Source organism: Peromyscus californicus, unplaced genomic scaffold (genome assembly GCF_007827085.1).
Source record: "Peromyscus californicus insignis strain IS unplaced genomic scaffold, ASM782708v3 Scaffold_17__1_contigs__length_78620276, whole genome shotgun sequence".
NCBI lineage: Eukaryota > Metazoa > Chordata > Mammalia > Rodentia > Cricetidae > Peromyscus > Peromyscus californicus.
This window is the reverse complement of record NW_026294469.1, coordinates 46639519-46927876: the sequence shown is the minus strand read 5'-3', so window position 1 is coordinate 46927876 and position 288358 is coordinate 46639519. Positions and strand designations below refer to the sequence as shown.

At 41.3% G+C, this 288358-nt stretch overlaps 1 protein-coding gene across 1 annotated transcript; it reads left to right on the top strand.

Moving 5' to 3' along the window:
• The first annotated feature begins 48147 nt into the window (after positions 1-48147).
• Fbn2 (fibrillin 2) lies at positions 48148-265125 on the top strand. Its single transcript, XM_052742225.1, has 65 exons — positions 48148-48800; positions 49706-49788; positions 54327-54425; positions 57300-57395; positions 62698-62793; positions 102923-103120; positions 113843-113968; positions 143950-144075; positions 153576-153728; positions 154832-155044; positions 156089-156226; positions 161375-161494; positions 162404-162529; positions 163634-163756; positions 165406-165528; positions 170075-170227; positions 172185-172238; positions 174176-174301; positions 177031-177156; positions 182043-182162; positions 189397-189534; positions 190447-190497; positions 190948-191073; positions 193679-193906; positions 194422-194547; positions 196177-196305; positions 197107-197232; positions 198920-199045; positions 199463-199585; positions 199735-199860; positions 200633-200758; positions 203016-203138; positions 205343-205465; positions 207201-207326; positions 210421-210543; positions 211384-211506; positions 213652-213813; positions 214536-214604; positions 215113-215238; positions 216258-216383; positions 216974-217126; positions 220165-220233; positions 221499-221624; positions 221811-221936; positions 222395-222520; positions 224107-224223; positions 225755-225883; positions 226318-226437; positions 228917-229042; positions 229697-229849; positions 230717-230782; positions 231062-231187; positions 232044-232163; positions 233182-233304; positions 233949-234080; positions 243935-244060; positions 245293-245499; positions 246674-246799; positions 248433-248555; positions 250537-250653; positions 251252-251380; positions 252994-253113; positions 259538-259769; positions 261086-261260; positions 263181-265125. Exons 1-65 carry the CDS (start codon positions 48547-48549, stop codon positions 263553-263555), a joined length of 8721 nt encoding a protein of 2906 aa, XP_052598185.1. The 5' UTR covers positions 48148-48546; the 3' UTR covers positions 263556-265125.
• The last annotated feature ends 23233 nt before the right edge of the window (positions 265126-288358 follow it).

Below are 288358 nucleotides of genomic sequence, written 5' to 3'. Positions count from 1 at the left end.
ATCATTTATGCTAGCTAATTGAAAAATTTTATTGCAGATCATTAATGAGTTTTAAATATAAATTTCTCATATTTCTAATTATGTTAGTTATAAATGCAACTATTTGTCCAAAATGTCTATCTTCTGAGATAGGTGCACAGTCTTCATAATGACCGTTTCTGATATCAGCAACTGTGAAAGGAACTCTGGGACATCCAAGTTCAGATAATAGGGAAATGTGCAAAATTTACCTTTATTATCAAATAATGAACTCAAAATAATTAAAGACCAGCAGAACACAGACTCCATGGAGTTAAATGATAGTAGCTGCTAAATATTGCTGGCATGTATTAACAGAGCAACATACATGGTTGCCATGCTAAGTAACAGCAAGTCAGCAAAGCCAAGCAGGTTTCAGTGAGGTCCTGCATGTCTAGCTTCTGAGGAACAGAGACCTCTAGTCAGAACTTGTTACTTATGCAGCTACCAAAGTATAACTAATGGTGGTAACAACTTAGTAGATCTGTGTTGCCTACAACACTTGGGACACCTAGCTTCAGGCACTCACAAAACACAGTTGTGGCCTCTGAATCAGTTCTCCATACTTAGAAACCTGGGGATAAAGACAGGGGAAAGTTCCACTGTAACTCAACACAAAGCTTCTCTAATGCTTCTTTCCACCCTTCCCCAGAAGAACACAAGGTACAGAACACGTGGAAAAGGGGAGAAATAAATGCCAAACTTTTAGGTAGTTTGGGATACTGAGTTCTTGGTAATTTTGATTCCAGTAACCCACAAAACCAATGTGTCTTGATTGGAATGAGATTCCTGGCATCATGGGATAAAATGAAGACCATGCCCAAGGCCAATGGAACAAGTGGCCCAACTGTTATTTTTATAAAGTAGCACTATACTCTTAAATGGCCACTGGCAGAACCCTGGGAATGGTTCACTGACCCATGATGCCAATGCCACTATGGAAGAAAAGGCCAAATGGAAGGTCTTAGCACTGAGTGTTCTGAAGCTTACCCACAGGACATATACCTGCCAAAGTTCTGTGCATTTAACACAACAGATGTTGAGTTCTTGCTCACATGACAGTCCAATATGAGTTTTCCTTAATGATGGCATTTATTCCCATAAAGACCACAGATCTATAGTGTCTCCTATGTGTGTCTTTTCCATCCATAGGGCATCCTCATTCTTCGAGTTCATGGGGGAGCACTGAGGGAAAGAGGTTGAAAGTGAAACACAAATATTACTGAAATGCAATGGCCTCTGCTGCTCTTTATGTTCAGTCTGTTAAAATGTAGTCACGGAATCACATCTAGATCCAAAAGAATCTGATAACTCTGAAGTTAATTTCAAATGAGTAAGAGAATAAATCCTTGAGTGTGACAGTCTGCTACAAGGGGAACTTAACTGGTTTGGCATTCAGGTGAGGTTTCCCTAGAAGCTAATACTAAAGCAGGCTGCTACTGAGTTATGTTCCCACTGAGATGTGATCTTAAAAGATAGTTCTTTCTGTGGGAAGAGTTTTGAGTCACAGCTTAACAGCTCACTCTTGACAGGAAAAAAAAAATACCTAGAGAAAAGTTTCTGCATTTCTGCCTCTGTGCTGGCTAATGGTTTGCTCAAACAGAGCTCTCAGAATTGATAAAGGCTAGTAACAGTCCCATGTAAATGGTCCCAGATAAACACTGCCTAAGAGATGTTTAGCAAAACAACAATGAAAACAGCAGCACCATCTCATAAAGGGCCATGAGGGAAATGCATTAAAAGAGCTGCTAAGACTTTGTGACCAGCTGCAGGACCAAGGTTCATGATGGATCATAGAGATCCTGGGCTGGAAGCTGCCACTCTCAAGCGTCATTGTTAAGTTGGTCTATAATGTGTCACTGAGATAATTTTAATGTGTGTAATGGAGTCATTATGTTAGTGAGGTTATTTTTAATTTCTGGAGAAAGAGAGAGAAACAGAGAGAGAGACAGAGAGAGAGACAGAGAGAGAGAGAGATGCTGGTAGATGACTGATAGAATCTTGTGGACATCTGTTTTTTGGGTTTTTTTTTCTACATAGAGTCCTTTCCTTATCTTTATGACTAAGAAACATCCTCATATTTGGAGAAACTGACTCCCAATGCTAGTAGTCACTGAAGTATGGGAACAACTCAGAACATGATGAATAGATACCTCATCTTGGAATCTGAATTAGATGCAGAGATGGACAAGAACAGGGGAGAGAAGAAAGTGTCAGACTACAAACTCAAGTAACAAAAATCTGTAGCCGTGCTGTGAACCAATGACAAGCAGGCTGAGAAGGAGATCATGAGAACACTTGCAATCCCAACCACCTCAAAAAGTATCTAGGAATAAACACAAGCAAGGAAGTGAAAGATACTGTCTTTGTTAGGGTTTCTGTTGCTGGAATGAAACACCATGACAAAAACCAAGTTGGGGGAGAGAGGGTTTATTAGGCTTACACTTAAGCATTGCTGTTCATCACTGAAGGAAGTCAGTACAGGAACTCAAACAGGGCAGGATGCCAGAGGCAGGAGCTGATGCAGAGGCCATGGAGGATGCTGCTTACTAACTTGCTTACAGCTTCAGAGGTTCATTCAGTTATCCTCATGACAGAGAGCATGGTGGTCTGCAGGCAGACATGGTGCTGGAGCTCAGAGTGCTACATCTTGCACACAACAGGAAGTTGACTGACAGTCACACTGAGGGAAGCTTGAACAAAAGAAACCTCAAAGTTGGCCAACAGGGTGACACTCTTCCAACAAGGCCACACCACCTAATAGTGTCACTCCTTTTGTGGGGGCCATTTTCTTTCAAACCACCCTAGATATCTACAATAAAACTTTACATTTCTTAAGAAAGGTGTTGAGAGAGGCACTAGAATATAGAAAGAGCCCCTGCTCATGCTCATGGATTAGTAAAATTGATACTGTTTTATCATTTATCAAAAGGAGTCTACAGATTCAATAGAACGTCAACAAAAATCCCCATAACAAAAAATGTCCTAGAATCCATATGTAACCACAAAATACCCCGGATACCAAACCAATCTAGAAAAAAAAAAATACTAGAAGGATTCAAGCTATATTACAGAGACATCGTAATAAAAGCAATATGGTACTGGCACACAAAAAGATATGTAGGTCAATGGAACAGAATAGAAGATCTAAACACAAATGCACATAACAACAGTCATTTGATATTTGGCAAAGATGCCAAAAATACACACTGGAGCAAGGATGGCATTCAACAAATGGTGCTTGGAAAAATGGATGTCGAAATGTGTTTGAACAAAATTAGACTCATGACCATCGCCCTGTATCAAAATCAATTTTAAGTGAATCAAAGATCACAATGTGAAACCTGAAATGTTGGAAGTGCTAGGAGAAAACATGGCAGTCTCCTGCAATATGCAGGTGCAGGAAAGGATTTTCTGAGCAGGAAAATTAGCTCAGGAATTAAGGGCAAAAACTGACAAATAGGGCATCATACAACTTAAAAGCTTCTGAAAGCAATCTATTGAGTAAAGAGAAAACATATGGGGTGAGAGTCTGCCAGCTACCCATCTGGGAGGAGATTCATATATAAAGAAGGTAAAAAAAAAAAAAGAATAAAGAAAACAGACTACCCAGTAAAAAAAAAAAAAAAGGATATGAATTCTAACAGAGTTCTCCAAAGAAGAAATAAAATACAGATAAGAAAGAAGGACGAGGGACAAATAACACCAAAGTTGTTTGATAAAATCTTAAGGAATCATGTACTACCAAAAATTATATACAGTCCATATAAATATACGTGATACATGAACACACACACACATACACACACACACACACACACACACACACACACACACACACACACACACACACACACACACATCTATAAGGAAGTTAAGCCCCTTGGGCTGACAATTCTTCCCACAAGAACCACAGACTAAAATTCTCCAGTACTAGGCATGAGAAGCCTCCTTTCCTCTGCTTGGTCAACATAGGCCAAGTGACTTCCAAAACAACAGCCTCTCAGAGGTTGACGTTAAGCCCCAGTTGCTGAAGACATGACACACTTAGGCTACCGTCTCAGGTGATTTGAGCTGGATCTAACCTGAAAACCTCCTTCCCATAGTCCAGCTTCCATAGTACCAGAAAATACTATGCAAGCTGCTAAAGGATGGAAGAAATGAATAGTCCTACCCAGCTGTGACACCTATGAAAAACAACAATATCAGCATCAAAAGATATCCACAAAGATGCTGTAAGTGGTACTCACATGTCAGTGACAAACCACAACTGTCTAATTAGACTTCAAGCCCACTCAACAGGAAGGAAATCATGACTGGTACTAGAAACCTAAACAACTTTCTGGGGCTAGTGAGGTCACGGGCATTAGGGAAAAACCTACTACTGCCACTTTGCTAGGCAGCATAATTCGTTACTACATTCTAAATCTTATCCTTATACCCACAGATAAGTGTAGCTACCACCCTTCATCCAAAACAAACAAACAAACAAAAAGCTTCTATTTACAACAAATTGAGACAATCACAGAAAGCCACAACTGGACACAATGCCAAGACCAATGGGTTGTGGGAAGTTCTGGCCCAATAGATGCATCTACATCACAGTTGCTGCATCTATGGCTCAGGGGACATTGAAGAAATGGGGGTGGAAAGATTTTAAGAGCCAGAATATCAGGAAGTCTGCTGTGAAACAGTCTCTCCTAGAACTGGCTGCATGAACGTGGAAGGAAGAAAATGTCATAAGATCTTATCACCAGAGAACAAACTATGGACAATAAATGACTGCTGGAGGAGGGAGAATTGTCTTCTCTCAGGGATGTGCCTTCTTTTTTTTTTTTTTTTTTTTTTTTTGGTCTTTCGAGACAGGGTTTCTCTGTGTAGCTTTGCGCCTTTCCTGGAACTCACTCGGTAGCCCAGGCTGGCCTCGAACTCACAGAGATCCGCCTGGCTCTGCCTCCCGAGTGCTGGGATTAAAGGCGTGCGCCACCACCGCCCGGCCATGCCTTCTTATTGATTATCCAACACAAAGTGGTTAGACCTAAACCATATATAAACAAGCATGGAAACGGACACTTTAGGGTATATTGATATATTTGTGGATATATATGTGTGTGTATATATATATATATATGTAACAATAATAATAATCAATTTATAATAATAAAATTTAAGAATGGGGTTATGGAAAGGGTTGGAGGGAGAGTCCCTGGGAGAGGCTGGAGGGAGGTAAGTGAAGTGAGAACATGATATAAGTCTATTTTAATTAAAAGTGATTTCAGAAGCCAGCAAAGAAAAAAAAAAGGTATGCACAGCGTCAGCACTGAGGCATCTGAATCTACCTGCTTGTCGTCAGTGCTTAACACTCATTCATACACTGGGTAGGTGGATAACTAGAGTACATGGACCATTTGTTAAGTGGTGGAATGTATTACCTAGATCCTGAAGCTAAATGATTTTATTATAATAAAAAATAATCTTGTAGATTTATAATTTATGTTCCCCCATTTTTCAAATATATTTTGTACTACTGCTTTCTACTATCTGGATTGAAATTTTTTGAATGTTACATAGAAAGTGGGTATTAAATAGCTTTAAAAGTGATCAACATCCTTAGCAATTGGGAAAATGCACATTTAAACTTGGAGATTTCATCTTATCCCCGTCAAAATGGCCAGGAAAACAAAACAACTGAGAACAAATGCTGGCCATGATGTGGGTAAGAAGGAACCTTTATTCACTGTTGATGGGATTACAACCTGGTCCAATGACTATGGAAATCAGTGTTGAGAATACTCAAAAACCTAAAATAGATCTATAATATGGCCCAGCTATACCACTCCTCGCATATGCCCAAAGAGCTGATATCCTCCTACAGAGATACTTGCTCACACAGTTCTCTGCCAATCTATTCACAATAGTTAGGAATTACAATCAGCCTAGGTACCCTGCGTTTCATTTAGAGTTTCTATTGCTGTGACAAACACCAGGACCAAAAACAACTTGGGGAGGAATGGGATTACTTCATCTTACAACTCTCAGTTCACACTCAATCGCTGAGGGAAGTCAGGACAGGAACTCAAGGCAGGAACCTCAGGACAAGAACTAAAACAGAGGCCAAGGAGGAATGCTGCTTACTGGCTTGCTCCCCATGGCTTGCTCATCTTGACTTGTTGTACAACCCAGGGCATACACATGCCCAGTGGTGGCACTGCCTACAGAGGGCTGGACCATCCTTCATCAATCCTTAATTAATAAAATGTCCCACAAGTATAACTACAGGCCAATCTGATGAGGACATTTCCTCAACTGGTGTTCCTTTTCCCAAATGACTGTAGCTTGTGTCAAGTTGACAAAAAACCAATCAGGTCATTTTTCAACTGATGGACAGATAATGAAAACATGGTGCAGATAAATGGAATTATATTCAGCTGTAAAAAATGAAATCATGAATTTGCAGGTAAATAGATAGAAAATATTATATAAAGTAGAATAACCTAGAGCCATGCCTGGCATAGTCCCGGAAGAGAACCTATTACTGCCATCTTGGTAAACCAATATTGCTTCCAACTGTATTCTAAATGTTTTAGACTAACAGGGTGGTGTGGTTAGCTCTTACCCCTCAGCAAAGAAGGTTCTTTTTGTAGTAGACAGAAGCTGTTATGGAGACTCATGACTGGTCAAAATGATAACATCTGACTATGAGTTAAGTATTTTATACATCTACAAAACTGTACAGAAGGCTTGGGGAATCTTGTGGAAGATGATGATGAGGGTACAGGAAGAGTCTAAGAAAAGCCTGGAAGTTTCATGGAGAACCCATGATCTTCAGTCCAAACTGGAAATCTCTGTGGCATACCCTCAAAGACCTGCCCAGAAATACATCTTAGTTGACTCTAGATCCAATCAAGTGCACAATCAATATAAACCATAATAAGCACCCTTTGACTGTAGCAGTCTTTCCTTCTTGGGGGTAACCAATAGGTTCTTTATTTAAAAAAATAGAACAGGGGCTTTATATTAGCCCTACTCAGTGGTTCCTGTGGACTTGGATGGCAAGTTAATCATAATTCTAAAAATACCAGGAAATGTCAGAATTTCAGTGGACGTTTAACAACACCTCTACATGAATCTCATTGCCTGGTGTGGCAAGCATACCAGTCTTAAAGTCACTAATAATAAATGAATTACCATAGATCTTTGGCAGTCTTCATGACTGATAATTTTAAGGAATACTGAGTAGTTGTGTTGTCGGATGCCCTTTATAGGAACCTGGTGTTTTTGCCATTAAACTGAGCTAAGTTAACATTAATTTAGGGACAAAGTCACAGTGATAAAGTGTCACACTTATCAAACTTTATTAATTTTATATAACTTCAAGATGAGTTGTGACCTCTGATATTTCATCTGGCTTAAAGGTGCTTGTGAAGTTTCTTAACTGTAAAGTTAGTCTTTTTTGCTCTTCAACTTTTCTTACTTCACTTTCTGCAAGGACACCACTATGTACAGCAAACTCCAAGGGAGCAGGTATTTCTCTTTTCCTTCCTTTCAATTGGAACAATTATGCAATCTTCTAAAACTTGTATGCATGGAAGAGTTACATTCTCTCCTCTGTTAATTAATTTATTCATGGGCTCGTGGAATCTTAGATGTTTGTTTTATAATTTAAGCTATAATCCAAAGCTATTTTATTTTGTTGCTCAAAGTTTTCAATTTCAGATATTGGAAACTCTTTTAATAGGCTCTGTCTTAATGTTTCTATTGTTGTGATTTAAGAACTAAAAAAATGTGACTAAAATCAACTCAGGAAAGAAAGAGTTTGTTTCATCTTACAGTTTATAATCTTTCATCCAGGAAAGTCAAGGCAAGAACTCTAAGCAGGAACCCAAAGGAAGGAACTGGTGTAGAGGCCATATAGGAGTGCTGCTTACTGCCTTGTTCTTTATAGCTTGCTGAAAAGCTTCCTAGTACCTTCCAAGACCACCTACCCAAGAGGGGCACTACTTCCTACAGTATAGGTCTGGAAACATTTTCTCAGTTGAGATTGCCTCTCCCAAATATCTCTAGCCTTTGTCAAATTGACATAAAAACTAGCGAGCATAGACTTCTATGTCTTTTAGAAAATGCCATCAATGGACATGGGTTTATTCAAAAGTTATTTTTTTTTTAACATGTCATTAATTTTGAGACTACAATAAGTTTCAGGCCCATCTTGTATATCAAGCAATATCGGCTGCGTATCAAGGATAATGGATAGTGTATTAGGTAACAGGGTCTGTTAACTGTACCTTTAAATGCTCTTGATTCTAGCTTCCATGGATAAAATCATAAATTATTGACTTTATTTCTTCCCCCTTTTGCCAATATGCATTTAATATAATCAAATTCCCTCAATAACAGACTATCCTCATAGTGCTCCTCAAATTTTAACTTCTGCTCTTTCTTTTTTATTTAGTTCAAAGCATTTACTGTCTGTTGAGACTTCTTCTGCATATGTGTTATTTAGACTTACTGAGTCATCTAATTTCCTGGTAGCTTAACATTTTTGGTTGTAGATTTCTATTTTAACTCCATTGTGATGTCAATTAACTTTCTATGATTTCTATTGTCTAAATTTGTGAGATAATGGCTACTGACCCAGAATATTGTCTGTATGGCTGACTGTTCCAAGTTGAATGCTCCAAGTTTAGGAAAAAAAAGGGAAATTTTCTGTTCCTGAATGATGTATTCTATAATTGCCCATTAGATACAGTTGATTAATGGTGGTATTATGTTAAACTACATCCTAACCGATGTTCAGCTCGCTGGAGAGAAAAGAAGCGTTGACATATCCAACTAAATCACAGATTTGTCTATTTTTCTTTGTAGCCCTATCAGCTTTTACATCATATATTTTGACTGTCTGGAGACCTGTTAATGTGGGTGCAAGGTGTAGAAGAGGAAGTATTCTATAATCCCATGATTGATTTCCACATTTTGAATGGGCCTACACCCCCAAGCTGTGGACTTGACTGACTGTCCTACATAGGTCAGTTAAGGCCCAGCTGGAGCCTGTTCCCCTGGACAGGATTCTGCAGAACACTGTTTTTCCATATGGCTATGCCCCAGCTGCAAACATGAAAAGACTTCTTGACCCTTCATCATGAGAACCAGAGTTGCCAGAGGAAGGTTTTGTAACAATCTGGGCATGCCTAAGGATTGAGTCCCAGGAAGTGTTTTGTTCTTAAGCTGGTTCACACTTAGCCACCATCTACTCAAGATAACCTCTGCAGTGTTGTAATCAGTTTATTGCTACAGTGGCTTCTGCTTGGGATAAGCTCATCTCCACTGTGATTCTTTGTATCCAGTTGCCTTGATTTCACAACGACAATTTTCTCTGTAACCTCAATTCTCTAACGGGTCCGAGGAAACTCTGGCTTTCAATTTACCATTTTTCTTCATGCAAAGAAACATTTTCACATATTTTCTAGATCCCTCCACATTCCTTTTCCCCGGCTCCCTGTCCCTGATCACCATTTGTACCCTCACACCTCCATTGCCCCCCTTCTATTTCCATCTATGCAGTCTATTACTATCCCCTTCCTTCCTCGAAGCTTCTTTTTTCCCCTCTCTTCACAAGCATGTTCCCTTCTAGTTTCCTGGCCTCCGTCCAACTTAGTCCCACATAAACAGACATATATAAAAATTAGTAGCCGTGAGTCACATGAAAGAACATATAGTACCTATCTTGCTAATCTTGCATTGCCTCATTCAATAGTATTTTCCAGCTGCATCCATTTTTTCCATATTTCATAATTTCAGTTTTCTTTACAGTTGGATACAATTCCATTGTGCACATATACTACAAATTTCGTTATCCAGTCATCTGTCGATAGACATGTAGGTATGTTTTATGTGATTGGGAATAGAGTAAATAAGAGTAAAAATGAATATGCAAGTATCTCTCTGATAGGATGTGGAGTCCTTTAGTTACATGCTCCAGAATGGTATAGCTGGGTCATATGGTAGTTCTGTCTGTATATAGATTTGAGAAACCTCCAGACTGACTTCCAAATGAGCTGTACCAGTTTATATTCACCACAGCATGAATAAATATACATCTTTCTTTCCCCACATCCACACGAGGATTCAGACTGGGGAGAGTTGGATTTTCAAAGTATTTTTGATTGGCATTTTCCTGATGGTTAATGTTGTTAAACAAATTTAAAGGTATTTATTGGGCATTTGTAGTTCTTCTTTTTGAGAACTGCCAGTTCAGATAATTGGCCCATTTATTTGAGGTTTTGTTCATGTTATTATTTCATTTTTGTAGTTCTTAATATAGCCTAATATTAAATGTATTCATATAGTCTAATATTAAGCCCTTATCTGAGGTAACTGGCAAAAATATTTCTCTTATTCTGTGCTCTCTGTTCACTCTGCTGATATAATGATTTATTTTGATATACAGAGCTTTTTAATTTCATGTATTCTTATTTTTCAATCTTGGGATAATTTTACATACTTTTGAGCTTCTATGCAGAAAATTCTTGTCCATATCTATGATGTGGAAGGTTTGCATGACTGTTTCTTATAGCAATTTCAGAATTTCAAAGTTTTCAATAAGTCTTTAATGGGCTTTGAATTTTATTTATTTATTTATTTGGTTTTTTTCAAGACAGGGTTTCTCTGTGTAGCTTTGTGCCTTTCCTGGAACTCACTTGGTAGATCAGGCTGGCCTCGAACTCACAGAGATCCTCCTGCCTCTGCCTCCGAGTGCTGGGATTAAAGGCATGTGCCACTACCACCCGGCTGAATTTTATTTTGAGTGAGGTGAAAGACAGGACCTAATTTTGTTTTTGTGCAGGTGACTGTCCAGTCTTCCCAGCACCATTCATTGAGTAGGCTGTTTTAACCAGTGTATTCTTTTGACACACGTGCTGGCTAGTTTTAAGTAGTAACTTGACAGGACCTAAAAATCACTTAGAAAGAGAGTCTCATGAGGAGTTATATAGATTAAATTTGGCTGTGGTCATGTCTGGACAGAGCACCTTAATTGTTTGATGTAAAGTGGTGGACAAGATGCTCGAATTCCTGCCTTGACTTTCCTGTTTGATGGACTGTTGCTGTGGGATGTTTTGTATGCTGTGAATATGTGTTGCTCTGATTGGTTGATAAATAAAATGCTGATTGGGCAGTAGCCAGGCAGGAAGTATAGGCGGGATAAGTAGGAGGAGAATTCTGGGAAGAGGAAGGGTGAGTCAGGAGATGCCAACCTGCCATCCAGGGAGCAGTATGTAACAGCACATAGGTAAAGCCACGGAAAATGTGGCAACATATAGATTAACAGAAATGGGCTGAGTTTAAGTGTAAGAGCTAGTCAGTAGTTAGCCTGAGCCAATGGCCAAGCAGTTATAAATAACATTAAGCCTCTGTGTGATTATTTTATAAGCAAGCCACGGGATTGCAAGGCCCAGGCAGGACTGGAGAAACTTCTAGCTACAGACTGTAACCCAGAATTGTGAGCCAAATAAACACTTTCTTCTGAAAGTTGCTCTTTGCCATGGTATTTTATCACAGCAAGAGAAATGAAACTAGAATTTCACCTGTGTTTTGTTCCATGTTGGCTTTTCCACAATGACTCTGTTGTGTAGTTTGAGGTCAAATAATCTGATGCCTCCAGCTGTGTTTTTTATTATTATTAAAATTCCTTTGGCTCTGTATGGCCTTTCCTAAAAGTTTGCTATGAATTTTAAGATTCCATGTACTTTACAAATTAAACTAGTCACTTCATGACTCAGTCACTCGTGACTTAGATCAGGAGAATGGGTTTGTTTTCTGTGAATAAAATGGAATTATATAAAAGATGGGAGAAACCCAATGCTGAGTTTCACTGTCAGAAGGAGCTCCTGAGACTGTTGCTTTCAAAGAAGACATTATTTCCAATGAATATTTAGCACAATTTGGTCAGGAAAATAAGATCACCTACAGGTAAGACCAAGACAGTTTGTCAAGAGAGACAGCTTAGGGACATCAAAAGATAGTCTTGCAAACAAAACTTTGATTTAGCACTTGATCTAACATGAATACTTCCCTCCAGAGGGGATTAAATTGAACACCAAGAGTCAATAAAGCAATCGCAAAGAATGAGTAAGTTCCCAAAAATACAGTTACTAAACATCATCTGGCAAGTCAGCCCCATGAAGAATGTACTCTGAGCATACTTGAGAAATTAGTCCTTAGGCAGTGATATATGAAATCTTTATGATTAACAGGAAAACAAGTTAAGATGTTTGTAGATTGTATAACGTGTTCACATAGGTTGATTTATTGCTTCATAAAGCATTTGACACAAAGACAACAGGAGAATGGATTCATAAGTATGTAGGTCAGTTTCAAACACAGCATCAAACAATTTGGCAGAAATACAGAGACAAATGTAGATGATGAAAAAGAGATGGTGGGAAAACACACACACACACACACACACACACACACACACACACACACACACACACACACACACAAAGTGGGAAGCTTTTGCCAGAGAATATTCAAAGCCTTGCTATAGTTCACAGACCAGACTATTAACAAAACACAGCTTCAAAGCTAAGCATGGTGGTTCTTGCCTGTAATCCCAACACACAGGGCTGGAGGCAGGAGGATCAGAAGTGCAAGGTCAGCCTGGGCTGCATGAGACCCTATCTTAAAAAGAAAAATAAACAAACAAAAACCAGTAATGTCATCTGGTATGATATAGTAACAAATAAGACCAATTGCCACCCTAGTGAGGTACAGTCTGAATTGTTGAATTTATTATATTTTATATGGTAATAAAAATTATACTCTATAACAAAGTCATCATGAAGACTTCCCTCTGTGCAATGAAGGACCTGTTTATCAAAGGGAGAATGCATAGTAAATGCCTGAGATTTTCATTAGTCTGGGAGGGATGAGATAGCTAGAGTTCCAAGTAGTAAGACACATTTCCTTGGACCTCTGTAGGTCTGTAAGGGGGAACCTCTCCTGCTGCTTCTGGACAGTCGTGGAGATTATGAATGACAGGTGTTAATGACTGCTCACCTGCCATGTGGCTGAGGGGGATACAGACTGTGAAAGCTGCTTCCACAGAGGTCAGTGCTCCCCTCGGTTTCTCTTAAGAAGCAGGCACTGCTTTTAGTCTACATAATAACTGATAAGTTTATTTCCATTTAACAAACCCCATGTCTATTCTGTGGAAAGCACTGTCTTGGGTGCTGAGAACTAACTGTGAAACATTTTAGTCATGAATTTGAACCTGATGCTTTCTCTTCATTTTCCTAGTGATAGAAAGTGACTTTGAGATTTTTCATTATATTAAACCTCAAGAATAAAACAAAATGGAGAATAATTTCCTTTTAAATTTATATTTGTGTGTGTGTGTGTGTGTGTGTGTGTGTGTGTGTGTGTGTGTGTGCAAGCATTAATGTGTGTGCCTATATGGCAAATGTGTATGTCAGTGGGTTTGGGGAATGGAACTGAGGTCATCAAGTTTGCATAACAAGTGCTTTTTCATTTCTTAAATAAAACACTGTTGTCTAACTAATACCTCCCAAATATAGATAACTACGTTAAACTGAATTCTATTGACTAAATAGCCTATGGCACATGCCTTAAACTGAAGTTCATAAAGTATTCCATCAAACACCCCCCCCAAACACACACACACACACACACACACACACACACACACAGGTTTAATAAACACTGATACTCAATGGAGATGTTCTACTGACATGTTCATGGAGTTATGGAACAGTCGCTTACATTCTTATTATATAGCTACATGTTCCAAACAACTTCAAATGTCAGTGTGTCACAGAGCTCCAAACACCGGCTTTCTGTTTCCCCTTGCCCATGTCAGTCTTTCCTCTGCACCCACTCAACCTGAGTCTCAGCAGGTTGCCACATATTAACCATCTTCCTCATTGGTTTACCACACAGTCCATGGCAAGCTCCAGAGGGAAAGTGCATCAGGGTCAGAGATTGACTTCTCTCTGCCCCTGCTCTGCATGCTGCCTCTGGGTTGCCGATACCCCAGCACAGAGGTTTTTTCTATTTTGAAAGAGCAATCCCTTCATCAACGTCTTACTGGCTTTGAATTTTGAAAACCAAGCCTTCCCCAAGATTTAGAGAAGAGACAATGTCTGTTTCTTGCTAAAGTAGGACTCTGCCTGATCTCATATGATTTCACTATATGTTGCCTATATCACGATCAATAAATTATTTTCTTTTGTGCATGTATGCTGCATATGTTGTAGGTGCATATATAAATGTGTGTATGTGCATTGCTAGAGGTTGACATCAGGTGTCTCAGTCTCTTTCAACCTTATTATTTGAAATAGGGCCTCTCGCTGGGCAGTGGTGGTGCATGTCTTTAATCCCAGCACTGGGGAGGCAGAGCCAGGTGGATCTCTGTGAGTTCGAGGTCAGCATGATCTACAGAGCGAGATCCAGGACAGGCACCAAAACTACATGGAGAAACCTTGTCTGGAAAAAAAAACCAAAAAATGGGGGGGTCTTTTACTGAACCTAGAGCCCACTGATTCAACTAAATGGACTATCTAGCAATCAATGGAGATCTGACTGTCATCAACTATCTCACTGCTCCACCCCTGGCTTATATGTAAGTACTAGGGATCTGAACCCAAGTTTGAATGCTTTGCAAAGCAAGTACTTTCCTGACTGAGTCATCTTCTCAGATCTGAGTCCTCCTATTCCTAAACTCTTAAAATTACTCTACCGTCAGTGTGCCAGCTGTTTCTCTCCAGAATCACTGGCTAATGCAATGTCTACCAAATCTCGGCTGCCCAAGGTGTGTGCCACATCTCTGTATCTCTCAGCCCTTCTGGTTCTTTCTAGGTATACCTTTCTCAGAGGGTACTCTAAAGGCTGGCTCTAACCTGCTCACCAAAAGCTGTCTAGAAGATTTAGCAGAATAAGAGTTAGTCACTAACTTATGGATGAAACATTGCCATTCTCTCCCCCTCAAATCCTGTTCTTGTTTATAGAGACTATACTGGTTTCTCATGACACCTAAGTTCTTCCCTACTGATCTCTGCTTGTCCACCCATCCTCCTAAACTCTGACATACTGACATATGTGACTGTGAAACTGTTCATCCAACTGTCAGCCTTTAGAGATGAGAAGCCTGGACAAGTATACCTGCTGTCAACGGGGAGACGACAACAGCATCTAGAAAAAGAGGCAAGGTTTGGCATCAGATTCTCAGTTCCAGCCTTCAGCATGAAAGCTTTGCACTTTAGCAAGAAAGAAAAACCCACCCTCCATACTTTCAACTTGTGTCTACATATAGCAACAGGAATCTCCTTTCCTTCAAATGCCTGACCCCAGCTGATGGAGAATGATGGAAATGGAAGCAGACCACCACATCTGGTCATCAAATGCATTGTGTGCTCACTCTAACTTCTTGCCCAAACCAAGAGAAATGATGGGACATTTCGATCTTTCAAAGTGCAGAGGAAGCCTCAGTTTGATTGCACGTGTCTTATTCACACTGATTCTTCTGTATGTATCTTCTTTAAGCGCACAAAGGGTAGAGTGATATCAAGTCAAAGGTGTGGTAGCTGTCAATGTCCCCAGGCTGGCTGAAAGGTACCAACAAATTCCAAGTCTCCTCCAGCATCTTTCTCTGCAAGGAGTCCCCAGGTAGGATACTGACTCATACACCTAGACATCCAGAGTTAGCCAGGGGGCTAGTAATAACTTTGACTTCTATTGGCAGGTCACATCTGGATGGGGTTTACAAGCCACAAATCAACCCCATACTCAATCGCTCTGACTGATCTCAACTTCTGGAACTATGATCTCAGCACCTTGTAAGAAAGTTTGCTGCCCGTGTCTCTCCATTCTAAATACATGTGCTCAACAAATCTCTCCTTCCTGTTGAGAAGCTCCTGGGCAAGCCAGACAATGAAAATATGCATCTCTCCTAGCTCCTTTAGCATTACTTTATACAGTAGTGTATAATATTGGCTATTGTGATATTATACGTATATGGGCCATGTATACTCATGGCTTGTCTTCGAAGACTTGCAAGCTACACTTGCCTAAAAATGTTTAACACCACTCAGTCATCTGCCCTCATCATCACTAAATTCCTTGAAAAGCATTTCTTCCTTCTCTAGGTCTAAATGGACTCGATGCTTTTCTTCATAGCAAGAAATGCCAAGTTTCTGTTGCCTTTAGATGTTAACTGATTAATAAGTGAATATTGGGGAAATCCCACATTTTAACCACTGGAGTATTGCTGGCACATAAGTCATCAGGAATAATTCCAGATTCAGAATCTATTGTTGATGCTTTCTAGCCAAGTGACTTCTGGTTAGCTCTTTAGCTTTTCTGAGCCTAGATTTTTTTTAATCAGAAAATTAAAAAAAAAACACACAGATTGAATCAGGGAAGATGAGCATTCTTCATAGCCTGGGCAATATACATACATCTAGTAATGCTTATCTATTAAGAAAGCTTTGAGAGTGGTTATGTTTTGTGGGTAGGAGGATGTTAGAAGAGAAAGATCAGTCTATGACTACCACTCCAAATGTGTCCAATCTTGTCTGATCAGGGAAGCTAAGTGGGGTCAGGCCTGTTTAGTGCTTGAATGAGAGAAGGGAAAGAAGGAAAGTATTCATGCTATATATTTATCTCTGCTAGGAAAACGTAACAGTTTCTTCAGTATCAAACCAAGAGCTGCTGATCTAGTGGTCCATCTGAAGATGATCTAGAGTATATAGAGACACTGAAAGTGATCCAAACCATCCAACACTTGCCATTGTATAATTCTCTCAAATGATGTCTTTACCCTTGCAGTGTTTATAAAGAACAATTGCATCCATCCCCTATGCTTAAGACTACACCCAAACACATGACAGCTACACTACTCAGTGTGCTAGAAATAAATAAAATTTTTTCAACACATTGTTTCCCCAATCACTATCTGAAAACACAAACTGCATTTTTATACATTTAAATGTGAAGATTGACATCGAGAAGAGCTTATGTACTGCCTGTTAAGTGCATGTGTTGTTTTTTATTAATAGTAAAATATTAAGCTCAAAGTGATGATTACTTCATCTTTTGCCTTTTTTGGTGTTAGTAAAACATACGTAGAATATTTGAAGTATTTTCGCCTAGGCTGTTAAAGGGCAGGGTGTAACTAACTTCCTTTTCAGTCTGAAAATTTACAGGAATGCACCAAGACATCTGTGTGGAATTAACAGTGCTGATTCTATAGATTTAAGTGACTCCCCATTTCCAGTTTCGGCACTTCTGAGACAGGCTTTTGTCTGTTTTCTTTAATAAAAATATGACTTGTCTGCATCATGGGGGACAGCATTAAACCAGGGTAACACAAATTTGTTTAAATATAAACTCCAGACCATCAAGTTGCTTCATATATTTGCATTCACTTATAAAATATGATCTCCTGAGATATCTTTCATTGGGCCAAACACCAAAACAAGCAAATGAATTCAGAAAGCTCAAAAGACAGTATAAGTGTTCTGGGATCTTGAAGTTGATAAATTAAACTTTCCTATGTAATAAAATGACTTCATCTTGGAATCTTGTTGGCTGTTTAATTTATGGACACTACGTGATCCAAGCTTACATTTCATAAATGTGTAAATATATTTAAGACAGATCACACCAGCCTCATTACTCATGCTGTTCAACTTTCGGCTCTGAACTCTGCCTCCTTCTCGTGGGGCTCCTCTGTGAAATCCCTCATGGTGCTAATATTTCTGACTTCCAACGGCTTGTGTACTTCATTTTTTGTTTGTTTTGTTTTGTGTTGTAATCATCCAATTTTGCTATACCAGCAAGCCACCGAGGAGACTGATGCAATCCATGGAAGAGAGATAGAACATCAAAAGCCACATAATATCAAAAACCACAAGAAAGACAACAGTGAATTATTGTTTTGTTCACACTGAGCCTTAGGTCCAAAATGATAGGGGAATCTCTCTCCCATCAATAATCTGTGTGCTCTAAACATGCATGTGAGACTCTGTAAACAAACATAAAAACATATGTTAAAATTCCATACCTTAAGGTTTGGGACAGTTAGAAAGTAGGAAGTAGAAAAAAAATGAGCCTAAAAATAGTATAGAATGGATATAATTTTTAAACCTATCTTTTTCTGTAGAAAAAAAGGAAATTTATCTCTATATAAATACATGCAAATATTTTGGAGAAGACGATAATACTTTGACTATGAAGATCTAGAGACTGGGAAATCCGAGATCAAGATTCAGAACAATGCAATATTTGCTGAAGTATAGCTCCCTGAGCAGTTCTTACAGCATCTTCCAACAGCAGAAAGGGCCATGTGCAAAAGAACCAAATGGACCAGAGGCTCTCTGAAGCCTCTGTTAAAAGAGTAGTAATCCCATTCATGAGGGTGGAGCCTTCATCATCCAATCATTTCCCAACGGTCCTTCCTCTCAATAGGGCCATATTGGAGATAGTTTCAACATGAGTTGTGGAGGAACACAACTCTTCTAATTGTAGGAATCAGTATGTTGCAAACAGCAATTTGCCATGAGTCCTTGAATGTCTTACATATGGCAAGAATGCAACCCTATCTATTTTCCTGGGCCATGTTTTAGGGTTGTGTTTGTGGCAAGCAAGCAAAGGATGAGGAAACATTTCTCCTTTCTCTCCAGAATGAGGAGGCTGCTTCTGGATGCTATAAGACATATAATCCCTCAGCTGTGTGATACTGCTGCAACAGCAAGCCACCGTCTGTACAGCATCTGTCTCTGCTGCCTTGTCTTGTCCCTGTGGGACTTCAAAGAACTCATGCAACCCAACAGGAAACAGGCTCTTGGCTTTCCTACACTAAAAAAACAAGAGCTCCCCCACCTACTATTTTTGAAACAAGACCTTGCTCTATAGCCCAGGCTGGCCCATAACTCACAGTCATTCTTCCTCCTCAGCTTTCCAAGTGCTGGCATTATAGACATGAGCCAACATGCCCAACTCTTAGTGTTATTTTTGTCACATATTTTCATCTACATATGTTATAAAGCCCACGATGTAATTACTCTTTTAGTTTAAATAGAAAAATCATTATTTGAAACATAGGGCCTACAGGAAAGGTTATGATCATTCCCACTTTGCTGTGTTATCATTCTTTAAGTGATCCTGCTCCCTACTACTTGTATGATACAAGCCACGGGGAACGTTGATGCTTTCTGGGATTTCCTAGAGACCTGGTGTGAGATGGATAGGATACACTTGATAAATGCACTCCAGCCCCTTGCATTGTAAAGTCAGAACTTTTTCCTCTATATTTTACCAAGGAATTTTGAGTATCTGAAGTGTATAGCAGTGAATAACATTGTGAGGAGACGATTTTGTGATTAAGGACAGCAAGCAAATTGAACTGCATATATCCCCTTTGAACTGAACACTCACTTCGTTTTCTGTGGTTCATGTAACGTTTTAATTAAGAAAAAAATTATTCATTTTACATATCAAAGACCCTCCTCTTCCCTCCTCCTGTCCCTCCAGCCTCCCCATTCCAACCCACCCCCCAATTCCCTCCTATAATAAGTTAAGGCCTCCCATGGGGAGGTACATTTAGTAGAGGCAGGTCCAAGACCCTCCCCCTGCCTCAAGGCTGTACAAGGTGTCCCATCATAGAAGTAGGGTCCAAAAGGCCTGCACATGCATCAGAGATGGATTCTGATCCTACTGCCAGGGGGCCCTTAAGTAGATCATGCTACACAACTGTCTCACTATGCAGAGGGCCTAGTCCAGTCCCATGCAGGCTCCACAGCTGTTGATCTAAATTTCATGAGTTCCCACTAGTTTGGTTTGGTTGTCTCTGTAGGTTTCCCCATCATGATCTTGATGCCCCTTGTTCATAGAATCCCTCTTCTCTCTCTTTGACTGGACTCCCAGAGCCCGCCCTGGTGTTTGGCTGTGGATCTCTGCACCTGCTTCCATCAGTTACTGGGGAAAGACTCTACAATGACAGTTAGGGTGTTCAACGATCTGATTACTGGGGTAAGCCAGTTGAGGTACTCTCTCCACTATTGCTGGTAGACTAGGCTGGGGTGTGGATTCTTGGGAATTTCCCTAGAACCTGGTTTCTCCCTATCCCCATGACTCCCTCTATTATGGTATCTCTTTCATTGCTCTCCCATTCCATCTCTGTTCCAGCTCAACCATCACATTCCCTTATGTTCTCATCCCCTGTCCCCTACCTTCCATTGCCCACCCCTCATCCCCAGTTTACTCATGGAGGTCTCATCTTTTTCCCCTTCCCAGGGTGATACATTAGTCCCTCTTTGGGTCCTCCTTGTTAGCTAGTTTCTCCACAGCTGTAGGTTGTAGTCTGGTTATCCATATAGTATCCACTTATGAGTGAGTACAAATCATGTTTGTCCTTCTGAGTCTGGGTTACCTCATTCAGGATGATATTTTCTAGTTCCATCCGTTTGCCTGCAAATTTCATGATGTCATTGTTTTTCACTGCTGAGTAGTACTCCATTGTGTATATGTATCACATTTTCTTTATCCATTCTTCAGTTGAGGGGCATCTTGGTTGTTTTCAGGTTCTGCCTATTACAAATAATGCTGCTATCAACATAGTTGAGCATGTGTCCTTGTGGTATGATTGAGTATTCCTTGGGTATATGCTCAAGAGTGGTATAGCTGGGTCTTGAGGAAGATTGATTCCCAGTTTTCTGAGAAACTGCCATACTGATCTCCAAAGTGGCTGTATAAGTTTGCACTAAGTCCAAGTGGATCAAAGACCTCAATATAAAACCTGTTACATTGAATCTGATAGAAGAGAAAGCAGGAAGTAGTTTTGAACGAGTTAGCACAGGAGACCACTTCCTAAATATAACACCAGTACCACAGACACTGAGAGTAACAATTAATAAATGGGACCTCCTAAAACTGAGACGCTTCTGCAAGGCAAAGGAAACAGTAAATAAGACAAAAGGACAGCCTACAGAATGGGAAAAGATCTTCACCAAGTCCACATCTGACAGAGGGCTGGTCTCCAAAGTATATAAAGAATTCAAGAAAATAGACATCAAAATACCGAACAATCCAATTAAAATATGAGCTAAAGAGCTAAACAGAGAATTCTCAAGACTCTTAAATGGCTGAAAGACATTTAAGGAATTGCTCAACATCCTTAGTCATCAGGGAAATTCAAATCAAAACAAGTCTGAGATACCATCTTACACCCGTCAGAATGGCTAAGATCAAAAACACTGAAGACAATTCATGTTGGAAAGGATGTGGAGCAAGGGGAACACTCCTCATGTAACATTTTAAATTCTTACTTATGTGTGTATATGTATGCATGCACATGTGTGTGCAAGAGTCTACCATGGAGACCAGAGATGATGTTGGATCTCTGGAGCTGGAGTTACAGGTGGTTCAGATATGGATGCTGAATATGGAACTCAGGTCCTTTGGAAGAGCAGAAAACAGTCTTAACTGCTGAGTCATCTCTCTAATCCCACTTTACCCAACTTTGAAAACCTCTGATTAGGTGGTGAATTGAACTGATACTATTTGTCAGCAACTTTCACCATCAAATTTCAAGTTGGATCCTTGCCTTGGGTAGCTCTGTGGCTTTAAGAGATAGGACGGAATTTAAGCAAGTTATATACTTTACTTACCTTTTGTTCGACTCTGACTTAGAACTTGTGGGTTTGGTAGAGTTATGCCTTTTCTGCCAACATACCTAAGACTGTTTGAACCATCTCACTAGTTCAAAAGCTTTGAATCCCTTGTTTTTCTTGTAACGATCATGGGAACAGCCAATGAATCATTATAGAGTCTTATCCTCAAAGACAGAAGATAACAATAATGTAGAAACTAATAATTTACTTTTATCTCCTTAGGCCAAATTTCACTATTAATTTCTTCAAGTCCATTACCTGGAATATGATTTAATTATAAAATAAAAGAGGATGCTTAGTTGCTAGCCAAAGAAATAGTAACTATTCCAGTCAGGAAGGGGCTCTACAAGAAGGAAGTGAGACATCTGTGATGAAAATTACATAACAAGATTCAAGAAGTAAGTGTGTGGAATGGTCACTTTTGGGACATAGGACTTATCACTCCTAGATGCTATGCATCTGTCCTCTTGACTTTTTTCTGTTCTGCCAACAATATGTCCCTGACTTCCGGTTCAGTGATGCAGATAGTAGTGTCTAATGGTGGAACTGAAGCATTAGTGGGGATGGTGTCACCATTTTCTTCTGATATTTGAGTGAATAGAACCAAGTTCCACAAGTAGTACACAGTGAGAATGACCCCTACAAAAGAAGCTGATAATGAGCCAATAAAGCTGAGCACTTGCAAACATATTAATGAACCTAACTTCTTACTCTAGTCTGGGGTTCTGATGTCCTTTGTGACTTGCAATTCTTTGGGCACATTTTCTGGGCTGGACTACTGTTTCTTTTGCCAGCCTCTCCTCACTTTATAAAGTGTTCTGTTTTCTATTAGTTGGGGTGCTGATGAGGACTGATGCCAGTCTGATTCTCAGGAGTTTGCTAGTACCCTGCCTTTTCATTTTCCTTTCCTTCTAGAAAATGTGATGATCAATCATTTCTTTGGTGTCTTCCTCTAGATACTCTCTTATTTCTTATTCCTTTGAAACTTTTCACTGCTACCCCTACTTCCTGACCCCCAACTACTTAGTTAGCAACTAACATTTTTGAAAATGTTCCATTGAAATATTTTCAATGGAACCTCAGCTTCTCATGCAGTCCTGGATGTAATGATGGAAAGTAGTCCTTTTATTCTCTAAAGGGCTGCTCAAGACAGAGTCACTTGAAGATTCTGAATAGTAGTCAGAATAGTTAAGTAGTTAGAATCTTTATCGCAAGAAATTTTCCTTGTGATGTTTCTTCAATGTCTTAGTAGGCACCCAGTTCTGACCCTCTGTCCCATCACATTCAGGTCCTTTCCCTTTGCACCTCTACTGCTACCACCATGTGCCTTCTCCAGAGCTTTCATTTTTCCTCTGGTTAAGCTAATTCCAGTGGAGCCAATAAGCACCTCTGTTTCCATGGACTTCTTTCTGGTATCTGTAAAAGCTACAGCTGTGTGGTGCTCACTGACCAACTCATTCTTTATGCACAGTAAAAAGAAGAAGCCTATGGGATCTTCCTCTACCCAAGCTGCAACACCAACAGAGGCCCCTATTCATTCTTTTCTTTTTTACTTTTATTCTTCCCTCACACTTTACATCCCAACCACAGTTTTCCCTCCCTCTACTCCTCTCAGTCCCCCACCTCTCCTTTCCCCCAGATCAACTCCTTCTCCCTTTCCCTTAATAAAACAAACAAACCCAAGCCTCCCAGATATATCCCATGAGCACGGCCTTGCAAGATACAATAAGACTAAGCACAAACTGTCATATCAAGGCTGGACAAGGCAAACCAGTAGGAAGAAAGGGTCTCAAGCACAGGCAAAACACCACCCACTCCCATTGTTGGGAGTCCCACAAGAACACCAAGCTATACAACCACAAAGTGTATGCAGAGGACCTAGCTAAGGCCCATATAGGGTCTCTGTGTTTACCACTTCAATCTCTTTGAGCCCTATGAGCCTTGCTTAGTTGATTCTGTGGGCCATGTTATCAATGCCCTCCACCCCACTTCCTCCCTGTCTTCTGCTGGGTCCCCCTGGCTCTGCCTAGTGTTTGGCTGTGGATCTCTGCATCTGCTCCTATCCGATGCTGAATGACACCCCTCTGATGATATTTGGGCTAGGCACCGATCTATGAGTCTAGCAGAGTATCATTGCAAATCATTTCATTTAAACCCATTTCCAACGATGGTTTCTCAAGATTAACTCATAAAAAGTACTCATTCCCACGCTGCCCCCCCCATTTGTTCATTTTACTCACACTCATTTAAACATTTCCTATTACTCAACAGAAGCCTTGGGAACAATTGATTCCTCACTGTTTCTCACACAGTGCTCTTGACTTTTATTCCTGTAACTGGAGTCTCACTTTCCTTCCCACCTCATTCCTTACCAATTACAGCTTCTTGCCAACTCCTTCTGACTGCAGCAGACCTCAAAACGGACCTGGCAACTGGTCATCTCTCCATCTCACTTTCCATTCTCTCCCTGACATGTATTTTCAGATTCTCAGTGTGTTTAATATTTGCCAACACTGATGCTACTTGTCTTTAATCTTCTAGAAAAACTGCAGAGACACAGCTCTGCCTCTTGGAGGGCTCTGGGTGGTTTCAGGGTTCCTGGTTTTCTCATCACTGCCTCATTCTGAACACAATGACGTCCAAGTTACTGGCTGGACAGTTAACCTCCACTCTGCCCCCGCTTCTGTACTTCTGTATTCTTCTATATCCTTCTGTGAGTGTGCTAGACCACTGACGTTCTATTTCTCTATGTTTGAAACAATTAAACTCAAGAAAAGCAAACTTGTGGGGATATATTGTATCCCCCAAAATATTTTGCACCCTAATAAAGCTTGTCTGAGGATCAGAGGAAAAAGCCAGCCACTATATTAAACATAGAAGTCAGGCAGTGGTAGCACATGCCTTTTATCCAAGAATTCGGGAAGCAGAGATCTACCCAGATCTCTGTGAATTCAAGGCCACACTGGGGAAGAGAGATAGGCATGGTGACACACTCCTTTAATCCCAGCACTAACCATAAAGGTCTGGAGGTCTGTATAGACAGGCAGGAAGTGATGTAGCTGGGCAGAGAGAGGAAGTGATATTGCAGAACAGAAAGGCAGATCGGCATGGGTGTACAGGAAGTAGGTCTCTTTGGAAAGTGAGGTATTGGTGAGGTGAGGTTGTCTGTGGTTTTTCCTATTCCTCTGATCTCTCAGGTTTTAACCCCAGTTTCTGGCTCTGGATTTTTTTTTTATTAATAAGGCGATTTAGCAATTCATCTACACAAACTACTTTTGTTTCTGTGTTGACCAGCTTCACAGCAAGGGCATTATCAAAATCTACAAAAGTACAAGGTGTGCTAGAAATTCATAAATGTCAAATAGCCAGAGCAGATGGCTGAAGGCATTGCTTACCCAGGCTTCTCATTTCCCTGTGATTTCCCTTGGCATTGCTGTTCTTCTCACATTCGGATTTTCATTTGAAGAGCTTTACTAGGAGCTCATCAACAGCTTCCCAAAACTCAGTTTGGTGTCAGGTACTGCTCTGGTGTCCATGTGTAGGGATGATCAATATTCTCTTTCTGGGAAGCATCTAGTAAAATATGTGCCCTCTGCACGAGGCCACATCACCTTTCCCGAGATAATCACTGAGGTAAGTGGAAAAGGGAAGATTTGCTTTTTTTCTTAAAGACAGTCCTTGACCACTTCTGGCCCAGGTGGAATGTGACGTTTTTGTAGAAGAGACAGAAAAAGAAAATAAGACAGAACAAATGAATTGTGGGTGATTCGAGAGTAAACATTCATTGTATTTATCCTATCCATGACTCTTAATGAACTTTGATAATTGCACTGATGTGCTAGTCTGCTTTCTTCTACTATACTAAAACACCTGAATCTTTATTTATATACATACATGCATATATTGTTTATATATGTATATATGTATATATATATATGTATATATGTAGTTCACGGTTTTAGAGATTGATAATGCAAACACAAAGGTACCAGCTTTGCCAAGGGTGAGGACTGACAGTCAGAAAATGGAAAACCAAAGGTGAGGAGGGAGGGACTACTTTTGTGACCTTCTACTGGACACCCTCAGAAAAATTTTTACATGTAATTTCTATTTTGTGTATTAGTGAAAATGAATTTCTAAAAAATGTTCTATTTCTTTTATATGTGAATATTAAATTGTTTATTGAATCAAATAATCTTTATAAACCTATTTACAAATTATACTGGCACCTAGACTTCATCTTCCACCCAACTCATAGCACTGACAAACCTGGGCTGCTCTCAACCTTGGCCATATAGAAGGTTCATTTTGTTGTGGGCAGTAGTCAATGGAGAGCTGTATACTAGTAATAGTGCTGAGAATAAGAGATAGAACGCCCAGACCTAAACAAGACATCTATATTCATCCCTCCACTACAGTGGCTCAGGGAACACTGAAGAAGAGGAGAAAGAAAGAGTGTGGGAGAAAGTAGATGGCAAGCAGTGCTGTGAAATGCTACCTTTGGACATGGCAGGACTATGCCAATCACGAACTCCCAGAACCTGTGTGTACCTTCACAAGACCTATATAGAAGATCAAGCCAGCCAGGCAGTGGTGGCGCATGCCTTTAATCCTGGCACTAGGGAGGCAGAGCCAGGTGGATCTCTGTGAATTTGAGGCCAGCCTGGTCTATAGAGCGAGATCCAGGACAGGCACCAAAACTACACAGAGAATCCCTGTTTCAAAAAACCAGGAAAAAAAAATCAGGCCAGATTCCTGCCATGGATGGGGTAGATGATCTGGAGGCCACACCTCTTACTGAGAAGCTATTGGCATTGGATGATTGCAGGGAAAGGGAGAGGCTTGCTTCATTTCTAACTTTTGATGTAATTACTGACAGTTCCCCCCCCCCCCCCCAGGGTCCATTGGATGGCCCTACACTCATGCACATGTGGGCAACACTAAGTGAATTTTGTGGGTTTAAAAAAATAAAGTATTTGAAAAGGCATGAAGTTAAGAGGGAGTTATATTCCTCCTATATGGTGATATTTAGAAGAGAGAAAAGAGGGGGTAGACATGATTGTATTTTATGAGAAAAGTATGAAATTCTTAAAAACATAGAAAAACTTGAAATATACTGATGAAAGGATATGTTTTATATTTTTTATTACTTGATGTGCCAACAAATTGATTTGTCATTTAATTTCTAAGAAGCAATTTATTTATTTAAAATCCTCATCCCTATATTATCGAAATAATACTAATTTTGAGGACAATATATAGCAGGTTTTACAGCTCTGTTATTTATCTAATTATATATGTGTACTGCAATTTTATGAGAACATTAACAATAAGCGATGATCATCAAATAAAAAAAAAAACAAGCTCCTTTGGACTGGGGCTACGGCTCTTAGCACAGACTTAATGCTACCATGCATAAGGGCTTGGGTTTAATTCCAAATACAGAAAACAAAGAATCTTTTATATTTTGTCTATTTATTTATTAATATAGTAAAAGACTTCCTAATATGAAATCATCCTTCCATTCAGAATCTAAATGATTACATTAAGCGGGAATATAATAGTTACTATTTCTGTTGGATTGCTTACCTGTTAAATTTTCATTTCCACAGAAATAGATGAAACCTTTGTTTTAGTATCTTCCTGCAGCTGGCAGAAACCAAAGTAAGATTTTTTTTTTTTAAGGACGCCTCTTTTCAATGTTTCTTGTATTGTAGCTTTAAGTTCATTTTACTAAAACATTGACCAGGAAACTGCATAGTTTCCACTTCTAAGTCAACTGGTCTCCTTAAAGAAAGCAAAACTTGCAACAAAACTTTAAATGTCTAAAGTGAACTATTTATTATTTTTATCTTTCTGTTCCCTTTCCAGCTAGTTTTGGCTCTGACATTAGCATAATATGTCAGAATTTTATTTAATTTTTCTTTAAACCATTTCAATATAACCAATAAAAACCTCCATTATTCTCATAAAGTCCACTTGCTCTGCTTTAAAAATGACCAGCAAGTAAACCAGGTGCTTGGCACTTTTCCCAAAGGAACACAGGTTATTCTAGAAAGCTATTTACCTAGGAAACCCTATGTTATGTGCAAGTGATAGGAAGATTCCAAGACACTTGCCTCTTTAGTTTTTGCCTTAAACTTTGGGATTTAGTAGGACTTGCTTAGGTATCTTTTTTGACAAGTCCACTTTTTTGTTTTTAACCTTCCCTTCTCCCCCTGAAATAGTTATGGGAGTCATTCAGGTTCAAATTTCACATCTTTAAACTATATTAGACAATTTATGGGGTTGATTTTTGAAGCCAACTGCAATAGTACATTTAAGATTCTTGGATGTGCCCACCCTTTATACCTCAGATTTGTTTGTTACAGTGTAGAATGGATCCCCACTCAACTATGTAGGGAAATGTAAGTGACCCCGTTAAATACATTTGCTCCAAAGGAAATTACTTCTTGAAAGTCTACCTTTGACAAATATATGCAGTAGGCAACTTTCTTTTTCTATAAACCATCCTATATTATATATAAACATCATTTTAGTGGATTTATTGATAAGCTGGTATTTATCAGTAAGTTGTAGTTGTTTTATTTTTAAGTTTCTTTAAAGTTCTGTTCTTATAGTGCTTGAAAGGAACAATATAGACCTGCCTGCTATCTTTAGTGTTCAACATATTTTTTGTTTGCTTATTTATTTTTACATTCACTTATTCATTTGGGTGGGGTGGGGAAGGGATGTGGGAGGGAAAGTGGATGTAGGTAAAGTAGGATGGGTGTCAGTGAGGAAGACTATATAAATAAATGTACAGTGAGGACTAGGCTCGAGTGGTAGTCTAGGCTGGGTAGGTAAGTAAATTTATGGGGTAGGTTGTCAGGAAGGCAAGCTGGAGATTCAAGGAAAGGGAAGCTTCTGTAGTTGGTAGGGTGTCTTCTCCCTTTGAGAAACTTCAGTTCTACTCTTGAGGCCTTTCAACTGATTGGATCAGGCCCACCAAGATTAGCAAAGATAATGTCCTTTCTGAAAGTTATTATTGTAGATGCTAAGTCTACAAAATGCCTCCATTACAACACCTAAACTAGAGGTCAGTTTAATTATAAAAATACCCAGTAAACACATAAAATTGACTACCACACTGAACAAGAAAAAGGAAAGTAGAATTACTAAGGCTATTCTCCACTGTACCAAGGGATATTATAATACTTATGATAAACTTAACAAAATATTAATGATTATATGACTAAAAGAAATCAACAAAGGCCTAGTAAGAGTTGTTCTGTGTCTGTGATTCAATGTTTCAAACATTGAGTACTGATGAGATGTTCACTTGCCTAAACCCCATCTACAAACTAATTGGCATTCTGATCAAAATCCCAGTAACTCTAAACTGAAAAAAAGCTTACATGCCCACCAGGAAATGAATAGAGAAATTATAACATGAATAAACACTAGTTGAAATGCGCCCACAGTACAGTTACTAAGCAAAACAGGTAATGGGATACTGTGCAGTAATAAGGAATAAACTGACAATTGCTACAGTATGATGAGTTATAATTTCATACTGTGGGAAAAGCTATGAGAACATATTGTATGAATAAATTCATATGACATTTATATGTTCTCCTTGAGGCAAACTAACATACAGTACAATAATACATACATAGTATGCCACCCGGATAGAGGTGGAGGGATTTACTGAGGAATCTTCCCCCAGTGATTGAAATAGTCTTTATTTTAACAGAAAGAGGTAAAGTGCTTTGGGCCATCATCACAGTTCACCAAACTATACACTTATAATATGTGCACTTCACAATATATAGTTTTTCCCTCCATTTACAGAGGAAAAGAAAAATGCCTATGGGGAGTGAGGTTGAGTTCAGCCACCCTGGAGCTGGGTTCAGTTGTTTCTTAACAAAATATTTTTGCATGATTTGATTTGTGACCATTTGTTTGTATTGCTTTGATTAAAATTTATTTAAAGTACTCATACAGACTTCCAAGTTGAGATGGTAGAATGAAAACATCTGAAACTCCCCTATTCCCAACTGTAACGAGAGAATAACAAAGAGGAGAAACTAGTCAAAACTCCTCCAATGCAGTCAAAAGGAAGGGCAGAATTTCATGATGTACAATTCAAAATGTTCAACCTCAAATGAAAAGAAGAGGAGAGGAGGGGAAGAGAGGAGAGAATAGAAGAGAAAGGGGAACGGAAGGGAGGGGAGGGGAAGGAAGGGAGGGGAGGGGAAGGGAAGGGAAGGGAGGGGAGGGGAGGGGAGGAAAGGGAGGGGAAGGGAAGGGAAGGGAAAGGGAAGGGAGAAGAGAGAAGTTTCTTGAACTCACTCATCTCAACTCTGCTGTAAAATATAATTTCTAGTTTGACCCTGGAACACATTCATGGTAAGAAAAATATGTGACAGAAAAATTTAATTATAGTAAAACCTTCAACCACAGCATGAACTCAACCAATACACAAAAGTTGTGCCTGTATAGAGAAAAGTATCAGAAGTGTGCTGATCCTTTCTTTTTTGTTTGTTTGTTTGTTTTGTTTTTGTTTTCACTTGACATAAGCTACAATCATCTGGGAAGAGGGGATCTCAATTGAGAAAAATTTCTTCATCAGATTGGCAAGTTTGTGGGGGCATTTTCATGATTAATGTTTGATATGGTGTTGAGGAACATTATTTTAAAATGTGTTACATTTGTTTATGCTGTGGAACATTTGTTTTAATGATGCAAAGATGTGTTGTATTCTTTTTCATTGCATTTGTTTAACTCTATGAAGCTGTGTTAGTTTGCCTATCTAAAAACACCTAATTGGTCTAATAAAGAGCTGAACAGCCAATAGCAAGGCAGGAGAAAGGATATGAGGGGCTGGCAGGCAGAGAGAACAAATGGGAGGAGAAATCTGAGATCAAGGAAGTAGAAAAGGAGCAGAGGAGGAATCCAGGGGCCAGCCACCCAGCCACACAGCCAGACACAGAATAAGAAGGAAAAAAAGATATACAGAAATAGAGAAAGGTAAATGCCCAAAGGCAAAAGATAGATGGGATAATTTAAGTTAAGGAAAGCTGGCTAGAAATAAGTCAAACTAAGGCCCCTGTAGCATGAATCTTAAAGAGTCTTTATTAATAAAACAAATCCGGGCAAGGTATTGGGGTGAACACTGGAAGATCAGAGAGACAGTACAAGCCACAGCTAACCTCACCTGGCCAACTTCTCAGATGATCTTGTTTCCTCAGACTGGAAGCTTCTGTGTCCTCATCCCAATGGCTCTCAGCTGAACTGTGCTGCTTGAAAGCCTGAAAGCTTAACCAGCCAAATGCTTCTAGTTTCTGGTCTTCATGCCTTATATACCTTTCTGCTTTCTACCATCACTCCCTGGGATTAAAGGCATGAGTCACCATGCTTGGCTGTATCCTTGAACAGATGGATTTCTGCCTCTGGAATGCTAGGATTAAAGGTGTGAGTGCCACCATTTTCTAGCCTTTGTATCTAGTGGCTGTTCTGTCTCTGACCCCAGATAAGTTTATTAGGGTGTACAATATTTTGGGGAACACAATACTACCACAGGCCCTGGCATTTATAATTAGGAATAAGCCTCCATGTGTGATTTATTTGGGAGCTGGGTGGCACCCCCCCACAAAGGGCCAAAGAGCAAAGAGTGAGAATAAAAAGAGTAAAAACAACCATCTATAACATGGGAGGGCCCAACTCACTATGGGGAGTGCTGACCTAGGAAGGAGGTCCTGGGTTGTAGAAGAAAGAAAGCTGAGCAAGTCATGGGGAACAAGCCAGTAAGCAGCATTCTTCTATGGCCTTTACTTAGTTTCTATCTCCAGGTTCCCGCCTGGAATTCTTAGCCTGACTTTCCAGGATAGTGGACTATAAGCTGTAGAATGAAAAAATCTCTTTTCTCCCCAAGTTGCTTTTGATCATAATGTTTATCACAGCAGTAGAGACCCAATGAAGACAGGAAGTTCAATTATCTTTTTGCTGGTAGGAAACGAAAAAGAATAGCATGAGCCACTATTAGCTTCTAAGAGTCTCAACAAATTGCTTTGTGCTGGGTACATTCCTGTACAGAGTAAAGTGAGTGGTGAGGACACTGTCAACAGGGCAGTGTGGGTACCCAGTAAGGGACATGCTGCATGCTACAGATGACAATTGTCTAGAAGAGAGATAATGGAAAATTCAGATGGACTTTCCCTAGGAAGTAATGACAGCAAGAACCCAATAAGAAAGAATCTTTTAAAAATAAGGATTTTTTTAAATTTAAGAATTCATACAGGACTGGATGGTGGTGGTGCACGCCTTTAATCCCAGCACAAAGCAGAGCCAGGCGGATCTCTGTGAGTCTGAGGCCAGCCTGGTCTACAGAGTGAGTTCCGGGAAAGGCGCAGGGCTACACAGAGAAACTCAGTCTTGAAAAAAAAATTAAAAAAAAAAAAAAAAGAATTCATACAGGCATGTAGAATATATTTTGATAGAGTCCACTCCCTTCTCTCCCCGCCAGTTCCTCTCTTATTCCCCATCACTTTTCCCTCCAACTTTGTGTGCTCTTTTTTTTTTTAACTCGGGAGTTCACTTAGCACTGCCTGTGTGTGCAAGCAGACTCTCAATTATGGTCGGGCTTAATTGTAGCAATATAGGTATAATTAGCACTGTTGTAATACATTGCTAATTTGTAAGTTGAATTCTCTTGCTTCAGTTTTCAAATACAAAGTTCAGATATGTTTAAAAATAAAAGAGATGATAAATGACCATTAACTAAAAACGCCCGACCTGAGAACCTAAAACATATATTAAGAGCAAAACCAAATCAAACATCAGCATCTCTCTGACTAATGATAGACTTGGCTGATAATCAGATCACCAACAGAGAAGGGTGTTTTGAGATCACAACAACCAGCATAGAAAGAGATACAGCTATGGAAGCCAGTGGGTCAGCTAACAGGCCAGGCAATCACATCATCTACCACTGACATAAGGAACATTGCACACAAAGTCCAGAAGATACTCAAAGGTAGAACAACAAAACATTCATTTTCCTGAAAAAAGCAACAATAGAATCTGTAGATGCAGCATAATACTATATTCTAGAAATAAAAGAATAAATGACAATATCTACCAGGACAGGACAGGTCTTAGATAAATTTGTAAAATATCAACAATAATACAAACATATCCAAGGAAGAAAAATCAGGTTGAATGTGATTAAAAGATGAAAGCAGGTAGGCTACATCCTTAACTACAGCCAATGTCCAAACAGCTAAGGGAAGGCACAAGCCACTCCCCAATACTGTGCGTTGAAACTCAGAAGTAATTTGAATATGCAACAAAAGGGCTGAGGTACAGCTCAGTGAAAGAGATATGGTTTGTTTCACTAATCATGTATGTTTTCTGGAACTAGAAAGATGATGATGATGAGGAGGAGGAGGAGGAGGAGATAAATATATAATAAGGAACTGAGGTAAAATTCATCATTAAGGAAAGAGGATGTTGCCCTGGTAAATTGTAAGTTATGAAAATAAATTGGAATAAGCCAAAACTTGAAGAAATTCCTTTTTAAATTCATTTTCTTACTCTATTAATGATTAATCAATGACCATTTAAAAGTGAATAAATTAGTAAATGAGATTATACTATTAGCATGTGACATAAGTAGAAAAGCACTGATTATTTGACTTTTCATGGCGATATCAATCAATATTGTCTAAAGCTGCTATAATGAGAAGTTGTGGCTAGAGAAACATAAATACTGAGCAATGTCTCCATAGTCACATCTGAAAACAAGACACACACCTTGCAAATCACGGGAAGCGTACACTTGATAGCTAAACCAAAGTTCAAAAGTTTCAGCTGTCTGCACAAAGCGCCAAGGGCACACCAAATTACAATACAGAGAACCAGGGAGTTGATTGGGGTGACTTACTAGAGCACGGGTTAGGGGTTACTTCCACAGCACAGGGGACCTCGAAGCAGTTACATCACTGAAAAGTCTCGGCCCAGCATGGTTGACAGCTCACCCATAGCTACATAAATGATGAAGCCCCCACTCAGTTTGCTCATGCAGCTGGTAGGGAGGTGCAGGCCCAGGAGGCTGAAATCTCAGATGAAAGTCGACAGGCCCTTAGCAGGCACTCCCTTTTTGAGGGAATGTCAACAGGCCCAGTCTTGAGGGTCTCTTGTGAGTAAGCACAGCTGTTCCAGTGAGGTTGTTAATAGCTGTTACGATGATAGGACAGAGTCTCTCTCTCTCTCTCTCTCTCTCTCTCTCTCTCTCTCTCTCTCTCTCTCTCTCTCTCTCTCTCACACACACACACACACACACACACACACACAAACACACACAGAGAGACAGAGACAGACAGAGAGAGAAAGAGAGAGAGAGAGAGGAGAGAGAGAGAGAGAGACTGGCAAGAAAATCTGTGAACACAAAAATAAAATGTTTAAAACAAAAATACAGAATGAAACCAGATAAAATTTAAAACTAATAATATTTTGATACCTCATATATGGAGAATGTATTCACATATAAAGATTATCAAGTTCAGTAAAGAAGGAAGAGTGGAAGGAGGACTTGAACACAAAACACAAAAAAGCAGCCCCAGAACTAAACGACAGTTTAGACGGGTTAAATAAGGAAGAAACAAGTGATAGAACAAAGTGAAATCTGAGACATAAGTATCAGTGTCACAGGGACTCAATTAAAGCAAATGTTACATGCAATAGCAGTCCATTGCATGACTATAAGGCATACAGTTTACTGTCAGGCTACAGTTACCCAAACTGTATGTGTTAGGCCAAGTGCGGTTCATGCCTGTCACCCCAACACTTAGGAAATAGATTGAAAAGCTTGCTATAAAGCCTGGGCTACATAGTGAATGCCTGGCCAGCCTGGCAAAAAAGACAGATCCTTGTTTCAAACAGACAAAGATGTGAAAGTTTATAGTAAAATAACTCAAGACCACAGAAGAATAAGTTTGGAGTCATGCACAGTATCAGCAGTAAATTTTAACTTGCCTCAGTAAAGTCAGAATAGATTAGCTGTAGATAGAAAAAAAAAGCTAACAGAGAGACTGAATTATGTAATTGTTATATGTTAGCCAACAGATATCCCAATTTGTATATCAAGAGCATGCACATATACTTTTTTTAAAGCCCTTATGGAGCATTTAAAAGAACCAACACCATGTAATGTGACAGATAATATTCAGATAGTTACATGAATATGTAGAGGACAGGCCATAATTCCTGAAAATGTTTCAAGATTACTAGAAATTAGTAGTCACAAATACAAAAATATGTAATGGTATTAAAGTTGTATACCCTTTCTTTAACTACTTCAAATTCAAAAATGAAATTAAAGTTAGGATAATAAACACATCACATATCAAAAAAAGTAGCAATTACCTAAGGCTGGGTTTAGGAAGAAATCATAGTGTACACTTATTGAGCAATTAAAGAGAAATGTGAGCATCTGGACATGAAAGTTGAAGAAAAAATCAGGAAATTAAAATGTGCTTTCCAGGATAAAATGACTAAGTAGAAATTACTTCTTTGGGTAGCAGAGAATTAGTAAATTGTAAAACCTATGTGTGGGTAGTTTGTGGTTATCAGTGAGAGGGGGTACAAGAAGTAATCAAGCCTCAAACTGTAGCTGGAGTTTTCTCTCCGGGTCCTGCCAAGCCCCTGCAGTCTGACAGTCCACTTATAAAATAAACATACAGACACTTATATTATTTACAAACTGTATGGCCACAGCAGGTTTCTTGTTAACTGTTCTTATATCTTAAATTAACCCATTTCTATAAATCTATACCTTGCCACGTGGCTCATGGCTTACCGGCATCTTCACCTGCTGCTTGTCATGGCGGTAGCGGCTGGCAGTGTCTCCCTGACTCAGCGTTCCACTTCCCAGAATTCTCCTTTCTCCTTGTCCCGCCTATACTTCCTGCCTGGCCACTGGCCAATCAGTGTTTTATTTATACAGAACGATATCCACAGCACTTCCCCTTTTCTTTTTTTTTTTCAAAAAGGAAGGTTTTAACTTTCACATGGTAAAATTACAGATAACAAAACAATTACCAAGCAAGAATTACAGTTATAATATCTCGTCTATTTATAATAACTAGCTTATTTGGCAAAATTAAAGACGATATCCTATCTATCTTATATTTGTGAGTCTAAGGTTTTATATCTAACTTATCTTTTATCATAACTAAGGAAAACTGTAACTATCTAGCTTCAACTACATCAAAGACCTCAGAAGGATATAATATTACCTGAGAAATGGGAGAAGGATGCAAGCAACTTTCGGGAGTCTTGCAGGGTAGACAGAGACAACTGGCAGCCTGGACAGTCATCCAAAATTCTCCTGTAAAGTTGGGGTATCTGTCTTCAGCCCACAGGCCTAGAGTCTCTCAGTCACTTTTTTTTAGTGTCCTGTAGAATGTCTGGCAGTTTCCTCTGCGAAGCAGGAACCTGAAGGACTATTTTGTCAAGCAAAGTTCAGTCAGTGGTCACATTTTTATGTGTCTTGTATGTCCTGTCAATCAAGCAGTCCAGGCAAGAACAGTTTCTTGCCCAAATGGCTATTTTTGCCAAGGTGAAGATAAACTCCATATGAAGTGTCTTCAATGCCCATCCTCCTCTCTGAAGTAAATCCAGTGCTGCCAGGAGCAGACATGTCTCACTGTCCAGAAAGTCTAAATTTTTAAAATATTTTAAATGCCATATTCTGTAGGTCTTTGAAGTATTTGAAGATTACCTATCTATCTGAAATATATCTATGTATACCTAGAAGACTTAACTAACATGGCTACGAGTATGATTATCATAGATGACTAATTATTAATCTATTTTTTAATTATCCATTACAATTTAAAATGAGCTGTACAAACATAATACCTTAAACAAGAGTAGAAATATACACACAGTTTAACAAAATTAACTTTAAGTTTGTATCAATAAACTAAAATCTATACCAATGTAAAACATTTTAAACAAGTTGCTCTTTAAAAGTAGGTTCATTAATCTACCCTTTCATCCTATCATATCTATATCACATCCCCTTTTCTTCTTCAGAAAGAGATCACATTTATAATCAACCTGATTTAAATAAAATATTGGTTTTTCTCTGTCCCACACCAGAGGGCTCTTCTGATTTGGGACATAAGAATCTCTTAACCTTTTTTTTTTTTTTTGTAGCAATATGCCTGGGTTTAGAGAGGGAATGAGCCAATTCCTTCTCCAAAGCCAGCTTGGTATATTTGGGAATTTGGGTGTCGCTTCCTGCTGGAAGGGGGTGCTGTATCTTATGGGGACACAAAGAAAATTTTTGGATTATGGAGTAGTCCGTGAGGATGTATCATCTGAGCCAGTTGCCTTGAAATGGTTCTGGATGTTGGATCATCTGGGCCTTGGTGTCATCGGAGACCTTTCAGGGGGTTTTGGCTGGTCAAACCTGATGTATCTTAATCTGGAACAAATCCACAGCCTCTTGCTTTCTGTGGAAACAAAAGCAGAACCTCCTTTCCAAAGCAACATATCCTTACATCCAAATTTTGAAGTCAAGGTACCTTAAAAATATACATTTTTATTTAACTCAACTTCTAGGTATCTATGTATACCTAGAAGACTTAACTAACATGGCTACGAGTATGATTATCATAGATGACTAATTATTAATCTATTTTTTAATTATCCATTACAATTTAAAATGAGCTGTACAAACATAACACCTTAAACAAGAGTAGAAATATACACACAGTATAACAAAATTAATTTTAAGTTTGTATATATATATATATATATATATATATATATATATATATATATATATACTAGAAAAGGCTAAATCCACCACACAGCAGCAGCCACTTGTAGATGCCTCATTCCTGCCATACTGCAGGTCAAGCGCAAACACCAGGAACCCGCCAGTAGCTCAAACCTGCGTTTTGCGGTGTCTAGCTGCCATATGAGACATGAAGCAGGAACCTGTTTCGGGCTCTGTTTAGAATTGCTTATTAAATATTCTCAGGTTTAAGGTGGAAACTCAAGCTGTTGGGCGCCATTTGTAGCTGGAAAGCTTCTCTCCAGGTCCCGCCAAGCCCCAGCAGTCCGACAGCCCACTTATAAAACAAACACACAGACGCTTATATTATTTACAAACTGTATGGCCACAGCAGGTTTCTTGTTATCTAGTTCTCATATCTTAAATTAATCCATTTCTATAAATCTATACCTTGCCACGTGGCTCATGGCTTACCAGCATCTTCACATGCTGCTTGTCATGGCGGCAGTGGCTGGCAGTGTCTCCCTGACTCAGCGTTCCACTTCCCAGAATTCTCCTCTCTCCTCGTCCCGCCTATACTTCCTGCCTGGCCACTGTGGCAATCAGTGTTTTATTTATACAGAACAATATCCACAGTATCAAATAACTTTTGACTATGAAATAAAAACTTTTTTAAAATGTGAAAACACCAATTTAGAAATAAGCGCATGGTCAATACTTCATGTCCTGTGCCATATTGTCTGGATGGCTGTGACCCCTTCAGTAATTCCTGAAACTGTATGGTGACAATCCTATGGCTGTTCCTTTCATCATTGCCTTGAATTTCCATGGAAACTTAAGAATTACTGCGTCAGTATCCACAGATGAAGTAGCAGAGGGCTTATCTGTGATTGCAGGGAACCTATCTATAGATAACTTCTAGACATTGAGGGCTCATCGCTGGACAGACAGCTTTTCTCTAACTCTTTCGGTCTTTCTTCTGGTCTTTATCATTTTCCTTCTGTTAATGTTGTGCGAATTCATTATAATTATATCTAAGCATCCTTTCTTCAGATTAACAGTTCATTAGTGATGTATAAGAAGACAACTGGCTGAAACTGGTTATTAACTCCAGTATTTTTGTTGGTGTTTTCTTTTTTTTAGTATTCCCTATATACACAATCTGGTTACCTGCAAACATCTACAGTTTTAAAGATTCTCCTAATACTTAAGTTTTGTGTCTGTATTTTGTCTTTTTGCAGTACAGTATTGACTAGGAATGATGAAAGAAGCCAACTTTGCCTTGCTCCAATCTTGAAGCAGTTCTAATCTGAATGTTCCAATAAGAAAGAATTCAGTTCTGATCAAGTGTTTTAGCCTCAAGGGTTTTGCAGATGTCTTTCATCAAGCTGAGAAAAATTCTATCTCTAGTTGGTGGCTTTTAAATGCTTTTTATTCTGCATGGTTATTGGTTTGCTATGACCATAAGTTTGCTTCTTTTTAAAAAAAAAAAAAAAGAAGCATGGGGTGGTGGGTACATGTAGCATATGTACTAGTGTGCAGAGGTGTGCACATTCATGCATGTGCAGAGACCAGAGGAGGACACAGAGTGTCCCTTTCGATCGCTCTCTACTTTATTCCCTTAAAACAGAGCATTTCTCAACCTGGAGCTAGAATGGCAGCTAGAAAGCCCTAAGTATCCTCCTGTCTTCACAGTTTGGGGATTGCAAGTGTCATGACCTCACCTGGATACATGAGTGCTGGGGATCTGAACTCAGGTCCTCATTCTTAAACAACAAGTGCTCTTACCCACTGAACCATCTCCCCAGCTCCCAAGTTTTCTTCTTGAAGTGACATAGTATGCTAATTCATAAATATTAAGTGAGCTTTTCACTCCTAGAGCCACTGCCTACAGATCGCAGTGTACAATTCTTCTTATGCATTGCTAGATTCGATTTGCTATTATTTTGGGGGGAGGGGAGGGGTTTGGGTCTGTGTTCATTATTTGTCTGTAATTTTCTATTCTTGAAATTTCTCTGGTTTTGATATTAGAGGAATGGTGGTACCACAGAATGAGGTGGAAATTTTTCCATATGTTTCCATTTTCTAGGGGAGATTTGTAGAATGTTGTTATCATTTGTCCCTCAAATGTTTGGTGAAAGTCCAGTGAACTTTAGACAGTACCACCCAAACCTGGAAATAACCTTTGGAAAACTATTAATTACCACTTCAATATCTTTAACAGTCCTAAGATTCTAACAGAATTATTCAAGATTATTCATTCAGTGTGAATACTGGTAATCCATGACCCACAAGCCATTACTCTACTCCACTTAAGTTAGCACGTTAGTATCATAATTGTTTATACTATGTGTTTATTATCCTTTTGATGCCCATAGGTAAGTAGTTAGAGTTCTTTCACTTAATATAATGATGTGTGTCTTTTTCTCCCTAGCTTTGCTCTAAAGTTATCCATCTTATTGGCCCTTTTCAATAACCAAACTTTGGTATTAATTTTCTCTATCACTTTCCTGTCATCAATTTTATTTATATCTGCTCTAATTTTTATTTCTTTTATCATATTTTCTTGGGATTTAACTTACTCTTCTCTTCTATGTTCCTAATGTGAAAGTTTAGATTATCAATGTTAAATATTTCTTTTTCCCTAATATATGCTATAAATTCTAAAATTTCCCTCTAAGTGCTGTTTCCATGATATACATACAGATCAATAAATTTGACTTCCATTTTAATTTAGTATAGTGGTTTTTTTAATTTCTTGAGACATTTTATATGGGAGCTGTTTGAAAAAATATTATTTCCTATCTATGGCATTTCCCCCTATCTTTCTGTTTATTATTTCAACTTTAATTGGTAGTCTTATGGTATACTTTAATTTCTATTCTCTAAGAATTTGGCAAGGTGTGTTTTATTGCCAAAGATGACTACCATGGTAGATAATTCATATGTCCTTGGGAAGAATGTGCATTGTGTGACTGTTAGATAAACTATAATATAAAATTCAACTAGATCTAGTTGATTGGTGCTTGTGTTCAGTCCAGTCTTTGTCCTTTTGGGATGTCTGCCCATTGGACCCATCAATTTCTGATAAAGGCCTGTTCACAGCTCTAACAATTACCAAGATTTTGCCATTTTATTTCATCTATTCAGTAAATTTTAATCTAATTGGAAGCAATGTCTCTGTTTCACATTGAAAAAAAAAGGGCAAGTTTGAGTCACTAATTTAAAAAGTGTTTCGATGTATATTGTAGTAGGAGCTATTTGAGCCATGCCCTGAAGCACTACCCCTCATGAGGTAGCAGGTAACTGTTACACCTGCCTATGGCCTTTGAGGTACATGGACCTGGGGCATGGCCAATCAGGGACCCTTAAGACCTGGGATGCATGTACATGGCTTGCTCTTAGCTACCTCGTGATTTTGGATACTGGGACTGACCAGGGCAGAGCTCTCCAGAGAACAGTGTTGGACCGTGTCTCACCCTCCCAGGATCCTGCAACAAATTTCTTTATTCTGTCTTGTGAGTTAACCCCCAAACAGATTTCTTTGATCATTAAGCAGACTGCATGGATTGCTGGTGATATAATCCCAATAGTATATTATATATTATTTGTTTATTTATAATGTGTGGGGTGATGGTGGTGTGGGTGTTTACATGCCGTGATGGACACGCCTGGGGAGGCCAGAGGTCAACCTATGGAAATTGCTATCCTCCTTCCACAATATGAGTCCTGGGGGCCAAATTCAGTTCTTCAGACTCAGCAACAAATATTAAACCATCTCTCGGGTGCCATTTTCTTTTAAGCATAAATTTACAGAAAGTTGAAAAGACAGGGAAGAGATCCTACCTACTTACTCTTCACCCAGATTCCCCCAATACCTACTTCTCAGATACAATATAAAAACTAGGAAATTGACACGTGAGGATTTGGGTAAGCACTACCAGGCAGTTAGGGAGTGATTTTTTTTGTCACAAAGGTGGCTTGGGTCTCCCCTTTGTCTTATCACAGTGCACTCACGAGATCCCAATATCCTGCAGCTGCCTGGATGCTCTTCTGTTTGTTCTGTCCCTCTCCCGAGTACTTCTTACACACACACTGAGAACACATAGACAATGTGATAAATTCAGAAAAATAAATAAAGCTTACTGCATTCACCCCATCTTTCCTCATGTATCGGCTACTGTTCTTTCTTCTCATTGTGTCTAGAGTCCCTCTCATCATTTCCTTCTTGGCTAGAGAATTTCCTTTGGCCATTATTTTACAGTAGGCTTTCTAGAGAAAAGTTCTTTCTTGCTCTTCATCTGAAAATGTCTTACTCAGGTGTAGGATTTTAGGTGGACAATTTCTCCCACTTCTGTCATTTCTGGAGAAAAACCTGCTCCTATAGCTGTTACTCAATTGCTTTTCTCCAATGCATAAAGTCAATTCTCGGGCTGAATTCAAGATATTTTTATGATTGATTTTAGTTACTTTGTGATGAATCGGTGTCAATTTATTTGGGTTTACTGTGTTTATGATTTACTAGGATTCTTGAATCTGTGTGTATATATCCATTGCCACAAGTTGGAAAATTTTAGACATTATTTTTTCCTCAGGTGGTTTAACACTGTTCTCGCTTCTCTTGACATTCTGATAATGATTTCGTTTTCTTTTCTTCTGGACCTCCAATGCTTTAATATTCAACTGATTTTCTCTAAATTTTAGTTTCAGTAATTCTATTCTTCAAACTGCAAGTTCATTGAGTGCTGGTTCCTGGGCCTGAGCGACTCAGCAAGATTATATCTCAATAATAATAATAATAATAATAATAATAATAATAATAGGAGAGGCTAAAGATAGCTGAGTGACAGCTATCTCCAGCATCGCAAATAAATAACACAACTTACTGCATTTTTATTGCTGTATTTTTCAGTTCTAAATTTCTCATTTCTTTCTTTCTTGCTCCTTTCTTTTTATCTGTGCTCACAAGTACTCACTGAAGCATTTTTATCATGGTTGCTTTAAAAATACTGTCAGACAAATCCAGCATCCATGCCATCTTGGTGTTGGTGTATATGGATTTTCATCTTTCATTTGTGTTCACAGTTTCTTGGGTTTTGCAAGGTGAGTGATTTTTCTCAGTTGAGTCTTAGGCACTTTGGTCTTTGTGTTATGAGACTTTAATATATTTAAACCATCTATTTCAGCCATCTTCCTGGCATCACACTGATGGGCAGTAAAGAGGGAACTCCCTCACTACTGCTTGGTAGTGGTGGAAGTCCTATTTCCACACCAAGAGTCTGTTAACACTCTTCATGAAGAGGAACACACTATCATCGCCAAGCAAGAGTTGAACACATCCTTCTCTCTGTAGCTTATCCATAGCCCCTAGTTGGGAAGGACAGTGGCACCTTACTTCTGCTCCCCAGGATGGTGCCATGCTGTGGGTATCCACACACTCATGATCCTCTTCTATAGCTTCTCACATGCCATCCAATCAGATAGGGGCATCTCATTACTGAGAAACTGGATGCATGATTTTTTTTTTGAATGATGTCAATGTGAATGGATTGGTGGAGGGATGCCTAGAATACTGGTAGTGCATGACTTCTGTTTGTGTCTGTGAATTGTTTTCTGAAGAGATTACTAGTGTGGGAGTCAATGGACTGAGTGAGCAGATTTACCACTTCATTAGCTGGGGACCAAAGGCACAAGAAACAGAAGAAAGAGGAGCTGATGTTTCTGGCTCTTCCTTATGAAGCAAGATACAAATTTTTCCAGCTTGTGATGGTTAGTGCTTTCAACCTGATACAATCTAGAACAGTGGTCCTCAACCTTCCTAATGCTATGACCCTTTGATATAGTTCCTCATGTGGTGACCCCCCAACAATAAAGTTATTTCTTCGCTACTTCATAATTGTAGTTCTGCTACTGTTATGAATCGTTATGTAAATATCTGGTGTGCAGGATATCTGATTTGTGACCCCCAATGGGGTCATGACCCACAGGTTGAGAACCACTGACCTAGACTCACTGGGGAAGGAAGTCTCAATTTGAGATTGTCTAGATCAAGTTCACCCATGGGCATGTTATCTAGGGGGAACCTTCTTAATTGGGTTAATTGAGGTGAGAACACCCACCCTGAATGTGAGAGACACCATTTCATGGGCTGAACCTTGGACTAAAAGAAAAGGAGAATGCAAGCTCAGTGCTAGCAGGCTTGCATTCATTTATTGCTCTCTACTGGATTGTGGATGTGATGTGACCAGCTGCTTGAAATTCCTGCCACCTTGACCTCCCCACTCAGATTGTAGCCTGGACTTGCGATTCATATCAGTCCTTTCTTGAGCTCCTTTCGTCGAGGTATTTTCTATCACAGCAACATGAAACACAACTAACACACAAGTGGTTGAACACTGGTCTCTGTTTTTTTTAAACGTTTCATTCTGATCCGGCAATAGGAATCCTTCAAGGTTCTCAAGCCTTTGACCTCAAATGGAGACTCTACTTTTGGTTCTGTGGCATCTGGCTTCCTGGGATAAGTCAGGCTGTTGAGTTCTCTGGATTTTCAGCTGGCAGAAGAGGCTCTTCAGTCTGTGGTTCTGTAAGCCAGCCCTCCGGTAAATGCATATCCACACAGATAGCACTGTTGGTTTTGTTTCTCTGGAGAACCCTGGCGAACAGTTCTGAAGTCCAGCTTCTCCACTGACATGGTGGCACACTGGCTCCTTACTGCACGGGAAGATTGGCAGTCACACTCTCCACAGGATCTTCTCTGATGCTGTACAGGAGGTGGGAGGGTCACTTTGGTAGAGTGTGAGGGTCAGGTTCCCATCTGTCTTCTGTCCAGGTATGTGTAGGACAACCTGATTCTGTTTTAGTGGTAGAACAGCTGTTGTCTAAGAGGTTTTGGTCCTGCTAGGCCACCCGCTTTCATCCCTTTTACTGGAGATGACAGATGTTCTTAGAGGCTTTCCTGAGTCCGTGATGTTAGCATTTCCAAGCTGCCAGCTTTTCCAGCACCAGGCAGGCATACACTTCCGTGTCATTCCGCAGGTCCCAAGCTCACTAGACAGCCTGCCTTCTCTTCCCACTGTTTTGAGACTTCCTGGGCATACTGATTTCTCTTTCCCCATAGGGTGTTAGCTTAAGTATGTTCAGCAAGGGGTATAGAGAAAATTACACCTAACCCATATTTTCAAAACCCAGTCTTCGATTTATTTTTCCTAAGTGGTTTAAATCAAATTTGAAGCATCACATTTTATCACCAAAAACATTTTAGTTGGTATAGTATTAATAACTATATTACTAAAATATATAGTCAAATATGCCCGTAACTCCCCATTTAAAATGAAAAATAAATCATTAATACATAACAATTTCCTGACTATACACGTGTGCACACGCCACAGTGTGTGTGTGTGTGGGGGGGGGTCAGTGAAAACTTTTGAGAGTTGGTTTTCACCTTTCCCCACCCACGAAGGCAGAGACTTCCTTCATGTTCTGCTGCTGTGTTCGCTAGGCTACCTAGCTCTGAGTTTCTGGGTGGTTCTTTCACCTTTCCCTCTCATCCTGACATAGGAATGCTGTGATTACAGATGTGCACCACTCCACCTGGTCTTTTCCGTGAGTTCTGGGCTTGAGTTCAGGCTCACACAGCTCTAACCCACCTTTCTTCCTTTTTCCTCACACATTGTTCCCACTGAATGAAATTTTGGACTTCTTTATGTGTCTTTCATTCCTAATTTATATCTCACTAGAAACTTACTGTCCAAAATGTGATTTTTGACTAACTGCTTACTCTGTGGCTAGGCTGTACATGTAACCAGTTTATTTTACTTTGCTTTTAGCTCCTTTAAAATTCAATTATTTTAATCACATAAAACACAGAGGGTTTCAAAACTGTAAGAGTATGTGCAGCTCCCACTAGACTTTCTCCTACATTCTCATTTCCCCACAAGTCATTGCTGTTAGACTGGGCTCAGGCTTCTATTACAAGACAATGCACCGCACAAACACACCGACAAAAGGCAGCATTCAACGTGAAATCACAGGTCTTCCATTTGAAATAATTATAGTAAAATGGTATATAATATAAGCATGCCATTTTAATCATTTTGATTAAATATTTGATTAAATAGGATGGCTTGCGCCCGAAGTGCAGCCATCACTACCCTCTCCCTTTAGAACTTTGTCACAGTCTGGAATGGAGACTCTGCCACCGCGGAACAATGGCTCACTATTCTCTCCCTCCCTAGTTCCTGGTAATGTGTATTCTACTTTGGGACTCAATCAATGACCTGTTTTACCAACACCTTGCCGATGTCCCCCCCCCCCAACTCTCTTTGCTAGACACCACTCCCGAGGAACACAGCGCCCCTTATTAATTTTCCTTATATTTTCAGAGTAATCCATAAAACGAGTTAAGCGTGCATGCAGCCAATTCTTCACTGGGGAAGTGTTTACGTCCTTTGCTGTTACAACAATGCTGCCATGAATAGCTCACAGGAGCCATCATTTCGCATTTCTCCGAGTATTTTTATGCAGGCTCCTAAAAGTGGTATTACGGAGTGAAAGAGTGAAGACACATGCGATTTTAGAAAGCTTGGGCTTAATGCAAGAAGCAGGAATGAAATATGAAATCGTTTAAGTATTAAACGAAAATTCACAGGGTAAGATTAGAATGCCACTGTAACTTCTGAGATCATTTATTTAGCTCCTTAAACAATTATTTGTTTGATTCAAAATGCAGGGAAGAAAAAAAAAAGACTTCTGTTGCTCCCTGTGTCCCTTCCCCGAAACCATGTGACTCCTGCTTTTTCCTCCTGCTCTGTGTGGACGTTGTTAGAAGGGTTACTACCTGAGAGTCTTTGTCTGCCAACTACAGCTACGCTGGGGAAATAAAGGAGGGAGGTGTGCCAATTCTCCAAGAATTTTTGGCTGTCAAATAGCACATCTGGACAACCCAGGCTAGGAAAAACAAGGATGCACACTCATTTCTTTTCAAGTAAGGGTTTCTGGGCTGGAATCAGCTGGAGGCTGTTCTCAAGAACCGCTTCCTAAACTGCTTGCTCATTCCTAGTTTTCAGAGGTGTGTGGTCCCCTATCCCATCAATTCCACTAAGAGATGGCAAAGGCTTCATAGAGACCCCCCCTCCTGAAAGCAGGGCCACAAAAGGCCCCAGAAGCTGAAGGAGAGACACCCTAAATTTACCGACTATTCATTGCACCAATCGCTAGGTTTAATCATTAATCAGAAGGGGTCCAAGACAAAAACTAAAGCCACGCCCCAGTCCCATTTACCAGCCACTCTGCCAACTGACCTCCCAACAAAATTCCCATTTAAGGACCCAGGCAGAGTTCTGCCAGGGGTCACACCTGAGCACATCTCCTCTAAGGACTCCTTGTGACTGCGGCGCCAGCGCGTGCCCGAGGCTCTTTGCCATGATATGAATTCCTTCTGTACACTGAGGATGCAGCTCAATCTGGAAACATCCAGCCGGTTTGTTCTACCGATTGATGGTGTTCCTGGTAGGGGTAGCAGGGCGCTCCGAAGGGCCTAGAATCCTAGGACAGGAGAGAAGCTGAGATCCATTGTAAGGGTCTGTCCCTGGCCAACTGCGAATGCCCCCCACCTCGGATCAGAGTCTCGGTCCCTGCAGGAGAACTGGGTCCCATTTTCTACCATGCGGTCTCTGTCCCACGGGGAAGTTCAGTAGCGCTCTCGGGTTCCCTTGTCTCCAGTCCTCGAGACCCCGGAGCTCTCAGGAGGAGAGGCAGGGGCCCCTGCGGGGTCTCTCCCCAAACCTGGTCGCTGGCCGCCCCCTCCCCCGCCGTCTGCTTGCTTTGTACGGCAGTCAAAACAGAGCTAGCGGCCAAGGAGCGGGACGGGAAGCCTGGCCGCCTTGCCTCGCCCCTCCAGCGGGCCCTGGCCCCCTCCTCTCCCTCCCCTTTCCCACTTCTCTCCTCGCCCTCACCTCCCCCATCCCCCTCTCATTTCCTCTGGCACCCCGGCTCGCCAATCCCTCATCCGAAGCCCCGCTTCCAACCTAGACTGGGCGCTCAAACTACCACCCCCCCCCGCGCGCGCCCGCCCCCCGCCCCAACACACACACTTCTACCCAATCTCAATCTCCTCCACTCCCTTCGCCCTGCCCCCCTTCCTGCCTCTTCCCCTCCCCCCAGCGCTCGCTCCCCCCCTGGTCTCGGCCGGAGATCGCCCCGTAACATTGTCCCCGCCCACCCCGCGCCGCTGGCCCCTCCGTCCCGGCTGCACTCCACGTGTGGACCGCTGCGCCCCGGCCCCCTCTGACAGCCGCCGCCCGCTGTCCCGCCCCGCGCCCCGCCGGGCCTCTAAAACCCCGGCGCCGCGCCCTCCTCCGCGGCATCTTCCCCGGCGTCCAGCCTCCTGCCCTCCCTCCCGCCAGCCGTTCGCCTGGGCCCCGCGCACCTCCGCCGGGCTGTGCAGCCGCCGCCCGCGCCCAGCTGCCCCCAAAGGACGCCAAACGAGCCCCGAGGAGACCCTCCTCTTCTTTTGGGGGTGACTTTTGTTCGCTCGCCTGCTTCCTTGGGTGACTTCTGCAGCTTTCCAGGATCTGTGCCCGGAGCGCACGGGAATCCGCTCAGCCTCTGCACCCCCCTCACCCCCCGCCTTTTTTTTTTTTTTTTTTTTTTCCCTTGTGAGGTCCGCTTTCTTTGTAACTTTATGCCGCGGCTGCTCGGGTTACTTTTGTAATTTCCCGCCCCCACCCGCTGGCGGTCCTGGAGTCGCTCGGGGCAGTGGCCCGGGGGATGCAACGTGGACCGCTCGGGGCTACCGGCTGCATCACGGCCGCCGCGCCTCGCTGCCCCCAGCGCTAGAGCCCGCGCTCCGCACGCTGCGGGTCAGGAGCTGACGCTGCATCCCGCTCCATCCACCAGGGCACCGCAACCCAAGCGAGTCCCGCGAGCTGACGAAGGGCTGGTCAGACCCTGACTTTTTTTTTGCCCCGGCCTCGCGGATTTGGTCTTCGACAGTCCTCTCTCTCTCTCCCTCTGCGGGCCTCGGTCCCTGTGCTCTTGGCGCCGGCGATGGGGAGACGGCGGCGGTCGTGTCTCCAGCCCTATTTCGTGTGGCTGGGTTGCGTGGCGCTCTGGGCGCAGGGCACAGCGGGTCAGCCCCAGCCTCCGCCACCTAAGACGCTCCGACCCCAGCCGCCCCTGCAACAGGTCCGACCCGCAGTAGCGGGCTCCGAAGGCGGCTTCGCGGCGCCCGAGTACCGGGACGAGGGTGCGGTAGCGGCGAGCCGCGTCCGCAGGCGAGGACAGCAGGACATACTCCGAGGGTAGGTGGGCGGCGGGGTGGCTGGCTTGTGCGGGGGACCTCAACTTCCCTGCCTTCTACTGCACACCCTCCCTGACTGTCGCCCTGGCGGGTAGAGCCACAGTCCCCTCCACTAGGACACTTAAAGACCCCAAGAGCTCCAGGAGCGCCCCTCGTTTTCCTCCGGGAAAGTCTCAATTGCTCCGTGGAAAGCCCTCCCTAGGGGGCTTCGGCTGGTTGGCGGTGGGAGCGGGCCTCTGGGTGTGGATGGCAGAGCCTATGCAACGTCTGTGGCACTGAGAAAGGGTCCCAGTGTCAAACTGAAAGCGGGCCCGGGTCTGCCCTGCGCAGGGCCCCCCGGAGTCTGCCTGCTCCCCCACCGTCGGGGGCGCAGCTCTAGAGCCTTTTGTTTGAGGACGTGTGCGGGAGCAGTTGCTGGTGATCATCGCCAGATCCAGCGCTCCGCGTTCCAAGTCGCCTTCCTTGACACTTAGGGGCCAGAGACAACAGTTGATCAAGGAGGGTTGGATCTGGGAACAGCAGCAAAGGTTTCTGAACGCAGTGTTCCTTTTGTTCTCGGCATCCGGACTCTAGAATAGTAGCAAATTATGTGTCTCTTGTTTCTTTTCCCGGTTTAAAAAGTCAAGCAAGGGAGGGCAGATGAGAGGGGATGTTTAGATGTTCTGGACCCTCCCCCATTCTAAAGTCTTAGCCTTACTTCCACATCTGCTTCCCAAACCCAAAGAATTTGAAGGGGAGTTTGATTTTTGTTCCTTGTCCTGATACCTACTCACTCAGGCTTTGCTTAGGAAGATCTTGTGTGTGTGTGTGTGTGTGTGTGTGTGTGTGTGTGTGTGTGTGTGTGTGTGTGTGTGTGTGTTGCTGCACCCATCCTTACGTGGACATCACCGTGTTTGTCCCCTGCAGGCCCAACGTGTGCGGCTCTAGATTCCACTCTTATTGCTGCCCTGGATGGAAGACGCTCCCGGGAGGAAATCAATGCATTGTCCGTGAGTGTTTGGCAGGGCCCACAGTCTTCGAGGGCAGCATGCACAGCTCTGTTACAGGCTGACCTTACATGCAGTCTTTGAACACCCAGTTGCTCATACAAAGCCATTGGTCACAGAACCGTGGTAATGAGAGCTCAGTGGCAAGGAGGAAGCTGCATCAGCTGAGATTTCACTAAGGGAAACTTGGGAGGAAGACGTGGATAGAGGGTTTAGAATGCTTAGATGCTTACTATTTGTGTGTATTGATACAAAGGGAGGGCTTTGTGTTAAAGCAATTCCCTAGATGATGCAACATCACCTTTCCTTTAAAAATTCCAGCTAAGAATTTTTCGTGTTACTAAGATCACTCTTGGACTCCTGGGTTGGGGCCATCAGAAGATCAATCTTAGACCCTTATCCTACGTCCTTATCTCTGGTTTGCCCTCAGCAGCCACATGGCAAAGATTTAAAAGGAATACTCGCACAGATTTTTTTTAATTGACCGAAAGTTAACAGTTTGTTTTGTTTTGTTTTGTTTTCAAGAGAATTTAAGTTGTTTGACACCCCCCCCCCCTTTTTTTTGGTGAGGGAACAGTTAAACTTTGAATTTCCCCATGCCAAATCTTACAGTGGACAGTATGTTTTCTCAAATATGACTCTTACACCTTGAAAAGGTCTGTGTATCAGAACTTAAAGGTTCAGATTACTTTTTTCAGCTTCCAGAGTATATATGCCGGTTTCCAAGTCCTAAACTCGTTAGTTTTCTAGTGTTACGATCAAGGGCTCTGAGAGGTCTTACTTCACAGGCTTGTGGGGTGAAGTATGATAGGTCTTTCCTGCATGTTTATGTAGCCTGGCCACGTTTGTCCACTCTGGAGGACAGCCAGGTCACAGACAGCACATGCATTTACAGCCCGTAAATGACTTTAGGCTGACCTTGGTGTTCCCCAAGGGAAAGATAATTATGCCACTGTGAACAGAAAAAGGGCAAGCTATCCTAGCCAAGGGGTACTGTGGGTATAGTGGCATCTCCGACTCTGTATTTATTGGTTTTGTGGGTTTGAGACAGACCCTAAATGCTATTTCTGTGCAGTTCTTATAAAGGACAGAAATCTGAAGATTTATTGTAAAGATTAGTTCTCTCTCTCTCTCTCCTATTCAAAAATCCCACAACCTCTAGTAATGACACAAAAATAAGAAGCAGCTACTGTGTCCTTTTAAGTGATTGATTCATAAATATTTTAAGTAAACCCATGTATGTATAGGCCTTTGGTTTAATGGGGGGAAGAAAAAAGAATGATGGTCACTTGCCTTCTCTCCAACACAGCAAGTCCTATGTGAAGTGTTTATAGAAGGTGCATTACTCGTTCCGGCCACTGGGGCGTGACTGTGGCTGCCTCACACTATTGGGATCCACAGACTCTTGAAACAGCTCACGTCACTCACCACACACCTGCCGCACTAGCTGGGAATGACTTAGGCACTGTGGAAAGTCTGACTCACTACATGTAATGAATGTGACTGCCATTATTGAGTTGGCGAGCAGCCGAGGAGAGGGGCTAGGTTTACGGTACGTGTTGAAAATCTGTAGAGTCAGGTTTTATTGGATCAGTAAGGAATGGGGATTGCAGAGAGCAAAGCCTCCCAGCATAGTTGCAGCTGTAACTTAGGCATGGCCCAGTGAGGCTCCACTTTTAAATACTTTGGGTCTTTGACTATCATCGTGCCGTTTCCTTCTTTAAAGATCAGCTTGGAGCACCTCACAGTGAGTATTGTCACCCACATGTCTTCTATTTGAAATATTTGGGTGCTAATGAGACACGTGAAGCAAACCTGAACATTATCTTCCTATCTCCAATAAATATTTATGATATTTATGTCTGGTATGTCTAAGTAGTATTTGTTAATTAACATCTTAGGAAAATAATTGGCATGCTTGGGAGTCTAAAACGTGTGAACTTGTACACATGTTCAGCAGAAAGCGTGTGCAGCTGTGGTACCGTCCCTGGTACTAGAGCCTCACCTAGTTCAGGCGCATTAAATTCAGCAATTCTGTTGTTTTTGCATCTTAAGAAGGTCATAGGTGAAGGAATACGGAAATTAAAACCATTGTAGACGTAAAACCAGGAATTTTTAATCCCCCAAATTCTTAGTAACAAATATTTCTTTGTTGACTTTACTTAGATTCCACCCTGAAGCAAAGACAAATCCTGAGGCAATTTACAAAATAATGATAATAATATGAAGACCCGCGATTAGTTTTCTCATATGTTCCGTCTCCACTGTCTTCCTCTGCAGAACAAGCTGTAAGGTTTAATATTTGCCTCTTACCAGGCTTCACGCAAGAAGCCAGTAAAGAAGTGTCTAGTCCTTAAAAAGCATGCTGCATTATGATTTTGTTCTCTTCTTCAGTGTGCTCACTTTATTATTCGTTTTTAAAGACAGGATCTCCAGCTAGTCTGCTGTCGTGGAACCGTGTTGCTCAGGTTGGCCTTGAACCCCCAGGCCTTCTCTCAGCCATCCAAGCGCTGCGGTTACAGGCTTGAGACACCATGCCCAGCTGTTATTATCTTAATTGTGGCTTGAAATGTCACTGAAGTACTTCCAAATTTCCATGTTTGTTTCCAAACCTACTTTCTAGCTTTCTTTTTTTTTTTTTAAAAAAAAAATCATCTAAGAACATGAAATAATGGAAGAAGAGTTTGCTTATGCATTTATTTATGGAGAAAGTACCGCAATAGTGTTTTGATCAGCGGGGAAACAATGGAGTGGGATCGGCTTAGCATCACAGCATTTGCCAATGGGGGGAAAAAACCCCACATTAGAACCTTCCAATATAATTCCTTTCATTTATGTTTCTAATGAGAAAACTGAACCCAGGGATGTTTTGAGTATTTTCTGTGCTCACAGTGGATCATTGGCAAGTGAGAACTCAACTTCACACCTCTTATGTACCACATGTGTTATGTACCAGTCCATGCAACTTCTCCTCATGTCACCAGACTCCCAGTATGTATGTGCATCCTTCCTCCCACTCCTTCCAGCATCCCCAGGATTCACAGTTTCAGTTAAAATGAGGGAGTTGTAAAGAGACCCCAGACTGAAGTGAGCATACAGAGGAAGGAGTTCTTCAGACTTGCTTCCTCCTGGCCTGTGTAAGGGACACACTGAAGCCTCGACAGACAGGTCACTGCCTGAGAATGTCCAGGCTCCAGCCCCTCAAACCTTCTTGTGGTTTGAGACCTAAATGGGGCTGCTACACTTAAGCCCAGATTCACCTGCCAGTTAAGAAAGAGGGACCCTTGAAATAAAATTGTATTTTAATTAATATTTGACATAGAAAAATTATTGGTGGTCAGAAACTAATATATTTGAAGTATTAATTCTACATTGAAAGGCATTTTCTTGCCTTTTTAAAAAAAATCTTAAGACTGTAATATTTTTACAGTATTTTCATTCAGGATAACTAGTTGAGACACTGTCCATATTATGCAGATGCTAAAGGGGGGGTCTTAGAAAAGGAAAGCAATTACCAAGTCGGTTTGCTCCTGTAGAGTGCGGGCCTCACATTATAGGAGTCCCAAGTCTCTTTAAAAGCTCCAAGACCTCTCTCCAGCAAAAGATCCTATGCACATTGCTGTATTTGCATGCTGTTTCAGGACATTCCCAGACCCTTCTCTTGTTTCTTGTACCCAGAGACAGATCAAATCAGCACACAGCCTTCATGCTCAAAGAGGGAATTCAACTGGGGAGATAGAGATAAATCTTTCAGCTCCTTAATGGCCTGACTAAATTTGGGGGAGAGTTCCCATTCCAAGGCACTTGACTGTCGATTTTGAGTGACTGTGGTATGTGCTGTGTCAGTGAGCCTAAACTTGGCTTAGATGACCCGAATTTTCACTAGAAGTCACAGTTGTAGGAAGCTTCAGTCCCCAACCCCCCATCAGAATGGCTTTGTAGAGCAGCAGGAGTGTTTTAGGTCATGATAATACGGTAGAAGAAAGACTGGAAAACGGAGAGGAGTCATGAAGGGGCTGAAGATTGATGACAGGGCAGGGCAGAAGCCAGCAGGGATGGAATGTGCAGGGAACCCGACGTTTGGCCAACTCATTAGGGACTGGAGTCTCTGTCTACCAATTTCACATTCTTGAGCAGTGGGTTTTATTGTCTTAAGATGTTCAGTCTCTCTGGGTTTCCTCACCACTGCCAGCACCCTGGGATCAAGACTGCCTCCTTTGGTGAGTCCTGAATTCAAAAGTTACCAGTTTTGAATAGAAAAAAAGCAACTTGTGTTGATAATCAAGTTAAAGAATTGGCATCAATTGGTATTACAGCATTTTAAGAGAGCTTCATTTGTTTGTACATCATCACAAGGAAACTGTAGCGCTTCGTCCCCTATCTCCATTGGGCGGTTTTATTCCGTACTAGAAGTCAGATGTGTTGCAGCATTCACCATACCCTAGTTTTCCAGACCTGTGGCTTTAAGCTATTGCCTTCTGGCTGTGAAACATGGCGGAGGGCGCCGTCACTCATTCCCACTCGTGTTGTGTTCTCCGCAGCCATTTGCAGGAACAGTTGCGGAGATGGATTCTGTTCCCGCCCCAACATGTGTACTTGTTCCAGTGGACAAATATCCCCGACCTGTGGAGCAAAATCAAGTATGTTGCCTCTCTGTGGCTATATTCGCTGAATTTTCCTTATGCCTGTGAACCAGTGGCAAGTGTCCTCCTTGAAGAAGATACGGATTGGTGGTGGTTCTCACGAACCAGACCTGCGTTAAATTTTGAACTGAGACAGTCTTGGTGTAAGAGTTGTTGCCACGAGTAGCTAATTGACACCAGAAGATGTGTCTAGGTGGTGGGATGGGTAGGATTCCATGAAGTAATGCTTTGTAATAACTATAACTTCCTGAACTTTCACTGTGTGCAACATTCTGCGTGAATTGTTTACATTATTTATTATTATAATTATTTATTTTTATAATCCTCTCATCGACATTTATTTGATACTGATATGATCCCATTTTGCAGAGGAGGAAAGTGAGGCACATATGTATTAACTAATCTACTGCCTTACTTTGATATCTGTCGCTGTGATAAACATCATGACCAGAAGCAGCTTCGGGGAGGAAAGGGTTTGTTTCATCTTACAGCTCCCAGGCCAGAGCCCATCACCAAGGGAGGTCAGGGCAGGCACTGAAGCCAGGAAGCTGGAGTCAGAAACTGAAGTAGAGGCTGTGGCGGAATGCTGCTCGCTGACTTGCTTACATGGCTTTCTCATCTACCTTCTTTACCATCCAGGACCACTTGCCCAGGTGGTATTGCCCATAGTGAGCTGGGCCCTTCCACATCAATCGTTAATCAGGAAAATGTCCAATAAACTTCACTATGGGCGGTCAAATGAGTCATTTCTTCTAGATGACTCTAGTTTGTGTCAAATTGACAAAAATCTAACCAGCTCGCCTATCCAAGGCAACACAGACTTGAGTCTCCTGACTAAGGCTTGCTCACCCTGTCCTCCCAAATGCTAGCCTGTATTTGTTGTCTTTTTGTGTAACTGTGGCAGCCTCTGTTCTTTTTGTGTCTAAACTATGGGGAGAGAAGACTAGAAAGACCACAGATAGTTACTGAAATACTGACCAAATACTTTATATGTGCTAACTCACTTTGCTGCACATATTAATTCCTAACAATTCCATGAAGGTAACTATAACAAGTAGACTAGGAATGTATTTTTTTCATGACTCTAGAAAATCGTGGGACTCCAAAGTCCAAGATTAACCTTCTGTGCAAGTGTTTAAGATCACATTAGCATAAGACAGAAATGATAGTTTATTTAACTGCTCAATAGCTAAACAAAGGCTTTAAATCTTCCTAAAATGAGCATGAAATTGTTACATTTTAATGGTTCCCTCCAGAGGCTTTTGCTAAACAAGGGTAATGTAGAACCCGTCTGATTCAGGAATAAGAGTCAAACTAGGCACACCAATGTGTTTGTCTTCTGAGGAACCACTGACCCAAACCTCTGGGTTCATTGTTTTTAATAGTCTGTGTTTTCCCAGTGATTTCAGACTTATCATTCAAACTCACAAGGATGTCAAGTGCCTTCAGGAGCACATTTCCCCTACCAGATTGTCTGCCAGAGACCCTTCCTTGGGTCTTTCTTATCTTAGTCTCTGTTTGTTCACACCCACCCTTGGCAACAACACATAAACAGAAGCAATGCTGCTTCTTAATGTCCAGGCCTGAACGGGGAATGGCTTACATGGAACCTGGTTGAGTCAGGCATCCACACATTCATTTGGCCTTTAGAGAACAGCTAGTTTCTTTACATCAGGAACTTTTCTAACCCTTCTAACCTTCATCCTGCTTGAACTTGCTAAAGCTTTTTAGCACGATGTATCACTAACTTCCTGGAACACTTTCTTACACATGTGTGCCTGTGTGTGTGCATATGGAAGGCAGAAGTTAACCTGGGGTGTCATTCCTCAGTTACAGCTCACCTCCAAAAGGAAATTCTTAAGTCACTGCTGACCACAGTCTACGTGGCCACAGCTGCTTCTGCCTCAGCAGGTGGCCGTGTCACCCACCCAGTGTTTATACAACGGCAGCTTTTCTTTTTCCATGTAACTCTTTAAATATGTGGGCTCTGCTAGACAATATATTTCAGCTGCACCTTTTCCTTGCCATGTGGTTCAAGCCACCCTCATCTTTCCTCCAGACTCCCATCTTCCTGACATCTTCAGGTTTCCCTTTCACACAGCATTTCATCTTTTAAAATCAAATCTCTTCACTTTTACTGAATCCCTTCCTTCCACCTGCAGTTGGGACCTACTTAACCCTTTGGTGGGCAAGGGGCCCCACCTTATCTGGTTGGCCTTGCCTGCCTCTCCAAGACACCTTCTGCATCTTCTGTATCCTAAAGTCTTTAGGTCGTTGGGTTCTGATCCTTCAGGAGTTGCTTCTTGCTACTGCCCGTGCCTGGCTGGTTCTCGTTCTTTTCAAAGCTAAGTCTCGACATCACATCGGAGTGCTATTTTTTTTCCCTGCATGTTGTATCTAAGTTCCTACTGAATCTGGACCATCCTCCTCCTTACTATTTTTCTCCATACACTTTACAAATTATATAACTATACATTTGCTATTTATAATTACTTTGAAGCTTTTTAAACCGATTTGGTCTGTCTCCAAGCTTCCACGAGGACTGACTCCAAATCCATCATGGCAGCAGGCACATAGACCCTGCTGTCTAAGTGGATATGAGTGTCTCCCATATGCCCTAAACTATGCCACCAACATCTTCTAGGGATTTCCTTTGATACTGGAATGGTAGTTTATTTAAATATATACTAAGTCACATGTGGTAAGAGGTATATCCACATGTGTGGACTCAATAACAAATGATAAACACTTATTGGATTATAACATTTGTATCAGTAGGCTACATAGAATATATTTGTCATCAGGTTAGACATGTAGTCTATAGACTGTATTTGATGATTGACATCTGTATTTTTCTTGTGTTCTTCACAGTCCAGCAGTGTAGTGTGAGATGCATGAACGGTGGGACCTGTGCTGAGGACCATTGCCAGTGCCAGAAGGGATACATCGGGACTTACTGTGGACAACGTAAGAAACCTTAGGAACAACTTATTTATAAACAATGTGACTTAGTAGCCATTTCGTTCTGGTCAGAACGTAAGTTCTTGCAAAGCTCATGGATGGTCATTGGAAGAGATAGTTTTATCTAGTACGTCATAGTTCACAAGTAATTGTTACAAATTTAGCCTGGAGGAATTCTTCCAACTCAGTAGCTTTTGTGCCTTATAACATTAATGTGGAGCGCTAGTGATGTGCTATCAAGTTTGACTTTTATCATGGGTATTTATGCCACAGAACACAGATATGTTCCTGAAAAAACAGTAAAGGATACTGGGAAACTCTACAGCTCCCTTTACCCCGCCACCCCATATATATAATTTTTAAGAATTGTTCAAAATTAACCCCATGAGAGCCAATTTCACACATTACCATTTATTCAAATCCATTTAGTACCAGAACACAGGATTGCAGGAATATTTGAAAAGTTTAGATATCACTATGAAGGAGGAGGCTTTTAGCAAAGCTCTTACCCACTTGCGGTACTGGAAATTACCATCAGGGCCTTGCATCTGCCAGGCAAGCAGGTTGGTCCTGTGCTCTATCTCTGTGCCAGTTAATAAAACTGTCTTCACTGGAGAGAATCACACCATGATAAGGGAATAGTCCTGTTTGGGGAGGGGTGTAGAGTGAAGCTCCTGGGCTGTGACACATCCCTGGGGAATATGTTTGGTTAATGTTCACCAAATTGTGACACTTTCATGAGCACTTACGCTGTTTTTGTTTGTTGGGTTAGTTTAATTTGCAGTACTGAGCATGAGTCTGAGGCTTCGTGCACGATAGGCAAGCTTTCCATAGCCGAGATGGAGCCCCGATCCTCTTTCCTTTTTAGTTTGAGACAGGATATCACTTAATTACCCAGGCTTTGTTTGAACTCACCATCTGGCCCAAGCTGGCCTAGAACTTGTGATCCTCCAGCCTCAGCCTCCCTGGGAGCTGAGATGTACAGTCCTGCACTGCCTGGCCCAAACAAAATTAACATAATCTTAAGTGCATGTGAAGAATACAGCATTAGAAAATATTGAATCACATCGAGAAAGATCATCCACTTTACTTCATTCACATTTCATGTGAGTCTAGACTTCTGGGCTTCCCTAAGAACTGCTTATCTACTTCCAACATAGAAAAACCGATGTGAAGTGTACGTGGGTGTCTGCTTTTAATTACGTTGTTTATCTTTGTTGCAGTTTAAAAAATGTTTCTTCATGGTGATAAACATGTATAACATGGCATTTATCGTCTTAAAACTTTTAAGTTCCAGTTCGGTGGCATTAGTCCATTAACGTTCCAGGGTAGACATCACTTCCCGTCTTCAGGTGTCTGTGCTGTAAAACTGGAGCTCTCCACCCGGGAGGTCATGGTCCTCACTTCCTTCCCACCCCAAGCCCTGGCACCCGCCATTCTATCTTTATGCTTTTGATTGCTCTAGATACTTTATACAAGTGTAATAATAAGGACATATAAATGCAGTGTTTGTCCTTTCTTCACTGGTCCTTTTCAGTTTACTTAGCCCGATAAAATCATGTTTTATCCAGGCTGTAGCATGTATCAGAACTCCTTCCTCTTAGAGATTACTACTGTCAGGAATTCTCGCCCCCCCTCCCCCGCCCCCGGTGTGTGTGTGTGTGTGTGTGTGTGTGTATCACTGTTTATGCAGCTGTTCACGAACATTTATATTAATTCATCTTTTGGCTATTGTGAGTAATTCTGTTTCCAACACCATTTTTTGCAAATAACTGTTTTGAGTCCTGGTTCCCATTCTTTTATATACATACTTAGGAGTGGAGTGGGAGACATTGGGATGCTCTGTTTTTCGAGTGTTTGAGGAAGAGCTGTCCTGTTTTCTGTTACAGAGTTATTCCTGACAGGAAAGCAGAAGGGCTCAGCTTACCTTGCCAACACTTGGCATTTTCTTTTTCTTCCTTTATTAAAACTACTCTAATAGATTTGAAGCAGTATAGTGGTTGCCCTAATTATTTTTAATACTGCCTTCTAGGTGGAAATGTAGCTTCCCAATCAATGCTATAAAGGTGTAAGACAATCTCAAGAAAACTATTCAGTTCAAACCAAAATATTCTGGTAAAGGCAGGAATAGGCCAGCTCAGAGATTAGATAATACATGTTTTAATGCTTGCTTTCTCTGTTGCAAACACTGAACTCTACCACTGTGTGAAGATGACTACAGGCAACATGTAAATGAAAAGGTTCATGTTTCTAAGAGAGAATTAGAGGGTAGATGGGAAAGCCAGGTCCCTGTGATGGTGGCTTCTTATTCTCAGAAGACATTGCAGGCAGAACCTGCGTGGGACCATTATCTAAACAGAACCAATGAGGGGGAAAGGAATGAACCAGGATCCCTGTGTTTTGAACACCTAGCCCAGAGTCTGTTCAGCAGACTCCTAGTCTTAGGGCCTCTCTCACCCAGAAGGGATGGTTTGGCTTTCTCAGTAGCTCAGTCTTCCCTCTTGCTGAGATGTCCAGTTCTTCGTCCATCCCAGGAAATGAGCAATCCCCTAGGTGATCACCAGCACTCCCATTACAGTACTTGGGAACACTCATCTTGAATATGAGAAGACTTCTTCTCAGGGTTGCATACATGATCAAAAATCACAGAGAAAGGCTGAGAAGTGGTTGCACTCTGAGGGCCTCTTCTGAGAGAGGGGACATCCCTATTCATGATTAGCAAGGTGAGAACTCCCAGTCGACCATCATGAAGACTAGCATTAAAGTAAGGAGAGGAGGGGATTGGACTCCATCATAGCAGGGTGGTTCTCTTTTGTTGTTGCTCTTTAGTACAATCTTTGGATGTTGGAAAACAAGTCACCAATTCATGCGTATTTCACAGAAAAAAAAAAAAACAAAACAGCAGTTAAGAGTCCAGAAAAGAAACCATGTATGGTGCACATGCTCTTAATTTTGGCACTTGGGAGGAGAGATAGGCAGATCTCTGAATTTGAGGCTAGTCAGGACTACAAAAGGAGACCCTATCTCAAAACAAACAAACAAACAGTCTACCACTCCAAGAGTACAAAAAAAAAAGCCTTTGGCTTTTCACATAGCTTTACTTAATCCTCACAATACGGTGGGTGGGAACCACCAGCTGTTATGAGCAGGCATGCTGAGGATCAGGGAGGTGGGAAGGCTGGAATGGAGGACAGGACTCATTGCTTAGGATACCCATCTGCCTGGCAAAGGGGTAGAAAAGGCGCTGGGAAGGGCTGGTATGGGGCGAGGTTGCATCAGTAACCACAGTGCTCGGAGGAAGATCTTAAGGCCAGCTAACTGGTCGTCTTCTGTGATTGACAGGAACAGGAGCAAATGACTGGCAGTGCACTGGGTCCCAGACTTTCCGTTCACAGGATCCATATCAATATTCACAGTGTTAGAAGACTGAAACTAGAAATGTCAGAACTATCTGCTAACTCATTTTAAAATGGGTGCTCACCCATGTTGCATGTTCACATAAATATTTTATGAACAATAATTTTACTTTCTGAACCTCCAGACACATTGTGAAGACGAAAGGACATGGTAGTCTAGCACAGACAAATTAGGTTAGGGTTACGAAGTAAGTGGCTAGCCTCTGAAGGAGGAGCTGAACCTTCATCAGTACTGTCTCCTTGTCTGGGTTTAGGAAACTCAAGAGAAGCAGCCTCCTTCTGCTTATAGCATCCAGTCAGGGGCAGACAGATTCTTTCCATTTGTGTCTTTGTCTGTCAGGGGAGTGTTGCAGATATACATGCATTTGGAGGATGGAGATGATCAGATGCCTTTCTCAGTAGTTCATTTTATTTATTGGGGGTGGGGGACGTCTCACTGAAGCTGGAGCTACCATTCAGGTAGGCTGGCTGGCCAGGGAGCTCCAGGAATCTGCCTGTCTCCATCTCCCTCATGCTAGGATTACAGGGGCACCAAACTTTTTGTATGGATACTGAAGTCCAAACTCTGGCCCTCATACTTGCGTGCAAGTCCATTCCTGGCTGAGCCAACTCCCCAGCCCATCTGTGTCTTTTCCAAAGGCTGGTACAGTAACAAGATGTGGCTGGGAAAGTGGCTTTCATTCCAATTTCCTTCCACTTGATACCATTGAAAGAAGATTCCTTACATTTTCGTTAATCACATTCAATTAGGGTTTCCTTCCGCAAAATATATGTGTTGGTCAGTTGGGAAATCCTAGATCCAAATCTAGCTAACGGTTTATGATTGAGCTTTCCAATCCTGGCAATGGATTCCAAGAATTCCACACTCCTTAGAGATCTCTGGGAAGTTCCTGTTCTCTTTGACATTTCTGTCCACCCCCGTCTGTCTTGCAACCCTCATGGGCTTCCTTCTGCTTGTCCTGTCCTTTGTATTGACTCCTCTAACTTTTTTTTTTGCCTGCCCCATGTTTCAAGGCAATGGTGGGTCAGAAGTGCTACTTAGAAACATACCGTGTGATGGGTAAGGACATAGAAGACGTGCCTCCTAGAAAGACACACTCCTCCAGAGCCATATTGCATCATGCTGTTGAGCAAAATGTGACTGCAACAGCTAACCCTGAGGTTCATGTAGCACATAGTATCAATGTGTGACTGCAACAGCTAACCCTGAGGATCATATAGAACATAGTATCAAAGTGTGACTGTAACAGTAACCCTGAGGTTCATATAGCACATAGTATCAAAGTGTGACTGCAACAGCTAACCCTGAGGTTTATATAGCACATAGTATCAAAGTGTGACTGTAATAGTAACCCTGAGGTCATTGACCCACGTGATGCTTTAGGATGGAGAAAATCTTTTCTATGCAAGTATGTGTCCTCTTGCTATGACTGGCAGAGCAGAAATCACCCCATGCTCTCTGGACAAAGATGATGGGCAAGGAAATAGCCAAGTGCCTGCACCTTCAGCCTACTTCTGTCTACTTATTGAACTTCCTATTTTTTGATACATACCTCACTTGGAGGGCACATCAATGTGTTTTGCCTCTGATGTCCCAGAGGGACAGGTAATAGAATATTGAATAGTGATCTTCTGACTTTTGTGGGCATCAGACCCAGCCAGTCCTCATGAACCTGATAAAGAAAAAAAAAACTTAATAATAAATGTTTAATTAATAATAAGATCTATGAATTGTTGAAGCATCTCTGACATAGTGACCCAGCAGACTCATTTGCTCCCATTTTAGAGCAGCAGTTGGATATAAAATGTTTTCTTGACCACATCATTTCAGGATTTTGCTGTGCTTGGAGACGTGCTGTTTAATGAGCTGTTTCTTAATGTTTCGTCTGCAGCTGTCTGTGAAAATGGATGCCAGAATGGTGGGCGTTGCATCGGCCCCAACCGCTGTGCTTGTGTCTATGGATTCACGGGGCCACAGTGTGAGAGAGGTAAGAGGGGAAAAGAGACTGGGGAACTTCTGTTTGCAAAGTCTATTCTGTAATGCCACAAGGATGTATGCATGCTTTTTAACCATTCTATGGTAGTTATTTTAATGAACTGTATTTTTTTTATGTGCCAGGGGTTAGAATTATAAAATTTGGGGCAGCCCTATCAGAACCAGAAGCATTCAGTGATTTTCATTACATTGATCTGAGTCTGAGAAGCCACTTCAGAAGCAATAGCTTCAGGGTGATGCTGACTGACTGACTCCTGGCAGATTCTCATCATGTACTTCATTTATTTTCTAGACACTATTGGGAGTACCCCCTCTGCTGTAAAAAAAATTAATGGCAATATGTCCCTAGCTGAACCCCACAAAATTTGACACAAATTGCTATAACAATAAAGACACACACTACATTCCGTGACATAAGTCCAGAACTACTGGGCTTCGTCTCAGATGTGATCAAGGCTTTCAGTGTCTTACTCCATTCCTCTTGGCTCTGTACTCATGTGTGCTTTAGTTTGGTCTTACTCTGGTGGGTTTTGGGGTGTTTTATTATTGTTTTGTTTGTTTTGTGATTGCATGAGGACTGTCATCATTACTAAGGCAACATACATCCTTGTTCCATCTATAGAGAGAAGCCTCTCTTTAACTGTTTCTTGGTCAGTTATAGTCTTCAGAGATATTTCATACTGGTGGGATTAAGCTTGAGTTCTGCACAATAGTCCATGACAGAGGATAGCATTATGATGTTGGCTCTGGATTCAGTACCCGTTCCTGCAGCATGGTATGAGGTAAACCTTCCCAAAGCCACATGCAAAAGATGGCTGGGTATTGGAACCCAGCAGAACTTCCCTTGGGCAAGACAAAAAAGGGTTGAAGGAATGGCTGCTTTAAGCAAGCATCCTGCGCTGACCACTGTGCCTCTATAAACAGTCATTAAAGCAGACCTGAAAACAGCTCACAATGATTCCAATAGCAATTAAACCTGTTTCCTATTAGCTACTGAGAACAGCCAGCATTGATGCTTTCGCAACTTAGCCTTAGAGCCTGATACCAAGTGTGGCCACAGTCCACCAAGGAAGTTAAACCTCATCAAATGTAATAAATAACTACTTAGTACCGAGCCAAGAGAGTAAATGTAAGTTTAGATTAAAAGTAACATTACATTATCCCATGGTTATGTACATCTTCAAGTTATTTTCCCTGGGCTTGTGGTGGTATCTAAAGTTACATAGCACTTTATTGGGAAACTAAAGTCTATGGAGCTAATATCAATGAAATATTACAAGTATATATGCAAAGAATTCTTGGAATTGTGAAGATGACCTGTACTTCAAAACCTAAACTCACCAGGTGTGGTGGTGCATATCTTTAATCCCAGCACTCAGGAGGCAGAGGCAGGCGGATCTCTGTGAGTTCCAGGCTAGCCTAGGCTACAGAGTGAGTTCCAGGATAGGCCCCAAAGCTACACAAAGAAACCCTGTCTCAAAACAACAACAAAACAACCCCCCCCAAAAAAAAACCTAAAACCTAAACTCATTGTCCTCACAAAAATGTCATATTGGTTTTCAGGGTAAGCCTTGAGAATAAGAATGGTGAAGTATGAGAAGTTAGACGTATGCCAACTTTTAACATATGTCTGTGTGTACGCACATTGAGATATTTATGCTATTCCTAATGTAATAGAGACTTCTTGGGACTAAAGTACATTCCACAGATGACAGAGTTTATCATTAGTCTTAGGATGAATTTTAAAGCTTTTACCAGATGTTCTTATTGGGAAAAGGAAAATGAATTGTGAAATGTTAGCACAAATTGATCGGAATGAAATAATACAGACTTCCTAAACGATGTGTTTTAAAGACCCTAGAATAGACGATAAACTTAAAAAATGCAGACACAATCAGGACCAATGGAAAAGCAGCTCACTGTTTTCTGTCGTTCGCATAAATTCCACAGCTCTTTCATCAAAGCAGATTTCAAAGTTAGTTCCTGAGTAGCACAAAGTTGGTTGTGTCCTTTCAGGCCAGGCTTCCAGGCATTACATCACTATTCTCCAACAGTTACTCATTCACTGGACGGGACTCCAGTAGAGTTATGTACATTTTACATGTACAGTAGCATGTTTTCAGAAGAAATTATAAAATTCATCAGTTAATGAATTGACCTTAAAAACTTGCTGAAAATTGTTTTTCATTACCGCTCTTCAGTAATGAAAGTACAAGAGCTTCATTTCTTTCAAGCAAGCAGTGAGGGATTTACACTCCTAAATTGCCACCGTGAACTTTAGCATTTCAAGGTCGCATTTTTTTCAGTAGAATTTTTACATGTACATAATAATTTTTATAAGATTAGAGTTCATAATCTCTCTTAACAACTATTGTAACTACTATATACAAGAGGAGTGACCCATTTATGTTGAGTAAATAGGCTAATTTGCCTGGTTATAGTTAAAGTTGATGTTTTTACTCAATTACTGATTTCAGAATACATGTTCCTTATTATATAAGGAAAAAAAGAGTTTCATAAAGTCAAGGGCATTTCCCCTCCTTAATGTAGAATACATATAATTTTCCTTTAAACTAGCCTCCTGGGCTCAGGGGTCGCATAGAGCAGGCCTGCTTTTGCAGCTCTCCGGGTTCTGGCAGACTGCTCTCTGGATTCAGGCAAAGACCGAAGGTAGCTAATGACTGGCATGATTAAGCTATTTAACTTGAGTCTTGGAGCTGTAAGCTGAAACTCTGGAGTCGCTCGTCTTTATGATACACACAATGACCTTTTATAGTTAGCAGAAAGAGAGAGGCCTTGTGGTCACATGCTGACTGTAAAACTCAGACAGCTCAGCTGGGTCTAAAGCACATAAAAGTATTCAATTATTTTTGCTTCTTCCACGAAATAGATGAAAAAAAATTTTACTTCCCATGCACCTGAGAAAAAGCAGAAACAGACCTGAGCATTATGTGGCAGGTCTCAGTGTCCCCCATACGGAAAGCAGCTTATTACTCATCAACAGAAATTTTAAGGAGGCAGAGAGGAAATAAGTGAGTCTACATAAAGGATGTTTAGACACACTAAAATGATTGTTTGATTCCTGATGTGGTCTGCCCACAGTCTCTTTTCAAAATTTCTTTGACTTCAGTGAATGCTTATTTAATGATTAAATTTTCTCTGAAGAGCATCTGGTAAAAATATATGCTCCACCCTTTTAGTTACACATAAACTGTGACTACAGATTATTTTTGTCATGTAAAAAAATGTTTTTCTTAGAAAGGCATTTAATTCTATAAAACTTCAAATACCCTGATACCTAATGACATTGTCTTTAAAATTTAAGCCTTCTCCAAACTACCAAAACAAGGTGCTTTTTAAAAAGAAGGACTACAGGATTGCTTTTTGAACCTATCAGTGTTTTCAAGAAAAATCCTTCTAAGGTATTCATTTGCAAAGACACAGGATTGTGAGACCAAGTTGCTAGCGGTACTGGGTGTAATAGCAAAGCTTTCATGTCTTTAGGGAAAATGATGTAGAATCAGTTCTGTGTTTGGGCAGTTCTCATAAAATCATACAGTTGTAGAGATAGATGTGTGAACTCATTATCCGAAAGGATGCTGAGGCAGAGTACTCTGGTATTTCCTGGAGCCCTGGAGCCACAAGGCTCTCACTCCTGTCTCTCTGCAGGGCTTTCATTGTCAATGTCCTGAATGACCATGAATACTACACTGTTTCTGTCTTACCTAACCTGCACATTTAAAGTATGCACACACAGCCGGATGGTGGTGCCGCATGTCTTTAATCCCAGCCCTTGGAAGGCAGAGGCAGGCAGATCTCTGAGTTAGAGGCCACCCTGGTCCATAAAACGAGCTCTATGACAGCCAGGGCTATGCAGAGAGACCTTGTCTTAAGAAACAAACAAACAAAAATATGTGTACATATCCCATATTATCTGGTTCGGTATGAATGTGACAGCAGCACCTTCTTCAACACATTTAACACAGTCACCACTAGAGTAGACAAGCATGATTGTAACTTCAAGTCTTGTCTTTTCTTTTCTTTCTTTCTTTATTTTATTTTTTTTTTTTTTTTGGTTTTTCAAGACAGGGTTTTTCTGTGTAGTTTTGGTGCCTGTCCTGGATCTCGCTCTGTAGACCAGGCTGGCCTCGAACTCACAGAGATCCACCTGGCTCTGCCTCCCGAGTGCTGGGATTAAAGGCATGCCGCCGCCCGGCTCAACTTCAAGTCCTATTAAAGAGGTTTGACTTGTCTGCATGTTTGTTCAGTCCCTCACATGTCAGGAGATAAGGTAATAGTGATAGTCACAAAAGCACTTGGACCTTGTCTGTATTCTCAAAAACAAGAAGAGAGCCGTCTTGGAGTTTCTTTGGATTTGGGGAGTTACATAGACAAAACCCAAGTTGTAAAGAACTCATACACTTGTTAACCTGTGTTGATTTCCAAGACTTGGAATGTATTATAATGGATGCATGGTGGGTTTCTACAGTATTTTAGTAACACAGAGACTAAATAATATGAGCAGAAATATCAAATATGTGGTGGAAGGAATAAACTGGTACCCTACAGACATCTGTGGGCAATAGATCTGATACTTTCAAGAAATGTCTATGCAATATTTTTATTTAAACTGTACTTTATTATATTTTTAATTAATAGTAATATGTATATAATATAAAATAATTTAGAAAACAATATGAGATAAAAGGAGAAATTTCAGTTATTCATAATTCCTAAGCTCAAGGCTAAATAAGACTAAATAAATTGAGTCTCTTATTCCTATTGTGTACAAAGTATTTTCAAAGAATAAGACTTTTCCATTCTTACTAGAATTTACTCCTCTGTAATTTGAAGCACTCTAATGCTGCTCTTCTCCTCTGGCACTGTTGAACGTGCCGTGAGCTGTTATGGCTGCACTTCATACATTCTCACGGATGAGGAAGCTTGGCCCAGGTCCAGCCTGTAGCACTGAGACTATGAAAATCAGAGGACACAAGATTGCAGTCCAACTCAAGACCCCAGCCTTAGTCCCTCCATTATAGGTGTCTGGGCAGACTGTCTTCTGTCATTTGACGAAACAACAGAGACTTGGATGCATTCTGCTCTTTTCCATGGAAAAGCTTTATTGTGGTTGGTTCCTTGTTTAGTGTGTTTGGAAAATCCTTTATTATTCTAAAATATTATAAATGTGTATTTTTCTCATGCTTTTGGTATTTATTCCTTTTTACCTTTTCAGCCATAAATTAGAATATGTGACTGCAACTAAATTACATTTATTTAGGATGTTTAGCCTTTACTCACTCAAATATTTGTTAAGAACTTAACAACTATTGAGTACTTGGAAATCTAGTTGTGAAGAAATACTGTATATCCTATTCACAAGAAGCTAGCTGTGTATATAAGGACCAGAACTGGAAATCCTCTCTAAACACGAAGATACAGTGCCTATGGTAGATTCCATAATAGGAATGGAAAGAAGTAATGAGCCCAGAGATACTTCTCAACTGTAGGGAATTAGAACAGTTCCCTTGTCTGCAATGCAAATGTAATGTAAAATGCCATCAGACTACCCCCTACGTTGATATTATAAATGATATTATGGCTCATCTTATTATAACACTATTTAAGTTCCACAACCAATTATGATTATTGTAGTGAAGTAAGCCAGCTTTTTATTTTTTCAGAAGTGCATTACCCTTTCCTTTCACATTGAAGATTTAGTAGAATGGAAATTGTAAAGACGACATATTATCGAATATAAATGTTAAACCCACATATGCTTATGAGTCAGTGAGCAGACGCATCTCACCAGTGCACCCACACGCATTTCTGTTCTGGTAAGGTCATTAAGAGACCATTTTATAACCTTGCACCCTCTAAGCTAAACTTAGCCTTAAATGGGCATCAGAGAAATACCAGATCTGTGAGAACTTTATGTCTTGGCACTAGCTCAGATGACATCTTTATCTTGAATGCCATTAAGAAGACGAGGTCCATCAAGGGAAGACTTGGGTTTGGGAGAAAATCATTTCCTGAAAAGGTTCATTTAGAAAAGACCCCGACTTTTATCTCTTTGTCCTTAAGCCTCTCTGTTTACATCCACTGAATAAGTTATTTACCTACTTCAACATCAGATCAGATGACATTAGAAATTACCAGGTCTGGAAGCTATGCAAAGCTGCCATATCATATATAAACTCATAAAACTTAATTGTAATAAAATATTGCTATGTAGGAGTTCGTTGAAAGGAATTGAATACATCTGTGTAGAGATGGGTGCGTGTTATATAACAAATACAGTTTTTACCCAAATATCCAAAACAAATAATACCTGTTTCTAGAAGTGGATGTAGCCTTGTAGTTTAGTCAGAGAGTTATCGGGATGATTAAAAATAGTAGAACCTGACGCGTGATCCGTGAGCCTGCTACACAGCCGACATCCACTATTATTTATTATGTTTTAGGAAGGCTGGCTGGAGTAAAAATTCAAAGGTTAATATTACCCTGGGGTGGCATTGCATGCCCTCTCTGACATCTGCTGCTACACAGGCAGGGAGTGTCTGTGATAATTAAATGACAATCGTGTAATGCCCGGCATCCCATAGATGATGGTATTGATAGTTTTAATGACTCCAGATTATCAAAAAGACCTGTGTGGCAGTTACTTAATCAAACTTAACTTTCAAATGGGAGAACCAAGTTATGGAGGTGAAGTTTAATGCTACTTTTACTCTAGGGGAACTTGGAATAAATGGGAACTTTTGAAAGCATCTCATCTTAATGAGAAGAGAATTGATTGAGGAAGTTTCTAGCCAGTGTCTGGCACAGAAAGGGTGCTATAGCTATAAAAAGAAAAACCCATGAAACCAGGTTAAGGATATGCCCACTTGGAACTGTTCTTGATGGGTGTGTGTGGGGGGGGGTGATTTAGGATTCTTGGCACTCGCTTCTTGCTCTGGTTCAGGTGACATGAACCGGTTTCCTCACTGTCATTTTGTGACAATATAAGGTTGACTAGAAAATCTTCTGTAGTGCTGGATGGCGGTGGTGGCACATGCCTTTAATCTCAGCACTCAGGAGGCAGAGCCAGGCGGATCTCTGAGCTCGAGGCCAGCCTGGGCTACAGAGCAAGATCCGGGACAGGCACCAAACCAAAACTACTCGGAGAAACCCTGTCTCGAAAAACAACAAAACAAAAATCTTCTGTGGCGTTCTCACCAACTTGCTTGTTACATCGTTGAATGATCAGACCCTGTATGTCCTGTTTTGACATGTTTTGACCCCAAATATCATAATTATTTTTAGTGTTTTTTTTTATTTGACCCCTTTAAAGTTTGTCTGTTCCCTATGCATAAAATATGGTTCTAAGATTTTCTCAAGAGAGGTCTTTGGACAGTTCAGACCATTAATCTGCAAAGCCGTCACTTCTGCACTTCTTTGTCTGGGACAATTAGACATATACCCCTTTCACTGTATCGGCCGTTTGTCCAAGTTCTGTAGAGTAACTGCACTTATTCTTGTGTTGTGTGTGCATATTTACTTGGCTGTGAGTCTCTCAACAGCGGAGGATTTTCCTCTCCACTTGACCTTGTGCTCTTTGGGTTTCATACGGCACAGTACAGCTGCACTGTGAGCCTGTGGGGTTCCAAACGGAAGAAACCAGACAAGAAGTGCTTAGGAAGGGTCTGTAAATGTCCTCGGGCCCTCATTTATCTTCAGTGGCCATAGTACACAGTCAGTGAAAGACAGCACAAGGCTGGAAGAAAGAAAAAATCTTGGATCTGAATGTACAGCGTCTGGAAAGCCACAAGCAGAAGGCTGTTCTTCTTTCGGTCTGCATTGGGGGGAAGTGCTTTGAGTGACTTCTGGACTTGAAAGTAGTTCTCCACAAAGGTCAGTCTGGGTGACAAGACAGAATGTAGGCTGGGAAGTGAGAGGCAGCAAAAAGAGTTAGGAGGATGCACATATATCAGTCGGAGTGTAGCAATCCAGTATTAAGTTTATATAATACACTCACTGAAGTAGGATGTATGTGTGCCTATGTTAGACTGTTAGCATAAATATTAAGTAGAAAAGCATGTCATATTCAGAAATGATACTTATTGAACATTTGCTTTGATAGGTACTTTAAAGTACTTCACTGTAATAATATGAAGAAAGCATCTTAATTTAATTAAAAAATTTAATTATGGGGGGTCTGGGGGTGTGCTCACCTTTGAGTGTATGTTATAGAAGCCTGAGGTTGATGCTGGATGTCGTCTCCCAACACTCTTCCACCTTAGATTTGGAAACACGGTCTCCCACTGAATTTGGAGCTCACATATTGGCTAGACTGCCTGGATCTCCTTGTTTCTGCTCTAGCATGGGGTTTACATACATGTACCACTACATGTAGCTTTTATGTGGATGATATGGACCTGAACTCCTGTCATTATTCTTGGGTAGCGATCACTGTACCTACACACTGTGTCATCTCCTCAGGCCCAAAGATAGTATTTTTAAATTTTTTCTTATAAAAAAACCAACCAAACAAAAAGTGGTGCATAGTGAAACAAGGTAATTTAATCAAATCCAACAAGCTAGTAGGTGAAAATAAAGGAGGATTTGAACATAGGAGGCATAGCCTCAGAATGCATATGCTTAATCACACCTTCAGATGAAGCACATATGCCATCTCCCAAGAAATGCATGGTGCCTACCAGTCAGTTTGTATAAGGGTAACAGGGATGTCTTACTGTAATGAATGAAAACTCACATGAAGCCAGTGGTGGGCTAGCATTTAATTATTTTGCTCTCTGGCATAAATGAATTTATTTTTTGCATATAAATTTCAGATTATACCTCTGAACTCATATACTCAAAGTTTGTTTTTGTACTGACTTGAAATGTTCAGAATTCATCATCTTAAAACAAAATTAAGACTTTGATTTCAACCAGGATAAACAGAGGCCATATTGACCCTCTTGACTGAAAACACAGGAAAAAGTAAAATATTTAAGACAACAATTTTCAAAAATATTGGACACCAAGTTTTATGGTTTGACTTATAAATGTCCCTAAAAACTCATAATGTCTTTGTCCTCAGTGGAGCTCTGTTCAATAGGTCTTCTATGTGCTGAAGACTGGGATTGTGAGGTCTTCAACTTCCATCAGGAGAATCCATTGGTGGATTCATGACCTTAATGGCTTTTGGAGGAGGGGCTTTTTCTCTTCTTCCTCCATGTCATGAGGTGAGCAGCCTTGTTCTTCTCCCTGCCATGAGGTGAGAGAAAGAAAAATGAATGAACGGTATGAGCCATCTGAGTTTCCCAGTTAACTGCTGGGGTTTATCATACTGTATTACAGTCAGAAAGAACACAGGCCCAGCCTCATAGACTCCCTAAGGTGAGGTAATGCAGCTGAGATTCCAGGAGACCATGATGGCTAGAATTCTTAGGACAGAACACTAGAGAGGAGTTGCATATATATAAAGACTTGGGATGTACATACATGATCACATCATTCACGCTCTCTGTAAAACATGAGGTCATGAGAGGAGCAGTCACCCTAAGGCTGGAGAAGGAACAACCCAAGAGCATCAAAATGAATAATATTCTGAGCACACGTCTGAGAATGTTCTCTTCCCTCAGTATAAGATGTAAAGTCACATAGTTTCTGAGGTATTGATTTTTTTTTTTTTTGATATAGGGTTTCTCTGTGTAGCTTTGGAGTCTGTCCTGGAACTCGCTTTGTAGACCAGGCTGGCCTGGAACTCATAGAGATCCGCCTGCTTCTGCCTCCCAAGTGCTGGAATTAAAGGCACCACTGCCCAGCTTGAGGTATTGATTTTAATACTCAGGAAAGTATTTAAGGAACAGAGTATTAAGAAATAAAAGGGAGTAGTTAGCCATAGAACAAATTTTATTCTGGTCCTGGCTGGTGACTCTGAAAGGTAAATACTTAAGAGGATCAAATATCCATTTCTAAATTCAGAATTATTTATGTGATTACCAAAGTTCCAAATAGTCAGAAAATTGCTGACAATACATGGTATCTATTAAGTTACTAACTACTAAAAGTTTCCTGTGAGGAAGTAATAGGGGATGATCATGATGAAATCAGAATCCCCTAGAACTGATAACAAATGCTAGAGTTGTAGACTGGACAGTGTAAAGATTGCTTTGGGGGTATTTTGTTTGTCCTTAAAGCTAGAGAAAATATTAGCAGTATGTTGTTTGTTTTTGCTCTTCTGGAGGGACCCACCACCCAACTCCCAAATAAATCACACATGGAGTCTTATTCTTAATTACGAATGCCTGGCCTTAGCTTGGCTTGTTTCTTGCCAGCTTTTCTTAATTTTAAATTAACCTATCTGTCTTTTGCCTCTGAGCTTTTACCTTTCTCTATTTTTGTATACCTTTCTTTCTTACTCCATTGCTGGCTGTGTAGCTGGGTGGCTGGCCCCTGATGTCCTCCTCCTTCTCTGGTTTCTTCCTTTTTTTTCTCCCAGATTTCTCCTTTTATATACGCTCTCTGCCTGCCAGCCCTGCCTATCCTCTTTTCTGACTCGCTATTGGCTGTTCAGCTCTTTATTAGACCATCAGGTGTTTTAGACAGGCACAGCAACACAGCTCCACAGAGTTAAACAAATGCAGCATAAAGAAAAGACACACCTAAAAATGATATTCTTCAACATTTATTCTACCACAGCAGTGTGTAAATCAAACAGAAGATTTAGTCATGAACTATATGGATAAGATTCATAGGAAATTAGGTATTGTAGATGAAAATATTAGTGAAGCTGAAGACACATCAAGAGAAAATATTAAAATGAATTACAGAGACTGAGGCCATCAAATATAAGGATAAAATATTGATCTTTGTGCCAAATCCTAGAAAATGAAGTATATACAATTAGAGTTGTCCGAGGACTCAATAAAAGAAAAATAATAGTTGAAAATTTCCAAACTTTTTTAATGTTGTAAACTGACAAGACCAAGAACACCAATGAACCCTAGGAAACATTTAAAAATATCAAGGAACATCATAATCACATTTCTAAAAATCCAAGGATATTGAGAAAATCTCTCTAGCAGCCAGAGGGGAAAGAGATGCATTTTTAAACCGAGGAATGAGGTAAGGATGCTGATGCCAGAGAGTGTCTGCTTGGAGAGAGTGCAAGTGAGAAGATGGTCATAGCCTTGCCATTAAACACAAACCCGTGTAGACTTAGAAAATATCTTTCAAAAGGGAAATGAAATAAATCAATTTTAAGACACAAAAGATGAAAACATCACCACTGTAGTGTTAAAGAGAGATTTCAGACCAAAGAAAAATATTAAATAGCCTTAGAACACTTAACAGTTGGGAATCTCTGCTCTGGTCTCACACCTCCCATTCCAGACCCTGCCTCTCAGAAAACCCGCCATGGGCCAGTTCCTCCCCCAGGGCTGCTCAAAACCATTCCTACAGGGTATTTAAGACCTGGTCACTAGACTTGCCTTGCAGATTTCTCTTTGGCCTTTCAGAGAGTTATATGGTGGTTGCTTTGCTCTGTTTGTTAAACCGGGTCTTACTAATTCGGCTGGGTTTGCCTTATTACATCCGCGGAGAATACCCTATTACCGGGGATCCAATACTTATATTATTAACCATGAGAATAAATAACTTTTCTTTGTAATTCTTGAATCTTTTGAAGGAGAATTTGACTGTTGAACTGAAAGATAATTGCGGTGTTCCTTTTTTCAGTATGTGGTTGGCCAATTATATTTTATTATGGAGTAGCTTCTTCGAGATGAGCACTTTCTCATTGTGGAGAGTGTGGACCTATTGTCTCATGTTTGAGTTCCAAGTGGTATGTGTTTAATTTTGGAAGTTGACACATTTCTCACTCATTTCTATGGGCATAGTACAAGTGCTTTCTGTCAGTGACTGTCATGAGGAAGTCTGTATCTAGCCTTATTTTTTTTAATGTCCTATTTTTTCCTCAAGACTGAATATTTTGGCTTTTTAAAAAAGATTTATTTATTTATTATATATACAGTGTTCTGCCTGCATGTGTACCTTCACATCAGATCTCATTATAGATGGTTGTGAGCCACATGTGGTTGCTGGGAATTGAACTCAGGACCTTTGGAAGAGCAGCCACTGCTCTTAACCTCTAAGCCATCTTTCCAGCCCTATTTTGGCTTTTTAATGATGTATAATATCTCTTCTTTATTGCACTACTTTTAATGATCCGCTGATCTGGAACAACATCTGTCTGGAAACGTATGGAGATTTTATCTTTGAGCTCAGCTTTAGGTCCTCCACTTCAGTTAAATTGATTTTTATCAATAAACTTAATCTGTTATCTGCTTTATAATTGTTTAAATCTTTTCAGTAAGTCTTTAAAAAAAAGCCTGTCTGTTCTTTACATCAGTTAACGGTTTTGTAATCTGCTTTTTGTCTTCACTTTCTTTAACTTTGAAGTTTTTCTATTTTGCTTTTAAGCTTTGTCACCTAGACAGCACTCTTTTATTAATCAATTCATTTTCTTTTTTAAGTCTTTTTTTTATTTTTTAATTTTATTTTCTGTGTATGAGTGTTTTACCTGCATGTACTTATCTGTGCCTGCATGCCTGATGCCAGCAGAGGTCAAAAGAAGACATCAGATCCCTGAAACGCCAGTTAGGGATGTTTATGAGACGCCATGTGGGTGCTGAGAACCAAACCCAGGTCCTCTGCAAAGGGTCTTAACTGCTGAGCTGTCTCTCCAGATCTTCAACTCATTTCCTTAAGTAGTTCTTGACAGAGACCTCTGGAGTGCAAAGAGCTCCTGTCCGCTTTAGGTTTTGTTTCCTGGTTACTTGCTTTCCTCCCAGTAATGGAACAGTCTTGCTCTCTTAGCCTACTCTGTGCCTCAGGGTCAATAAAGAGAATTATAATATGCTGCATACTTCCAGCCCTGTCCTTGATCCCTCTCCCTACAAAACAGGAAACCCTGTCCAGAGTTTCTATTTGCAGTAATTAGACAAAGGAGGTAAGTTTTCTCATCTCCATTTAAACATCACCTGAACATTATTTCCATTTTGTAGCTCCGGTTGGAGGCCCAGGTGTTTCAGGTTCTCGGTGATCTGAGCCCTCGGGGGCAGAAGAGGACCTCAGCTGGGCTTTGGTAGTTTGGAGGAAGGATTTGAGCTCTGTACTCTGTATCCTCCGCATCCCCCATGTCCAGATCACACTGTCTTTGTCTTTTCGAAGACATTCTTCCAGTAGTGCCTGCCCACCCCCATTTCAGGTGTAATGCCTGGTAGCATCCTTGGCTGTGAGGAGACTCTGCTTGGTTTCAGAATTCCTCCAGCCCTTTCCACAACTGGTCCTTTCTCCCCATGTCGTTGTAAAGGGCTTCACCCAGTCTCCTGCCCCCCCCCCCCCCAGACTCTGTCACCCTCACATTCCTCATTTATTCTCTTCTGTTTAACGCTGGAGATAATTGGCCCTATGTGGCAATAAGCATTACATCTTCCATAACTTCCTCCCATCTGGTAGCGATCACACTGGCTGGGGCTGGCTGGGGCTGGCTGGGGCTGGCTGGGGCTGGCTGGGGCTGGCTGGGGCTGGCTGGGGCTGGCTGGGGCTTTGGCCTTTCCTTCCCATGAGATGCTATATTGGTAGCAGGACCTCTACTCCTACACATTTTCTCTAGTTCATAAACTAGACAAATACAGCTCTCTATGGAGAATTAGTGAACTTTCTCAGGATTTTGAGTATCTACCCTCGTCCCCTGTATTATTTGCAGGGGAAGGTTTACAAAGCCCTTCCGTGTCAATCCTAGACAGTCGTTGTGATGCCCTCTGGGACTGTTTCCTTCTTTAGGTACTGGCGATAATCTTTGCTTGGTTGTTGATTTTGACGTCTGTTGAGTTGTTGTTGTTGTTGCTCATAGTTTCTGTGGGAAAGGGAAGAGTCTGTGATATGTTTTCAATTTGCTGTTTTTTTCTAAGGCATTGACATCACAGGAAATTTTTGACTTGGAAATCTATCTAAAGTCGTATAGAAAGCCAAGGGTAGGTACTTCTCATAGGATATAATTTGTGTTTCTATATCTGATATCTACAAGTAAGATTATGGCAATGCATTAGGTACATCTAATGGAACCAGGAACCCCAGTTCCATGGGTGCCTCATCTTCTGTGGGTTACACATGTTTCCCATGACCATACTTAATGTCACAGTTTAATGCATGCAAACTTCTTCCATATGGGCCAAGTTGCATGTTTTCATCTGATTTAGAAATAGCACACAAGGCACATTCCTGTCTTGAACAAGACCATTTTCATCTCAAAAGGAAAAGAATTAAGTTCTGAACATTACAGTAGAGGCTTTAATCAGAATTTAACAGTTTATTGTGTTCCTTAAACTTGTAAGTAAAATTGTTGTTTGGAAAATGAAGATGTGTTTGCTGTTTCTTGGTCATGAGAATGACCTGGATATTTTGACCAAAACATATGTTCCCATGCCAGCTCCCTGGAAGTTCTGATTCAGTGCTCAGTTGCAGTGATACCAGGAAGACAGACACCACAGAGCTTTAAAATACTGGCACAGACATCCCATGCATTCAGTCAAATAAGCAGTGGGACCCAAGCATACCTAACCATCAGTGGTTCTAAGCCCCCAAAGTAATCCCATTATATAGTTCGTTGATTGTGAAATACTACCTTACATGTGGTCCTTTTAAAATGCCTCAGAGTGGTTTTTTTTTTTTTGGTAACTAAAAAGTTTACAAATCATTTCTTAAAATTTTTTCCAGGATCCAATACTTACTTTTCTTTTGCAGAGAGTCCCAAATGAAGCTATTTAGGATGATATTCACTTTTAAGCCTAAGTTGAACCAAGTTATAAATCTTCAAATTATATTATGAGAATAGTTGTGTGCCTCCCTCTGATACAGCAAAATGGGTTTTGAAAGTGGTCTACTTTTATCTAGTATTTCTCCATGTCTTCTATTTTTAAATCCTAATGACCTCATTCAGAAGCACATACACACACATCCGCTGGGAGCAAAAGAAAAAAGAGCCCAGAGTTAGATGGCTTCATGCATCAGCTTGGGTACGATGATATAGACTAGAAATAGGCCAGATAAACTTTAAAAATTGTGTGTACAAAATGGAAAGCTTTCTCTAGATTTTTAAATGAATAATCTCAGTTGTTTGAGACAAGCATCTCACATATCTTGCTGTAGTTGAACTGTGTTTTATCCAATAATTCTATGAGGGATTTGGAGGGTTTAGTAAGACAGTGTGGACTGTAGTAAGATGCATGAAGGAATACATACTTATTGTTTCTCATGTTATCTTTTATATACCTCCTCTTTTTGAATACTGTCATTTTAATGATTTTTTTTAAAAAATGATGTACTTCTTGCTGTTGATGATTTTGCAAAGCTAAGTAAGTACATTTGGAATGAGGCCAGAGGAACATGATGGATTTCATTTGGTTACGTAAAGAATGTTTGTGAAGGAGGTAGAATGTAAAGTCTTAAAAAAAAAAAAAAGAAAGAAAGAAAAAGATAACTTGGAGTCTATGGTTTAGGCACTTGAAGGAAAAAGCTCACATCAGAACTAAGTGAGACTCCGGACTAGCTCATCAGAAAGTTCTGAAGGAACTGAAGAAATGAAGGTCTTCAGGGCATCTTGCTGGAAAGACTAAATATTCACTAATTAATGCCCTGATGCTATTATGGTATTTGGACCTTTTTTATCCCCAGTTTTTCTCTTTCTTTTTTTCCCTGTTTGCATATTAAATGTGACCATGAGAATATATAAGATTTTGCAGTTGTCCCCAGCGAGACCCTCTATTAAGTTCTAGGCCCCGTGGAGCTGTGTAGGGACTACTCTGAGAAGGTGATCTCCAGATTGGATTGCATTTGTGGAGTCCCCAGAGAAGACCAATATGCCTTGCCCTGTGTGTTCCGACTACTGTGTGTGTGTGCCCTGTCTCTTCTCTGGACAGTGGTCTATGGGTCTCAGAGAAGGAAGCATGGCTGTAGGGATTGAGGATTCTAGATTTGGATTTACTTCCCATAGTACACTTTGGCAAATAGAAAGAAGTCAGTTTTTTGTGTAATACAGATATCTAATTTTTACAATATTATTTAATTACTAGAATTATAAAACATGTTCATCCAGTCATTTCATTAGAAGCTCTGTGGAGATTTCTGTGTTATTTTAAAAATCTGATTGCAGTGGATCTTGAAATATGGCTTTAATATTCTCTAGCACAAAGTCACCTTGAACTAAAGGACAGTTCCTTCTTGTAGGGGGTACTTCAATGCCAGTGATCTGCTTGATGATGGGAAATCAGATGACTATCTTATGAGTCACTCTTCCCAGAGCTGGGAGTATATTGCTCCTACCTTAGGAGGTCACTAAAGCAAACCTGGAACATAGTTATTTGAATACTATTTAGCAATTCAGAATAAACTATTGGATCTCACTGCCTTGGTCTTTATTCATGTGGGGTTGGATTTATTGAGATTACCAGACCAGATCTAGGAAACTGATAGGATAAATCATAGTGATCCAGGGGAATTTGATCCACAAATCTCCAAAGACTGTGGATCTGATCATGTGTCATATACTAAATTTTCCTAAGACTAGCATTTGGTATTCCAGAAAGTTGTCTTGGCACTTCTGAATATTCATTTGCCAGAATGTATAGCTCAAAGCATCTTTCTTGACCTGACTCACATTTGTTGAAGACATTTTTGAAAAGATGTTTGATAATCGTTAATTACTTTGGTTTGTTCAAGCTAGTTTGCTTCTTTATGGCTGTGGTAAAGGCATGACTGAAAAGCAACTTGTGGAGGAAAGGGTTTATTATATCTTACAGATGAGAGTCCTTCATCAAGAGAAATTAATGCAGAAGCTGAAGTAGGGACCATGGAGGAACACTTCTTACTGGCTTACTCAGCCTGCTTTCTTATACAGCCTTTGACCACTGCCTGCAGTGGACCGGACCCTCCTACATCAATCATTAATCCAGATAATACCCTGTAGACATACTCACAGGCTGATCTGATGTGGGGGGTGGCACAATTCCTCATTTGAAGTTACCTCTCCCCAGGTAATTCTAGTTATGTCAAGAAAACTGTTAAAGTTGATCTTTGTTCCTTCCAATAGATGTTTTTCTAATTAATCTTCTTTTTAAGAAGACCTCAACAATGTTTTGTAAATTTCAGAATAATAAGTGTTGACATTTCTTCGGTTAGTGTTTTCTCCCAGGTAAATGGAATTCTTTTCTTAATTCTATTTTTCATCATTTATTGCTAATTTTTTTGAAATATAATTGATTTTCATACATTGATTTTTGTATCCTGTGACTTTGGAGAACTAGTTATTAAATGAGTTAACTTTCCCCTGTAGCTGAATGCTTTGCCTTTGTTTCTCAGAGAACAAGTTCTGAGCATGCTCAGTCGCCCTGGCGTGCTAGTGGTTTTAGCAAGGCTTTCTTTGACCCCCCCCCCCCCCCCCCAGATCTCTGTTAAGCTGTCTGCCTCTGTTGATGTCATAGCATCCCTGGGGTTCCTCTAATGGCTCGCTAATCATTTCATTGTTTTCTATGATGTCTTAGGGTCTACATTGCTCCACAAGCTGATCCATTTCAATTCAGGCCCCTTTGCAGTTTTTTTTTGAGTCCAGGCTTTGAGGACCTTAGGGATATATAGATAGATAGGTAGATAGATAGATAGATTTTTTTTCTGTGGTTCTTCTAGATAACTAACTAATTGGGCTGTGGTTTCACCCACTGACCTCATAAAGCTACCTGCATCCTCCAGTTTACTCAGGAAAACTTTGAAAACTCTCCATTTTCAAAAGCAGTCATAGTTCTTTCTTAACATGACCGATGTGAGATTTCAAATATAGTCAGTTCTTGTGGGCAAAATTTCTGAGCGGTTCCTCAGGATTGGAGCTGGAGACAGTGGTCTGCATCTTCTCAGCTTGCCAGTCCTCCCTGGGAACCTCTCCCCTTTAGCTTCAGGCTGGTACACCAGCAGTATCTGCTCTATCTAATGTTCTTGGCCTGATTGCCGGAGTAGTCATCAGTCTACCAGACCTGCTCACCAGTCTGTAGCAGGAATCTTAAAAGGTCTTATTAATAACAACAAACCTGAAGCCACAAGCCACAGCTACCTCACCTTGCTCCCTGTAAGTGAGCCCCTGCGACACCTAGCCAAGGACACTAAATAGTCTTAGCCTGCCTTCCTGCCCTCCAGACAAGACTCAGCCCTTGACTGAGATTGGAGAGGAGGGCTATCTATCCTTCCTGCTGTTCTTGCCTCTATGGAGAGTTTCATGGCCCTAAGCCAGCACAGCAAAAGAAGGAAGGGGGTGTGGCTTCCAGGGACACAGACTCTTGCTATTACTGAGATTTCAGAGACTTTCTTGAAGAAATGTTAACTGGTTTGCTTTGTTGCTGGTAGGACAATACTCACAGACTTAAAATGGCTGTAAGGTTTTAATGATTGTTTTATTGGGGACCAGGTCAACAAAGCTTCTGTCTTCTTTCTGTAATTTTTTTTCTGTGTATATAAATTTATCTTTAAATTATTTTTCTAATTTGTCAGCTTCCTATCTGACATCTAATTAAACAAAGCATCTCTTTATTTTTTTTTTAGTGTCATTATTCCACGCTTGAATGTCCACAGTCTCGCATAGTGTCTGTTGCCCTCTTTATCCACTGCACTGAAATCTCTTTGTCTCCAACTTTAACTGAGTCTCAACCTGCATTGCACAATGGGGCGAGGTTGTCTGACCGCGCCGCTGAGACTCTGGTGTGGCACGTTACATTGCACCTGCTGGTTTTCCCTAGAGCTCCGGTGTCTCTGCATATCCCTAGTGGGAGACAGGATCATCCTGTCACCTAAACCAAGATCCTCGCACTAACACCGGATGCTCACGCCACATCCCAGACAGACGTTACTAAGTCTTGTCTATTCTACCTTTGAAGCATCACTGGAATGCTCGCCCTTGTGAGCAGCGCCACGCTGATGCCTGAATTCAGCACTCTTCCTTCCCCAGACTGTTTTGACAGTTACTGTTCCAGTATCAGACCACCTTGTCTGTATGCTTCCAAGTTAAGAAATTTGCATAAATACTCACCTTAGAAATGATAGCCATTTCTGAACTTGACAGAGAAGGCCTTTGTGAGTGAGTGTACCCCATCAGCCCTCACTGTGGGGATAGTAAGCATCAGGGGTGTTAGGAAGTATTGACAGCACAGTGTGTGTCAAGTGTGCACTTAGCATACAGAGTGTGCTCAGTCATTGTTTACTGTTACCATTTTCAATCCTTTTCCTTCTTACCTGAATGTTTTCCTAACCATCTTGACACCAAAGTGTAGTGAGTTTTTCTCTGTCCCGCCAGCTAGCTCCCAAATCATGGCATGGAGACTTATGATTAATTATGAAAGCTTGGTCATTAGCTTAGGCTTGTTTCTAACTAGCTCTTATAACTTAAACTAACCCATATCTTTTCATCTATGTTCTTTTTTTTTAAAGATTTATTTATTATGTACACAATGTTCTGCTTACACACCAGATCTCATTACAGATGGTTGTGAGCCACCATGTGGTTGCTGGGAATTGAACTCATGACCTCTGAAAGAGCAGCCAGTGCGCTTAACCTCTGAGCAATCTCTCCAGCCCCCATCAATGTTCTTTTATGTGACTCGGTTACCTTACCTTGTAATGCCCATGCTGCTTGCTCTGCTTCCCTGGTGTCTCCTCCTCTTCCCAACATCCTCTCTTCCCTGAAAATCCTGCCTAGCTAGTGGCCATTCAGCTTTTTATTAAACCAATCAGAGTGACACATCTTCACAGTGTACAAAAGGATTATTCCACAACACCAAAGTATGCCCCATCCCAGCCACAGGGAACTGATTTTGTTCTCCCCATTCACTCTTCTGCCTTTGAACTTGATACTGCCTGCTGGATTTCCCAGCGCCAGGTTTCCATGAAGGCTGAGAGGCAGCTGCCTGCCTCTACCTTCTCTTCTCATTTACTGTACAACACTTAATATTTTAAATGTCTCAGTTTATTTTTTCATGTACTACTTTAGAAGGCCAGTGCCCAGGTTTTATTTATCCTGTATTGCCAGCTCTGTGCTGCTTAGGACGGTAAAGCCATAGAGTGCTCACCCAGAGCACAGTGGGCCAGGTTATCTTCCTTGCTTGCTTTGTATGTATTTTATTGTGTAACTTGACTGTGGTATGGATACTTTTTATATTTAAAAAGTATTTACATTTACATTTGATTTGTTTCATCAAGTATACGAATTTTTCTTACATGCCAATTAATATTTATATATTTTAGCAAAATGTTCACCCCATGAATGTAGGCTAAAAGTCTCTGACATCACAGAAATGGTACTGGGGTGTTTTTTTTTAGCTGCCTCTAAGCATAGATTAGGTGCCTGTAATTTAGACCACCTGACATGCATTTATTAGAAATTATCAATTATTGGCTATTGAAAGAGGAGGTGGTTCTCACTCTGACTAAAAGACAGTGCCATTATAGAGGGGAGTGTAGATGAGGTGGGTGTAAAAAGAATCCACAGTGTGTTTGTGCTCAGACAATTCTCAGAAGTCAGTTCTCTCCCTCCACCATGGGTCCTGCAGCAGGGGAGGCAGGTACAGTCATTGCTTTTATCCACTCAACCATTTTGCCAATACAACTGTGCCCTTTTGTGTGGGGGTGGGGGGGTGGGGGTGGGGGGTGGGGGAAGCTAACACCTGGGTTAGAGTGGGTGATAAACTGGAAATAGCATGAATAATTCTGGAAGGAAGAGAATGAACATTATTTAATGGCATTTTTTTTTTTTACTACATCATTGTAGATGAGTCTGAGCATTTCTGAGATGGAGAGAAGCCATGCCTATTGTCATTGAGCATGATTTTTCAAAGCATCTAATTGATTTTAGAAGAAGGGAGACTTTAAAATTATAACAATAACTGAAGAGACATGAATGTTATAGATAAAATTTATAAAAATAGACATGCTTTCTATGGGGAATTGAGACAAAGACACTTCTCAAAGGTATTTTGTCAAAACTCTCTCCTTAATTCCCCCACAGACTGTATTTTTGAATAATCTCGGCTCTGTTTGAATAACACCCGTGGTTGGGGGTTTCGCCTTTTAAAAAATGAAGACAAGTTCCGTTTCTTCATTAGGGACTTTTCTATTTTCCTCTGTATTTGTTGCTGCATTTTTCTCTCAATGTTCTGCTGATTTGGGAGCATCTATAAGAGAAATACCTTAATGTTGTTAAAGACCAGAAAGGCTGGGTCCTGGTTCAGTGAGTAAAGTACACCACCATGTCCTGTTTTGATGGGAGTTCTGGGGGGTTTGAACTCAGGTCCTCACTACTTAGTTTTCTGATTTAAAGAATAGTATATGTCCAATAAAGAGAACTTACAAAATGCCAAGCATTACCAGAAAATTATTGAAATTATGGGAAAATATAATAAAAAATCTCTGCTATCCTATTTTATTTTAATTTTATACTGAGGATCGAACCCAGCCTATCACAGATGCTAGACAAGTGCTGATTGATGTTCCTACCTCATGGTGAGTTTTTAGTTTAAGAAGTGGTGTTGTCCATCTCACCTTGAACTTATAAAACTTCTGTGTGCTGGAAGAATAGGCATATGCCACCACACCATGGTGCCAGTCTCTCTCTTCAGTGAGCATCTATTTTTTAAGGCTTTCTCCATTAACTATTTCACCAAATTGACATCACATAAGTGATTGATAACATTGTTATTCACTCAGGTACACTTCCTTCTAGAATCTATATCTTCTTACTATAGCTTATGCCTATTGTTTCTCTGGTTATGAATTGTAACTGATAACTAACTGCACACAATATTTGGATCTAACACTGACTTCTGAAGGCTTCTATATGTGCCCATTATTTGTAACAATCACACCTACCTCGTCAGTGAGGTAAAGTCTTCTCAGAAAGCAGATATAACAGGGCCTGATATGTACAAGTATTTCATACTTGTTAATAATCTCATTACCAAAAAAAAATCCATTTTTTCTTTTAAAAATCATTCTGCTATTGCTTATTTGTGAGTTCATGACAAACATATATAACTACATTTACCAGAAAAATCAGGATTTTTAACTTTATGAACATGGAGGCAAACATTGCCAGGATACATTAAGATTTTTCAAATAGAATAGAAATAAAACAGTATTTTAAATTAAAAGAGATGAAAGTTAAGATTTCTGTGATTTAAAGAAATTATGTAAAGTCAAAGCTCATCACCAGCCCCTGAGAGATCTCTAGCCATTGACTAAAGTAATGGGCCTGACAAAGAATGTTAGTACAACCTGCCTCTGTCCTCCAACCCAGACAGTTGAGCCGTGTGGTTCAGGGTTTGGTGGATGCCAGTTTAAGATTCATCTTCATCATAGAATTTTGAGTCTGGGTTTATTGAAGCATGAACTCTTAAGATTTTTTTTGTCCTGCCAACAGAAGCTACATGGGAAATGAAGTAGTCACAAATATAACTGAAGCATGTGCTTTTTTTGCCAGAAGAAAGTAAAGACCCAAACCTAGTGTCCACATTCTTACAGCGTCAACATAGCGCCATTTTTGTAACTCTTGTTACTTTTTATATTTTGTGTAGTTCAAGTCTACATCACTTTTTATGTAAACTGCATCTGAGGTTATCTAAGTATCTTTGTTAGAAGTCAGGAAACTTCCTTCCACAGTGTTCTTACGTGGAAGTGGCTGTGTCACTATTTACAACATAGCTTGTGTTTCGTGTAGATATTCAAATTTGGGACTTTTTGTGTGTTTTTAAAGTGTCCTGTGTGTTTAATATTTGGTTACTATTTCTATTTCTTTACTTAAGAATACTATGTTTCAGAATTATAAGGTCTCTACATTATTTTAATAAAGTGAGCATTCATTCATTCTGCAAGACCTCACTAGTACTGCTGTGTATACACACACACACACACACACACACACACACACACACACACACACACACATGAGCAATGAGACATTCTCTGATGGAAATAAAGAGATTTCTGGTGTATTTGATTAAAGAAATTTCAAATAATTTTGTAAGACATTTTAGTGTGAGAATATGCCATTTGATCTAAGACCTCCTCTGTTAATTGGGGTGCTTCTGGCCAGGGATTCATCCACTGCTTTTCACCCAAGAAATGTTTATGTGACCAAGAGAACATAGCAATATAAACTAGGTGTACAAATAAAATTTTAACTGATAATAAATCATAAAAAAATGTAAAACTGATTTAATTTTATTTTATGTGCATCGTCTGTGTGTACTAAATGCAGCATGTGCATTCAGTGCCCATAGAGGCCAAAAGAGAGCTTCAGACGCTCCCAAGAACTGGAGTTACAGACAGTTGTTAACCACCAGATGGGTGCTGGGAACTGAACCCAGGTCCTCTGCAAGAGCAGCAAGTACCCTTAACTGCTTAAGCCATCTCTCTGGTTCCAGGAAATTTATTTTTAAATGGTTCTTTGACGTACATATAATTTTTCCATTTATTAAAGATGAAAACTAATTCGCATATGGAGATGGTGTATTTGTTTATTTTACATGAATAATTAGATAGCAGCTCAATGGATATTTGATACTACAAAACGTAAAGCATCTTCAATGTTTTTCAGAATTGATATTTGAACACCACTGAATAAGTGTGGAGCCATTTCAGAAATTGTTAGAAACTCCATCCTAATCCAAACTGAAATTAATGTAATGAATTTTCATGAAAGTCAGAATCAACTACTCATACAGCAGTTTTAAGAACCCAATATTCTAACATAATACAATCCATTATACTAATAGACACGTGCTGAGACGTGACAGTTGGGAAGCATTCTGTCTGCAGTTTCTATAATCAGACCACTCAGTCTCTGTAACTTGCACGGCACAGTGAAAACGGCAGTTTGTAACATTGAGAGGGGCCAGATTTGAGCCCAGGTATATCAGGCAGTCGTTGTGAGCATGCTGGCATGTGCAGTGTGAGGTGTGCATGTGGTATGCTGAGAAACAAGACTGCATTGAAGTCTGTAGGACAGCATGGGGCAGCGCTGTGAGATTAACCTCGGATTTGCTACAGGTGTGGTTCTGAATTCCTTTTTGGTCACTGCGTGTTCAGAAGCTTTTTACCGTTGCCTGATTGTTTTGTGCAACCCCTACATTCAATAACGTGACCCCATGTGGGCTTTCGACCCAAAATCTATGAGGCTATGAGAGTTGGAGTACCTACCAATTGTAAGACTGCCTATTCAGTTTACTTGGTCAGCAAGGGTTAATTTCAGTTTATCCAAATATCCAATGGAGGTTGGTGGGAGCTTTGATCATCATAGCAACTCAGAGATGTGAAAAAAAAAGGCTCTCTCATTTTCACCTCCATAGATACTGGGGCAAGGAAAGGAGGTAACCATCACATGCATAGTGGCTAGAATGGCCAGCACAACACTTACATCCTTGTTTTATAGGCTATATATGCCACATGCTATTTACATCTTCAGAAGGGACAGAGATTGGTTTCTTTTCTGAAAAAAGGGCAAGTTGGGTTTGACAGGCAGCATTAAGAACCAGGACAGGCCAGAAGAATGAAAGGATCTGGCCATTGTCTTTAGGGACTTGGACATTGTAGAGAACTGGACCTTTTAGGGGCCTGGTCATTTTAAGAGTTAGAGAAAGAAGTTTCTTATAAAGGAGTCTTCATAGGAAAGGCTTTAAGTTTGGAGAGAATTCAGTGTGCTTGAAAGATTTAAGACAAGGAAGGGCCCTGGACTGTTGTAATAGTTCTCTGCACAGCTGAATATCTATAAGCATTATCCTGGACACTTTTATGCCTCCCATGAAAATACTATGTAGTGTTGGTAGCTACTATGAGTATAGTTTCCTAATATTTATCATTGCATTTTTCACTGTTTTTCAGAAGAGGTATTTTTCTGTTCTTCAAATTTTTGTTTGTGGTGACTATGCAGGTATATGGAATTAGAATTTATGGGTTTTTTTTTTTCGGGGGGGTGTCTTAACTTAATATCAAGTGTATTGGGTTTTCAGAACAACCATGGTTTGTTTGTTTATTTTCTCCAAGTTGACTTGTCTGTGACAACCCCTAGCAGAGAAAGAGGTCTTCAGATAAAAACTCTGGGGTAAGGGACTTTAGAGCAGATAACATTCTCAATGTAACTTTTTAAATACATTATTCCAGGAGATACATGTTTATTGTCTTGCAGTTAAACACAGAGAAATGTCTCTAAGTCAGTCATATATGTTAATTATTACTTGAATTCATCCCTGAAAAATAAAATGGTTCTCCCTAATGAGTCATTGGTTCAAAACAACTCTGTCCTTACCAAGGTGGACTTCAGTATAAGACTTAGGACTTCAAAAGCACGGTGTGCAGGGGTTCAGGAGATGGCTCCGTGGATCAGAGCGTTCTCTGGTAGTCACCAGGACCTGAGTTTGATGCCTCAGCACCCACACGAAAAGACATGTATAGTTAGTTAGTCTCCGGTGCATGTAGCCCCAGGGTTGTGGAAGGCTGAGACAGGAGGATGACTGTGGCCTCCTGGCTGCTAACCAAGCTTCAGGTTCAGTGAAAGGCTCCATATGAAAGGAATATGATGGAGAAGATACAGCAGGGCGGGGTGTGTGCACAGATGCGTGCACCCCCAGACACATACGTACAAATATACCACATGCACATACAACACACACACACATTCTCTCTCTCTCTCTCTCTCTCTCTCTCTCTCTCTCTCTCTCTCTCTCTCTCTCTCTGAAAGAAAGTAAATGGCTTCTGATCTTCCTCTCTGTCCTTTATGAGTAATACTTTATCGATATAATAATTTGTATTTTCTTTTCATTCCTAGCTTTTCTTCCTTACTAGAAATAGTGAATGTTACACATGCACAGAGCACCTAAGCGCCTTCTGGTGCTGCCGAAGTACTAGGACTTAAAGCCAGGACTCCACACACACGAGTCATGTATGCTGCCCCTTGATATGTAACCCCAGCCTGTGTCATTGCTAGCCTTTACATTTTGGAAGTGCTGAGTTTTTTGTTTTTTTTTTTCACAAAATATTTCAGCTTTTATTGTGGCCCTTTTATGATTTCTGCTTAGAAGTAAGTGACACCTTGTTTCCATGTGTTCCAATATGGGATATTATTAGTGAGCTTAATAATTATAACACAGTTTCAAAAGTCCTCAGTTATCCATGTTGTTACTGAGAGAGAAAATGTTGTTAAAAACAAATATACTCTAAAATGAACAGTACAAGATTGTGAAAGCTGTAATTCTGTGGAAATCTAAAACAGCATCAACAAAACCAGGAGAAACGGGCTTCTCTGTTGAACAGTCTCAACCCTGCCCCTGCCCCTGCCCTTGCCCATTCATCCTCAGCGGTGTGTTAGATAGCCCAGTCAGTCACCAGCCTCCGTTGCAGATACTGTGAAAAATGCTACGTTTCCACACTTGAGTCAGATACCACTGCAAGACTGAAATGCAATCATGGAGCCTCTTCTGGCAGCCAGACTTGTCTACTCTATAAAGATTATGATTTTGAGAAGTATTACTACATACTTAAATTTTTCCAGACATTTTCACTTAAAATGTTGAGGCATTGATTCATATAAAATATTAAGATTTTCTGATCACCCCCAATGCAGTCTATTTTTCAGAGTCTGGAACACTATTTGGCGTTCAAAGTCATTATATTTTATGTGCTCACAGACTTACCTGCCCTAAGTATTTCATTAAGGTTTTCACATAGACTTAGTGGGAATTCAGGATTTGGAAATAGGCAGATGCTAAGTTTTCCAGTGTCTGTTAAGAGAGTGCATTTGGATGGGCAGCGTCTTCCAGGTTGAAACATCAGCCAGCATTTAGTGGTTTACAAGACCGTCTCTCATTTCTGGCTAGAGTCTGTTGCCTCTGTGCCTCGTTGAATACTTTGTTTCACAAAGTCATTTTTACTCCTGTCGACCTCAAGCCACCGGATCCTTGGTTCATATCTTTGGAAAGCTCATGGCTGTGTCATCCTGACAAATCAGTGTGCTGGAGACAGAGTAGTGTCTGTGAAGGATTTCAGCATGTGCAAAGGCCTCTGCAAGGGTTAAGCCTCTTTAAATGGCCTAATGATGGCTAAGACCCTTTGAGCATCCCAGCATTGTGGGAGATGTGGGGAAGATTAAAATTTGAAACTCCACTGGAGAATACAACTGGTGTGGCTGTGCTTAAACTTCTAATCAAAACCCAGACACAAAGGCAGAGAATGGTTGCTACTTGTAAATGCCACCCCCTAACTACAAAATTAGAAAAAGAAAAAAAAATATGAAGTTTCAAAGTTGTAACTAACATTTTAAACTTTAAAAATTTCCATTGTCTGTAAGTCGACACATGCTTCAGTTTGAGTTCTCAGTTGAAAAAAAAACCTTCCAGAGATAAAAATTTAGCCTCTGTAATTAAAGATAGTAGCAAGAGGAATGTTGTGTAAGGGTGCTGGCCATGTCACAGGACAGGACGAGAGTGGAGACTGGGTGCCGAGGAAGGGAGGCAGGAAATCCACCAAGGTCCTTCCTCTAGGGCCTTGCTGGCTCCATGTCCTCTTGTGCTGAGAAAAATATGCCAGTGTGTGGCTTTGGATGATTCTCCCACCAAGAGTCACACAGTGGAAATCTCTCCCAGTTGAAAACAAGCTTTGGACCTAAGACAAGTCAGATGTATCCACACAACTCAGGATTTATTTTGAGTGTGAGCTTTGGGAGGTCTGGGAATCCTTGAAACTTAGGTTGCAAAAAGCGTTAGGAACAGTTCAGTGGACATTTAGCTGTTCATTTTTTTTTGCTCCAGTTTGGTTAGAGTTCTTTTTATGTGTAGCATTTGATTTTGCTCCTAAAAGATATGATCATTTAAGGAAGTCCACCTTATAGGTCTTGATATTTTCTGTCTGGATAGGAAACAAAGTTGTCTGCAGTTACTGGAGAATTGGGGTAGTTTTCTAAATCACTGGAAGGAAAATAGACAAAAGCCTTACATACCAAAAATGAAAACATGGTGTGTGTGATTATAAGTTCAAAGATTTTTTTCTAATAATAAATTGATGTTATTTACTAAATAAGGGAAGAAGATGGTAAATGGTTGATTGATAAGAAAGATAATAGATGGTAGGTGATGGATAAATGATAGATGATTGATAGGTGGTGGATAAATGATACATAATTGATCAATGATAGATGATTGACAGAAAATGGATGCACAGATACATAGATGATAGACAATACACAGATAGGTAATATATAGATACTACAGTAAAATAAGAATCACACTTTTCTCAATTTTGAGGACAGCTAGAAGCTATGAGCAATCTAAAACCCAAATAGATGTTTTAAAAATTGATTGAGTTTGAGATGTTTTTGTATCTCTGGAATGTTAGCGACATTTGGAAACATGGATACCCAACTAGGTTTTCTTCCATATGCATCACTAGGTGGGGTGGCCTCTCACAAGAGAGGCCAGAGAAGCTGCAGGGAGATGATCTGAGCAGATAACCTCCTGGATAATCAGAACCCCCTGGCTGTGCTCCTGTCCAGGTTAGAGCAGCACTATTGGGAGCAAGACTGGGTGAGAGCCAGGAACCAAAAGTGCTCTCTTCGGCAGACCTTGGACACTGACAGATGCTATGTCTTTATGTTTACCCATTGTACATTTTGGTGAAGTGAAAAAAAAAAATGGGAGGAGGTTCTTTTTCCTTGCAAAACATTTCTATGGATCTGGTATTTCTCTCTGCAAAGTAATTTATTCCTGGTTGCCCAGTATTAGTTTTCAGGCTGTGAATCCTGGCTTTGATTCTAAACTGAACTTTGGGGAAGAAAGAATTTGAAGAGTGGAGAGATGAACTCTGGTATATTGTTTCTTGGGAGGACCCTGCTATCCATAGAAGTGGTTGCTTACAGCTTTCCTAAACGAGAACACTTTATCCATATGTAATTAGGAGGCTCAAAGCCACGGTAAGGTTTGCATAGACTTTTCTGCCTCCCTTGTGCTTCACCTTACAATGTCACTGCTGTGCCATGAAAAAGCTAAAGAGGGAAGTGGATTGCAAATCAGAGTGGCCTGAGATATTACATTCTTAGTGGCCATAGCCATAAGAACAGGAGCCAGGTAGTTGTGTATTTATTGCAAGTTGGACACTGGGTCCAGCATGAAGGTTTGTCCTCACATGCACACATCCACAGCTTCTGCTCTGTGCAAGCTCTCCTGTTATAAGGGATTAATTTTACAAATAGAGAAATGGAGGGAAGAGAACTCATTTAAGATCACAGGCAGGTTGTTGCTGAAAGCTTGGGTCCTAGAACTGCCAGACAGCCCCTTCCCCATTCCCAGGCATTGTGCTTGGTGCTCCTATACAGAGGGGCAGAATGCAGTACCTTGCTTATCAGGGTTAAGAAGAAGCAATTAAACTGTTTGAAAATCCCAATACCATTTGGAAAAACCATAGATATCTCACCATATTGCACACACACACACACACACACACACACACACACACACACACACGTTTCCTCTGCCCTGCATTGCTTGCAAAATCTTGCATAGAAATGTATGGATTACATTTTAGGCCTTAGATGTGAGCTTTAGTAGATAGAAGAACAACACAAGGAAAACAGAAGGGCCTTGGTACTGTGGCCGTTTACAAATACCATCAGCACCATTAGCAATTTGGGCAGTAGTGTGGGATGTGCTGCAGAGAGCTTGGGTATCACAGCATGGCACAGATTCTGACATTCCCCGTGATATTTATGAGGACCATGATGTCATCTGGATGAAAGCCAGTCACACAAAAGGTATCCTTTCACTAAATCTATTTCAGGCAGCCACATTTGAGGATATGACAGGGGCTTACATGGTGAGAAGGTTAGATAAGTGTTTGCCAAAATATATTTCACCCCACACTGGTCTTCAGGAATGCTTCTATATAAAACTTTTTTATGAGCAAATAAATTTTGAAGACTGCCTACTATAGCCCCCTCTTGCCAGTTAATACGTGCATGAGTACATTAAGCACTCCTGAAGGTTGTGGAATCATATCTACAGACAAAGGAGCCAGTTTTCTTGAATTCTAATATATTTTCTGATGTTTGACTACAGAATCCTTTTTTGAGAAAGTATTTCTAATGTTTTGTGTAACTGATATGCCACTGACCACATGCTGAGAAATGCTGAATTACACTCTACCCTGAATCTCAGCCAGGTGTATTTGGTCATGAAAATCAAGAATCAGGTCAGAGACATGCTTGACACCTTAGAGTCATTGCTTGTAGGAGTCTAGGTACCGTTTTCTGTTGGAGACAGCGGAGGCTGAGCCAGGAGGTCCAGGCTCTCATGTTAAATCTTCCTGACAAGACTAGTTACTCAAACTTTGCAGACTTCAGTTCCCCATCTGTTGATCTGTGATTAAAAACCTCTTTGTTTCTAGGGTGTTCCATATCTAAAAGTTAATAGAAAATGATGAGAATTTAAGTCATCTGTTACAGTGCTTAAACATGCTTGTGTATGTTCCATCTAGGAGGGGCTGAACGTTTGGGGTTATCCATATTAAAAACTGGGTTTAAACTGAGGCTTTACTGAGCAGTTCAGTGTTATCTTCTGGCGATAGCGTGTCTGGCTTCTTGGGCACTGGGTTGGCCATTTCTGTGGTCCACTCAGCAGCATCACCACAACTTCTTTCAGCACTGAACTAGCACTTCCTTAACTCCGCCCATGCAGAGAAGATAAGCAGAGCTGCCGCTGATAAGGACATGAGTGGCCTGTGCTGTAACGCCGCCGCCGGAGAGGACTCGCTGAAAGAGAATGTCCGTAGCTGAGAAGGATGTGATACTAACAGCAGTCATGAAAGAACTCTATCGGGGCAGTGGCTGAGAAGTCTTAGACATGGTGGCTCCTGGGGACACAAATCAAAGGACCCCGTGAAGTATTTAGTAAACCAAGCTAATTTGCTGACAGAAAAAAAGACCTTACAGTCTTAAAATATGGGATGGAATAGATGGGCACAAAAATGCATTTAACTCAAAGCAAAGGCTCTTGATCAAGTGCAGGATAAACTCTGCCATGATAGTCAAAGATGCTGAGAAATGGAAGAGAGAGTGAGAGAGTTGAGAATATGGATTTGGGGGTGGGGACAGGGCTCAGCCAATATAAAGTACTCACTGTGCACAAGCATGGGGACCTAAGTTGGATTGGCAACACCCGTAGGAAAAAGCCTGACACAGAGGCAGGTGGCTATACTGCCAGAGCTGAGGAGGCAGAGGCAGGAGGATCCCTGGATAGCCAGTCTACTAGAATCAGAGTCCCTGGTTCGACGGGAGACTATCTCAAAAGGTGATGTGGAGAGTGACTGAGAAAAACACCCAACACTGACTTCTGGTCTCCACAAGCATGCACAGATATGAACATGTACACATAAAATCTTGAAAATGAGAGCAGGGATTTTATGTGAGATACAATTGCTCATTCAAAATCTGCTTCACTTTAGCACCAACTGTGGCGCTTTGGGCAGTTTTGCTTAACCTGTGTAAATCTACTGTGACCATCAGTAAAAGAGCTATTTGTGCCACCAAACAGGAGTGTTCACAGTGGTGCACCCATGCTCTGTACATACTTCATGGTTGGCACATGTGTGTTCTTTGTCCTCTGTTCACATGTCCCTGGTTTCTCCTACCCACACGACAATAAAAAAGCATTATCACAGAGCTGCTAGAGTCCAAAGCTCTTCATTAGATAGCTTTTTGATGATGATCGACAGGTAAGGTCTGAATGTTGCTGCGTTTCATTGCATTTTTAACCTGAATCCATGTGTCTTCAGACACACCACCCCATATAGAGCCATTGCACCAAGCGCTGTTTTCATTTCCATTTCTCTGTGGTCTAGGGAGATAACCACAGGAGCATATGTAGATAGAACATTCTGGGAGGATGTAAATACTTGTGCGTTCCAGTTTGGTAGCCACTAACCACCGTGCGGCCTCTGAGCCCTTGACATGTGGCAAGTGTGACTGAAGAGCTGAATGTTTGTTTTATGTCACTCGTATATTAAGCTGAAATTGAGGAAGCCACATGTGGCTACTGGCTGCCACTTTCAGCCACAGAGCTGTGCATGCTGGCAAACCACGGTGCTGTGTGATTTTAGAGCTGTTGCCCTTTGTCCCTCTAAAATGATCAATTTCATGTCACAAATCTCTAGTTGGAAAAACAATCATCCCTTTTAAAAACAGCACAGAAAGCTCCTTTCTTGGGTGACCCTCAGATCCTTTACCCAAAACTCTACACAAGGGCAGTGACAGCTCTCAGCTTCACAGACTGTTACGGACATGACATTTAGTAGAGAGCTTCGGAAGCTATTGGTGTCATTCTAATAATTGTGTGATTGTAAGCAAAGATTTATCATAAATTAACAAATTTATCATAATAAATGAATAAATAAATTTATTATGTTTTCTTTTTACATAACACAGAATTATATCTCTACCTATGAAAGCAAGAGTTTTTACTTGTTTTTCTTAGTTGCTTTGTCTATTTTTGTAAAGTTCTTGTGTTTCCAGAAGGTTTTGTTGCTTCTTTGTATTTCATTGTATCTTTTAGTATATGAACCTTGTCTCAATTTAATTTTAATTTTTAGCCTCATATAGTGATCCTAAGCCAGCCAATGCTGTGTGTGTGTGTGTGTGTGTGTGTGTGTGTGTGTGTATGCATGTGTGACTTAAAGTGTGTGTGGACATGGAACCAGAAACACTTCATCTTTTAAAAAGTTATATTTTGTTTCAATTAAAATATAATTATATCCCTTCCTCCCTCCCCTTTCCTCCTTTCCACCCCTCCAATGTCTTCTACCCAACTCCCTCTCAAATTCACGGGTTTTTTTCTTTGATTACCATTGTAACACTCATATATACATAAATGTATAAATACACCCTGCTAAGTCCATTTTTGTTGCTTGTGCGTATGATATCAGGGCTGAGCATTTTTTACTGGGTAGTCATTTAGGGGGCTTATTCTTGGGAGACACTAATTGTCCTGCATTGTTGCCTATAGTTCTTCTTTGTCTAGAGGTGAGATTTCCCACTTACACATTAGCATGTCTATTGATTTGTTCAGGTCTCGTGTAGGTAGCCATGTTGTTGCAATATCACGAGTGTGTAGCTTCATTATCATTTCCTACAGCAGTCTTCTTGGTCCTCTGGCTCTTATGCCCCCACCCCACACACACTACCTTCTGCATACTCCCTAGTCTTTAGGTGCCAGAGCTGTGTTATAAATGTATCTGTTGGGGCTGGGATCCCCATGATCCAATCCATTGACTTTTGCATTATGACCAGTAGTGATTTTCTGCTATAAAGAGAATCTTCTTTGGTGAAGGTTGAGAACTACAGTTATCTGTGGGTCTAATAAGTATTGAGAATGCATCTAGGAATTGTGCTGGTTTAGGAAAGTGGCTATAGTAGATTGTCCACCAAGATCCATCACCTCGCTAGCACTGGGGAGTGGCCTAACTTTCTAGCACCAGGCATGACTTCCTTCACCACGCTGAAGGGGCCTTCAGTCCAGTTAGATAGTTATTGGCTACCACCAAGATGTGAGTGCCACTATTGCTGTGTTGGTAATTCTTGTGGTTCATAGATGTCACAGCAGGATAGGACTGTGATTGCCCCCCTCCTTTGGCATCTTGCATAGTATTTTCTGGTCCAGTGAAAGCTAGTTCTCAGGGAGGAGGCTGTCAGATCAGAAGTACTGTGTCTGAAGTGTATGGTGTCTTCAGCCTCTGAGAGGTGATCAGGGACAGCAGCCATAGCTTATATTGTTTTGAGAATCACGTGGACCATCTTAACCAACAACTTAAAGAAAGCTTCTCATACTTGGTACTGTTTTTTTATTTTTTATTTTTTATTTTAGATAGTCTGTAGCTTAAGTTTTCCTGCCTGGCCCACAGTCAGGACAAATCTCTCTCACCTGCCAGTCCCACAGCCACTCAGACCCAACCAAGTAAACACAGAGACTTATATTGCTTACAAACTGTATGGCCATGGCAGGCTTCTTGCTAACTGTTCTTACAGCTTAAATTAATCCTTTTCCATAAATCTATACCTTGCCACATGGCTCATGGCTTACCGGCATCTTCACATGCGGCTTGTCATGGTGGTGGCTGGCAGTGTCTCTCTGACTCAGCCTTCCACTTCCCAGCTTTATTCTCCTCCCTATCCCGCCTACACTTCCTGCCTAGCCAATGGCCAATCAGTGTTTTATTTATTGACTAATTAGCAACACATTTGCCATACAGAACATCCCACAGCAATAGTCTATGGCTTTAGTAGGGAGTATTGTCATCCTAGGTTGCATAATTCCATTTAAGGGGTGTGTGTGTGTGTGTATGTGTGTGTGTGTGTGTGTGTGTGTGTGTGTGTGAGAGAGAGAGAGAGAGAGAGAGAGAGAGAGAGAGAGAGAGAGAGACAGAGAGAGAGAGAGAGAGAGAGAGTATACACATATATCTATTATGTGTAATTTTAGGGACATATAAAACAATATGATTCCTTGATGCTATATCAAACATCCTTAGTGTGTTTCTTCTTCTTCGTCTTCCCTTCCCCCTACCTGTTTTTTTTCCCATTTTTCCCCTTTACACCACCTATCTGCTTTATTTTTGAAGACCTGGTCTCTCTCACTGAACCTGGTGCTCACTGATTGGCTATACTGGCAGGCTAGCAACTCTAGGTTCCTATTGTTTGTGTCCCTACATTCACCAGGGTTACAGATCTACGGATGCATACAACCACACCAGTTTTTTATGTGAGTGCTGCAGACCAGAACTCGGGTACTTGGACTTGTCCATCAGGCACTTTACCACCTGAGCCATCTCCCCAGCCCATCATCTAACATTTATTTCCCGGGACTTTTTATTGATTAATTTTGCTATTTGATAATTTCATAAATGTATTTCTGATTATTCTCCCCTTTCCAGCCTTTCTTATCTCCCTCCTATCTCTCTCAAAATGAACTCCTCCCCTACAAGTCCCAGACTCATGACTTTTGGTTTGGTTTTGTGACCCCATTTAGTTTAATCAGAGCTGTCTGTGTGGCAGTTGGGTTGGAACTACCTGGGCTTGATGGGGGATGGGCATTAGTGAGTACATGACTGAGGGAGTTACATGCACCGTCCCTCAATCTGTAGGTAAAACTATAGTTCAGCAGTAAGGGTTAGTGCCTTCTGAGTCCCTCCTCCATCCATGCCTTAATGTCGGTGGTACCATCTTGTATGGACCCAGTGCAGGCATCCCTAGTTCTGTCTTTGCTAGAAGATGTTGTTTCACCGATTTTTGTTTTCTTTGTTTTCTAACTTGCATTCTTTCTGCCGTGTCCCCTGTTGAGCAATGTTCTCTGAGCCTTAGTGAGGATGGAATAGATTGCTTTGTTAGGGTAGAGCATTTATCCATCACTTATACAGAAGAACTTGTGCAACCATGAATCTCTGTTCATCACTGTTCAGTGGTTTGAATAAACCTGAGAATGGCATTTATCTGGGGGTAAGCATACATGCTTACAGGGCAGCCTGATGCTATATCAATCTAGATAAACATAAATATTCAGTTTCCCCTTAGGGCTTATGATCTCCCTCACCATGGGGTTTTGTCAACGTTTCTATTACAAGGTCTGTCTTTCTTTCTGTAGAGTGGGTCTCAAATCCAATTGGAAAGCAAATGATTACCCCCATAACCATAGTGCCCTTTAGGGCATACCTCACTTATTTAGTTGATTGGTCATAGTAGTCACAGAAAAGTGAGACCATTGGTACCTCTTCTCCCTCAGTAGGTCTACATAGCCTCTTCTGGTACAATGAAAGCTAGCTGGGAGGGAGGAAGCTTCCAGCTCCATCCTGGTCGTTCTCTGCATATCACACATCCAAGATGTATAGTGTCTTCAGTACTAGGTCTCCTCATCTACCTCTGATGGGCAACCAAAAGGAATATCAAGAATGTGTATTTTTTTGGAGTCCCTGGGACTTCCTTGATCAACAGCTCAGAAGTAACCCCACTTGTGGCACTGGAGTTTAATAAGCCACAGCTTCTGTGAACAGCTTTTTCTGGTGGTACAAGGTAGCTCCCATCAAACTCCTTTTTAAAAATATATAAATTTTATTTTTAAATATGGTTACAAGATACTAGGTAATCATATGACTCTTTCATACCCATTTCATCTTGGTTAATCTTCTTCCTCATCTCCTCTGTCATGATACATGCTTACATTTCTACATCTTAGCCATCCTCCATCATGTTCTAGAGTGCTTTGCCTTACTTATCTAAGGATAATTCTCATACAGAGTCGGGCTTCACACTTAATTTAGCCTATGATGTCATTTATTTATATGAGTTGTCCTGAAAATGCAAATTGGTAGTGACGGGGCTTGGAGAGCAGTTGTCTAGGATTGGGCTGGTAATAGACAGAAAGAATGTTGCAGAAGTAACAGAAATGTTCCAGAACTGGATTGTGATAATAGTTGTGCATTTCAATAAATGTACCGCAAATCATCTAATTGTGTATTTCAGACAGATATGACATGTAATATATACCTTAATTAAGTTGTCTGTGGAGGAAAGAAATTCAGGGAGTTGCCAATTTTTTTATGAGCTTGCTAATTGTCCTAATGTTCAAAAGCATGAAATAAAGAGCCAGGGAGATGGTTCAGCCATTAAAGATGTTTGCTTCTCCAAGCTGAAAGACTGCTGGCCTGAGTTTGATCTCTGGAACACAGATAAAGTAGGGAGGAGACAGTTGACTCCTCAAAGTTTTCTTCTCACCTTCACAGGTGAGCTGTGGCACACACGCCTCTCCCCTCACACATGATGCAATTGCACAAACGCAATAAGATAAAATAAGGTAATACATTTAAAAAATAAATAAATTAAATGGCCTAAAACAAGTTCTCAAACAGTAGTATTTCACTGAGATATTAGAAAATAAAAATAACAGTATTTATATTCCACAGACTAATTTAAAAAAAAAATTATTGGTCATACCTCAAGGAAGAAGTTTCCAGTTTCCCATCCATTGGCTCCAACACAGCCAAGTTGATGAAACATCCTATACTTTGCTCCCACCCTGACTCTTAATGTTTACTGAGGTGTACAGTGATATTTTGCTGCGGTGAAACTTTCATAAAGAGAATACATGATCGACAAGCAAGGCATTTTTCAGATTCTTGCTCATAGCCAAGGTACAAGTAGAATTTAGGGACAGCATACTTTAATCTGACCAAGAATTTAAATTCCTTCCCCGTATGCAGTGTCCTTCTTGCTTTGGCTATTGACAGTTGCTACATGTAGAGCTAAGAATGCAAATTTAAACTTTAAAGCTATTTAAGTGAGAGAGAAAAATGTCATCATAGTAAGTAAGCTGTTGTATAATTGATGCAGAAGAAAGTGTAAAGAATAGGAGAGAGATAGATGAAACCTGTTGTTAGATGGGAGCCTAAGGTTGCCTGCATCAGTACATTCCACCAGAAAGGTCATTTGCAAAGACACACAGCTGCTGTGTCCACTGAGAATATGCTCAGAGGCCAGCATTTTAAGAAGGTGCTGTGGTGAGATAAAGGGATGAGTTTTCTGTCCAGTTGGTTTGCTTGAGGAAGATGGGTTAGAGGAAGGCCCACAGGCGTTTTCCCTGGGGATCTGAAAATCTTAAAGTATTTGAAGATAAGTATTTATGCATGTATCTCAAGAACTCATAATTTTAATGTCTTTTGGTAAGAAATGGAGTTTTCCAACATGTTCAGAACTTGATATAATTGAAAACTTGCAAACCCAATATTTAAAATGGCACAATGTGGGTTTTATGAAGATTTTTTAAAAGTTATGACCTGGAAAATGCTTATTCATAAGATTGGTATAGCTTTCCATATACATAAAAGATTTTTCTTCAAGATTTAGCTGCAACCAGTACATCGGCTCTTCTTAAAAGGGAATTAAAATAAGCTACTTTTGTGGAAGTTAAGCTGAGAACTTTAAGAACTTGTGCCAAAATACCCGCTCTAGATTTTGTTGAATTTACTTATCTTTATATTAGTTCTCAAAGTACACTGAACTTTTAAAATACCCATTTCTTTTGTTCAAGGAAGCCTCCTTTTTCATTAAACACCGCTTTATGTGGTTTTAAGTTTTGTTTGACCATGTACAGCCTTTATATGCTATAATACATCCTACATGTCATTCCTAATGTCAGATTGTTATCCAAGGTTGACTTTCACAGTAGCAGTTTTTCATAAAAATCATACCACGAATCTTTTCAACAAAAGCCCAAGAGTCAGCTTTTTCCCAAGAAGTGGCCAGTGATGAGCTGCGGTCTTTCTGGAAAGAAATGTTTTTGTATGTGTTCTTACTTTCAGGGCTAATGAGAGCCATCATACTAGTCGGTCATTAGGAAACTGACTTCTCTTCCATTTCTTTTTTTTTTAAATTAGCATAACATTTTTATTTATTTATTAAGGATTTTTTTTATTCATTTTACATACCACTCACAGATACCCCTCTCCTCCTGCCTCTCCTGCCTTCCCCACCCCCAACACACTCCCCAGTCCCTCCTCCAACAAGGCAAGGTCTCCCATGGGGAGTCAGCAGAGCTTGGTACATTCAGTAGAGGCAGGTCCAAACCCCTCCACCTGCATCAAGGCTGTGCAAGGTGTCCCACCATAGGACACCTTTTTAGGTGTCCCTCCAAAAAACCAGCTCATGTACTAGGGATGGATCCTGATCCTACTGCCAGGGGGCCTCTTAAGCAGATCAAGCTTCAACACCAGTAACACTCAATGGCTGTCTTATTGGTAGTACCATTCTGTCTACAAGAATCTTTACTGGTTACCCAGAATGTTTATCGAAGTAGATTTACAGCCTGAAGAAAGTAGACTAGAAATACCCAGAACTAGCCTTTGAGTTGCCTACAGCCCGGTCCAGCCCTCAAGCTTTGAGATGGCTGTGGATCTCTTGAACCTTTTGTTAAATAGACTGAGTCTGGGTCAGTGGGCCTAAGGGTGGGATATAAAGTTGACACCAAGATATCTGGACCCTGGACCTTACACTTGGAGATGTAAGAGTCCTGACCTCATAGGAAGGTCCTAGGAGTGCTTGTGTGTCACGCAGCTGCCATGCATTTACTCAGACTTTGGTCATCATCTATATCAGTGTAAGATGACAGTCATCTGATAGAGAGCAAAGAGAATCCAACATTACCTTGCCTGTAAAGAATTCATGACCGCAGGGCTCTCTTCGCATTTCTAAGCTAAGCTACAAACTGATGCAGAGATAGATGTCAGCGTATTAGACCTAACTATTCATGCATTGTTTAGACTGCCCAAATATATTTTTGATAAGCAAAACACATCTTCATCTGGTCACTTTGGCTTTCTAAACTCTTGACCGCTTAGTCTGAAAAGAAAATGCTCAGAGGATAAGAAGGAGTAATCATTAATGACAATGCCTTCAGGGTCCATGTGAGGCTTTTGAATGCATACTAATGGTTGGGATTAAAGTGGGAGGGTCCTAAGAAGACAACAAACTCTTCATCCTATCATGCCATGTGAGACAAACTCTTCATCCTATCATGCCATGTGAGACAAACTCTTCATCCTGTCATGCCATGTGAGACAAACTCTTCATCCTGTCATGCCATGTGACGTATTGGGTTTTGCACAGCTAGAACTTCCAGTTTTGTTTTGTTTTACTCAAGAAAAGCCTGAAATATAAGTTTCTTGTGAAATTTCCCATTTTTACAATGTTGACTACCAATTTAAATTCTTTAAAGTCATCCAAGCCAAGAAAGCACATCTGGGTGCCATGAGCCATCAGATTCGCAATGACCAGTGCAGAACCCGCTACGGTCTCTTAACACACATCTCATGATTGGAAAATTATAAATTTTCACAATGAAACTCGCAGCTCTTCTGTCTTTAGATGCTTTGCTCAGAAGGAAGTTTCTGGTTTCTGTCTTTGGTAGCGGGGTCTTTTAGACTAGTGCATGATCATTAAAGCGGTCTTTTCTTCTGTCTCATTCTAGATTACAGGACAGGCCCATGTTTCACACAAGTCAATAATCAGATGTGCCAGGGGCAGCTGACGGGCATTGTCTGCACGAAGACACTGTGCTGTGCCACCATTGGACGAGCCTGGGGTCATCCCTGTGAGATGTGTCCAGCCCAGCCTCAGCCCTGCCGCCGGGGTTTCATTCCCAACATCCGAACGGGAGCCTGTCAAGGTGAGTCAGCCGTGTTTACCACCACAAGTATCACCTCTTTGATAGAAGTCAGGAAACCTGAAACTGTGTGTGGGAACCTTGAAAACAGTACCCATTGCTATGGTGGACCCTGCTCAGAAGTCTGACTAGAGATAGTTTATATTTATAATTTATATTTTAGTCACCCAATGGAAAATTTCCGTTCTCAACATTAATGGAGAAGAAGATGAAAAATAAAATAACTTTTTTGTTTGTTTGTCTGTTTTCGAGACAGGGTTTCTCTGTGTAGTTTTGGTGCCTGTCCTGGGTCTTGCTCTGTAGACCAGGCTGGCCTCAAACTCACAGAGATCCGCCTGCCTCTGCCTCCCAAGTGCTGGGATTAAAGGTGTGAGCCATTGCTGCCCAGCATAAAATAACTTTTAAAAACTACTTCTTAAAATATGCAATACAGTGAGAGAGTTAGCTGCTCTGTGTCTTTATTCTGATGGCACAGTCTTTTGTACCTACTTGCTCTACACACACAGTTCTCCTGGAGGAAGTGATTTCTTCTCTCCTGATCATTCATGATGTCTTTCTCTCCAGGTAATATCCAGGGACTCCCACACCTCACAAGTGGCACTGGTACATGTGTCAAGGGCAGATCTGAGGCCCAAGGCTCCTACAGCCACCGAGTCCAACCCAAGTACCTAGAATGGTCCTGTACTTACTAGTTAGTTCCACTCATTTTTAGCCAACAGAGCCCTTCCCATTGTTAGCTACTTCTCTGATGTCATAGGAACTAAATCCATTTTTAGAACTTAGAAATACTCTCTCTAGTAAGTCGTTGAACGGGTATAGAGACGGCTTTTGCATTATTGATAGAAATGGTGTTGCTTCTATTTGAGACACAGGAGTTAGACATACTTATTATAAGTAAATCATGTGCAAGGTTAGAGCTGAAGGTTTCAGGCTAAAGTCAGTGAGCATGTCAGAAGTGAAGATGCCTTCAGCTCCACTGAGTAAATGTCAGAGTTTCGTAAGCAGACCGGTGTCCTCCTCTGTGTCATAATTACAGCTGAGAAAGCACATGCAACCTTATCTCACTGCACAATAAACTGTGAGCAGTTTGGTAAATTAAGAAACAAACAGTAGCCCCCAAAGATTTTTGCCAGTTTTGTACTGTTGTGATTAAAGGGTATGGGCATAGCATCTCTAAATTGAAAAAATCCAAATTCCGAAAGGCTCTGCAAATCAAGAACATTTTGAACGCTGATACGATGCCGTGAGGGGAAAAGCTCCACTGTGACCTCACATGGGAAGCTGTTGTCAAAATGCGCAGAATTGAGGCCTGTCAAAATGGCTCAACAGTCAAAAGTATTTGCTGCTCTTGCAGAAGAAACTAATTTGGTTCCGTAAATTTACATTGGGAGGCTCATCGTTGCCTGTACCTTGAGCTCCAGGCATCCAATGCACTCTCTAGTGTCCAGAGGTACCTGCACTCATCTGGCAGGCACACAGAAGCACACATATACGAACAAAGAAAGAAAGAAATCTTTTTTAAAATGCACAAAATTGTTAAAATATTGAGTAAAATTATCACAAAGCTCTGTGTTCAAGCATGTGAAGCGTAAATGAACTTTGTGTTTAGAGTTGTGTCCCATCCCCAAGGCATCCCGTGTGTGCTGATACTCCAAACTCTGAAAACAACCATAGCAGTTCAGTTAAGGCAACCCGTGATTCTACTGGTGTTAATTAATCACAGGTTAATCACTGTGTCATAGTGATTTTCAAAACAGAGCTACAGGGACACGGAGGGGATAGCAGTACAACTCCCCAGAGTAGAAAAAGTGAGTATTTCCCAATAATGAAAGCCATGTCAGTTGTGGACTTGAACAGTATTTACTGTTCTCTAGAGACTTCCAAAATTGGTGTACATAGGACACTATAGGCATAGATAACTACTGAAAATAAGATAATCCATTACATAGACATTATATAATAATGCCCCCCCTTTTTTTTATTTCATATCACTTTTCAACTTCTAAGACACTTTGTCCCAGGCTTGATTCCCTCCCTGTAGAATATAATCTGTGTAAAGGCAGAAATCATTTAATTCACTAGTGAGCTGGGGGGGGGTGCATCTAGGACAGTGCCTGGTGTGAGTGTACATACAGCAAATGCAGTAAACACTCTTTGAGCCAAGAAATGGTTACAGGATTTAAATATTTCAAGGAAAGAAATCATTCAGGTTAAAAGGTCATTCAGCCAAGGCACACCAAATTATTAAATTATTAAACCTCGTCATCTGTATGGGCATGTTTTTTTTTTCCCCTTTGGTGTTCTGTCAGAGGCCTCATATTTCAGAGCATGACTGTTTAAGAGATGTGTCGTCCATGTTCAGATTCTGTAGTTAGGAGTAAGCAGTGTCTCAAGGTTTACTCGCTTGGTTTTGCTTATGCAGCAGAGGTAAGTTTTGGACATCATTTGCATCAAAACTCTAATGGATTAGCACAGTAATGGGAGCAAAATGAAACGTAACGCGTGGTTAAGATATCTGGAAAAGTGAGAGGAGACGTTCTGCCTAGTCTCAAGATCACAGTGTGGTCAGGAAGTTCCTGGACATGGGGTAATCCTCAGTTTAGAGGGTTTTCAAGCTATATCTTCCTATGATTTCATTTTCTCTTGTTCCTAGATTGTTTCCGGAATACTTATGCCAAATTAGTTTGAGAGAGGTGGGACATTAAAACGACACACTGATATACATGTCACACTTACGGGTTTTTTTTGTAATTTTGGCCAGTCACTTTATAGGATGGTTGGAATTTTATAAAGTTAAAAACAAATGTCAGCTGCGTAGAAGGCATTAAAAATTGTTTAATGCTGACTCCAAAACACTGATCATACTAACCAAGGCAGGCCATCTCTGAAAGTTGGTTGCCCTGCAGCTGTTACAGTTTTAGTTGGTCCATGGCTTCAGAAAGAATGCGGCATCGTAGTTTTGTACCAAACACAATAACTGTGGAAAATGAGAAGCAACAGAAAATGAAGATGATACTTTAGGACACTTAATCTGTGCAGAAAACAGTGAGATTTTGTTTTGTTTTGCTTTTTAAGTTTTAGCTGTGTCTTTGTTAATATTCTGTAGCTAGATAAGCTGGGTCAGGTGTGTGTTCTTGGGGTGCTTAGCAATCTCTGGCTTCTTTAATGTTGAAAGCAGACTGAGTTCTTGTCCTCTATAAAACCTTAGTGGTGTGTTGTCCCTATCTTTCATCCACACTTAGTGGTGTGCCATCTCCGTTTTACATTGCACTGTGACCAAAGTTAGATCCTGTCACCCTTTCCATTTAAGCTATCGTAAAACAAGTGCATTCAAAATTTTGATAGTTGAATTAAATCCTTCCAGGAATATTTATAAGATTTACATCCTATGTAAACAGCTATTTGCATGCATATAGTATTTTCTTATAGTTTGCGTTTTATCGACACATATGGCACATATTCTAATTAGAAGTGGTATTTTACTTAAGATTAATACATGTAAATGAATGTATCCACTTCAGATCTTTAGTTATATTAATACATAAGTAATACAATTATTAACATCTCATTGATGGTTAAATATTGGGCTTTTAAATATCTCTGCCTGTTCTAAAACTTGAAAAATTGGTAAGGAAATTTGTTTATTTGTTTATTAAATTTTAGTTCTTGGTTGAAAAGGAGATTTGAGAATGACCCTGATTAGTATAAATTAATAAAGATAGTTATAGCCCAAACACATTTATCTCAGTTGTCTATAGTGACCAAAATAATCATGTAATTTGCAAGTCTAATCTTAAATGAACATTCTGTCAACACAAGCAGCTACTTATACAATCCAAGACATTGCTTAAAACTCCATCACAGGAACCTCTAGTAAAGGTAGCAAACTAATCTCCCGTTCCAGCTTGGCAGAAACGCCAAGAGGATACTTAAAAAGAACAGCTCACAATTCTGAAATCAGATTCTGAAACAATGGTTAAAGTCAGAGATGAGAAGCCATTGGATAGGGGGAGCTTTCTAGACATTTGTGTGTGGGGTACATCATCATCCTTCAGTCTGTGTTTGTTTGAACCTACTAAGAACTAGATCCACAGATACTAATGTCCCATTGAAAAGGAGAGTAACATCCTGACTCATTCATGGACCTCAGACCTTCCCAGTAACAGAAGGGGGCAGAAGGGGAAACCTAAAAAAAAAAAAAAAAAAAAAAAAGACAAGAAAGAATGAACATAAGAAAAAAGAAGGTGGAAATGTGCCCCAAAGAATTACATATAAATATATATATATATATGCAGAGTTCACACATCTTCCATCTCAAAGATTAAAAATAATAAAATCTTTCTTATTAAAAAAAAAGGTCTTTAAAGGAGACTTATAAGCATTAAATTAAGGCAACTGAGAAAATATGGAGTTGGTAATAGGAAGGTTTTAAACTGTTTATATTAGTTTCTCTCCCCATTGCTGTCATTACTGACAAGAAGCAACTTGGTGAAGGGTTCATGTTGGCTTGCGGTTGTAGGGGATACAATCAGTCTATCATGGCGGGGAAGGTATAGTGACAGAGTGTTTGGTAGCTGGTCTCATTGCACTTGCAGTCAGGAAAAGGAGCTCAGCAGTAACTCAATCCAGTGAAGCTCCTTTTCCAGAAAGTTCCACAACCCTCCTGAATAGCACCTCCAGCTGAGGACCAAGTGTTCAAACATATGAGCCTATGGGGACATTTCACACTTAACCATAATACTTAGTCTGTTGAAAGACAAATAATACATGTACATACACACACTCATATAACTGAAGAGTCGGTGGTGCACCAACCACACAAGGGCCTAATGTCAGAGTATAATAAGCAACAGTGGTAGAAAAACTGACACACAGTAGAAGCCAGACAAAGACAGTTGATGAGAGACGCTGAAAACCTTCACAAAAATGACAAAAAGTTTGAGGTAGACAAAGACTTCTCCTGATTGGAAAGCACAAAACTTAACCAAGAAGATAATAAGAATCCCATGGGCAAGTGTCTCTGTTTGCTTTTTAGTTTTTTTTTTTTTTTTAAAGTCAACTTTGGGTGTCATTCTACTTTCTTTTTGTTACGAGATCTTTCATTGTCCCCGAGCTCAGCAGGTAAGGTGTATTAGCTGACCAATGAGTGTGAGGAATCTGCTTGTCTCTGCCTCCCCAGCACTGGATTACAAGTGGACAGCACCACACCTGCCTTGTTATGTGGTTTGAGGAGATCAAATTCAGGTTCTCAGGTTTCCATAAGCACCTGACCAACTAACTGAGCAATCTCCCCAGTAAGAATTCGACCAGCTGAACCATCCCCCCAGTAAGAATTTGATAAACTTAGCCATCCCCCCCATAAGCACTTGGCCAACTGTGAGCCCCACCCCACCCCATAAACACTTGACCAATTGAGCCATCTCCCCCATAAGCTCTTGACCAACTGAGTCATCTCTCCAGGAAGCACTGGACCAACTGAGTCATTTCCCCATCTCCTTTGATTATTAAAATAAGGAAATCCTCCCACATTGTCGTGCATGTCTTTAGAATAACTCATAGAGCAAGACACTGTGAGGGCAAAGTTTGTGCCCATCGACCTTTCTCATGATAATCTGCTCTCATCTGAACTTGGATGAGATTTCCTTCGTTGCTCTGTAGAGAATCAAGTACAGGGACTGAGGGAGGAAGACAAGAAATGAGCTCCACAGCCCAAGCAGAAGTTCAGGTGATGTGTGACGGAGGCTAAGGCCATGGAGGCGGAGTGAAGATGTGAGAAGTGTGTGGGAAGTACGGACTTGCTGCCAGCGGAATGATGTGAGCAGCATAATGAGGAAATGCCAAGTTCTCTACTGGGCTTCTCACTTTAGTGTCTAGAAATGGTGGCATCTGCTGGATGAAGCACACTGAGACAGAAACATTCTCTGTTCTTTTTTTGTTATAAGATTGAATATAAGCAGGTAGTATACTGCCGTTATCAGCTTGTTATTATGACCATTCAGTGTTTGAATTCTCATGTCACTCATGAATGGAGATTGTGGCTGAACCAAACCATGACGAGTAGTTGCCGAAAAACCTCATGTATCTAAGACTTCAGAGAGACATAAACCAGTTATTCAATTGCTATGGTTAAGGCCTCACACTTGCTTTTATGGAAATATAAGTTATTGGCATGAATATATACAGAACATAAAAATAAGAATTTCGTTTAAAAAATGAATCTAGGAGGGCAGGAAAGTCTTATTGTGTAAAAGTGCTTTCCTGAGTTAGGTTCCTGGAACCCACATTGGAAGGAGAGAAATGACTCCTGAAAGTTGTCTTCTGACTTCCACAACTCTACTGTGGCATACATGTATGTACACACACACACACACACACACACACACACACACACACACACACACACACACAAATACACACACACACCAAAACCAACAACAACAACAAACCCACACATGCACAGAGAGAGACAGACAGAGACAGACAAAGACAGAGAGAGAGACAGAGAGGTGATGTTGATAGAATTAGTAATAGTAACAGCAACATTAGAGCTGGAGAGATGGTCCAGCAAGTAACAATACTGTCTGCTCTTGCAGAGAACTCAGATTCAGTTCCCAGCACCCATTGGTAACTCCAGAAACAGAGGAGGCAACTCCCTCTGCTGGCCTCCACAGACATGGGATGAACATGCCCATAAATGCAGACAAAACACATAAAAAAATTAATTGAACTTATTTTAGTGACAGAAAAAATTAAACATTATCAAATATAATTGTTTCCTTCTCCTTGGCCCCATACCTATAAACAAGCTATGTTGTAAGTCTTTACTACATTTTTTCCGTATTTGGGCGTGAACTAAAAATGTGCCGATGAATGTTAGTTTTTATAATGAATTTGTCCTTTTAGGACAAGAGTCTTTGGAAAAATTGGAGAGTGAATTTTCATAAACTTCAATTAACATATCTTTTTTTAAGCACATCTTACTTATAACTTCAATAGAAGACACTGAAGTGGTTAGGTAAGGCTTGAGTCTCAAAAGATTTCACTTAATTCTGTGCAGTCTTTGCATGTGATTTGTAATAATCTAGCATTTGAAGAAGTGAATGGAATGAGCCTGAACTGACAGAATGAACAGAAACATGTTGGCACCATTGGGGGTAGTGGAGAATTCATTGTGAGATGTTGTGTGTCTGAGATTTTGAAGCTGTGCTTGGGAATCTGGGCTTGCCTCTTATTTTTGCAGACAGTGCCAGTGTATGTTTCTAAATTAATTTTTTCAGTTTCACTTCCTTACAATTCCCTCTTTCCTTTCAGTGGCTAGCCTTCTTGGCCTATAAGACACACGTATAGTTCTGTGAGAGCATAACTTTTTTTTTATTTTGAAACAAGTTCTCGCCCTTAATCCCACTAACTTTTGCTTCTCCTCCTTTCAGCCTCCCAAGGGCTAAGATCTGGGGTATGAGCTCCCATGCCTGGTTCAACTGAGCGTTTTTATGGAGAAATCAGTATTGGGGGAACAGTCACAAGATCTAGACCTAACTAACTCTAAATGACTTAGGAAAATTAAAAATTTTTTGAAGGTTACTAATGGTAAATCTTTGTTTAAAATATTCTTTGTTTTATTATTGTAAATTTGTGTTATTGTTGTAAATTTGTGTTATTCTTTGTGTTATTATTGTAAGTCCCTTTTAAAGCTTTTCACCATTTCAAAATAAGATGTCTTAATGAAGGGCATATAATTAACAACACTAAAATGAGGAAGGAGAATAAATATATAAGGATATAAACTTTTAATATAAAATCTCCCTACTTTACAGTGAAATCCACACCACTAATTTTGCTTACTCACTATGAAAGTACTGGGTTTCATTTCCACAACTTTAAATGTGAGCGTATCGTTGTGTAGTGAACACACAAGATATGAAAATTGACAATTGCTGCAAACTACTTTATTTGTTTGTTTGTTTGTTTGTTTGTTTTGGTTTTTCGAGACAGGGTTTCTCTGTGTAGCTTTGTGCCTTTCCTGGAATTTGCTTTGTAGACCAGGCTGGCCTCGAACTCACAGAGATTCGTCTGCCTCTGCCTCCTGAGTGCTGGGATTAAAGGCATGCGCCACCACCACCCAGCTGCAAACTACTTTAAAATAGACAGGTGTAAAATATCTGATGCTATGGGAGCGTTATTTTTAAAGGTATTATTTTATAGCAACTATAAAAACAATAAGTAATGGTTGCTTTTTCTGTAAAAATCTAATACTAAAACTGTATAGCTGTAAAGATTGGAGGCTTCCTAAATGAAGGACTTCTTTTTCCTTCTAGGAAAATGCATTTTAAACAGCTATACAATGAATATTATCATGTCAGAATTCTCCGCTCTTTGAAAAATTGCTGAAGATCCCCTGTGTAGGCCGAGATTTTATACAGTGTAAAAGGATTCGAATCTGGCCTCCTGCATCAGCTTCCTTCACGATACCCTTCCTCTGATTTATCTTCCAGGAAAAGGAGTCCCCAGAGGTGTTTTCTCCTGTGCTGTGACATGGATTGGAGTGTAGGACCTTTTAGAATAGTGATGCTTCACTGCTTGAAGTTTTTCAATATCTAATGTTATGTCCTGTATTTACTTCCCAGTTGACTTTCGTTTCAACTAGGGAGTCTTTCAAATGCCCTGAGATTTAATTTTAACACAAACTTTCTTTGAACTGCTATCACTAATTTTTATAGACAGACGTTAAAAACAAGCTGTCTTTTGTAAGCTCAAAGTCTCTAATTCCTAAACACAAAGGGTACCCTGTTTGTGGGTTTACAAAAAGTAACAAGAAACTCTAGCGTGCTTTTATACAAAAGAGACACAGGACACATGAAGTATAGCCTTACTCTTTCTGTTAAGATCTCACAATTAAGCAATGGCTGACATTAACTCATTATATAGACCAGACTGGCCTCGAACTCACGGAGAGACACTTGCCTTCTCTTCCTGAGTTCTGAGATTAAAGGCGTGCACCACCACACCCAGTATCTTACTTTTGTTAAATACACAGACAATGACTTTATATGGACATGTGAATAAAAGTCTCCTTTAAGGAGAGGACTGCACATTTATGAATTGCTGTTTCTCTGGTGTTCTGTGCTTCTGTATTTTAAATGTATGTGACAAGGGCACACCGTATTTTTTTAACTTTATAATGAATTATGTGTCATTTATCAGTTTGACTAGACTTTCAGTTTGAACTGATTGTAGCAACTTTTTATGTTTTTATTTTATGTGTAAAGTTTAACATACAAATCTACTCAGTTATATCATTGTTTCTTGTAAAGAAGTTACATCAAATTTACATAGATATAAAAATGAAAATTGTAATGGATGTGGTAGAGCATGAGGTCAGCCTTGGCTCCATATAGTGTGTCTAAGCCAGCCTAGTTTATATAGCAAGATCCTGTCTCAAGGAAATAAACAGGCAAGGGAGGGCATGACTTTCAAACACTCTCAACAAAGGATCTTTGAAAATCTCCACCTATCTTGTTAACCATAGTTTTGGTTTTTCACATATGACTAGTCAGATTAAAGAAGTTATATTGCTTTAGTGAGGCTTTTAGAATCATGAATTAGAGTTGAATTCTGTTACTTGTTTTTCTAAATCTGTAGGTTGGTAATGGCTTTTCTTCTTTTATTTGTTAATATGATGAACTATATTGATTAATATTTCATTCTACTTTTAAGAAAACCTTTAAATTCCTGGGATAAACCTCTTCTGGTCCTGTTACACTAATTTTAATGTATTACTAAGCTCGACTCATTAAAATTTTGTGTGACTGTCCTGGAGAAAGATTTTCAATTTCGTTCTTTTTACTTGTGTTCCTTTTGGTAATGTCTTGGTCTGGCTTTGATGCCAGACAGATGTTTTTTAAGTCACATCAACAGGACAGTGTCACATCTTTATGCTATAAGAATTTGAATGAAATTTCTGTCATTTTTCCTCTTACATCTTTAATAGGCTTCAGTGGCGCATCCCCTGAGGCCTGGGGTGTTCTTTGTGTAAATATATTAAATTGTGAATGAAATTACTTTAACAGAAATACTTTATACTCAATATGTTTGTTCTTGAGTAAGCCTTGGCATTTGTACCTTTCGACAGACTTGTGTATTTCACCTTATTTATTGAATTTCTACCATTCATTTTTTGGATCTTTTTTATCTTTATAGACTCTATGGTGATGTGTTCATTATCAGTGCTTATATTAGTAAATCATTTTTTTCTTATATCTGTGATTAGTACTGACAAGATACATCAATTTTGCTTATAGTCACAGAAACCCAGATTTCATAGTAATTATCTATCTATATGGGGTTTTTTTGTTTTATATTTTGTCATAGTCTCTTGAATTTACTCACTTCACATTGAATTAGTGCTTTTAGAATGTATGAATATAGAAAGTTAGATCATTGGGCAGAGAACTTACTCTTTTTGCAATACAAACATTTTGCTGCTCTGTATTCTGTGGCACACCAAATCTGTGGATTCTCCTCACCCCAGAACAGCACAGTGGCTCTCCAGAAGACTCATGTGGTATACCTGGTACCGTCTATGTAAATTAAGTAACAGGCATGCAGAGGGCCTGCTTCCCTCATCCTGATGTCTTGATAGCAACGTTTTCCCTGGACATAAAAGAAAAATACTGATAGAGTCTGCAAATCAGTTTGGTTTATGCTCAAAATGTTTTCTTCTTGCAGATGTTGATGAATGCCAGGCGATTCCAGGATTGTGCCAAGGGGGCAACTGTATCAACACAGTGGGCTCTTTTGAATGCAGATGCCCTGCTGGTCACAAGCAGAGTGAGACCACTCAGAAATGTGAAGGTGAGAGTGAACGGGTGCAAGCCTGGCTGCTGACTTTGAATCCAAGAAAAGAAATTGCATTAGGAATTGCTAAAACTAATGACAAAAATCGTGATTCTTTATCTTACTATGGAAGTGCAGGTGTAGCCTATAGCATTTGGTTTGGGGAGCATATATTGTAGCCTTCAAGGATTTGACTTGCAAAAAGGAAGTGAACATTTTACATTTGGTTGATCTCAGTAGCTATGAGGTAGTGAGAGTGAGAGTCATTTAGCCTCATATAATTTCTTTCATAAGGTAGGTTTTCATTTCAACTGTGAATTTGTTTCTAGTAAATTCCCTGTTCTAATTTAGCTGTGATAAAGTCTGTGTCATGATTATAAAACTTAAGAAATGTCTAAATGCATGTGGCTTCAAGGATCATGTATATTTTTAGAATGCTTTTAGCAGTACTGAAACTTTTCAGCCATTGCCCTACTTTAATCAATTTATTCCATCACAGGTAATTTTAGTGTGTGTGTGTGTGTGTGTGTGTGTGTGTGTGTGTGTGTGTGTGTGTGTGCACATGCGCATAATCTATGTGTATGTATGTACATGCTCCTGTGCGTAAGGACATGTGTGCCTATGCTTTGGTGTGTATATGCCATGGTATGTGTATGAGGGTTAGAGGACAGCTTCAGGTGACTGTCCTCATCGTCCGTCTGGTTTGAGGCAGGTCTCTTGGATTCTCCTAGCTCTGCCTTCTGTCTCACTATGAGAGCACTGGGGTTACAGAAATGCTACCACATCAGCCTTTAGATGAAGTCTGAAGATCTGAACTCAGATCCTCAGAGTTATCCCACTGAGCCACCATCAAGCCCAAAGGTAGTTTCTAAAGACAGTAACATATCATTGCTCTAGTTAGCTGTAAAAAAGTAGCCTCGTTTACTCTAGTTAAGATTTCCCCTTTTTGCCTTTTATAAAAGGCAGTAGTTTGTTTATTTTATGTTGACCAGTTATAGAGAAGCATGTCCATCTATATAGACAAGAAAATGGGAAAGGGGAAAATGTAGTGCTTAACTGTACACTGCAAGCGGGAATCTGAGCAGTGCTGGGAAGCAGGAGCTAGTGTGTGGGCATCAAGACTACTGCTTCACTACTAACAACCACACTCCTATGCATTGTTGGCTGGCACCGTCTCTCTTTCCCATGTCCTTCTACTTATTTAGGTCAGTCTGCACTCGTCTTTACGGTCTCACACAGTTAACACTGTTACCAGCTCATTTCATGTTCCTCCCAACAGGAAGGTGGGAAGAATGTAGTTGATTATTTTAAGGGCCAAATGAATTTTCTCTGACACTGTTCTTAATAATATTCAAGTACTTCAATACAATATTGATCATCGGTGTCCTTGAAATGAAAAGGTTAAAAAAAATACTTGCAAAATGAGGGAAATTATCTGAATCAGCACCAGAAAAGAACCAAACACTGAATGTTCTACTAAAAGGGTGCTGTCATTTCCATTTTCCCGCCTAGCTTTTTGGGGGAGTTTATCCTGTTGCTCGCTTTTTTTTTTTTCTTCGCTCCCCTCTACTTTTAATTTCTGGAATAAACTCCAAACTCTATCCAAGAGTGAGGGGAGAAAAGCCAGTCTTTGATTATAGGTAAGAAGGCTCAGCCACTGGCTGATTCTAGTGGTTGTGACATTTCCGTTACACTTCAAACAATGACTTTCTTTTTAGTTGAAAATGAGAGAAGTCTTTTCTCCATCACATTTCCTCAAAAGAGCATGCGGAGCCAAGACAGAGCTCTGGGGAGGACAGGGCTGCTCTTTATTCCCGCTTGCCTAGTTCTTTGGGAATGGGAGTTATTGATACAACATAGGCACCACCCGGGGCCCCGAATCCAGTCATGTCTTGGCTTACATCCTGTCCAGGCAGCCAACTCCATTTAAACATTGCCCAGAAAGAATTATATGATTTAGTATTTGTGATTTGTGGGAATGGAGGAATTGGAACAAGGGCTGATTAGGAATTGAACCCAAAGGTTTTTTGTGAAAACTTTACTTGTTTATAAGGCATATTTATTTAGATATGTCTTAAAAGTGGCTATTATCAATTTGCTTTGGGTAATACTGTTCCTGTATATGAAAGAGCAAGCAGTACTTACAGAAAATTATTTAATTCAATTGGTATCAAAGCGTACCTTGAAATACCAGAGCTGTGGCTGTACACAATATCGGATTTTGAATTATACTCGCATATGGTTTAATATTGTGTTGTCCTAAGTTCAAATTGATGGGTGTTCTAAATAAAAATACATCCACAGCAGCTGCTTTTTATTATCAAAACCAAGGTATTTACATTTCAGTGTTAAAAATGTACAATGGAGTACTGGCAGATTTATTTTTAAATTATGCCCTTCCTGCTTTTACTATATGAAATTCCATGCTTTTGTTCATGTAAAAGAAACCCCTTAATATTTAAGTTCCTATGTCTGCTCAAAACTAAGAGGACACAGCATTGTTGAGTCTGAGCCACTGGGGTGATGGGATTCTTAGTAGGAAGCCACAACACTGGGCTGTGAATTTTGGGAACTGTGATGTCATTGCACTTTGCATGTGTTTGTTGACTCTGTCTTTCAAATGCTTGAGTAAGATTCCTGAGGACAGAAATCATTCTTCATGACTGTGTTCCAGACCCGAGAACTATTTCTGATATACCTGGCAGACTCCTTACTAATAAATGTTGATGAGCAGGAACAGAGGTTTGTAAAGTGGTCATCTGTTTGACCTGAGTTCATGTCCAAAAAAGGAGGTGAACTGTGAGACCAGGATAAAGCCATGTTTCCCTTTAAAAATATTTATTTGTTTGTTTGTTTATTCCTTCCTTCATTGATTGGCTGATTGATTTGGAGACAGGATCTCACCATATAGCCCTGGATGCCTAGAACTCACTATATCGCCCGGCTGGTCTCAAGTTTGCCTTAGTCTTCCTGTCTCCCCTTTCAGAGTCTGGGTTTATTGGAGAGTACCGCCATACCCACCTCCATTTTTTTTTTTAATGATTTCATTTTCGTTGTGTCTGCCACTGCGAGATCAAGAAAAACATTAAATGTGGCGTGTTGCTGTTATCTTGTGTTGTTGTCCCTTTGTGTTGTGTTGTCCTGTCATTCTGAGGTTAGGGAACCTGTGCTCTCTAGGAAAAAGGAAGGATGACTCCAGTATCTGCTCACTGATCAGAACATCCTCCTTCGCTATTGTGAAAGCTTTGATCTGCTAATCATAGGAGTTTGAACACGAATGGCTTATATTCTGATTCAGGGTGAGGACAGACTCCGTCTCCTTAGTGTTTGACACCTGATCCTCGGTGCCTTCATGGAGTCTGTTGGGTTTTATATAGGTGGTCTGCTATGTTTCTGCTTTGCGACTGGTTTCCCCTCTCCTGCTCAGTGTAGACTACTGATCGAGCCCTAAATCTCGACCCAAATCTGGAAGAAGTACACAACCATACTTGTTTGTGTGTGTCGAAAGAAAGTCACTTCTCCCTCCTCTTTGGTTAGGGGCCCAATTCCGTAAACTTCCCGATGATAGCCGCTGTGGCCATGCTTACTTCTCCTGAGCCAGTTTGCTTCCAAAATCTAATTTCCTAATTCTGACAGACAGCAGGCAAATGATTCTTCAGTGGAGTAAATGATGCTTTCACATCCAAAGAGGAGGTTGGTTCAGCCACTTACCCACTCAGACATTCATTAATAGAAATGGGCGTGTGGCTTAAATGAAGATGAGATACCAAGTACCTTTGTGCAGTATGGTGACGCACCACTGACACTGCCCAGCCGCCTTCTTTCTGCACACACGCGATGCCGGTTTGCTTTGTTCTGCGCATGCGTGGAGACGAGTGGGTGCCAGATGTCCGTGCATGTCTCCCTCTTCCCCAACGGTACCTTCTCTAACATGCCTGAGCTTTTTGTTCTGTCTTGCCGCGTTGTGCAGGCAGGAAAGCTGCAGCGCAGTCTTTCCTTCTAGTGACTCTCAATGTGTCAGACGCTTTTTAAAAAATTTATCCCGAAGAGTCTTTGGCCTTGATCTATTTATACAGCATTTTGTCATTTGGAGTCAGAAGACAACAAATATATTTTATCTGTGTTTGGGAAATTCGCGGAACGTGTTGGCATGGTGTCCTTTGCTACTATTGCAGCTCTGCTTTGATAAACCTGGGGTGATAAATTCTCTGTGGTAGGATGGAAATCATTTGCTTTTACTCACATTTCCAAATGTCAATTAATTTTAAAATAAAGAATAAATGCTCCAGCTATGTCTTAGAGTGAAGCCTGTGTATGAAACAGATAGGGAGGGAAGACAGTTGTTAGCCGTGGAAGCTGATGAGAGCTTGGAGGTCATCAATGGAAATGATGGTGAAAATCAACGCCTTTTAAATTCTTCCGAAAGCTTAGAACTTTGAGGTTGAAACAGATAGTCCTTTCTGTTGAATATGGAAGTTGAGGCTGCCATATCCAAACCTATTTCCTGGCCCCATAATAAAAAATACTTCCCTCTGCCACTTATTCCACCGCATTTTAAGTTGCTTTGTTATTTTTTTTTCATGCCTGAGTCTACCAGCAGACTACATGTAGTAATAATAACAGCTCACATTCACTATGCACTTCCTATAACCTCTGGCAGTACTGGGACAATAAGATAACCCAGTGTACACTGGCTGCTGTACTGAACTATCACAACAGAGCAGGAGGGTGGCCTACTAACACTAATCTACTTCACAACTGAAAACACCGAGGCACAGAGGTCATGTGACTCAATGTGACATTACTGAGATCCAGCTTGTTCTTGGTCAGGGTTGTCAGGCAGGTGGGTGCCGGAGAGGCACAGCACAGCAGAGGACTCTGTTGAGCGGTAGCCGAGGAGTTCAGCCTTTTCTCAGTTTGTGACAGGACTGGAAAATCTAACTAGGTCAGAATTAGAAGCAATTTTGTGGTCCAGTCACTGGCTGTGGAGTTAGGAAGCTTTGTGAATGGAAAAGGTACCATCTCAACCTTGAGCTAACAAACACAGAAAGCATGAGACTGAATCCTTCAGTCTTCATTTTGGCCTTCACATTCATAAGAAGCATTCCCATGTCACTGATGGTGACAGTTATATGTGACCTGGAGCTCTGTTGCTCCAGATGAGTGGCCATCCCACCAGCTCTCTACTCAGACTGGGCATTTGAAGCATCCCGACAGAGCCAGTGTACAGGTGCTTTGCAGGAGAGTGGCTCACAGGCCTATTTCTTTAAGAAGCTTATTTCCCACTGAAATGTGTTCTGCTGCCTCTTTGGATGACACACTTCCATAATCAGCCACTCGGTTTTCCAATACATTCTATATTCATTAAACTGTGATTTATTCTGTACCACTGCACTGAACTAATCCACTTACCCAGACTCCAGAACTTCAGTAGGTCTAGGAAAGCAGGAGTCCAGGCTAAGGGAATAGAACTGAAATAATTCCCTTGTTCGTGGAAGGGGTTGAGAGCAGCACTCTGGAGAAATAGTTGTGAAGAAAGTGCATTCAGCTATTCCTATGGAAAGATAAGATAAAAGCTTCAAAGTAGGGAATGAATGGGTCAGGTGACAATGCCTTTAATGCCAGCACTAGGAAGGCGGATCACCCCTTGGACACTAAAATATGATTAAAATATAAAGTATGTACTATAATATTTGTATCATTAGCTTTCTGGTCTGATAAACAGAGTCCCAGGCTTTCTGATGGATGCAAGAATTGAGTAAGAAAGGGAGAGGAGGGAAGGGGGTTACAGGAGAGATCTGGTGGATGGTGGAGTCACACATCACTCATGCACACTGCCCAACAGGTGACTGTTTCCCGGTTATTTTCTCCATGATTGCCAACAGCAAATAGACATTCAACGAAGACAGTCCAGTAACACAAAACAGATGTATATCGTGTATTCAATAAAGGAAGTGATCTAGTATACAATGAATGATTTTGAGATAATTGGATATCAAATTTGAAAAGTACTAGATTGGAATGCCACATGTTGTATAGTCCTAGGCCCAAGAACGCATACTCCAACATGCTGTCAACCCTGAATCTGTAGAGGAATGGGTTGGCAAATTCTAGTCTATAAAAGAAAATAAATTCCATGCTAATAAAAGAGAAAAACACCACAAACATGAATAAAAGACATACAAAAAACTGAAAAAAGTAGCTTTTCTTAGTATGGATAAAGACAAATCTTTCAAAATATGTAAAGAAATTTTATGGATCAATAAGAATATTTTTAATAAAAAGATCAAAGATCTGATTTCACTGTTGATATGGGCAATTGTTATTTGACTGCTATTTTTAAACATATTTTCCTCAATAGAATAAAAATATGTAAACCAGTACTGAGATAACTTTTTAAACTTATAATCCATGACAAAATAAAATTCTAATGAAAACTGTTTCACTAAAGGTGTTAGGTTGTAGACATGATTATAAATGCCTGACAAAAAATATCAGGAGTATTTTTGACTACCAGAATACAAATGTATTTACCATTTAATCCATTGATTTTAATCCTAAAATGTTATCCAATCTATATTCATCGTTAAACAACGATGGACATAAGATTATGTCTTCCTGTCTGTAATGACAAAATACAGTAAAGAATGTATTCAGTAGTAGACTGATAGGTATAAAGCACAAAGTAGGAAATGATGGCCTTTTAAAAAATTTTGGTTGCCTTATATGTTTATGTAAATGTATTAAAGATATATTTCCCTTGACAAAAGCAAGTTGTAAAACGTGTACATATAAAAGATAAAATGTTTCTGTTGAGGGCTAGACCAAACTGAGGCTTTCCCTGAGGCCCTGATTATAGAGAAGGAACATAAATCCTTGTCTAAAACCAGGAATATGCTTGGCAGAGGCAGGAATGGCCTGAGGCCAGGGCCTTGGGGAACCTGTGGCTTTGGATCCTGAGACCCCTACTTCTCCCACCCTGTAGGGGCTGTGGTTATCAGTCCCAAAGCTGCTGTGGGCTTGGTCTCTGATGCCCTTGAGATCTGTGTTCTTCTTGGCATCACTGTTCGATTAGTTCCCTACTGAGCTGACTTCCTCCCATTGGATGATGGCTTTTTACCGACTCTGTCCTGTTTTTCTCGCAAAAATAGTGTATAGGATGCTGTTCTTCATAAACTCGCTGGGCATAAGACGTAGGCTGTACAAGACCCCTGTACCCCAGCTCTTCTATCTTCTCACCTTCCATCCATTAACCCTAAAGAAAGACCTGCTGGTCCATGTCAGTTTTATGTATGTTTACGTATTTGCTTGTTTCTGCATAGAATATCAGTGGAAGGACCCAAGGGAATTCTCATTCAGTATCCTAAAACACAGAAATTAGATGACTTGAAAAAAAAAATGGGAAAGCATCTTTTCATTTAGTGCCCTAGCCAATGGCTTTGTTTTGTTTTTTGACGTTCCTTGAACCATCTAAGTATATTAATAATCTATTTAAAAGTAGGAATAATTATTTGTACTCAGACAAATTGATAGTAAAACTTCTATGACCTAAAAATTCTGCTTTTTACGATACATTTATATTGGACTGAAGTTTAGAAAAAAAAGTTCATTTGGAAAATGGGGGATTAAATCAAAACCAGAAATTGGAAGCACCTGTTCTCCCATAAACCATCTAGGAATGGCAACGAGCAGTAGGGTTATCAGGCTGACCTTTCGATGCCCTTCCTGTTATGAATTATTGTGCGGAGTGGACTCCCAAGGGTATCCCGTGTATGTAGAGAAACATGCTGGGCAGATGGGGGGCGGGGGCGGGGAGGCAGCATGTGGAAACTCCTTCACACTCAGGCACTGCATCCATGCAGAAAGAGTTTATGAGGAAGATAGAAAGGAGAGAGGAAGAGAGAGGGGGTTCAAGGGTGCACACCTCATGGGAGGAAACGTTGGAAAAAGAGAGGAGGGGGAGGAGTTTTTTTTAGAATGGGGCTTGCTTCACACCCCACTTCGGTTTATGAGACGGGGTTTCTGCGTGTAGTTTTGGTGCCTGTCCTGGAACTCACTCTGTAGACCAGGCTGGCCTCGAACTTGCAGAGATCCACCTGGCTGAGCAGGGTAGGGGTGCGGTGGGGGTGATAGGGACTCCTGAGGGACAGCAGAGCCGCAGGCTAAGTGGGGGGGGGGACTGTGTGACTGCTCAGTGTGCTGATGAAAATCCTATTACAAACCTTCCCAGTTTTCCCACAGACAACTTCCATGGCTGTTGGTAACTTTGTTACCACCTTGACAATAGAGTGGTCACCCTTCAGTGAGCCAGCAGCGGGAATGTGTGGGGAGCTACTCATGAACTTCTTAATTTCAAACTAAGTGAAATGGTTTACGGAAAGAAGCTACAGACATAATTCTCAGTGGAAGTATAGAGAAGTTATTTCATTTTTTTATTACATTTGTATATTTACTTATTTAGTGTGTGTACACCACGGCACATGGAGGAGTCAAAAAACAGTTAACAAATATTGGTTCTTTCCTTGCACAGCGTGGGTCCTGGAGTTCAAACTCAGATTGTCAGGCTTGGCAGCAAGTACCTTTACACACGGAGTCATCTCCCAAGCCGCCATGAGTTCTTGATTTGAGACTCAATGGGTGACATCACGGTTATGACCATAAATCCGCTGAAATAAGTGTATATATAAAAAATGAAACTATTCAGCAAAAAAAGTTAACCTCTAGGGTATAAGAACAGACTTTGTTCTGGGTTGTGAATCAAACATTGAAACATGTAGATCTGAGCTGATGAGATAAGTCAGTGGGTAACATGTCTGAGTTCAGATTCCTAGCACCAAAAGAAGATACTTTGGGGTGGCAGCCAGTGTCTGTAACCCCAGTGCTGGGATGTTGAGACAGGAGGTCCCTGGAGCATTCTGGCCGGTCACTTGAGTCAGTCAGCTCAGTAAAAGCCCTGTCTCAGAAGAAAGAAGGAAGGAAAGAAGGAAGGAAGACGAAGGAAGGAAGGAAGGAAGGAAGGAAGGAAGGAAGGAAGGGAGGGAGGGAGGGAGGGAGGGAGGGAGGGAGGGAGGGTGGGAGGGAGGGAGGGAGGAAGGAAGGAAGGAAGGAAGGAAGGAAGGAAGGAAGGAAGGGGAAGAGAAAAGGAAGACAGCAATGACAATTGCTAGGATAGAGAGTAGGGAAAAATACTTGACCTTGACCTTTGGCCTCTACATACATACGCACCTGTAAGCATGCATACATGCGCACACACACACACACAGGCAGATCACATTTTTAACTTCTATCACAATTTTATTTTAATAATTTTATTCCCAAGTAAGAAGAAGCATGTAGAAAGAAATGATCACTTAAGTGTGAAGAGTTATTCAGAATGTACATGGGGAGGGAGGAGAGCGGAGCTCCTGTAGCACAAAGTCAAGTGTCCACACATCAAGACGGTAGGAGCTATGCCAACACCAGCACATTAAAGTCTCAACCTTGGTAGAGTCATCATACTTGACTTTCCTGCCCAAGATTTCAATGTGTGTCATAAAATACGGTATTTTTATTGAGAGTTTTGATATATCATTTCAATGGGTACATTCAACAACAACATCTAGTAAGTAAGCTTTTACAAGCTAGCAAAAATTTTCAAAAATATCATAACTGACCTACTGGAGTGTCTATTTGCATAGTCTGAAAAACCTCTGAGAGCAATGACGTGGTGAGGAAAGGTAGAACAGGATTTCAGATGACCAGTTGATTCCTGCCTGGTCTTGGCCAGTTCGACTCCCCACGCCCCGGTAAGTTTCATCACAGCAATGAAGATTTGAGACTGCTATAACTAAATTTATGTCTCCTGAGACAGTGATCGTGAAATGACACTTTGCTGGATCAACTGCTACAACCTAGTGTTGTTTCACCAGTGCTAGTGTGTGTTCACCTCCTTTTATAAATGATGGAAAAAAAATGGTAAGGTAATGCTCAGGGTTCTTGTAGTTGAGTGTCTGTTGAAGATCACAGGAAAGGTTGAGAGTCTCCAGAACACCTTTTGCATAGATGTAAGGCTAGATGTGTGCTATTAGATGTGTGCTAGTGACAGAAAACTGGTTCCTCCATGGAATGAAAGGGGAGGAGGAGTGATTTGAACCTGGACTTTGATGCTTGAAAAACAAAAGCAAAATCTAAAATATATCTCCATTTTGTTTGCCAAATACATGGAGTGACAGATGTCATAGGCAAATGGCACTTACTCTCCCCTTAAATAGTTATGATGGATAGACAGGAGAGGTTTTCCTGGTGGTGTTGGTGAGAAGGTAGTGAGCTCAATTTTGAGTTTCCTCAAAATAGAAGGTACAGTAAGCCTTATGCCCTCTACCAAAAGGGACACTAATGCCAGAATCATTCATTCAGGAGTGTAATTTTTAAGTTATTGCTGTTCTTCTAGACCAGTGGTTTTCAACCTGTAGGTCACAACAGGGTATCAGGTATCCTGCATGTCAGATATTTACATTACAGTTCATAACAGTAGCAAAATTGCAGTTATGAAGTAACAATGAAGTAATTTAATGGTCAGGGGTCACCACATCATGAGGAACTGTATTAAAGTTTTGCAGCATAAGGAGGGTTGAGAACCATCGTTGCAGACCATGAGGATAGAGACTGGAACCAAGGAGATACAAATCCTTGCTCCTGTGAACGCTGTGTTGTAGCATGAATCTTAACAGGACTTATTAATAAAATCAAACCTGAGGCCAGTTATTGGGGTGAATGCTGGAAGATCAGAGAAGCAGAACAAGCCACAGCTACCTCACATTGCCAGTTCTTCAGCTGATCCTGTTTCCTCAGAATGGAAGCCTCTGAGTCCTCATCCAAATGAATCTCAGCTGAACTGTGCTGCTCAAAGCCTAAAAGCTTAACAAGCCAAATGCTTCTAGTTTCTTGTCTTCACGTCTTGTATACTTTTCTGCTTTCTGCCATCACTCCCTGGGATTAAAGGCATGAGTCACCATGCCTGGCTATTTCCCATGTGGCCTTGAACTCACAGAGATCCAGACGGATCTCTGCTTCTGGAATGCTAGGATTAAAGGTGTGAGTGCCAACATTTTCTAGCCTCTGTATCTAGTGGCTGTTCTGTTCTCTGACCCCAGATAAGTTTATTAGGGTGCACAATATTTTGGGGAACACAATACCACTACACTGTGTTAGAGTCAAAGGGGAGATGAGAGGCAAGGAAACCTATGGAACTAAACACAATCAAATCCTCAGAAAAACAAAGCAGAGTATCAATTAGTGATGTCATAACATTTTATATTTGTAATTATAAAAGTCACTAAGATGCAACATTTTGAGCCAAGATCTGAGAGTGTGAAGGAATAAAGTATGGCTGACAAACATATCCTGTTCTGTGCCATCCTGGGTAGGGGCCATTGTCAAACAGAGACTGGGGCACACCTGAGGTTTTTAAGAGGACACTGAGAGATGCATATTTTGGGGAGAGTGATAGAAGGAACAGGAAACCTTCACTGTGAAGGTAATTCAGTCTCACTGAAGCCTGTGCAGTGTTTAATTTCTGTGAAAATGAAGTCCAGATGCAGTCCTTATGGGTAAGCCACCAAGGATCATTTCCTGCAGCAGAAGGTGATCATCCAAGAATGCAGGATGGGTGTGTCTACATCAGGCTAGTTAGAGTGAGAGGCTGTTGAAGATCCTCTGTGCAGCTACTGGGCTACAGAGTCAGCCATTTTGATATTTGTCTTTTCCATAGAAAGTGACTCCAGCAATTTTTGTGATTCTACCACTTCCCTGTGAAGGTCAAAGTATGCACTGTAGTATAGACTGACCCTGAAGAGTGGCCCTTCCATACTAGTATATTCAGTTACACAATCCACTCCAATATGTATACAGATAGTGTTTATATCATGCAGTAAATGGACAGCTGCTTTTTTGAAGGGCTGGAGATTGAAAACAGGGCCTTGCTCAGTCGGGGCAAGTTCTCTCGTTCCACTCTACATCCCCAGCCATGTACCACTGCGTTAAAAAGTAAAGCAAACTTTAAACAACATAGCCTGTTAGGAGAATTTTCAAAATAAAGCACAACTAAGAAAATACAGTTCTACCAATTTGAAGGTCAACTTTCTTTGTAGGCGTCGTATATACTATGTATGTTAGTGAGTGAGCATAGAGATTTCATTAAATTCATTTTCTTTCTAGACTGTGTGAAAAGCACAGAGGGAGCTTAACACTCATGATGTCATACTGCTACAGCGGAATGCAGAACTGGGTCCAATTTCACTTGAGACCATTTATATAGAAGATAAAAATAAATTACTCTTAAATGTATCATTAGAACACTGAGAAGTGATCAACTCCTTTAGTTTTTTGACAGTATATTGCCAAAATGCTTTTTAAAATATCAAAGTTTTACATACTGCTTACTAATGAGAACAGGAGTGCAAAGTACTGAATTCCTGGAACTTTGCCAAGTCCAAATGGTTACAGTAAATTTAACTTTGGAATTTCCTGACTTTCACATTTGTGAAATTTTAGTTTTTATCCAGCCTTAAAGGGGGGCATTCAATTCATCTTCTCTTCATTGAAAATTTGAAGGAAATGGTGAAAGGTGGGGAGAATTGGAGCAAAGAATTATTGAGAGTCTGCTGGGAATAGGGCTCTGTGGCAGAGTGCTTACTAAGCAGGTGTCGGGCTCTGTTTGATCTCCAGAGCTGATAGTGGGAATAAAAATCAAGAAAGATGTTGGAAGAGAATTTAATAGGGCTCCACTCCGCTGTTAGAGGTGCTGCTGTTCTACACATATATGATTTCACCATGTTGAGTCATCAGTATTTTAAAGTTATAAATTATAATTGGTTTGGTTTATTTTAGAAGTCCATGTTCTAAATGTAATGTTGTTTCCCATGTGTATTATGTTTGGATTAACAAAGGGTAACAAACTATTTCACCCTGAGTAAAACGTTGGTTCAAGAGGGACAGGGGCAGTTAACCACTATTGATCAGTGGCTGTGCTCTCCAAGGAAATAATTTTGGAATATATACCAAAAACTAAAGTTCATGTTGCTTAACTATGATTTTAGTGACTTTTATGTATTTTGAAGTGGAAATAGTTTCCTGGGTGTTCTCACAATGCCACAAAACATCATGATGGCATTGCCTCTTGCTGCCAGTTCTTTATGCCTGAATTACCCCAAACTGGTGTCCAGGAAAATGCAACACTGATTTCAGGCCAACAGGGAACCATTTATTACATTGCACAATAGTAGCCCTTTTACAAATGCTATTATTCATAGTAAGTGAACACAAAACTCTTTGTAAAAAATCTCCACTAGCATTCATTTGTGTTAACATACAAAGATCATTTTAAAAGCAATTTCATAGGCTAACAGCAATAGAAAAGAGGGGTCAAGAAATTAGATAGATAGATAACGATATAGTTAGATGATGGATTAGATAGATGATAGATAGATAGACAGACAGACAGACAAATAGATGAGAGAGAGAGAGAGAGAGAGAGAGAGAGAGAGAGAGAGAGAGAGAGAGAGGTAGATATTGCAACATAGATCTGAAACAACATAAGATATTGATGTCAAGCTATAGACTATGGCACTTTGCACACAGTCCCTAGTGTTCTTTACATCCTGGAAGAATGTGCTTCTCCTTCATCTTCCAGTGACTGCTATCACTCTCCAACTTTTTTATATAGGATTTTGGAATTGATGTTCATCCAGCTTCTTCTCTGCTTACATTCCCAGGCTTATTTGTTCCCTCACATTTATTTCAGACACATTTACTTACTTCACTCTTGCCTAGTCTTTTCCTCCAGCTCAATTATTGTTGGCCTGCTTACCTATTTGTTTATCTCTTACTTTCCGAGGGAGACCCTGTCGGTCCATTTCTCTCTGAATTCTCCTTCCACCAGACACTATTCATGCTCTCATACCATCCTGTCCACAGGTACAGTCCTGTTCTTTTGGTTGCCACTGCTAGCTTCCAGAGAAGAAATTTAGCAAGTCCTTGGTCTCAGCTCAAATCATCACTTTGATATGCTATTGCAGGTCTAGGGAAATGTTTATCTTATATACCCTTTTGTCTTCACATGGTTTCTGTCAGTACTACCTGTTTGGAATTGGGCAGGGCGGGCATATAGAGTGTTTACTGTGCTTGAGTGGAAGTCAAGATCTGCATATCCAATAGTTTGTGCTGGTGACTCCTGAGCACATTTGGAGGTGGATTTTTCTTTAGGCCACCAGCTCACAATAATGACATGAAGACTTATTACTAATTGTGAAAAGCTTGGCCAATAGCTTAGGCTTGTTTCTAAATGGCTCTTATAACTTAAATTAACACATATCCTTTAATCTAATGCCATTTACATTGCTCAGTTACCTTTACATTGGAAAGCCCATGCTGCTTGTTCTGCATCCTCTGGCATCTCCTCACAACTCTGTCCTTCTTCTCAGTATCCTCTCTGCCCATAAAATTCTACTTAGCTATTGGCTGTTCATCTTTTTATTAAAGTAATCACAGTGACATATCTTTACACAGTATAATCAAATATCTCACAACATTTCCCTCTTTTTGTCTAAATAAAAGTAAAGGGTTTAGCTCTGACATAGTAAATATATATATACAATAAAAACAATTATCAGATAAGAATTACATTTACAATGTCCAGTCCATTTGTATTTGGCAATTTCAAAGAAAATACTCCATTATTTATCCTATCTTGGTGAGTCTAAAGTTTTGTACCTAATTTACCTTCTATTATAACTAAGGAAAAATATAACTGTATGTAGTCTTCAACTCCATCAAAGACCTCAGAAGGATATATTATTACCTGAATAAACAGAGTGCATTGCAGGCAGCTTCCAAAATTATAGAAATGACAGAGACATCTGGCTACCTGGAAAGTCATCCAAAGTTCCTCTACAATGGTGGGGCATCCAGTCTTCAGCCTATAGGCTTAGAATACCTGACAGACTTTTTTTTATGAAGCAGGAATTTTGAAGGATTGTCTTGGAAAAGTTCACCAGTCACTTTCCTGTGTGTCCTGCTTGTCCAGCTTGTATAGCATACTGTCAGCAGTCAAGGCAAGAACAGTTTCTTGCCCAGTGACTAGCTTTGCCACAGGGAAAGCAAACTCCATATGGAGGTTCTTCGATGTTTATCATCCTTTTATGAAGTAGATTGGTGCTGCCAGGAGCAGACGTATCTCACTGTCATAAAAAGTCTTAGGTTATTAAACATATTAAGTGCCATATTCTGTAGATTTCTAAAGTGTTTGAAGACTGTTTACCTAAACTATATCTCTGTTTGACCTTGAAAACATACCTAACATGATTATGACTTTGTGAGATGATTAACTATTAACCCATATTTCTTCATTATCCTAAATAGTTTCTAATAATAACTTTCAAGGACTAGAAATATACATTAATTACATTTTTAAATAACTTGCATAGGTAAAATACCTTAAACAAGAGTAGAAATGTATGTACAATATGTCCTAACAAAATAACATTAAATTTGTATCAATATACAATAATACTTTAAACAAAAGTAGAAACATATATACAGTATAACAAAAATAAACGTAATTTGTATCAATATATAGAAATTCATATCAATGTATAATTTGTAAGACTAGTAGTTGCTTTTTTAGGTTAAAAGTAGATTCAATAATCTACCCTTTTATCCTATCATTTCTCTATCCCCATTTTTCTTTTTAGAACAAGATTCTGAATCTAATCTCCTTTGTTCAGCTTTTTTCCTGACCATTACCAATAACAACTCCCCCCAAGCAATGACAAACATGCATAACCCACTGAAAGAGCAAAAAGCACCCATCCTACCTCTTGGGAGTGTTCTCTAGACTGCTTCCTATTGTTTGGGGGAGCTGGTATCTTTGGTGGACCCTGAGAAAATCAGGATAATGGTCAAGTCCTGGCTAGAATAAACTGTGAGACTGTACCATCTCAATCAGCAGCCTTGAAGCTGTTCCAAGTGAAGAACTCTGAGAAAACTGCTACAGAGGCACTCTGAAAGGCTGGATGCTTGGGCTTCTTATTTTCATTGGTGTCTGATCCCCTTGCTCTGAAAACACATAAACGTTCAAAGATAACATGCTTACTTGCATTAGCACAAGTACAGACTGTGTGTTGTACACAAGCCAGCCAAAGATGATTTTTTTGTTTTATGTTTAAGCAAGTAAAATGTATGTCACCTGTCTTGACATTACTTTAGGTGTATTTCTTTATGTCTGTAACCAGGATTTTCAGGGGTTCTTTCCCAATCAAATCTGATCTCTATCAACCATGATCGAGTGAAACCACAGCCTTTCATTTCCTGTAAAAACAAAAGCGTAACCTCTTCCCCAAAGCATTGAATTTTTTGAGTTACGTTTTAAGGTTAAGGCATTCTTAAAGTTTCTAGGCTGGTTGATTTCAGCAGTCTCTTTCACAATCGCATGTCTCCCAGCAGCTGTGGTTTGCTTATCAACAATCAAAAAATTCAAAGATAACACAATAATATATAGGATCCAGACTCCCTGTGTATTTCCCATCTGTATGTGGCTTATTCTTTATTATTATTGCTTTACTCTTTTTTAGAAATTTTTATTAATTTTAAGCTTTTTATTTACTTTTATGACTGTCTATACTTTTTTTTCCTTATGCCTACACACGTTGTTAAATATACTGTAATCTGTTGAGAAGTTTTTTTCCATCTGAATCCATTTTACTGCATATCTGTAACCTTTTCTGTCTGCATGAACAAAACCTTAACCTACCATGCATCTTAGCTCATGGCAGCTCAACCCCACAGACAGTGGCCAGGAGATACATCTCTGTTGGTACAGAGGCCCATATAAATGACTGCAAAAGTAGGAAGCTGTGTTTGGCTCTATTTTTGTTTGCTTGGAACTTTTTTTTTTTTTTTACTTTTCTCAAGTCTTATGTGGAAATGCATGCACCCACATTGGACACTATTTGTAGTGAGCCTCTGTCCCACTAGCCAGCTCTCAAATCATGACATGGAGTTTTCTTATTAATTATGAAAGCTCAGCTGATATCTTAGGCTTGTTTCTAACTAGTTCTTATAACTCAAATTAACCCATATCTTTTAATCTACCTTCTTTTACATTGCTCAGTTACCTTTACTTTGGAAAGCCCATGCTGCTTGTTCTGCATCCTCTGGCATCTCCTCAAAACTCCATCCTTCTTCTTCCCAGCATCCTCTTTGCCCATAAAATCCTGCTTAGCTCTTCGCCATTCAGCTTTTTATTAAACCAATCACAGTGACATATCTTTACAAAGTGTAATCAAATATCTCACAACATTTCCCTCTTTTTGTCTAAATAAAAAGGAAATGGTTTTAACTCTGACATAGTAAAACAATATACAATAAGAACAATTATCAGGTCAGAATTACATTTACAATGTCCAGTCCATTTGTACTTGGCAATTTCAAAGAAAATACTCCATTATTTATCCTATCTTGGTAAGTCCAAAGTTTTGTACTTAATTTACCTTCTGTAATAACCAAGGAAAAATGTAACTATAACTATTTAGTCTTGAACTCCTTCAAAGACCTCAGAAGGATATAATAATACCTGAATAAACAAAGTGAATTGTAAGCAGCTTCCAAAAATATAGAAACAAATGAGTCACCTGGCTACCTGGACAGTTACCCAAAGTTTCTCTATAACATTGGGGCATCCAATATTTGGCCTACAGACCTAGAATATCTGGCAGACTTCCATCAAGCAAGAATTTTGAAGGAATTTCTTGCCTTACCTTGATGTAGTTTCACAGTCTTTTCCTTTTGTGTCCTCATATTTAAATGGGTACTGGAAATATGAGCACAGACCCTTATGCTTATGTGGAAGTACATTACCCACTGAGCCATTTGTCTAGCCATATCCATTTCCATTTTAAAAGCTAGCCATGTATGGTAGCATTTTCAGCCCTTTCCCCTGAGTGTGGTACTTATTATTACATTGGATTTACGATTTGGATGTACATCTTTAAGAACAATGAAGCATTTCTCAGCCCAAGTGTGCATGACTCGGAGCCATCAGTGTTGAACATTCAATGGTCATCAGAGGTCAAGCTGAAACACTGTCTCATGCTCATGTCTCTGTGTCTCATGCCAGTAAGGGAATAAGGAGGAAGCAAAGCAAAAGCTACAGTTTTTAATTTAGAAAGCAGGAAAGATGAAGGAGGCTCTCATAGCAGCAGGGGACTTGAAGGGTGTGCCATTGAGTTGTTTCTCTACAGGCTTTGGTATAGGACTTAGCAGAACCTCTTTATCATCTTGCCTCTATTGTGTTCTCCTCTCTCTGCTTTCTAACTTCCATCCCACTGATTTTATCTGTCTCATTGGCTTCATCCTCCTGTGTCCTTGGCTGACAATCACCTTCCAAAGTTCAGCTGTTTCAAGATACTATAACTCAAATTGTTCATGAAGAGGCCATTGTTTCCCTTAAAACATCATTCTATCTTGCCTTACTGGTTTATTAATTCCAGATCACTAGTGAAACTTGCTGTGTCTTTCTCTTACCCTTCCTTCTTATGCTCAAGGCAATCTTGCCTTTGTCCTTTTCTCTCTCAGTCCTGATCTCATTACCTAAAGCTTGATGATCTCTACTGCCCCTGTCTGCACTAGTAACTCTGTCCCATCCTTACCAGCACTGGAATGTCTCCTTCACCAGCAGTGGACCTCTGGTCAGCCTCTACCCCACTTTCTAGTTGCCTCTCTTTGCTACAAAACAAGGACAGCAAAGTATTCTAGGTCTTTTTCTTTACTTTCTGGTTTTATCTTCTAGATAAATGACCTCAGCTTACAGGAAACTTCATTCCTCACCCAAGAGGCTCCCTTCATACTTTGGCTCTTTCTGTTCCCTAGCTGGAAAAAAACCCTCTTGTTCCTTCCTATACAGGTGATGGTTTTCTCACATTCTTTAAGGTCCCTTTTCAGATACTATGACTTTAAGTACTTGTTCTGAGCCTCACAACTGCATTGAGTTAGAATACTACTATAACATGTTGCCTTCCAGGGTACTCAGTCATCTTCTGCTTTGTTTTATATCCATCTTCTTAGCAGATTGCAAATTCCTGGCAGTTACAAACCATGTATAATTAGTTCTTGGTATGCGACAAATCAAAGACTTTTAATCAGCAGTAACTTCTTGCGTTTGTGAATAAATAACATGTGTCTAATTGATTGTTTTTCATTGTTTAAGGAAACGAACTGGAAGGCTTTTTAAATGTAGTATCATTTCAATTATTATTTTTATCCAAAAAATTGCCTGAAATACTTTGCCTTTTAAGAAAACTCAGCATGAAGAAACTAAAGTCTCTGTGTTTGTTTAAACACTCATCTCTTTTAACCCTTTTCCACAAAACATAGATGATGTATTGATAACTAAAGCTAATATCTGTGAATTAGAACTGAAGGTACAACAGTGATCATTTAGAAATGACATAACTGTCTTTCCTGTCTCTTCTAGGGATTGTGTTTTTCCAAATGTCTCATAAATACAGTATGTGTAAGAGAAAGTAATTTCATGCTAACTAGATGGCTGGTTTTGAGAAATCAATGTGCCATCTTTTATTGTTATAGTAACAATGTAATGAGTAGGATTCTATCCTAAATAGATAAATTTAGAAAGCTGAATTTAGCATGGAATGGCATGAAAAAAATATCAAAGACTTCAAAAATATCAAGTAAGAATTCTGGTAGAATTTCTCCTAGCAAAACCTGAATTTAAGTTTGAAAAGTCTCCATTGTTTAAAAATCTTGAAATAAGAAAACAAGGCCCTGTGTAAAAATAATTATGTTCTACTGTCCGTGATAAGATCTTCCTCCAAGGATGAGCAGTTATACATCACCATCATTGAAGATCTGTCCCAAGAATGCAAGGTTGGCCCAGCATCTTCAAATGAATCCATGTAGCATATCAGAGTAGATTAAGATCGTGATCACCACAGAAGATGCAGGAAAACATAAAAAAAAAACAACAGAGACCAAAATCTCTAGTGTCACTTCCCGATCAAAAAGATCAACAAGCCGGGCGGTGGTGGCGCACGCCTTTAATCCCAGCACTCGGGAGGCAGAGCCAGGCGGATCTCTGTGAGTTCGAGGCCAGCCTGGTCTCCAAAGCGAGTTCCAGGAAAGGCGCAAAGCTACACAGAGAAACCCTGTCTCGAAAAACCAAAAAAAAAAAAAAAAAAAAAAAGATCAACAAATTAGGAATTTATTGAAAGGAGTTTCCCCACCTTGATCAAGAACATCTGTGTAAAGTTACAGCTGACACCTTCTTAGATGCCAAAAGAATGTTTCTCCAACAGCAGGGGGTGGGAGGAATCCACTCGCCATTTCTGCTCAGTTGTAGCGGAGGCTATAGCCAGGGCGATTAGGTAAGAATGGTAGCGACGGACATTAACTAGAGCAGCAGAAGAAAACCTCAGCAGTCGCTCCTTGACTTCAAGGGACACACCCCAGAAATCCCAGTGGATGCCTGAAGCTATAGTCAGTATATGTCTGTTTCTCTCTTACTATCTGGTTAGCCAGCCATCTCTTTACATATGCGTATATAGTGTTCCTATACACATATAAATACATGCACACACGTTTGTTGTGAAGTTTAACTTACACACGAGGCACGATAGTTAGGTGCCCATACTCATATTCACGATATTAGGAAACTTAGAGGGTTCTTGAAAACAGAGGAGAGCGTCAAGGGGGCAGTACAGGAGAACGTATACAGTGTGGATGTGCTCAGTAAAGGCGTGTTTGAAACCTAAGTAAGATGAAAACTTCTATCACACCACTCAGAATGTACACAGTGTTCTGTCTTCCATTTACTATTTTTGGACTGTTTGAGCGTGGCTAACTGAAATCACAGAACATGGAGCCATCTATAAGAGTGGTGTTGTCAGTCAGCCATGCCAGAATCATAGACAAATACGCCTGTTCCTTTCCATGTGTCAAAATGTATTGAGTAACAATAAATTTACAAAGTGAAGATGTTCCAGAGGCAACAATCTGCCTGATTATTCTTATTTCCTTTGTAATCTGGTTAAGAGGAACACATTCCTTTATTCCAGTTTTAGTTGCTAACATTAACTCTTAGAGATCATGCATCACACTTGTGTGTGTCTGTTTGTGTGTGCATGTGTATGTGTATGCACATGTATTTATATGGGATACAAAATGGAAACAAGAGATAAAGAGGCTATGGAAGAGTTTTAAGAGGTTTAAGAAGTAGGCTGGTGCCGGGCGGTGGTGGCGCACGCCTTTAATCCCAGCACTCGGGAGGCAGAGCCAGGCGGATCGCTGTGAGTTCGAGGCCAGCCTGGGCTACCAAGTGAGTCCCAGGAGAGGCGCAAAGCTACACAGAGAAACCCTGTCTCGAAAAACCAAAAAAAAAAAAAAGAAGTAGGCTGGTAAAAATAGTCTGTGTTGATAAGATAATGAATCCAAACCAGCTACAGGTAAAAGGGCAAGACCTGGTCAATAGGCAGAAGAAACAGACATGTAGATGAACAGCACATCCAGAGGGGTGAACAAGAGGATGAGCAGAAGCCAGCTGAGTAGGTTGCAGCCATGATGGGGTCTAGCTGAGTAATAACGGGGAGTTCTCTGCCTGTTGATCCTTGATGCACATACACGACGACAGGTCGGTGGTTGAAGAGGTGACTGATATCACCATCTTAGTGTGGGTATTTACCTCTTTAAGGGATCCAGGTGAGGGAGTTTTACCCTTTCATGAGTCCAATGTATTGGATAAGTTCTTGACCCTTCTCTCCATAATATGGTTTTAGTATGCTCATGTGCCAGTGCAGTCTCAGTTTATCATGATGAATTATTAAGGTGGCAATAGTAAGTCATTTACCAATCTCTGCTGCATGGGTGGTACTGGACAGGTGGTGTGTGTGTGTGAATGTACCCAGGCTCACAGGAATTTCCCATCCTCAGAATGTAGTCAGGAGCTGCTTGTGAGATGGAGTGTTTCAGGATGAGGCACAAACTGAAAACCACCACTTTACACAGTGAGAGTAGGACACACCCTTGTCTCAACAGGAGGATTACTGTATTTTGTGTATGATATGCTTAGCCGATAAACTACCACCTAAATGAAAGGAGGTATTCCCCTAAGGAGTCTGCGGTGAACTCTACAAAGACTTTAGAGCTGGTAGATTGCTTCAGCATTGCTGCAGTTCGGGATCAATATACAAACAAATTTTCTATACATTGACAGTGAGCATCCTGAAAGTGAAATTAAGAGAATTTCATTAATTAATAAGATCAGAAAGAAAGAAATGGAAACTGAATCAAAAAATTAGCACTCTGAAAACTATAAATATCACTGAAGTCAATTAAGATCTAAATAAGTGGAAATACATTGTACTTGTATAGGTTGGAAGGCTTAATATTGCTGAAGTGCAAGCAGAAGGTGGAGAGCATGCTGGGAATGATGCCTCAAAGCCCACCCCAGCGACACACCTCCTCCTAGAAGACCACACCTCCTAATCTTTTCCAAAGGGTTCCACTAACTGAGTACCAAGTACTCTAACATATGAGCCCATAGAGGCCGTTCTCACAAGCTGCCACAAAACTCAATAATAAAATGTCCAATTTTGAAGTGGGCAAAGGCATTAAATACATTTTACACAAGATAGACAAAAGGTTAATAAGCACAACATGAAAATACCAACAGGATATCCTTTGAGAAATGCAGTGTGATAACACTCCAGCTCTACTTAAAAAAAAATGCACCCCTCCCCCCAAAAAAAACCACTGCAACAAACAAAAAAAAGAGAATAATAAATGTAGGTAACAATGTGGAGAAACTGGAGTGCTCACACACTGTTAGTGGGAGTATAAAGGATGACTGCCGCTTTGAAGACAGTTGATCTTCATGACTCATTAGACTTTATGCTAATGACAGCTTTGTGTCCTCTAGCACCCAAGCGTAAATCACCCACATGTCAACAATGGATGATAAGTTGCATAGTGCATCCAGCAACTCAAAGGAACAAAACGCTGAAACACACCACAGCACGGAGCAGCCTAGCAAATGTCAAACTACGTGGAAGCCATATTTCCCCGAAGACTGCACACTTTATGATCTCATTTGCATGGGCTGTGTAGAACAGTCAGTTGTCTTACGGCAGAGTCTGTATTAATGATTACCTGGGGCTTACATGAGGCCATGAAGAATGATTAATAGTGGAGTGGAATTGGCTGGGAGGGGGTGAAGGTGTCATAAAATTAAGTTACAGTGATGGTCATGTAGCCCTGCACTATATTTAGAAAAATACAGTAGAATTTTATAAGGTGAATGTGTGAAGTGTAAAGTATGTGAAGTTCTTCTCAGTTAAGCCCCTCATATACTACAAAACTCAGTACAGTTCATATATGTTGGCCCCTCAAAACCTAAGAAGGAGAAACTAAGCAAGAGTTTTCCATTTAAAATTCATTTTATCACACTGACATTGCCCTATTCGGACTAAAATATACAGCAATTGGTTGTACATCACATCCCAGCTCATGGATTTTCCTTCAGTCCACCAATGTACCTTAATAATTAGAAGCTCAGTATATAACAAAAACAAGAATGTAACAAGAAAAGGTTGTACCTAATGTACACAGCTTATTGGCACTGGTGGGTAGGAAGTATCCTAGCAGTATTTTATAAATAAAAACCACGTGTTTTATTCACACTAAGTTTTCTGGAGCAGGTGCTCATGGCAGGCTTTTGAGGATGCCATGTCCCTGTTACAACAGAGCATCCCTCAGGCAGTGTGCTTAGAAAGCAGTGCTATCTGTGATCACTCTACTCACTGAGTTAACACTGTATCCTGCTAAGAGTAAGACCCACAAGAATATGAGCTTACGTGGCTTGGCAATCAGAAATCCGTCAGATAGTTTTCTCTAGACCCCGTTCCCCCCTCCCCTTTAAGCCCCGTGTTCAGACTCATCAACTCCATGTACACTCCAGTGCCCCTTATGTCTTCCAGGCCCCTCTTCTCACTCCTGGTTCCTGGGCTCCCCTCTGTCCTCTCAGTTCCTGCTCTTTTATTCCTAAACTTCCACCTCTTCTCCTCAGCATTTTCCCTGAGGTGTTGATGGTTTTCACCATTGCCTCTTTAAATTCAGCCCTGTTTATTTGACCTTTTGAAATCCCATCCATTTGTTCCATCTAATCCAAGCTGCACAGTTAATGACAAACCGTGAAAGGACGCATCCGGAACTTAGTCCTCAGCTGAAGTCCATACCAGAATCTTAGTTGGGTGGATCATGAGTCTACTTCTCTCAAACCCAACCCTCCCCATGCCCCATTCTCCCTCCATCATTCCACACCATCTGTCTTATAAATTAAGGTATATGTCTGCCGTGTCTTCCCAGTGACAGAGTTCTGTTCTTCTGTCCTGATTTCTTATTGACTTCTTCTTCTTCTTCTTCTTCTTCTTCTTCTTCTTCTTCTTCTTCTTCTTCTTCTTCTTCTTCTTCTTCTTCTTCTTCTCCTCCTCCTCCTCCTCCTCCTCCTCCTCCTCCTCCTCCTCCTCCTCCTCCTCCTCCTCCTCCTCCTTTCCTAAATTCAGGCATCCTGCAATATTGTTTCTTCATGAAACACTCTTGCTTCACTTAAAAATCTTAAACAGCAGACAGTTCCTTCAGAATAAAAGCCAAAGCTCTAAAGATGATGCTCCAGGATTCGGCTTCTGTTCTACCAACTGTGCCTTTTACCTCCATGTTTCCCAGCCATCCTTGCTCACGCAAGTCCCAGCCTTCAACTGTGTTGTTTCAGACTCGCTCACACCCTTCTACTTCCTGGTACTTAGGAGTCTATATTGAGTGATGGTGAGGGCTCCAGGCTTATGTCAGTGAAGCCACTTCTCTGACTAAGGAACTGTTCAGCTATTGCCTGTGAGCCAATTCACAATGTTAGGATGAAAGGGAAGGTTTGTGGGGACTTTCTTGGAGAGTTTTTCTTCCTCTTAAGAGGGCAGAGACCCTGGAGAGACAACCTGTCCTTGACTGGATGACCCAGTCAAAGATCTAGCTATACTTAACAGTAGCTATATGAACCCATCAGGGAAAGAAGATGGAAGATAAGTTTGGAGTACAGAGAGGCTGTCACCAGGCTTCCAGCCTGTAACTAACTGCCTGAGCTTCCCTATTCTCCAAACCTTTTCCAGGAAACAAAGCTAGGTGAAGGAAAATGGGATATTTACAGTGTAGCCAAGCCAGGGAAGGAATCTAGTTTTTCTCTGTACCTTGCCTGTATCTATTCAGAAAGACTTAGAATTCATAGAGAAGGAAGATGAGGACCAGAATGTTTAGACAGCTAGGTGTGTAGCATTTAATCTGCACTTTCGTAGACTGCAGGGGAAGAAGAGCATCTTGACCCATGTTGCCTCCATTTTCATCAGGTCATCTTGATTCTCCTATATTTTTACAAGGTTAATATGGTTGTAGAGCATCAGCCTGGGCATCTTGTGACCTAAGCAGAAGACATTTGGTCTGACCAATCCTGAGGACCATGTTACTGGACTTTCAGTCATGATGCTATTAAATATCTGGCCTGTGTTTAGATCAGTCTTTCTGGGATTTGAAAACCAAAGCTAGCACACTTTAAAAATTCAAAACGTTCAAGATGATGTGGGGGAAGCATAATAGACATGCAGAAATGGCTTTCCTTTTTCCTTTGAATAGACCTGGTACCCTTAGATACACTCGTCTATGCTAAGGCAGTAGGTGATGTTCAATGATATAGGGCTTCCTTTCAAATCTGATTCTAACATAGGGTCCTGAAGAAACAAATGAGTAAGAGAGCTATGTGCATGTAGTCCAGTGAACACAAATGTCAATGCTAAATTTTATTAGATGAGTAAATACCAGCCGTTCGTATACCGAAATGCAAAATGTCTGGACCATCCTGTTCCTGTTTGTTTGTTGTTGCTTTTGTATTGTTTTGTTTAAATCTATCTCTTTAATTCTTACAATTTGAAGAGTAACTTGCCTAAAACTATTTGAGAAAAAATGATTTTTTTAAATATAGAATCCTCAGCCTCCTGACACTGTTTGTAGCATATAACTATTTTGAACTTAACCTTTTAAGGTTTCTATCTCATTCTAAATACACAGAGATTTTGTAAAATGAATGTTTTAATAGAAAACCTCAAAACTGAATGTCATGGTATGCTGCTTAGTTTTTTTATCAACTTCACAAAATTAGAGTCAGCCAGGAAGAGGAATGGCCTATGAGCAAGTCGGTAGGGCGTTTTCTTAGCTGATTGACGTGAGAGAGTCCTGCCCTCTGTGGGTGGTACTGTCCTTGGGCAGGTGTTTCAAGGTGGTAGAAAAAGGCACACTGAGCAAGCCATGGGGAGAAAGCAGTAAACTTTCATGCTCCCTGGGTCTCCTGTCTCCTGTCTGTCTGTTGTATGATCTGAGTCTGTGCCTACTTGAGTTATATGAGTCTGAACCTGTGTCTGTCCCTGTGTCTCCCTGTTTTATCTGTGTCTGTCTCGCACACAGGGCTTTGCTCTGTCTTTATTGAACTGTACAGGAAGCATTACATGGGGAAGGAAGAGGATACTTGACAGAAATCTTTAATTGAGTTTTATAGGGGATTAAGTCACTGGCTACCACTGATCCGAACTGACCCAGATAACAAGCATCATCATTTATCAGCCAATATCCATAGATGGTTGCTTTCAACTTCATATGTTAGATTTTAGAAAGTTGCTTTCTGCTTCTGTGTGCTGCTTTCAGCAAATGATGCACACACATTATCTGGGTCAAGGGTACTGAAGAGTATATAATTTAAGGTTACAACTATGCATTAGCTTACGTTGTAAAAGTTGATTGCATGGGAAACTCAAGAAATGTAAGTGTGACTGTTACATTGTTCTCTTAAAAGTAAGTTAAGCAAACTGTTTGAGTACACAGTAAGATAGCAATCTCAAGTCTCAAGTGACCTCAATGTATATTATTAACTTTGACTATGAGCTCCAGCAAAAGTTCCAGTCTCTTCTGTTCGAATGTAAGAGATATTTTTGTAATATTGCACCACCACACTATTCCATGGCCTCTGCTTCAGTTCCTGTTTCCAGGTTCCTTCCTTGAGTTCCTGCCTTGTCTTCCTTCAATGATGGGCTATAAGCTGTAAAATGAAACAACTTTTTGCCCCAAGTTTTTTTTTGGCCTATGTTGTATTACAACAGAAAACAGCATGTATTTCTATATCCAGATACTTCTTTCAAAAATACCCGCCCCCCCTCCAAATGTCAAACATCTTTCACATTTCGGTTTTGGACAAAAAAAAAAAGATCCTTTATTAGGAAATGCTTACAAATAAAAGTTAGTGTTCAAATGAAGGCCCTGAGATCTTATAATGTTTAAGAATTTTCATTAATGCTAAACTACCCAAACTCTTGGACTGTTGATATTTTGGACAATGAAGAGAACAGGATGCAGGTTCAGTCCTCCATTTGTGCCGCCTGCTCCACATCATGCTGTTCTCTCTTCTGTCTTCCTTGGGGATAGGCCATTTATGGTGATACTTGTTGTTTGCGGTCTAACTGTTCCTGCTTCGTCTCTGTGCGACTCTCCATTGTGTGAAGGCACGGTGTGCCTGAAGATGGCCGCATAGGATGCAACAGGTCCTAATTTGCACACATGGTTTCGTTTTGCTGGGTGACGGCTGATGGGAGTGCTGTTACCGCATCACACATTTGCTCCTCATTTGTGCGGGCAATTCGTGTTAGAATTCTGATCTCCCAGGGGGATTGGTAGGTGTGGATTTGTGCCTCTGTCCTTCAGCAGCTGTTGAATCTCAAATGAAGATAATAGTTTAGAGGATGTCTGAATGTTCACCTTCTTTTTGAAGAATATACAAAGGAGATTTAAAAAAAAAAAATCTAATGGTTGCTTCGTGATGCAACTCATTACCCTGGTGATTAGTCGGAATGAATGGGCAAAAAGTAATGAGTGCATCAACAGAGGGATATCAAAAAGAGATGGGTAACTTTATGTGTTTTTATTTAAAACTTTCAATTGTTTATTTCTTGTATTTTCCATTTCGTAGTTTTAATTGCTTTCTGATGGTTTGAGAATCTCACACTTATCTGTGATGTGTTTGATTGTCAGGGACAAGGATAGAATCTCTAGTTAGTGGAAAAGTACAGACCCCCATAAGACAGGGAACTAGATCATCTTACAGTCGGGTTGCCTAGCAACAGGACATTGAGGCAGAGCCCTTGACCCTTTCACCCTGTAAACATCCTATACAAACATCCTGATAGCTTGCCCCACCTTATGCAGATGACAGCTTCTTGCTCCCCCCACCCTGCAGAAACTATATAAACCCTCTTGGAGAAAAATAAAGTTGCACCTTGATCAGAATCTAGACTTGGTGTGTTTCCTTGTATCTCCTGTCTCTATCATTCCGTCCTTAGGGTGGTCGAGAATCCGTTGAAGCCCTGCAGGCGGGGCATTTGATCAAATGTCCCTATTCTCTCCCCTCTTGCTCTTTCTCTTTCTCCCCCACTGCTTCCCCGCGCCTCCCCCCACCTCCCATCCCTCAGCTGCTCTGTTTTCAACCCTGGGTCTCCTTTGTGCTGCCCATATGTGTACTGATGTAGGACCTGCTACTGAGGCTAGCTTCTTGGGGAGCGCATCCCTAAAGAAAGCTGGCTCTCCCTCCTCTGGCAGCCATCAGTGGTCAACTGCTCCTCAGCTAAGGGTGGGCCTTCATGTCCGCCTCCCTTCTGCATGCTGGGATTTGGGCTAGCTTTGTCTTAGTGCCCTAAGACATGTCTTGTGCATGCTGTCACAGCCCCTGTGAGTTCATGTGAACTTTCTGTGTACTGCCAGGCCCAGGGAATCCTGCTTGACTATGAAAGTTCACTACCCCTGACAGTCTTTCTACCCCTTCTTTTGCAGTGATCCCTGAAGCTCAGGGGGCGAGGTGTAATTATGGAGCTTAAATGGTTTCCCTCTCGTTTATAATTAAAATGCAGTTATTTCCCCTGTCTTGCAAATTGAGACACTCTAAAAGAATGTATACAGCACAAGAGGACAAGAACATAAAAGAAACAAAAAGTTCCCATTTACTTTGATTTTGAGTAATTATGTTTATGACTTTTATAATTGCTTCCTCTATTCAGTGGTCTTTACTACACCAAAGTCCTGCCTGGGTTTTCTCTCAGTGGCTCATTTCCTTTGTAAAAGGGATTAACATTCAGCTCCCAGTGTGCCTAACTGAAGTTTTGTTTGCCTTTCTACCTCTCTCTGCTCCTGGGATTAAAAGGGAAGTACAGGAAAGCTTATAGAGACTTTCCTGCTTTAGGTCAATTTAAGAAAAAGCAGACTTTCGTGCCCGTGAAAGGAAGCAGTCCATTCCCGGGATTAAGCAGAGTGGATACACACAAAGAGCTTGGGAAAAGTGGGTCCTTCCCGGTGCCTCTCATGCTTTCTCATTGCCACAGTTGTACATTGTTTCAAATTGAAGTTATTCCCAGAATGTCAGATGTACCCACATCCAAATGCACCTACCATCAGCACATCCTAAAGCCAAATGGGAAAAGATAATCCGATACTCTCTGTTAGTTCCGATGATGGTTGTTAAAATTAGCTATGTTTGTACTTAATTATTCCATATTTAAAAGGTAATTGTATATGTGCATTTTTGAAGGGCTCCAGAAGGATAATTCAGAACTAAAACGTTGACATCTTATTTGCAGTTTAAGTTGCATTTGAAGGGAAAGGGCTTATATAGAGTTTTGCTTAAGTTGGCCTTGTTTTGCTATCCTGGGAGGCTACTCTCAACTCAGTTCCCATAGATATGTGTGAGAAATTCCTTAGGGCCTGAAACAAGAGTATCTTCAGGGTTACATGATCTGACCTAATCAACCATGAGTGCTCTCATAGATTTTTAAATCCTTTTGTTTAATGAAGGCCTTTCTCAATTATCTTCCCTTGATTAGACATCGATGAGTGCAGTGTGGTTCCTGGGGTCTGTGAAACCGGTGACTGTTCCAACACCGTGGGAAGCTATTTTTGTGTCTGTCCGCGTGGCTTCGTAACCTCCACAGATGGCTCTCGGTGCATTGGTAAGCCTTGTGTTTCGACGGTACAATACGCGCGGCTTCTTTATAATGACAGGACAGCCCGAACAGGTATGAAGATGGTAACGATTATAAAACCATTGGGAAGAAATGGATGAAAGGGTTGTTCTACAGCCTTAGCAGTATTTAGCATCACGGAAGGATTGATAGACCAGGTACTGTTTGTAAAGTCTTCACTTTCCGGAGCCATCTGGCTTAGTTTTATGTTGTCAAAATCATTTTTTGGAAGGAAGATTTGGTCAGGATGTAACTGTTGCCCAGCATTGCAGGCACAGCACAAGAAAGATGTAAAATCTGCTTGGGGAACTGGAATATAGTAATTAAAGGTTCTTTTGTTGCTATGAATCATGAACACAGAGAGCATCTTATTTACTTAAGCTTGTTTATTCTGGTAAAAAGTACTTATTACAAAGGAGGAGCTGGCACCCCTAATTTTGTGTTTCAAGCACATTCAAATGAAAGCCAAATATACTTACACGGTCTGCCCTGTTTAAAAAGATGAAGATGTGGGCTGGAGAGATGGCTCAGCGGTTAAGAGCACTGGCTGTTCTTCCAGAGGTCCTGAGTTCAATTCCCAGCAACCACATGGTGGCTCACAACCATCTGTAATGAGATCTGGTGCCCTCTTCTGGCCTGCAGGCGTACACGCAGGCAGAACATTGTATACATAATTAATAAATAAATCTTTAAAAAAAAAAAAAAAAAAAAAGATGAAGATGTACTTTGCAGCCATGGTGTAGGTCATCCATCAGGAAGCATGCCTTAGGCTTCTGTCGTGTGAGCGCAGAGATTATGAAATGCCCTTTGATGTACAATTGTGTTATAGTTTGTTATCTTCTCATTCCTTGCCTTGAGTATTCATCCCGGTCAGTTCCAATATTGAGCTAATAATAGCTGCAAAGAGAGGGAAAAGGATGTACAATCTCTATAGCAACACTCAAGATTTACATAATGATGAATTAGAGAAATTAGTCTAGTGCCCAAAGAATAGAGTTTCATGATCCAGCAAAAGGAACAAGTGGGACAATAAGGCTTTCCCCCAGTCTGGCAGTTAGTGTATCAGTAGCTCCCTGGGGAGTGGGGGGTGGTCTATGGATTGGTGAGAGTACCAAGTAAATCAGTTTACGAGCTAGAACTACAGAGTTAAGGAGACAAACTGAAAATCTCATACCATCAATAAAGGACTATGGCTTGAAACCATTCGATGAATATCTTATCTACCAGGCACTAAACTAGCCATGGCTGTCCATCAGTGAGTAGGAAAGGTGTATGTCCTGCCATCGGAGGGCCGGGTTGTTATCACAGATAATAGGATCCCAGGATAGACATGTCGTGGACAGTGACAGTCACGGCTCTCACCAGTTGTACATGACGTGGGAGGCACTGCACACCCTCAGTCTCACCTGAAGATCTGTTAGGACTCAGGAAAGCTGCTGGTCTCTCTCCACCTCCATTGTAGAAGGTGGTCGATAGAATAGTCCCATTATGCTCACTGTTATTATTAGGAGAAACAAGGAATGGTAGCTATGTCTACACTTCACCACAAGGTTTGTGGACTCGTTATCTTTCTTCTCTTTGTTTTCCCAGTAAATTAAAAATAGCCTGTTTGTCTCTTGCATGTCTTCACTGAGCTCGTATTCAGGGCTCATCTGTAACCACCTCCGTCTGACCTTACATGCACATCTCTCGTCGTGAAGTGTGGTAGCATTGCCTTGTTTGCCTGCAGACTCCTCTGCCTGCGTTACTGTGGTTTTTCTGTTCCGTACTCATCAAAGCTCACTCATTCTTTGAGGATTAAATTGAGAATGTTTTTTAACAGCCACTCCTACGTAATCTCAATTTTCTTCTTAAATGAAATGAATGAGCCCCTCATGAATGAGCCCTTCCTACAAGACCCACGTCCCGTAGCTGGGGGTCTATTGTCCTCTCACAGGTGTCCCTGCTCTTCCCACCAGCCAGACTTTGGGATCCTGCCTTAGCCGGCTGGCCTCATGGATCTCAGGCTTCCTGTCATACATCATAAGCATTTCCTGGTGTCAGTGCACTTGAATGAATGGGAAAACCACCAAATGTGTGAATGGAACAATAGTGGGTGTAGGAGTCTCATTTGGTCAATGACATCTTTGTGTCATTTGGCTGTCTGATGGACAAGATGATGCAGGACTGACTCATGGTCCTAGATACTTCACAGGTTGACTCCAGATGCTGAGTCCTGAGCCTCCAGAAATTCCCCTCCTTTAAGAGGAAGCATTCTATCCCAGTGGACAGAGGGAGGGCACCCCCAAAAATAGAAAAGTGAAAAATGACTCCCAGAAATTACAAAGCTAGTGCTAAAGTTAACTAAACAGCTTAATTTAAAAAAAATACACACATTATGTTTTGAATAAGTATATGTTTCCATGTATGAGAAAAAAAACAAATACAGCATTTTAACATGTAAGAGGTTTTTGAGTTTTAAAAATCTTGAGTATATATTTTCTTAGATTGAATTTACTTATGATAGACTCTTACGTCATGAATATATGGATCCCCCTCGGTTGTTTGTTTTGTAAGTGCATAGTGTACCTGCTAATGATGCTGAGCAGGATGAACTCAGAACAGTCTTTAGTATGCAGCTTCATGCTATGGCAGCTCTGTTCTGAGAGTGACGCTTGATGCATCGGCCCTGCGCTAACACCATTCTCCTCCAGTGTCGTAGGAAAACCAACAGAGTCAATATGCTGAGCTTAAAGCACAGTATAAAGCATCAGGAGACCGAGCTTTTTTCTCCCACAGACAAGAGAAGAGGTTCATGGGGCAGAAGCATTTTGCTAGTCATTTTAATTTTCAAATAGTATAGCCCTCCAGTTTCATTAATGCTAAATTAGGAAGACAAATCCTAACTTAATTTTACCTAGTGTGTTAATTTTTTTTTAAATCCAGGAAAAAAATTTAACTTAGAAACTAACATATGCCACCTTTAAAAAGAGTTGAAGTGTCCTGTCGCTAATAGTATTTTCCTTAAAAGCATTTTAATAGTGTTATTTAATGAACCTTATGTCATTTTGGAATTTGCTCCCCTCGGGCATCATTAATACCTAATTTCCACAATTTAATCCAGGCACTGAAGAATGACTGGCACAAGGAGTAATAAGTAATGAATGTTTAAGCCGCAGAGAGCAGGCTGGATGCAGGCGAAGGCGGCTGGCTGCCTCTTCGTGCTCCCAGAGCTAGCTAGCATCCGCCCTCGGCAGGGACTGGCTAGGGCCAGACCATCAGAGGCAAGAAAAGTTTAGAAAAAGAGATTTTAGAAATTCTTGCAGAAAGTGATGTTTTGACAGCATTCTAATGCATTTTCCTCCAGCTTTACCCATTTTGTTACACGGTGTCACCTGGAATGTCCTGAGGATACAAACCTGAAAATATAATGTGAAGTGTGTGTGTGTGTGTGTGTGTGTGTGTGTGTGTGTGTGTGAGAGAGAGAGAGAGAGAGAGAGAACATTTGAGGGAGGAAGTAACTCCCTGCTAAATACTTTCAAAGTAATGTGTACCATTAAGTAAAAGAAAAGAAAAGACTAAAGCTGGCAAGATGTCCCAGAAGTAAAGTACTTATGCAAGCCTTGTGACCTGAGTTTGATCCCCAGAACCCACATAAAGGTGGGAGGAGAGAACCACCCCACACAGTTGTCTTCTAACCGCCACACGTACAGAATAATAACAAAAAATGTTTTAAATGTTGGTAAAGTTAAAATTCTAAAGAGAACACTGGAGGGACAGCTCCATGAATGAAGTACTTGTTCTGCGAGTGTGAGGGCCAGAGATTAGCTCCCCACAACCCACACAGAAGCCAGGCAGGTGTGACTGTGTAATCCCAGCACTCAGAGGGCAGAAACAGGAGATCCCTGAGCAAACAGGTTAGTCAGAGTAGCCAGAAACAGCCATCCCCAGGTTCAGTGAGAAATTCTGCTCAACAAAGTGAAGAGCAACCGGGGAAGGCACTTGTTATCAATTTTGAGCTTCCATCCATATGTCCACACCCATGCACGTGTACCCCCCCACACATGTGCAACACACACACACACACACACACACACACACACACACACACACACACACGCACGCACACACACACACCATTGAAAGGAAAATCCTCAAGGAGCTGAGCACCAGTGTAGATCTTTAGTAAGTGCGTAGAGCTGGACCCATGGGAGGAATAAGATTGGCCAAACGAGGGAATGCTGTGAGCAACTGGGTGCTGAAAGTGTCCCATATGGGCTCAGGAGACACTGAGCAGAGCTTAGTTGGGAAAGAACTGAGTAAGAGACAGGTTGGCAATAAAATAAAAAGGATGGGTTGAGACTAAGTCTGATGCTAGAGTTGACTGCAGGTAGATCCTGAATGCAATGAGGGTCCATCAAGAGTTCAAAGCAGGCTAAGGCATGAAAATCAATGGGCCAGAAGTCCTGTGTCAGTCAAAAGGAAAGATCATCATTCAGTGACCTAGTTTGATGGCTATCAAATGCTCTTTAAAACTCGGAATGTAGCAATGGTGTGTATAATGTGTGGCACTCTGTGTTATGTTTTGTGCTAATTTCTGGTACATTTGCAAGAAAACACTTGAGGAAGAACCTGAAATACCTAAAGATTTTTTTCTTTATAAAAGCTAGATGGCAGATCAAGGATGACCAGTGTGGTAACTAGTTCATAATTGTATAAAAGCAAACCAGTGATTAAGAAAGAGAGCCCAAAGATGAAACGAGACAAGGAGTTATCTTAACCACCTCAAGGGAAGCAGTGAACCTGGTTCCCACTGTGGTTCAATTTCTTCCTTTGCTCTTACTTCAGTTCCTATTGAATAATGTCAACAGGTAGTTTGCATAAAAGTATCCTGGGACAAGACAGCTCTGTGGAGTTAGTTAATCCACAGTAACCCAAGCTGGAGCTAGGCCATCAGAGATGTGGATGTTTATCCAGTGTCAGGACACCAACTGTCATGAGTGTTCTGACCAGGGCCAACCTTCTCTGCTCTGTGTTTTAACGAGTAGAGATCACTCAGTACAGATATGCATACTTCAGGTTGCCATCCCCAAGTCTAACCAAGGATTCATCATCCATCACAACCTGTCGTTAGTCACTAGTTCTCTTCAACCAAATTTAGACTAAATGCCAGACCATGAGGCACATTCTGATAATCATACCACGATTTTGTTTCAGTAAAGATTTATATTTTATTCAGAGGGGGCAAATTGTTTCCTCTTTCTGGGGACCGTGGTAAATAAGACTTGGCAAAGCCTGCTTGGGAATTTAACAAGTGTGGAGAAGCCTAGACGAGTAGACAATATACTCTTCTTGCTTACAACATGTCAGTCTAGTTGAGTGCACACCAAGTGTTAGGACCATGTTATTATGGATTTTCTTTGACTTTGGCCCCAATAAGTCCTTGCTTCAAGGAATAATGTTCCTGGGCAGCTTTCGTTTCTGACAGAGCTCTTCTGAATGTCTTCTCTCTTGATAAAATGCCTTACTGCAGCACTTGGTAAGGACCATGGAATCACAGACATACTGGACCGGACTGAACTGGCTTCCTTTACAGTATATCTTTTTGTGGACCTGAACCATGGATGCCACTGTCCTGTACCTCGTGTTAGAATATTCTGTGTGTTTTGATTCAAGGGATTAGAAGTGAGTCCGCCATCTCTATGCTGTTATTAGAGGAGAGTAATCATGTAGTTTGTGAAAACATTTATTGTTTTCTTTATAGTCCTCCCTCTCTGCCTCTGCCCTCTCACAGATGGCCTAGTATCCTAGGTGCATGTTACAATAGTAGCTTGAGATTTCCAAACCATAGACTAGTGTGTAACACGAATCTTAAAAGGTCTTAATAGAAAAACCTGGAGCCAGATATTAGGGTAAATTCTGAAAGATCAGAGAGACAGAACACGCCACAGCCAACCTCACCTTATCAACTCCTCAGCAGATCCTGTTTCCACAAATCCTCAGACTGAAAGCCTCTGAGTCCTCACCCCTGATGGTCTCAGTTGAACTGCTTAAAAGCCTCTCGTTCCTGGTCCTCATGCCTTATATACCTTTCTGCTTCCTACTATCACTTCCTGGGATTAAAGGCGTGTGTCCTTCCCAAGCAAAGATATGAGATCTCAAGTGCTGGGATTAAAGGTGTGTGCCACCACTGCCTGGCTCTGTTCCCAGTGTGGCCTTGAACTCACAGAGATCCAGATGGATCGCTGCCTCCCGAGTGATAGGATTAAAGGCATGTGCACAGAGCCTATGGTTATAAATTCTCAAGAGGCAGCTGCTTCCTTCTCCCACAGCTCCAGCATAGAGACAGGCATGTCTCCTCACTTCCCTCACTCTGTCACTCATGCCCTCAGGACACTGGTCTTTGAGGCACCTAGTCACACCATGGTGGGTGGGATCTAGACTTCCTGTTCTGGATGCTTTGTGCCTTGTGAAGCTGTAACAGAGGTTTGGCAAATCTGTAGTTTAATAGAAGCTGAAAAGTGAAACCCAGCTGCACACTTAATTCTCCAAACGCCCATCTTCACTTTATTTGGGTTCTCCTTTTTCTCTTGGCTTTCGTGTCAGCAGGGTGTTGTTTATTTATACGTTTTTTTGTACTCTTCAGGATAATTTCATTAAGAGGGACATTTGAGGTAGACAGTCTACCACATGGTCAAGGGGCCTATTGTTTTATTTCATTTTCCTACCAGCTCCAATCCATAAGTAAAAAGAGTTAAATAAAGTTATGGAAGTAAAGCTAGGTCTCCTGACTCAAGGCTGTGATTTTGGTTTTGTTTCCAAACATGCCACAAGCTCTTCCAGGCAGAAGCCTTGCCAAATTTCATGTTTCCATCCTACCTTGTAACATTGGTTGTATTCTATAGTTCGAGGGATTATTTTTAAGAGTTCAGGGCTTACTTATCTTAATTTACATCTTGTTCATGAGAAGTACAGCAATCAAGTAGAGCTAAGCATATGAGACTTTGGCCCCTAGAATGAATATTTTAAAATGTGTTCCCATGACTCACTTTACAATAGAAATTAACCTGGGATATTACTCCCAGCTACAAACTGTTCAAACCCAGCTCTTAAGGTTTTTAGTGTCTTCCGTGGCTGTAAGCATACATGCATACAGCAGATCTGGTGCTTTGCTTTGCAGCGAGCTGAGCCTCTATTGGAAATCAAAGGGATACATTTCACTTCCTGCTGGCTATCTGAAAGCCAACTCATTTGTTTCAAGCTGGCTTGGAAGCAATCCGAGATTGCTATGGACCATTCACGGAAATGGTGTATTTATGTTAGACTATGTAATTAATGCCAAGAATGTCAGCTGTATATATGATTGGAATTATTTGCAATGATTTTTTTTTATAATTTCATGAGCACTCTATTTACACCATTTCTATCCCTCCTTCTTTCTCCTCCAACTCCTCCCATGGCCCCCTCAGATTGATGACCTCTTTTTCTTTAATTAGTATTGTTACACCTATGCATGTGTGTGCAACTTATTGAGTCCATTTAGTGTTGCTTGTATTTATTTGTGTTTAGGACTGACCACTTGGGACTGGATAGCCTGTCAAGAAGCTTGTCCGTGGGGAAAAGTGATTCTCCCTCTCTGTTAGGTCTTTGGTGTGATGCTCCTGAGTATTGTCCTGTATCTTTTTACAATCATGGAGAAAATGTCTTTGAATACATCTTGATAACCAGGCACAGTGGTAGACATCCATAATCTGGCACTTCAGAGGCTGGGGAAGGATGGTTTCGTGGAGCTACCTTGGGCTCCGCAGTAAGCTCTAGGGCTGTCTGAGCTGTCTGTTACAACCCCGGGGGCTTTTTTATTTGTTTATTTGTTTGACAAAGGATCTTGATCAGATGTCAGTGCACATAATTAACTGGACATAACTTTTTCATTCGGGTGGTCGTACATCAAGTTTGCCGATGATCTGGGTTTTTATTCCGGTGTGATTGGGAGTTGACCGTCCTTGGTGACCACTAAAACTTGTCTTCCTATGTTGCCTGCCACACTGATTCTGTCTCAGTTCAGCTGACAAAGTGACCTCTAGTAGACTCAAATTTGATTTGTTACTTTTCTACCCCAAATCCTCCAGATAGCATACCAACGCCTTACCATATCTGAATTGCCAAACTCAATGATACCTTTTTTCTTTTTTTATTATTAAGAAATTTTCTATTCATTTTACATACTAACCACAGATCCCCCTCTCTTATTACTTAACTTAACCCGTGTCTATTAATCTATGTGTTGCCACGGACATTACCTGTCTGCAGGCATCTTGTTGCTCCTTGAGTGGCGGGCTGGCGTCACTCCAACTCTCCTTTCTGCTTCTCTCTCCTTAGTTAGAATGTCCCGCCTAATCTTATTCTGCCTCGTCATTGGTCAAACAGCTTTATTTATCAACCAATCAGAGCAACACCTATTCACAGCATAGCCCTGGCTGCTGCCCTCATCAAAGTCATTGCTCACCTGAATGGCTCCTGTGCCCTCTTGATGGCTCTTCCTTCTCTTCTGATAGTTCCCACCACAGTCAAGATCTTAAAAATGTCAGCCGTTATCTTTTCTCTAATTGAAGCCATCCCAGCCACAAACCCTCACAACATTGCATTCAAATCCCATTCAAGTCCTTTCACAGTGACCTTAGGGCTCCTGTGACAGCGGCCTCTGCAATTTCTTCTTCTTTTGTCAATTGGGACCCTGTTCTTTGTACGGTTGCAGCCCAGGTACTCAGACGTCGGCCTCTGTGGTGGCTTCTGATTGATCTTTTTGTTTTGTTTTGTTTTTCAAGATAGGGTTTCTCTGTGTAGTTTTTGGTGCCTGTCCTGGATCTCGCTCTGTAGACCAGGCTGGCCTCGAACTCACAGAGATCCGCCTACCTCTGTCCCCCTCCCTCCAGTGCTGAGATTAAAGGCGTGTGCCACCACCTCTGAGCTCCTGATTGATCTTTAAATCAGCGTCTCCATCAGTTAGATGTTGTTGTAAAGCAAATAGCTACATAGATCTCAGTAGCAGACAGCAGAACACGTGTAGGTCAAGTTTGATTCTGGCCTGAAATACATAGAAAGCTCTAGGCTAGCCTCAGCTACATAGCACAACCCCATTCTTTGCTTGTTTAAAAAAGTATTTTGATCGAGCCCAAACAAGGTTGTGAAGAATGGGGTTAAGTTGTCACTGTTCATCGAGCACCGGGCCTGTTTGGCTTGTCACTGAAGCTTGCCTCAGCTTTGCATGTCTTTTGCTTTCATATTCAAGAAAAATATCACAGAATCAGTATTGGAAGAAATCTTTGATGAATATATGAATTAAGCAATGACCAGATGTGTAAAAATTAAAAGACAAGGGAATGAGCTGGAATGGGAAAGATTAAGTCAATGCAAATCACCTCTCCTGTATTCGCCTAACATGGCAAATGGTTGCTGTAGTAACCAGAGATAATTCCACCGTGTCTTCTGTTTTCCCTTTACATCTTCAGATCAGAGAATGGGCACATGCTTTTCTGGCCTGGTGAATGGCCGCTGTGCACAAGAACTCCCGGGCCGAATGGCAAAAGCCCAGTGTTGCTGCGAGCCCGGCCGCTGCTGGGGTGTTGGGACCATTCCTGAGGCCTGTCCTGTCAGAGGTTCTGGTGAGTGTCAGGCTGCTGTCACCTTGGCACCAACAGTATTTAGACAGTAACATGGTAAAGTTAAAACTTTACCATGTTAAAGAGACAGTAAAGTGCTCTCTGCCCTTCTTCTTCACACAAATCATGTGTGTGTTTGGATTACCGTCACCTTGTAGCTTATTAGTCCTTTAGAATCATTTCTCTCCTTTCTTGTGACCTAAGAATTAATCCCTCTCATACCCTGTGCCTTATCAGTAAGTTTCTATTGGAAAAAAAAATCCCCTTAGGATGAACAAGAAGGTCCTCTTGTTAGATAGAGCACAAATAGGAAAACATGATTAAGGCTCCACAAATAAATATGTTGACATTTTCTGTTATCTTTTCCATGTGGAAAACTCAAAATAATTAAAGCTCCTGAAATTTACTTATAAAGGCATATTATATATGCAGTTACAGAGAAAAAAAAATGAGACACATTCTTCATTCCCTCAAAAGCATGAAGCCATAATACACTCCCAAGCCTGATCTCTAATATGCTGCCCTAATTCCATGAATAATTAGGACAATAAGGCAGTTGCTATAGCCTTGCTTCTTACTTGGTTTTGATACCCACGCAACTAAGTAAAGATTTGAAGGCTACCTGAATACTGTCTTCTGCTAAAATTTATTTTTAAAACATTATTCCGAACCTATCTTAATATATAATTCCTTAAAAATGAAGAAAACAGATACAAATTTGGGTGGACACAATCCTGATGAGAATTCAAGGAAAACCAAACATGTAGAATGAGTTACCTAAAGCTTCCCACCTGCTAAAGTAAATTTCTTGCAATAACAGTTATGCCTGGAATGTTATGAGTTATCCTTAGGGTGTAAAGTAAAAAGGTACACACAAAGGGCTCTTTGTGTAAGTCAATTAAAATAATGAGGAACGTGAATTTTAAATATTTTGAAACACCTATACCTTGTTCTTGTTAATATACAACATTGAAACTATTTAACAAGAAAATAACCTTGTTACTCATATTGTATAGAATAAGTAAACTAAAAATGATCTATGACAACTGCTTTTATGATGCAGCAAGAACTCTGTTTGTGTTTAACCACACTCTTTTTTCTTATAGAGGAATATCGCAGACTGTGCCTGGATGGCCTTCCAATGGGCGGCGTTCCCGGGAGTTCAGTTTCGAGACCTGGAGGCCCTGGGGGCAATGGAAATGGCTATGGCCCAGGAGGAACAGGCTTCCTCCCCATCCCTGGAGGCAATGGCTTTTCTCCTGGTGTTGGGGGAGCTGGAGTAGGTGCCGGGGGACAGGGACCCATCATCACTGGACTAAGTAAGTGCTCACATTTCCTATAGATTCCTGAGTTATCAGCCTCAAGTGATACTACATTAACAAACGTGTGTGTGTGTGTGTGTGTGTGTGTGTGTGTGTGTGTGTGTGTGTACACGTCTGTGTGTATCTAAAGCACACTAATACTAAATTTAAGAAAATGTGATAGGAAAGCATTTCATCTGTTCTTCAACCCTTTTGATAAATTGGCACAAAAGAATGCATGTGACCTAGGCTCTTTGAAAATACAAATGAGAGTCCAAAACTATCCAGCCTATATGATGTCACTGGAAGCATGTTTTGGATTCTCATTCATCTGGCCTGTTCCAATGCCCTGCTCATATGCTGCTTGGATTATTTCCCAACACTGTGTCTCAGATAAGATAAAGCCAGCCCTGAACGGAACCTCTCCAGATAGCCTAACAACGCACACATCTCTCTTCTCTTATGCTTTGTCATTGTTATCAAATTGCTTGAAATTGAGAAGTGTGGGCTTCAGACCAGAGTTGGCGTCCATTTGCTTGACATTTAAGCTCGCTCTTTAAAAGCTCTGTTCTGGATAATAATATTTAATAATGTCCCACGGTGTTATGTTTATTCTTTCTGGCATACTGCCTATTTGCTACATCTAAATATTCAGCAAGTAACAAAAAAAAAAAGAAAAAGAAATGGAGCACTCTCAAATGTATGGTAGAACATTCCTGAAATTTTTTTAAAAAGACATGAGCAGAGTTTCCAGATGTGTGACTTAACTAGCACAACTTGTGTCCATGTGTCTCAAGTATTTGTTTTTTAAGATCTTCCATATTAAAATTTAATAAAAATGTGAGAGTAACAGAGAATGACTATGAGCAAAGTACACATACACATACACACACACACGCATATTTCAAACGCCTCCAAAATGGAAAATACAATATAATAAAATACAGGGTAATGCAGGCTTCTGATAGACACTTAATTTCTATTAAACTTCTAAAAAAATCAGTTCAAGTAAATAATGCATGTTGTGACAACCGAGTCTGATTACCTCATGATTTTCCATAGCAATTCTCAACCAGACAATAGACATATGTAAGCACCACGCCAACCTGTGTTTGAATGGACGCTGCATACCTACTGTGTCTAGCTACAGATGCGAATGTAACATGGGCTATAAGCAGGATGCCAATGGAGACTGCATAGGTAAGTTTACGATTCCTAAGCCTTTCTAAGTTTTCACCTAGCAGCTAGATCGTGAGAACAAGTGGAACAGAATGGGATTTTTTTTTTAAGGTCGTTTGAAGTAAAACTAATTTGTGTGCTGTCTCTCTGGTGTGCATGCCGCTGTCTCTATCCCAGGACCCCTTAACTGGTTATTGACCTAAAATGGCCATAATGGCTCCCTGTGTTACAAGTTGTTCCACAGTCAAGATATTTCAACATTATTTAAAAAAAGACACACATTTGATATTACACATTCAGACTCATTAGAAACTCTGTAAAATTTTAGAAAATTAGCCGTATTTTTTTTTAATTCTGCCACTTTAAGCCTGGGATTTTAGCTTTAACATCAACTAGACTTTTTTTTTTATTTCCTTAAAGGGACAGGTTCTTGTTTTTCTTTGTCAAGAAAATGTCTTACATACTCACATATTTGAAGAACTGTAATTTTCATGTGAGCTCATCTTCAAGTAACAATACTATTCTGTGATAAAACATGGCTTACAAAGACTGTTACCGCCATTTGTTTCTGAGACCATTGTGGTCCTTCAGTCAGCAAAGGTGTGTCATATGTGTTACTTTCCTCAGAGATTTTAGCAAGTGTACCCACAGCTCAGGATTTAGTATGGTCCATTTTTTACTGTCACAAATGATGCTACTTGTTCAACATGGCTTGTCTTTGCTCTACTGTGCTGTGTGTCCTTGGCAATGTGGCTTTCATTTGATCTCAGGCATAAGCATTGCTTTGCCCTGTCACTGAAAATGTCCACACAGTGAAGAAGGCAGTGGCATCTTCAAGTGATTGTGAAAAATCTTTTTCATCATGTTCCTGAAATCCCAGTGGCTTCCAGGAGCCGTTACACTAGATCTTGACAGTGGTTATTATAGAGACTCCTCAGCTTGGTCCTGAGCCATATATGAACTCAGAGACCATTCTCTCTCTCTCTCTCTCTCTCTCTCTCTCTCTCTCTCTCTCTCTCTCTCTCTCTCTCTCTCTCACACACACACACACACACACACACACACACACAATTTATTTTTTCTTTTCCATTTTTTTATGACAGAGTCTCACTGTATACCTCTGGCTATTCCTGGAACTCACTATTTTGACCAGGCTGGCCTCAAACTCATAAAGCTCTACCTGCCTCTGCCTCCCGAGTGCTATGATTAAAGGCGTGTGCTACCATGCTTGGCTAGAAGCCATTTTCTCACAGACTTAAAAGGTCGTCTCGGAAGGGCTGAGTCCCTACATTCTATCTCTTTGATTTAGAGTCATGTGACATGACAGTGGAAAGGAAGACAAGGAGAGATCTCCGACTCAGAAGCAGCTTCCACGGGAGCTGCCCCCTTGCCAGCTGGATAAATCAGAATTTCCCTGGAGGGGTTAAGGAACGCCACAATCAGCACGTCTCCTTTTCCCTGCTAAGTTCTGAACAATTGGAGACAAACACAACCCACTCCAGATGGTGTTGTACAGATACTGAAAATTCCATCTGAACACGTTGTTTAGGTTCCTCATTTGGGCTTCCAGGTCTTGAGTCTGGAAGCACATGGTCATGATCTGTAGAAATGCCCTGTACTTTCAGATAAGAGTCACAGGTGTGCCTATTTGCCCATCTTTAGACTCACGCCTAGAAAGGCCAGATGGAGCCTCACTAGAGGCTTTGATTTGTCCAAGTTGACTTCTCTTTGCAGATGCCACACCTTGAACTTCATCCCTCAGAAAGCCATTGGCGTGAGTGTTGCTCACCTCACCCATAGATGGTCCATAGACCACACTCAGCCAGATGCCTAGGAGATGAGTTTTGTTTCAAGTTTAACGTTGAAGGGCCTGATGTGTTAAGCCCCAGGAAGGAAGGATTCTTGTCATACTTTTTATCACCTCTGCCTAATGTGGTGTTGGATTTATATATCCACATGGTTTAATATGTTAGGGGAACCTAGATCTTCTACAGTTTGCCCAGATATACACATTTACAGTATAGACGGATCTCATCATTCAATCCATCAACAATGAAAAACCCCATCAAGGTTCTCTTTCACACTATTATAATGCACACAGGCATAGCTTAATACTGCAGCACATTTTCAGGTAAAACATAAGTTTTTGGTCTTTCTAAACCTACTATTCTCTTTCTGATGTCAGCTTTTAATCATTTGAAGTTCATGAACAAATTAGCATTTTAGAAAAAAACCCTGACTGAATACTTAACTAATATTTAATATTCCTAGTAGCCAGAATAAGAATGGTACCTCCTTAAAATGTGCCAGTGTTTTGAGGTGTGACAAATTGCCATTTATATTTGGGAACTTCTGTTAGATACTTGCTAAAGCATAAAGAAATCACTATGTTAAACATTTAAAAAAAAACAGCCTTTGGCCCTTTTTGCTTCTAGGAGAATTACCCTCAACTGAAAGCAGTTACATTTATTCACCATGTTCCTCTTATTTTCTTGTTTGACTCTTACCATGAAATTCTGTAATGCCTAGTGCCTGTCTGATTCACATGGTTGTTAAAATAATTTTACTTCATATCATTTCATGATAGGACAATAGGAAATAAATGCATTCCTTTTCTGCCATGGGTAATACAGAGCTCTTCAAATTAAGTATTTTCTAAACTGATATATAAAATATTTTTTCAAGGCTAAACTTTTAAACTCAAATAGTGTCTGAAAATTCAACAACTTCAATAATCAATACTTTCACAATTCTTTCCCTTGTTTTAGAAGTCTAAGATTCCCATGAATTCTTCTTAATATTACTCAGTTCTTAATGGAGTCTTAGAAAAAGCCACAGTGTAGTGACTATGGTAGTTGTTTATCTCTGCCCCTTTAAGAAAGATAAATGTGGTCACTTTGCATTACTGGAATGTGAGACACATAATAGAGAAGAGACAGAAAATGCATGATTCAGAAGACAGTGATAGTGACTTGTGGTTGTTGTGAAGCCAAATCTCTAGCAGCTCAGGGTGGAGCTTAATGATGAAGTGCTTGTCTGCGTGCATAAGGCCGTGAATTTGATCCCCAGAACTATAAAAAATAGATAAAAATGATTCAGTTAAATATCATAATTCAACTGGGCATGGTGGTGCATGCCTTTAATCCCAGCACCCAGGAGAAGCAGACAGATCTCTGAGTTTGAGGCCAGCCTGGTCTACAGAGTGAGTTTCAGGACAGCCAAGGCTATATAGAGAGACACCCTGCCTCAAAAACAAAACAAACCAAAATCATAATCCTGTTAAACAAACAAAAAAGCAACAAATGAGGTTTAAAAGGCACTTGGAATCATAAAGCAACTTGATTAATTTGCCAATGAAGAAATAAAAATAAATGAACAGATACAGCCTGTCGGTTGGCTGGACCCTTGAAGACTAAGGAGACAGCTCTGGTGTCACTGAGTGATGGTGGTCGGAAGAGTTGTCATGGCAACAATAAGCCATGGGAGCAGGTCCTTAAGGGAGAAAGACATGCTGAGACACTGTAGACTCTTCCAGTTTGCCGTGGCTTCCCAGACCATTACCTGGAAAGAGGGGGTTGGGTGTGTGGTCTCTCAAATGCTTCATGTAAGCAGTTTTACAGTGGGACTTCCGTCAAGATCCATCTGTGGATCCTGTTTAATGGTTGGACGTCAGTAATGTCCGTCTGGATAAACGAAGCGGTTTTCCACAGTGCAGACTGGAGAAGCAGCCCTGCACAGTGGAAAGTGCTGATTGTTCCTTTATGTGCTTGCTAATGCTCTGAACTCTCTCTCTCCCGTTCTGCTTCATTCCTTTGGCTCAGTAGCATTGATGTTATCAACCCAAAGTGTCAATGTAAGTGAGTCTTAATGGGCTGCAAGGGCCTTTACATGAATTGAAAAAGCATTTAATCCTGTTATACTCTGTTGTCTTCATTTTATTCACCGTGAGGTTTTGTTTTGCTGCCCCCCTGCCCCCACTTCTTTTTACCAGAAAGGGTTTAATTGCACTCCCTCTGAAAGTTTATATAAACGAGGCTGGTGTGTTTGAGGGAGTGCAGTCCTGGGGCAGGAACATCTGTGGAAAGAGCAGTCTCTTTATTGAAATGGTCACCCTGCGAGTTGATGACCTTGCGGCTTTCTCCAGTTTAACCAAAATTGCAAGGCTAACAGCTTCTCCGGGTACCTGTGATGGCTAACCATGGCACCAGCTTTTTGACTTGCCAGCGTTCGTCATGTTATTTAGTGAGCCTTGCTAAGGGAAGACAAATTCAGCTTCCACTGGCACAAGTGATTTCCCTGGGATTTGCCTGGTCTGAATTGTCAGTCTAGTCCTGGGTTTTACACACCCAAAGCTCTGTAATGGAGTCACATTTAATTGTTCCTTAGGAGACCTTACATGAAAACTTCAGCTTTCTTGTCTTTCAAATCAGATAGTAATTGCATCAGATCTTATTTTCTGTGAGAAAAAATCCTCAGTGCCAATTTTAAGGCCTGCACGAAATCTGAAGTTAATGGGGGGAAAATAGATTTTTTTCTATATCAGTTTTCATTGTCTGCGTACTTTATGTTTTTTTTTTTTTAACTACAAAATAAAGCCTCGGTGAATACCTAGTTGTGCTTATATAGATGAGTCCACAACGCAGTAACCAAAAAAGTCCATAGTCCAGTCTTTAAAACTAACAGTATTGACCACATGTAGTGTTCATATGTGTGCGCGTATGCATGCGTGTATGCGTGCGTGCGTGCGTGCGTGCGTGCATGTGTATCTTTAGAAACCCTTCATGTTCTCATGACATTGTCTAAGCCCTTAAGCTATTATCTTACCTAGATTGCTGTAGTTACTGAGTGTTATAGTCTGTTGGAACTCACATTGTTGTTTTTTAAGGCCTGTGCCCTTAATCACTGGGCATTATTCCAGTTGGAAAAAAAACCATTATTTCCTAATTAAAGCAAATTCTCTAGTACTCACCAATAAGTATTATTTTTGTAAATCTTCACATTGGACTGTATATTTGAAGAAAGGAATTTCCATTCATTTATAAATACTCCACTATTTAGACTATTACCATGGGCTGGCCCTCTCTCAAGTTTGGGGAGGCTAAATGCACTTTAAACAAACATTTCTACAAATTGAGTGACGTCTGTAATGATTTCTTTTGCTCCTCACAGATGTTGACGAATGCACATCAAATCCCTGCACTAATGGAGATTGTGTTAATACACCTGGATCCTATTACTGTAAATGTCACGCTGGATTCCAGAGGACTCCTACGAAGCAAGCATGCATTGGTAAAGCAGGGTTTCTACACACAGAAAACAGTGCAATGAAATCGAGTCAGCAAGGCTGTCGAAGTCAAAGGAAACTTATTGAAGTTTCTAAGAGACGCGAATTACTTCGGCGCTGTTACGCTGTGGATTTGTTTTATAATGCCCTTGGAGAATCTCCCTTTAAACATAGGCACTGTGTGTGCACGTATAACCCAGGCAATGTAGTTATCTGGCTTCAGAAACCTGTAGTCTGCCTTCTTTGCCTCCTCAACAGCACAGCTTCCTTCCTCCCGGTAACGCCAGATTTCCCCTTCACTGAGCTTCATATTTATAGTCGTTTTCAACGACTGTTGTCTTTGAGCCCCACTCACAATCCAACACCACATCACGCTTTGTCTGTCGTCACAGCCTCAATGCTTCAGCCGCCACCATCATCATCCAAAACCTACCTCACTGCTGACTCATCTCAGAATCCATTTACCAGGCAGCTTCACTTGTCTTTTCATTTCCTCTTCGCCCACGGGCACTTGGTGGTCTGAATCGACTCTCTCCTTGCAATCATTATATTGCTCTTCACCCAGGAACCCTGCAGCCTCTTTTACTTCCAACTTTTCAGGTCTTCGTCCATTATGCCCAAAATGACTGCATCCATAATTCCAGCCTTCTCCTCCCCACTCCTAAGCTCACTGCACCCCATTTCCTTCTTGCTTTCGCTCCCTCTTCACCTACTATCTGGTCTGTAGAACTGCTCACACTTTCTGTGCAAGAAGAAAAGCTAGTGAGGGACGAAAATGTTGCTGAGAAAGCAACACAATCTTGGGTATCGTGTGTGAAAACACAGTGAGTATTTCAAGTGGCATGCATTGTCTTAGTGTTTTAATTGACACGCACTACAGAGGAACACTGTCTGGCTCTCTTTAATCATCTCAGATATCGATGAGTGCATCCAGAATGGAGTTCTTTGTAAAAACGGCCGCTGCGTGAACACCGACGGAAGTTTCCAATGCATTTGCAATGCTGGCTTTGAGTTAACCACAGATGGGAAAAACTGTGTCGGTATGGAATTTGTTTCTAAAAAGACGGGTTTTAGAGGATAGACCTTTGATTTAGAACCATATAGATGATTTTTACAAAGGTGTCCACACCTCGTGGGTGAAAGAAAGCTGGTCACGTAACTTAGGTAAATAAAATACAGACGCATTTAACATTGAGTATAGGAGAGAAGCCATAGTTAATCAGTAATGTCACAACAACTCATAATTTATGACTGCTCATCTTTTTCCTATACAGTACATATTTAAGTATAAGTAACAGTTATTCCTCGGCAGTGTGCTGTATTTTAGGTGCTAGGGTCATAACACTGATAGGATAGAGAAGAGGCAGCCTCTTTCTGAATTTGGGAGAATACAGCAATGTTGGTGTCCACAGTCACCAATTGGCATGCTTGGCATGCCGGTAGTCTTTGACTGGCATGCTTGGCTGAGCAATAGATGCCAACAGAGAAGTGGAACTCACACATTCACTAAGGGAAGCCCAGGTCATTTCACCAGCAATGAGGCTTACCATTAATTCCATTGCAAACCTAAGGCCCACCGAAACCTTGTTACCTTTTCGAGAAAACAAGGCACCACTGATGTTTATATGGTTTCAAAGGCAACTAAACGTAAGTTGTATTCCTTGCCTTTCCATTCATATGGAAGCTCCCTCCCAGTCTCCACACACCGTTGTCTTCACGCATGAGGCTTTCTTGTTTTGAAAGGTGAAGTGAACCAATGCCCAGCCCTGAAAACACTTCCACACAAGCAACATTATACAGACAGGGCAGGCTGTGTTTATGTGTTCAGGAATATCAGCAACCAGTGGGAAAGAGGCCATAAATGTGAAAGACAGCAAAGAAGGTACATGAGAGGGTTTGGAGAGAGGCAGAGGAAGGGAGAAATGGTGTCATGATATCATAATCTCAAAGTAAAAGCTAAATGATGCAAAAAAAGTAAAATAGGACCCACAAGGACAGGACTCATCTGTGAGGTCGTTTTGACTGGAGATCATGGAAGGAGAGAGAGAGAGAGAGAGAGAGAGAGAGAGAGAGAGAGAGAGAGAGAGAGACTGACTTGGTTCTTTTGAGGCCAGGGGTCCAAGTCACTCTGTCTTCTGCCGCAGACCATGATGAATGCACAACTACCAACATGTGTTTGAATGGAATGTGCATCAATGAGGATGGTAGCTTCAAATGCATATGCAAGCCAGGCTTTGTTCTGGCGCCAAACGGCCGCTACTGCACAGGTATGTACCACTCTGAGATAAGAGAGTCGCCGTGATTGGAACCATCCTTTCCTTGTCTGTGGGTCATAGAGGAATAATTCCATTTTCCTTCCTTCAATTTCATGTTTTTCACATCTCCTGCTAGATCAGCAAGGCAGATAGATGTCTAAAGCTTCCTGGGGAAAGATACACTGTGAACTGAGAAACAATAACGTCTTTGCAAAATAACAATGGTATAGGAGACACTAAGGGTGTGGCAAATTGATTTTATCAAGTCTAAAGAAAGCAATACAGAAATAATTTCTTGTGACTTGTTGGCTAAATGAGTAAGAGTAAGCAGAAACCTTGAAAAATCGTCATTTATATATATTCCCAGGCCTGGATTTTCCAGGGTCACTTTTTTTGGGCACAGTATCACATCTTTTCCATAGCACTAATCTACAGGTTGTTAGGAAACACATCATGATTTTATAATCTTAATTTAATTAAGTGAAGACATAATTTGAATGTTTTCATTAGCCATTTTGTTTACGAAGCCATTTTGGTGACCGAATTCTAGTGATAATTTTAATAATCAAATTAGAGTCCTCCTGGAAATCTGTGACACTGTATGATGTTCTTACTCACAAGCAGCACTTTGTAACACAGAATTCATTTTGTGGTTTCATCTTGGAAGCAAACTTTTATTTTTACTTCGGTTTCCTCCCTTAGAGGAAATCAACTCAATGAATGCTTTCTGCCTTCAATTTCACCAATCTACCAGAATAAAATAAGATTTGCTACCAATTCCTGTGATTTCACTGAAATTCCAAGACAGTAGGGATACAAAGTAGGACTAAGTTCATGTGTAACAAATAACTTTGACTTTGGAAAAAATAGAAAAAGAAAAAAGAAAAGAAAAGAAAGGGAATACAGGATGAAGTGGAAAAGCTATTGCTTTGACCTGAAATCTCAAGGTCAATTGACTGAGATTTAACACAGGAGAGGTGTTACCAGCATTTCTCTGTATCATGCAGCATTGCATGACAGTCTGGAACTTCGTGGTTTCAGGGTTTCCTAGCAAAGTTAAATGCATGTATATAGATGACTTTGGCTTCCCCCATGGGAATTTCTCTTCTGGAAATTATTTTTCATCAATTTTCTCACTACAAATGTCAGACTCTAGATGACTTGAAATGGCCATCACTTCTCAGTTCTGTGTCTGGGGTGTGTTTCTGCTGTTGAGAATGCCACTTCATATTGGGCATCATGTGATAAATGCCAGAGAACTGAAGATGACAAGGAATATCTCAGCTTATTTTGTTAATAAAATGTTGAGATTAATGTCAAAAACCATCTATTTCTGTGTGGAAAAAATATTGCAAAAATTGATCATAGATTTGTAGATTTTTGCTTCACTTAATTTGAATTAAATATTATTAGTAGTAAACAAAGTAATCAAATAAACAATAGGCATTATTAGATTCTTTCTTTTCCTCAATGCATACAGCAGATCTTATTCTGCCTTCTACAAAATGTGCTTGAGAGGACTATATTTTTATAGTTGGTCAGTTGCTATTTTTATATATTTTCCTGCAAGTTACTCAGTTGAAAGGCTGGTAGGATAGACCAGTTCAGCCAGCACTGTCTACTACTTTGTAATGGACCAGCTTCTGTCCCCCTCTGGGCAGATGTTGACGAATGCCAGACCCCAGGCATCTGCATGAATGGGCACTGCATCAACAAGGAGGGATCCTTCCGCTGTGACTGTCCCCCTGGCCTGGCTGTGGGAGTAGATGGACGTGTATGTGTTGGTAAGTAAGCGTTCTGTAATGGCCCGATGGTCCCAAGTGGTCTCTGAAAACATAAAATAGAATATATCTACATAGAGGAATAGTGATACTCAACCACAACCGAATGCATGCTGAAACACAGGGAAGGCTTAACCATATGCCAAGTGAAAGGAATCCATTTCAAAAAGGCCATATTGTGTATGGTGTCATTTATAGGAAAGGCCCAGAATAGGCCAGTCTGCATTCATTCATTGTGATGGCTTATAGCAGAAAGGACGGGGTGACAGGGGAAGAAAATGATAACTGAAGGACATGCAAATGTTCTAAAATCCAATTGTGAGTGCTCTTAAAACGTAGTTTCGATGGGTAAATTCTATAGCTCGTGCATTATATCTTAATACAACTGTTACAAAAATGAGACCCCCAGACTGTCTCCTTTCAAAGCTTCTGATAATATACAAAGAAACAGAGTTTTGAATTCAGCAGGCATTCGTGTTATTATTAATAGCAGATATGATTATAGTTACATTCATGTAAACTCTTACTTTTATCTGAACAAAGCTTGAATCATAAGTGACTTGTACCGTAGAAGTGTACTGATTTCTAAAGCCTCAAGTTTTTAAGATTAATCCTCACCACAATAAACTACTAAAGGGAAAATAGGAGACTGAATGTACATTTTACTGTAAGCCATTATGAATTCCTTTTGGAAATATTTGCTGAATGGATGCCATGAAAATGAATCAAAATGATCATGGAGTGCCTTTCAAAAGACAGGCAAGAATGTGTGTGAGATGCTGTGGGCACCTCAAGACCTAAGCCACAATGCTGCAGTGATACCGAGAGTCGAGAAGTTAGGAAGACACATTCATGGGATTTTCCCTTCCGAGTGCTTCTGTGAAGCTTGAAGGATGAGCTGATCATTTTGCACCCTCTGATTTTCAGCTTAGGCAGGAAAACGGCAAGGCTGGTTTGAAAGTGTATTTTTGAGAGAAAGGAAATTCTTTAGCCCTAGTTGTTAATACTTTACTTCTAACTCTTGAATCCCAGGAGGGGTTAGGAGAGACAAGGAAGGGCCGGCAGATGGAAATCATCTGTTCTCTCAGACTCATCCTGTGTCCAGCCCAGGCTGCATTTCAGCCTGCAGGTTGTCAGCAACTTATCCAGGGGAATTTCAAATATAGCAGCCAGAAGAATGTAGCTCCTTCCTGTGCGGAGAGCTGAAGTATTTCCAGTTGCCTTAAAACACTTAGTTGCATTTTGTCTACACCTACGTGATTCCATTGAAATCTAAAGTGAACATAAAGCTGGTTTAGAAAGGAGAGATGATTTTTATTTCAAGCAGCCAATTTATGAATATTTTTCATGAAATTGAGGTTCAAAACCAAGGATTCTTTCTTTTATCCACATTCAGGGAACACATCAGAAATCATTGGAATGCCTTTGTGAATTTTTTCATCATGGATTTCAGCTTTTTAAAATAAGAGCACATTGTTTGAGTGGGAAATTATATATTGCTATTCTCACACTGTGGAAGATTTCTTCAGTCCACCCAATAAACAATGGGAACCATTCCCTACTATGTTAGGAAGAAGTCACTCCCATGAGTTATTTGAATTGGCTCTTTAACTTAGGTTTCTTGTTTATATCTTTGTTTCTATAATAATTGAGTTTTTTAACTTTCATAAAATTAAGCTATGGTTTTAATTAGTGTACTGAAGAACCGTGATTCACAAACAGACAAAACTTATGTTTCCATGCCATCCCCATCCTTTTAAATTTTATTTTTTAGTTTTTTTTTTTTTCAGTAGACAAAGTGGATCCTGTAATGAAGGAAGAAAACTCGGTCTATTCTATAACTTAACTTTTAGGTAACAAGAAAATTCTATGAAGATTTTATATAATGAGAATAATCTGAATTTAGAAATTAGAATGTTCACTAGCATGTATTAATTAATATTCCTAGCTGGGTTTTAAATAACAAATTCCCTTCTAAGCTCCGCTCTTCAGTGAGGGAGGGTTTTGGAGTGCAGGGAGAGAGGCCGGACGGTGGAAGTAGGAATTCTTTGTGGTACTGGAACTGCCCTAGGGTGGCTTCAAGATTTCCCAGCTTTGCAAATATTTAAAGCCACCTTCTTCCTGTGTGCTTGCTACAAAGGCCCTCTCTTCATGTGACCCACCCCAAAGACATACTATCCACTGCCCACTGTGACCTGAGGCTCACACTCCCACCATCTGTTCCTCACTCACACGGCACACATCATGGCCCTGGACTTGCCTGTTATACCTCCCAAGCAGGACTGAATAAAAAGTCCTTCCAGGGATACCATGGTACTCTTTAGGTCTTGAAAAGATTTAAAGAAGAAGAACCTCAATTTATGACTCAGATTATGCACAAAAAAGCCTCTTTTAATAACTATTCTTTTAAGCATTAGATAGAGAGATAAATAGATAAGTGATGATAGATAGATAGATAGATAGATAGATAGATAGATAGATAGATAGATAGATAGACAGACAGGCAGACAGATAGGTAGACAGATAGGTATGTAGGTAGGTAGATAGATAGATAGATAGATAGATAGATAGATAGATAGATAGATAGATAGATAGATAGATATCCTTGATGTTGGACAGATATGAGGGATCAGTTATTAATTTCTTTCTATCTTCAGGATGGGATCTCAAAATTTGCCTTGCTTTTAGAAAATTTTCAGCTAAATTTTCTTTTTCAGCAGCCTTTTTTAAACACTAGCTTTAGAACATTGCATCATGTTTCCAAACACCAGCATTTTTGTTTCTAAAAAGTTACATTCTTTTCTTCACCAGTTCCATTATCTACCAGGTGTGTAGTGTTGGACAGGATACAGTCCCTCCCAGAAACTTTTTTTTCCTCTTTAGCTCTGTTGATTAAATATTGCTCCCGTAATTGGTTCCACAGCTTTCTGTCTACTTGCTTTTATTTTTTTACTAATTTAAGTTTATTCATTTATTATTTTTACCTTCATGTATGTGTTCCTGGGTGAGTTTATGTGCACCATGTATGTGCAGGAGAAAGTGCCAGATCCCCTGGAACTGGAGTTATAGGTGGTTATGGTTTTCCATGTGGGTTCGAGGAACCGAACCTGGATCCTCCACAAAAGCAGAAAGCACTTTAAGCCACTGAACCCTCTCCCCAGCCCAGTCAACTTGCTTTTGAAAACTGTCCATTGTATGTTCTTGTCCTGAAAACAGCAGTTACTTTGACCATACTCTGATCCCTTGCAAGGTTATTGGTAATCTCTAAAACTCTCACAGAAATCCTGTTGTAAATCCAGGCTGTGTTCCTCCGGGTTATGGTGATGATAAACTTGGGGCCCTCTTCCATGTGAAAACACAAACATCTCCTTGTTTAACAGAGCTGTAAGTCCGATTCCTTTCATGGTCAAAACTGCTAGGACCTAACAAAACATTAGAAGACACACTCTAAGAAACAGTTACAGTTATTTCCAACAACTTGTGAACAATGTGAGATACTTCCAATGGGGGCTATTCCCTGATGAAATTACCATGCTCTATTACTAAGAAACTACGCTGCTTCTCTGACTTTTAAGATAGTCTATTTTTTTAAATAGTTCATTATATACTGCCTCATAAAGCCATAACACATTTCATAAGACTCAGGAATGAGAGAATCAAGCAGAGTGGGGTTGTTTTAGGGGCATGGATGGGTACAGTGGCAAGAGGAGTTACCTTGGAAGCCACACAAGCCTATAGTCAATCCCAGCCTGGGCTTGTGACTTAGACCTATTTACATATTCTTCCTGGGCTCTAGAGTTGGTGACCTGACTGTTTCATGAGATCCTGTCTGCATAGACACCCAATACAGTGCCAGGACGGTGGTCCCTTGTCTTTTTCTTTCATTTTGAAACAGCGTCTCACTATGTAGCTGGCCTAGAACTCACTCTGTAGACCAGGCTAGCCTTGAACTCTCAGAGATCTGCCTGTCTCTGCCTCCTGAGTGCTGGGATTAGATTTGAGCACCGCCATACTCAGCTCATTTTTTTTCCTATTAGTTGAACATCAAAGATAAAAACATGGTCACCACCAGCATCCTGAGGATTGAAAAGAAAGATGACCTAATTTAAAAGGTCAAAGCAAGCAGTTTCCTAGACAACACTCTAATCATTTTAAAGCAGTTTATCCTCACTGCTCCTTAGAACTGCTGCAGCAGAAACAAGAGTTAAGTGCCAGGCTGAGGCTAGGACAGCTCCAAGATTAAAGCTCAAGGTGGTGCTTTTAACTGTCTCTATATCCTTACCCAATGAAAGACCTGTACGAATAGGTGGGAAGGTGGGTACCTGTGTGTCACAAGGTAGAGCTGGGGACCGCAGTTGTTGGCATGTTTTCAGTCATCCCCTTAGTCTACAAGCATATTTGTTCATTCCCCAACTTCGAAGAGGCTAAAGATGAATAAGAGGGAGTGGCGGGTGTTCTCTGAAAATCCCCAGTATAGCCAACTCTTAGGTTACAGAAGCTTTCCGTTTTACAGTCTCTGCCTCTCTTACCATGCGTCTATTTCCGGTAGACACTCACATGCGTAGTACCTGCTATGGCGGAATCAAGAAGGGAGTGTGTGTGCGTCCTTTCCCTGGAGCAGTGACCAAGTCTGAATGTTGCTGTGCTAATCCCGACTACGGATTTGGAGAGCCCTGCCAGCCTTGCCCTGCTAAAAATTCAGGTATTCACTTGTAGTAAGAAACTAGAAGCTCAGTAGTAGAATTTGCCCACAGATGATATTCACTCTGAAGTGTCTTGTCCTTATTCTGAATCGAAGAAGAAAAAGCTGAGTTTGCCTCGGTCTGTGAGGCGTGTGGTCAGAATTTGCAGAATGTGTGCATGCTTTCGCTGGACCCACAGTCATCACAGTGAACAGCAGCTATTTGCTCATGCAGCTGTGATTGTGGCACAGATTTTATATTCAAATGTTACCCTCAGTTCCCTTGATCAGTGTTGTTATGGAGAATATAAAATACCTCAATGAGTACTTGCCATTACTGAATTTATAAATACAAGACAATCTGATTGACTTTTGAAAAATCTTAACACCTTATAATGTCAAGCCCAAGGTCCATCCCAGTTGACTCTTGTTCATTCATGCTTTCAATGAGCTTCTGTGGTATATAAGTAAGTACAGTGGGGTTCAAAAATAAATTCCCTGCTGCTGCTGCTGCTGCTGCTGCTGCTGCTGCTGCTGCTGCTTCAGGTTGAAGATACTTGAGGTCACAGGCAGCAAACACGAATTACGCTGTAGTATGATCAGCACCGACAAGGGTCAGGACCAGAGAGCAGGGAGAGCACAAAGGCTGAAGCCGCAGTTACCTGGGGCAGTGAGGAGAGAGATGCTGATAGTTCTCTTTCCATGTGGAAGATGGGAGAAAACTTCTCCCAAAGTTGATGGGCTTTGAGTTCTGTTGAAAGTGTTAAATGGGTTATTCAAACCTTGGAAAAACATTCGATACATCTCGAATGACTGAATATGACATTTTCTCTTTCTTTTTTATTAAAGAGGGGAAATAAAATATACTAAACTACATATCAGGTATCAAAACACAGATTTAAACGGAAAGAAAGCATTTCCTATATCATCCCTTACTCTCCAAGGAACATAAATTAATCAGTAAGGAAAGTCAAAATGCTCTGCTGAAGAAAGCTTAGTACGCACAGAGTTTTGCAAAGGAGAACGTAAATGGTAGCTTTCCATGTGAAAAAAAAAAGTCTCCTATAAAAATTATAATGAGATTACAATTTTATTTGTCAGACTGAGGAAACTACAGGCAATTAATTTTTCCTGTGATGGGAAGATATGCCAAAACAAATACTCTTAAATGGCAGATGGATGAGTATTCTAGGAACAGGGAAGGGATGTTAACCTCAAAAGAAGCATGCACCCAGAGAAGTTTTACTTCCAAAAAATTAATTATTCAGGTAGCACAGCTCAAGTTGTCATTACTTGCCTAAGTTTCTGCAAGTTGGAAAGACCCAAGTACATCAGTAAGAGACCGATAAGGAAATATAGTCCCTCCATATCCCTGTGAATAAAATATTGATGCTCCAGTAAATGGGGCGTTCACATGACATGTCTGTGATAGTTCTCAGGACCCAAGCCTGCTATTCTGCTCATCTCAGTGACTTTGGGCAAACTGCTGTGTTACTCTTTGTCAGTTTTCTCTCTTGTAAGAAGGAAAAAAATATTTCTAGTTGGTGGTATTAGGACAAGTAGATTAGTTATTAGTTGTAAAATGGAGACTACCTGGTATTGGGTAAATATGATAACGGAAGTTTTGACCCTTGTCATGTTATCATGGAGAAAAAAAACAAAAACAATATGATGACGTGTCTTAGATTAAAGTTGCATATGAAAAGTATTCTAACATTTATCAGTGTATCGAGATCATCCTGAACCATGGTTACAAGCAATTCTACTACTTAGACTTTTCTGTGATTTTTAGAATTCTTGAAATAATTATGTTCTAGACAACAGTGATTGTTTTTAGTATAAAATGAATTTATGTAAAATTGTTATGTTAATGACCGAGTGTGGAGTAAGCCTGTTTTAAATTTCCTATTTCCATCGTTATATTAATGGCTTGTGGAGTGGGCATGGCTTAACATTTCTGTTTGTGTTCGTTGCACAGCTGAGTTCCATGGCCTCTGTAGCAGTGGAGTGGGCATCACTGTGGATGGAAGAGGTAATTCTGCTCAACGCTCAGTCTCATAACTGTAAAATATAAATATATAGCTTTCTGATCAGCATATGAATATGGTTATATTTACTGTGATGATGCACAGATGGAGAATGAGAGGGTGAACCATCTTCCAGAGAAATAGTTGTTAAGTTAGATGACGTTAAATGGAATTTCACATGTGACTGCTTTTCATTACAGGTAAATATTTATCCATTAAAAGTACTTCACTGAGAACCTTACTATCAAGCCATATTGTATTTGGAATTTTCTCCGGTCCTGCCTAGCCTTGCAGTCTGGAGGAATCTCTCCCACCCATGGTCCCGTAGCCACTTATATAATAATTACTCAGAGGCTTAATATTAATTACAAACTGTTTGGTCTATGGCTCAGACTTTTTGCTAGCTAGCTCTTATAACTTAACTCAATCTATTCCTATTAATCTGTGTTTTGCCATGTGGCCATGACATTACCGGTCTGCTGGCATCTTGTTGCTACTTCAGCAGGAGGCTCTCATCTCTCTCATCCCACCTTTCTCTTTCCTGTCTCTCTCCTTGGATTTCCCACCTGCCTCTAAGCTACCTTGCCATAGACCACAGAAGCTTATTTATTAACCAATGGGAACAACATATATTCACAGGGTACAGACAGACATCCCACAGCACCATGCCCATGGTTTTATTTAAGACAGCACTAAAGCAAATAATTATACAGATAGGGATATTTGATATGGATCAGGTCTGAAATATATTGTCCCAAAATAGCTAAGATTGTTTAGGCTGAAAAACCACCAACATGTTTCTGTCTAACTGCAGAAGTAAAATTCACTCAAGTTTTCTTATTTCAAATTTGGCATTATCTTTTAACAAAACCCTGACAGAGAAGCAAGTGCATCTGTGTTTACATGTGTATAGGCTTGTGGCTGTGTTTGAGGAGTCTGTAAATCTTCAGGCACTGTTGGTGAGTTTTAAATATCTGAAATCAGAGAAAGAGGCAGAATTTTACTGGGATGTTTTTCCCAAATATAAAATGAAAAGTTAGATAGATAATCAGAGAGTTTCTAAGGAGTTCTTTCTAATTCCTTTTTTACTTTTTTAAGACAGTACTCGAAGCCCAGGCTGGCCTTTACTTCCTAACTCTCCTTCCCTGTCCCAGGTGCTAGGATTATAGGGATGTTCTGGCTGGCTGATCCTTCCCAATTCCTATAAACGATCATCAGTGTTAGATCACAGTGAAGAAAATGGTAGTTTTGTACCACAGTATTTTGTTGTTGTTATTTTGTTTTATTTTTGTTTTTGTTACTTCCCTGTCAGTGACCTCCCACCAGAGACCACTGCCTCTTGGGAATTGTGTTTTTGTTTCACTGGAGTTCAAGTGCCACTGTCCCTGGGCAGCACAGCAGTTGTCATGTCCGTGGCTTGTTATAAAGCATTTTGTTGTCAAGTAGCCGTGTTGGAGTGTCTTCTGGATTCATTCTAACTCATGAGCAATGAGAGGCACTATGTGTCCTATTATTTAAATAATTGCTAAATATGAGAACAAAGCAAGAGCATCCTGTGACTATAAAATCATACGGGCCTTCCTAATAAATCTCTGTGTTTTAATTAGATGGCTATAATACCCATTAAATTGAGTTTTCCTTTAGATTTTGAGCCAACAGCCTATAAATGTTCTTTATTAATTTTGTCAAAAATACAGACATACTACATGACTTAATTATTTGGGTGCTGCCAGCTCCTTTCCTTTTTATTTTCTCTTGTCTTACCAGTAAAGTGTCTTGTGTCCTTCAGTTTTATTTTCTTCTTTTCTTTTCTTTTTCTTTCTAAAAGGCAAATTGTAGATTTTCAAGCTTAGATACTTCACACATCAAACGCTCCTTATTAGATCCTCATTTGTCAACAAAGAGGTGTCTGTAAGTGTTACGCATGTTATATTTCCTGCAGATATCAACGAGTGTGCTTTGGACCCTGACATTTGTGCCAATGGGATCTGTGAAAACCTGAGGGGAAGCTACCGCTGTAACTGCAACAGCGGCTATGAACCAGATACCTCTGGAAGAAACTGCATTGGTGAGTTCCTGGGGATATATGGACACAAGAGCCACTCGTGTTCTTTAATTCCATGGGTAAGAGAAGAAACAGCCATTAATGATGAAAACTAGAAATCCCCTAGCTTCTCTTATTGCCTTTGTATTGTACGTTGATACAAAAGTATTAGAATTGAATTCCACAACACAGCATCCAACCTGTTGGGGTACTTGTGTATTTAGATAATCTTTTCCCAAATGAGTGAATACGACTGAATTATTCACCTCCTGCTTCTCTGTAGTTATCTTAATCCTAAATGTTTTCAGTGAGGCATGGACTTCAAAAGCTAACCCCCTTGATAATGATAAATTGGGAAAGTGCAGTGTTCCAGGTTGGAGGAACCTTGACCTTATTAAAAAAACCGCTAATTTCTGCTGCATGCCTAAATATGATAGCTGAGATAACTTTTTTAACTTATAACAGAGTGTGGAAAGAAAAATCTCATGTGTAATTTATATTCAGCAAAAGGAAAGAGAGGACGATAAGGAGACCTCCAGTCCAGTGCTTTATTAGTTTACATATTTAAGAGACTGGATAGAATCAACACTGTCTCGCAGGACAATTGAGTCATTTTCATAAAATGAGAATTATTGGAGCTTTCATTATATAGAATACTTACAAATTATCTGTAATGCCTTTTACAACCCAACAGTTGATGATTATGAGTAACGAAACTTAATATTCTGTGTTTCTTCTAATGGTTTTATTACTTAATATACCCATTTGATCTTGAGTTTAAGATGTGTACAGATGGACTTTCTTATTATTATATACTTAAATAGATTGTACACATACAGGAAAGGGTACCAGCCAAAGGTCATTAAACAGTTCTAAAAGCATGCAGATGAGCCAGGAGTTTTGGGACCATTGCTAGGAGCTTGCCTAACTATGGAAACCTTGGGTTCAATCCTCAGCACTATGTAAACCAAGGGTGGTGGCCCGCATTTGTAATCCCAGAATTTGGGAGTCAGGAGGATCAGGAATTCAACAGCTGTCATAGTCCCAGGCCAGGCAGGCTGTAAATCCTGTCTCAATAAATAAATACAAACCAAGCCATCTTTTATTCAGCAGAAGCAAGGGCACTTCCAAATGAGCGTGTAGATGGGGCCCTTTTAAAACCAAGAAAAATTTTGTGAACGTGATGCTTGTTAAAATTTATAGATGAAGGAACTGGAGAGATGTTGCAGCCGTTGAGAGCACTGGCTGCCCTCCCAGTGGACCAGGATTCAGTTCCCAGCACCCACATGGTGGTTCATAACTATCTGTGACCCCAGTTGTCAGGAAACGTGATGCCCTCTGTTGCTCTCCACAGACATTGTGTGCACATGCATGCATGCATCCAAAACACACACCCAGAGATAACGTAAAAAACATGTAAGTCTTATCAAGTGTTTGACTCACCATTTTCTTACCATTTCTCATGGAATTGAACTGTGTCCCTCAGTAAACATACATCAACATCCTCAACCTTAGTAACACAGTATGTGACCTCATTGGGATTAGATTTTTTTTTAACGTGTGTCTTGATTTTTTTGAGAAGTTCATATGTGCATACAAAGCATTTTCATCATACATCTCCTGCCTCTTCCCCAGTGCCTTCTACACCCACCTCTCCATCTTCTACTCTCTCACCCCCTCCAACTTCATCCCTTAAAAAAAAAAAAAAAAGCAGAATGGAGTCCAATTTGTGCCGCACATACAAGCATAAGTGTATCACAGCCCTGAAGAAAAGTGACTGGGTTCAGACAATTCTCATTTGAATCTACATATTAAAAGTCGGAATCAGAGCAAAACATTGCATCCAGAGTGGGAAAAACTCAAGTAAAACGGAAAGATAAAACTACCGATGGTGATGATATGTGAAATCATTTTCCGATCCCCGTTTTCAGTATTATCGGGGTGACAGCATGTCCTCTGACAAAGGTGGGCAGCTGTGTGCAAGATGAAACGTGTAATGTGAAGCCAAAGGCGCTCTTTATCCCCAAGTATAGTTGCTATTTCTTCCTCTTGGTAACGCTGCTTGCTGATAAGAAGTCATTGCCTGTAATCTCAGCCCATAGTGAGTGAATTCGATGCCAGCCTGAGCTACACGGTGAGATCTGTTCCAAATAAAATAAAGTGAGATAAAGTTGATGTGAACTTTTGAACCAACCGCAGGTTTTAAACCATCTTCTCTGGGCCATTCCGGATGGCGAGAGGAATGTACAAAATGCATCAACAGTGCTCCCCTAGTAACTCCTCTTCCTTAGCTGAAAACACAATGGGAATTTTTTCCTTAACCGACCCTTAACACATTCTTGGAATTGTCACCAGAAAAAAAAAATGAAAAATACCATATTCTTATTATATGTAAGTTTACTGGCAAATGAGTTTAACTTTCTCATGTATTTTATCAGTGCTTTAAATGTAAAAATAAACTTAACGTAATCCTATTTAGTGGGAACAAAAAAAAAGGTAACTGAAGAAAAAGAAAGAAAGAGCCCTGGCTACGTCTTACACATTGCCAAAGGACTTCAGAAGATCTTAAAAGCATCCACCAGTGTAAGAATGTACTGTGTGAATAGCATGGGTATATTTGCTCTAGTGTGGCATAAAGATACAGAGCCAGAGAGGAGAGTGGGGGACAAAACCCAATAAAAATAAAACGTAGGTGGTCTGCGTGATATGCCTTTAACCATTCTCACCTCCTGTCTTCCGCTGACTGCTTGCAGATATTGATGAGTGCTTGGTAAACAGGCTGCTGTGTGACAATGGTCTGTGCAGAAACACCCCGGGGAGTTACAGCTGCACATGTCCCCCTGGCTATGTGTTCCGGACAGAGACGGAGACCTGCGAAGGTAAGGGCTGTCTTCTTTTCACTTGGCATGTCCGCGCCCAGGAAGCATCTCGAGACATATCAACTGCAGTCACAGCGAGGGAGTGTCGTCAAAACGTGTGTGAATATCTTCCCTGTTTTATGATCTCTGTCCACTGATTTGGAAGTTCTGGAAAAGGCATTCATATAAACACAATTTATAAACACTGTTGGTTTGTTCTGTTCACATAGAATATCAACAAGCACTTGAAAAAACTAACACAAAGAGCCGTATTATTTTACTTGTTAAAATAAAATATCTGATTTTGTTCACTTGGTTTACCCTTTAAAAAAAATGACTGTGACACATTAACCTACAAACCTACATTCCAAAAGCACTCGGCTGCTAGCCTCTTCGTTATGAAATGGATGGTTCATAGTGTCAACCCAGGAAAATGTTTGGAGCCGATGTGAAACTAATTCCTCACTGAAATATGTAGTCTATGAAAATTGTCCTTTCCATTTGACAAGTTGAAGGCTATCATTTGGGTTTGTAGACCCAAATTAGGTCAGGATTTTAAAACCTCTTCTTTTATGCCATGAGTTTCTGCTGGGCAAGTTGCTTGAACAAATTAAATGCTGGAGGAAGTCTCTGTTTTCAGTGAGGCTCAGGCTGTGAATAAGTGCATTCAGTGATGATTTGATATCTTAATCACAGTTCCGCTTCAGAATAATCTGTCTCTTCACTACTGTTCATTTCTTTCTTTAGTTTCTACGAGGTGGGCCTGCGGAGGATTCCTATCCTATGCTTGCTTGAATCCAGTTACTGCCTCCAAATAGTAGCTTGTTTTAAGAAAGTTAATATTAATTAATGCAGAATGACTCTTTCCTTTTCTGGGGGTGTAATTGTTCCTTAGTGACTCCACACCCAGGAAAAATGCAATAGCACTATATTATGCCAAAAAAAAAAAAAAAAGATGTTAGCATTCTCTCCTCATCGTCTTCTTTAACTTCAAAGCATTCTTGTGGAAAGAAGCAAGTTAGGACTATTGAACAAGATGCCAGAACACAAATGTCTCCACTGAAGCCAGTGGAATGCAATTGCAAAGCACAGTTCTAAGTTTGGACTGAGTCGGAGGGACGTCTAAAAAAACAGTAATTAACCAAGGAGGGGGTAGATAATCATTTACATAAAATCACATTTTCCTAAACTTAGCTGAGGTAACTGTTTCCCTTATTGTCTGACAGGACACACCCATCCGTCTCAGATTGGAGTACTTGGCTTCTCTTCACAGATGGTTAGGGGTTCCCTAAGAGTGAGGGCCATTTGTTGGTAAACCCAGCTCAGGCTCCTCAACTATACGTGTGACGTTTTCTGTTTTCTGGCTTCCATTCTCACTCCTAACGCTCATTTTCCTTCAACATTCTCCGAGAAAAGATTGTCTAGTAGATTTGCCTATACTGTCCTTTTTCAGAGGGATGAGAGAGGGAGTTTCTAGCATTTGTGTTTTTCCTGGGTATTCCTTCTTCTGCTGCTGCATTCAATTCAGTTCTCTATTAAAAAGGTAAGTTTGTCTAAATCCCAGGAAACTTACAAAGCAAGAGTAGATGAAATGCCATCTTGATGAACTCAGAGCTATTGATAAGGTCTGTTTTCCCATCTGTCATATGCAACTATGGCCTCTGGTGATCACATGAGCAAAAGAGTGGGAACCACGTGGCTGGGGTCTGGTTCTGTGCTACGTACCCCGAATGGTCAAAACAAGTAAGATGGTGTTGAAAGATACCGATAGGTAAACTACCAAGCACGTAAGAGACCAAATGACATTGAGTAGCAAAATGTTGGATGGTCACATAAATTTTAAGGCACTTCAGTGGCAAATCAGCCAACAAGGAATGTTGGAGAGACTTCTTGACTTACTTTGTTCAAAGGGCACTTGTTCTTAATAAACCTTAGTCTTTCCTTTGATATGGAAATGACCTTTATCTGTTATTCATACATAGGAAAGACGTTCATGGTGTATGAATAAAAATGAAACGATAGAAAAATATTTGGGCTCCAACCTTATGATGTTGGTGAAATTAAAAAAAAAAATTAAAATGATTTACACAGGAAACTTTCCCAAGTACCTTTTTTACCCATTGTTAAATTATTTGCGTTTCATCTAAAGTTTTCCTCACAACTACGTTTGTACAGACCCAGAAACCACTCATCTCTTGTCTCCTTGAGCATCCCTACCTCCACCATTGGGCACAGTCAATTTGTCAGCCTGAGCTCTATCTACTCTAGTCTTTCTTACTAATTTCCATGGGCTAGACAGAGAATTAGTACTGGGTTCTTTGCAAATTTCAGCTTTCTGTATATGTATTCTCTGTTCACTTATTCTATTTGTAATTCATGTTTTCAATAGATTAATTTAAATGTATAATAAACAACAGCACCAATAAGCAGGAAGTTCCTCTGTATTTTTTAGGCTGAGGTTACAAAAAAAAATTATTTTATTTTGCTTGAGCTTGGAGAGTCTGTGAAAGTTAAAATTTTGACATCAAGTACTGTGGTTTAGATTGTGTTCCCAGTGACATAACTAGTTAAATGTAAACCAGATGTGCTTTGAAGTTTATTTCCAGAAATGTACAGTGAACTGTTTCAATTTCTGGTTCCATGACATTTATGCCATAAAAACATTGTATTTAAGGGAAAACTAAATAGTTGATATTTGTAGTTGTTGCTGTACGTGTTTTTGAATTGGCCATTGCTTAATTCAAAATGGATATTTGTAAAACTATGGCACCAGCACTTTCTTTTTGGGGGAATCTTCTCACAAATGAATTAATTGGAGAATTAAATGTGGACTGCCCTCCGATGGAATGCCTACTTCCTGCTCCCCCTAGGGTTTTTTTTGTGCTTATATTTTTATGAAAAGATTTCAATATTGTAGAATATTTGCTTCCATTTAAAAAAACCTCCCATTTGAATTAGTGTATTATAAATACTTGTATTTTTTTAAGAAATCTTTTTCCACTGCAAGCAAACTGAAAGCAAAATGCACTCATATTTCTCCCAATAATTTATAGTTCAAGAGCTAAATTAATACCTGAGCACATCTTCAGACATTCTGAAGTGGCAGTAATTGCTCTCTGCACAGGTTTTTTAATTAAAATATAATTATATAATTCTCTCCTCATCTCTTCTCTCTTTCCCACTCCTCCCATGCACTCGTCTTTCAAGTTCATGGCCTCTGTTTCTCTAATTGTTGTTACATATGTGAGTCTAAATATATAAATCTAACCTGCTCAGTCCACATAATGTTACTTGTCTGGATATGTTTTAGGGTTGACCACTTGCTACTGAATAACCAATCGGGGGATCTTCCCTGCTCTCAACATTCCTTACTTGCCTATAGTTCTTTGTTTAGGGTTTAAGCTGGCATGAGGTTTCTCCCTCCCATGTTAGCACATCTTGGGTCTTTGTACATAGATTTTTGAGTTGATATTTTTAACCCATTGGCTGGCAGTCAGCTCTGAGCCTGCCCCTTTCAGGACTAGTTTATTTATTTATTTATTTATTTATTTATTTTTTGGGGTTTTTTTGTTTTTTTTTTTTTTTTTTTTTTTTTTTTTTTTTTTTTGAGACAGGGTTTCTCTGTGTAGCTTTGCGCCTTTCCTGGAACTCACTTGGTAGCCCAGGCTGGCCTCGAACTCACAGAGATCCACCTGGCTCTGCCTCCCGAGTGCTGGGATTAAAGGCGTGCGCCACCACCGCCCGGCGACTAGTTTATTTATATTTACTTGAATTAATCAGGAGCAAGCATTAGAGCCTTCTAGCTTTACTTACAAATCTTCTCCAATATTTTAAATAAAAAAGTGTCTATATTAAATCCAAAGATAGGTATAGAGGTATGTGTCTCCTTGGGACTTCAGAGCCCCTACTGTTTAACCTAAAAGTATTGACATGCATTGCTATGTTTGGAATACTTAAGCAAGGAGAGATGGGATTGAGTGGCTGCTTTTGTAGCTGAGAAATTGGATTGAATGGAAAGTGCCCTTGATGTTCTTGTTCATATTTTAACTGAGACCTGTGTTTACCTTTTATTAACTCACGTGTTAAGGTATTTAACTTTATAACTTTGAGAATTTCTTAGACACCTTTTGAAAATATAGGTGTACTATGATTCTGTCTGCTTTTGACATCAACAAGAATTGCTTACATTTCTAGTATATCATTTGACTTAAGACTAAGAGCCGTAATCATTGGAGTCCTACTGAGTACAATCAAAGCTAGTATTTTCTTTCTATCTTTAATGGTTCTAGAGATTAGATTTAGGGCCCGAGTCATGTGCTCTGCCACTGAACAATTCCCCCACCCTACCCCAGCTCTAGTTTTCCTAATTTATGTCTTACCAAAGTAATTCATTAAGTAATCATGTAACTGTAAAGGGCTCAAGAAAGAGAACGATGGATAGTGACTGGGGAAAATTCTGTAGCCAGGATGAATATCCCAGTCCTTGTTTCCTGATTTCCCTCTGGGAGTTCAGAATTAAAGCCAATGTTGGCATGCTTTTTTCTTCAAACTTCACAGAACTATGAGAGACAGAAAACAATCAGCCTTTGTTATGCCAATCGATTACAACCTATGAAAGAGCTAACCAAATCAACTCCATGTACTTAGAGTCATAGAAGGTCCACATACTGAACCCTTTTCCAAATAGGCTGTTCCTGATGGTCCTACCGAGTCTTTAGTCATGTAGATGTGCATCCATGCTGTAGACCACATGTCTTCATTCCCCATTCACTTCAGGCCTTGTAGGTCCCTATTAAAATTACAAGAGCCAAGTTTACCAGACATTCTGGCATAGCGAGACTTGCTGGAATAATATTTTCCAGAAACCCATGGCAGCTCTAACGGAATCTTTTCCTTCTGCATTGTAGATGTAAATGAATGTGAGAGCAACCCATGTGTCAATGGGGCCTGCAGGAACAACCTGGGCTCCTTCCACTGTGAGTGTTCGCCCGGCAGCAAGCTCAGCCCCTCAGGATTCGTCTGCATCGGTGAGATCTCTACAAGGAGTCCCCGGGGAGGTCATCCCACACCCCAGCCTTCCTGTGGTGGAAACAGAACAAGAACAGAAGTTAGGCAGGCTGTTCCGTTCTAGAACGCCCCCCCTTTTCACGTCAGTTGATACATGACGCTGTGGTTGTAAGCGCTCCTATACATACACATTTCGTCGTACCCTTCAAATGCTCTAGGCACGGGTACAGTTGAATCCTGTCACAGATCTTTAAACCTTCTTTCGTAGTCAAAGACATGATGGGATTTGGATTCAGTTTACAGAACAAGAATTTGAAGATTTTTAAACATGAACACACAGAGGGAGTTTAGTATTTTCCTTTCTCTCATCCATCACAAGTTGATAGGCTCCAGAGAAAAGAAGATAAGTGTTCTTTTGCTTTGGAAAATCTCTAGGGATAATACTATGACTCAAAATGTCTAAGGCCAGTTCTTTTATTCCAAGTTTTGTTCCAAGATAAGTTTTTGATGTATAGCCCAGGCTGGCCTAGGACCTGATGCAGAGTGGGCTGGTTGGGACTTCGCAATTCCTCTGTCTCAGCTTCACAGATCTTGAGATTGCAGGCATGGGCCACCATGCCTGCTTAAGACCAGGTCTTGGTAATGACACAGAATGTATCCAGAGCAAGATAGTCTGATCTAGGAAAAAATGTTATGTGTCAGGGAAAGTCTGCCTCAGACATTTCTCCATACATCTAGCAGCATGCCGCAATCTCCATGGATACCTAACATCCACCTTTAAAGGGAGTTTTCCATGGTGTCATATAAATGGGCAAGTTCTTGTTTGTTGTCTAGCCAAAATGCATTAGTGATTTAATAGTTAAGTAAAGACACAAGTATTTTTATCATTGTCTCCATAGAGAGTTGGATGCTAGCTTACCTACTTGTTTTTAATTCGAAATGACTGAGACCCATATTATCAATGAAACCAACCTTCTTTGGAGTCATGTGTTCATTTCCTAGTGAAACATGGCCACTGAAATATAAGCACTGCTCAGCTTTCCTTTTAAAAATCAGTTGCCACACACCTAGGACAAGGCTCCATTTTTAAAACAATCTAATTTTACTAGTGTTTGGAGGTATGGGACTAGATCTGTAAAGCAGAAATATTTTTGCTAAAGCACAATTTCCAACTAAGATGAAATTATTGTATTATATAAAGGAAATGAACCCAGCATCAGTCAATTAATAGTCTGAGAAAGCGATCTGTATGCCACTTGAGCATCAAAGACATCTTCCTTTCTGATTCATCATATAGACTTTTATCATCCTGGCCTTTTGTCCTTATAGTTATTAATGAAACAAAGATGTCTTATTCCCAAATCATTAAGTCATTCTTCCATTTGCCAACAACTAAACACCACCACATTTCCCTGGCCAGTGTCTTCAGTTTTCCATTCGTTATGATAAAATGTGTTTCCATTGGTTTTCTCTTTCTACCATGTGAATCCCAGGAATAGAACTCAGGTCCCCAGGCTTGTTGGCAAGCGCCCTTACCCACTGAGTCATCTCTCCAGCCTGCCTTGAACGTGTTTTCATTGGGGCTATCAGTGACTGTAATCAGTGACTACCCCACCACTTTTAGTCACAGGATCTAAGTCACTAAGGAATGAAAATTCTACTTTTTGGTTACTAATTTAAACTTAGAGCTTCTGTGACTTCATTGTGTACTAAGAATAGTTACAGAGTTCGAGTTAATCCTTCAGATATACCAAAGATGATCCTAAGTGGTTTTGTAAATGTTTAAAAGACTATCGTATTCTGGTTAGTGTTGTTAACCTTGACAGAACAACACACTTGATTCACTTTTCCTGTGTGGTACTGCTCTAGTACCATAGTGCCATGTGATCCAGACCTGTGTCCCTTGTCTTCGTCCTGGGTCTGCATGCACTCTGGCCTTATGTCCCTAACTCCTGTGGACATAAAAGAACAGCAGCTTCCCTGCTGTTGGATCCCACGGTCTGTTCCATATGGTAGACTATTAGCAAAGAAGTCTGTCACTCGTTCTCTCAGGATTTGCATTGTGGACATCCCAAGCGCAACTGTTTCTCAACTCCTTTTTTTTAAAATATCTTTTGCTGTGTCATTCTTACCCACCTGACATCCAACCTGAAGTATGTCACCGGTGGGTCCTTAATCTCTTTGCCTCCCTGTGTGCACTCCCTGTTTCTCAATTCCGTGGATCCATCCTCACCTTTCCATGAATTCCAGGCTTATGTTTCCACCTGGCTGCAACTGTTTCTGTCGGCATGTCTTGTGTCTGAAACCAGGTTCTGATTTTCGAACTCGATCCTGTTTCCTGGACACATATTTATCTTCACCAAGGGCAGCTCCATTCTCTTAATTGTCACCCCAAATTCTCCTCCTCAGCTTCGATGCCTTACTCCCAAGCTTCCCGTTGAATCTATAAACAGGATCTATTGATTTTGTTTGCTGATTACCTGTATTTCAGCCACTTTTCACCCTCCACCTATTATTTCTCTTCTGATTTTAAAATTAATTATTTTAGGTTAGCTTACCGTAGTAATAGATTTCATCACAGCATCTTCATACGCACATCCTGTTTCACTGTGTTCTGATTCATCACCCCCCTGTCCTCCTCCATTAGGCCCCGTCTGTCACTGTCTCTACACAAACCAATTCATTCTCTTTCCCTAATTGGTACCCTTTCGGCTTTCCTAATGTGTGTATATATATATATTCCATTATTTTGTCTATTTGCCACCTCCCTTAAAAATCTCTTATTTCTCACTCATCATCCCCTTTCTAGTTGTGATATGCAAACATACATGTATAAATGTCCACAAGAACACACACACAGAGATATTTAAATCTATGTTCTACATACAATATTTGTCTTTCTGAGTCTTGCTTATTTTCACTTAACCATTTCCAGTTGGGTCTATTTTCCTATAAAAGTCATCATTTGGCCGGGCGGTGGTGGCGCACGCCTTTAATCCCAGCACTCGGGAGGCAGAGGCAGGCGGATCTCTGTGAGTTCGAGGCCAGCCTGGCCTACCAAGTGAGTTCCAGGAAAGGCGCAAAGCTACACAGAGAAACCCTGTCTCGAAAAACCAAAAAAAAAAAAAAAAAAAAGTCATCATTTGATTTTTCTTCATGGCTACCCAAGATTCCATTATGTCTACATACATATTTTCTGTATGCATTTGTATGTAGATGGATATCTAACCTGATTCCATTTCTTGGTGTTTATGAGTAGTGAAGCTATAAACATGGATGTGTAGTTTCTCTGTCATATGTTGACACAGTCTTTTGTCCTTTGGGCATATACCTGGGAGTGATATTGCTGAGTCATCTGTGGTAATTCTGTTTTCAGTTTCTTGAGAAGCCTCCACGCTGATTTTGAGTGGTCCTGTGCTAAGTTCCACTCCTGGTGACAGTGGGCAAGGGTCCCTCTTTCCCACACCCTGACCAGCCTGTGCTGTCTTTTGCCTTCTTGATGATGGCCGTTCTGACTAGGGTGAGATGGAATTTCAGAGCAGTTTACATTTGCACTTCCCTGGTGGCTAGGGCTATTGCACACATTTCCAAGTGTTTATTGGCTGTTTGTATTTCTTCTTTGAGAACTAACTGTTCGGTGCATTAGTCCGTGTATTCATTTAATGACTTGGGATTTTTTTTTGGCGGGGGAGAGGGGTAACTTTTGTAAATTTCTGTGTGTACTGGATTTTAACCCCTGTGTGATGCAGAGCTGGTAAAGATTTCTCCTTTTTGTAGTCTGGTTCTCACTCTGGTGACCATTTCTTTCCCATGAAGAAGCTTCATCTTTGTTGTCCAGTTCTCCTCTTAATACTATTGACTCCGTTTTCCTCTTACTCCCAAACATAGTGCCTACAGCATTTCTGCACAGGCCTCAGCTTATGCTTGGAGAGAGAAGTCAGCATGGCATTCCTTTGTGGGAACTGGAGGTGTTAAACACAGTGGCTCCTCCATTTCTTCAGAGCAAGGGCAGCCCTCCTTGCCGAAGCTTTGGTCACTTTCATGACCCCCACTCCTGCTGTGACCATCCCCCACAGCCCCGCCTGCTACCCTCCACCCTGAGCCACATGGGCCTTCGCTCATGCATGTCCAGCCTGCACCTCCTGTTCTTGATCTCTGTGGCTAGAATGGTCCTCCTCCAGGTTCTGTGTCTTGTCCTCTTCCTGTTTCTATTAAGCTTGTCAGAGTTGGGGCTTCTCTGAGCATCCTGAATAAAGTCTCTCTGTCTGTCTCTGTCTCTGTCTTTCCTTCCCCCCAAGATGTTAACCCTGATTTATTTTATTCAGAGATTTTAATTAACCCATAATTAAATCTCTGCACCTACGTCTCTTCTATGTATACAAAAATCATGAGGGAAAGTATCAGTGAGTCCCTAACCTGCGTCTTAGTGCACAGTACCACCCTAAGAAGTGAAGTGTTGCATGGTGAGGGCCTAGAATCTGACTTCACTGACTTGAATGTTGATGCCAGCACCCAAATACTTGATTGGCCTTAGATATACTGAGTAAATAAAGAGGGTCTGGAATGACTCCAGTCACTAGCCCAGTGAATAGTAGCAATTGCTGTCACAGTTTATCTTACTCTGAATAAAAAAAGCCAGGGTGATAAACCAGTTATTATATGGATAATTGAAGATTTAAATTCAATCTTGTGGATGGGTCTGTTTTCTCTGTGTCATGGCACTTACAAGTATGTATAAACCTGTAAAGAGTGTTTCATTTGAGAAGGTACAGATGCTGGCTGATATGTCAGTCTTTCTGGAGTGTACAGAGATTTTTCCCAAACCAAAAACTGCCCCAAAGGAAAAAGCACACCTAGCTCTTCCAACACCCTCAGCTCCTCCCACACTCTCACCCAGCTCCTCCCATACCCTTACCCAGCTCCTCCCATACCCTTACCCAGCTCCTCCCACACCCTCAGCTCCTCCCACACCCTCATCCAGCTACTCCAACACCCTCAGCTCCTCCCAGCCCTTTAGCTCCTCCCAGATCTCAGCTCCTCCTACACCCTCACCCAGATCCTCCCACACCCTCAGATCCTCCCACACCCACACCTAGCTCTTCCAACACCCTCAGGTCCTCCCACACCCTTACCCAGTTCCTCCCAGACCCTCAGCTCCTCCCAGACCCTCAGCTCCTCCCAGGCCCTCAGCTCCTCCTACACTCTCACCCAGCTCTGCCCACACTCAATTCCTCCGACATCCTCACCCAGCTCCTCCCACACTCTTGCCCACAACTTTTTATATTAGGTCAAGGAAAGAATTGTGGCTTTAGTTTAATCTCTACCCCCACAGGATTTAGGTCATGGCAACTTCTTGTGATATGCCCAAGCATCATCGTTCTCTCATAGTTCCTTCTCTGGATTTGTGGAGTCACTTTTGTGTATATTTTATTGTTGAATTTAGAAGTAAAGCTTTGCACGTAGAATTAAGTGAGATTGCAATAAGTTCTATGGGGATATACTGTGATATTCCTCAACTATGTGCAGTAATATTGTTTTTTTTCACGGCGCTCTTACACTGCAAGGAAAAGTCAGGAAACACGGCAGAATCCACTAAAAAGAGTTTTATTAAGATGAGGAAAAAGCCGGGCGGTGGTGACCCACGCCTTTAATCCTAGCACTCGGGAGGCAGAGACAGGCGGATCTCTGTGAGTTCGAGGCCAGCCTGGGCTACAGAGTGAGATCCAGGAAAGGCGCAAAGCTACACAGAGAAATCCTGTCTCGAAAAAAACCAAAAAAAAAAAAAAAAAAAAAAAAAAAAAAAAGATGAGGAGAAAAGGATAGATGTGATCAGGACTGCTGAAAGGACACGTGTGTGAAGGGGGTGGGGGAACCTGGGGGCCAGCTTTTAAAGGCCAAGCCACACCTGCACACACAGGCCCACGTGGATACTCCATGCAGGCGCATAGATCACGTGGTTGCACTGCATGCTTTACGCAACCATGCAGCCACGGGTCATGGGTCACACAGGACGTATGACCCAGAAATGAATAGGTGGAAATGACTGAGTGTCCTGCTGGGCATGCTTGACCATGCCTGACCGTGGGGGCATGGTGGGAATTTCTATCAAATATGTTCTAGCGTTTGTTATCATCTGAGGAGATGGTCAAGAATGCAGATTTCTTAGCTGCACACCCGGAGCTATGCATCTGCAATTAATCAGGAATATTGCCAATGCCATGCACGCTTAACTGAAAGCCACAGTTCTACAAAGAAAATTAAGCATGTAGTTGTATAGGCAGTCAATACTCACCCTGTCACTTGGAATAAATTCATTGCCACTGCTTCAGAATCAGTTGTCATTTACCCTTTGCTCAATTAAAATCTGTTGTTCCATCAAAAGCTCCACTCACCACTGGCCATACCCTCCAGCACATGTGGACTCAAAAGCGAGATGCCCGTGGTAGCTCATGAAGATGTCACTATTTAAAAAGAAAAAGTTAAATGAGATATGGAAACATTTTAAAAATTGGGAGTGGCTATCTCAGGTGGTCAGATTGCTAGGAGATTTTTATATCTTGTTTATATTGCCCTGTGCCCTCAAGTCACTGATGATAAATAAACGTGTTAGTTTTGGAGGTAGAGCTAAAATTACACATAAGCACACAGGACAAAATACTAAAAGAAAGCAGCCCTGGTATGAGCCAGGGATGACTGGTGGATTTATCATTATGTGTTATCATCATAAGTTTGTCATCTTTGTTTTGTTTTATTTTTTAAGATATTTTTTCCAAGCTAGTCATCAAATAAATGTCTTCAGTTAGGGGAATACTGGATCTTCTCAAATAGAATGTAGATCTTGACTGCCTTGTTCGGTGAAGAATGGAAACGACATATATTTGTTCTTAACTATCAAAGCACGTATCATAAAGGTTGTCCCTCTCCACCTGGGTTATAGTGTTATCATGGCAATGCACCATATTCCTAGTACCAGAATAAGCCCTTGGGCAATAGTGATTATTTCTCTAGAGCTTATTAGCAGATACAGTTGTACGAACGGCCACATTGTGTGGGATAGTGCAGTTCAATATTTGATGTATGCCGTATTTAAATACAGGCACATGTCAATATACTCAAAGAATATGATGTAAAAAATGATTTCAAGAGTGAATACTCTTGTATCCTTTCTACACTGTAACAAATCCCTTTGGTGTACACAGAGTCCATTTTTTCTTACGAGATCAGAGCTTCCCAACCTCTCCTCTTCCTTTTCAGACAGCCTGAAAGGGACATGCTGGCTCAACATCCAGGACAACCGCTGTGAAGTGAACATTAATGGGGCCACCCTGAAATCCGAATGCTGTGCCACTCTTGGAGCTGCCTGGGGGAGCCCCTGTGAGCGCTGTGAGCTAGGTAGGAGCCTGACCAGGCCCCCAGACCTGTTGATTGGAATGTCATCTGGGTCAACAGACGTTCCTTCTCACAGCGTATCTTTAATGAGGAAGACCACTATGTTGTATTATCTCCAAAATTGTCTTTCCAGGTGTGTAGCTGAGTTTTCCTGGTCCTGCCTGGCCCACAGTCAGGACAAATCTCTCTCACCCACCAGTCCCACAGCCACTCAGATCCAACCAAGTAAAAACACAGAGACTTATATTACTTATAAACTGTATGGCCTTGGCAGGCTTCTTGCTATCTATTCTTATAGCTTAAATCAACCCATTTCTATTAATCTATAAGTTGCCACATGGCTCGTGGCTTACCGGTATCTTAACATCTGCTTCTCATCGTGGCAGCTGGCAGTGTCTCCTGCCTCAGCCTTTCACTTCCCACAATTCTCTTCTCTGCTTGTCCTGCCTATACTTCCTGCCTGGCCACTGGCCAATCAGCATTTTATTTATACAGAGCAATATCCACAGCACAGGTGAAATTCATTCTTCTTTAGACATTTATATTTGCGTTTTCCATTAAGTGTGAGCAGACCTCCTAAGTCTCTTAGATGTGGAGAGAGAATTGGCTCAAACCCGGTGTCCTCGTTTGGATGTGTCCAAGGGGGACAGGATGGCCTTGTCCTTGAGGCTTTGGTTTTGTTTGCTTTTAATTCATTTGTCAGTTTCAGCAGAGAGGAATTGACGGGGAAATCATTTCAGTCTGGGTCAACAGGGATGGTGTCAGCAGCACAGCAAGCAGGGAGTTTTTGAATTGGAGACAACTGGTCCCTTGGCCTTGGTGACCCAGCTTCAAGTTTTAATTCCTTCGTGCTGAGCCTGACAAATGTATTCTTCTTCTGTAACGAAGTAAAATTCTGCCCTGTTGCTCTTCCAGACGCAGCTTGCCCAAGAGGGTTTGCCAGGATCAAAGGTGTGACTTGTGAAGGTGGGTGTGATTCTTGAATGAAACAAGTCCTTAAAGAAGAGCACAGAATTCCCATTCCCTCTCAAGGAGCTAGTCACTGTTTTCCAGACCCTTGAAATTTCAATTAAAATAACTCAGGGTAATCAACACAGTGCTCTTAGGAAATAGCTTCGAGGTTCCCATTTCTCCTCTTTATACAGTTCCCAAGGAAGTCCCCAGCCTTCAAGGCACAGAACAGCTGGCAAGGGAGCATGTCTGGGCTGCACTTTTATGGACAGCATGGCTGTGGCCGTCTGCACAGCTGGTGCCCAGGAAAGCTGGTGGCTGCGTTGTGGAATATTTTTGCTTTAACTAAAGTAATAATCCACACCACGCTGTTGCAGATTGAATACCCTGCACAGGAAATGAGGCTACACCTGCTTTTTCTATTTGTAACGTCTTTACCCTTCTGCTTACTGCATTTCCCCACAGATGTTAATGAATGCGAGGTGTTTCCTGGCGTCTGTCCAAATGGACGCTGTGTCAACAGCAAAGGCTCTTTCCACTGTGAATGCCCTGAAGGCCTTACACTGGATGGAACGGGCCGTGTGTGTTTGGGTAAGATGCATGCTTTCCTGTCCACATGCATGAAGTTAACCATCAGCTCTTTGTCCTCTGGGCCAGTCCGAAACCAGAGTCTGTACTGGAGAAATTTGCTTTAAATGAGATACAGTTTGAGGGGGAAAAAAATCACTTCAAGATATTAAAATATGTGCTTTATTAATATAGTTTCTGTTTAAAACGTACTTTTACAAGAAAAAAGAAAAACTATCATTTAAGCTTTAGTTTCTGATACTTTAGACAAGTTGAGTTACTCTCACTATATTCACAAAAGGAAACTAGACATAATTTGAACCTAGAATTTTAAAAGTTAGCATGTACCAGCTCACTGCAACCGTACTTTGCAGATAAAAGGGGGAATGGAGGGGCAAAGGTATGTCAATCATACTGCTCCCTTCTCTACCACCATTAAAGTGCAAACTTTCCTTTTTTTAAAAAATAGAAGTTTGTTTTGTTTTTGTTTGTTTGGGGTTTTTTTGGTTTTCAAAATGGGGTTTCTCTGTGTAGCTTTGGCTGTCCTGGAACTCACTCGGTAGACCAGGCTGGACCAGGCTAACCTTGAACTCACAGAGATCCACCTGCCTCTGCCTCCTGGGTGCTGGGATTAAAGGTGTGTGCCACCACCCGCACAGCTGCAGATTTTCTTAATGCTTTGTTTTCTTAAGATCTAAAGTGCTCAGACTCCTTATCAACACTGTACTGATGGTGGTTTCACCTTAGTCTTTATCGATGCCATAGCTGATAGAATTTGAATTTTATAATGGAAATATAATTTCCATTATAAATTTAATTAAAAATTTAATTTATTTATATTTTTAAAAATATAAATAAATAAAATATAATTTCATTTATTTTGTGTTATATGTAAGCAATACTTTTTCTTTTAAAGATAACTTTTCCCAATAAGCTGTGGAGTAGTAAAGTTTTTGAAAGGACTAGAGTTGGCACAGCCGCACCAAGACCAAGTTCTCCGCTCAAAGGAGATTGATTTGCCCCTGAGGGACAAAGACAGGGGCTAAGAGACAAGGGAGAAGGGAGAAAGGGGACAAGGGAGAGGGAGAGGGAATATTTGACCTGGATGTCACTGGATAGAGAGGAGACAGACATGACCCATAGGCAAATGGCGGTTTATAGGTGGAAAATAGGAGCCCTGTGTTAGGATGAGTTGGTTTCTTTTGATTGGGCATGTTGATTAGAGTGCCAAAAGAGGGGTTTTGATCGCTGGACCTCAATACTTTCATAGCTGGACCTAACTAAACCCTCCACATCTTATAAAGATCCTTCCTTCCCTAGTGGCCGTGCTGGGTAAAGTCAACTCGGAGACCAGTGTTTGGGAAGTTGTGTCATTAGACTCTGGGAAGTGGTATAGTGTGTGACTTTTCTTCACGTTCATGTAGACACCCTGCATGGAACACTCAAAATGAAACTTTACCGTGCTTGCTCTTATAAAATACTTCTCAGTTTCGATTCTGGGAAATGTATGTAACTCAAGGTTAAAGACGGAGGCAGATACTGATGTGACCTTCGGTTGAGAACTCGGAAGACTCAGGACCGACAATAACTGAAGCATTAAACTTGTCTTTTTGCCATGGTGACCTTTCCATCAGGGAAGACCTTCCCTTTGTGAAGCAGGTTTCAAGCTCACTCATGATGTCATGTCTCAGAATGCTTTCACCAAAAAAAATCATTTTGTTTAGCTAAGAAAAATTCTTTTCTGAGCCTGTTATTCCTATTTGTCATTAAGAAGTGTGTGACTGGAGTTCTGCCATCTTCCTGTTGACCAGCACATGAGCTTGTTGTCCATAGACCGTACTATCTCACCCTGCCGTGTGGCTGTTCATCGCTGCGCTGAGTCCCTGAATCACTCAAGCTGGGCACTAACATACAGTTTGGAAAAATGCTCATTCATTTAAACAAATAATTTGGCCCCTTCATGGTGAAGAAGTTGATGGGTCTGCCTGGTTCAGGAGAAAACCCAGATCCACAATTTGTAACAACAGAACAAAACCCACTTGAAGTAAAAACATAATGTCTTAGTCAAGCAGACTCAGTAGATTTTTACTGAGTTGCAAGAGGGATGCACTATCTATGCACTAACAATGATCTAGCTGACCATGGCTGTTTATGACTGGACCCTAACAGGACTCCTGTAAGATGACTTTAAGCAGATGAGAAAGAAGAGGCCACCATTGAAATTATTCTTTTTTTCTAATGAGGAAAATGCAAGACCACGATCGTGGGCTAGGAGGGAAGAGCCATGTCATCAGGAGAGTGTTTCAGGATTCCTTATGAGAGTTAAATAATCTTCTAAGAACCCACCTTCACTCCCGCTAAATGACTGTTACTATGGAGACCATTCAAGGTAGTGACAGACTGGTTTCTCATTTTCGGTCTGTCTCCAGGCCCACCATCATGCACTGCTTTCTCGAGTCGGCTTCACACGGCACTGCCATTGATGAGGAAAGAATCCTTTAGGAGATGTGCAGTTTTAGCTAAGTGCAGGTAGCCTGAGGCCCCCAGTGTGAGAGTCACTGAACAGATGTGGGATAGGGATGTTGAGTGAATCTCCCGACTTAGGCTCAGACTGTGCTTGTCGATGCAGATATCCGCGTGGAGCAGTGCTTCCTGACGTGGGATGAGGATGAATGCATCCACCCCGTTCCTGGGAAATTCCGCATGGACGCCTGCTGCTGTGCAGTTGGGGCAGCTTGGGGCACAGAGTGTGAAGAATGCCCCAAACCTGGCACCAAGGAATATGAGACCCTGTGCCCCCGGGGCCCAGGCTTTGCTAACAGAGGGGACATCCTCACGGGGCGTCCGTTTTACAAAGGTAACTGCGAGCTGGGTCCCTGGCCCATCACACGTTCCAGGGCACTCTACACTCTCTGAGAATGGGTTCTGTTTTCAACCTGTGATTTGTGGCCAGCCTAAGGACCGAAACTCTAAATTACGTGCAAAAGACAGCATTGATAGAAAGCTGGGAAAACAGAACGCTAATCATTCTCTTCCTCTCCTTCTACTGTCCTGCATTTCCTTTGACATAGCTTGAAGAGAGGTAGCCCTGCCCATGTCCTCAGTAGCAGAGAGATCTCTGCCCCCACTTTTCTTCATAAGCCAACACCCAGGTTTATAGGACTGAGACTCAGTTGAGGGTGAAGAACCTCTTCAACAGTGGAAACGTTTCCTGTGCCATCTCTGTAGTCATTTCAGACCCCAGGAGCGGTCCCTGTCCACGGCTGCAAGGCTGCACGATTATTGTCCATGGAGATAGACTTTTAAGTTAAGGCAATGGGGGGGCTCATTCCTGCCAACCAGCTCCACAGTTGGGCCTCACTCTGCTTGCAGATATCAACGAGTGCAAAGCCTTTCCCGGGATGTGCACCTATGGGAAGTGCAGAAACACAATTGGAAGCTTCAAGTGCCGTTGCAATAATGGCTTTGCCCTGGACATGGAGGAGAGAAACTGTACAGGTAAGATGGGTTTTGTCCATTAATGAAACCTATCTTTATTGCATTGGCAGTGAGTATACTGCCTTCAAAAGCCCATCTCCTCAATGAGAAAATCAATCTCTCTCTCTCTCTCTCTCTCTCTCTCTCTCTCTCTCTCTCTCTCTCTCTCTCACACACACACACACACACACACACACACACACACACACACACATTATTATTATTTTCTTTTACTGAACTTAAAAGCCAGTTCTCCAAAGAATTTTGAGAGCTACAAAATAGCCCAAAATGCCATTGTTTTGATGTGAAAATATGATCTTCAAAATATATGAGGACTAAAGAATATAGCCATTAAGAGTTTGTGTCTATTATTTCAACCTGAAGAATATTCTAGTAATTGTTTTAGTTTATGATAGACATGTTTTGACTTGCTTTCCTGCCCTAGAAACAGCATTCTTTTTTTTTCTTTTCCGGAGCTGAGGACCAAACCCAGGGCCTTGTGCTTGCTAGGCAAGCTCTCTACCACTGAACTAAATCCCCAACCCCTGCAAACAGCATTCTTAACCCCATGAGATTGAAAAGAGATGAAGTTAGAAATGTTTCTGTTTGGTGGCATGCAGATTGATAACAAAGGCTTGACCAGAAATGCAGAAGTTGTCCAGTGATCGTACAGAAAGACTTCAAACTTCAATTCATCAAAAACAAAAACAAAAACACAATGAGCTGCTGGCAGGTAGAGGCTGGGGAAATCTCTGGGAGTTCCTGGTCTATGCAGAGTACTCCAGGATAGTCAGACACTCAATACATTAACAAATATTTTAAAATAAAATAAGATAGTGACAGAAACATTTCATTCATTGTGACTTTTTAATGGCTCATGTTTTCTTAAACATATTTGGTGTAGATCCGACTTCGGTACTGAAAATGCATTACAGGTGTGAGGGAGTTCTCAAGAACTTTTGGAGAGTTTTATTAATAAATTAATTAATAATCTGGAGAGCAGATATTATTACTGTGATAGAGAAAACATGGTAAAACACACACATAGTTTCTCTTTATTTTTTAAGACTTGGTAAGTAAGCACTTGTCTTCCAAGGGCAGCACAGATCATATGGTGGGTTCACTCCACGACCCAGCTGTGCCCGAAAACTCTGACTTGAGGGGTGTACTGGGTCTGCCTTGGATGCTGCCTGTCTGTGTCCTGCCAGCCAGCCAACCCTCTCAGCATTAGCATTCCATGTCCACATGCTGCCTTGGCTGGGGTAGCAGAATGAACAGTCTCTGCACATTGCTGGGCCTTCCTCCCGTGTGAGCACACTGCCTCCCCACTCGGACCATACAGAGGAGTGAGTTGCTGGGTCCATTCTCCATTACTACAACTAAGCCACAAAGAGATGGCCACATTTCAGAACTCAAAGACACCCAGGCCCCACCTGCCGGTTGACCATGACAGTTTTGGCAGTTGGAAAAAGGAATGTGCCTTAGGAAGGAGACGTCCCCTCCACCCGATCTCCTTGGAACGTTTCTTCCTACTCTCAGCCCTGGTTTTCCCAAGTCTCCAAAGTGCAGCCCCGTCCCGTGGGAAGCCCCGTCCCTCCAGCACCCTCTCATCTCCTTCTGTATTTTTCTTTTCTTGAACATGGGGAGTAGACATCGATGAGTGCAGGATCTCTCCTGACCTCTGCGGGAGTGGCATCTGTGTGAACACCCCAGGCAGCTTCGAATGCGAGTGCTTTGAGGGATACGAGAGCGGCTTCATGATGATGAAGAATTGCATGGGTAAGCTGGCTCAGACCCGCCTGGCAGTCTAGGAAAACAGCCTAGTGCAGGCCAGTCTGCTGCGCCTCGGCTGGCTTCAGAGCTGTGGCAGCACCCTTGACCGGAAGTGTGCTGAGGACTGAGACCTGTCAGGGACAGACAAAAATCCCTTCCTTGAACTGGAAGCAACACACAGACTACCCAGGATCCATTTTTTTTTTAATTGATAACATTGTGGTGACCCCTGATTTGTGTTCTGGCTTGCCAGTCCCATGAGAGCTATGCCCTGTAGTTGTGAAACTGAAAAATGTTTAGGCCACTATTTCATATGAGTGACTTATTGAACTTACCACATAAGATGTTGCCATTCTCATGGGTACAACCTTTTCACGTTACAAAAGAGCATTGTTGTCTATAATGTGCCGGTCTGCACTCACGGGCTGCATGCAGCCACAGGCCACAGATTAGGCTCTCCTTGCTGCAATCTTTTAGGAATCTTAGATTCAGGCTATAAACACTCAATTGACTGGCAACAACATATGAACCCTTAGTCTATGGTGATATAAAAGTAAATATTGTATAGGTAACTTATGAACTAGATTATTTTGTACATGAAAATTTTCCAGTGGTTTGCTGTATTGAAAGTAGAAGTTTCATGCTTTTCATATTGAAATAACAAGTGAGATTTATCCCACTTCTAACTGGATGTTGTCTTTATGTTTGAGCCACACACCTGCCTCCTACTATCCCTTCTCCCATTCTGTATGTGAAAATGTATTTTCCTCTGAGTTCTTTAATGGATCTCACGTTTTTACCTTTCAGACATTGACGAATGTGAACGTAACCCTCTCCTTTGTAGGGGTGGCACCTGTGTGAATACTGAGGGCAGCTTTCAGTGTGACTGCCCCCTGGGGCATGAGCTGTCCCCGTCCCGTGAGGACTGTGTAGGTGAGTTTTTTTTCCCATTCGTATAGAAATCCAGTGAGCACAATGGGTAAGATCAAGAGTCAGTTCTAATGGGTGTGTATGACTTTTGTAGCTCATGTCAACCTGGATATCCCAATTTCTCATATCTAGTTTCTAGAATGTTGGGCATTGGGCTCCTTTCCATGTAAAGACCTCTTTGCAAGGCCCATAGGTTCCATTGTCCAGGAAGGATGGTGAGTGAGCTGCCCAGGACACCTCCTGGTTGTTTTTCTGTCCACACACCCATTCGCCTACTATGTCAGAGTCCACACCTCACCCAGGTCTATACACCCACATAAGGCTGTGAGAGCTCCCTTGACACCTCACGCCTCCAGGTCTTCTGCTAGCATCAAGTCCAGAAGGATGGCAGAGGTCACAGCAGAGTGCTGGAGGCATTTCCCCACTCCAGCTATTCCCTTGAAATCCACACAGGGTTACCATGTCTAGGACATGTGCTGTCCTGCACTGGCTTAGCCAGGAAGCACCTTCCTCAGCACACCTTTTCCTCAGAACTGTTTGAGCACAACTCACCAACGCTCATACCTTTATGTATAAGCCAGATAGATTTCTCTGCCGGTACATGAAATGAACCTTAAGCAATATATTAAACAGACATTTTTCAGCAGGGTGAATTTAAACTCTTAGGTATTTTTATTTTGATAACAGTGCACAAGATGACTTTACACTGGGGACTGAAGAATTCATGGCTGGACATGCTGCAATATAGTGATTCGGGAACCTGCTCCTGAGTCTATCTGTCACAGCTTAGAGTTCACCAACCCTACAGCTGAGAAAACGGCCCCTCAAAAGGGCAATATGTATTATAAAATAAATGTTTTGTGATATGTATACTCAATGACTATAACCATAAATTTATGCAGCATATTCTTTTAGGTAGTTGTATGAGTCTGAGATAATTTCTCCTTATATCCAGTGGTCACTGAGTCTAACTTATATTCCTTCTGATGAGTATTTTGCATATGGAAATGGATCACTCTCCTGTCACAGGGTGTTCTCTAGGGATTTTATGCTTTATTCCACATATTTTTGCATGAGTTTTTTTTTAAGGCATTTGTCCATCTTGTAAAGGCCAGATTGTTTTAAACTAACAGTGGCAGGCTGAAGATCCACATAGCCAGGCACTTAAACAGCTTGATGAACACAAGCATATGAGATCTTAACTGCCATGACTCTGTTCTCTGGAACCGGCATCTTCCTTCAGGATAGTCCAAGTTCTGTAGGCAGCACCTGAACAGCTTTTGAAGACCATGTGGGTACACCAGTGTAAACCCATAAAATAGATAACAATGAGATTTACTTATGACATACAATATGTCTGTGTACTTTGTGATGGCAATGACTAGCTACATGTGGCTATCTAATTGTAATTAAAATTAAATACATAAAATTGCTCAGTCATATTAAACACATTTCAAGGGCTAGTAGAACATGCAGTTCCATTTTAGAAACTATAGACAGAGAAGGGAATGCTTCCAGCACAGCAGAAAGTTCTTGTGTCAGCAATACGGGAATAGAGACCAGCATTTTTACCAAACATCCCAGATTATCCTGTTTCCCACTCAGGTGACACCTCTTTGGTGAAACCTGCTCTTAAAGGCTCTTCTAAGTTTGCTGTGGTATAAAGCATAATTCTGTTTGTCTTTTCTAGATATTAATGAGTGCTCCTTGAGTGACAATCTCTGTAGAAATGGCAAATGTGTGAACATGATTGGAACCTATCAGTGCTCTTGCAATCCTGGATACCAGGCCACGCCAGACCGCCAGGGCTGTACAGGTAAGGGTAGGCCGCACAGGTCGGCTCTCCCCGTCTCTCAGGTCATCAAGCTTTGTCACCAGCTATATCCTAAAGCCTATGGGAGTCCTTTGTACTATAAAGGAATGTAAGTAGGGGCCAGATGGTTTGCTGACTTTGCAGAAAACTCACTGGTCTTTTCATAAAAAGTGCTCCAAACTTCATAGCTGTTATATTTCTGGGTTCTTTCCTCCTCAGACAGTGAACTAAACAGAATGCTGTATAAAAGGAAGTGAAAGGGATTAAGGGAGATCATTGGTATAATCTTAAATCAGTACAAACAGTATAAAGACAAATCCAAAGCTAGTCATATATTATCTGTTTAAAAAGAAGATGCAGTAACCATTCCTTTGTATGGATGTAGATTTGGCGTTTAATGTGCTTGTAATGTCTGCGCAGATATCGATGAATGTATGATAATGAACGGAGGCTGCGACACCCAGTGCACCAATTCAGAAGGGAGCTACGAATGCAGCTGTAGTGAGGGGTACGCACTGATGCCGGATGGGAGATCGTGTGCAGGTACAGAAAAGATAAAAATATGCATGCTATGGTTCTTCTATTAGAAATGTGGCTCCAGGCTTTGTCAAGTAGAGCTGAATGGAGACATTTTATTTGAGACCAATGAAAAACGTTCTTGCTCTCACTGACCATTAACTTTGTGTCGTCAGATATTGATGAATGTGAAGACCATCCTGATGTCTGCGATGGTGGTCAGTGCACCAACATTCCTGGGGAGTATCGCTGCCTCTGTTACGATGGCTTCATGGCTTCAATGGACATGAAAACATGCATCGGTGGGTATCAGGAGCAAGTGATAATGTTTTTATTGTTCTCTGTTATTGAGGCCATCATACTGAGTGAAATAGAATGTCTGCCTCCATTCTTCCTCTCTTCCTGTATCTCCTCATATGTGTCTCCCGCTCAGCTTCAGGTTTGTTTCTTTCTATCACCCATTGAGTCCAGTTAGTGCCACCCTTATGTGCACAGATGTAGGGCCATCCACAGGAGCTTAGGAACCCTACCAGTGGCCACACCCTCCAAAAGAATGGTTTTCCCTCCCTCAGTCACTTTCCACTGACCGTTGCTCATCAGTCGGGGCCAGGACCTGGAAATCACTTCCCATGTCTGTGGTCCAATTTTAGTTGGGTTGATCTTGTATGAGTAACCACGGCTGCTGTGAGTTCATGCATTCAATAACCATGTCATGTCCAGAAGACAGCATGTCACAGCACTTCCTCCCCAGCAAATGAGAGTCTGATACATATGTGAATACACACACACACACACACACACACACACACACACACACACACAGAAAGAAGACTTTTTTTTTCCCACTGTTTCTTTGAAAATCTGAGCCATTTTGCCAGAACTGTAAAATATGAAAAAGAAGAATTATTTCAGAAGTTCTTAGAGGCAGGTAGGTACTTACCTGCAACACGAATCTTTCAAGGGAGCTGTATTTTAAGTTTTACCTGTTTATTTCAGTACTATGCTATTCAGCTTAAAAGGCGGCTTTTAAATTACGGTGATGGACAGCAGTAACCAGAAAAATGTATTTTCCAGATGTGAATGAATGTGACTTGAATCCCAACATCTGCATGTTTGGGGAATGCGAGAACACGAAAGGTTCTTTCATCTGCCACTGTCAGCTGGGCTATTCGGTGAAGAAGGGGACCACGGGATGCACAGGTAGGACTCGCCCCCATGTCCGCTAGACTTCGGCCTCACGGGTTTCAGAAGCTGACATCATTTCAGCGTTCACCATCCTCGGACCTGTGCATCCTAGGGCCGGTCCACCAGGCTATGACTGCCGTGTGATGGGTAACTCACTCTTAGCCGTACCTTGCCTTATCTCTGAGCTGCGTACTGACTGAGCCACCCAGTAAGGAGGAAGGAGTGGGTCAAGTCTGCCCTGCTTCTGGTGGATCTCGTAACATCGTTCAGTTGCTCAGCTTGATTACAGCCCAAATGGAGGGCCCACGTAAAGAGGGAAAAGTCACAGCAGTGCTTCTCAACCTTCCCAATGCTGCGACCCTTTAATACAGTTCCTCGTGTTGCATGGCCCCCAACCATAACATTATTTTCATTGCTACTTCGTACCTGTAATTTTGCTACTGTTATGAATCGTTGTGTCAATAGCTGTGTTTTCCGATAGTCTTAGGCAACCCCCGTGAAAGGGCCATCCTACCATAAAAGGGAGTGCAGCCCACAGGTTGACAACCACTGTCCTAAAGCATCCAAGTTTTCATTTGATTCTCAATGTGAAACTGGTAATGCATTCTTAGGTCCTGTTTAGACTTTTACTGTCTTACCCCCATGCTTTCTTCTTTTTTCTCTCTCTCTCCCACTATTACCTCTCTCTTTCTCTCTCTCTCTTCACTGTTCTTGCTTACCCCATACACTTTATCTTCTAACTCCTGTTTTTGCTATTTATTTTTCTCCCTTTGCATACAGATAGGACTAGGAAACATCATAATAAAGGTCTGGCGAGTTGTCTCCTGATGTTCACTTTAAGGTCCCCATATGGTGTTGTGTGATATTTTGATTGTGTTCTGACAAATAAAGCTTGCTTAGAGTTAGAGGGCAGAGCTAGCCACTAGCTAACCATAGAGGTTTGGAGGACTGTAGAAAGAGGAGACAGGAAGTCGTAAGGTGGGGCTGAGAGAGGATCTGAATCCTTTTGTTTGGAGGAACCGGAAAGGGACGAAGGGACTGTGGCTGCTCCCCTGCTGCTCTGAGCTTTCAGATTTTTACCCCAATATTTGACTCCTGGTTTTTTTATTGATAAGATTAATTAGAATAATACTTCAGTATGGCATTTTGTTCAAGACAGCAATGAGGCACTCAGGCTGCAGGAAACGCTTTAGCTGACCATCCAGGAAAAGGCAGAGAGGATGAGGGATGAGGGCATGACTTTACTCCTCGTAAAGGTGTTAGCAGCCAATCGTGTGTGTACAGTGTCAGTTCAGCAGTGGCAGCTTGAAGTCAGTGAGCTGCTAGAACAGATGAATCATAGTCTAGAAAGTTTTGGAAACCAAATCTACATAGTTGTGCATAGTACAAGTGTATATGTTATGTATGCACACATTCACACAGCTGTGTATTGCTTTGTAATAGGCATACGTCGCAAGAAATGCATTCTTAGATGAATTCACCAGCATGCTAAATCAAAAAGCATACCTATTACAGCATAGCCGTGTGTCTAGGCATTGTCAGTGGTTTGCAATTGACCAAAATGTCATTAGGCTGCACATGACTGTATATATCTGAATAGATCACATATATGTGTCTCTGTGTAATATTTGTGAACATAAACACACACTTGTAAGCATTGGTCCCCTTCCAAGAATGTTCGGAAGAGAACATTCTTTACATATTCCTAGATAAGAAATAAAAAGCAAAAGGGCACACGTAAGTGACAGTTTACAGAAACTCTAAATATATATGTAGCAGTGTGTGTGTGGAGGCGGGGGAGGGTGCTGGAAGTTAATCCTATGTGCTTACAGATGCCAAGCAAACCTTTTACCCCTGAACTACATTGGAGCATTGACTCGCAAAATGAAGGATGATTTTTTTTTTTTTTTTTTTTTGTTTTTCGAGACAGGGTTTCTCTGTGTAGCTTTGCGCCTTTCCTGGGACTCGCTTGGTAGCCCAGGCTGGCCTCGAACTCACAGAGATCCACCTGGCTCTGCCTCCCAAGTGCTGGGATTAAAGGCGTGCGCCACCACCGCCCGGCCGATTTTTTTTTTTATGTCAAGCTCATTCTTACCTTCATGAAAAGTATGTGATAAATAGTAATTGGAAGGAACAGCATAGTCTTTCTCAAAAATCTCTCTTGAAATGTGTGTCTCCATATCCTTCCCACAGAGTTTTGTCTGGGCCTTTGCAGCATGTAGACTTAATTAGCTCATGCTTTATCTTTTCCTTTCTAACTCTGGTTTCTCAGATGTGGATGAGTGTGAAATCGGTGCCCACAACTGTGACATGCACGCCTCGTGTCTGAATGTCCCCGGAAGCTTCAAATGCAGCTGCCGAGAAGGCTGGGTGGGGAATGGTATCAAGTGTATTGGTGAGTTCGCAAACGAGGAAGACCCTTCTCGGAGGGCCAGCATTCTTCCTGGCTCTTCCTTGCACACGTGTTCACCGCCATACTCCGGCGGGAACATCCTCTTCACTTTTTATTTACTCTCTCGTAAATCAAAGCTGTCTTTGGTCGCAGGGATAATTCCTGCCTGAGTGTTTCCTTAGCTTTAATATAAATGGTCAAATTACAACAGGATGCTCTGGCATCTGCCTTTCCGTGCATGTTGCTCAGTAAAAAAAAAATTATTTGATGTGCAGCCAGTGATCTAAACAGCTGTAACATGAAAAAACGGCTAATGTGTTTTCCCAGTCTTTTCCTAGAGTAATCAGTGCGATTTGAAAGCCAGGGAAATAAACGGTGGAACATAGGGGGTTTTCACATGGCCTCAAGACGGGAGTAAGTGGACGGCTCTTAGTGTTAGAGTTGTCCTCACAGGCAAAGCTGAGTGTTTTGTTGAATTCCAAGAAGTCTAACTTGAAAAAGAGACTGGAGAAATCTTTTTCCCTGAGTTCCTCTTGAGCCAAAGCCTAATAATATTATATAGCCCTGAGGCAGGGGACTGGATTATACTCTGGGTGTCATTCATAAAGCTGTTTAATATGTCCATGCTGTGACAATAAAGACTATTTCCAGCTGGTAAGAATTACCCAGGTCAATTTAAAATAAAAGAAGAAGAAAAACCATCTGAGATTCCCATGATGACTTCTCATTAAAGCTTATAGACCCCTAGTAGGGATTAAATAAAAAAACCTTTACTATCTCTTACCAATAGTATAAATTAATTTAAGTAAGACTTGTCTATCTGGCCAAATGTTTCATACTTGTCAAATATTTAAAGCCAATTACTGAATGTACGTAATCATAGTTTCCAAATGACTTTGCTGGGTAACGGCCTGTGTCGGCTTCCTCGGGTCGACTGCAGGCCTGTTTCCAGGCCAGTGATGCCCACCAGCGTTCATCTCACGGCCTGACAGGCAGGCCTGGCCTCCTCATTCCCATCGTTCTTGCCCCATGAGCCTTCTGGTTTTCTCTCAGTCTCCATTTTATGTGCGGCTTCATGTCCGTCTGTCGGTCTGGCCGACCGTCACAAGACTGCCCGCCCCAGGATGAGATCAGTCGCCAGCAGTCCATCATTCTCAGTCATTTCCTTCCCTCCCTCTCTCCTCCTGCCACCCCTGTCCCCTCTCTTCCACCTCTCCCATCCTCCTGCCCTCTTCCCTCTCAGTCTCCCCCCTCTCCTTCTTTCCCCGCTTCTGCCCCCTTTCTCTCTTCCTTTTCTCTTTTTCCCTCCCCCGGGTTCACTCCCTGACCCTCCTGCAACTTATTCACTTCAGGTAGCAGCACTCGAAATCTTCAGCCTCTTCTCACAATTGACAGTGACCTCTTTAAACCTAGGAGAAACCCGCTTCCTCTCCATGGTTTACAAGTCTCTACGGCATTTCTGGCTTCACCTTCCACTGCCCTGGCCCCCAGGTCGTGCCGCTCCACCTGCCTTTAATGCCACGTTCTGTAGGTTTCCTCTCCGGCGGTCCTGCCTGTGCTGCTCTCTCTGAGAAACACCCTCTGTCCTTCTACTCAGTGAAATGCTGCTCCTTCCTCCTTGCAAGAGGAGGTCTGGAATTGATTAAAAGTTACCTCTTCGATGGGATCTGCCTTGATACCTGCATTTCCAACTAGGTTATATCTGCAACATTCTTCATAGTTCATAGCAAAATACATAATTCTTTCTTTTCTGTGTTTGACACCCATCCTTTCCAATAGGCTGTTAATTCCAGGAGATCAAGAAACACGTCTCTCTTCCCTTCTTATAAAATAAATTTAGAACCCTATGCTGCTTCTCTCTTGTGAAGATCGGTGCTACCTCCCAAACAGAGCCTCTGACCGTGCTAAGAGAACCAGTAGAAAGAGCCACCGGAGGTGGAGGTCAGAGTGAATCTGACTCCTGTTTTCCTTTGTTTTATGAATACTTCACACAATTCTTGAATTGGTAGCTGGGGCCACGGTTATGACATGAACATTTTGGATTATGAACCTAAAATCTTGGGGATATAGAGCAGTGTCCTTCCAGATAAACCAAAACAAAATCAGTTTGGGCTAGCTCATGATTTTGACAAGTCACAACCTTCCCATGCATTAGAATGTCCCATCTCTGTCCGTCATCTTCTTTCTTGTGCTCACTCGTCACGCAGATCTGGATGAATGCTCAAACGGAACCCACCAATGCAGCATAAACGCTCAGTGTGTCAACACCCCAGGCTCCTACCGATGTGCCTGCTCGGAGGGTTTCACAGGGGACGGCTTCACTTGCTCAGGTAAGTGACAGACTTGAGGAGAGCTCTGATAGGTCCATCTCAGGACATCACATACGCTTTCCTTGTTTTAAGAAAACTACAAAAACTGAAATGATTCTCTCTGTGCTTCTACTTGACTTATGAGTGAGCACACACCCTTTCATCCACTAAACACAGAAGCCTGAAAATGCTTCCAGAATATTGGCTGGTGTTTTAAAGTAATGACATATATCTTTTCCTGTCCTGTAAATGACTACTGTTATCTCTTACTACTTTATGAAGTACTGATCAGGAAAATGCGGGCTTTGGATAAGGCACCTGGGTTCACAGTGTATATGCTGCCTACTCTACTATAAACCTAAATCCGTGAGTAGCCTGGCTGGCCTCAGCTCTTCTCATTTTAGAATAGGCATAGTGACCACAGCAGCATTTTTTTTTTTATCACTAAGTGGATGATGTGATGGAACTTCTCAGTTCTTGAAGATGGGATGCCTAGTATCTCTTTCTAAGTTACATCACCGGAGGTGCTTATTATCTTCCTCGGAGTTTTACTAGCTTTCCTCACAGTTTCAAAAGGATTAAATGGAATGACAGAAGCAAAGAACTTAGGAAAGCGCCACTAAGAGTCAGCATCACTAAGAGTCAGCATCACTAAAAGAGTCAGCATCACTAAAAGAGTCAGCGTCACTAAGAGTCAGCATCACTAAAAGAGTCAGCATCACTAAGAGTCAGCATCACTAAGAGTCAGCATCACTAAGAGTCAGCATCACTAAAAGAGTCAGCATCACTAAGAGTCAGCATCACTAAGAGTCAGCATCACTAAGAGTCAGGACACACCAGTTGCTCTTCCACTCCTGGTGCTCCCCGGGGCTCAAGGATGATGCCTTGTTTCATTATACCCATGTGCAAGACTAGATCATCCTTTTGGGCAAGAAAACCACTTTTCACTTTACAAGCGAGGTGTCTCTCAGCCGATGTTCATTCACACTTTAAACTCCTAAGACTAAGTTTGTAATTATTCACACAAAGTGCAGACTTAGACTCCCTCTCTTTAGAGTCTTGGCTATTCTATATTTTCCGGACTTTGCCTGTGATGTCATGTCAAAGAAAGACGTGCAGAAAAACACGTCTGCAATCACAGTGGGGCTCAGTGGGACCCTTGCAGCTCTTTTGGCCGCTCTCAGCCCAGATCTTTCTAGTGAACTCGATGGAAACCGCGTGCCTGGTGACTGCCACAGCACCTAGCTCAGGGCATGCTGACGTCTGCCCTCCTCCCCTTTCCTGCTTTATAGAATTAAGTAAACCACCTTGAAGGTCTTTGGGAAGTGTCTGTCTGTGTAATTTTGGTGACACTTTAGTAGTAAGGAGGAAGCTTTGTTTCCATGGTGTCTCTAATTTCCTTCAAGAAGCTTCAGCTAGGGAAACAGGGAAGTGCATTGCTGTGCTTTCAAATGAATGAACGTAATTCCAGAGCTCTTGGTCATATCTACTAATACTGCTTTGAATACTAATTCGTCAGTGGGTATTAAAGAGAACTGAAAGAAACCCCATCAATCTATATTATAGCTGAGTGTTGGGGTGTAAGTTAGGGAGCTTCCACCTCAGGCCTCAGACGCTAACTCTATGAATGGGATTAATCGTTGCTTCATATTAATGAACACCAACTCCGGCCACTAAAACCGATTTCATTGTCGAGCAAGGACATAAGTGTGTCGTGAAATTTGGAACTTAACGGGGATGTCTTCTTACCCTCCAGACGTTGACGAGTGTGCGGAGAACATAAACCTTTGTGAGAATGGCCAGTGCCTGAACGTGCCGGGAGCTTACCGCTGCGAGTGTGAAATGGGCTTCACCCCAGCCTCCGACAGCAGGTCTTGCCAAGGTGGGTCGCCAGGCTGCCAATTCATTTGCAAGTTGGATCAGCTACAGCAAATGAAACCACGGAAAAGGCTGGAACGGGCTCCACCTGGAAGCAGAATACACAGTGCATGCTGCACATATAAAAGCCGCTCATTTGAGCATGGATTATTGTGTGGAATGAATGATGAGGAAGGCTGGCTTTCATCTCTTATGAAATATTTCTGGCAAAGACCCAATAGTTGGAAATTTAGCTTATTCCTTTTTTTAAAAAAAAAACCATTTTTTTTTTCTCTTTTGTGTCACTAAATGAATGACATGGGACACACCTCTTCAGTTTTTAAATGGTGATCTATTGCCTGCCTCAGCCATCTGTATTTATTACACTCAGTAAAGTCAAAGCAGCTTGTTTCCGGCATTTCCTTTCCTGGTTAAGTCTGCGGTGTGTATGTCTGAGACTGAAAGCCTCCTAAGTCCACCAAGGACTTGTTCACCTCTGCTCGGGGCGGGGGGGGGGGGGGGGGGGGGGGGGGGGGGAATACATCATCTCTCTCCTAAAAATAGGGCTTTGTGTCTGGTATGCTATCTGGGTGGGGGGAATTGATTTTCTCTCAAGTTAGAGATTCATTTCGTAGTACACATACACGCAGTTTGGACCATCAACATGCTATAGGAAATACAATATGTTTGAAGAATGAAAAGAATTTAGTTTTGCTGTGAGACCATGGAACTTCAACCAAATTTGCCATTCATAGAAATCCTACAAAAATTTTGTTTTAAAAAGTGACTCCCTCAACTCCAACTCTGGCTCCTCCTCTTCCTTCTCCCCCCCCCCCAGCTAACTCTCAGGCAAAGATAAAATGAAACAAATCTCAGTCCCTTTCCCTACTGTAGTGTGAAAGAAATGGCGAGTACCAGCACAGACACACAAACACAACAATATCAACCAGACCCAGACAGATTGTGCCGGGGAGACTCATAGCCAAACCTCACCCCACCCCACCATCAGAAAGTAGACCTTAAGAGAGAAATTATGCCCGAGAGACGGTGATGTCTGAGTAGCTAGTCTGCAGTGTGGATTGCATCTGTGCATGGTGGTCGATGAAGGCCCTAGAGGGAGATGGCATTCTTTTTTGATCTGTTAGCAGTGCATTCTATATCGTTAGAATTGTTGAGCACTGGTAATATAAAGGCTGTGTTTTCACCCTGTCTTACATAAGCTGCTGCGTTAGTATAAATGGGGAGCTTTTGGTAGCTCATTTAAGAGTGGCATGTGTGCTCGCAAAGATGATGCCATTCCCTCTCCATTGGCAGACTACCAACAGTTTATTTGCAACCTCCATGAAGAAATTTTTGCTCTCTTTCCTTAGCGTGTCCCAGCAAAGGCAAGACACATTTGAATATTAGCTGAACATTTAACACAATTTGAACAGCCCCTTAGACCTAAGATAATTAAAAACAAATGAGTGTAACTATTTTAAATGGCCAGGAGACCCTCTTAAATTTAAGATACAACTGTTTCATGATAGTGTTGGAAATGACTTATCTACGGAGCATGCCACAATGACTCAGCAAGGGAAGGTGCTTGCCACCAAGCCTGATGACATGAGGTCTATCCCTGGGACCCACATGGTGGAAGAAGAGAACTAATATCCACAAATCACCCTCTCCCATCCACATGCAAGCCATGATGTGCCCAGCACACATGCACTTGCACTTGCACGCACACACTAATAAATGTAATATTTAAAAATCATTTTTAAAGAATTGTTTCCTTAAAAAAGAATGACTTTTCTGGTCAAACGTAAATGTTACATGTGGGCTTCATTCTCACAGTATTGGACAATTTATATATTAAACTGTCCACCTTCTTTTGTGGGTACAAATACATTATTTCTGCAATTCTGTCTCTACTGTTTTGTGCCTTGTTTTCACTTGTTAAGTGTGATAACTTTGTATTTATTGCCCCTTGACTGCAGCCTCATGAGATGGTTTTATAAACTGAGTTTCTGATTTTAGTAGAAATATTTTTTTTAAGATTTTCCATGGGCATGTGTGTTGTGGAGTAGGATGGTATGTGTACGTGTGAATGTGAGTGCTCATGGAGCCCAGAAGAGGGTATCAAATTCCTAAAGCTGGATTTGCAGATGGTTGTAAGCCGTTGAATGTGGCTATGAGGAATCAAACTCAGGTCCTCTGGAAGAGCAGTACGCACTCTGAACTACTGAGCCACCCCTCCAGCTCTGTTAGTACCTATATTTTAGCAAAATACAGAGAAATTTATGGGTATGGATCATGTTATTTCATGGTATAAGGAACACTATACATGTTTATAAATGATTTTATGGTAATAGGTCACATTATAAAATGAACTAAAATTAAGTGTTAAAGACTTTTGACCAATAGCCAGGTGGTGGTGGCACACGCCTTTAATCCCAGCACTCGGGAGGCAGAGGCAGGAGGATCTCTGTGAGTTCGAGGCCAGCCTGGACTACAGAGGGAGTTCCAGGAAAGGCGCAAAACTACACAGAGAAACCCTGTCTTGAAAAACCAAAAAAAAAAAAAAAAGACTTTTTTACCAATATATTTAATATGTAGTGTTATATCGTTTTATATTTCAGTATGCCAATTACAAACTATGTAATGTTTGTATGAATTAGGTAGAATATTTCAATTGTTTTTGCTTTTTAAAATTTCACTAATTTGACGAGTTTGCATTTAATTTTTGTATTCTACTTACGCTGCCTAAGCTGACACTTCCTATTAGAGTATATTGTAATCCAAAACAGTTACAATATTAGACATTTGGGTCTAGGGTGTAGCTCAGTGGTAAAGCCCTTGCCTCGCATGCATGGGTCTCTATGTCATATTCCTAGTACTGCAGAAAGGGGAAAAGGTATAAGATACTCATTGAACCAAAATAGGATTTGTTTTATATCTTGTCCTGTAGATAAGCATATCTAACTTACCATTTGGACTGTTTATCTAGCCGAAGATGAAGTTAAAAAAAAGTTACTGCTGATAAATATCTTAGAATTTAGAAAAATTCATTGTTACATGTTAAAAACTTTAAATATATCTTTGTCAACAAGAGGTGACCTTATTTTTCATGTCCTCAGATATTGATGAATGTTCTTTCCAAAACATTTGTGTCTTTGGAACATGCAACAATTTGCCTGGGATGTTTCACTGTATCTGTGATGATGGTTATGAACTGGACAGGACAGGAGGAAACTGCACAGGTATTGTGAGTCAGGGCAACTGTGTTCTCATTGCTTGACATTCATGTTCTATGCTAACTACATAAACTTTTCAAAATTGATCTGTACATTGGCTGTGCATGTTTGCAAAAAAGAAAAAGTACATTCTGGTACATTTACTTTCTACTATGGAATTTATTTGCATTTAGATAAACAACTTCATTATTTAATACAAAACTAGTAAGTATTCATATATGTGTGTGAACATATGTGAATATTTACATATATTTCATTTTTTCTTAATTTTTAACAAAATGTATTATAAACAAATCTTGCAAATAAAAACCATCATATAACAAAATTAAGCAGACCCAAAGTCTACGGTGAACCTCTACACAGGCTGGATAGCAATTCTGAGCCTGCGGAGCTTCTCACTGGATTCTCGGTTTTTCTTAAGCAGGTAATTTTTCTTCCTCAGAATTGCAAAATTTGATTATTGCATATATATTAGGATATTAAATGGCATTGTTGAAAATGTCATTTTCTATGAGTTCCAGGCCTTTCTCGTCTACATAGTAAATTTCAGACCAGTCAAGACTATGAAGTATAACCCTATTATGTCCCCCTACACCCTCAAAAAAAAATACACACCACACACACACACACACACACACACGCACATGCATGTATACACACATACACATATAAAATCTGCACCATTACAGAACCTGTTTTGTTTATATTGAATCTTTTAATTTTCATTTTGCTGAGTCTTCTACAACAATCTTTAATAACTTGGGGAAAAGGTCCAACCAATTCCTTAGAATAGCACTTTGTATGTAGAAGTAAAGACGTTAACATTGGCATCTTACATGTTCATAGATATTGATGAGTGTGCAGATCCCATAAACTGTGTCAATGGCCTATGTGTGAATACGCCTGGTCGCTATGAGTGTAACTGCCCACCTGACTTTCAGCTGAACCCCACTGGCGTGGGTTGTGTTGGTAAGTGAAAGATAAATGAAATATATAGAATCATCGAGACAAAGTTGAATGTTTAAATTCTCTTGACAATTAACTGTAATATGTATTTGATAAAATTCATTTAAAGAAAAACAGCCTGTTCACTTAAGAGACACACTAGATGATTCTAAGTTTATAATTTGAAGGACAATTTGGAGTACAAAACCAAGAAAGGGGGTAGTAGATATTCGAGTTAGCCAGGACTAAATCCTTACTAAAATAAGCAATAATTTTTTTCAGTATAGATTTTTATTTTCTATAAACTCCATTAAAAATTATTTTAAAACATTAAAGAGGAACCATTGAATGCAGATAATAAAGGACAGTGTTCTTTACTTCTGAAGGATCTATGAACCATAAATTTCTATACTGATTTTATATGCCAAAGATGTTGACATACTGACTCTTTCATAGATGTGTTTATACACATAAGATGTTCATTACATTACTTGTGGTGACACAGATTTAGAAACCAGTTTAACAAACTGTACAGATTTTTTTAATGCAATCCAAACTCTCAAGAAGCTGAGGCAGGAGGATTGCACACTGGAGTCTTGCCTGTGCTGTAGAATAAAGCCCTATCTTAAAACAGATAAATGAGAAATATAAGCATTTGAACATCGTAGAACTCATATGCAGTTTCTCCACAAAGCAAGTGCAATTAGATGTTAAAAGTCAGTGTTTTGCATGACAAGAAGTCATTTATCTAAGTTTTAAATTAGTGCATTAAAACTGTTTTATGAGAACACATGCAAAAGCTACTAGCAGGGAATTTGAACAGTCAAGTGGGACAAGAAAGACAGGAAGGAAGGATAAAGGTAAAAGGGGGGAAGAGGAAGGAAGGGATGCCAAATGAATTCAGAGCTAGCAAGGGAGGGACCATGAGCTAACTCCGTTCTCTACACCCAAGATTTGGCATCAGAAACAAATGAAAATATCGCAGTGTAGCAGCAAGAAGCAGCCAGATGGTTGCGCTGTATTGCAGCCGCAAGTGAAAGGTTCTTTGTGGACTCATAAAGACTTTCAGAATACTCTGGTTAGGATGAGACCTCTTAGGGGTGGCCTGGCCTAAAGTAGTTCTTCGGAAGGATTACTTTGGCTCCAAAGGCCAAAACAGACTGGACCTGGGCCTAGGATCGAAGCTAAGAGATGAGTTAGGAGGCCATTGTAGTAGTCTTGGTTAAAGAAGGTGCTGGTGTCTGGAATTCAGACCCAGGGGGAAAGGCATCAGTGACGTCAGTTGCCAAATATATTTTGAAGATAAAGTTGTCAAGCCTTGTTATTGCCGGTGTGAAAAAGGAATGAGGGTAAGATACCAGAAGTGGCAGCAAGGCTGGACAGCTGAGAAAGGTGGAAAGTTCCATCGACTGAAAACCCCTAAGACTCAAGGACAAGTAGAACAGATCTGTATGGGGAACGAAGAGTATCCAGTTTAATTTCTGGAAGTGTTAACTTGGAAATAACTGATAATACTTGAGAAAAAATAAGCAGGAAGGTTTAGAACTTAGAAGAAAGGTAAGAGAGAATTCTGAACTTGAGATCACTCGAGGGAAAAAGAAAATACTGTTTAAAGCTGTGGTTCAAGATGGTAACTATAGAGACGAGACAGTCTTCCCGGTCGCTGGAACCTTTGGCTGAAGACTCTAGTTTGACAACCTTTTGACAATCTGTGAATGTTGCTGTGAAGATTGAAATAAAGCCATTGGGGGATGCAAACAAAAGGAGCAAAATGAGATTGTTAACATGTCACAAGCTTAGTTAACTTCTCCTAGGTATGTTTCCACGTCTTTACAAACTCAAGATACAGATTAGTTACACCCAGTCTTATTATGTTCTCATTATTTGAAATGTCCAGAGTACCCCCAAATAAGGAATGCCTCACTGTGTTGTTTATTCCCTGGATATATGGAAAACGGTCTATGGTTTCTAGTGACCACCATCTGTCATCATGTCTTGTGGCTGACTCGATCTTTTGAGAAGTTTAAAAACAAAGGAGTGTGTTGTGCAGGGGATTGAGATGTGCCCTCCACATCAGTGTGCAAAATCTTGAACTTAGTCTTTCAGATGCCTTCCTGAGGGGTTCTCTCCATAGCAAGGACCACTTTAAGCTCTTCTGTTGTTCTGCAGACAACCGCGTGGGCAACTGTTACTTGAAGTTTGGTCCTCGAGGAGATGGGAGTCTGTCCTGCAACACAGAGATCGGGGTGGGCGTCAGTCGCTCCTCCTGCTGCTGCTCCCTGGGGAAGGCCTGGGGAAACCCCTGCGAGACATGTCCCCCTGTAAATAGCAGTAAGTATGGAGCCGGAAGAAGAGGAATGGAACATTGCTAGTCCAGGATAGAAACAAGTTGCTATTGTATTGTTGGGGGGGGGGGGACGGGGGGAAGGGCTTTGGACTGTTGTCAGTGGTTCTGCTGAAATCTGCCAAGAGTGTTTTATAGAAAAGGAATTTCAGTTCCTTTCTTCCTATTTTTTTCATTATGTTTTTCATTATGTTCTCTCTCTAAAAAAAAAAAAAAAATCATTTTAACCACAATCCAATCTGAATGGTGATAATGTCGATTCTCCATGGTATCACACATGAAGGCCACTCCCGGGTCTTCTTGGAGGTTGTTAGTTCAAGTCCATAGGTAGATTGTATCCTGAAGTCAGTCACAGGGCACTTTAAATGGAAACATGTGTTCTGATATGCACAAAACCCAAGCCTTTGTGCCATAGACTCCTGACGTTTTTTATTGACTTGCCAAGTCATTTGTGATATGAATTATCTAAAAGGAAGTGTTTTCTTTAAAATAAAAACAACAAAAAAAGGTTTTTGTTATCCCACTGCATTGTCATTGATGAAGTAATGATATTTGGGAGTAAAATGTGATATACATTATTGTACATGCATTTGAAAGGACATGTGGACATCCCCTGAGGATTTGAGTTTGGCATTTGCTGAGCGTTTGCTGATTGTTTTTACCACTGCGATCCAAGAATCAAACTTTGTTTCCCTCCCCCCACCCCCAGCTGAATATTATACCCTGTGTCCTGGAGGTGAAGGCTTTAGACCGAACCCCATCACGATCATCTTAGAGGGTGAGTTCATCCCTCGTTGTCATGTCGTTTTTAATAAGGTAAATGGCTTAGTTTAGAGGGAAGCCGGTACAAAAGTCAGTGTGAAGCCGTGCCCGCAGGATTCTAGAGTGGAATTGCAGGTAGGCAGTCTGTCACACACATGTGAAGCAACAATTTAACTGAGAAGTAGCCATCCGCATGCAACAATTTAACTGAGAAGTATCCATCCGCATGCAACAATTTAACTGAGGAGTAGCCATCCATTGTCAGCATCTGGCGTACAGTTGTTAGGCAGAGAAACTTTGTGTTACATTGTCCCCAACAAATTACACGCAGCTTGCTTCCATTACTCTCCTCAGCAAACAGCAACAAAGGCAAGAGATTCTCAGTCAGAAGAAACGCAGCACTTACCGGCCTCCCTTTAGGTGCACAGATGTCCGTGGTCCATAAGAGCCGTCATGTTTGAAAGCTGCAAACACTGTCTCTTTGGTTGTGATGTTTGTTGTTAATGAACTGTCTCCTCTTGTAGACATTGACGAATGTCAGGAGTTGCCCGGGCTCTGCCAGGGCGGAAACTGTATCAACACTTTTGGGAGTTTCCAGTGTGAGTGCCCACAGGGCTACTACCTCAGTGAGGAGACCCGCATCTGTGAAGGTGAGGGAAAGTGGTATTATTCCCTACCACAGTGTCGCCTCTCATGGCCCTGCATGCTACCGTCGGGCTCTGTTGAGGCTGATAGCTTTCATCTTTTATAACAATGCTGTCCCTTTGTGTAGTGATGAGCTCAGTTTGCAGTTCCTCTGCAATGATTTACTAAAAAAAAAAAAAAATTGAGTAAGATGATTGGTTAAGAATAAATTGAAAATGGAATTTTGAATATGAAGTTAGTTACATGTATATGTTGACAATCAATTCAAGTAGGAACCTGTAAACTTAAATGTGACTGCAAATCAATATTGGTCGTTCATTTCTGAATGTTGGATATAATATAAAGACGTTGAAATGTTGTATGGATTCTTCCTCCCTCCCCTTTGTCACATGGCAGTTATAATTTTATTTTTAGGGGACCGTCTTGCCTCTGGAGGCAAGGTCCATCCTTGTCTTTATTGCTTCAAGTTCTGGCTAACAGTATAACTTCAGTGTTTGTGTGCCGGATGAGGGACTGTTTCTAAAACTGAACATTAAGAATGAAACATTATTTATTCTATTACAGCCTTTAGTTTTGAACTTACTAGCCAAAGGCATCTGAAATGTGACTTACCCTCCATTGAGAACCTTTGAGAGGACTTCTAATTAGAAAGGAGGATCACATAGCCTACACTCAGTTTAAAGCTGCTGTTAAAATTTAATTTGAATGGCATAGGAAAAAGCAGACTTCAAAGAAATTCCTCTTGAAGAATGTGAATTTCCCCAAATGTATATGGGCATGAGGCAATTGTTTTTTTTTTATAGTTCATAATTTTAGGATTGGGAGCTTTTTATCTTTCGTTGTTTTTTTGTTTTGTTTTTAAGAAATATGTTCTTGTGTGGTGTGGTGTAAATGTAAACACATCCTTTGGAGTATTTTTTATTCCTGAATCTTATAAACACAGAACTGTGGTCTGTGCAGTAAACTATACTCTCTATACACTCATAGAACCAACCTAACTCCTGGACATTCTCGCCTCCCCTAGATATTGACGAATGTTTTGCCCACCCTGGCGTGTGTGGACCTGGCACCTGCTACAACACCCTGGGGAATTACACTTGCATCTGCCCACCCGAGTACATGCAAGTCAACGGCGGGCACAACTGCATGGGTCAGTAGCCATCACCGAGATGCACTCACTGCTGGAGTCCAGGTTGCTGGCGTTGCAGCCAGGACACCTCTGTTCTCAGAATTACTGTTCAGAGGCTCCGGAAACCAAATTTAACGAATGGGGAATCGTTATGAGTGAGGAAGTGTGTCAGAGTCCTATGAACTGCTGCTTCCCTCAAGCTTTTAATCTTCCACCACATGGTTACATAGTCTGTAAATCTGAAGTTTAAAGGGGGGGGGGCATTGGAGTTACAGATCTTAGATAATTTTGATTCTCCATGTATATAAAATGCACTTTGTATAGATAAGGGGATATTTAAATTTCAATACTTAATTATTTTTTTCAATTAAATTAATGTTGTTAATTAAATGAATAGTTTAGTAGAAGAAGAATTCATGCTCATTTCCCCATAAACGCCTTGCCTAAAAGCAGGGGCTGTCCATCTGGAAACGATGGAGCAGTTCAGAGAGTTAAGACAGCTGAACATGGCAGACCTTTTCCAGAGTTGTATCATCTCAGGAAAGTCAGCTGACCAAGCACACTGGTCTCACTGCTCCCGATGCCCAGCTGACCCATTTCTCTCCATGTAGACATGAGGAAAAGCTTTTGCTACCGAAGCTATAATGGGACCACTTGTGAAAACGAGTTACCTTTTAACGTGACCAAGAGGATGTGCTGCTGTACATACAACGTCGGCAAAGCCTGGAACAAACCTTGTGAGCCGTGCCCAACGCCAGGAACAGGTAGGTAACACAGCTCACGCTCTGCTCAAGGCTTTGTCTGACACACAGCCACAGCATGTGTGATTATAGCCGGAGGGGCTCAGTTCCAGAGAGATCCCCAAAACATGCATGCTATGACTTCGTTTCCCAAATGACCTGAGCCAAACACTGACTCTTGAGACATATGCCGCATAAGCTCCAAATCTCAAAAGGAGAGGAGCACCATTGCTAGAATTTATAGCATTGGTCTACATGCAACCATCATCAAATAAGACTGGCCATTTATTTATTCATCAAGTGAATTTATTTTGCAACTACTGTTTGTCACTGGGTTCAACATGGAAGGTATAATATTTCGGTAATGTAACTTAAAAGCTAGCAACTTCAGTAATAATTGTTTAAATTACATCTTGAAAAATATGTTTTAAAAAGTATTTGCTGAAGAAACGTTGCTTGAAAAATACGTTTAAAAAAGAATTTCATGAAAAGACTGCAGAAACCGGCTTGTTAATGTGTTCCTTATGTAGCTCCTCCCACAACACAGAAGGAACTTTTACAGGACAATACATCTTAAATTATTTTATTATTGTATGTGTATGGATGTTTTCCTTTGTGTGTTTCTGTGCCTGGTGCCTGCAGAGGCCAGAGGAGGGCACCGAATCTCCAGGAATTGGGAATTATAGATGGTTGTGATGTGCCACGTCCATGCTAGGAATGGGACCCAGAAGAACATGTCTCCAGCTTTTGAGGAAGGATTTTTCACAAGTGCAAATTCCATTGAAAAGAAAAAAACCTCACAGAGACAAGAATAGCAACCGTTTGTCTTTAAATTACTCTTCGTCTAGACCCTAGGAGGCCTAGAGAATAAAAATTTTTCATAGTTACAGATCCTGAAAGCTGACCTGAGAGAAACAATGGGAGGCAGGTTGTGCATTTGTTACCGAATACTGACTCGGCACGCGTTCAAACATTTTACTTAAGAGGATGCGAAAATGAATTCAGGGAGGAGGTGTGGACAGGTGGTACAGGGGCCTTTTTTCAGGGACTCAAATCCAGCAGTGTGTCACTTTCCTCATCACGTGACAAACACCTGATGGACCTGTCTCGGGGACGACAGATGTATTTTGTCTCTTGTGTTCCAAAAGTCAGGACCCATCACAGCAGGGAAAGTTGAGTGGAGCAGTTTGGTCCAGGGTAGCGGGAGCTTGAGGTCCCAGCTTGTTCACCAAGGGTAGACCAGGAGGCAGAGGATGCAGGCAGGAGGCAGAAGCAGATGTGACCTTTAAAGACCAACCCTTCCAGAATGATTCCACCAGGCATGCCCAGCCGCTAAATGCTCCATAGCCACGAACACCGAAACCTCGGTTAAAGAGCCAGAGGCCAAGTGTTCAAAGGGTGAGCTGGGCAGGGGCGTCTCTGACCCATATCGCAACAGTATAAAGCTCCAAAAGTAAAAGTTGAAGATTGCTGGTTTAAGAACATAAATGTCATTTTCTCTGAGAAGACATTTTGGAGACAGATCTATATGTATATCAAAGCCCTGTCACTTGTGTGACCCAAGCAGAGGCTTTACCATCACTCTGTAATGATGCCTTCTCTGGAAAATGGATAATCAACAGTGGTAGGGGCTACTCCCTGTGGGTGTCATGCTTTCTGATGAACTAAGATGAGTGACGACAGCTAGAGACAGACAGGAAGACAGATAAATGGGTGGGTAGGTAGGTAAGTAGGTAGGTAGGTAGTTAGATAGATGATAGGTAGGTAGGTAGGTAGATTAGATGGATAGGTGGGTGGATGGGTGGGTGAGTAGATAGGTAGGTAAATGGATGGATGGATAGATAGATGGATGATAGGTAGGTGGATGGATCGATGGATGGATGGATTGATGGATGGATGATAGGTAGATGGATAGATCGATGGATGGATGGATCGATGGATGGATGATAGGTAGGTGGATGGATCGATGGATGGATGGATCGATGGATGGATGATAGGTAGGTGGATGGATCGATGGATGGATGGATGAGAGAGAGAGAGAGATAAATAAAGATGCATATCTGAAGGTGACCAAGCTATTAGAAAACAATGAATTGAAAACTCTGTGTTTACTGATGGGAGAAAACCACAAAATCCTCACACTGATGTCACTGAGAGTCGCGCGCCATATGCATTTTACCACTACAGTCTTAGTCATACACACTTGCGTCATGACCACCATCCAAAACACTTTGCTCTAACAAATCAATGTTTCTTTACGTTTCTGTTGATTTGGTGAGGTATAGGAAAGAGCCCTCGTAGTCTCTATTTTATTTCTCCAATTTCACTTTCCAAAAGGTAGACCGTAAAACAAACAAATGAAACAAAACTCGGGCCTCACTCTTGGGCCACCTCTAGCCCGTGTCTCCACTGTAAAACCTCTCTGCACATCTGTGCCTTGTGCAATCGTGGCCTCTTTAAATTCAGTTTCTCAATCTTTATAAATTGGATATTTTTGTTACGATTTCAAATTTCTAATTATAATTAGTGTGTGTGTGTGTGTGTGTGTGTGTGTGTGTGTGTGTGTGTGTGTGTATGTGTGTAGGTCAGAGGACAACTTTGTGAAGTTGTTTCTCTCCTCACACTTAGATGAGAACTCCAGGGATCCAGCTCAGGTGTCAGGCTTACTCCATGAGAGCTTCCACAGCTGAGCCACCTAAGAAGCCCGAATTGAACCATTATTAACACTCTTTGTATCACAAGGGGGAAATAATTTTATTGCCAAAGAAATTTTGTCTTCTTTAGTATTTTGCTTACCTTCTCCTGCTATCAGATCAATAAAAAGTTGATGACAGAGATGGCAATGATAGAGGATGCCCAGATCGTTTGCAGAAGCAGACATTGTTATCAAATGTATACAATTACAATTTAAAAGACTGGTTGTGAATATTATAAAAATGCTCTTTTTGCTGAAAATGATGGTATAAATTATGGTATAATCATGGTATGAAAATTATGGTGTAAAGTTAATTTGAATGTGTCTGAGAATGTTAAGAGTGCCTGCCTTTGTTTCTGTTTTAAAGCTGACTTTAAAACTATATGTGGAAATATTCCTGGATTCACCTTTGACATCCACACAGGGAAAGCCGTTGGTGAGTTTGTTCCCATTATGTTTGTGAATAATGCACACATACATATGTAAACATATGCATTTATATGTCACAGTTTGTACGAAAGTGTCTCACAATGTAACAGTAACACAAAATCTAATAATCTGGATTCCAGGCTAATGTGATTAGTTAATTAATTAATCAAGAAACCATGCTTAATGATAGTATTATATTTCATCAGCATTGCCTAGCAATTTAATTATGATGATTACTTGACAATCAAATTCCATGCATACCATGCAAAAAATTCAAATTTCTCTTGCCATGCATATTGTCTTACATGTCTGAACCTTATTTTGTGTTTGTGGGGGTGGATGTGCCTCAGATGTGTTTGTGTGGGTGCATATGCATGTGTGTGCCAGTATTTCTAAAGGCCAGAGATTGATACCTGATGTCTTCCCTCAACACTTTCCACATTATTTCCTGAGACAGGCTCTCTCACTGAACCTAAAGGTCACTTACTCAGCTAGACAAGCTGGCCAGGAGCTCCAGGGATCCACCCATCTCTGATCCCTCCCCTCTGAGCCCTGGGGTTACAGATGCATGCCACTGTGTCCAACTTTTATGTGAACAGTGGGGATCTAAACTCGAGTCCTTATGCTCACATGGCAAACACTAACCCACTGAACCACCCCTCTCTCTGCCCCCCTTAATCTTATTTTAACTGCTAGTTACTCTTTTCAAAAATACATCTTAAGTTTTTTTGTATATTTTAATATCATCCCTTTCATTTGATCTCATTATGAATGTACAGAATTCCCTTTCAGATAAATTGCCTCCTTCTGAGTGGAATTTCAGTTGCAAACTCTATTTTTTCCCTCCTAGTTTAAGCAATATAATTTTAAGTCTCTATGAAGCAATCTACTTGAGTGTGTGTGTGTAACAAAATACATTAACTTAAGGGAACATAGCTTTATCTGATGAATGGCAGCTGTTGGGGCCATCTGACACGACTGGTGGGTGGGGCTTGATTCCTTAAGAGATACACTTGATTTATTACCACATAAAATCACTTTTTGTGTTTGTTTTGCCATCCACCTCCATTTTTCCAAAGCTCTTTAGAGGAACTAACTGCACTGCAGTCTTTAGTTCTTTGTAAGCTATAAGACCATTTATGCCAGTTTGCATCTGACTTGAACAGAGAGTATGTCTTTTTATTTCAGGCTACCCATAGCATTGTTTTAAGGTAAGATGGTAGCTACGTTTAGCAGAAACACATACATTTTACCAAATCCGTTCGATTTCAGACATTGACGAATGCAAAGAGATTCCGGGCATCTGTGCAAACGGTGTGTGCATTAACCAGATCGGCAGTTTCCGCTGCGAATGCCCAACAGGCTTCAGCTACAATGACCTGCTCTTGGTCTGCGAAGGTAATCTGGGATGTCCGTCCTCCAGAGACTTGACTATCTATGCGTAAGTGGCTTTCAGGTGGGCCTCTGATTTTGTACCACCTCTTCGGTAGCGGTTAAGAGTTGCGTGTGGAAGTTGGTGGGCTGAATCTGATCCCAAAGCAGTAGGTGAAAGACTTGCTTACCTGGACCCCATTGCCTTTCCAGACATCGACGAGTGCAGCAACGGCGACAATCTCTGCCAGCGCAATGCGGACTGCATCAACAGCCCCGGCAGCTACCGCTGCGAGTGTGCCGCCGGCTTCAAACTCTCCCCCAACGGGGCCTGTGTAGGTAAGCAAGGGGCTGGCAGTCCCCAAATACCATGGTCGCTGGGTTCCCTGTTCTTGAGGGGCTCCTTGCTTTCTCACCACCAAATACTTTAAGGATGATTTTAGAAAGACTGTCTAACTCAATCTGTGTCGTCAGGCTGAAACACTTGCCCCGTAACTTTCAGATGATTTTGTTGAGAAACGGTGTTCCTTTGGTGGATCTCTCTGGTCTAAAATACAATCCTTGAGGTCCCAGTCAATCTACAAAAAAATTACATGACTGAAAAGAGAGCCTTGGGCGCTTGAAAGGCTCTGCTTATTTTGATTCAGCTGTTCTTCTGGTTCGTTCTCAGCCTGTCTATAATAATTAATAGCAGGTTAGAGAAATGCATCTGTGAAAAACGGAGGAATCTTAATAAAAATCAGATATGTAGAACATGTGTCTTCTTCTTTTGTTTTGTTTTGCTTTTTCTGTTGTAGATCGCAATGAATGTTTGGAAATTCCTAATGTTTGCAGTCATGGCCTGTGTGTTGATTTGCAAGGGAGTTACCAGTGCATCTGCAACAACGGCTTTAAGGCTTCTCAGGACCAGACCATGTGCATGGGTAAGAAGGATATTCCAATCCAGGGAGCGACATGAGGTCGGGACTTAAGGACAGTGATTCTCAGGGCAGCTACCATGTCTCTGCCATGCTGAACAGCCCAAGGCTTTGGGGTAAAAGTTGCAAGCAGGGACGTACCATAGTAGGTTCTTCTGCCCAGTGATTCTCAACATTTCGCTCCAGAAGTTCATGTGGCATGACGTTCATTCAGACAACTCAGGCTAGGTGGCATTTACCCACACAATGCACTTTGAAATGCAAAGGAGTAGAAAGGATGACAATATTAACAATAAACACGTATCAAATATGCATCCTTTTAAGCAAACTGTAGCTTGGGATTTAATGGCGTCATTTAAGCTTTAGCTCTTAAAATAATTGCAGACGTGAATATTAGCAGAGTCTTTAAAAATTCCCAGTAACCAACATAATGGCTGGTTAATTGATGAGAGTGTTGGTTAATATGTTTGCAAAGGCAGGTGGGCAGGATGCCTTGAGGCTGGGACTGCACCGAATGCCTTAACTCTGATGTCAGCAGAGGGCTGTGCCTCTGCCAAAGTTCCTCTCTGTGCTTCATATTTGAAGGAGGAAAACTAAATTTAAAACGTGGTTATTTGTAAGTAGCATGTTCGCTGTGTAGAAAAGCCAGGGGCTTTTTGTGCTCCCGCTCTATAGGGATTCTAGATAATCGCTACTGGAGTGTTAAAATCAGGTTTGAATAGTGTAAAATCGTCTCCTTCATGGAATATATGTGCAACAAGGAGCATATCGGAAAAGCCTCAGTTTACCCAATGCACCCTGAGAGCACCTTCCCACCATGGGCTGCCCCAGAATGACAAGAAAAAAAATCTCTAGTGTTTATACAAAGTCTATCACAGGTTCTGGTCCCATGTGCATGGACTTTGTGGGAAGGTTTGCTTACAGGAGACACAGGGGCCTCCCTTTATACTCTCTCAGAGAGTATAATCTGCCAAAAATAAAAATCTGTGATATTTATGACTCAGAAATTCATATGGGAAAGACATGTCCCTATATTAACAGTTCTTCCATGATAAAGCCAGAGGGAGCCTCAGACCTCTTGGACACAGTTCTCCTAAGGAGCTGTGTCCATTCCTTGTATGGTGGCCCTGCGGGCTGGCCTCCCAGAGCAAGGGTCTACTGTTCCCTGTCACAGATGGCCTTGCTAACTATTCTCACCAGGATTTTTGTGATGCTCATGACTTAAATTCTAAGTAAACCTCTGTTTGGATTTCATTCAAGGGACTAAAGTTTTTGTTATGAAATTAAGATTTATGAATTCTTGAACAAGTGTTAATAATGCTTTAACATTGATAAGCAAGCCTGTTCATTGCCGGTGGCTTTTCTACCCATTGCTTCTGAGAATTGTATCTACCAGTAAGTTAAACTGTTTTCTCTCTTGGACGTTTGCAGTATTTGGTTTGTTCCCCCCCTTTTCACATTCTTAATTTCCTCAAACAAACATGGGACCCTACCGCTACCTTGGGAAGAGTCAGATTAATGACGTAGTGACAGCGAGAAAACGTTAAAGGTGACTGTCTGGTTCTAGACAACAGTTGAGTTCTTCTTGGTAGATGTGGATGAGTGTGAGCGCCATCCCTGTGGGAACGGGACCTGTAAGAATACTGTCGGCTCCTACAACTGTCTGTGCTACCCAGGGTTTGAGCTCACTCACAACAACGATTGCCTCGGTAAGTCCTCCTCCTGGTTCAGCCTTGGTTCTTTTATCCCAGTGGAATGTACAGAAATAAAACCAAAGAGCACAGAGGACTTCTGTTGTTAAACTCGCATACACGGCCAGGAGATCGGCGAAGCCACTGAGCACTCTCCAGTCACCACCAGCCCTTTGTTTCCCTCAGCAATGGCAAGGTCGCATACTGGTTTGAGCCCTCCCTCACGAATCCTGTCTGTCAGGGAGAAAGGTCATTGAGGCACCTGTAAATGGATCAGGACTGATTTATAGTTTAGGCTCTTTGTCCCCTCTAGGTGAGATGGGGGGAGACCCTCTATTATCCTCATGTTACCACACGGATTTTATTAGTTCATTCCTAATTTACAATTGAGCACCAGCATACCTGTGTCCATGTCTTAAAATTTTCTTATCCTTCAGCTCCAAAAGCCTGTATGCCTTTCCCTTCTGCCCACAAAAAAAAAAAAAAAAAAAAAAAAAAAAAAAAAAAAAAAAAAAAAAAAAAAAGCACAGTGAACAGGTCTTGAGATGGCCCCTCAGACCACACCTGTGCTAAATACAGGATTTCAGCTTTTGCTCACACTGACATACCAGTAGGATATGGGAACTGAGGCCAGAGAAGTTCCCCGAGGAAGTGGAGTAAACAGAAGGAAAAGGGCAACACTGGTAACACCTGTGTAGTCCCTGTTTGCAAGGAGCCTGGCACCGTGGGGTGCTTCACAGCATTGTACAACTGTAGCCCATGACTGGGAGGTGTGAGGGAAGAGTCCAGGAGGCCGCCCACCACTGGAGGATCACCCCAGCGCAGCCCCACCTCCTCGTTATCCCAGCTTCCCTATTGATTTTCTTTATCCTTCGAAATTCTGCAGTCTCGAAAAGGATTTGCAGCTAAATGGGTATTTTATTCCACTTCCGGCCGGTTCTTCTGTAGGTTTCTCAGTCCCTCCTGTAGATAGGGAGACCCAGGAGGCATCACTGATGCCATAATCAAAATGCAGTCTCCAGAAAACACAGGCAGTGACTCACTTGTGTTCAGCCCACGGCTTCCCTGAAAAGCCAGCACGTGTGGTCTTCTTTGTGAACTGTGCATGTTGTCAGCCATCCTACACTTCTTAGCAGGACTGATTCCTGTGTCTAGTTTGCTCACTCTTCTGTCCTTTGCATCAGATCCTGTGTCCAGGCAAAGGATCTGCAAATCATTCAGTCAAGTTACATCCATAGTCCCCTCTCCACTGTCAAAAGAAAGACTTTTCCATTGGAAAAAAATAAATAAAAAGATTCACCTTAAACCGTCAAATTTACCTGTTTATAAATTTTTTGACTTATATCTCATGTCTTTTAAAAATCGAGGAGGCCCTGTGTGAACTTTTAGTGGTTCCGTCCTTAAAATGTGCCATTTTCTTCTCTTGTTAGTAAAGTACAGTGTAGACCTTTGGTAAATGGGTGCCACCAAACGTGTTTTCAAGTTTCAGCTAGTGAAACGGTACAGTGTAGACGCTCCCGCTGAGACACTGACCGCTCTCTGCTTACAGACATAGACGAGTGCAGCTCATTTTTCGGCCAAGTGTGCAGAAATGGCCGGTGCTTCAATGAAATTGGCTCCTTCAAGTGTCTGTGCAATGAAGGTTATGAACTCACACCAGACGGCAAAAACTGCATCGGTAAGAAACTAAACAGGGGGTCATCTTGATGGCCTTTTGTCCTGTGAGACAGCATGAACCCTGCAGACTCACTTCGCTTATCCACATTTCATCGCCAAATCACAGGGCTACAGGGACCTGTGACAGGGACATTTATTTCAGTCTAAGGTATTCACCACCAGTCGGGAATGTATCCCTGGGAGAGTTTTTATTGGGGACAGTGCCTGAGGCTATGTCTCAATAAAAGGACATGAAGAAACAAATCAAAAGAATTGGCAGCCTTCCTCCTAAGAACCAGCCACGATATTGGAGGAGTGCAGGGCATCTTTGTCCACGGTGACCCAGCAGACCGGAGGGCCCGCGTGGAATCTGTGTTACTCATCCCGCAAACAGATGAGTCTGCGATGGTCGCCTCGTGTCTGGGTTACATTTTTTGGTCTTCTTTCTCTCCAAAGATACTAACGAGTGTGTCGCACTTCCTGGCTCTTGTTCTCCTGGGACCTGTCAGAATCTGGAGGGATCATTCAGGTGCATCTGTCCCCCCGGATATGAAGTGAAAAGCGAGAACTGCATTGGTGAGGCTTGAGTTCATTCGGAGGTCACGGGGTGCGCGGGAGAAGAGGCTTAGTAGAGGCTGTACGGAGACCTCAGACCCAGCCCGTGTGTGCATGCCGGCCTCAGGACTTAAACGTATAGCTGCCTGCCTCTGTGTCACTGAACCGTCACAAATGGTTGCTTTGCCGAGTGTTGGCAGTGAAAGCGTAGGGATGTGGGCTTGTTTTCATCGACAGAAATCTTATTGCCAGTCAAGGGTTTTTTTCATTATACTCAGTATCTGTGTCCTGAATGTCAATAGAGACTACCCGTTGAATTTTTAAAATGTCTACAATGTAATCTTTGGCACACGATTTTAAAATAGTTACTAAAGGTGTCCAGGCTCCTGAAAATATGAACCAGAAACCGTGATGGTTCTCTTGACACGTCCCCTCTTGGGAAGGCTTTCGTTATACAAAGATAGAAACTATGAACCCCTTTGCCACAGCAGATGTCTCCTGCAGGAGCTTTCGGCACAGGAGAACACTGTACAGCCTCAGAATGCCTCATAGGCACGAGGGAGGTGACCTTGGTACAGCTCGCTTCATTTCACTTCTTGTGGATCGTTTTTTACAGCATGATTGACATTCAGAAGCAGCGGTGACTCAGGGACGCTTGGCTAGCACAGAAGGATTGCTAAGGATATGTTTGTCTTTGAGGTTTTTCATTCTCTCACCCTTGGCGTGATCCTAAAGATAATAGTTCTGCTGTTCATATTCAAGGCAGTGACAGAGGAAAAAGGGCTGTTGGCGTCATAGAACCGAGTTATATTTCAGACCACATGATTAGATAGTATGCATCCCCAGTCATTCTGGTTGGTATGTATAGTTTATTATCAGATTGGATCTTACTTTCCTAGCCAAAATAATAGTGGCCATAGTTGAATCATCTTGGTAGAAAGTTTTTTGAAAGCTTACGATTCTCTACCATTTTTTAATTTTGTTTTGGTAATATGGGAGAGAATTTTTTTTAATTTGTGTATGTGTGCATATGGATGAGTTCACAACAAAGTATCAAGGAAATTCTATAGTCCATCAATCCTTTCCTTTAAAACTATCAGTATTGGCTACATAGTATGTATGTGTTTATGTGGGGTGTGTGTGTGTGTGTGTGTGTGTGTGTGTGTGTGTGTGTGTGTGTTATATGTGTGTGTGGGGGGAAACATGGGGAAAATATGTGTGTGAAATGTACATGTGTGTGTGGTATATAAGTATGTATATGTGGTATGTTATATGTGTAGTATGAACATGTGTGTGTGATACATGTGTGTGGTATATGGGGAGTATGTTGGGGAATGGTGTGTATGTGTGTATGTGATGTGTATTGAGTATGTGTATGTGGGGAGAAGTATGTGTGTGGTATATATGTGCATGTGATGTATGTGTGTTAGAGTGTGTGTGTATGTGTGTGTGTGTGTGTGTGTGTGTGTGTATGTGTGTGTATGTGTGTGTGGTGGAGGGGATATATATGTGTGGTGTATATATGTTGTATCTAATTTGGGTAGATATTTGTGTGTGTGGTAAATGTGTACATGGTGGGAAGTATGTGTGTGTTATATGTGTGTATAGTGTATTTGTGTATGTGTGTGGTGTATATGGTGTATGTGTACATGTATGCATGTATAGATGTTATTCCCCTTGTTCCTTTGAGACAGTATCTCACTGAACCTGGAGTGAGGCTGGCAGGCAGCAAGCCCCAATGACCTGGCCCTGCTTCTCAGGGTAGGGGGCTACAGGCGCATGTGACCAACCCCGGCTTTTAATATATGGTCTGGAGATCTAAACGTAGGTCTTCATGCTTGCACAATGATAGCCATATGGGAATAGATATACAGATGTTTTCGGGCACCATAGCATCCTAGAAACCTCCGCCTCATTGGAAGCACCTGCATCTGTGATTTCATTTCTTTTATATTGTCTTTCTTTAAACCCTGTTCGCCGTGCAACTATTATCCTCCTCTGAAAGCTGGCGAAGAGGTGTAAAGTAATTGGATGCCAACTGAGGGTGGGTAGAAGGTACTGAGGAGCAGGATATTAGGCTACATGCTAATTGTGTATAGGCATTAAAAAGCCAGAGGTATCCTCTAGTGAATTTCCAAAAGAAGCGTTTGGGGGGGGGGGGGGCATGAGTAGAAGCCATTTGAGCACCCTGGATCTTTGAGGGATATAAGTTGGTCACATCACATAGGCAAGTGTACCCCACTCCTAATGATCCAAGCTCAGGACTTGGAGGTGGACGTGGGAAGCTCTGGCATATAAGCTGGCTGAAACTAGATATTATCTTTCACATTTAAGAAGAATAATTTATCTTAAAAGAGCAAATTAGCTATGTACACAGCATAATCTCTAATTCCATTATTAAACATCCATTAATTAATGGCTGTTGGCAGTATGGACAAGTAGATATTTTCAGCTATCAAAGAGAACATTGGTTTGACTAACAAACTCTGCTGTTCTGCAGATATAAATGAATGTGACGAAGACCCCAACATTTGCCTCTTTGGTTCCTGCACCAACACCCCAGGGGGCTTCCAATGCATCTGCCCCCCTGGCTTTGTCTTGTCTGATAATGGACGGAGATGCTTCGGTAAGCTGTGGCATTGACTTCTCTGTCATGACTCTCCTCTAGACGGTTTGAACATGGACAGTAAAACATCATGCCAGGGCTTTATTACATAAAATATTTGTCTATTAGCAATAGACTGTCTGCAAGTACAACACAGACTTAGCAAGAGTGTCTCAAATGGACAGCTTTTAGAACACTCTGTTAACATTGTTAGGACATATGTTTAGATTTTAGGCTAAAAGAGAAATTGTCTTGGTTTACCATTTTCATTTTGTTGCTGGCATGGGTTGTTATTTATCAGTACACGAGTTGCCTCAGGCAACGTTTAACTTACTGAAACTTAAATTCGTTGTTTTTGGACAGCTTTAATGTTATAGTGAAGGGGAAAAAAAAAGAGACTGTGGGGATATTTTCCCAACTAAGGCTGATTTTACAAATCCCTAAACACATCGTAAAAAATATTTTAGATATAATAACATTTTATATGCAGATCAATTTCAACTAGCAAATGAAAGTGACCCGTGGAGACGGTCCAGGCCTGTGTCTTAACTACTGATCTAGCCTGTACCTTGTGTCCTGCTTGTGAGAAATAGTCTGTCAGAACCAGGTGTATCCCCACCGTTCCGTCTGTTTGAAGAGCAGTGAGGACCTTGTGCTGTTTGCTTCCCCGATTAGATACGCGCCAGAGTTTCTGCTTCACCAACTTCGAAAACGGAAAGTGTTCTGTACCCAAGGCCTTCAACACCACCAAAGCGAAATGCTGCTGCAGTAAGATGCCAGGCGAGGGCTGGGGGGACCCGTGTGAGCTGTGCCCCAAAGACGACGAAGGTGAGAGTTACAGCAGAGAGAACTCTGTTGTGACTGTGTGGAGGGCAAGATTATACCTTCAGATAGAGCTGTCAACTGTTCCAGAAGCAGCTGCTCGGCAAGACTTCCACCAGCGTTTGCTTACATGCCGCATATGCTCCGAGATGGCCCGCTTACCTTTCCTCCCAAAGCATTGGCATCACTTGTGTTCTGGAGACTGAACCGCAGAGGCAGGGCCAGAAGATGCCAGAAGAGGGTGGGAATTAAACTTCACATGACGCCACAAGTCCCAAGCTGGGGGTGCAGACGTGTCACTTGGCAAGAGAGCGTAGGCCTAGTGCCTACAAGGCTGGGAGTTTGATCCCTACCACCAAAAATGAATGCACACCGATAAGTAAAATCCTATGTTGCTGTAGTATCATGGGCTGTGATTCTCAGACGATTACATCAAATTCTGAGAAGTGAAATCAGCACCTTGGCCCAACAGTTTCCCATCAGCACCGGTGAATTGTAGAGTTTAATTCCCAGCAAGATCAACCTGCAGTGGATCCTTATCTTAGGGGTGGCTTCTGTGTGTAAAAGACAGGGACCTTTTTGGACTTCCTGATGTTAGACAGAGCCAGGTACCCTAGGAGAAGCTCAGTGTTGGTTTTAAAAATAAGTCATGGCCACATGGCCAGGTGCAGTGGTGTGCGCCTTTACTCCCAGCACTCAGGAGGCAGAAAGCAGGCCAATCTCTGAGTGCAAGGCCAGCCTGGTCTACGTAGCAAGTTTCAGACTCTGTTTCCAAACAGAAAACAGAGGAAAATTGTTAAAGGTGAATTTGTACAGGGTTAACTGGTTCTTAAAATGAGGCGCTTCAGTAATGGGGAACCTGTTTCTCTGTAGTTGCGTTCCAGGATCTGTGTCCATATGGCCATGGGACAGTCCCTAGTCTTCATGATACACGAGAAGGTGAGCTTTGACAAATAGGTGGATTTTTTTTTCATTTGTTTTATAAATCATGCTAATTTTAGTATGCCCGATAGTGTATTATATTTAAAGTATGTATGTAATAGTTTATGGACCATGTATTATATGTGTATCATATGACTGTACTTATGTGTGGAATATCTGTTTTTCTAACAAAAGAAAGATTTATATTCCATTCATGTTAGATGTGTGTTTAGTAGATGTGGCTGTATTAGCCTATCTTTTATTATGAGGAAGTTCATGGGCAGTTTTATATTTTAGATGTCAATGAGTGTCTTGAGAGCCCAGGCATTTGCTCGAATGGTCAGTGCATCAACACTGATGGATCTTTCCGTTGTGAGTGTCCAATGGGCTACAACCTGGATTATACTGGAGTCCGGTGCGTGGGTGAGTATTGGCTCTGGTTGATGGAGTTTGAATGCCCTGTTTTATTCTCCTGTGAGCCCAAAGGGTGCTTGAGCAGCCTCGGTGGTGGTGGTGCTAAGATTTAGAAAACCAAGATGAGCGAATAACAGTACCTTCACTTCTGCATTTTCCCATGTAGCTTGGTTCAAGTGAACCAAGTATCTGAGTTTCTCAGTATCTCTGCCTTTAACCAAATGTAGCAACTCAAAGGCCTTGGGATGTCGTCCAATGATAGATTATATATGCCTTGCATGCACAAGGCCTGGGTTTGGTCCCTAGCATTAAAAATAAGCAAAAAAAAAAAAAAAAAAAAAAACAAAACAAAACAAAACATTATTCAGGCCAGGTGGTGGCGGCGGCGGTGGTGGCGGCGGCGGTGGTGGCGGCGCATGCCTTTAATCCCAGAACTTGGGAGTCAGAGGCAGGTGAATCTCTGTGAGTTCAAGGCCAGCCTGGGCTACAGAGTGAGTTCCAGGACAGGCGCCAAAGCTACACAGAGAGACCCTGTCTCTAAAAACCAAAACCAAACAAAAATAAAAACATTATTCAATTGAAAAAGGCCTAACTAGGAGAATTGTCCATTTTATTTCATGTCTTTGCACATTTCTTCTTGAGGCAAATGTCCACATACAGCCTCTGGATTTGTGACCATTGCAGAAAGCATTATCCTCTGAGAGTCAGAGCCCTGCACAGTGACCCTTCAGATCCTCCGCACACATAAAGACTGGCCAAGGCCTGGGGGAGGAGGGGGGGGGGGGTCACAGGGGGCGGGTCGCTATGGTTCCTTCAGATCCTTGGAATGTGTGTGGGACCCCGCACACCTTCCCTCATTTTCCAGACACTGACGAGTGTTCTATTGGCAACCCCTGTGGGAATGGCACGTGCACCAACGTGATCGGAAGCTTCGAGTGCAATTGCAACGAAGGCTTCGAGCCAGGACCCATGATGAACTGTGAAGGCAAGTCGAGCTGCCTTGGGGATGGCCTGTTATCTTCCTTCGATATGCGGAATGTGTTGTAGAGAATTATTGCCATCTTGAGTCACCGTGTTCTTCTTCTGTTTATACTCTTCATGAGTGCATTGTCCTTTACCTCATCCAGCGGTCTCTGTCACTGTCTTACACACTTGTCTGTTGGCAGCAGCACCTGAGTGGCTCAGGCCTGGCATCTGTTTTTTTTTTCCCTTTAAGATCTGCTTACATTTGCCCCATTTTGTGGCTTTTCAATGTATTGCTTAATTTTTCAGTTTCTTCTCTAGATACTGGGAATGATACATTCTGGGCTCGGTTACCTTGCTTTGAGGAATGTTGACGCTTTTTTGTCTTAGCAGAGTTAACTGGTGTAGGCACAAGGGCAGCCTGGGTCGAGCTTGTGAAAGCTCAGATTTCAGTTCAACTCTTGGAACCAAGAAGCTAGCCTCTGAGTTTTGTCCCACATATGCGTGGCACAGTCAACAGCCTAGGCCACGTGCATGGAAAGGAACAAAGTATATCACTTCTCTTTTCTGGCACTCCTTTCCAGAATTCCCGTTCAGCCTTTAGCACCATGGTGGCCTCAAGGTTCTGCCCCCTGGAAAGGATATTAAGAAGTTGAGATTTAGCTCTCAGGCTGCCACTGCCAGGATAATGGTCACCTGCAGGGTAGACTGGAAGAAGGGAAGAGGGAGGGAGTTCAGAACATGGTGATTAATGTTAGTTCCTGCAGGTTCTCAGCTCCAAGTTTTCACTCCTCATCACTCAAACTCCAGGGAACCTTTGCAGTTCTTCCAGCCTAGGCTGTTATCTTGCTGGAGGAGGAGTTTGCTAGGTAGTATGTTTTATATACCGGAAGTGAAAGTTTTATTACCTTGTTGCTTCCTATATGATCTGCAAGTAAACACACTAGTGTTTCTTTAAAGAAACGATTTGGGGAGGGCGGGAGGGGGGGGTGATATCATGAAGAGTCTCCCTCTGAGCTCGCGCCCATTTCTTTGATCAGACATCAATGAGTGCGCCCAGAACCCACTGCTGTGCGCCTTCCGCTGCATGAACACTTTTGGATCTTACGAATGCACGTGCCCAGTTGGCTATGCCCTCAGGGAAGACCAAAAGATGTGTAAAGGTAAGGGAAGAGCCGCCGCTTGACTTGCTCCATTGGGATGTGTCATGCTTTGGGCATTGTCTTCTTCTGAGCAGCTTTCCTCCAGGGCATGACAGGAAGAAATGTGGCAGCTTTGCTGTACATTTACTTACCTGGATAACAGTACACTTAAAAGTCTATGGACGAGGTGGCTTAGCATCCCATTGTTGTCATACCCACGGACTCTTTCTGAATTTTTGTTTGTTTGTTTGTTTGTTTTGTTTTTCGAGACAGGGTTTCTCTGTGTAGCTTTGCGACTTTCCTGGCACTCACTTTGGAGACCAGGCTGGCCTCGAACTCACAGAGATCCTCCTGGCTCTGCCTCCCGAGTGCTAGGATTAAAGGCGTGCGCCACCACCGCCCGGCCCGGACTCTTACTGAAAACAAAGGTTATCCTTCCCAGAACTCATGTAAGGACCAGTCCTGAGAATGTAATACATCTGAACTAGAGCCAGCTGTTCAGAAGACTGGGCTACTTCTTTCTCTATCATACCAAATGACAGCATGATAAGGATCAGAAGACCAGAAATAATGACTGAAAATTACTAACATATAGCCTGCTAAACAGAATGTGCTATTTCTATTTTTTTTTCCTTTTGATACCTATTTTAACAAATGTCTTCTAGATCTGGATGAATGTGCCGAAGGGCTACACGACTGTGAATCTCGAGGCATGATGTGTAAGAATCTGATTGGCACCTTCATGTGCATCTGCCCCCCTGGTATGGCCCGCAGGCCCGATGGAGAGGGCTGTGTAGGTAAGCTCCCAAGGGTACTCTCTGTGTGAGCGGCACTCTTGCTCCAAGCCAGAGCTAACACCGCTTCCCAGATAAACTAAATGGAAACCAGCTCTTTCCCAGGTTATGCCGAGGCCAGTGTTGGCCATCTCAGGGTCCAAGGCAGCCCATGAGGCTCTGGAGCGTGCAGTGGTGGTTTATGCTGCTGGGAATTGTGTCCACTTGTTGTGTGTGAGCTTCTGTGAGTCTAAAACATCAGACTTTGAAGTATAGAAAAACGTCCCTGAAATACCTCTGCTCCTGAAGCAAAATGAAAGCTTTGAGGTTAACAGTCTCACCCCTGTGTCCTCCCATGAGTGACAGGAACCCTTCAGGGGCAGTCCAGCAGCAACGTTACCTCTTCCTTGGTCGCTCATCATGTCTGAGTCTCATTGCATTCGCATTTCAGGGGGTGGGGCACAGAGCTATGACTTTGTGACACGTGCGAGTCTTGCCTTGTGCAAGCATGCATTATCCATGTCCTTCTTTCCTAACGTGCTGCCTGGCCCCTGAGCCGCTGCAGCAGCCCCCTGCACAAGCTTTCTCCTCCCTGAGAACAGGGACTGTTTAACTGAGACCCGCTACTCCCTAACCAACCTCTGCCACCTAGAGCAACTGAGTTATTTTTGGAGAAACAACCGTTATTAATAATTTCCCGTTCCTGCAAAAAGAAGACCAAAATCAAGAATAAGAATGAATCTACACACAGTTGTTCAAAGTTAGAACAGAGAGAGGCTGCCAGTGGACACCAGGGATGCCTTTAGGGGGGTGGAAATGTTAGAAGACTACATTGTGGTGACTGTTCCGCCAGCCCATAATTGACCAAAAACCAGTGAATTGTACACTGACAAATTTTATGGCATGCAAATTATACCTCAGTAAAGTTCAGTTTTTTTAAAAAAAAAATGAAGCTACCCCAGGGAAAGAGATACGGGATGTAGAACGTGGTACTGTTTGTACTAACAAAAAAAAATAAACGAATGAAACCACCAAAATATGCATCATGGATACATAGATAAATCCATTTGGCAAATTCCATGCTAGAAAATACATAGCTGTTAAAATGAGTATGATAAATGTATATCCATAGATACTGAGATAACCGTAAACATACAGAATGAAGCAATATAAAATAACATGTCATTTTATGGGAAATCGAAAGTCATATGTTTTCTATAGGTAGTGCAAGCAAGTGAATACATAGGATAAGTTTTAAAAAGAGAAATTGTGATTCAGGAATTAGCCACCAAAAAAAAAAAAAAAGATACTTAGATTAAAGGCTACTAATCTAGAGTGACTTTATCTCTCTGAAAATTTTGATCTTTGACAAGACTGAATTCCTAAATCGAATGTATAGCATAAATCTTAGAAATGCAGCTCCCTACTAAATTCTGTGTGGATTTCTAACATATTTGCATTGTCTCTTTCTGTCATGGCAACAAAATGAGATAATGTCTAAAGAGAAAAGGGTGTTTTGGTTCGTAGCTATAGATGTTCTAGTCCCTGACCGATGGCCCCACACTTTGAACTTACACCCAAGAATTATGCCACAAGAGGAAAAGTACTTATTAAGACCACAAAATCCAGGCCAAAGAAATGAGGCAGGCTCTGGGGTCCTATAGTCCCCATAGGGAACAAGTCTTCGTTGACCCTGGCACCTCCTTGTTATACCCCACCTCCTCAAGGTTTCACTACAACTCACTAGTCCCGCATGGTGGCTAACCTTCAGCATATCAGCCTTTAGGGGACATTGAGTATCCACACTACAGCATGCAGTGTCTTGTAATTTAACGAACATTTTTTAATGACAGTTAGGGTTTTTGTTTGTTTGTTTAAGTGTTTAATTATTCCATGACTGTTTCAGAATCACTGTTATCCAAGATCCATCCATTCAGGGAATTAACTTAGTCTCCTAAGTCAAAACATGTGTTCCTCAAATCTAGCACATGACCCAATTCTAACATGTGGGAAGGAGGAAATAACTGTCCTGATTACTGCACCTGAGACACTTTTCCTTTGTTTTAAGTCAGACTGTAAGCTATTAGTCTAATTCTATCTGGCTAACGTACCTAGAAATATGTTTTGCTTTATTGACATGGAAATTTCCCATTCTTTATCACTGTCAGGCTCTCTCGTTATAATGCCAGTACATTTGTCTGTTTCCTGGGGAACAAGGGTAGACACCAGGATGAACCCTCCCAAACTGTTGCAAAGGAGCAGAATAACTCCAAAAAGGGTTTCATGCTTAGTCCCTCATTTTCTTTTTGGGGGATGTGGGAAGAAAGGCATCTCCTCTAATCCTAATATTTTATGATCTTGTTGATGGGCAGCATTTTGTATCTGTACTTTTTGTGGTTAAAATACACAATAAAAGATGTAAGCCCCAAGGCCTGGCATAGGGGCTCAAGCTGTGACACTAGCGCTTGGGACCACGTGTTCAAAGCCAGCCTGGGCTACGTCATAAGAATCAGGTTTTGAAGTTTCTCAAACCCTCAAGCTTTTCATTATAGCACACTGGTGGTGGAACAGTAGACAAAAGCTTTTTGGACCACCGGAAAGACGCTATGGAAAAGTCCATTTGATGCAGGTGGTATGGTTTCGAAATTAGAAATCCCACACAAATAACAAAATATTATAAAAAATAAAAAGCATTTGCAAAATTTCAGGGTGGAAAATAAAGTCATTTGGAAAATGAAAAATATACATGCATGACCTTGGAGTCCAAGAAAATGTCTCAAAAAAAAGTCAATTGTAATAAAAATATAAAACATGGCAAGCTGAGGACATTGTGTAGGACATAGAAAAAAAACCAGAAAGAAAACTATAAAATTAACCAGAGGTGGAAACTTGATCCTGCAATATATTATAATCAAGCAATCATCTCTTGAATAAATCACAAATTCCGAAATCTAATAAATAGGAAAAATATACCAAGATCATTACATTTGATTGAAAACGGATTCATAAGCATCTGAGACTGTAATTTAGGAGAAGGCAGTTTATTTTAAAGATGATGGAATAAAGATATGTCCTTCTCAACCTTGAAGACAATGTTGTGGGAGAAGATGAGTACTCGACTCTGTGGACTCAAAGACCCAGTCACCGCAGACTTTGAAGGGTGCTATTAGACAACACAGGTGTCTGGTGACATGTTCTCCTGCAGACCTTAGCCAACCATCTCAGTTTTCAAAAGTCTGATTAGCAGATCGGAGCACAGTGAAGAAGAGACGTGGCAGCCTTTTCCTGGAGGCTCCCTTCTACCCTGTAGTCTCAGGAAAGGGCGGATGTGAGAGATAGGCTGGCACCATGCTGTTTAATTGTCAACAGGCTGGTCTAGATGTGGAGATTTCTAGAGACCAGTCGAAAGGCAGAGGGACAAAGCAGTCACTAGAGAGCCTAAGGTTTTGTGCGCCGTCCGTGTGACCCAGACGGCAACGATCATCTGATGCAGCGCAGTGCCCCAGGGACACAAGGCATGACAGATTCGTTGAAGATGTTCGTAAGGAAATATGTGCATGGAAACCACAGATTATGCCGGCTTTCCCACAGTGACCTGCTGGGATACTTTTTCAACAAGTAAATAAATAAAGTCAAACTGCAGAAAACCTATTCAAGACCAAACAGTTTACACAAATACGCAGGTCACGTGTGCAGAGTAGAGGGGAGAGAGGGAGCAAGATAAGAAATAAACTCAAGACAACGGGAGAGAGAAAATGATTTAGAAAAATCACTTCAGCCATCTGTGAGAAAGACTGTTAAAGACCCAAATGGTTTAAAAGCTACTGAAATACAGAAGAAAAGACAATGTAATGGTAATCTAGCAAAACTCAGAAAAGAAATGCACCTGTTACAGGAGTTAAACATCACTTTGGAAGTAACAGAGTAGAAACGAAGGGCTGGGGAGATGGCTCGGCTGGTAGAGATGGAGTGCTTACTGTGCAGCATAGGACCCTAGTCCAGCTCTCAGCACCCAGGTGGAGTCTGGCTTTGCAGTGGGCACCTGGAATCCCAGCACTAGAGAGGGGAAAGCAGGGTTCTTGGGATGTGCTGACTAGCCAGACCAGCCAAAACGGTGGAAGCTAGGTTTAGTGAGAGACCTGTCTCAAAAAATAAAGCGAGCACAACACAGGAAGATACCCATGGTAACCTCCAGTCTCTGTGTGCCTGCACACATGCACATCGGCACGTGCTCGAAGACGTGTGTGTGTGTGTGTGTGTGTGTGTGTGTGTGCGCGCGCATTCACAAAATAAAAATGACAGAAAATACAATTAGAAATGTGGATATAGAATGGGTCAATAAAATGATCAAGTGGAAGACAGGTAGCCACAATATGTTTATAAATAAAATTCCTTTTAAAAAAGGAAAACTAGCTAATCATGATGGTGCCTGCCTTTAATCCCAGCACTCAGGAGGCAGAGGTAGGTGGATCTCTGTGAGTTGAAGGCCAGCCTGGTCTACAGAGCAAGTTCCAGGATGGCTAGGGTTGTTACATGGAAAAATCCTGTTTTGAAAAAAAAAAGCAAAAAAGGAAAACTAAGCAAAAAAAAAAAAAATCCCTGGGGTATATTTGAGTATTTTGGAGAAATTCTTCGGAAAGAGATTTAAATCTCCATCAAAAAGAGCACACTGCCTCATGAAAACCCTCACACAAGAGTCATCCATTAGTTTAATTATATTTATGAAACATTCATCATGTTTGTGGCACTGGCAGATACAGAATAAACTGGTTTCGTCTGAGGACGAACCCCTCACTTCCTCCCTGGCTTGGGACAAAGAAGCTTGGACAAATAAAGAGACAAATGATCATGGTAATGCCATACAGTGGTGATTAAGCCCTTGAAGGAAAATAAGTTTGGGGGACTGGGTAGGAGATACTGGAGAGCGTGCTCCAGAGTTTAATGAAATGACCCAGGAGCTGTGACGTGGGATGGAGAATGAAAGAAATATCGGCAACAATGTAGATCCTGTGGCAGGAGGGAAGGGCAGCAGCATCAGAGTCTGTGCCAGAGCATGGAACAAAGGGAGGCCAAAACATTGAAGTCGTGGTGGAGAGTCTGGCTTTGTAGCCAAAGCCAGAAGGCAGAGTGCTTTATTTGTAAGGCCTGGGATATGCCATGAACACGAGGAGCCTAGTTGTAAGTCTTTGGCTGGCCTATAACCTTGGGTAAATTAGATTAATGTGTCTCAGATTCCTGGTGCTAAAATAAATTGTAATCGTGAGGACACTTACCTCATAGGGTTGCTGTCATGGCTAACTTAGGACAGAGATGAGCAGATGGTAAAGTTTCGATTAAATGCTAGCATTGTTATCCTCTAATTGACTTTGGAAGGGGGGGGGCGCGGGGCTTTCGAGACAGGGTTTCTCTGTGTAGTTTTGGTGCCTGTCCTGGATCTCGCTCTGTAGACCAGACTGACCTCAAACTCACAGAGATCTGCCTTGCTCTGCCTCCCGAGAGCTGGGATTAAAGGCATGCACCGCCACCCCCTCCACCCCACCCCACCTCTCCACCCCACCGCCAGCTCTAACTGACGTTTTTTAGAGCACTCTGGCAGCCTTGTTAAGTGGTGCATTTGAAGGGGGAAGAAGCTGAATTAGTGATGTCATTTAGGTGGCCACTGAAAAAAAATCATCCAGGTTGGGGCCATGGTTATGCAGACAGACCTAGAATAAACAATGAACTAATCAACATCCAGGATTGCTGATGGATGCATGACAGGGTGGATGAAGGAAAGAAGTATAAAAGATGAGAAGGATTTTTACTTGAGTAAGTTGATTGGATAGTGTTACTGCAAACGTGTATGGAAAAGACTAGAAAAAGTAAATATGGTTAGGTACGCAAATGACTGAGATGTGTCAATATGTGTGACTGCGGAATGTGTTGGATATATTTCACATCCCACTGGTATTATTACACATACAAACATTCATGAGGCAGAGGTATAAATTGCTGACATACATATTGTTAAATGGAATTGGCATGGACACCGGGAAGGGGGTCATAGGGAAGGGAAGAGGCAGCAACTGAGCTCTGGGAACTCCACTATTTAGGGCAGCTGAAAACCCATGGGAAATGGAAACAGAGTGGCCAGCAGGAAAGGATACCCTGTGGGATGTCATGCTGTGTGGGGCATTTACCCACCAACCCCACAGCTCCCCAGAGTTTTCTTGAGTGCCAGCAGCAGGAAACATTAGATAGAAGGATTTATTGTGGAGACTATTGCAGAGATAAACAGAAAATAAAGGACAGCCTCGAGAGGGCCTAGAACCTTTTCCAATGGGCCCCGACTATCTCTGCCCCAGGGTTTTTACAGAGACGCCAAGGGGTGGAGCAAAAGATCTCCTCCCCCAGCACAGCCAAGTGCAGACCATCCCAGACACCTGCACTCAGGCCCGTGGTCTAATCATCCTCTATGCGGACCTGCTGGGTAAAGCCACGAGGAACCCGAGAACGGGCTCCCACAATGCTGTCCTGAGAATATGGAGAACTGGTCATTGGGTAGGTAGTCAGGGAGTCCGTTTTGCAAGGTGTTACGGAGCGGAAGAGTCAGATGCAGACAGCAATGTGACAGTTGGATTTGGTGGCCTTTCAGGAAGTGTCAGTGGAGGGAGACAGAGCAGGGGCGTAAAGCGAAGAATCAGAGGTGCGGAAGTGGGATGGGCAGTTACAGAGCCTTCCTTCCAGTTTTGTCCCCCGTAGAGAATGTGATGATGTGACGGTAACCAGAGTCGTCATGTGTGACTGAGAAGTGTTGCGTTCTGGTTTGGGTTTTCAAGGTAGAAGTTACTGGGTGTGATTTCCTAAGAAGGGAGAACCGTGAGATCTTGGAAGACACAAACGAAGTGCTGGCCTTGGAACACAGCGAAGGCCTCATCTTGTGGAAAGGGAGAAAAAGCTGAGAGTGAGGATAGTCCCCAGTAGGACAGTCACATACCATTCTCAGTGCTGCGGCTGCATAGACACTAGGGACTGTCGTGGGATGGTCCCCAGAAGTCCAAGTTCCATGGTGCCCAGACTCATGAATGAATTGAGAACTGTCTGGAGCATCGTACCCCTCTGGGTGGTACTGCTGTGGGTCAGACACAGAATGGGAAGAGGACATGAGCACAGGAAGAGCCATAGGCATGGAAATGGGAGTGGTTGGTGCAGAAACTGTCCAAGAAGAGACAGTGGATGTTGGGAATCAAAATGCCCTGGGTGATGAAGCGCCATACTAAGACACACCCTGTGACAGCTGCAGAGTCTGGCAGTGGTGGGGAATTCGGCTTTTTGCCCTTTTTTTCTTTTTTTAAAATTCTCATTACCAGTGGCAGTAAAGTAAAGTCATGGTAGAACTTGAGGCACATCAAGTAGTCACTCAAATATCAGAGCTTAGGTTAGGCGGTACATCCAGCTAAAGCTCTCCTGAAGAAATCAATTTCCGCTGTTAAATTATAAATCACTATAAATACATTAAACTGGGTGGTGGCAGCACATGCCTTTGATTCCAGCACCAAGGGAGGGAGAGTACAGGGGGGAAGGCAAGGGATGGGGGCGGTGGCAGGCAGAGGCAGGCAGATCTGAGTTCAAGGCCAGTCTGGTCTACAGAGCAAGTTCTGGGACAGCCAGGGCTACACAGAGAAACCTTGTCTCAAAAAAAATAATAATAATAACCATGTATATATATGGAGAGAGAGAAGTCACAGCATGAGAGAAAGGATCAGTTCTAGGATGGTAGACCTGAGCCCTCAGATTCTAGAAACAACAAACTAAAACGTGCAAAATTCATAATTTAGCTCATCATTTTTGTGAGTACTTTAAAATTTCCATAAGGCTTTTTTCCCTGAAACTGAATATCTACATAAAAGTTACATCATTGTGAGTTTCAAAACACTAAAAACAAAATGAAAATACTCAGCTCTTCCAGAAAAAAAAAAAAAAAAACTAGAATCCATTCAAAATGAAATAATCTTGAACTAAAATTTTAAACTCGATGGAGTTTAAGAACAGTCAAAATAAGGCATTGTCAAAAGTCTGTTTGGGAATTTATTTCATATTCACATGCCCTCTCTGAACTAGTTAACAAACTATATAATCAAGAGACAGTCATTACATGTATGTAGTAACACGGCCTCTCACAAGCATACAAAGTTCTGGTTAAAAACTTTGGAACAGATCCCACCCTTGGGTCAGGACCGGAGGAGGCTGAGGCAAAAAGATGGCAAGTTCAAATTCGTCCTAGACTACAGAGTCAGGTTAAGCCAGTCTGAGCAATCTAGTAAGACTTTGTTTCAAAATATAAAGGGACCTAGAGACAATAGCCCAGTGGTAGAATGTTTACCTAGCATGCACAGGGTACTAGATTCAATATATAGGATCAAAAAGATACAAAGTTCTACTTGACTCTGGCAGAAAATCAATAAAGCAACATTTTTAAATCATTTAAAGGCTGCTGCTTAGAAGAGTGGCAAGAACATGGTAATTTCCAAACCTGGGTTGGAGATGCAAGGAAAGCATAAAAAGTAGATTGATTCAATAGATGTTAAGAGAGTGAGGCAACAGCATAGTAAATATGAAATAATTTGAAACATATGAAATGGCAGGTAAGAATGAAATCGTAAGTATAAATGGTTTCAATTGCTAGATGAAAGAAGAATGCATTTTTACAATTCTTTTTAAGTTCAGCTAAATGTTTCTTTTTTTGTAAGAAACCTACCTAAATCAAAGAGTGAGATGATGGTTTGAAAATAAAGAGATGGGAAAGATATTCAAGGCAAATGTTAATAGAAAGAGAACACAAAAAAGATGTCAGAAAACTGAAGACTAAAAACTAAAATGTATAAAAGAAGCAATTTATCAAAAAGATGAAGTTGTCGTGAGCTCCTGCTGTGGGATGGTCTGTATGTCAAATGTGTTGCTGATTGGTCAATAAATAAATCACTGGTTGGCCCGTGGCCAGGCAGGAAGTATAGGCGGGACAGGGAGGAGAATAGAGCTGGGAAGTGGAAGGCTGAGTCAGAGAGACACTGCCAGCCACCATGATGAGAAACAGCATGTGAAGATACCGGTAAGCCACGAGCCATGTGGCAAGGTATAGATTAATAGAAATGGATTAATTTAAGCTGTAAGAACAGTTAACAAGAAGCCTGCCATGGCCATACAGTTTGTAATCAATATAAGTCTCTGTGTTTACTTGATCGGGTTTGAGCGGCTTGGGACTGGCGGGTGAGAGAGATTTGCCCTGACTGTGGGTCAGGCAGGAAAACTCTAGCAACAAGCTCCCTTATGTTGAAAACAGCTTTGAGAAATCATCCAATACAATTGACAAAATGCTGTACAAACGGAGTAAGGATAGCGGGAACTTTTATAATTAAGTTTGGGTTTGTCTTTGTTATCTATTTGTTGCCAAGCTCCCTACATTCTCTGTCCCATCAACTGCCCTCAGAGACCACAGCTGGCCCTGTGATTTCACTCAAAAAGCTTTCATCCCTGGTTGCCACCATCTCAACAGACCATCCCTCTTCCACGTGACTCCAGTCCCCCTCCCACATAATTCTTCCTCTCCTGGTCGGATGTCTCAGGGAAGAGCTCTCCCTCCCATTGCGACTCTGTGAGAATGCCATCCCTCTTCTACAGGGGTAGGGTCAAGAAGGAAACTTTACAAAAGGAACCCCCTCAATGGACGAGGTACAGGGGGTGCCATAGTCAGATGCCGTAGTCATATGGGACGTGATGTATCCCATCTTACTGGTATTTTGTCAAGGAATTTTAAGTAAGGTGTAACCACTGGAAGATAGGTAAAAAAATGTGTGGTTTTACAAGCTGCTCATTGCTTATATTATTTTTTTTCTATGAAGATGAAAACGAATGCAGAACCAAGCCAGGTATCTGTGAAAATGGACGTTGTGTTAACATCATTGGGAGCTACAGATGTGAGTGCAACGAAGGATTCCAGTCAAGCTCCTCCGGCACCGAATGCCTTGGTAAGCAAGTATAGGAATATTTTCCTTGGTAAGCAAAACATGTTTATGACGTCATCAGAGAAGGGCTCCGCACATGTATTCTTGTCCGGTGAGCCTCATAAGCACAGTACTCTCCATGCCTCTGCCCACGGGTATACGTCTATTAAAATGATATATTTATATGCCTGTCATACATGCACATGTAATGTAAATAACAACCTGAAATAGTCTTTCCAAAATTACGATTAATTAAGCTCCGTGGAAAATGTGACTTTACTAAGGCTTACGCGAGGAAATGACTTAATTCCAAAAGAAAATATTTGCAGTGTGAGGTAGGCTCTGCCAATATTAATGCACAGCAGACACCACATTTCCAAAGTGCAAGGGAGGTTAATTTTTATATTACAGTCCAGAAAAATGTTCTACAAAATATTTTCTGGGGGAAATATGAACCTCATGGGCACTCCATCACACTAAACCAATGCTGCAATGTGGACATTCCTGGAGCTGTTGCAGTTAATGGCGGCAGCTGTAGGGTGTGGTCGAATTTGAAGGAACCAGGTAAAGAAGAGTGATCAACTGGCCAGTGGCTTGATGCGGCCAGACATCAGAGGTGCATCAACATGCTGCTTCCAATCCTAGGAAGATTTTTATACTCAACATAGTGTATTTTATGTCCTGTTATTTCCAATCTAGACCTTCCCTGGTAATGAGTCTTTGAAGAAATAGCAAAGATACCCTACAAAGAATATGTTTTCTGTTCATATTACCATTTTACTAGCACACTTGGCTTATTATGCCTTACTGAAGAAGAAACCCCTGAACTTACATTAGTACACTATCTATAATGTACTCAGTCCTTTCACTGTAGAAAATAATGGAATAAGCACCACATTCATAACATAGTCTTGAATTTAATTTTTCAGTAATTCTTACCTGTCATTATTTTATCTAAAAGGAAATAAATGTATGTGGTGTTTCTTTCATTGGGGTCCTGACAGTCATGACTTTCACTGTATTGAAAAGAATGAATATTGAGTAAATTTGTCAAGTTTAATCATCTGTTGGTGGTATAAGCACCATGGAGGTGTAATGTCAACAAGACCTTATAATCACTAAGTGTAGACTGCTCACGTAAGAAGAATACTTTCAGTGTTGAAGGTTGTGGCTGAGGAGGAGAGCATGACTGTCCACTGAAAACCAAGCTGATGGCTCCTTGACCTTGACTCTCGTCTCCCTGGTGTTTGTTGCAGACAACCGGCAGGGCCTGTGCTTTGCAGAGGTGTTGCAGACCATGTGTCAAATGGCGTCCAGCAGCCGCAACCTCGTCACGAAGTCAGAATGCTGCTGTGACGGCGGCCGAGGTTGGGGCCACCAGTGTGAGCTCTGCCCGCTTCCCGGAACTGCCCAGTACAAAAAGATATGTCCTCATGGCCCAGGCTACGCCACTGATGGAAGAGGTGATCAGCTGGGGGGTGCTTCGGGGATTATGTTTTCATACATCCAAATTAGTTTAAAAGAAACGTGAAAAAGTAATCCTCACTATTCAACTTGCTAGTGTGGAAGTATCCAGAAAATAGGATGAATACCTACCTACACTCAGGTGAGCAACATTTCTTGGAACAAGGCGAGGGTAGTTCAGAGGTTACTAACCCCCACGGCCTTTGGGATCAGGTAGGTTTGTGTGCCATTTTCTTGAGGACATTCTTTACTGTTACCATAGTTTTGTGCTTCCGTCTCCTCATCTGCTAAGTGAGGATTGTAAAGTCTTCCATGGGTTTGATGTAGGAATAGATCTCTTCAATTTTGTGAAGCATGGCCTGGAGGGATAGCTGGGTGGGTCAAGTGCCTTGCAAGCATGAAGGCATGAGTTAAATTCCCAGGACCTGCATTTTAAAAGGCCAAGAGTGGTAGGGAGATGAAAACAGGTGGGTCCCTAAGGTTCCCTGGCCAGCCAGCCAGGCCCGCTTGGGGGGTTCCCCTGGCTTCCACACACACCTGTACACACACACACCCCCCACACACACACACTCTCTTTTATAACGCATTACACAATGTTCTTGTGATTCACGTACAGAGCACACATAAGTGCGGCGGTGTTTTAGATGGAATGATGATAGGATTACTCTTTCACATTTCTGTTAGCCTGATTGCCAACAGAAGCTTCCCTTTAGAATCTAAGGCCGATGGGAACTGGAGGCCCAAGTCTATATAGAGTCAATTACCACATATTTCAGAAGAGTCATACTTCAAAGAGGTAGCTTTCTAATATATGTATATTTAAAAAGGTAGTAACTCTCACTTAGCACGGAAAATGCACAGTCCAGCGTGGGCCTTGCAGCATAGCCTTCCCTTGTTTGTCTCTCCCCGCTCCTCAGTTGGTTTGTCTCTCCCCGCTCCTCAGTTGGTTTGTCTCTCCCCACTCCTCAGTTGGTTTGTCTCTCCCCGCTCCTCAGTTGGTTTTGTTCCCCTCCCACGTTGCCGTTCCCTGAACAGTGAGAAAGGACTCTGGAGGTTCTGCGGGTGTCCGCTGCCATCTCACGCCAGTCCCTTCGTCCCTCCTCACTTCCGGCCATCTCCACTGTGCAGACGTTGACTCCTGTTCCTCCTTCTCTCTCTTCCCTCACCGCACAGACATCGACGAGTGTAAGGTGATGCCGAGCCTCTGCACTAACGGCCAGTGCGTCAACACCATGGGCACCTTCCGCTGCTTCTGCAAGGTTGGCTACACCACCGACATCAGCGGGACAGCTTGCGTAGGTAAGATGAGGTTGCGCCCGCACCGTCTGGTGACCCCTGCTTCCTCCAGACCGAGTGCGGTCGGGTCGGCGAAGCGCTTGTCTGTGCGGCTCTCCCTGGAGGATGCCAGACTTGCCAGTGATGCTGTTCTGAACAACGGAGTTCTTACCTTTCCCTTAACTGTGTGGGATTCAGGGTCCAGTTCATCTCGAATTCTGTGCAGTCAGGGAAACATAAAAATTGACAAATGTGCTTTCAACATTTTCTATTTTAATTTAAAATTTACAAGTGTGCATTTAGTTGGTGAAAAAAATAGACTTTTCTTGTGAATCCAGTGTGTTTGTGTGTGAAACAGAATGCATTTCTACAATTTTTCATGAAAAGAAGCAAGTCGGGGCATCATGTAAACTCTCTCCTTGCAGAGCAGTCTCGCTACAGCATCTTTGGGCTGTTTTACAACATATTTTTCTTGAATTTTTTTATCATCTGATTGGTGGCTAACAGAAGGCTGGAGAGTAGCCTTTTTTTTTTCCTTGTCTCTCAAACATTTCTTAGTTTCTTGGTATTTCCTCAGCTTTGGCTGCATCCTCTTAAATTGCCTATTTTAGTAACAAGTACCTGGCGTAAAAACATTAAGAAAAACCAACTAACTGACCCTTTGTAAGCATCTGACTCACACAGTAGAAAGAGCAGACAGGGGAGTAGCCAGGAGTAGGTTGTTAGTCAAGAGATGTCTGCATGCCATAGGCATCCACCCAGTGAGCTCTGTGGAGGAAACGGAAGTGGCCTGCTGGCGGTCATAGACCTGGCCGTAAAGAGGTGGCCCATCCCTGTGAGGACCTTCAGTATGGCTTAACAGTAAGAGTCTGTAAATGGACAGCGGAGTGTAGAAAGGCCACAATGGAACATTACCCTGGGGCCAAAAATAAAATAAAAAAGAGGGAAATGTGTTGGGAGCCTCACAGGTGTATGGAGTGCTCAGAGGGCATCCATGAGAGGCTGCAATGGGAGCCGGTGGCTCAGACTAAACCCACACTGGAGAGACAATGAAGAAGAACTAGGAGTGTCCAGAAGGCTGGAGGTGGGAGAGTCCACTGATAAAGCCTCCAAGGTCTAATCCAGTCTAATTGATCTGAAGAGGAATTTTTTTGAGCCCAGACGGTTGTCTAGACATTACAAGATGTAGCCCCAATCTGTACATTGATCTTCAAAGTAAGCCAGTGGAGAATGGTAACAGATCTAAGAGCAATTAACAAGGTAACTCAGCCCGTGGGCTCTCTACAATCAGGAATTCCTTTGCCTGCCTCTGTTTCCAGTGCGGCCTTGAACTCACAGAGATCCAGACGGATCTCTGCCTCCCAACTGATAGGATTAAGGGTGTATGCCACCACTGTCTGGCCTCTCTATGTCTAATCTAGTGGCTGGCTCTGTCCTCTGATCCTCGGGTGAGCTTTATTGGTGTACACAATATATCACCACATAAACCAGTCTGCTACTTTAGAGAAAACTGCTCTAAGCATCGTTTCTCTTGGGCTGGATTCCACTGTAAATTGCATAGTAGAAGCCAGAAGGTTGAAGTAAGAATGTGGAGAGGGGAGAGGGGCTGGCCGTTTCTTGTAACCAGGGCTCTCATGTTCGTGTTACTTCCGCTCAGACCTCGATGAATGCTCACAGTCTCCAAAACCGTGCAACTTCATCTGCAAGAACACCGAGGGCAGTTACCAGTGCTCCTGTCCCCGGGGGTACGTCCTGCAGGAGGACGGAAAGACGTGCAAAGGTGAGGGGAATCTCAGTGGCCGCCGCCCTGGTCTCTCTCTTCAGTAACGTTTGCACATTAGTGATCAGAGTTGTAACCCAGGTTTCCCCTGTGTTAAAACACTGCTTCACAGATGCTGCACCAGGGCTCCCATTATAAAAGGAAAGGGACTTCAAAATCTAAGTCACACTGTTTCACTCCTTAGAAATTAAACACACACACACACACACACACACACACACACACACACACACACACACACACACACACACACTGGAGATTTCTTTGGATTTTTTTTTTCCAAGCCAGGAAACTCAAAATTACATCAAAGGAAAATGGATGGAACTGGATGTCATCACATCAAGCAAAATAAGCCAACCTCAGGAATGCAAATATGTTTTCTGACATGCACAGATTCTAGACTTTTTTTCCCAAGGAGTGTAAAAATGCCATAATGAAACCTACTACATTGTCTGCTGTCTTAAAATATTAATTTTAAGCCGGGCGGTGGTGGCGCACGCCTTTAATCCCAGGACTCGGGAGGCAGAGCCAGGCGGATCTCTGTGAGTTCGAGGCCAGCCCGGGCTACCAAGTGAGTCCCAGGAAAGGCGCAAAGCTACACAGAGAAACCCTGTCTCGAAAAACCAAAAAAAAAAAAAAAATATATTAATTTTAAAAAATTTTAAACTAAAAATTTAAAAGAAAATATGTATGACTGACGTGAAAGTTGAAGAACACTTTTGGGAAGATGGTCAGAGGCATGAGGGAGAAACAAGAAGAGATAATGGGTGTAAATTTGGGGAGATGGTCAGAGGCATGAGGGAGAAACGAGAAGAGATAATGGGGGTAAATTTGAGAAAATTACAATGATGTTCATATATGAAAATATGATAATCCATTCATTCATATGGTAACTTTTTAATTAAAAAAATGTTGAGGCAAGAGTTGAAACAAACCATGAGAAATTAGATTTTGTTGCTGCCTACCTCAGACTTCATCTCTCAGCAGTCTTACATACATCTGCATTTACTGTAGAAAGGTGAGAAGTCAGTGTGTGCATTACTTTTTGTGTAGTATTAAAAGTAATTACCAGGCTAAATTTGATCATTAAAATGGCTTCCACGCCATACCGTGTTTGATTTTATGCAAACCATTCTAAGCACGATACTAATGGATTGAGCAGATGGTTTACCTGTATTCTCTGTGAAGCAAGCTTTCATTTCCAACCTATATTAAGAAATGAGTGCACAAAAAGTAGCAAGTTCTGGGATTTTTTTAACCCCATTTAGAGGAATGGTTTACATGACCTGACTTTTGCATGGTGTTTATAAAATGTGTGGAACTCATACCTTCCACTGTGCAGGGAACTTAGTTTGAATGTAGTTTTTCCAAATTAAGCTTCACTCAAACCAAGATCAAATTTTGAGTTTCCTATTAGAATAGTCCAGAGGTCAATTCGAAATTTATGGTTGTTTGATTTTGTTGGTTTTACATTGGTTTGGGGTTTGTTACTGTCTTTTTGACGGTCATGCACCACATGCCCAGCAGAAGCGAAGTTTTTGCTTCTCTCATGTTAGTGATGGTGTTTCCATTTAGATCTGGTAAACCTTCCTCCATTTCCAAACTCTGTTCTATTTTTATTTAATATTCCCTGTAATAAGTCGCCATCCATGTTCTAAATCACATTAAGTACAAGCAGGACTACTTTTCCATGTTAGCTTTGAAAAGGGTGAACTTGCTATGTTTCGGCCATCCAGTTCTTACTTTAAGAAAACTTTGCTCTAAAACCTTTTAGCCACCCTGTCCTGATTGATAGCCTTCTATACTTAGACTAATATGCACATTCAAGCCCTTCCTCATAAGCATATGTGTGCCTTTATAAACTAGAGCCAAAATTTAAACCAAATGCTCCCATAGAAAATGCACAGCTCCTGTGGATGTGTGAGGACAAATGGTAAGCGGATAGCCCTCCTGATTCTCCTGGATTTCTCTGTCATTTCAGACCTCGATGAATGTCAAACCAAACAGCACAACTGCCAGTTCCTCTGTGTCAACACCCTGGGGGGGTTCACCTGCAAATGCCCTCCTGGGTTCACCCAGCATCACACTGCTTGCATTGGTAAGGCACATCAGAGTTGCGGTATTTTGCAGATGTTGGGTAGGTGCATAACTGCGGCTCAGCCTGGCCTAAAGAAGTCGTAGGTAATGGGGACGTTTCCGCACAAGAACAGCATCCACGGGAAGAAGGCCTGGACAGGCATCTGTGCAGTGGGGACATTGTGTGGTGCTTCAGCATGACCCCCTCAGTGTCAGCACAGCTATGATCACACATTGTATCTATCGTAGGCAGTGCCTCCGTTTCATGTTCCGTACTGCTGTGACACGTGCTCAGATAAAACAGGATTAAAGGCTAACAGCCACACTGGAATATTTCAGTTTTACTTTAGAAGGCACATGTTAAAAGATTCTTAGTCTATATTATCTGAAGTGGTGCCTCTAGCGGCTCTCATACATTCTGTTTTCAAGTCACTGCGAAAAGCCACACTTTTTATGTGACTCTTGCTAATAAATTCCAATTTAGCTTTGTCTAAAATGCCTTCTCCCTATACCGAAAGCTCGAGCTTGTCTCTATCCGCTTATTTCACGTCGTGAGATTGAGTTCACGTACTACACACCAGGAAGTTTGACTCTCTCCCTCCACCTTGTTACTTGGCTAGACAATAATGAATGTGGGTCTCAGCCTTCACTCTGTGGCACGAAGGGGATCTGTCAGAACACTCCTGGGAGCTTCAGCTGCGAATGCCAAAGAGGGTTCTCCCTGGACGCCTCTGGGCTGAACTGTGAAGGTGAGTTCATGTGCATAAGAGCCTTTGATGCTAGGGCTGTGGGAACGACCCAGTACATAAAGCATTTGCCATAGCAGGCTGAGGACCAGAGTTCAGGTCCCCAGAACCCAAGTAAATGACAAATAGGCATGCTACCTATGCTGTGATCCCAGTGCTCTGGAGGCCAGAGTGGGTTCTGTGGAGCAAGGTGGATAGCTAGACTACAAGAATCAGCACGCTCTGAGTTCAGCAAAAGACCCTGCCTCAATATCCGAGGTGGAGCACACTAGAGGAACATACACACACACACACACACACACACACACACACACACACACACACACACACACACCTCTCTGCACATACACACGTACCTGTACACATAAGAACGTGCATACGCACATGCATGCACACCACATACAAATACACACACAACAATAATAATTAACTGGAGCAGGAGGCTGATGGCTGTTGCCCTTTTCATAGACTGAAGCTCTTGCCCCATGCTCTCTACTAGTGAGAGCCTACGGTGCCTCCCATGAAATAAGTTTTTCTCTTGCAAAAATCCAAGGCAACAGCTGATTGGGAGGTAAGTGAGAATCTGCCTGCAGTCTGAAGACTATCATATGGCTCTTCAGTGTTTCCTTGGCAAGGGCTCAGGTACAGGAAGATGAATATGTTAGTGTTGAATGCCTCATCACCTTTACATCTTTGTGTTGTGTTGCAATTTATATTATTGAGTCAGTCATCCTTTTTAAAGTTATTCCTAGAAATAGGTGGCTTTCAACTCTAGAAACATTCAGAATTTTAAACACGCTCTTTGTAAGAATTATAGGACTTTTGTACGTGTTTTTCAGCCCATTTTTTTTGCTTTAAAAATTTTTGATTTTTTTGTGATTGAAATCAATAGACATTGAAAACATTCTGAACCCACCAGCTGCTTGCCATGTGTGAATTCAGCTTATGCCCATCCACATAAGATACCATTTATTAATTATCCATGTAAATTTGTTACACACACATCAGACATGCCAATTTCATTTCACTCTTTTGGGGTAGATTTCAAAGCCTTAGTTGTCATTCCAAAAGTGTATGCATATATTAACAAAGAAATTATTCCATATGTATCATACCACATCTTGCCTAAAAATAACAACATATTCAAATACTTAAAAAGGATTTGCATCTAATTAGTCTTGACCAACAAAAAAAAAAACTTTGCATGCAAAACCATTATACTTTATAGATATCTCCATGGTTTTTGTATCTTCCCTACAATGAGAATTACATGTGAGTCACTCTTGAATCAGCTAGAAACTGTAATGCGTACACACACACACACACACACACACACACACACACACACACAATTTACCAAATAAATCATACCATATGGAGCTAATCAATTCAAAATGCACCATATTTGTGGTTACTATGGTTGATTTGCTGAAATTAAACTATTATTCAGAGCACTGGTGTGCCATGGTCTGGTGGACAACATTAAGAATAAGGTGGTTTCTTATCTCAGCCATCCTCTCTACACCATGCCTTGTTTATTTGTTCCCTTAAAGGTTGTGTCAGGAATGCATTTAACAAGGGAAAGTAAAGACCGGACTTGGGTTGTTTTTCTGCAGATGTTGATGAATGCGATGGAAACCACAGGTGCCAACATGGCTGCCAGAACATCCTGGGAGGTTATAGGTGCGGCTGCCCCCAGGGATATGTGCAGCATTACCAGTGGAATCAGTGTGTTGGTGAGCATTCCTTGGTGGCCCGACACTCGTTTTTCTCACTTCAGTGTCTGAGTAAACTGAATAAATAATGGAAGTGGTAGAGGTAGTGCAGTGTCCTAGAACCTAAAAAACAGCATTTGGGGTTCGTGTGTGGGAGGGCTAGAGTTAGCTCAGGGACAGGGCACATGGAAGGTCCCGGGTTCCGTCTTACCCCTACTCACTGTTAAAAAGGTGGACAGGGGAAAATCTGCATAAAAATATTGATGCACACTGAGGTTTTAGTCTACTAGTCTCTGCACTTGCGCGTGTGACAAAATCCATAATAAACATGTTTCTGAAGTTTTTAAAGGCCCATCGACTAGAGGTGTAGGCATTTTCACTTTCTGGTGTACTGTGAGGTTTCTGAGGACAGCATCAAAAACAACATCTTCGTTCGCCATTCTTTGCTGCTTTTCGTCAGTAATCTGATAGATTTAGGTTGTGGAAGTACTCTTCTATTACCCTCTTATAAATCTAAAGGACCTTTTCCCTCCTTCTTGAGACAGGGCTTCCTATAGCCCAGGCTTGTCTGTAACTTGCTATGTAGCCTCAGGCTGGCCTTGAACTCTTCTAGATCCTGTAACCTCTGCTTCCCAGGACTTGGGATAGCAGGCATGCACTACCGTGCCTGGTTAGGAATTCTAAGAACTGAGGCCAGGCCATCTGGGCTCTCCTGTCACATAGCTTTAATAAGCGTTGTGACAGTGTTTTAACATAGAAGAGGCAGCTAGTCACAGCAAATGCTCCTGACAACTCCAGACAAGAATGTTTATAAAAGAAAACACACGGTCATTCCGTTCTATTCTTTTCATTGATAATAATCACAGACATTCTCCTCATGAGAAACCACTGATCAAAGAGACCGTTACTCTTCTTGAGTAGGCTCACTTAGCATATGCCCAATTTCTTGGCCGTGTTTGAACACACTCCACAGCTGCACATCTTGAGAGGAGAAGCTTGCCTTGCCAAACAGAAGGGCAGTGGAGCCCTGCCCCTCCCCCACCCCTAGAGACTAGCAGGATGCTTCCTTGTCTCTGAAGTGATTTAAGCTACTACACATGTCGTTCAAAAGTAGTGTAATGATCCACCAAATGAACTGACTTGATTTGATCTTTTATGTTTTTCTCAAAAGAATTTTTCTAATGGCAGCTCAGTGAGCTGAGAAGAGAACCAAGTGTTTCGGAAGGGACACGAGGTCTATGAAGTTCTTATCTGGACTGTAGCCCCCTGCCAGGCCAGAAATGCCATACCAGAAATGCCCATCACCGGGAAGAAAGTCTCTACACCCTGTGGTCTAGAGCAAGGGATAATGATGATGTGTGGGGAAATGTCACAAATGAAGCCCATTGTTTTATACGATACCTTAAAAAATTAGTAAACTTGGCGCACGCCTTTAATCCCAGCACTCGGGAGGCAGAGCCAGGCGGATCTCTGTGAGTTCGAGGCCAGCCTGGGCTACCAAGTGAGTTCCAGGAGAGGCGCAAAGCTACACAGAGAAACCCTGTCTCGAAAAACCAAAAAAAAAAAAAAAAATTAGTAAACTTTAAAAACATGCAGCTAGGAAATAAAGGTAAGGGTAGATCTTTAAAGGATTACCAAAGCAATGAATTAAGTTGCCAATCAAAACTATTTCATAAATATGATCCACTTCCTTTTTCTTTTATATATATATATATATATATATATATATATATATATATATATATATATATATATATGTAGCAGGAATCTTAAAGAGTTCTTATTAATAAAATCAAACCCAGGGCCAATTGTTGGGGTGAAATGCTGGATGGTCAGAGAGACAGAACAAGCCACAGCTAACCTCACCTGGCCAATTCCTCAGCTGGTCCTGTTTCCTCAGACTGGAAGCTTCTGTGTCCTCATCCCAATGGCTCTCAGCTGAACTGCTGCTAGAAAGCCTGAAAGCTTAACCAGCCAAATGCTTAACCAGGCCAAATGCTTGACCAGCCGAATGCTTCAGTTTCTGGTCCTCACGCCTTATAAACCTCTCTGCTTTCTACCACCACCCCTGGGATTAAAGGCTGCTTTCTGGGATTAAAGGCGTGAGTCACCATGCCTAGCTGTTTCCAATGCGGCCTTGAACACACAGAGATCCAGGTAGATTTCTGTCTCAGGAATGTTAGGATTAAAGGCGTGTGCTACCACTGCCTAACCTCTATGTTTAATATTGTGGCTTTTCTGTTCTCTGACCCCAGATAAGTTTATTAGGACACACAGTATTTTGGGGAACACAATACCACCACATTTCCTCTCCTTTTGTCTAAAATTAAAAAAAGCTTGTAACTAATACAAGAAAAACTATCCAATAAGTATATACAATATATACAGCCAAAAATTACATTAATGATGTCTAGTCCATTAACATTTGACAGATTCAGATAAAAAATTCCATTATATATAACAATGTCCAGTCCAGTAACATTTGACAAATTCAGACAAAAAATTTTCATTACTTATCTTATTTAAAACAAGTAGTTCGTTTTTAAAAGTAGATTCCATAATCTCCCTTTTTATCTTATCATATCCATATTCTCTTTTTTTTCTTTCCATAATACATTCAATATAAGTCTCTGTGTTTACTTGATTGGATCTGAACGGCTGTGGGACTGGCAGGTGAGAGAGATTTGTCCTGACTCTGGGCAAGCAGGAAAACTCAAGGTACATATATATATAAAACTTCACTCAGTTTCAAATAAAAAAATTATATATATATGTATATATATATATATATATACATATATATATATAATTCCTTGGGCCTGATATATTCATTCATATACTGAGGCCAAGTCCTGGCAAGCTCTATAGAATACAGACAATAGTGGTTTTTTTTTCTACCATTAGCAATGATGTAGAACTTTATTATATTATGGTGTTTCTGAACTCCCAGGGCCATCATTTTAGTAAGGACTGCATGCTTCTCAGGAGCTCTGCAAAACTTAAGGCAAAAAGAATCATTCTCTAGTAGTTAACTCACACCGAATTCTTGGTTTTAAAGAGAATTTAAGTAGAAATGAGAACATGTATAAGTCATCAATTCAAGTTTTTACACTTCTTAAAGTTTTGACCTGTAAACATCCAATGCAAAAACTGTCTTTCGGTAACTTTGGAGTTTTTATTTGAAACTGAGTGAAGTTTGAAATGGTAAGGTACCATTCCTGTTTCCTTTTCATGAGTTCCTTGAGTACAACGCTTTAGCCTAGGCTGCCAGAGTCCAGACCCAGGCCTGGGTGCCTTCTGATGAGAGAAACGCCTTGAGGAGGGCAGCAGTGCTTTTCAAGGATGGGGTGTGGGGACAGGTGCTGTGGATATCGCTCTGTATGCTGTGAATCTGTTGCTCTCATTGGTTGATAAATAAAATGCTAATTAAAAAGTAGACAGGCAGGAAGTATAGGCAGTACAAGCAGAGAGGAGAATTGTGGGAAGAGTCAGGAGTCACCAGCCAGACACAGAGGAAGTAAGATGTAAAGACAGAACTGAGAAAAGGTACCAATCCACTTGGCTAAACATAAACAATGTTTAATTTACATGTTAATTTACGTCTAAGAGCTAATCAATAGTAAGCCTGAGCTAATGGCCAAGCAGTTTTAATTAATATAAGCCTCTGTGTGTTTACTTGGGTCCAAGCAGCCGCAGGGCTGCAGGAACCGAGCAGGACCAGGAAAACTTCAGCCACAGACATGTGCGTGCAGTCTCAGCACCCACAAACTAAAGCAGGAGAATACAAAGCCAGTGAGACCCTGTCTCAAAAACAAGCCAACCAAGAAAGGGGATCAAAAGTACATAAGCAGGTCTCCCCGGTTGCAAGAGTGGTTTAGGAGCTTTTCTTTCCTAAAATGGTTATCTCTAAGCAGCCACTCCATTGGTAGAGAACAGAGACTGATTTCAAAGGTTCTGGATCCTTCCAGGGATTCAGCTGGTCTCTAATAAAGCCAACACTATTCTTGCCTTGAAACCTTAACACAGTTTGGAATTTTAGCGCAAATACATGGCAGAAATACAGTGACATTGCTCCAACCAGGAAGCTGTCAGCATAAAAATAAAATTATGACATAGTTCAGATTATCTGTGACTGCTGGTGTAAATACTCTATGCGTGGTGGGGGGACATAGAGAAGACTCTGAAGCAGTTTTCTCAGAGTCCTCTAGTGAACAGTCACAACTGTCAGTCAGTGCACCAGACCCTTGTCAAGTAGACAAAATTGTAAGTTTGTGATACTATTCATGTTGCCACCAATTCAAGAAAAGCAAAAGTTCTCTGAAAGGGTTCATTTTGGAAAAAGCTTTCCATCCAAACTCTCACTTTAATAAGTTTCCAGTAAGTTACCACAGGGAATCAAGAGACCATTTTAGGACATTGGATATCCAGATGTGGGGAGTACCTCAGCCACTGACTATTGTGATTGTTTAAAATTGAAAATGTGGGACTCTTATGAACATTTGCACATGAAGAAAATGTTTCAGTTTGCAAATTTTTTTTGCCATTTACTGCTGATAACTTTCAGTTCCTTCTGTAGTATAAGCTTTCCAAAAAATAATTCTAACATAGCCTAGCAAGGCATTTCAATTCACAGTGTATCTCAGACAAGGCCATGCTTAACTAAATTCATACAATGTCACCATGCTATATATTTAAAGCATATAAATATGAGATCTTATGGTGCTTCCAGAAACATTATCTTGTTTTAAAATTTTCTTGTAAGTGGAATGTTCAAATTCAATTTACTCAATTAATTGGCTTTCTTGGTAATTTTTCTACCTAACACAATGCCTGAATAAATCATAGTGGGAACATGCCATTAAGTATAATCTAATTTAGATCCCATGTTAGAAGAGAAATCCTGCATGCTAATGTGAGAATTAATTATAAAAATGGATGAAGCTTGGGGGCACAACCCCATGTCTCTCAAACAGATAAACAAAACACTGGGTACATTCAGGTCTCATGGAGCCAAGTTACTGAGAATTTATGTATTTTCTCTGCATATAATAAAGGCCAGGGGATTTCACATATTAAGTAATCTGAGCATATTTTATATTCAATGACTTAATAGGTCAACACTTAGCTCTCTCATTTAATTCTCAAACTATGTTCATTATATTAAAATGTACTTCCTATCTGCCCTTTTGGTAGCCTCTATCCTGTGCTTAAACGAAGTTCAATTTCCTGTCTAGAGGCCTCTGCTGAGCCACATCTTCATCTAGGAAATCTCCCGAACCCCTGCAGGTCCCTGCCCCCATACCCCATAATCACCATCGTGTTCCCTGGGTACGCACACTCACAGATGTGCCTGCTTCCCCACATGGGCTGAAATATGTCCACAGACACTCTACACTCCATATACAGTCACAGGAATGGAAAGAATTCCATGGACCAGATGTGATTTGTGCCCAGGGTGAAATTTGGGTTATAATAAAGCTCAAAGGAGTCAAACCCAGGGCTATCTATCAACCAAACAGTTAAAAGCAAACTCATAATTTCCAAAGTCAAAAGCACCATGGGGCCTTGGATCTGTGATAACAGCAACTGAAAACAGACCTGTAATCGTAGTCCTGCCTGGCTTCCACAGGCCAGAGCTGAGCATTTAACAGTAAGGGCTCAGTGTTGGCTAACGGTGGGATACAACACTCGCAGAAGGGCACAGTCCACCCCAGGCAGGCTCTGGAGCAGTTAAAACCACTCAGTTTGGTATAGTGCAGCAGGGTTGTTTCCAATGTTCTCATAAAAGGCTCTGAATTTTTCATAGACATGAAGGTGTGGGGAAGTGCTGAGGGGCCATTGATACAAATGCTGATAGAGAAATGAGCTTTAAAAAAAAAATCCACATGATTCACATACCAGAAAATTCATCCTTTTAAAGTGTCAGCTGAATGATTTTGATGTGTTCTTCCAAGGGTATGCAGCACCTACCCCAATAGTTTCATTTGCCTCCTGCCCCAAGAGAAACCCCATACCTAGCAGCCATTATTCCCACCTCTTCTCTCCCCCAAGCCCCCGCAACCTCCAATCTGCTCCCTCTGGATTTGCCTAAAATCCAGGCTTTTGAAATAACCCTTTGTTAAGAGAAGAAGAGAATTATTCATTAGGTAAACTGCAAATATCTGTCCCTAAGGGCTGCCCACATACTCAGAAGTAGTACAAATAGAATAGAAAAGGGCAGAGCGAGTTTTTTGTTTTGTTTCGATTTGGGGTATTTGCCTCTAAAGATGTATTTTTGAAATATGTCTTTAATTAACTCTCTGGCTGCTTTGAAGTCAGTCGCAACAGTATTTCTTTTAAGCTATCTCCCCTATAAACTGACAGGCCCTGGGAGACCACTCCCCAACTTCATCTTCCTCGGCCCTGCCCCTTCCCTGTGTAAGGCTTGCTTTCTTCCTTCGAACAGATGAGAACGAATGTTCCAACCCCAGCGCCTGTGGCTCTGCATCCTGCTACAACACCCTGGGGAGTTACAAGTGCGCCTGCCCCTCCGGCTTCTCCTTCGACCAGTTCTCCAGCGCCTGCCATGACGTGAACGAGTGTTCCTCCTCCAACAACCCATGCAGCTATGGCTGCTCCAACACGGAAGGCGGCTACCTCTGCGGCTGCCCACCGGGGTACTTCAGAGTGGGACAGGGGTAAGGCAGCCCATGGCCCCCAGCAACAGCGCAGTGTGACTCTTCCTCTGTCCAGTGAGTTGAGGCAGCCTTGCTTCCCGCCACTGTGGGGAAGGAACGGGACCCTCACAACGTGTAAGGCCTGAGAGAGGAAAGTGTTGGGACTTAGGCACCATGAAGCATAGGGTCGCTTCCTTTGTGGAGAGCCTAAGGCTTGAGCTCCATGGTGGTGTCACTCTTTGCTCCTTGCAATGGCTGAAATTGATGGATTCTGACCCAAGGCCAGATTAAGACTTAGGTAGCTTGTATGTCACTGCAGGAGGGAGGTCAATGTGGAAATGTTCTGCCGATTTCAACAGGGGCTGACCCAGTAATCCCCAAGGAAGGAAGGACTTTGTCTTTCTTTGTTCATCTGGTTTTTGTGTTACCCAGAAAGGGAACAATCCTTCTCCCTAAGGCTGACTCCCCTTGGACAGCTGAACTTTCTCAAGTCTTACCACTTGTGGCTGAGTCCTAGCCCCATGCACCCTTCCACCCCGAGGGCGTTCTTCCGGAACACAGACAATGGTAGGAGTGAATAGGGATGAACTTCTTTGAAAGGAATAGTCGGTGAGGCAGACACTAAGGGACATGGGCCGATATTCCCCCGACCACCATACAATCCCATGGAACAGAACAGATTGGGCCTAGAACAGGTCACTTCAGAGCCAATGCATTGCCTCTTTTTGCTAACTAAAATAGGATTCAGAAGCACCAATGACTGAAGCATGGATCTTTTCCTGAGTAGTAGGAAGCAGCCGCAGGCTCATGAAGCAATGGAGTTTCTCTTACCATTGTGTTTTGACTTTCAGAGCTGCTTTTTCCTCCTTAATAAACGACCTTTCAGTGGCTCAGTCTAATTAGGATTGAAAGCCGAGGAAGCCCAGGGCTAGTCGGAAATCTCTCCCTCTGTGTGGAGAAGAACAGAACTACAATGATTGGGTTTTGTGATTAAGAGCCTAGGACAGCGTGGTTCTCTCAACCTTCCTAATGCTAGGACCCTTTAATGCAGGTCCTCACGTTGCGGTGATCCCCAACCATACAATTACTTTCGCTGCTACTTCATAACTGTAACTTTGCTACTGTTATGAATCGTAATGTAAATATCTGTGATTTCTAATTGGCTGAGGCCGCCCCTGTGAAAGGGACATTTGATACCCCAAGGGTCAAACCTCCCCGCCCCCCAGGTTGAAAAACAGTGGTTTAGAGCTTGCTCTGTTGTTTCCATGTTTTGAAAGATCTTTAGACTGCCCAGGCTAATGATGATAACGTCTAACAGTGTTCCTTCTCACGAACAGCCACTGTGTCTCGGGGATGGGCTTCAACAAAGGACAGTACCTCTCGGTGGACACGGAGGTGGATGAGGAAAATGCTCTGTCCCCAGAAGCGTGCTACGAATGCAAAATCAATGGTTACCCCAAGAAAGATGGCAGGCAGAAGAGGAGCTTGCAGGAGCCTGGGCCAGCCTCGGCTGTGAGTAGATACGGAGTAGAAATCCTGCTTTGCCAAAAGAAAAAACAAAAGCAAAAGGTTATCCACACCTTGTCACAGTGACATTAATATGCTTTCAGCTCCAGCACAGTGAAGTCTATCTGGATATTTAGTCGACCAATTGGCAGGTCCAGTGTGGTAAAGATAAGCAAATTAAAATTAGTTGGAATGATGTCTAAAACACAAAGCCCTGTGGGAGACGATGATTCAGTTTCAAGTCATTTTGATTTAGTTTGTATTTGTGCCACAGAGTGGAAGATGCTCACTTGAGAAATAATTATTTGAAAATTATTGAAAACTGAAATGATTTTGAATTCTTACAGTTCTATTCCAGACATGCAAGAAGACACTGTCAGTTTTAGCTTTTCAGTGGGTCCGCCAGCCTGGCCACGTGTTCTGTGCGTATAAGTCTTGCCCATCATAAAATTTTGTTTCCAATTAACTTGCCTTTTGTAAAGAACTAGAGGTCTGACTTTGCAGCCTCTGGTATTTTTCTCTGTCCCAGTGGCGTTTTAGCAGCGTAGTTAGGAGGCTGGGCCAAAGGCTGCCTGGTTTTGGAGCTGTTCCTCAGCCCCGCCCACCAATAATGGGTCTCATAAGACATGTATGTACACCTAACACTCAATGACTAATAACCCACATATAGGGAGGTTGGTGATTTTCACTGAGGCCAGAGGCAGTATGATTTCACCAAGTTACCTCTCATTTCAATTAATATTGCTGAGAATTGACCCCCCCCCCAAAAAAAATACAGTCACCAACTGCCTGGCTATGTCAATTGGCAGCTTGCTCTATTTTTCTGGGCCCCAGAACCTTTCCTTTATCTATAGGACCATATTAACTTAGACCCAAAATCTCTGATAGTATTTTAAAATAACAAGTTAATGTTACATTTCCTTTTCAGTAAACTGAAGTATCCAACAGATGTTTAATCATGACAACTCATTCATCAAGATATAAAGCCTTCCCATTGTGGTTCATGAAACATAATTCTGTCTAAAAATAATGATGAGTTCCTCCAAGCTACTGTAGCCACAACCTCACTTAAGCACATACCCACATCAAAGCATTATGGTTTTTGGGCATGTCTAACTAAAGTGTATTCCTACCTCACACCCCGACTGACAAATTCGGATCATATTATCTGGGCCCTACCCGCTGGCTCTCACTAATCTTGGCTCACTCTGCATCTGACTCTGCATGTACTAAGGCTCCTAGTCAATTCAGAGCTCAGCCTTGAGGGTGATGATTTCCCTGGGTGCGGGACCTGCTGTTGAATCGTCTTCTCATTTTGACCCCAGAAAAGATAAAATTAGACTCATCTCTTCAATTGTCCTTTTTTTTTTCTTTAAAAATGTTTATTTTAGAATTTCACATGTGTACAAAACGCATGCTGGTCCTATTGGCCCCCATTTCTCCCCTCCGGCTCCCTCAAGAGAACCTCCCAACACAACATATCCCCCTTCCGACTTCTTTAGTTAATGCCCCACTGGTTACACTTTGTGCTGCCCATAGGCACTGAAACATGGACAAACTATGAGTGGCCACACCACCAGAGAAAAACCACTCTCTCACTTTAAAATTACTAATAAGCACCATGTGGTGCTTAAACCCATCAAAATAACTAGATACGTGACTATTCTCTGTGGCCTAAGTCCTATAACTCTAATGATCTTGTTGGGTCTGGGTGAGAGTCAGAAAGATTTACAAGAGCATCCCTCCATGGGATGAAGCTTTGCCCCACCTCTGTTTACAGTAACCTCTTTCACAGACAGCTGATGGCCAAACAGGGAACAACCTCAGCCTGCCACTGTGACCGTAACCCTCAACCACAGGTGGCTTGGGAGTCCACTGTGTGCCCTGCAGAAATTCATCTCAAGTGTGTGCCTGCTCTTTCCCCAGGTGGAGCAAATCAGCCTAGACAGCGTCGCCATGGACAGCCCGGTCAACATGAAGTTCAACCTCTCTGGCCTTGGCTCCAAGGAGCACATCCTAGAACTGGTACCTGCCATTGAGCCCCTCAACAACCACATCCGTTACGTCATCTCCCAAGGGAATGACGACGGCCTCTTCCGAATCCACCAAAGGAATGGGCTCAGCTACCTGCACACAGCCAAGAAGAAGCTCACCCCTGGCACTTACACACTGGAAATCACCAGCATCCCTCTCTATGGGAAGAAGGAGCTTAGGAAACTGGAGGAATACAATGAGGATGACTACCTCCTGGGGGTACTGGGGGAAGCCCTCAGAATGAGGCTTCAGATTCAGCTGTACTAGCCCTTTGCAGACTTGGGTCCCATACCCAGCTCAGATCCCAGCACTGCCAGCCTTCAGAAGTGTTTGGAATGTCAGTGACTAATTTTAAAAGAGGAAAAAAAAATGACTTCTGTTCCTTTCCTCCCTGATTCAGACTTTGGGATGTTGACCCTCACAGGGAGGGATAACTTAGACTCCAGTACAGCCAAAGATTTGAGTGCAAAGGCAAACATAGTTACTGTATTTTTTATATAACTTCATTTTAAAATATATTAAAAAAAACCTAAATGTTCGAGAGATCAGCATATGGCACTAAATGCACAAAAATAATGTGAGCTTTCTTCCTGTTAGCAGTCTGTAACACTTTGGGTATTTTGCTATAGTTGCTAATTAAAAAAAAATATAGATGTTTATTTATTTTAATGCAGTAATATATGGAGAAAAGAACAAACTATGTAAACAAAAAGGGAAACTTGCTTGTTTTTCTTTAGATTTATAAATTTGAGGTATTTCTTTTAGAGGTGCTTTTAAAAAAAAAAGTCCAGTACATTCAAGAGATGTCTCCTTTGGTTTCTCTGCCAGCCCTCCAACTGGTACGCACCTGACTATTTGAAAGAAAGTCTTACGGAGCTGAATGGGCAGTGTAATCAATAATTTAGAAGACGTAAATGTTGTCTGATCCCATCTAAAGGAGATCAAAGCCAGAGCAGCTCACGTGACAATATTTCACATCACCAGATTCACCAGGCAACAGTAGAGGAAACTCAACCACTGTAGCAAAATACCTTGACTGCTTGTGAGACCGTTAGCATTGCAGGCCAAACTGTACTGTATTTCCTTCTCATAACCTCAAGGAACCACATGTGCTGCCCACAACACCTCATTCTTACCAGGGCGCGCTGCACACTTGTGGTCCCCTAGGCAGCTGAAGAACCGTTGTTCCTTTGAATAGGAACACCTGGCGTCCCGTCGCGTTTGGTGCTGTCGTAGATTAATGGTGCATTTATTATGTTCAAGCTATTTCAGGATTGCCATATGTGCAAACAATCATGCCACGCAGCCAAGGAATATATGTTGATGTTGTTTTTTTTTTAAACCCATGTTTTTTTTTAGAATTTTTCATTAATACTGTAGTTATACACCATATGTCTCATTTTATCATAGCTTATTGTGTATGAAGTACCTTTGTAAAATGAATTGATATTTAGTTTGCTTTAGCCATTTGAAAAGATGCTACACCAGGAGGTACTACTAATAAGGGCACGTCTCCATGCTCTTCTCTCCGGAGAACCCATCCCTGGACCAGTGACGAAACCTCTTAAGTGAAATGGCCAAAGCGCACACAGACTGCCAATCATTCCTCTCACACCTGTGTCGACCAAAGAGTAGTAACCAGTTATATCCAGTGTTTGGGGGCTTTTCTCGTTTTGTTTGTTTGTTTTTAATAACTAAAAAGAAAAAAGAAAAACAATGTAAATTTGTAATCAAGTGTTTGTGAGGAAAAACTTATGGATTTTGGTTGTGTTTGTTTTTGTAGGTCTATGTATCAAACTTGACACTTGTCTTGCAATAAAGCTTATTTTGGGGTAGTTTTCTGGCTGAGTTTCCTGAGACTACAGTGGCTGGTACGTTTGCGGAAGGCACTGGGGACTTGGCTTACAGGGACATGTATTGAAGAACTGGATGGAGGGCAGGGCACACCCACAGGAAAGTAAAGGAATTCGGTGACATACACGACAAGCAAGCAGTTAGGGTTTGCTTTCGTGTCACATTCATACAGAAGAATATAATGAAAGCAGTGGGATTGTTCAATTCTGCATAAATCCTAAGCTTCCTAGGACCCGGTTTTTCAGTGACCTCAAAGAATTACACTTCTTCCACCAGTATATTTGTGGAAGCTATCGTAATAAAGCATCCTGAAGTATCTATAAGAGCTTAAAGAGCAAAGTTTACAGGAGCCAAAACTTTAAGCAAAAGTAAACAGCCGGCATATCTCAATGCAAGTGGCACCTGCACCCAAAAGCAACCCAAAGCGTATCTCTTACAATGCTGTGCACTCTACTCTGAGAGGTGAATAGATTTAATGGAGTTTAACTTGAACCCTCCTTTGATATGTTGTTAAAATGCTGCGTGCACGTGCGCGCACACACACACACACACGTTTCCAAGATCTCCAAGTTAATTCAATCCATGGTAGGATTTGTGTGCTTAAATTTTTCATCCTAGGAATAAGAAAACAAGGGAATATTATGACTGATTTTAATTCTGTTCTTTGCCAACCAGAAATTAGCTGTGTGGAATAAGAAAAGTATTTGCCTCGGGGCATCCTTTAAAACTTAACATGCACATGCAGCTTCATCTGGCGTCTATTAATGGTACAGCGTGAGCTCTGTAATGTCAAATGACCTGGAACCAAATTTGACTCTAGCTCTGGATATCAAGCAACAAGGCTCTCAGTTTACCTTAAGTCTGCTCATGAGGAAGTTTGAAAACCTACAGAGTTGAGAGCTTCATGCAGAAGATAAAAGGCATTAGGCCTGGAAGAATGTGCTAGAAGAAAATGATTCCAAAATGCTTTTACCAAGGAAGATCCTTATGGGCATCCCTGGCTGCTTTATTACAACGTTAACTGATGTCATCTTTCTCAGAACTTACCACCACCACCGAGGATGTTTAGGTAGCATGTTGTATTCCCATCCTCACTTTTCTCAGAAATTTACTCAGCCTAATTCTTTTTTTTTAATTTACATAAAAGTATAATGTTGACTCAGGGATCTAAACCAAACCCAGTGACTATATGCACTGGTAATAATGATCTTCGGATGACAGGGATTCTTTCTCTACTTGCTTTGTGATTTGGAGCTTTTGAGATTTTTGTCCTGTTATTTTCCATGTTGCTGCAGCTTACACTGTGTGGACGTTAGTCGAATTTGCATCTAAACTTAATTCAGAGAAGCATATAAATGACAATTAATTCAAACAGCTACTCTTTTTTATTATCTTAGTGTAGGGAACAGTGCTGGTCACACTGTCCATTCTCTGAGACTTCATTTGGCTTTAATTACCTTGGTTTGCAAAATAGATCATGTTAAAGGTGAAACACACAACTGAAAATTCTAAAATATTGGTTTGATTGAGTCCGTTAAAATTTTAGGGAACAATGGAATTAATTTATGAAATTGAAATGAAAGAAACAGCCATATTTGACATATTAATGTTGACCATTCAGAAATACTCATGCTCTTTTAAGAATATGCTGGAAATATGAAAGTTCCTTTCTCTTCCGAAAACAAAAAACTCCACTGCTCTCCATGCTGTTCATGGCTCATCTGTGCTCCAGCTTTACAATAGTCCAGTGGAGGACGACATCACTTATTCAAACAAGCTCTTTCTTTTCTCCTCCACTGCCATGGAAAGAGACTGATGTACTCATCTTTGGGACTTTGATAGGTTAATTGGAAGCTGTTCAAAAACAAGTTTATTGGGGGAGAAAATGAATATAGGAAATTTTTTAAAAAGGAAACAACTTTTTGTTGTTGTTTTTCGAGAGAGGGTTTCTCTGTGTAGTTTTAGTGCTTGTCCTGGCTCTCGCTCTGTAGACCAGGCTGGCCTCGAACTCGCCTAGCTCTGCCTCTTGAGTGCTGGGATTAAAGGCGTGCACCACCACCACTCCCTGGCAAATTCCAGGAACTTTAAAAGACAAAGATGAAAGGAAAGATGGAAGCCCACTGCTGCCTCATAGAAAATGAGGCATTTGCTACATGATGGTTGATTCTTCTTTTTTTTTTTAAGCATGCTCATTTTCTCAATCCATGATTTCTTAATAAGAAGTATGTTTTGCTGACTTTAATTGTCTTTGGAAAACCCTTTCAATAGAATCCTAACATACAATGTAAAACTCATTCTGTAATCCAACCATTGAGACAGTATGGTCTCGTAATAAACAACAACAAAAACAAGCAACCCTCCTTTAAATCAGGCAGAACAATGAATTCTGCCTCCTGGAACAAAATGTGTGACATCTCAGACTTGATCGCTTCCCTGATTTGATCTCACTGTGTGGCTCCAAGGGTTCCATGAGGTAAGAGGAGCTTCCTGGTTGTGGAGGGCCCCAGCAGGTAGCAGCAGGAACTCAGGAAGGCCAGCTTTTTCTGCACTTTGCATCCATGCCCTGGCCATCACTAGAGGATAAACGAGACCACATACTGATCCAAGACTTCCTCCTAAGCATGTTTCTTTGACTACTGATACAACCACTAAACTGTAGGATCCTGTCCAAACATTCAGCACCCGAATGAACCAGTCGCCCAAGTGGTCCACACCTGTGGAATTTTTAGATGACCTAACATTTAGATTGCCACCAACATTTACAATTGCAATACTACCCCCTGTTTATTGGAATTGTGGGTGAGAGCCCAGAATCCCAAGCCACAAACACAGCCAGAGTCCTCATGCTACAGAGTCCCCAAGAAAGTGAGTAAAGAGACCGTGCACACCAATAACCCCTGTTAGAATGATTTATCACCATGAAAGCTAGAGCTAGAAACCTACTCATATTTACAGGTAAAGGAACTGAGGCCCAGATTTATAAGAGTTGCGTGCACAGCCAATTTACACACAAGTGAGACCAGAACCCTGGTTGTCTGGCTAAACTCTGGTACTCTGCATACTTCCACTCTATGGTAAGCCTATTTGGATCTCTTTTAAGCCCTGAGGATATAGGCCAGTTCCCATGGTTTTGGCTTCTGCTGAATCCAAAATGTTTTCCAAGCACGATTTAAACACTGCCTTTGCTTTGTCTGCCCCACCCTCTGAATAACTGCTCCCAGTGTCTCATAAACCAGAGATTTGTGTAGGCACTAACATGCCAAGATATTGGCCGCAAGACAGCAGACCCCACCCCAAACCCTGTACCTTTAAATGCATATTAAAGTCCTGCCTTTCGAAGGGTTAAACGTTTTATTTAAACCAGACTTTCGTATTTTAAAAACACATACACACTTCTTTTCACTAAGAATGCTCAAGGAAAGTACACTAGTTACTTGTGTTTCTTAATTGTCTTTTTCCCCTTTTCCTATGAGCCTAAAAAAGATATTAGTAGATTAAGTTGGCTTTCTTTCGAAATTGCCAAGAACCTACAGCTCACATTAGTCACCCCCATTAAAGCCACAGATTAAATATCAGGATGTAGTGTAAATGTTTTCCAAGGGAAACGGAAAACATGTTACATGAATTTTGAGCAAACTATAATGAACACTAACGTGAATAGCCTTCCGCCAACAACTACTGCTTCATACATGAAATAACAGTAAGAGCTATGAACCAATTCCTAACACTGTGTCGGAAAAAGCAGCATGTTGACCTGTCCTAGGTGCCTACATTCCTGCCCCAAGGGTTCCTCCTGCCTACCTTTTTTTCCTGATCTAAACACCCTGCACTTAGGTAACCTACTCTTGTAAAGAAAGACAAGGGCATTTTTAACCCCCTGGCCAATGCATTTATGAACCTCAGGCCAAAGGCAAGTTTGACCCTTGACTATAGAGTAGCACCTAGAGCTTCTAACCAGCAGTGACCACATGTCTTCATCATTCTACTGAACTCATAGAAACAAGTCTAGAAATTTTCAGTGAAGGAAAAATGATGAATATACAGAGTCAGTCTCATGGACCACCCTCTGTAATAAATGAAGGAAGGAGAGGTTCTGACTGTACAGTCAGTTTTATGTGGACTGCCTCCTGGATTTGAATCTTGTGCAGACAGTAGGCAATTCCATGACAGGGAGTTTACCAGAAAACATCTGAACAGGTTTCTGAGGATCATCTGGTAACACCTTCTTTAATTTAGTAAGATTTTCTTGATTCACACTCCTTTCTGTACCTTTCTAGGGAGCCCCTTGGGACTTTTTCAAAATAAGAATAGAATGCTGGGGCATCTGGAGCAGGCTAACTACAAGTTTTGTTCCATGATGGTCCCCTGATCCACTGAAGCTATCGATGCCGCTACTATTACAGTCAGGGGAAGGGGCCCACTGGTCTTTACTGCAAGGGAGGTATTACACAGTTTTATTTTGAGTAAGTTGCTCAGAAGAGCATTTGACATTTGTTACCTCACTGTAATCCAGACACAAAGCAATTTTCCTTCCAAGACTGAAACAATTTAGAGAAACAAGACAACCATCTATGGCTGCACTATGGTATTTACTCAAAGGCCACATTGACTGTCTTGCACAAATGGCCCAGAATCTTGGGGAAAGAGTAGTTGTAGCAGGAATCTTAGAGAGTCTTATTAATAAAATCAAACCCAAGGCCAGTTATTGGGGTCAATGCTGGTAGATCAGAGAGATAGAACAAGCCACAGCTACCTCAACTGGCCAACTTCTCAGCTGGTCTTGTTTCCTTAGACTGGAAACTTCTGAGTCCTCATCCCAATGGCTCTCAGCTGAACTGCTGCTAGAAGCCTGAATGCTTAACCAGCCAAATGCCTAACCAGCCAAATGCTTCTAGTTTCTGGTCCTCAACGCCTTATAAACCTTTCTGCTTTCTACCACCACTCCCTGGGATTAAAGGCTGCTTTCTGGGATTAAAGGCGTGAGTCACCATGCCTGGCTGTTTCCAATGTGGCCTTGAACTCACAGAGATCCAGAGGGATTTCTGTCTCTGGAATGCTAGGATTAAAGGCGTGTGCTACCACTACCTAACCTCTATGTTTAATATTGTGGCTTTTCTGTTCTCTGACCCCAGATAAGTTTATTAGGATACACAATATTTTGGGCAACACAATACCACCACAAGTAGTCAATGAATTGCAACATGTCTAGATGAGGTCTCCTAGAGATGATGGGAATGAGATCATCCTTGAAGAGGCAGATTTTGATACATGACACAGAGTTTTCTGGGACACAGTAGTATGAACAAGTGTTAGAAACTGTCCTGTGCACGGCCTACTGAAACACAAAGAAGAGAAGAGCCTGTGGAAGTCAAATCATGGCGCCACCTGGAATAAAAGGCAAGATTTTTTTTCACCACAAAGGATGATTAATAGCTGAGGTGATATATCTATTACTCAAAATTGACCATTGCACATCATATGGATGGATCAAAGCAACACACTGACCCTATGACATGCACCACATGACAAAATTCTAAAATGTAAAACATATTCATTTTTAAAACCTCTCAAAGACTTTCTTCTCCAGGGTCTAGCCTGGGGAGACTGGCTGATCTTCTTCCCCATGGACCCTCCCCAAGCACTTACATACAGTGCCCCAGCCTAGTCTGCCTGTCCCTGTGCGTGCCACAACCAACTCCTTCCGGGATGTTCCCTGCCTGCCACTGACCCACAGGACCCGCCTATGCCACGTACAGTCTCTCTGCCCTGTAAAATGCTACACGTCCTGCTCCAGGCTCCAGCCAGGTGACTCTGCTGGTCCTCCCCTCCAAAGTCTCCCCTATCCCCAGATCTAACCCTCACTCCAGGCTTGGACTAGAATGCACATCCTGCATATCATCCCACTTTCCTGTGTTCACCTGACGTCATTCAACCTAAGTCATTTCAAACTTCTAGGCCTGCTCCATTCACACATGCTCAATTCTGCCACAGCCTTCTCTATCCATATCAGACACAGAACTAACAACAAAAAGTCCACGTGTCCAGATCTCATTGGAAGAGCACAAACAATATAAAAGATCAGGCTAGAATCCCCTCTCCAAAACAAGTCCTTCCTTCAAGTCCTTTAGAAATGTTTGCCCATGAATGTTATCTAAATACACTCAGGATAGAGAATTTAAAGAAAAATCATAAACTTCATCCAAGAATTCAGGGAGTTTAAGGAAGACCCAAAGAAGCTCAATGAAATTAAAGGGAAAAAAAAAAAAAACTTAAAAAGACTAAACACCAGAATGATACAGGAGAAAACAGGAAGCTGATGGAAATGATGAAGACAATTCAGGATCTGAAAACAGAATTCTGTAAATGAATAGAAACATTGAAGAAGACTGGACTGAGGATAACTAGAACTGAAAGAACCCAACTAGAAAACTCAAAAGAAAGACATATAAGTAGAATAAAAACCAGCAGAAGATAGACTATCAGGACTTGAAAATAAAGGAGAATCTAGAGGGAAAAAATATATTAAAACACAGAAAAGGAATATAGGGGAAATGTGGAACAGCACAAATAAAATCATAGAAGAAAACTTCCCAAAACTACGAAATGATACACCCATATAGAACACCAAATAGACAAGACCAGAAAAGACCATCTCCACAGCATATCATGGTTAAAACATTAAGTATACAGGACAAAAAAAAAAAGTGTATTTGAAAGACCAAGAAGAAAAACTCAAGTCACAAATAAAAGGAAACCCATCAGAGTAACTGCTGATTTCTCAATAGAATCTTTGAAAGCCAGAAGAGCCTGGAGCAGTGAGTTAAAAGTCCAAAAATACCACGACGGCCAACCTAGACTAATGTACCCAGAAAAATTATCTGATATAGCTGAAGAAGAAAGAAAAGCTTTACACAATATAAATAGCCTAAAAATATTTATACTCAACAAACCAAACCTAAAGAAAATACAGGAAGCAATATTCCAGGCTGAAGAGAGGAAGGAGCCTATCCAAGAGACTGAGAAGAAATAAGTAGCCATTATTACTAAAACACAAAAGTACCACTGAGAACACAAACAACAAAAACAAAAATCAACAATGACCACCAGCAACTCACTCATTTCAGTAATAACTTTAACTATAAATGAACTCGATTCTCCAGTCAAAAGACACAGACTGGCTGAATGGACCGAGAAACAAAGTCCACCGATCTGTTGTCTGGAAGAAACACATCTCAGCTTTAGTGATAGGCACTGCCTAAGAGTAACAGGATGGGCTCAGTCCCTGCAGAGCAAACCACAGCCTGTCTTCCTTGTTCTGAAAGACATGCTGGAGGACGGTGCAGTCCACGCTTCCCAAGAGCTGGTGGTTGGCATGTCACAGAAGACCAAGAAAACGGCAGAGAGGAACCATGCGGTCTCAAAAATCGCAATTTATAGTCCATTGTGGTGAGAAGTACCCAGCTCGTAGAAGGGGCATACATCTAACACCATACCTGTGTCAGCCACTTTAATTGTATTTCTCTCCAGGGTGTCACTCTTTGGTTTCCCTTTAATATTGTGTTAAACTATGTCCATGGGCTGATTGAGAACCGGACGTATGTGAAGCTTTGTGTGAATGAATAATTACCCGAGCTCTTCGAAAGAATAAATGCATTTGGCCGATCAAGGCTACTTTCAAATATTAAGGAGCCAGCTCTTACAGATGCCAGGTTTGGCCACTACTTCTCCAGCAACCTGGCAGTTTAACTCTTCTCCTTTGTCTTTCTGGCCTCACTACACACAAATGGTTCTCAGAGTGGGAGGGAAAAAAAAAGTGCTTTCTGGCATCTGTTTTAAATCTGGTTTTTGTCTGCATTGTGCGTCTGACTTTGTCCTCATATTTGTTTTACAACAAAAACAAAACAGAGGGAAGATATCAACCGTGTCCCCCCAAGTTTATATAAGTTCCTTTTTGCTGTTGATAATAAAAGCAGTTCTGTTTTATAATGTTGATCTCATCCATAATCTGCAAACATCCAGTTCCCTCACTGGCTTCCCATCTCTTTTGAGTGTAGATGAAGGATTAGACAGTGACATGCATCCCTTCAAGGTCCTGAACGGCTGCTGGGAATGTAGTCTGTCTGTGGGTCCACAACTGCCTCTGGTCACCTACTCACTCTTTGAATTCATACTTGGATCAGTGAGAGACGGTATGGACAGCGGTGTTTTCTTTTTTCTTTTCTTTCTTTCTTTCTTTTTTTTTTTTTTTTTTTCCGAGACAGGGTTTCTCTGTGTAGTTTTGGAGCCTATCCTGGAACTCGCTCTGTAGAGCAGGCTGGCCTCGAACTCACAGAGATCCACCTGCCTCTGCCTCCCCGGTTCTGCGATTAAAGACATGCACCACCACCGCCCAGCTGACAGTGGTGTTTTCTATGCCCTGCCCTGATCACTAGCCTTCAAGAAGTCACGCCTTCTGATGTAACATAAAACCCTAAGTGGGAGACAACCCAAGTCTCCTCCCATTTTCCTAACTGAGACTATTCAGAGAGAGAGAGAGAGAGAAAAGAGGAGTGTAAGGTCCGAATGAAGCTGTAAACGTAAAAGATTATATAAAATAATATTGGTTTTTAATCAATTAAATTGTATATGTATTTTAAAATTATTTATCTAAACTAAGATCGCAATTCAAGATCTTTTAATTTTGTACTCTTATACTTTGTAAATTGACTTTAAGTTTATAATGTGTATCTTTGGTTTAGGTGTGTTTTGACCTTCTAAAATCATTTAACACAGATTCTAAAACATGCTATTTCGCCGAGCGGTGGTGGTGCCTGCCTTTAATCCCAGGACTTGGGAGGCAGAGTCAGGCAGATCTCTGTGAGTTCGAGGCCAGCCTGGGCTACCAAGTGAGTTCCAGTAAAGGCACAAAGCTACACAGAGAAACCCTGTCTCGAAAACCAAAACAAAAAAACAAAAAACAAAAACAAAAAAAAAACTTGCTAATTCTATTATTACCTAAATTGTTTGAAATATGCCCCTTTTTAGTTTTAATGACCAGATATGATTATCAGAATTTCAAATAAAAATGCAGGTAATATGTATACTCAACAAATATCCTACTAGTAAAATTTGTAGTGGACCTTCGCTTTGAACTAGTCTACCACAATAGGGTTCAACAGACCATGATTACTTGTTTAGAGGATGTGGAAAGCAAGCTGCATCAGTTTCCTAAGATGCTATGCCAAAGCCTCATAAATCAAGTGCCTTAAATAAGAGAAATGAATTATCTCAGAGTTCTGAACTCTGAAGTCAAGGAAGTTTGGGTCTCATGCTCATTATGCAACCTGTAGTGTAGACTTCTCAGCCTTGGCTGGTTTGCCGGAGCATCTGTTGACTCTCATGACCCACACTTCAGTTTCTGACTCCATGATCATGTGGTAACTTCCTCTCAATACATCTGTCTCTACATACCATCTCTTCTTATAAGGACACCAGTCATATTGGATTAAGGAACTGCTGTAGTCCAGTGTGACTTCATTTTTGTTAGTTTTGAGACCAGGTCTCATGTTGTAGCCTTGTCTGGCTTCAAGTGCACCAGTCCAGGTTGGCCTTGAATTTGGTGATCTTCTGTCTAGTTAGGGTTTATGTTGCTATGAATAGACACCATGACTGAGGCAACTCTTATAAAGCAGAACATTTAATTAGGGCTCACTTACAGCTCAGAGGTTTAGTCCATTGTCATCACGGTGGGTGGCAATGGTGGCATGCAGGGAGACATGGTGCTGGAGAAGGAGCTGAGAGTTCTACATCTTGATCCACAAGCAGCAGAAGCAACTGTGTGTCACACTGAGCATAGCTTGAGCAAAAGAGACCTCAAAGCCCTACCCCCAGTGACACAGTTCTTCCATCAAGGTCACACCTACTCCAACAAAGCTACACCCCCTAATAGTTTCACTCTCTTTGGGGCCCATTTTTTTTTTCTTTTAAACCAACCACATCTTCCTACTTCAGCCTCCTTGATGCTGGCATTGCAAGCCTGAGCCACCATTCCAGAGTGGTTTGATTTCCCCTTAACTTACATCTTAATTACATTCACCAAGATTCTATTTCTCAATAAGGTCACTTTCATCACCAAAAGCAGCAAAGAAATTTACAAACCAAAAACTGTGGTACAAACTGATCCATTGGAACAGAGAAAGAAACAGTCTTGAAGATTACAAAGCTTTGCTATGTGTGTTTGGGACGGACTCTTTAAGCCGACTTTTTTTCACCCATCTCTGTACTTATCCATTTCCTCATCTACCTGGCAATCCCTTCCTGCCTCCCATTCTTTTTGTGGATATTTGAAAGGCAGTTTTTGAAGGATTCAGTATCTAATGTAGACTATACCATAGCCTCAACTGGAGTGTCACGGAAATTTTAGGCATGTTTAAGCTGCTGATAGCCACATAGTTAATAAGCTCAGCCAATCATCTGCACCCACCAGAAAGCAGTGAGCTCATTCTAGGTGTGACTGCAACAGCTGATTCCCAGAGCTGCAGTGCACTTTCAGTAACTTGCAGTGTTCTGGTCAGGGAGAAAGGGGCTCCTTGTCACAGTGCTTCCATGACATGATGTGGCCTGAAATTATTCTTTTCTGCCCCTGCTTGCCTCTTGATTGTTTCCCAAACCTGGTCTCCATCTCCTAGTAACTACAAGCCATATTCTTTCTATGGAGGGTTTTTAATAGCAGATAGTTTGATAGGTTAATTCAAGGATGGATTGACTGATAGATTTGAAAAAGCATCATAAAGGCAAGCTTTATTCTATTATAAAGGTAAATTTTTTACATGTGGGCACTGTGGTGTCCAGTTAATACAACTTAGAACCACCTGATAGGAGAGTGTGAATGATGAATTATCTAGATCATCATTGTGATTGTGTCCTGGGCATATCTGTGCAGGACTGTGCTGATTGTTAATTTGTATAGGGAGATTCAGCCCACTGTGTGTGGCACCATTCCCTAGGCATGGATTCCTGAACAGAATAGAGAGGGGGAAAGCTAGCTGAAAACAAGCAGATAAACAAATAGGCTTGAATGCATTTATTTCTCTCTGTTACTGACTATGGAGGTGATGTGGACTGAGTTTCTGCCGTGACTCAAGGATAGACTGTAACCTGGAATTTAAGACAAATAAATGCTTCCTTGCATAAGTTGTTTTTTGTAGGATATTTTATCATAAGCAACATAAAGGAAACTAGCCTTGGCACAGATATCACAGATATTCACTGCAAAGTTTTTTTTTTTATTTTCAATAAGTGGTGCAATAGATAACACACCTGACTATGGATCAGAAGATTCTAGATTTTTCATAATAAAATATTGATGGACTACACCGATGAGCCCAGTCTTGCACATTAATACATTGTTGCAACCTCGGTTTATTTCCCATCATTCCTTTTCTATTACATTGCTCATAGCATGAACACAGTACTTTTCTCATCTCAACAGCATCATAACATATCATCCCAGCACTAGGCATTTACTATCGGTCATTGTTAGCCACGTGGGGATCTTTCAAGGGGGAAAACGCACCTCCCCATCATTGTTCTTACCTATAAAAATGAGTTGAGTCACCCGGCATCCTCTCATAGCTCATCAGCATCAGATCCTGAGGAACTGTCTCATTGTATATGAGATGAAATCACCCGTCACCCCTTCCACAGCCAGTGGATAAAGCCACTGTCACTTCTTAGTCAAATTGTGTCCACCATCATTATCTCTTGCTGCTTGGTTTTCAGACTTACTAAACCCCCACGAGTGAGCCCTTCTCATCCCTCCAGGAGCTCTCTGTAACCCAAGCAAGGGTCTTCTTGTTGATCAGAAGGAAGAATTGAGGGAAGCAGTTAATTCTCCCTGTCTCTGGAGTCCCTTTTGATGCTCATGGTTTGACTTACTTTGATCTGATCCAAGTCTTGCCATTTTAATATGATATTTTCAAGTGAAAGTACATTTCCTTCTAAATGATTAGAGAAAAAATTTTTTGCAGCATCCCCCATGACAGGTAGAGCCAGCTGAGTCCACAGGCAACTGGTCTTCAGCAAAATAATAGATCTCCTTGAATCTGACTCAGTAGACAGACATAAGGTGAAATCTTTACATGTCTGGGTAATGACAGATAATTCCCAGCTAGTAAGGTCATCAATATGGTGGAGATCTATTCCAGTCTCCAGCTACTGGGGAGAAGAAGTAAACCCCAAATCAAGGTAGAGTTTCTTCCCAAATCCTCTTGCTTGGGAGTTTCTGTTCTCTCCAACGGTCTGTCTCGAGGCCGTGAATTCACAGAAAGGAAACTGGAATAGGGAACTACAAAAGCAGTTAAGACATCTCTGACACTTAATGCACTGGGGAGTTCTGCTTCCACTGAATGAGTATTAAAAATATCTCTGGGGTAGAGGTCTAGCTAGGCTCATTGAAATGTCTGCTAACTTTGAATTTGTATGATGCTCTGCAACCCTAGAGCAATTCCAACTTAACAGAAAGTCCTTTAAGGCAAGATATCCCAGATATCAAGGGAAACTTTTCCAATGGAATTATAATATGGTGTGATAAGTAATAACATTTGAGATCCTTTTCTAGTGTTTAGAAGGGACAAGGTAATGTAAAAAAAAATAGAAGCAGACACTAAAACAAAATGCTATGGTGTGTGTGTGCGTGAAGCTAATGCAAAATTTGTATAATCAATTTCTACACAACTTCTCCAACCCCCACCCAACCCCCCCACCCCACCCCCGCCACATTAGGTGGATTAAACTGATCACAAATTCTCTGTAGCTTTTTCTACCAAAATAAACTTAACAGGATGCCTTGTGGATTTGTCTTGAGCATCAATGTGACTTTGTCTGGTTTCTAAAGGTGGACGTCCATGAGATTTTGCAGCTACTGCTTGCTCCCTCTTGGATCCCAGCCTCCATGTGATGAACACTAGGCAAAGCCACTGAAGACTTTGACCCAGCCAGTGACAGCTGAGCTACCAGATGACAGTAGCCACATAAGAAAACCAGGCGAGAAAAACCTCTCAACTAAGCCCAGCTCAAACAGCTGACCCATAAGCGATTAGTTATTCATATTTTTGCTATTTATGACAGTCACTTTAGGATTTTATTATTTAACACGGACTAACTAAATATAGCATTAAGCTTTCAGCAGCCAACATGAAAAAGGAAATCTAGTGATTTACACAACTAAAAAGCAATTGCTGGAGAGAACCCAAGAGGGTGTGTAACTTCTTATGTTCTTCAAGCTAAGCCCTGTGGTCCAGATGAGTAAACTTGCTTACAAATCCTGGTGCCCATTCCATTTTCTCATGAGTCTTTGCTATGTCTATGTCTCAAAAACAGAGAAACATTCTGTTGCTTGTTCCTATTATGTTTCTGATGCCAATGAAGTTTGGGGTCTGAATGGAGCCTCTGAAACCATCCAATCCTAAACTCAAGGCATCATCCTGGCTCCTTTCTCTCATGTTCTACATTACATCATACGGACACTGTTTTCATTATACATGGGCATGTGACCACACCCTACCCCTTCCATTGTCAATGCTGTAGCAAAAAACCACTTTCACTCAAGTTACTGGAGTAGCCTCCCAGTAACTTGACCCTTTCTGTGTCTGTTTTAAATGCCCCTCTAGTCTGTCCACCCCTCAGTAGCCAAAGTGATCCATTAAAAATGTAATTCTGATCCTTTCTCCTCTCTTCTCCAAGCTTCTAGCACCTTCTCAGGTTACACAGAATAGATGTTGACAGCCCACAAGACCCTTGACCATCTGTCCCCAGGCCCACCTCTCTGTCTTCTCCTCCGAGAGTCTTCCCACACCACTGATGCTCTTGATGACATACTTGCAATTTCTGAAATATCCAGGGGGGATTTCTCTTCCTAACACCTGTAGATATCTAATGCCTGTAGATATGCCCATAGGTGATCCCAAGTCTATCTCCGCTCAAATACTACCCTGTGAGAAGGTTTTTCTGATGACAGTTGATTTTAAAGTAACAAGTCCTGATATTTTCTATTCTTTTCATCTTTGCTGGACCTGTAACCCTCTGACCTCTTGTCTTTTCGCCATGTGTATCCTCTCTGTATGACCTTGATGAGAACAAAGGGTTTATGGCATATCAGGCATGAATTAAGCCTCTGGTTGAACGAAGCCTTGAAAAATATTATTTGGGCTGGAACGATGGCTCAGTAGTTTAGAGCATTGGCTGCTCTTTTAGAGGTCTTGTACTCAATTTCCAGCACCTCTATGGTGGCTCACAACCATCTAGAAGTCCAATTTTATAGGATCCAACACCCTATTCTGGCCTCTACGGGTAACAGGCATGCATTGGTTCACAGACACACATGCAGGCAAAACACCCATACATGTAAAAACACAACAAATCTTTCTAGAAATGTTTTTAGAAAAATGAAAATGTTACTTATTTGGCCTGGGACAATGCCAAGTCCATAGAAAGCAATTAACTATTTCTTAAAGGGGAAAACATAATGGCAGTTGAATGGCTCACTTTGGCTACTGAGGGATGAACAAGCAAATGGCCATCAAGGATAGTTGCAGAAAGGCCAGCTAAGGTCTATTCCAATAACCTGAGTGACAATGATTTTTGATACAACATTGGCAATGGAAGGGGTAAGGAAAAAAATCAGGCAGGGAGATATCTTCCTTCCAGTGCCATCCTCAGTATACAGTATATACTATATATGGTTATACATGCACTACATCTTGTTTTCTGCATTTGCTCGGGAACTCACCTCATCTAGGCTATTAAGGATCTACTATATTCAGAGCCTATTAAGTTCCTTGGACCTAGTAAGGAAAAGTGGACTTGTGATTCTGAAGTTATATAACAGATGTGCTGGAAGGAACAAGAGAAATGAGAACAGTAAAGTGCCTTAAATGGGACAACTATCTTACCCCATCACCATCAAGGCTCAGAGAACATCCCAGAAGAAGAGATAGAAAGAATTCCAGAGGTAGAGCATGGGGAAGGTATATGAAATACTCTTTTCTAGATGAGACATGACTACTGAAATCATGAACTCACAGCAGTAGTTGTTATATGCACAAGACCTATACAAGGTCAAGCAATCAAAATTCCAGCATTGGTGAGGTAGATGATCTTCAGGCACCATGTTTTACAGAGGAGCTATAGGCTGAAGATTGCTAAAGGAGAAAGAACCCTTCATTATTGAAGATATGGCCACTGTTAGCTTCCTATGCTTCAGTGAAGGGCCTCATGCCCATGCTCCAGCACTAACTGGACTTAAGTGGGCTATCAAAAAACAAAGAAAAAGGCATGGAGTTAGAAGAGGGGTGTACTACTAGAGGAGATATGGGAGGAGGTTGTGGGGGGAAATGGGGAGAATATACGGCCATATTTTATTGTATACATGTATGAAGTTATCAAAAACAAAGAAAAAAAAGTGAAGCAGAAATGAAGATGCCAAAAACATGCACTGGAGAAAAGGCAGCAGCCTGAACAAGCAGTGCTGGGGAAACTAGATGTCTACAGGTAGAAGATTGAAAGTAAACCCTTAGCTGTCACCCGGAACAACAATCCACCCCAAAGGATCAAAGGGTGAAACCTGAAATTCTGAAACGGATAGCAGAAAACAGGCAGTTCCCTGCAAGATACAAACATAGAAAGGGTCTTTGTGACTAGGACTCCTGTTTCCTAGGAATTAACGCCAATGACTGACAAGTGAAACTTTATAAAGCAGTCCAGAGAAAGAGAAGTCTACAGACTGAGAGCCTCTTTTCTAGCTGTCCATCTGACAGAGGGAGGACTGCTGTCCAGAATACAGACTTAACAACTGAACACAACAGAGTCATGAAAAGAACTCAATTAAACAAAATGGACTATGGGTTGGAACTGATAGTTCTCAAAAGAAGAAATAAAAATGGCTAAGAAATATCTCCAAAATCATTCTTTATCCTTAGCAATTAAGAAAATGCAAATCAAAACAACTTTGAGATTTCTTCTACTTCAATAACAATGCCAAAGATCAACAAAAACCAACAACAACCAATTCTAGAGAGGATGTGGAGAAAAGGGAACCTTTGTTCACTGTTGCTGGGACTGCAAACTAGTGAAGCCACCTGGAAATCAGGGTGAGTCTCCAAAAGTTAAAAATTAAGTCTACCATATGACTCATTCAACATCTTGCCCCATGGATATTTCTTCAGTATGTTCATTGTCAATCTATTTATAATCATTGGGAAAATGAAACAAAGTTACATGTCCTTCAACTGATGAATAGATAATGAAAATGTGGTGCACATACACAAGAAAATACTATTCATCTATAAAGAAAAACCAAATCATGGTGTTTTTGGGTAAATGGATGGAACTAGGAAAATATATTCTGTGAGGTAACCCACACCCAGAAAGACAAGTGCCACATTCTCTCTCTCTCTCTCTCTCTCTCTCTCTCTCTCTCTCTCTCTCTCTCTCTCTCTCTTCTCCCTCATTTTTAGATCCTTGCTCCAAATCTTTAGATGTGAACATATAATTTGGAATAGATACAGATACTAGGAAAACAAAAAGGGACCATCGGGGAGACAGCTTTAGAGATTTGGATGGCAGGACACGGGTGCTATGAAGAGGACATGGAAAAAGGGGGTGGGGCTTTAAGGAAGGAGGGAAGACAATACAGATGGGGAGGGGGAAGGGAAATAACACTATGGATGTTTAAATTAGCCTCAGGGAATCATATTGCGTTTATCTAAAATTATATATAGTGAACAAGCCACTTGGAATGATAATGCATCCCCCAAAGCTATAAACTATCTAATTCCCTTCCCCACATCAGTTATGAGAAAATTCCTTTCCAGTTGTTGGTGAGCGAAGTCCAAGAGACTCCTAAAACAATGTAGGCTATCGCTGCTGCCCTTGGCTGCCTCTCAGAAGTTGATGGTAAACCCCTATGCTGAAGACACCACACACTTTGGACACGGGACTCAGAGGACTGGAGCTGGAATAATCCAAACCCTCCTCCCTGAAGACCAGCAGCTCTCATAGGCTGGTAGGTGATACGCAAGCTGCCAAGGGAGGAAAGCGGTGACTAGTCCCACCCTGCTGTCTGATTGGACTCAAGGCCCATTCACAGCACAGCATTCATGCCTGGTCCTATGATCCGAGCCAGTTACCAGTGGCCAGAACTTACAGTTTCCCCTTCCAGTGAGCATGACTTACTATCTATGCTTTCCTAAACCAGTATAATTTTTTAACTGTGTTCTAAGTGCTCATCCTTATATTTGCAGGTAAATGTAGCTTTCGCCCCTCGTCAGATGAAAGGGATAGTTACAGAATGCAACTCATCAAAATGAAGGGACTATCTAACCAGAGGTGCTCAGCCCCGGTTCATAAATCCACAGCACAGCTACTACACCTAAGGCTGAGGGAACATCTCAGAAGAGGGAGCAGAGAGTAAGAGCCAGAGAACCAACACATCTGCTATAAGACTGTGTCTTCTAGATGTGATGGGGAAGCTACACCCATGCAATCTCAGGAACATGATTGCTTCAACAAGAACTAGACAATGACACCCTGGTGTATATGCCAACGTGGATATGTGAAATTTAACAAGGCCTTACTCCTAGATGAAGAGCTACAAGCAATTAAGATCTGCTGAGAGAGAATTAGTCTTCCCCAGGGATGAGTCCACTAAACAGTTATCTAAACACACACACACACACACACACACACACACACACACACACACACACACACACACACACATATAACTGGGAATAGAACCCAAATCTTTTCTGATGCTAGCCATTTTCCTGGTGGGGGAGGAGAACATTGTCTTATGTAGCCCAGGCTGGCCGTTAACATGCTATATGGCTAAAAATGACCTTAAACTTCTGATCCTCCTGACTCTTTCCTGATTACTGAGATCACAGGCATGTAAACTCAGCAAGACTCAGTGTGTGTGTGTGTGTGTGTGTGTGTGTGTGTGTGTGTGTGTGTGTGTGTGTGTGTGTTTTTATTTTAAAAGAAAAAGAGGCTATGAATTTGAGAAGGATTTGGGTAAGGAGAAGGTTGGGAGTGACTGGAGGAAGAGGGAGGGAGAAATGATATAATTATATTTTAATTGAATAAAAAATAAAGAGTAAGACAAAATGACAAGGAAACACAAACATTAAGACCAGCTTTATTTCTGGGAGGGGGAAAGGAAATGTCATCCAGGGACAAGAACTGTGAGGACAGTACACTGGATGGTCCTGCTCACAGGGAATGGCTAGCCTGGGCTGCCTTGGCATGCCTAAGCACTTAACATCCAGATGAGAACTTGCCGGCCTCCAGAGCAGCCAGCTGTATACATATCTCAAAGTGGTCTCAGTCTGAAAATCCCACAGGAGCAAGGAAGTAGACATGGTGGTGCACACAGGAAAAAAGGAATGGTATAGGAGACATGAGTGAGGGATGGAGAGCCAGGAGCGAACTCTATGAAAAGACATAAAGCCTTGGATTGAAATCTGCTAGCATTTGGTTTAGCTTTAAGAAAAATAGGAAGCCATTGCAAGGCCTTTCACAGGAAGCTGCATGACCTCTTGCAACCAAAGCCTCCCTCCCCATTGGGTCACGGATGAAGTGTCCCTGGGGAGGCAAGGGGAAGTAGTGTGGGATCTAAAGGAGGTTTCATCAGTAATATCGCAGTTATGGAGTAGCAATGAAATAATTTTATGATTGGAGTCACCACAGCATAAGGAATTGTACTAAAGGGTCGAAGCATTAGAAAGGCTGAGAACCACTGGCCTGTGAGCCCGGTTAAACAATACAATTATTTGGTAAATCAATATAAAGCATATTTTTCTCAATCACTATCTCAAATGATAATAACTCAGAGGATTTGGAAGTCAAGTGGTCTCATCAAGGCCACCTCCCAAAATATCTATTCAGACACTACTTTCAGAATCCCCTGCTCCAAGTATGCTTTTCACACACAGAACACAAACCACAGGCCCTTGGAAAGAAAACAGCAACCTCATCTGCCTTTGCCTCCTCATATCTTGTACTTGGGTGCAAGGAGGAAAAAGAACAGGTAAGGGATTAGGGCCAGAAAAGCTTACTATCACACGTTTATCATCATCATTATCACACACACACACACACACACACACACACACACACACACACACACACACCCCAAATAGGAAGATGTGCCAAACGGAGTAAAGAGAACTGAAAACTTACGGACGAAGGAAAAGCCGCACACATGAAAGCCATTAATACCTCAGCAATTAGTGCTTACTCAGCACCTCCTACTCCCCAATGGGTAGCTAGTTCTCCAGTCCTGGTTTTTTTAACCAGCAGCAAATGGTGACGCACCCGTTCAAAGGTGTTCATTCCAAACTCGCTGGTGAGAATTTGCTCCTGCTCTGATAGCCCCGAATTAGACCTGCCTCGGGATGATGGAAGTGTTCAAGTCCATTCCCAAGAGAAATGTTGAAGAGAGCAAAAACTGCTGGAAAGTGTAACTCTCCTCACACGCACTCCAAGTGCAGACCCAGCCCACGGCCACAGAGCACTTCACTCCAGCAGCCAGGCTGATCACCCAAACAACCTCCTGCTAGAACCCTCTAGCCGTAAAGCCTGAATCTGAAAACAAATTTGATAGGCTGCACCTATCAAAATGAAGGATGAGAAGTAGATAAGAGGCTAATGAGACGCAGATGGCAAAGGTATTTCCATTGCTGCGATGCCTTTCTGAAAATAGTTTTGAGTTTTTATGTTCTGAAAACATTTTTATGTGAAGGTCTATGGGCATTTCACTATGCTTTATTCTCTCTCTCTCTCTCTCTCTCTTTCTCTCTCTCTCTCTCTCTCTCTCCAACTTGCCCATCATTTGTGACATTCTGAGAGGAATGGTTGGTATGCTTGTCTGTCTTGTGGAACACTCATTCTCTTGAAGGCACCCAGTGTTTATCCATTCCCTAGATATTTCCTGCACAGGCAGGGAAAGAGCCAAGAGATGCTCTACTTTCCATTTTGTCAGAGGTGAGACTTGGTGTCCATGGGCACCTGCTGCATGGACCCTTTTCTTCCTCCAGAGGTAAGTTAGAAAAGTGATACCCAAATTAGTGTTCACACACACACACACACACACACACACACACACACACACACACACACAAAAACCCACTTTGGCCCATCACAAGGTCTGATGGGATATTATGCCCCAGTTGGTAGGGAAAGGTAGAATTTACTGTAAGGGTTATAGGAAGAAGGGAGAATTGCCTCACCATTTCTCAGAATAAAACCTGTTTTTGAAATAGTTTATTTTAAATTTGGACAATTTTGACTTGAGTATGTGGGTCTTTTGTCTCATACGGGGCAGAGATATGAGTTATCGATGGCTTACCTCACTGAGAAATGACTGCCCAATGGATAATGAAGGCCTGTCCTACTCACATAGGTACCAGCTTAACTGTGTAAGAAAGCACAAATGAAGTGGGGTTCAGAATTCAAGAAGAGGTTAAGACCGAGCTCTCATATACACCAGTCTCTGATAGACACCTTCCCTCCACTGCCATACGGTTAGATGAAACAAGGCAGTCAGTATTCCTGGCTCGAGTCTGTCCCGGAGAAGGCATCTGGCACAGGCCCACCTCCAGCCCCTGCTCTCCCTTTCCTGTCCTGGACACTCTCCCAGGCTCTAGACGCTAGGATAACTGATGGCCTGCCTCGCTTCCCCCCAGATGGAGACCATCTAGGCTATAGGACGGGGAATGGATTCAGTGTGACCTTCGGCTCTCTCCGTGGCAAAAGAGGTTGATTCAGTGAACTGTCGGACTTTATTTCCCTACCTCCATCATCAGGTAGCTGCCAAACAGCACTTAAGCCTGCCTGCCCAGAATATCAGTTCCCTTTTCGAGTCATACCAGCCTGTGAGCCCTTCAGAGATGGAAAGGTTCTTAAGGACACACCCAAATTATTCCTTGAGCCAAAACCCCACATATGGCTCTGGAGAACAGGAAGGGCTCTGCATGGATCCAAGTGGGCTTGGGCTTCCTCCTAGGAGGATAACAGAAATAGAAATTCTTTTTCCTCTTGAAATTCTTGGTATAGAAGACCAAAAGACCCATGCAATAAAAAGCCAAAATACTAATACCTGAGCTTGGAGAGTGGGGTGTTGCTGAATGAAGCCAGCCAGCAAAGAGACTCCTGCTGTTTACACATGAGCTTGATTTAAAAGAGAGAGCCCCTGTCTTGACTTAAAAAACCTAGCAACTTAGGGAGAGACCTCAAATAAGTGAGATGAGCATTTTTAAGCACATTACATAAACAGGTTGTGGCTAAACCATCAGTACTGAGAGCATGATACTCTCTCTGTCCTTTAGGGAGGAAAATATTCTGTGTGGGGCTCCCACTATAAACTGGGACAATGTGGGGTTTCAATAGTTAGCATTTCTGAGTGTTTCTTGCATCACCTGCAAGTACACCACAAATTGGCCCTGTTTGTAACATGCTCACATCCCCACCGGTATAGCACATTCTTTGTGGTGTGTGGGATGCTGCCCTTGGTGCAAACCAGAGACCACCATGCAAGATTGAGAACCCCATTTTTGGTAGTATTAGTCATCCTGTATCGGGAAGTTTTTGTGACTGACTGTGCTCCAAGGAAGCCAGGGCAGCTCCAGAAATTTTAAAGACTGTTACTTATTCCTGGGAAACTTTAATTTGTTTATTAGGAGGGATTGGAACAAGGCCACCAACAACAGATGCTTTAGCAGAGAGGGACGGGACAGCACATGCTCACTCTGCATAGCGTCCACAGAGAACCTGGGTAAGAACCGCTGGGGTTTAATGACCTAATCCAGTAAGTTCGGCCAATAGCACCTCTTGGAAAGAACCAAACACCAATTCCTTGGTGGAAATGAAGCATAATTAAGAGAGCATAGTGAGGTCCTGCACACGTTAAGTCCCTGGGCTGCATTATTATCACTAAGAAATGTTCAGAAGGTTTTAAGGAGCACAGGTAATTGCTTTTAACCAATAATCTGATCTCAAATATATTCCATAATGTCTCTCTCTAAAGGACAGTAAGTCCCTAAGAATGGTAGCAGGTAAGACTCACTAATGTAATGAATTTGACAGAGAAAGTCAGATGGACAACTGGGATTCAGACATTTACATCTCTAGTCAGAGTGTGGATTCACATTGCTGCCCACCCAGAAGACTACGTATCTATCTCATAGGCCCAAAGCAGGGGCAACGCGGGTGGGTCCTCCCGCTAAATCTGTAGAGCCCTGTTGAGTCAGCGATGGTTTCCAGCAGCGTGAACTGTTCCTTAAATCTAGTCATCAGCCTGTGAGGCCATGGGTTGCCTTCACTGATGTAACCAAAAGTGTGGGTGCAGCTGTGTTCATTCACCACAGCTTCAGTGGAATATGTGTGTATTATGAGTCTGGAGTGTAACAATCAACTTCTAAGTATGTTTTGGAGGTGTTGGGAGCCTGTGGGTACATACCTCCATCTTTAGTACCTCTCTCTGTCTCTCTCTCTGTGTCTCTCTGTCTCTGTCTCTCTCTGTCTCTCTATATATACATACACACACACACACACACACACACACACACACACACACACACACACACACACAGGAGAGGAAGGGGAGAGAGATAGATATGGAGACAAAGGAAGAAACACCAGTGATAAAATAGTTTGGTGAAGAAAATAATGTATAGGATTTGGGGTTGATTCTCCTGGCTATTGTCCTATGTTAACTATGTGACCCAAACACGAAACTATCTGTTGATGTTTTTGTTCTCTTCATTTATAAAATAACTGCCTGTATCCAGGTTCATTCTATTGTCTTTTTTTTTTTTTTTTTCAGTTCAAATGTAACAAACATGTTTCCCTGCCTGGGCTGGTACACTTTATCTCATCCACACAGTTCACACTGGTGTGAACTAGCTTGAGCTGAGTTTCCGTCTACTTCTTTCTCATCTCGTTCTTTTTAACCTTCTACTCCTGTCCTGGTTAGCCTTAGCTGTCAACGTGACCTGGCCAAGGGTGTCATCTGAAAGGAGAAACCTGAAGTAAGGCATCTCCTAGATCAGGCTGGCCTTTGGGCAGGTCTGTGAGGGATTCATGGGATTATTAATTGATGCGGGGGGGGGGGGGCCTAGCCCACTGTGGGCAGCACCATCCCTGAGCAGCTGATCCTAGGCATGTAAAAAAGCCATCCA

Bases quoted from the DNA above. Each gene is read 5' to 3' on its own strand.
- Fbn2 (XM_052742225.1), top strand. From the start codon at position 48,547: ATGGGGAGACGGCGGCGGTCGTGTCTCCAGCCCTATTTCGTGTGGCTG. The intron at 54,426-57,299 runs GTATGTTGCCTC...TGTTCTTCACAG, and splicing joins GACCTGTGGAGCAAAATCAA to TCCAGCAGTGTAGTGTGAGA. The intron at 177,157-182,042 runs GTAAGGGCTGTC...TCTGCATTGTAG, and splicing joins AGAGACGGAGACCTGCGAAG to ATGTAAATGAATGTGAGAGC.